The sequence below is a fragment of the Pleurodeles waltl genome, chromosome 2_1 (genome assembly GCF_031143425.1).
Source record: "Pleurodeles waltl isolate 20211129_DDA chromosome 2_1, aPleWal1.hap1.20221129, whole genome shotgun sequence".
NCBI classification, from domain to species: Eukaryota; Metazoa; Chordata; class Amphibia; order Caudata; family Salamandridae; genus Pleurodeles; species Pleurodeles waltl.
This window is the reverse complement of record NC_090438.1, coordinates 39760221-40048578: the sequence shown is the minus strand read 5'-3', so window position 1 is coordinate 40048578 and position 288358 is coordinate 39760221. Positions and strand designations below refer to the sequence as shown.

Sequence of the window (288358 nt, the reverse complement as noted above, 5' to 3'; positions counted from 1 at the left end):
TTCAGATTGGGTGACAACTATGATATGCAAAGTGTCTTGCAGCCAGTGCTTGATTCTGAGTGGTACTATGGTCCCACTTCCTGACCAATTAGTAGGTGTTCAGTTGATGATGCTGCAACTGCTTCCTCCAGTCAGACAGCCCCACATTATGACCACTGGGTGATGCCACCAGAAAAGTGCAACGAAAAGCATTGGCAAAGCACGCAGGTCTGACTTTCAAGTGCTTTAATGTCCTAATGTTACCAATGCTTGTTTCATCTCTATCTGCATACTATCAGAGTATGCATCTTCACCTGTATGTATGTTGCCCGTGTGTATGTTATCAGTGTTTGTAATGATGCTGAAGGAATACAACAGTGTAAGGTGCATGGGCGATAAATGCACAAACTTTGATTTCTATTGTTCTTACTTATATGTGCCTATATATATGATGACACTGCAACAATAAGGAAAAATACCAAGTTGAGGACAGTGATGCAAAATATTAGTCTTTACTCGAAGGAGAATTGTACTGCAGGTATAAATGATAAAATCAATTAATATGTTTGAAAAAACAGTGGTGGTATACGTGTGAAGTATTTATGTGCCTGTAGTGTTTTCTGCCTGGGTCTGTGTGCATGCCCTGTGAGAAAAGCAGGCCTTTTGGCTTTGGCAGTATTTTCTTGACAAAGTATTTAAATGCTACATATTAACTTCTGATGTTCGCTACACAGTTGTATTTTATGATGTGAACAAGATCACACAATGCGATTTATTCTGAACCTCCAATTTAGCCTCTGAAGACATAAGGTGGGTGGACATCACAAAAAACGTTCACCTTTCCCCGCCTTCACCGCTGACCACTTACAGAGGCGCATGAGGGGCAGCGGTAAAAACAGAGAAAGGAAAACAGGATACGAGAGAACACACAGACCTCAGACTCCATCCTTGGGACTCGTCACCCCTGTTGTGCCAGGATGTCTGCTGGATGCAGTGAATATCTACATTTAAAAGAGGCCACTCAAGCAACTAGCAGGTTCTATGTTTAACTGCAATGGTGAATGTGTACACCCTGGGATTTCTGAATACTAAACTCATGAAGAATGAGTACCGTAAACACACACTCACTAACGCATTCGCTCCAAGACGTGAAAAACGTCCTCAAGCTTCGTCATTAGGCACTCTCTGGAAGATGAGTTCTGGGGCCAGATGTAGCAAGGGGTTTTATCCATTCTGTGTCTATGGGAAAATGTGTTCGTACATATGGCCCCTGGTTTCCACCCAGCGCTTGTAGAACTGCGAGGTGACCAACAATGTTATTATTCTATGGTTTGCTCATCTGCGTAGTTCATATGTTACTAGAACTATACTACGTCACACTTGACAGTCACACATAATATGAGCCACACAGTCCAGTATAAGAATCCCCCCTGTTCCATCAAATAAAAACCATTCGCAAATGCAACAACCCCTATTCCTAGGAGAATTTATGTAGCTAACCAGTAAATAGTTCAAAGTTTATTTCCATCAACAACACAGCTTTCTGGCTACTTCTCTGTATAAAAGCTATACACTGAGAAGCAATGAGTGTAGGAAAGGAAATCTGGGATCCGTGTAGCAAGGTCCTGGTTACAGCAACATGGTACCATGCTTGCCCAACAAAGGCACTGTAGGCCACGAGGGAAGCTGTACCCAGAGATCCAAGATGGCCTCCACCTGCCCAGGTGATGTGAGGGTTCATGGCCTGCTGGGAAGTGTAGTTCACTGTCAGGATGCTGCCATCTCGCACATTCTTGTCTCAGGCCAGACGACGCTGACACTTCGTGATGACCGCCAGCCTTTAGTCCCTGAAACGAACTCATTGCGAGCTGGTGTGCGGTATCACTCCGCATCAGAGCAGGCAATGCTCCCAGCCCCACTTCCTGACACATTCACAACAGTCAGAATCCAAAGTCTTCTGTTTGCAAGTTACTAAATTATGTAGATTGCTAATGCCCATGTTATAACCACAAGGTCAAAGGTTGGACTTGTATAATTTGACATCCAGATGCCGCAACACTCTTTCAGTTACTTTACAATGACAGCCAACAAACGCCTTCATGAAGGCTTGGCAGCGCCCCTTTGGAACCAGACAAGAATCTGTTGCACATCAGAAGCTGGTCACCCTAACGCAGCAATGGCATTCCTAACAACACGCTCGCGCCAAGAGCCCATTCCTGCCTGAGGTGGGCGCTGTGCTCGATTCCTGGTCGCCATGTAGCAGGCCGAGTCGGTCACTGTGTGCTTCAGGCTGCCTGCACTGGCTCATCAAGAAATGTCTGTTTTATCGAACAGGTGCCTTACAGCCGCGAGAAACAAGAACCTGTGACATACTGCAGCCCACGTTTATTTATTTTCGTACATTATGAATATTTATGAAGGGTGGCACCTAGAAGTGTTAAAACGCAGGCTCAGACCTAAGATAGCCTAGACTCCTTGAGCCACGTTAGCGTCATTTTTTATGATCCTACTGTGGCCCAACGAGGCCAAATTCGCTGAGCCATATTTACAAAGTGGGTCAATGCACGCATTGCGCCACTTTGTAAACCCTTGTGCCACATTACGCCTGCACCAGGAATAATGTATGCTAAGGGGGGGCTCCCCCATTAGGGGGACCGCAAGAATGCACAGTGGAATCTAAGAGATTCCACTGTGCCATTTTTAGCAGATATTTTTTACGCCTGCAGAGGGCAGATGTTAAAGGGGCACACCATTGTTTCCAATGGGCTCCTATGTACTCTGCAAGATTAGCGCCAACATTTTGGAGCTAATTCTGCACAGTACATAAATAGTGTCAAAAATGTTGACATATTGCCGCTAGCCAGCGCCGTCTATATAATATGGCACACACATGGTGGCAGTAGGGGGTCGCTAAGGGGCGCAAGGAAACTGGCGCTACACTGGATGTGTGATGTCCAGAGTGTGCCCGGAGGAGTGAATAGGGGCAGAAACTATTTATTGGAAGTTGGAGACTTCAAGGTAGGATGTGATGTCTACAGTTAGATTCTTCCAGATGTTGAGGTCTCCTAGAACACTGGTTCTTAACCTGTGGTCCTAGGACACCTGGATTCTATGAGGCCTATTGAGGTGGTCCGTGTCTGGGTTACCAAATTAAATCATATTAAAATGGATACATTAAAATTAATGAAGTATACACAAGTAAAGAAGCAAAATAAAACACGTGAAAACCTTTTCTGCAATTGATGGTGAATAAATCCAAACATTTCAATATATGAACTTTTGTTTGGTTTATACCTCTTTCTGTATTGGTTTTAAGTTCAAATCATAAAAATTGCTTAGGCTGGGCGTCCCCAGCTTCAAGTAATGACTCATGGGGGTCCCCAGATTCCAGTAATGATTCAGTGGGGGTCCACAGAAGTCAAGAGGTTAAGAACCACTGTCCCAGAATGTATAGGTACAGAAGGTCTTGGTCGCAGTCTCCAGTAAGACATCTTTAAAATGTGCATTGCTGGGTGGTGGACTATATGCTAAGAGGTGGAAGCAGGCGACACTAGCAGAGGGACAACATCTCACCAGCAAGGATTTTCACTCATTTGTGGTTAATGCTTTTCTATGGATAACTGCTAGGTTTCCTTCATGGCATGTGGGCGCTGAGCATTCCCTGAGCCATGTTTATGTGCGGAAGGTGAGGTCTGGGGTGGTTTCTGAGAAAATATGTTGACCAGTTTTTGTTCATGGGCCTTGCCTTGAAGAGCAAGCCCTGCAGTTGTTGTGTCTTGGTCTTCTTGAAGTGATGATGCTGTGACGAGGAGTAGCTTGGGGCAGGAGGAGCAGCAAAGGCCTAGGGCATATGGGAGGGGTTAGTTGTGGAAGTCCGGCTGTGGCTTGAGGAGGAAATGGTTGTCGGGCTACAGAATTCAGAGTTTTGTGTGGTGGGCATGGATTCCTTTTGTCTAAGTAAGTGCTGTTCTGCTGGGTTGCGCGATTGGCTGGATAGGGCAAGGGAGGGTAAGGCACTATCTGGGAGCATGTTTGGGCCTTCCAGTTATATGTCATTTTCTCCCAGGAAGTGACTTTTTGTGTGTCAGTTGTTTGAGTTGAGTGGGATGTGTATAGATAGGTTGGGTGGTTTAGTGTGAGGGATTGGACTCAGTGTGGGTGAAGCGAGATGGGCAATGTGAGTGTTGGTGTGAGTTCTTCAAGTCCTTGAGATGTCTTGGTCATTTCGACCCGTGGGTGGCTAATCATGTCCTGTGGCGATGGTAGTTGGTAGATCTGAGTTCTGCTGGTTTCAGAATGCTGAAATACTGGTCTGGGGTGAGCTTCCCCCCTGTGAATTCGAGGTGCGTTGCACCTGGGTTGAGTTTGTGACTGATGTATGTATGATGTTAGCTAAATGCCCAGTAGTTGGGTAGGGGTTGAGTGTGTTAGTCACCTGCTGATCAGTAGAAGTTACCTTCAACCAGTGGATGCCTATGATGGTCGGTACATAGAAGGCTTGGCCTGTAGGAGGCAGTAGTAGATATTTCCTGGAAGGCTGAGAAGTTGCTCACCTGGAGGTTTGAAGGTGCAGAGGAAAAGTTTCCAGCCCTAGTCCCTTTCTAGAGCCTAACAACTAGTGCCCTTAACCTGCCGTCCCCAACCTGGACATCCTAAGGATTTCATGTATATAGCATGGGATGCCCTACTGATCAGGTGGCCTTGTACATTGAGAAGGCTAAGCCCTGGACCAATGCAAACCCTAAGCCCTGAGGCGAATGGTATGTAAAATTCTTTGGTAAATGATAAATGAAGCACAGCCTTGAAATAATGAATTGGAAACCAACTGAAAAGGAAGTCTGGGAAGATGAAAAATCTTACCAGTGCACCCTGGACAAGTGTGTTGTTGCTTCTAGGAAATAAGGACAGGCCTATCCAGTCAAACATCAATCCTGATGAGAAGATCAGAAAAGCATCCCACAGGGGGTGGGTGCCCAGCCAGAGGGAAGGGAAGGTGATGAGCTCTGAAGCTGCAGGAGGCTGCACTGAGAGGCCTCTGAGGCGACACAAGGCGAGGAGGCCCAGCCAGGCGCGAGGTATCAGGCAATGGGAGAAACGCTACAGAGGCCGAGCTCTGGAGGTGGGCAGAAAACTACAGCAATGGAGGGATCAGGACTGACCAAGAAAGGAAAAAGGCAACTTATCCCAGTCAGGGAGGGAGGCTATCTAGTACTGAAGGGAGAATGTAAACAAAGTACAGTAGACCAGTAAATAATAACATTAATGAATAACATAGCTAACCAATCATCATGTAAACCATAGGTGAGCCAATAATACCTGTGTGGAATACGGCATTGGGAAATACGATTTGTTACTTAGTGGGTTGCCTGTCACTGATTGGTCTACTACAACCATTCTCTTATTGGTTAAGTTTTCCAGGTCGGCCTGAGGAGGGGAACACACAGGTACTTGCAGCAGACGCTCCTTTTGAAGCAGGTGTCACTGTAAAGTGCGTCGCCCCTCTCATGGACCATGAAACTAAATTAAGGGTGCTTAACAAGCTGCCACATTAAGGGTGCCTAACAAACCTCCCAAATTAAGGGCGCCTAACAAACTCCCAAATTAAGGGTGCCTAACAAGCTTCCAAATTAAGGGTGCCCAAGAAACTCACAAATTAAGGGTGCCTAACAAATTCCCAAATTAAGGGTGCCTAACATAGATGTATACCAAAGTAAGGTAGGAACGTTTTTGGGTGTTTCCTTGCACATTATTCTGTAGGGTAGCTGTTTGGCACAAAAATGTGCATAATGAACAGGGATCCGATGCCCTGATGAATGCCCGAGACCCAAAAGGGCTTATAAGAATGGGCAGAAACATGTTGGCTTGAGTGAGTATCACAAATCATTATAATCGTGGTTTCACCTTATGTTCTTAACAATAACTGCGTTCCCCATTTAATAAAGGAAGTACTAGGGGTGAACACAAGGGCCCATATTTATACTTTTTGATGAAAAACTGCGCTAACGCAGTTTTGCGCCAAAAAAATTAGCGCCGGCTAACGCCATTCTGAAGCACCATGCAGGCGCCGTATTTATTGAATGGCGTTAGCCGACCGGCGCTGCCTGGTGTGCGTGAAAAAAAACCACGTACACCAGGCAGCGCCGGCGTAGGGAAAAATGGCGTTTGGGCGTCTAAAAATGGGGCAAGTCAGGCTGAGGCAAAAAAAATTCTTAACCCGATTTGCGCCATTTTTTTACGACGCCCATCCCCCATTGAAATGACTCCTGTCTTAGCAAAGACAGGAGTCATGCCCCCTTGCCCAATGGCCATGCCCAGGGGACTTCTGTCCCCTGGGCATGGTCATTGGGCATAGTGGCATGTAGGGGGGCACAAATCAGGCCCCCCTATGCCACAATTTTTTTTTTTTAAATACTTACCTGGACTTACCTTAATGTCCCTGGGGTGGGTCCCTCCATCCTTGGGTGTCCTCCTGGGGTGGGCAAGGGTGGCAGGGGGTGTCCCTGGGGGCAGGGGAGGGCACCTCTGGGCTCATTCTGAGCCCACAGGTCCCTTAACGCCTGCCCTGACCCAGGCGCTAAAATCCGGCGCAAATGCGGGTTTTTTAGACCCGCCCACTCCCGGGCGTCATTTTTGCCCGGGAGTATAAATCCGACGCAATAGCATCGGAGTCATTTTTTAAGACGGGAACGCCTACCTTGCATATCATTAACGCAAGGAAGGTGTTCACGCAAAAAAATGACGCTAATTCCAGGAACTTTGGCGCTAGACGCGTCTAACGCCAAAGTATAAATATGGAGTTAGTTTTGCGTCGAATTTGCATCGAAAAAAACGACGCAAATTTGGCGCAAACGGAGTATAAATATGCCCCCAGGTATTTTTACAAATATGGATCGCGGTCTTTTTATCCAGTTATCGTTTATCAAGAACTCTCTTCTGCTCAAAAGGAGCTAGATGGTCAAGTCCTTCCCGATGACATTGATCCTTCCGAAGAGGGGAGTAGAAGTCAAGGATGAAGCATGACACGGTGAAGTGTGTGAGACTTCTACTCCGTGACAGTGAATGACCCTAGTGTGGTCTAGTGAGCCCATGAAGCCCAGTCGAGAGGCGTCCTTTATGATAAATGAGGGAAGATGACTTCCCTAGAGCACTCATATTTTGGTGTTTGTTGTTATGAATAGGGGTATTATGACTGTTCGCTTATGTTCCCCTTCTCTCCAGTTATTGTGTTTTGAGTACATTTCCCAGGACTCATGGGAACTGAAGTTTGTTTCTTTATTATGGCTGATGTTTATTGAAGCAAGAACAGTAAAGCACCAGGCGGCAAGTCATTGGAGGAGTTCTTTGAACTGACCAAGCTCCATCGTGGTGTCTTAATGTGGCAAGCTGATACTAACCAGCAGAGGCACTCGCCAGTCCCAGTGCCATGTTGCCGTCAGGAGGGTATAGGTACCTGCGCTGCTCTACAAATCCTGCCACTGGTTAGAAAAAGAGACCCAGTTGTCCTGTTGTTGGGCGATGGTGCCTAGCTGTGCATAACTGTGTGGCCCTACAACCTGTAGGAAAAAGGAGCCATCCATATAGACAGAGGGCCTTATTTGGAAATTGGCGGGCGGGTTACTCCGTCACAACGGTAACGCATATCCCATCCACCAAATTGGAGTGGGGCAGACTAGAGGGGGCTGGTTGATTTGGACTGGAGTGGGGCAGATTGTTTTGTATTGGAGTGTGACAGATTGGAGTGGGGCAGACTGTTTTGGATTGGAGAGGGACAGATTGTTTTTGATTGGAGTGGGGCAGATTGGAGTAGGGCCACTTTTTTGGGATTGGAGTGGAGCAGACTGGAGTGGGGCAGACTGGAGTGGAGTCGTTTGTTTTGAGTTGGAGTGGGGCAGATTGGAGTGAGCCATATTGTTTTGGTTTGGAGTGGGACTGATTTGATTGGGACACATTGGGTGGGGGCCAATTGGTTTGATTGGAGTGGGGCAGACTTAAGTGGGGCAGACTGGAGCGAAGTCAATTGAATTGGAGTGGGGAAGATTATTTTGGATTGAAGTGGGGCAGATTGTTTTGAATTGGAGTGGGGGAGATTGTTTTGGATTGCAGTGGGGCAGATCGTTTTGGATTGGAGCGGGCAGATTGGTTTGGATTGGAGTGGGACACATTGGAGTGGGGCACATTATTTTGGAGTGGGTCAGGTTGTTTTAGAGAAGTGCAGATTGTTTTGATTGGAGTGCGGTGGGCTGGGAGAATTGGAGTGGATTGGATTAAGGTGATTGGTATGGGTTGGAGTGGGGTGGATTGGATTGGTCAGGGGTGGATTGGATTGAGTGGGGTGGACTGATGTGAGGTGAGGTGAGGTGGATTGACATTGATTGGACTGAGGTGGATTGTGATGACTGCATTAAAACCGTTTTGGAAATCACATATAAGAAAGAAATAATGTTGCTTTGCAATATTTAGAACAAAATAATCGTCATCATTTGAGAACAGTGCCCACAAGCAAAAACAAAACTTGAGTGCAAAGTAAGAAAATAAGGCTTGGCAAAATAAAAAGGTTAACTACAGAAAATAAAACTTTGTAATTTTGTTTGTCCTGCTTGGCACGTTTTTGCCAGTCACACGTCTTCTGTTTGCGGGGCACTAGAAATTAAAAAGAACAAAATAGTACCTCAATCACGTCGGGAGTAGCGGACAGGCACTGATTAAATTGAATCAATCAATGCTTGGTCGCTGCTCCAGACAGAAGAATGGAAACTGGAGTGACGGTGCCATGGACGGCAACAAATGGTGAGCAACGGGAGGGCCGCGAGCGCTTTTTTTGTTAACCACACTATCTTGCGTAGAGACGCTTGCACTAGTGCACGCTCACGAAAGCTCAGCCCTTACAAACAATAGTCTTCAAACAGGTCCTTAAAGGGGTGGCCATTTTTGGATGAAGATCGCACCCTAGTGATGAAAATAAACAAAGTAGAAGAGACACAAAATAGCAGAAAACAAATGCAGTACAAAAATGTCAAAAAATATCAACAAAGGATGGAAAACATGCCATACTCCAACAGTTTAAAATGGGTAAATATTTTGCATATGGGAACATTTCTTAGAGGCCATAAATGTGCATTCGCGAAGCATAGGACAGTCAAACAAGACAATAGCTCAACTCTCTTACAGGCATCTTTCATCCTTAAATGCATCATTTTCTTCTTACTTATAATAAGGTGGAGGAAAGTGTCCTAACGCTATTTAGGACTTGTCAGGCCCTATTTTTTCCTGTTTTGTATTTTTGATGTAGTGATTTTTGTGTACAAATGATTTTCTTTAAGAATAGCAACAGAAAAGTATCATTCTTTACAAACTTTTCTTGCTGATATGTCGTTAGTATGGCACGCACAACGTGTTATTTTAAATTGTAAAAGACTCCTTTTTGGGATGCACCTTTTCATTCATCAAATAATCCCTGCCACCTGCTTCATTTCCTGCACCCATGTATTGCAATGGAAGCACTCCCTAGGAGGCGGAATCATACACCAAACAGCCAATAGCATGAGATGAGACATACTGAAGCCCGCAGTATATTTACTTCTATACGGCAAGTAACCAAAGCTCTGCCAGATAGGTGGGTGCCTAGCCAGACCTCAAGTTGACTTTCTGTCTAATAAACCACAAAACTGTGCCAGCACCATGAGCACAGCAAGATCAGGACTTGCTGACAGTGTTGCTTTGCTGACAGTGTTTCCTTGCTGACAGTGTTGCTTTGCTGACAGTGTTCCTTAACTCATAGTGTTGCTTTGCTGACAGTGTTGCTTTACTGACAGTGTTGCTTTGCTGACAGTGTTCCTTTGCTCACAGTGTTGCTTTGCTGACAGTGTTCCTTTGCTCACAGTGTTGCTTTGCTGACAGTGTTGCTTTGCTCACAGTGTTGCTTTGCTGACAGTGTTGCTTTGCTGACAGTGTTGCTTTACTGACAGTGTTGCTTTGCTCACAGTGTTGCTTTGCTGACAGTGTTGCTTTGCTCACAGTGTTGCTTTACTGACAGTGTTGCTTTGCTGACAGTGTTCCTTTGCTCACAGTGTTGCTTTGCTGACAGTGTTGCTTTGCTGACAGTGTTCCTTTGCTGACAGTGTTGTTGCTTTGCTGACAGTGTTCCTTTGCTGACAGTGTTGCTTTGCTGACAGTGTTCTTTTGCTGACAGTGTTGCTTTGCTGACAGTGTTCCTTTGCTGACAGTGTTCCTTTGCTCACAGTGTTGCTTTGCTGACGGTGTTCCTTTGCTGACAGTGTTGCTTTGCTGACAGTGTTCCTTTGCTGACAGCGTTGCTTTGCTCACAGCGTTGCTTTGCTCACAGTGTTCCTTTGCTCTCAGTGTTCCTTTGGTCACAGTGTTCCTTTGCTAACAGTGTTGCTTTGCTGACAGTGTTCCTTTGCTCACAGTGTTGCTTTGCTGACAGTGTTCCTTTGCTGACAGTGTTCCTTTGCTCACAGTGTTGCTTTGCTGACAGTGTTCCTTTGCTGACAGTGTTGCTTTGCTGACAGTGTTCCTTTGCTGACAGTGTTGCTTTGCTGACAGTGTTCCTTTGCTGACAGTGTTCCTTTGCTCACAGTGGTGCTTTGCTGACAGTGTTCCTTTGCTGACAGTGTTGCTTTGGAATTACCCCTGCAGCACTATACACGATTGTTACACATTTGACAAGCAGGAGATCATAAATCTGGAAAACCCTAAACAAATTGAAAACCCTAAGAGTATAGAGCTGTCTAAACACCACAAGTGCCTTTGCACCATTGATGAGGTGATTATGAATAACTATCAACCCTGCAAGAAGTGAGATCATGACATTTGGGCAATAGAACTACTACTAATCTACAATGATTTTGCCCAAAGAACGAGGGCCTCCTTCACTGATGGACTCATACCTATCTGTGACGCCACGTGCTAATATAATTATAGAGAAGCTATGACACATATGACATATGACACATATCTTCCCTTCCCTGTGACACCATCAGATATTAGAGCCCAATAGAAAGGGCCCAACACCATATAGTAATTCCCAGATAAAAGAGCATTTCCAAATATCAGCCGATCAAGCAAGTCCAAATTAATCCAAACACATGAATCGAAGACTCTGTTTTTTAAAAATTTCCTTTATTTGCATTTTTCTTTTTTTTTTAAATAATTCAGCACGTTCACTGTAGCCAATGCGTTTCGTCCTGTCCAGGGACTTCTTCAGGGCTGTTAAATGTGGAACCTGGTCCTGTTACAACCAGCTCTGTAGCATAGCATCTCTTATTTCATCTCCAAACTCTCACAAGGTCAAATCTATATTTTTGTCATCGCATTCCTGCTGAGACCACCGTATGGTCCTGCGGCTCCACAATATCCATTTTCGACATGTACTGCAGGAACCAACAATTTAGCAAAGTGGGGCCAGTCTTATCCTCGCACTATCATCTGCAGATAATGCAAATAGTTTATATGGAAGCTCCCTGCTCTCTACTTTGAAAATTGAAAAATATCTGAAGCAGGTCACCAAGCCTGCTATTCATCCTTCACCCCTGGGAGCACTTGATACCGCCGCTTCAAGCGCTATACTAGCCACCCATAGCTAGGCACTACTCCTTAGAGCCATCCAAACGAAAGGCTTGCGATGCATACAAGTGAAATTCCAACCATCTTCTCAGAATAGGACAGTATCTCAGTGCTTAATTTGTAAACAATAAGTGCCGGTGCCCAAATGCTGCGCAGTCTTCAATTCACCTCATGCATGCTTTTTCCGCCACCAGACCCCGTTATCTCACTCGTGCAGGCTCTTGGTTTCTCCCTCTGTGTTTCTTGCCTTCCCTTCCTCCACCTTTCCCCTTTGTGCTTTGTGTGTTTCCCCCCTCTCGCTATTGAGAAAGGCCTGATAAGAAAAAATAAGTGCTGGGCCTAAAAATGAGTGCCGGTGGCCCCACCGGCAATCACCGGCTCAAATTAAGCCCTGATGTACACTCAGGTTTAGCCCTCAACTCATCTTTCCTTCCTTCAAGAAAAACATTGAACGCTGCAGGTTTCTTAGCACAGGAACACAACTTTGGAGCTCTTTACCAGGCAACATATAAAATAAAGAAACCATCTCGGGCTCAGAGGGGGAGTAAAAAAACTGGCTCTTTCAAAAGTAAAGTGCAGAAATGTCGGCTCCTTGACTCCAAAGCCGAAGTACACTCGAGATTAGAATATAGCGCTGTAGAGAGGAGCGCCTAGAGTCATGGGGGCCACAAATCGACTCCACCTCAGCTGGCTGTCATCAGTGCAGGCTGGAGGGCGGTGATGGCCCAATGTCCACCACAGCTGGACCTCAAGGAGGCCCCACCTAAAGCAAGGTGCCCTGTGCCACAGGGAGCGGGCACCCAGTGCATGAAGAGCCCTGGTATATGCAGCTGGCATCCTGGGGGCTTCAATATAGTCCATATGTTCAGGGCATCATCCCCACCGCGCTCAACGCTGGAGACCTCAGAGCATCACTCGTGCTGGATGCACGCAGAGCGCCCAGGGTGACCTCTAACCTCCCTGCCCTCTCTCCTCTCAGGCCCAGGATATTCACAGACTGAGTGCCCTGATTGCTGTTTCAGCATGGAAGGGGCTCGAAAACCACCAACAATCAACAACATATCAACGAGGGCCTGCACAGTAAAGTTAAGGTAACAACCTGCGCGCATCCAAGCAGTTACATCTCCTCCAGCGCACTTCTAGGCGCTACGCACACGTGGCCCCAGGACGCTTCTCACACCCAATACCCTGCGAGCCAGGCTCCCCCCACGGGTAGCGAGCTACCCATCCTGCAATGGGGCAGGAAGCACTATACAGTGAAAATAGTGTACTGTGTGACTTTTAAACTGGAACAACAGCTAGAATAGCATTTCACCATTTGCAGCATTCCCTAAATAACTACTGTGTAACTTACGCGTTTCCTTGTTACTTGGCGCCATCTAGCGGTCCTGACTTCCATGCCTGGAATTTTGAAAGCGCTTCTCTGTTAAAGCTTCACAACTGAACAGGCACATTTAGTTGGAGTGATGTAGATTATGTGGAGTACTGTGAAATTACCTGAGCACTCATCCGGTGCCACTCTATGGAGGGATTTCACCCCTGTGTAACAAGAGGCAGCAGCTGTGGGTGAGCAGCCTTCGCTGACATTGTTATCGTCCATCTCAATGAAGTCGCATTTTATAAATGGCACAGTGAGGCACAATGAGTTATTGAAGGGAGGAACCCCTAAATAGTCAGTTTTTTTGTTTTTGTATCGAGCCTTTGTGCATGAAAAAAAACTTACCTTCAGCATAGTCTATGAGTAAAGCTCCATTAGAAGCGACAAGACTGCCAGCCAGTGGACATGTATGGAAATACCACGTGTGTGGAGCTTGAAGCCTCTGCCTACAGGTCAGTGCAGTTCACAGGATGGTGAATAGAAGTACAGAGCAGGCCGGACTTTATCTGTGCAGCCGAGGCCCGTCCATAGGGGCTGAGAGGCCACGTCCCTCATCTTTCGCCCCAAGCAAAGGCCAGCCTGATAGATTCTCTTCATTTTCAAGTCAGGCAGCCAGGAGCTAGACCTGCACTAAATGCGCAGGCTCCTGGCTGCCTTCGCTGAACTTTGCTGGGCTGAGGATGTCACAGCTCTGTGGGCGTGACCTCCTCAGCTCCTAGGCTAAAAGAAAAGGTCCCCGAGGCTCTCCCCCTCGGGACGAGGGGGAGCATCACTCATTGCCTTGGACCTGGGTGCTTCAGTTTTAAGCCCTGAAGCGCCCAGGGCCGAGTGTCAATCAGTGACACCTTGTCACAAAGTGGGGTGGGGTCAGCCTGATCACTGACCCCATCCCACTCGGTGAAGAGAGTTGGGACTGCTGACATCCCTCATTGGCTGGCCTAAGGTCAACCAATGAGGGAAGGCAGCAGTGCTAACCATCCTGGGACCTCCGAGGCAGACCTTCATGGAAGTGTGATTTTTCTAAACTTAATGTTTGGTGAGTGCATGTATGTTTGAATATTTGGAAATGAGTGCTGTGAATGAATGCATGTGTGTGCAAGCATGTGTGAATGCCTGGGTGTGAGTGAGTGTATATGTGTGTGTCCTGTCCGCTCCCTCCTTCCTAAAATTATCAGCTGCTACTCTGTCTGTGGGGCATTTGTCGAGGTTTTCCACTGTGGTTCATATAGGGCCCAAGCTCTCCTAGTAAAACAAACATACATATTGATGAAATCAAAGGTCTTCACTCTCCCTGACTCCACTCGGACCCCACAGATCCAGTCTCTTTGCTCACACCCAATGATTAAGCTCTGTGTCCTCTAACACAGCCATGCATCACACTGAAACTCTTTCCACATAGGATTAAAACAAGGAGAATGCCCTTCCAACCACACAGTCTACATGTGTAATGAGCTACTGGCCTGGGTAAGTGCTAGATTCACACATAGGCTTTGAGCGCTATATAGGTATTACAATACAATACATTTATTCCCTGACCTCTATCTTGTGCCTTTTTGGCATACTAATTATAATAGTGACAATTAACAGCTCTGCTCTTGGAGACAATTCACTTATATGCGCAGACGTAGGTTGTGACATCTGCTTTTTAAGTCTGGCACTATCCAAGACCTTTTGATTATACTAAAATTGTATGTATAAAACACCTACTTACAGGGGCTTCCAACCAGTCGTCTGCATCCAGTGGCCTGTTATTGTGGGCTTCACATTGTTTTTTTCTCCCACTACAGAATAAAGCATGGGGCAGTGGGTCAGCCCACTTAGCCATTGGCTAGCGACACTGAGTGACTTCATACTGCCCCTTAACAAGAAGCGCATCCGCACACAAAACAGTCCCCTTCAGTGCCAGGGACTACTATGTCAATGTGTGCTTTTTGAGGTACAAAAAATAATTTTGCATTTTACCAACATTTTTTTTTCTTAAGATTGATGAGGGTTTGGCAGCTTCCTCGACAATAAGTTTAGCCAAAGCTATCATAAAATAAAGTATGCATTGACAAAGCCAAAAGGCTGACAGCCAATGCGCCAGACCTATTGGTTCTGCCAATGCTTGTTTTAAGTTGTTTGAAGGCTTTGGTTATTGCCAATCTCTGAATACCCAGGCCCATTGCATTTCTGCTGCATGGAGTTTATCACAATAAATGTTTGGAGATGGGCAGAATATGCAAGAAGCTACCTCATAACATCCAGTGTACTTTGTGCTACCTACGGCTTACGTCATATCTGGCTGAACTAGACCATAAAACAGGCATTCTGCTGTCACCTTTTCTGTTTAATCGAACCCAAAACTCCTCCTCCTTCATTGTCACCTAAGAGAGGCCTGCACAGGGAAAGAGGGACAAGAGGAACATAAAGCAGTGTTGTGTAGCCATTTTAGTCATTGCTCCATGCACGTTATTTTAGCATGCTAGTCCTGCTGCTATGCACTTTAACCTAGATATATTTTATTTGGCTTAGCTTTATTATTGTTACAATAGCCACTTTTGTGGGCTTGTTTTATTCCTCTCTCTCTAGCTGTTTTTGCCTAGGCCAGCACGCTGTTCTCAAACAAGACATTCTTGCTCACTCTGTGCTTTTTCCAAGGCTGCAGTAAGATAGGTTGCCGGTGAACGTGGTGTAGAGTTTAGTCCGACATTCATAGAAAATACATAGGGACATTTTCTCAGAACATCAGCTGTTGTGTTATAAAAACACTTCCCTGTCCCTTACATGTTAGAGGGAGATTCCAGCCAGAGAACCACAACTGTATGCTGATTGCCAAATTCTTCGCTACAGCTGCTTATGCAGACTTCAGGCCTTTGCTCAGGTAGGGGGGATGATGTCTTCCCAGGTGAACCTGAAGGGCAGAATTAGAGCTTTACACGCTGTGCTCTATTATAGTCTAGGTAGGAATTAGTCTATTGATTCTAGTGACAATATGTTTCTATGCTTTACTCTCCTTGTCACAATTTTAATCTTGTCATTCTGTATCGTCCTGGTTATTGCAGTCCATGCTTTGCTATCTAAGATGCAGTCGCTTTATTAAAGCATTGTTGAAACCTATACTGCCTCTGTTTGTCATTGTGTATGTGAGACTAATGTAACTGAGAGAAACGGTTGAGATCTGAGTGATCACGTTTTCCCTGAGGAGTCCATTGTGTCATGCGCTCGGCTGCCCAATCATCCGTGCCCTTGGGTGGAGATGAGGCACTGCTAGTTAGCTGGAGCAAAACCCAGATTGGAGCGACAGGCGTCACCCTCAGTGGGTTAGACTTCGTCTCCCACACCGTGGGCGATTCTGCCGCTCAAAAGCCAGTAGTCTCATTAGAGTAATGAGAGCCTATGCTACATGTCGTTGCCAACCTTTGGTCAGGCTCTAATTTTCGGGTCCTCCTTAGTATGTCTGTCTCACTATATACAAAGACACCTCAGTACTATATACAGAGACGTCCGTGGTATTGAGGATTTCCTCCTCAGCTAAATAGGGAACACCTATCTGATGCTGGAGGTTGTTTAAGCTTGAACACTAAAAGGAAAATCCCCATTTGGTGTCCTTGTCTCTGAACAAAACTACCAACTAATATGGTGAATCCACAACAGGTAGCAATTGCAGTCAATATGAGACAACCCCTGACTGCACGTTTATTGGCAAATGGCTTAAAGGCCCAAGGGGGTCCAGTCACATTTGTGGTGGGCGCCCATGCAGCTTCTAGAACAGAACTTTTCTATTCTTGGGTCACATTTCCAGCAGCTGATGGGAACACAAACACATTTCATCACTATACACTTGCGAATGTACCTAGACAATACAGAGCATACGCATATTTAGAAATACCATTATCTTATCAAGAACATGATAATTGGCTTGACGGTGCCCTACCCCACACAATTTTACCAGTTAGGTTAGCTCCCCTAAGTAATGATGGTCCTACCTGGCCTTTATTGGCCACTTATACACCTCACCCTGCAGTAGCAAACTTAGCAGTAGCTGAAGTCCGTCGCTTATATACTGAGCTGACGGCAATATACAGACGTCTAGTACAATTTGTAATGCAAACATTGAACACAAACCCAGCACGTGCTGCTCCAGCGCAACCACATGCAGTGACGCCAGCCATCAATCCTGTGACTGTACATTCAATCATGGGTAAAGTACCCACCAAACGAGAAGAAAAAAGAAATGCTCTGGAAGCAGTATTTCCCCATACGGGACTTCAGGATAAACATAGAATTCTAATGATGTGCTTGCCATCATTTGGGATGGTCCCCACAGTAGATAACTGTAATACATGTGGCACAGTGTTTTTGCCGCGCTCTACACTACCGCACATGGTACACCGACACTTGGCAACTTACCAGAAGCGTTGAAACAAATTCAAGATGAATACGGGGCTTCCCCGGCCCTTGACTTGGGGATGCAATTAATGGGCAACTTTGCCACAGTTTCCTCAATTATTTTAAGTAACCTTAAAGGGGAAGCGGTCGCACTAGCAGTGCGCATGCGGCTCCGGGATGTTCCTCAAGAGGATCAAGAACGCGAGCTGCCAAAGATTATCGCAGAGACCTATTCTAGTATTGGTCGAGATAGTCTAGGGGCTAGACCAACTAAACCACAATTTAATGGGAAATCTAATAAAGATTTTTCCAAGCAAGCTCCTGATGGTAACAAAAAATGCTGGGATAAAAAACAACAAACTCCTAAAAAAGAAAGGGGAGAATCTCTGCGTACGGAGACCCCACAAAATAGATATAGGCCCTCATTATGAAGACAGCGGTAAACACCGCACCAGTGGCGGTGGCAGTAACAACCGCCAACAGTCGTGTGGTCTGGACTACCAAATTATGAACCAGCTTAAGCACAGGCAGGCTGAAAACCACTCACCGCCAGCAGAGGAGTGCCGACAACAACGGCAGAGCAGCCCACTGGCCGACGGAAAGGCCCTACCCGCCCATCAAATAATGAAGCACTAGGCCGCCATCAGTTCCGGGGCGGGAACCACTGCCACACAGAGCCAGGCGGAAACAAACCAAATAAAAGGAAACACAACGGAGGCACACACAACACACCGAAGCAGAAATGGATAGAGAGTTGCAGATCATGCCAGCCCTGCTCCTTGCCATATACCTCCACGACCGAGACCGCTGATGAAGACGACAACGGTAAGTACCGCAACCTACTAAACAAGGGAAGGAAGGGCGCAGATACATACTCACCCACTCCACTCATCCCGCAATGCACCCACAACCCTTCACAACAGAACAAGCCATACACCCAACAGCAAGAGATACTTTCCCGACACAAGGCAAATCCAACCTGCCCAAAGTACACACATGTGCCCAACACCCCCAACCAAAGAAACAATGAACCATGGATCAGGAGTGTGCCATAAACAACACTGGCCACACATAATTTTTTATTCAGCTCAATGAGCAACATAAGGCCAATGGCCAGTCCAGACTACGCAGTCCGATGGGCCAAATTGGCCCCAACTTGACTCCCACAAGTGCAAAGGTACTCCACCTCATAGGGGCAACATTGGGGCATCCAGGCACCTCAGGGAACAGGGGCAGGGTGTGGTGGGGGTGGGGACTTACGACTGGGAGGGGGGCTTGTCCTTACGTTTGGAAGGTGGAGGGGGCTTGGATCTGGACCTTGAAGCAGGTGGAGCGGACTTGGCCTGGGTTGTGGCAGATGTTCCAGGGCCAACACGGGGTCTCTTGCTCACAGGGGAGGTAGCATGGGAATGGGGAGGGCGGACAGGGGCGGGCTGTGACATGGGAGGAGTGGACAGGGCAAGGAGGTGGGCATGTTTAGGGACAAGATGGGGTGGGCCAGTGGATGTTGGTGTGTGTGCCTGTGTATGTTGGCTGTGTGTATGCTTGTGGTGGGAGGTGTGGTGCTTGTGTTTTGAAGTGTGCTTCTTGTGTGTTGAGGTGTGTGCCTGTGTGTCAGAATGTGTACTTTGGACCGGTGAAGGGAGTGGGGTGCTGGAAGGGGTTGAGGTTGTTGGAGGGGGGACGGAATGACCAGGGACAATGGCTGCCGTCAAAGAGGAGGCCAGAGCCTGAAAAGATCTCTGTAGGCCAGACATGGCAGCGTGAATGCCATCCAGATAGGCATTGGTCTGCTGCACCTCTGATGCTAGTCCCTACAGAGATGTTCTCAGGATGTCAATAGCCTTCTCCGTGAAGGCAGCAGGACTGACTGGGGCAGGGGATGAGGTGCCTGGGGCGAAGAAGACGCCCACCCTTCTGGGTGAGCGGGCACAGGCAACTCGGTGGGGAGCAAATGGGAGGGCGGTGATGGTATGGGGGTGGTGGAAGATGACACAGAATGGGTGGGCCCACTAGGGTCCGCCACCACCAGGGAGCTCCCATCGGAGGAGGTATCAGAGTCACTACTTCCAGTGGTAGTTGCCTCCCACGTGGTACTCCCCTCGCCCTCCAACCCACTGGTCCCCTTGGCGTGGGACGACTCTGCCTCCATGGAACTGTGGGCCGCTGCATCCCCACTCGCCGGTACCACTTCCACTACAAAATTTCTGGATTACAGGGGGAAGACATTTTGGCCTTAACTAAGCAGTTGTTAAATCCTCATCTGCCCCATGCAGGCCCTATTGTCTACAAACATCCATAGGCATAAACAAATATACATTTACTCACCTGAACAGTCCTGATGTATCATTGTGGACATGTTGCTACAGTGTCACACATACTATACATATGTGTCGTCAACAATTATGCCAGCTGTGCTGAATAGGAAACATTGTGGGCAGATGGATGTGTGTTCCTCACATGTGTTCTATACTCCCCCTAGGTACATACCCTTGTGGCGAGAGAGGGCCCCATCGGTGTACAGACCACTTGTTGATTTGCGGACCATGTTAGAGCATCACATCATTCTCAATTACAGACTCACTCGTGCTACTATTCATGAACTTTGTGCATTACTGGATGCAGCACTGAGACCGGCTAAACGTAATCAGCATGCCATCCCTACTGAAGTGCAGGTGCTCTCTGCACTCCATTTCCTGGCCACGGGCTCATTTCAAGTGACAGTGGACATGGGTGCAGGCTTTTCACAGCCAATGTTTAGCTTTATACTGTCCAGATTCCTGAATGCATTTGTACGACACCTGCAGTCCTATGTGAGGTTTCCCCAAAGTGCTGACCTCCCTGCCATCAAGTCGAACTTTTATGTCTTTGCCAATATACCCCATGTGATAGGTGCCATTGATGGAACCCACATTGCTCTCATCCCCCCAAGAGTCATTGAACAGGTGTACAGAAACAGGTAGAACTTTCATTCCATGAACATTCAATTGGTGCGTACTGCAGACCAGTACATCTCACATGTGAATGCCATGTTCCCTGGATCAGTCCATGGTTCCTTTATGCTAAGGAACAGTAGTGTGCCACACAAGATGGAACAACTACAAGGGGACAGAGGATGGATCATAGGTATGTGTGCCTGACACTTATTGGCACATAGCAGACAGCCAGGCTGTCTACCACTGGGGGTTATCAGTGACAGTCCTGTTTTGCCCCCTTTTTTAGGTGATTCTGGCTACCCCAACATGCGTTGGCTCCTGACACCAGTGAGGAATTGTAGGACAGATGCAGAGAGGGATTACAATGAGGCCCATGGATGGTCTAGGAGGGTGATAGAGCGTACAATAGGTCTCCTGAAGGCTAGATTCCGTTGCCTACATATTTCTGGTGGATCCCTGGCCTATGAGCCTGAAAATGTGTGTAGAATAGTGGTGGCCTGCTGCATGCTGCACAACATGGCTCTGAGACCTGCTTTCTCAGAGAGGGGATGAGAGTGATGGTGATGATGAGGAGGGGGAAGATGTACATTCCAGGAACCAACTGATACAACTCTACTTCCAGTAACTATATGGGACTATTCGATTAGATTGCTGTCTGTGCAGCATACTGTCAGTGCGCCTTTTCATTTAGGGGGGTGTTGGGTCTATAGACATTGTCACTGCGACCAGGTTTGCATAGGACATGTAACATTATGGTAAAATTGTTTGACAATTCTGTTGGCACAACCACATGTTATGCGTGGGGTGCAATTCCTGCTACTCAGATACGAATAAATAATTTATAAGACAATTGCATCCATACTTCTATTTGTTTTGACATAATAACAGGGGGCATTGTAATTGGTGAACTGGTGTTTTATTTGGTGCAGGGATGACAGTGCAGTTTACAGTGATGGGAGTGGGCTACTGGTGGTTGTCCAATATGGCTACATGGTCGCAGCATTTGTTGGCAGTGGTGGTATGTGCATCTATCATTTCCAGTTTTTGGGGTTGTTTTTACACAGTGTGGTTGTTGGTTCAGTGGCATACTTGGAGGACAGTTCTTGCCAGAGTCACTTCTTTGAGGGGGCCTTGGTCTTGGCAGGTGTTCCTGTTCCATATCTGGGCCTGAGGGACCGTGTTGGTGCCTGGTGTTGGCCTGTACAGGTTGAGATGCAGGTCTCATGTGTGTCCTGAGATGGTGGCACAAGTCCAGTTGCTGCTGATGTTGTTGCCCGGTCTGTATCTTAGCGTGTAGTAGGGGCTTCCTGGTCTATGGGGGACTCAGGCTGTGTTGGGACAAGGTGTAGCAGTGCACCTATTATGGTGGCCATGGTGGCATTGTGCAATTTCCACTGCTCCATGGCCTCTTGGTGGTGTGCTACCTGCATCCTTTGACTCTGCTCCAGGGTTGAAACTATCTGGACCAATCTGTCCTGGGTATGGTGGTATGCTCCCAGGACCTCTGAGATCACATCCTGGGCTGCAGCATCCATCCTGTGGCCTCCCCCCTGGGCCACTGATGCCCTCCCACTGGGCCTAGCCCCCTGTGCCTGTGTCCCCTGCACAGGTATGGCGGTACCACTTGTACTGCGGCCATTGTCTTCCTGCCTGTTGGTAGGGGGTGACTGTGGCCTCTGTCCATGTGTTCCACCAGTCTGTGGCCTGGATACACAGGTGTGGGGCCGGTTGCCCTGGGATGATGTTGTTTGCTGGGTGGTAGGGGTGTCAGTGGTGTCCTGGGTGGGGCTGCTGGATGGTGACAGTCCAGGACTGTGTGAGGGGCCAGGGTGTTCGTCAATATCCGGGGTTCCATCTCGAGTGTCCTGGGAGGTGCCACTGTCTCCCTGTGGGGCACTGCCACTCCTTGTCCTGGCCGTCAGGGTGGCATGGGTGGTGGTGCCTGTTGAGGGGAATGGACATGTCTGTTACAATTGCATGATCGGATGGGATGCACAGGTCTGGGCTGTTTTGTGCAGGTTTTTCCACTTTTGGGCCATGCAGGGTGCCTTTGTGAGGTTGCCACTGCATTTTGCTTAGGATGTGGAGGTGCATTGTGGGTGGTGTAGTGCCTTTGTGATTCCTGGCAGGGGTAGGTGGCTGTGCACAGGGGGAGGGATGTGGGCCTGTTAGTGGGTTTGTGGGCATGCAGGGTGACTGACTGTAGTGATTGTGGTCTGGGTGGGGTAGTGGTTGTGGCGGCTGTTGGAGGGGTGGGGTGGTGCATGCGTTACAGGTGTGATGGATATGGGGTAATTGTAGACGACTTACCTGAGTCCATTCCTCCAGTAGGTCCAGTGAGTCCCTCAGGGTGCCGGATGGCCAGTACCTTTTCCTCCCAATCAGTGTAGTCGGGTGGTGTTGGTGGAGGTCCTCCCCCAGTCTTCTGGACTGCAATGTTGTGCCGGGATGCCATGGACCTTATCTTCCTGCGCAGGTCGTTCCATCTCTTGTGGATGTCGCTCCTCGTGCGTGGATGGTGTCCCACTGCATTGACCTTGTTCACTTTTGTCTGCCGTAGCTCCCTCCTGGCGATGGGTGTGTGCTGGACCTGTGCCCCAAATAATTGTGGCTCAACCTTCAGTATCTCATCCACCATAGTCCTTAGCTCCCTTTCTGTGAAGCGTGGGTGTTTGGGGGTGCCATGATGCGTTTTGTGAATGGTGTCTTGTGTGGATCTAGGTGAGGGTGCTCTTGTGTGGTAGGGTGTATGTATTGTGTATTGTGGCGTTCAGTGTCTGCTTCTGGGGTTCTCTTTATCAGTTGTCCTAATGTTGTTGTAAAGGATTGTGGCATGTGTCTGTGAGTGTTTTATAGTGTTGTGGATGTGTGTCAGGTGTGTGGGTTTCAAAATGCCAATGTGTGCATTTCTTACAGTTGGGTCCACTTGCTGGCCATGGTGGTCTGTACCGCCAATGGCCGTTCGGCTTCCACTGACCTCCGCGGTGATTTGTGCATCATTATTTGGAGGGCGGGGAGTTTGTGTGCTCGGCGGTGGTGGGGTGGGAAGTCCAGCATTTCCGCCGACAAGGTCCTGGCGGTGAGTGGTGGCAGGGAAATATTTGTCGGATCCTGATTTTTGCATCTTTATATGGCGGGTTACTGTTCACTGCCAATGGTGGTCTTCTGTTCACCGTCGCCACGGTGGTCGACAGTGTTTACCGCCGTGTTCATAATGATGACTTTATACAAGTAGAAACTGCGGACATGCTTGTCTCCACGCCTGATAGGGTGTAAAAAGTAACGCTACAGTTAGAAGGAGACATTTAACGCACAATAGACGCAATGTTTTGGGATTGCATGGTAAATATATATGATATTTTGTTGGCCGAACAAGGTTGGTCACCTGAATTTGTCCGTACATGCTCATATGGGGAAGATGGTATTAAACCTTCTTTCTCGCCCCTTGTTCCGGAGCAACTCGCAGAATCCTACGCCATCGATTGGGCATTGGCGCAGGCACCCGCTTTATATCGCAATCACGTAGGATGGGACAAAGATTCCCCCTACCACGTAATTCCTATTAAAAATCAACCTCAACCACAACCCCAGTATCCAATTTCTGGGAGGTTCTTCCCCTTCCTCGGTCAAGGCTCCAGACTCTCTGGGGGTGACAAAAGACAGGCAGGCCTGGTGTCAGATTCCTTTGTGTGTGCAGGAGGCAAAGACCTTTGAAGTGTCCATGAAGTAGGGTATAGCTCCTCCCCCGTAATCCTGCCCAGGTGGCCCATCCTGTCCACAACTATGCCCTCTTTGTGTTGCTGTCTGGAAGCTATACACAAGCCCCAGGAGCAGAGCCATTCACAGTCATGTAACGCAGGACACAGGCAGTAGGCACAAATGATTGGATAAGAAAATGCAGGCATTGATACACTGCTGCCAGCATATTGCCACCTGTTCACAATCAGAAATTAATCATATTAAAAATGCTGCAAATTGAGAGACTTGACCATACACAGCTAATCTTCCGTGAGAGAAATTCCCACACAACTGGAGTACCAGGGCGTAAGGGAACCCTGCGTCTCCCCAATGAATAACTCATTACTTCCAGTAGCTAAACCAGACCATTCATACCGAATAGTCTTAGATTACAGACATTTAAATAGTCATACATGCACATACGCGACACAAAACTCACATAGCATAGCACTGATGAACAATGTAGTGCGCAAAAAATACAAAACAACACTGGATATTTCCAGTGGTTTCTTCTGCCAGAATATAGCGCCTGAGAGTAGAGACCTAACTAGCTTCAGCGCACTAGGCTCTCAGAAAAAATTCTGTTGTTTACCCCAGGGGTACAAGAACAGCCCAGGACTGTTCGCAGCTCGTGTGACTGCAGTTTTACACAGCATTGACCCTGAAGAATTGTCCTATGTAGATGATATCTATCTCAAGGATGATGAATTGTTACAACATTTAAGATGGGTAGCCCGCATTGTTGTGGGATTTGCTGAATTTGGCTACAAATTCAACTTAAAAAAAACAAAAATAGCCTTCCTCAGCGTCCTGTTTCTTGGATATGCGCTATCGAGTGAAGGAAAGAGCCTAGCGCCACAATTCTTAGAAAAATGCGCACAATTACAACTTCCAAATACGATTAAAAAACTCCAATCTCTATTGGATTTCCTAAACTTTGGCAGGAGTTACATTCCAGATTATGCAACACGCATAAAACCTTTATATGACTTAATACAGCCTGACTTTTCAAGTAAATTTTGGACAGTCGAACACACACACATTCTCAGAGACCTGCAGACAGACATGCTTGCAGTGCAACATCTACACACAAGGGACAACAAAACACACTTGGTCATCAGAGTAATTGCTGGTGACATTGGTTTCACCTATGTAACGTTTAATGAAGGTGATACCGTCCCGATTGCATACATATCACATTTGTTCTCAGTAGCAGAACAGCGCTTTGCTCCCACTGAGAAAATCCTCAATGATGTTCAGATGGCTGTCATTAAAGAAAGACGTCCAGACCAGGGCAAACGCATTGTCGTAGTTTCTCCTATCCCAGCCCTTGAGGCTGTCACAAAAGCCAGCATTCCAAACGCTAAAGCATTACATCCACGTTGGATATGATGGGCCACGTCTTTGACAGCCACTGATGTAGACTACATTTTTTAACCAAAATTACAAACTCAAGAATATTTGCAATATGAATTAGAATACCCAGTTCCTGAAAACATACTGCCTATTGATCAGTATCAAAGAGTCATGTACACCGATGGCTCTGCACAATCTGCAACTGGCACAAAGCATCAATACTCTGCTGCTTGCGCAGTCGTAAGTGGCTATATGGAGGATAACAAAGTTTGACCCTAACATACATTCACGCAAACCCTAGGGGATTGCACAGCACAGCTAGCAGAGCTAAAGGCTCTGGTGATGGCACTGGAACATACGGATCCTGCACAGCTAACACTGATTGTTTGTGGTTCGTACTATTGTGTCCAGTCCTTTAATGAATACCTGCATTACTGACGCCAGAATGGGTTCAGAGATTCTAAAGGTAACACAATGAAACACAGATTACTGTGGGGGAAAGTAGTGGATCTGAAGGAAACACTACCAAATGTACATGTTGTACACTTGGAGACCAGCATGTTGGAATACACATGGCTGGGAATACACTGGCTGATGAAGCCGCAAAGTCAGCAGTTGCTACGGCCACTGCGGCTGCAGTAACCCGCTTAAGTGCGAAACCGGACAAAGACATGTGGGCTGCTGTGAAAGCTATGGCTGATGGTACGCATTTCCTGCTAAATATTCCTACTGAATGGGAGGCTGCCTAAATGCTGAGGTTAAAATACCAGGCGTAGGGGTTCAAGATATTCCCAACAAAGAGGTAAGACCAGAGTTGATTAAAGCAGCGCATGAGGGGGTAGCATCTGCCCATGCGGATGTGGCGGCTACAATATAATTGTTACAAGCCCGTTATTGGTGGCCAGGCCTATATAAAGAGGCCAAGCAGTATGTCCTTTGTTGTGACATCTGGCAACAAATAAAAGTTTCTACTGCTAAACGCCCTCAGCAGACACCCCCCCTAATTTCCAACAAACGTTTACAGTGTGTGTACTTGGACCATTGCGGTCCCCTAACACCGGACAGTGCATACAAATACATCTTAGTCGCTCTTGACTCCTGCTCCAGATTTCTATGGGTGTGGCCACAACGCTCGGCTGATGCTCGGACTGTTATTAAAGATTTGCGAGTCTTTATCGATTATATGCAGTTGCGGATTTCCACTCGGGCCAGGGCCCTGCTTTCGCCTCAAGGGCATACAAGGACGCCATGGCTTCATTGGGGGTCCAACTCCAGTACTCGTCTCCATTTCATACCGAGGGTAATAGTGTCGTGGAGCGAATAAACCGTGATTTAAAGCAATCCTTAACAGCCAGAGTCTTAGGTACGGGTCGTAGTTGGCTTAACCACCTGTATGGAGTCAAGGGAGCACTTAACAATCTGCCTAGAAGGTCCCTGGGGGTCGTACTTCATATGAGTGCCTGTTCGGAACTCAAATGTATGTTCCAGATCTTGATGGTCCTGGTGTGGAGGTGGCAGAAACACCTTTTGACACAAATGAACGTGTCACTGTCTTATAGGACTTACAATAGTTCCGTGACAACAACGCTTCTGCCAGTACTGCCTCCACAGGAATTAAGGATGTACCTGTAATGCCTACCGGCTGGATTCCTAGAGTGGGGGATCTAGTACGTGAAAAGGTTGCTGTGAAAAAGGAATTTGGTCCTTCTTATCGTGCACAAGTCCCAGTCTTGGGAATACACGGTACCAGAACTGTCATTCTACCACTGTTGGCAAGTGCCAAAGAAAATCATTTTGTCTCCATCGACAATGTCAAACTACACCATGTGGTCGATCCTGCACAGCTGACAAAGAGGAACAACCAGTAGTTCCCGAATCCCTCTCACTACTGGTCGAGAAGTTCCCCTACAAGTTGTAAACAGCAACACTGACACCTCTCCAAGTTTGGGGAGAGTGGAAAATGATCTTGCATTAGTTCCACTGACATCAACTAATACAGAAATAACTGATCGATTTGACACAACTTCAACACAGACAGATGGTGCCATTTATTCTGTGCCACCGCGGGAAACACCAACACCACCTACTAACACGGCTCCAGTTTTTGCCCGAACTGCTTCTAGATACTTTACCGACATCAACGACGACTTTTCAGACTCATTCGCCTCTTCGACACCTGAACTGTCAAAAACACGTGAGCTGATAAACTGGCTTAAAACAACCTATTTCATTCTTCCATGGAACTATCTGTGGCTTTCTTTGACTGCACTGGCTTTCCTACTTTGGATTGGGTTTGTTATAACATTCTTTTTATTAATACATGGTCATTTTCTTCCGGAAAAATCAACAGTTGGACTGGTGGGTGAGGTCCTCAAACCACATTTTTCTTCTCATTAGGTCCGCAGAGACCTGTCTTTTGTAAACATTTCCACTATACCAATTCCTGATGGGATTGTTTGGGATAAAGTAACATTTGATTTATACGGCCCCACAGAGGTCATTCAAATACCATATGTGTTTAAACTTTCAATGAACTATATAATAATACCAGGAGTTGTTTCTGATGATTGGGATTTGAAAACAGTTGATTCCATGATGACTTGAATTACAGTATTACAATGTATTTGAAAACGAAGATGCACACCAGTCTAAAGAGAATTATGGTGATATGTTTTGCTATAGTTATTATGGGCACCATTTCATCCACAGAGCGGGTACCCTGAAGACTGTTTTTAACTATACGCAATGGGAACATTGTCCAACTCCACCACAAAGGAGTTCCAAAACTTATTCCAAAAAGTTTACATATTTTTCTGGGCACAATGTTAAAAATGCTGAGTTATATTATTTTAAATTGCCACCAACACAAAATGTACACATATTATTAACAAATATGAAATTAATTTATTCAGATTCCTTTGTTTCCTGGTTGACTATAGAGGGCTGTGAGTAATGGCTGAAGTCGATTGACTTTAAAAGTGTGTGAGTAACTAGACAGTGGCAAATACGGGGGAAGGACGCTTTATTTAGAGCATGCCTAATAACTGTTCAAAAGATTTTTTTTAATGAAACTGTACAACAAACAAGTTGTTCAGGCCTAGCAAAGATTAAGGAATTGAACACGCCCAATATTCCTACACCTGCAAAATTTTATAAATGGCAAAAATATATAAATGCAACTGAAGATCAGCTCGATGAATGGGTCCAGAATGGCACGTTTCATGTTTCACTGTCACATCCTGGCGGGTGGTTATTGTGGCCGATAGATATCAATGGGTGTCAGAAACGTTTTATAAATTCCTCTGGGGGGTTTAGAACTAGTGGGCCAGACCCTCGCTATATATCGTCCGAACATGCGGGTATTGTAACAACATACAGTGTAGGGAAACTATGCCAACAATGGTTGAAGAGTTCCTCACTGGATGCGGTTTGAGAACACCTCAGTCTCCTGTCTAATAGCACTGACTTACAGGACTTCCTGTTAGGCCCTAGAAAACAACGCAGAAAGCGCTTCTTATATGAAGTATATAATGAAATCTGGAAGCTTTCACAACAAGAAGCTGCTGCCCGGTTAAGGCAAATAGACCTGGAAAATTTACAGAAGGCATTAGCTGTTGTAGATGATGGGATTAACACCCTGTCCGACCGGATATACACCCTAAATAACATTGTCTCTTCTGCAATAGACATTATACAAACAGATATGTCTTCACTACACCATGGGCAGAGTCAACTAGGGTCCATTATGTAGTTGGGTTGGACACTTCAAACACTGAAGGCGGGTCTTGTTCCCTGGCAACATGTCAGCGAGAGGGAAATATTTTCTACCTTTAATTTAACGCAACAACAACAACTAATGGCTAAGAAAGGAGCGACTTATGTCATGCTAAAGATCGAAAAGTTAGAAAAGTTGCCTTTTACTGTGGCTGAAATACCATCTGCTGAGTGCTTAATAAACGGGGTCATTAATCTGCCTATTTCCACACTTCAATTCACCTCTTGTTTAAAACACATTCCGGTAGGCAGATATGAAAGGCTGGGAGATAGTTACATCCATGAGGTGTGGGAGCTACCCTTCTCGAACAAATGTCACAGTGGCATGAAAGAAGTCTTTCTTAGCGGTAGTGAATGCGAGAATTCTGTCAGCCATTTGATGGTTTGTAAACAGCTGTCCTTGCATGGGGGGTGTAACGTGTCTGCAGCAAACTTGGCTTGTTATCTGAAGGAAGTTCCAGTCCCCTTGATTAGACCTACATTCCAGGTGCTTTGAAACGGCAGCTATGTTCTCCATAATGGTGAAGACTGTTGTGGGATGCGAGTCGGAATAGTTTATGTTGTTTTGGTCTCTAAGATTGTTACATGCTGCGGGAACGTACTTTTTGCTCGCACTAAAATAAAAGAGGTAGCAGACATTTGACCTCATATTGCTACTTCTAATGTGAATGTTGACAAGTTGAGCAGACTCAACGCTTTATTGTTTCAAAAACATGTGGCTCTCACATCTGCACGCGAGACCTACGCACTTCAAGTGGCAAGGTCGCCAGCAGAGATACAGTGCCTTTTAAGTACCAACTTTCCGAGACACTTTGGTGAACTCGTGGGACGAATATTTAATGGGTCCAGTACTACTGGAATCGCAAATTTATTTGAGGCTGTTGGTTCTGGTTTCGTTCACACTTTTTCTTCCACATTCAGTTTAGTACCATCAGCCATCCATTCAATATTTTCCAGCATTTTGTGGGATTTCCAATAACTTTGGCCATAATAGTTGGTGTTTTGCTGTTGTTATTTCTTATGCGCAATGGCTGTTCTGCCGCAACAAGGATGAATGAAAGCGCTCCCATCAGCGCAGCTGTGTTGTGAATGCATGATGCAGTATTTTGGAGCAACACTCCTGGAGCAATTGGAGTGTGACTGGTCCTTGTCGTTCAGACTGGTTTTGCATTGTGTGCAGCCCATGTTTCGGTGCCTCTGGTGTTCTTTTGAACATGCACTAGAAGTTTGTCTTCCTACGCAGCGCTTGCTTTTATTGGACGCTTCTCGCTGAGGGCTCATTACCAGTCATGCGCATTGAGGGTGTGTTTGCTATGGGAATCTGCTTATGAGTTACCCTTTCTGAAGGATGTGGCTCTAAACTCATCATTGGGAACACCACAGAATGCTGCCTTGGCTGCGGCTCAGGCTATGGAAAACAACTGCTCCTTGGTCCTTCTCGTCGATGCCTTTCCAACTTTAACACCTGCCGAAGTAGAACATTTCCTGTACTCCATTGTCCCGGCCACAATTGGACCTTCTAAAAACAACTGTTTGGTCACCTGTGTCTGGTTAGGGTCACTTCCAGTCAGTTGGAGTTCAGAGACACTTAAGGGCCTACCTGGTCTGTCCCCGTGTGTTTCAATGGGAATGATGAAAACTGGGGGCCAGCTCCCGCTATTGCGTTTCAAGGGGGTCTTTTGTCTTAGCAGAATCAATCTCATGTCCAGGTTTTTTAGTGCCGGAGCACCCATGTGGCTGGAGACACTCACTCCAGTCACTGGTGACAGCATTCCTCACGGGTAACTGAGAACTTCACTGGGAAATGAGGACTGGTGAGTAGTGGGTGGCTTTGTCACAGTTCAACCATGCTATTTCTGGGAATGTAAGTGTGAAAAATGTGGTTCAAATGCAAAATTAGGTTGACCTCCATCAGCTTGAAGAATAGGATCTCCTCAATGAGGTCTAAAGATCAAATGCCTTCTGGTCCCTCTGGAGCTGAATAGAGCAGGTGCAGGCATCGTACAGGTACCAGGAGAAAGCAGACCCACCCTACTCGATGTTGAAGGTGACCGAGCATCTTCTTGTTCCAGGTACTGTTCTTGTTTCCTTCTTGACAGCTGAGCTGTGGCAATCTTATCCCTTCTGAGGTGACTCAGTTTGTCGAGCTGTCTTCATGCAGATGTGTTATGGACACTACAAATATAACTGGCTAGTGCCGCATGAACCTAGGATTAGAATGTTAGGATCCACATTGCCCGAGAAGAAGTTGTTGGGATTTTGCTGGGTTTTCGAAGTTGATCACAAAGGCTCTATTCATGGCCTTTGATGTGTTTTCTGGAGTTTCTTTCCAGAACACAGCATAGGCTTTCCAGTCCCCCTGGCACTCAGGGCGCTGTCCTTGTGCCAACCTGTGACAGAAAGTCGGATGGGCTGTAACCAATGCAGCCGCCCTCCAACCCACTGAGCATTACTTGAGTGAGATGTGTTTTAGGTAGCAATGACTCTTGTGAGATATCACAGGGGCAGCTGGTGCAATCCAAACCTTTTTCATCATGAAAAGGCACCTCAGGAACACTAGGAAACCAGGAATATATTTTAAATATCTATTTTAAAGTTGAAATTCTATTCAAATATATAAAGTAGTAATCATAACTGTAATACAGATCAACAAAACAGTGGCAACAAAACATATGAAAAAGGCGGTTGATACAAGTATTGTGGCATGTTGCCAATATGATAAAGCCTTCTCTATGGTATTATCTGCAGCTCCGCTGCATTTCTCCTGGCTAGCTAGAGCCTCATTCAAGTTCCCAAGATGGTCCACACCGCATACCTTTTCTGAATAATAGGACCAATCTTCAGCTAAGTAACAGCTTCTGCAATTCTGGTCAGCACTGGCAGGCAGGCTGATAATCCCCTGAATGAAAGCTAGATGTGCCTCCTGGTGGACCTCAGTGGAGGAAGGTGATTGCAGTTCTGTGTGGCCTTTGTCTCTAGTCTCTGGCACAACGTTCCTCTCTATCTCATTACACCCTGTTCTTAGTTCATATATTGTATCTGATCATTGTTGAACATTTTCAAAATAAACAATTAGCAGAAAGGCCCTGGCCCCTTTCACTTACTTACATTCTGTGAAAGCTTGCAAATTGTTTAAAAGCAATAAACAAGAAGTGAAGTTATCAGCTTCTATGCAACCTGGTTCGTAATTCAAAAACAATCACTGGAAAAGAGAATTTGAGTCATCCAGAAAAACATCAATATATTAAAGCAAACTTAATCATCACGTTGCAATGAATAACAACATGAATAAATGTGCATTCATATTTGGTACATATTTAAAGAATATATATAATTCAAGATGGAAAATACCTGGAAGAAAAAATATATAGCAATTATTTTATTTCTTCATTTGTCCTTGGAACAGTTAGCTGTTGGGAATCAGGCAACTTCTCCTCGACAGAGGAGGTGACTGTAGCAATGTAACTCTGCAGCCTTTCCCAGACTTAGACCCAGGGTAGTGGGTGGCAGGGGGTTGCAGTTCAGCAGAGATTCTATCCTTTCCTGCCTCCTCTTCTTGTACACTGGTGGGCTTGTGGATGTTTTCCTCATAAGAACGTTTTGAAAGTGCTAGACTAAGGCCCTCATTACAACCCTGGCGGTCGGTGATAAAGTGGCGGTAACACCGCCAACAGGCCGGCGGTAATAACTTTGAAATTATGACCAAGGCGGAAACCGCTCAGACAGACAGCCACTTTAACACACCAACCACCAGGGTGAAATCAACAGGCACCATGCCGGTAACTGGCACCTTTTCCGGGGCGGTGCCAACGACATCAAAAGCCTGGCGGAAACACTGCACAGAAGGGAAACGACTCACTTCTGGAGACTCAAGGAAGAACCACGCTGCTATGGAGCCCGAGTTGCATGTGTTCCCCATGCTCTTCTATGTGCTTTTCCACTACGAACACCAATGCCAGCGAAGACGACCACGGTGAGTACTGCCGCCTAGCACACATGGGAGGGAGGGAGGAAACAGATTGAACCCCAACATGCAACACCCCCACCCCTACCCCCAACACCATACACACAAGCAGACGCAGAAACATAATATATTAATTGTCTACCCCCAGAAATAATGCAAGGACAACTACAATAGAGTAAAAAGACTGTAATAAGATAAATATAGTAGTAATACGTGCATCCAAATAAAAAAGTATATACATATTCACAGATCAAGGGACACTGCCCAGTCCTCAATGTTTGTGGGCCACAGGGCCACATCACAAAGTCCAAGGCCCCACCTCACTCCTGCAACAACACGGAGAGAATACTGCAGAGGCATCAGGTTGAAAATAGCCAGGCACCGCAGGGGGACGGGGGACGGGGGATGGGGGGGCACCTCAGCCGAAAGATAGTACAATGTCACTGGTTCTGGAGGGGCCAACATGCCCTGTGCTCTGTCCTGGGCATTGCAAGGCCACAGTCTCTCATGTGGGTGACTTGCCCACATGCTCTGGAGGGGACAACATGCCCTGTGCTCTGTTCTGGGGAGTGCAAGGCCACAGTCTCTCAAGTGGGTGACTTGCCCACATGCTCTGGAGGGGACAACATGCCAAGTGAGCTTCATCCTGGGGAGGATGGGGTGAGTGGATGGCTTCTCCACTGGTTCTGGAGGGGGCATCGTGCCCACTGAGCTTCATCCTGGGGAGGATGGAGTGAGTGGATGGCTTCTCCACTGGTTCTGGAGGGGGCATCGTGCCCTGTGATGCAGATCTTGGGGAGTGCAAGGTCACAGTCTCTCAGCTGGGTGTCATACCCACAGGATTTGCAGGAGCCAGGCCGCACAACAGCCTATGGACGCAGGACTACACACTGTCCGCCAGCGTTGATGGCTGCTCAGTGGTGGCAGTGGGGGTGCTGCTGGTGGAGCTGGTAGTGGTGGGGGGAGGCTCCAGCCCATCCCCTGCAGCCTCGGACGGCTGCCCACTGGGGCTTCTGGTGCTGGTGGCGGTGTTTGCCCTTCCTTCCTGCAGCTGGGGCTGGCTCCTTGCACTTACTGGCTGCAGCTGGTGCTGGCTCCTTGCCCTTCCTTCCTGCAGCTGGGGCTGGCTCCTTGCCCTTCCTGGCAGCAGCTGGGGCCGGCTCCTTGCCCTTCCCGGCTGCAGCTGGGGCCGGCTCCTTGCCCTTCCTGGCTGCAGCTGGGGCTGGCTCCTTGCCCTTCCCGGCTACAGCTGGGGCTGGCTCCTTGCCCTTCCTGGCAGCAGCTGGGGCCGGCTCCTTGTCCTTCCTGGCTGCAGCTGGGGCCGGCTCCTTGCCCTTCCTTCCTGCAGCTGGGGCTGGCTCCTTGCCCTTCCTTCCGTCTGCTGGGGCTGGCTCCTTGCCCTTCCTTCCTGCAGCTGGGGCTGGCTCATTGCCCTTCCCTCCTGCAGCTGGGGCTGGCTCCTTGCCCTTCCTTCCTGCAGCTGGGGCTGGCTCATTGCCCTTCCCTCCTGCAGCTGGGGCTGGATCCTTGCCCTTCTTTCCTGCATCTGGGGCTGGCTCCTTGCCCTTCCCTCCTGCAGCTGGTGCTGGATCCTTACCCTTCCTTCCTGCAGCTGGGGATGGCTCCTTGCCCTTCCCTCCTGCAGCTGGTGCTGGCTCCTTGCCCTTCCTTCCTGCAGCTGGGGCTGGCTCCATGCCCTTCCGTCCTGCAGCTGGGGCAGGCTCCTTGCCCTTCCTTCCTGCAGCTGGCTCCTTGCCCTTCCTTCCTGCAGCTGGGGCTGACTTCTCGCCCTTCCTTCCTGCAGCTGGGGCTGGCTCCTTACCCTTCCTTCCTGCAGCTGGGGCGGGCTCCTTACCCTTCCCTCCTGCAGCTGGTGCTGGATCCTTACCCTTCCTTCCTGCAGCTGGGGCTGGCTCCTTGCCCTTCCCTCCTGCAGCTGGTGCTGGCTCCTTTCCCTTCCTTCCTGCAGCTGGGGCTGACTTCTCGCCCTTCCTTCCTGCAGCCGGGGCTGGCTCCTTACCCTTCCTTCCTGCAGCTGGTGCTGGCTCCTTGCCCTTCCTTGAAGCACTTGGGGCAGGCACCCTTTCCATCTGGCTGGCTGGTGGCCGGGATCCTTTCCCACCTGGAGTTGCTGGGGAGACACTACTGGGCCCGTGGACTGGGTGGCTGAGGTGCTTGCCTGGGTTTTGACCATCCTTGCCTGATGGGATGGACAGAGGGAGGGCTGGGGAAGAGGTCAATGGTGCCGAGGAAAAGCTTCTTAGGGACATTGGGGCGGGAAGAGGGAGATGGTTTGGGAATGGAGGTAGAGGGAGTGGTGGTAGGGGGTGTCAGTCTGCTGTGTTTGGGTGCAGGTGCATGGGCTGTATGCTGTTGTGAGGTGGATGGCTGTTGGCTGTCTGAGTGCTTGCGTTTGTGTACTTTGGGAGGAAGGGGCACAGACACAGTGGGAGAGGACACAGGGGACGTGTGCATGGATGTGAGGATGGTGACTGCCAGTGAGAGGTGTGTACTGATAGGTGTGCTGGTGATGGTGGTAATGGATGAGGATGTAGTGCATGCAGGTGTGAGTGGAGATGCAACTGGGAGGGAGGTGGACGAGAAGGAGGAGGGGGCCACAGTGGAGGCAGTGGGTGTTGGTATGTCTGCTTCTGGATGGTGTTTGTGTGAGTGCCTGTGGGATGAAGTGTGGTGCATGTGTTTACCATGTCCACTCTTGTGTGTTGTCCTGGGTGCCTACTCGTCTCCCTGTGTGCTTGGGATAGGTTGGGGTTGAGGGGAATAGGATTGGGAAGAGGAAGTTGGAGGGGGGAGGCTGCATTCAGAAAGGAGACCAGAGCCTGGAATGATCTCTGTTGGGCCGCCAAGCCAGTGTGAAAGCCCTCCAGAAATGCATTGGACTGTTGCATTTGGGCTGCCAGCCCCTGGATGGCATTTACAATAGTTGACTGCCCAACAGAGATGGATCGCAGGAGGTCAAACTCCTCACTCAGGGCGAACTGGGGCAGGGCCTGAGGTGCCTGGGGTGAAGGAGATGCCCACCCTCCTGGGTGAGTGGGCACGGGAAACTCGCTGAGGGGCTGCTAGGAGGGCGGTGCTGGTACGGGGGTGGCGGCTGTACCTGTAGCTGGGGTGGGCACAGAGTTGTCCGCCACCACCAGGGAGCATTCATCGGAGGAGGTATCCGTGTCCGAACTGTCTGCTCCAGTCTCCACCGTGGTGCTCCCCTCCGTCCCACTGGTGCCCTCACCGTCGGTGAATTCGGCCTCCTGGGTCCTGTGGGATGCAGCTCCCTCCATCGCCGGTGCCTCTGCTCCTCCGCTAGATGATGTTAATGCACATAAGGACAGGCTGACAAAACAAAAAGGGGGGGGAGACAAAGGATACACTGGGTCAATGGCGGCAACAACACCCACAGTTGTCGTACACAACACAGTCACACACAGGGAACAGCCCTACGCATTAGACAATGCACTACCAGTCACAATGCTAGTCATCAGCCCATGGATAGGGACACCTAACGCATATTGCAGCATACCTGAGTGCCACAGACCCCTGCCCAGTAGTGGATGCTGACTAGCTTGGTTGGAGGACTTTCACATCAGAACCCTGTCCAACATGGGACCTACTCTGCAATGCCAGGCCTGTCCTAGGGGCACCCACAGGGCCCACACCCCCCACCCGGATACCACCCCACCAGACGTAAGTTGTAAATTAGGGCACTGTACTCACCCTCTTGTGGCTGCTGTGATGCCCCCAAGCGCCCATCTAGCTCCAGATAGGCCATCACCGGTATGCGGACCATCAGGGGGGTCAGGGTTCGACAGGCACCCCTTCCTCGTTGGGAGGCCATCCCCAGCTGGGCCTCCGCCGACTTCTGTGCCCAGCGTCTCAAGTCCTCCCACCGTTTTCGACAGTGGGTGCTCCGCCTGCCGTAGACCCCCTGGGTCCGCACGTCCTTGGCGATGGCACGCCATATACCCTTCTTTTGATGGGCGATGACCTGCAGGGAAATAGACACAGGGAAAGTTATTAGTCCGACCATCCTGCCTGTTACACTTATGGCCCACAATGCCCCTTCCCATCCCCATTAGTACAGACATGGCCCAGCATGCATGCTGCATGCTGCCCAGGGCCCATCCACCAAACCCCCCCCTACATGAGGCCTTCACACACAGCACTCCATGCATCATGCCCCATGCATCGTACTCACGGTGTACTCACCTGTTGGTCTGGAGGCCCATACAGTAGTCGGTACTGGGGTAGGACCCCATCCACCAGTTCTCCAGCTCCGCTGAGGTGAAGGCAGGGGTCCTTTCCCAGTAATACGAGCCATGGTCGGTTCCAGACACAGGTCACAACAGCACATGCAGTGTAGGTCCTCTCCTGTTGAAGGTGAGGTAGCAAGTGAGTGAACAGATAAAAAATGGCGGTCACGTCCGCGGCGGTGCATACCATCATCGCCGGTGTACATCACCATTGGCCACTGTACCCCATAGGGCCCAGTGATAACCAATGAGGAGTTGCATGGCGGTTCTCGGCCGCCTCCCGCAACGGCGCACAACCTCATTTCCACCTTTCCCTCCATTCAGGACAGGCGGATGACATTTCAGGGCGGGTTGCAGGCCATGGATCCTAACTCCATCACGGTACACACATGCACTATTTGGACATCTCCAACAAAATAATGTTACAATCACAAAATGCTTTGAACTGTAGTGGTTAGAATGTACAGATAATGACCAGCTCATCACTCTTTTGCCCCATAGAGTGCAACCGCTGTGGATGAATAGGAGATGGAGACATCCCCTTGTGTACAGACCCCTGGTGGACTTGGCAACAATTGGGGACAGGCACATTATCCTCACCTATAGACTTGACAGGGCCACAATCACACAGCTGTGTGCCCAATTGGAGCCTGACCTAATATCTGCTACCCGTCACACCCCACCAGGACCCCCCCTCTTGTGCATGTTCTATCTGTGCTCCATTTCCTGGCAACTGGTTCTTTCCAAGTGACAGTGGGCTTGGCAGCAGGAATGTCACAGTCAATGTTCTCAATAGTGCTGGCAAGAGTGTTGTCTGCCCTGATTAAACACGTGCAGCTACATCGTTTTCCCCCAGGTGGAGGATTTGGCCACAGTGAAAGCTGACTTCTATGCAATGGGACATACACTCAACATCATTGGGGCAATCGGTGGAACACATATTGCATTTGTTTGCCCTCCCCCCATGCAAAATTAACAGGTGTTCAGAAATCGAAAGAGTTTTCACTCATGAATGCCCAGATGGTATGCCTGGCAGATCAGTATATCTCCCACGTCAATGCAAAGTATCCTGGGTCTGTGCATGATGCCTTTATCCTGCGGAATAGCAGCATCCCAAATGTGATGGCCCAACTCCAGAGGCACAGGTTGTGGCTTATAGGTGAGCCCTGGTTCCCACCCAGTGGATGTTGGTGTATGGGTATGGTGTGGGCCCTAAGGGTGAGTGTGTTGCTAACAGTTGTCCCTCGATATTTGCAGGTGACTGGCTACCCCAACCTCTCATGGGAACTGACTCCTGTGAGGAATCCCAGGACAAGGGCAGAGGAACGTTACAATGAGGCACATGGGCGAACAAGAAGGATTATAGAGAGGACCTTTGGCCTCCTAAAGGCCAGGTTTCATTGCCTCCATCTAACAGGTGGATCCCTGTACTACTCACCTAAGAAGTTCTGCCAGATCATTGTGGCATGCTGTATGTTGCACAACCTTGCCTTATGTCACTAGGTGCCTTTTCTGCGGGAGGATGAGGCTGGAGATGGCCGTGTGGCAGCAGTGGACCCTGTGGACAGTGAGGATGAGGAGGCAGAGGATGAGGATGACGACAACAGAAGTGCAATAATTTAATATACATTTAATTGACAGTTTAGTGTTTGACATTGTCACTGGCAGGCTGATTTACCCACTTCTATGGCCACTCACTGTAGCCTTTGGCATCTCTATTTGCAGATATTTGTGCCCCACTATTGCTCCTGGTGTGTTGACTGCAGCCAATTACAGGTCATTCCTATGTATACATTTCTGTACAGTTGATTTTCAATGTTTGAACCTTGTTAAACGAATACATACTTAAATCATTTGACATACTACATACTTGTATTTTTTCAAAGGGTGCTTATTTAAGTGGTAAGAGGTAGAGGGAGATGTGCAATGGGCTGGGGGGATGATGGAGGAAAGTCCAGGTTGGAGTCCAGTCTATTTGTATCACAGGTGCATTGTCCAAGGGAGCATAGGAAGGGGAGCGATGGCAGTTCAAGGTGGACAGGGTGACATAGTGGGACACAAGGGTGACATTCAGGAGAGTCTTATTTCCTGGCGGGGGTCTTGGCAATAGTCTCTGGCTTCTGCCTGGACCACAGCGAACGTTTGCGGGGTGGTTCTCATTCTGCAGGGGGAGGGGTGCTGGTGGCCTCTTGGTCCTGTGGGCCTCCTGTCCACTAGCGTCGGCGGAGGTGGAGGGCTGTTCAGTGGTCTGGCTAGTGTCAGGGGCCCGGTGGTGTGCCACTGACTCCCTCATACTGTTGGCCATGTCTGCCAGCACCCCTGCAATGGCGACCAGGGTGGTGTTGATGTCCTTCAAGTCCTCCCTGATCCCCAGGTACTGTCCCTCCTGCAGCCGCATGTTCTCCTGCAATCTGTCCAGGATCTGGCCCAGCGTATCCTGGGAATGTTGGTATGCTCCCAGGATTGAAGTGAGTGCCTCCTGGAGGGTCGGTTCCTTGGGCCTGTCCTCCCCGTGTCGCAACAGCAGTCCTCCCAGCTTCCCCGTTGTCCTGTGCCTCTGTCCCCTGAACCGTGTGCCCACTGCCACTGACCCCAGGTCCCTAATTGACCTGTGTTTGTTGGGTGGCCTGGGGTTCCTGTAGAGGTGGACACACTGCTGTAGGAAGGTAGCCTCTTTCTAGCCTTGTTATCCCCACTTTTGGCCTGTTTGTGAGTATATGTCAGGGTGTTTTTACTGTCTCACTGGGATCCTGCCAGCCAGGACCCCAGTGCTCATAGTGGAAACCCTATTTGTCAGTGTGTTTGATATGTGTCACTTGGACCCTGCTAGCCAGGACCCCAGTGCTCATAGTTTGTGGCCTATATGTGTTCCCTGTGTGGTGCCTAACTGTATCACTGAGGCTCTGCTACCCAGAACCTCAGTGTTTATTCTCTCTCTGCTTTTAAAATTGTCACTGCAGGCTAGTGACTATTTTCACCCATTCTGATTGGCACACTGGAACACCCTTATAATTCCCTAGTATATGGTACCTAGGTACCCAGGGTATTGGGGTTCCAGGAGATCCCTATGGGCTGCAGCATTTTTTTTGCCACCCATAGGGAGCTCAGACAATTCTTACACAGGACTGCCACTGCAGCCTGAGTGAAATAATGTCCACGTTATTTCACAGCCATTTTACACTGCACTTAAGTAACTTATAAGTCACCTATATGTCTACCCCTCACTTAGTGAAGGTTAGGTGCAAAGTTACTAAGTGTGAGGGCACCCTGGCACTAGCCAAGGTGCCCCCACATTGTTCAGGCCCGGACTTTGTGAGTGCGGGGACACCATTACACGTGTGAACTTCATATAGGTCAATAACTATGTGTAGCTTCACAATGGTAACTCCGAACATGGCCATGTAACATGTCTAGGATCATGGAATTGACAATCCCATGCATCCCTGGGGCTCCAGCAGGGACCCCGGGTACTGCCAAACTAGCTCTCTGGGGTTTTCTCTGCAGCTACCGCTGCTGCCAACCCTCAGACAGGTTTCTGCTCCCCTGGGGCCTGGGCAGGAAGGCAGAACAAAGGATTTCCTCTGAGAGAGGGTGTTACACCCTCTGCCTTTGGAAATAGGTGTTAAGGGCCTGAGAGGAGTAGCCTCTCCTGGCCTCTGGAAATGCTTTGAAGGGCACAGATGGTGCCCTCCTTGCATAAACCAGTCTACACCGGTTCAGGGATTCCCCCAGCCCTGCTCTGGCATGAAACTGGACAAAGGAAAGGGGAGTGACCACTCCTCTGTCAATCACCACCCCAGGGGTGGTGCCCAGAGCTCCTCCAGTGTGTCCCAGACCTCTGCCATCTTGAATGCAGAGGTGTGAGGGCACAATAGAGACCTCTGAGTGGCCAGTGCCAGCAGGTGACATCAGAGACCCCTCCTGATAGGCTCTTACCTCGTTAGGTAGCCAATCCTCCTCTGAGGGCTATTTAGGGTCTCTCCTGTGGGTTTTTCAAGAGATAACAAATGCAAAAGCTCACCAGAGTTCCTCTGCACTTCCCTCTTCGACTTCTGCCAAGGATCGACCGCTGACTGCTCCACGACGCCTGCAAAACCGCAACAAAGTAGCAAGAAGACTACCAGCAACATTGTAGTGCCTAATGCTGCCGGCTTTCTCGACTGTTTCCTGGTGGTGCATGCTCTGAGGGCTGCCTGCCTTCACCCTTCACTGGAAGCCAAGAAGAAACCTCCCGTGGGTCGTCAGAATCTTCCCCCTGCTACCGCAGGCACCAAACTTCTGCATCACCAGTCCTCTGGGTTCCCTCTCATCTTGACGAGCGTGGTCCCTGGAACACAGGAGCTGGATCCAAGTGACCCCGACAGTCCAGTGGTCCTTCTGTCCAAATTTGGTGGAGCTAAGTCCTTGCCTCCCCACACCAGACAGTAATCCTGTGTACTGCGTGATCTGCAGCTGCTAGGGCTTCTGTGCACTTTTGCAAGGATTCCTTCGTGCACAGCACAGCCCAGGTCCCCAGCACTCCGTCCTGCATTGCCCAACTCGCTGAGTTGACCTCTGGCTTCGTGGGACCCTCTTTTGTAGTGTTGAGACGACCGCCTTGCTCAGATTTCTTGAATGCCTGTTCAAGTGCTTCTGCGGGTGCTGCCTGCTTCTGCGAGGGCTCTATCTATTGCTGATCGCCCCCTGTGTCTCCTCCTCCAAGGGGCGACCTCCTGGTCCTTCCTGGACCCTGGCAGCACCCAAAACCTTCAACCTGCGACTCTTGCAGCTAGCAAAGCTTGTTTGCGGTCTTTCTGCATGGAAACAACTCTGTATCCTCCAGCACACCTTGGTACATCTTCTGACTAAAGGAGAAGTTCCTGACACCTTCCGTTGTTGCAGAATCTTTGGCTTCTTCCACCCAGAGGCAGCCCTTTTGCACCTTCATCCGGGGTTTAGTGTGCTCCTGCCTCCCCTGGACACTTGCGTGACTCTTGGACTTGGTCCCCTTCCTTTGCAGGTCCTCAGGTCCAGGAATCCGTCTTCAGTGCTTTTCAGTCAGTTGTTGTCTTTGCAGAATCCCCTACCTCGACTTTACTGTCTTTCTGGGGTAGTAGGGTAACTTTACTCCTACTTTTCAGGGTCTTGGACACCCTTAGTGTTTTATTACACTCCCAGCGACCCTCTACACACTACAATAGGCCTGGGGTCCATTTGTGGTCGCATTCCACTTTTGGAGTATATGATTTGGGTTGCCCCTAAGCCTATTGTCTCCTATTGCATTCTATTGTGTTCTATAGTGTTTGCACTACTTTTCTAAGTGTTTTACTTACCTGATTTTGGTCTGTGTGTTTATTTTGTGTATTTTACTTACCTCCTAAGGGAGTATATCCTCTGAGATACTTTTGGCATATTGTCACTAAAATAAAGTACCTTTATTTTTAGTAACTCAGAGTATTGTGTTTCTTATGATATAGTGCTATTTGATGTAAGTGGTATAGCTTTGCATGTCTCCTAGTTCAGCCTAAACTTCTCTGCTATAGCTACCTCTATCAGCCTAAGCTTCTAGAACACTACTAATCTACTAATAAGGGATAACTGGACCTGGCACAAGGTGTAAGTACCATCAGGTACCCACTATAAGCCAGGCCAGCGTCCTACAACTGCTGATTGACGTGTCCTGGGGACAGAGGTATGGGCCGCTGGGTGGGTGCTGTGGTGGTGTTTCCTGAGGGGGGAGGCTCTGTGGTGGTGTGAGAGTGTGCCTGGGTAACCGACTGTCCGGAGGTCCCAGATCCAGGCGACCAGAGCTGCTGTCATCACTGTGGGGCTCTTCTGTGGGGGGACTGGATGTTGCTGGCACCTCTTCGCCGGTGACATTGGCTGAGTTACCTGTGGGGATGTAAATACAGTGTTATTGTTTCTGCGTGTGAAAGATTGTGCATGGGTGTGTTGCCCTCTATGGTTGTTATTGCCCTGGCAGCTTCACCTTGTGTGAGTTGTTATTTGGTGGGATAGGTGATTCTCTCTAGTGTGCATGCAGTGGTGATAGGTGTCCATGCAGGTCTGTGAGGGGTGTCCACGCATTGGTGTTGCATGCAGGGCTTGGCATTAGGATGAGTGGGTTGTGATGGTGGGGTGTGTGGGTGTGGTGGGTGTATGTGTGTCAGGTATGTATAGTTTGAATTGACCAATGTAGTGTTGTTTTGTATGTGTGTGTGTATTTTGAGCGCGGTGGTATGTACCGCCAATGGTTTACCGCCATTGAATGTCTGCCGCGGTGATTCGTGGGTCATAATGTTGTGGGCGTAGTTCTGTTGGCGTAATGGTGTGGGTTTTGCTACCGCCAGTTTATCACTGACCTTTGGCCTGGCGGACTTGTGGGTGTGGGTGTATAGTGACGGATTGGTGTATGTGTGTCATAATATGGTTGGCGGATATCCGCAGCAGCAGCGGTATGTTGGCAGCAGTCGGCATGGCGGTAAGTGGAATTTACCGCCAATGTCATTATGAGGGCCTAAATGTTTTTACAGCACTAATCTCACATACATTTGAAAAAATGAAAAAAAAGTTACAGGCTCTGAAGATGTACTATGGAAATATTCCAGTACTTTCAGGGTGTGAAAAACAAGGGTGACCTTCCCACCGATGTTCAGAGTTTCCCAGCCTCAAAAAGTTTTGAGGAGATGTGGCAAAGTGATGATTTTTCGACACACTTTCTATAAGAAGGTTTAAAATGTCATTCATAATACATTCAATTCAGGAAACCTATTTCCACACAGCCCACCACTGTCACATCATTTTTCTTCACTTCTAGTTTTTTACTGCCTGGCAGTTTGGCAGACAGACACTTCTTGGTAGATTCTCATTTTCAAGTTATTAATGAAAATCTCCTTTGAAGGTACAGAGTAGAAAACTAAAACAAGCACAGGCAAAATCAATAGGTCTTGTCTTTGAGACCTATTTGTGTTTTTTTTTAAAATAAAAATAAAATTGTGCTGCGGCCATGTAATTTACTAGGTGTGTCCATGATTGAGCCTACAAAATGACCGTGTCTCTTTTTTATTTTTAAATTTATCGATCCAAGATGGATCGGTGAATTTAAAAAAAGTGTGAGAAAGGGTTTAAAATATATATATATATATATATATATATATATATATCCATATTTCATCACTGAGCTGGCGGGGAAAGCAACAATGAAAGAAGGTGAGCAAGTGGGGAAAGTAACACAGAGGGAGGGCAACACGGATCAAAGCAACACGGAGGGCGGGCACCAATGCTACGTAAAGGGTGGGGAAGCAGCACTGAGGGCAAGAGGGAAGCACAGAGGGAGAAGAACATGGGCAAGAGAGCGACATGAAGCGCGGGTGAAGGAGAAAAGCACACGGGTGAGAGAGCAACACAGAGAGCAAGTGCCGGAAGGGAAGCATACAGGCGTGATAGGAACACGAGCGAGGGGTGATAGGAACAGGAGCGAGGGGTGATAGGAACAGGAGCGAGGGGAGATAGGAACAGGAGCGAGGGGAGATAGGAACACAAGCGACGGGGAGGCGCACGGGCAATAGAGAGCAACGTGGAGCGTGAGGATAGAGAGAAGAATATGAGGAGACAGCTTGAACAGTGCTTGCACTCTCATGGAGTGCTTAAGTTAAAAAAAAAAAAAATTGCTAAAAATCAACAGTGGAAGGTATAAAAGCCGGTCAGTCACAGAGATGGTTAGGAGGCAATGCTGCAGGGGAGGGAGAGTCACAATACTGACAAGTTGAAACTCAGAAAGCCATTCAATAAGAAGCAAGGAAATGAGAGTGAAAATAAAGCCGACCAATGGTTAGCAATAGGCGGGTTATGAGCCTACCTATGCTCTCATTAACGCCAGAATAGGCACCGTCTGGTGGGCTCAACATAAAGAGACAAGCCTCTCAGGACAGTGAGCAGTGCTGCAGACAACAGTAGTGATTATCAGGCAAATATGGGTTTCACATTTATTTTTGTAAACATATTTATTATGTGTCAGAACATCAGCTTTCTAATTTATGACAATACATGAATTTTGCTATTTGACACAAAGGGATGTATGTTGATGGGCTTTTTGGCACAGCACAGAGCTGGGCGACTTTATTACGTGCCTTCATGGCATAAAGTGAATTCAGTTAACCCAATATTTCTTTTAGGTAGTGTTTTATTTTCAGGTAGTACAGCTTGGAAACTGTGTGTAAGGTTTGCTTCATTCAGGGGCATATTTACAAGCCCCTTGCACCTCCTCGCGCCACACCAGTGTCATTTTGTTTAACGTTAAGGAGGCGTTAGGGAGGCCCCCACTGTGTGCCATATTTACAAAGTGGCCCAATGCATGCTGTGCACCACTTTGGAACCCCTTGTGCCACATTATACCTGCGGAAGTTATAATGTATGCAAGGGGGGCGTTCCCACGCAGGGAGGCTAAAAAAGATGGCGCAGTGAAAATCACAAGATTTCACTGCACCATATTTTACGCCATTTTTAATGCCTGCTCAGGGCAAGTGTTAAAGTGATGCTCCCATATAAAGCTATGGGCCTCCCTGTGCTTTGCTGCACAAGCGTCATAATTTATGGCGCTAATCCAGCAAAGGGCCACAATAGCATCGTAAATTATTATGCTATTGTGCTAACGTGCGCCATGGTGCACTGTTCAGTAAATACATCGCTACCATGGTGACGTAAGGGGGCGTAGGGTGATACAGGAAAAGTGACGCATGAGCTGGTGCACCACTTGCTTGTAAATATGTCTGTCAGTTTCTCGGCTATGCTGTCTGAAAATAAAGCATTAAAGGAAATACACCCTTCAGGTTCATTGAACATGTGCTCAGTTTTGCACTGCGTGAGAAAAGCCCATCACGATACAGCCCCAGGTTATGGTTCTAGAATAATACATTTTAATCCTCCAAAACAAAAGTCAGCAATTTTATGACACAAAATACAATTATGTCTTGAAATATCACCTTTCTACTTTTAGTAAATGCATGTTTTGTACCCAAATATAAGTTTGAAGGGTTCTTCAACTATCCATATGTATCACTGCCACACCTTGAAATGTGCATGCCTATTTACCATCATCTTATGTACGGATGTCCACAATATGTAATTGTCAACATTATGCCAAGGACATTACACCAACTTTGGGCAGTAGGCAAATCTCCCTCACACATATATGCAAGCTTTCATGATGTTCATCTGACGATAAAATGTTTGTTTTTCTACAGTGCTGGGTACTGAAATGTTGCCATTTATGTGCTGTACATAACAAGTGGCAGGGTTAGCCAATTCACAGAAAATGTACTGACCTTACAAGGATGAAAGCCTGATGAGGCGGTCCTACATGGCAAAATGTAACCTGGAGATCTCAGGCAGGTGTCAGAGCTAGTACCAGGGGCGGCTCCTCCGCCAAAACGCAGGAGCGTTGCCCCACTGGACTGAGGGGAAAGGAAAAACAAAATGATAATATGCAATGTTATTATCATTTTATTTTTACTCGGAGTAAGGGGTGGGGCAGGACTGGGCTGGAGGAAGGGGGTCGGAGGAGGGTGTTTGCTGCACAAAGTGCGCATGTCTGTTTGGCCGGCTGTGTTGGGCCGGCCAAACAGACATGTGCACTCTGCATGTTCTCTACCCGGCTGTATGGCACAGCCTACTGGAGAACATGCCCAGGCTCCCACTCCCAGTCTGAGCGGCAAGGCAGGCCACTCAGACCAATCACGACGCTGCTGTCATGCTGGTGACAGCAGCATCGTGATTGGCTGGGAGCCTGTGCGGCCGGGAAGAGGACGAGGACGGAGGGGAGATGAACAGATGAACGCGTCTCCCACGAAGGTAAGCTTTTAAAATGTTTTTATTTCCCCTCGGTCCTGCACCGCCACCCCTGTTGAGTGGCAACCGCCACTGGCTAGCACTAAGCTACCTTCTCAGCATTTCCATACTTAATAAAACTATTTTTGATGCATGTGGGTGTTTGATAAGTTTACCATTCGCAAGTTTCAAAATGGAAATGTCTTCTTTTAAACAAACAGTCACATGCATCAATCAGGTCATGAAACACGAAAATGGTTTTCTGCTGAAAAACTCTGCAGTAACAGCAACTGTTTTACTTAAAGCAGGTGTGCTAAAGAATGAAACTATGGGCAGAGTGAGTATAAAAATCTGCCTGTGCTTTGGGAACTCTCACCCCAGCCCAACCAAAGCCCCGCTCCACCCTTCGTGGCCCAAAAGCACTCTAAGTCACTGTCTTGTGCACAATTCACTTGGCAAGACAGTGCCCCTGCAGTTCAGGGGTTCGCATGTGTACTTTACTTCCCTCTGCCAGTGGGGACCACCAAGGCTTGGAATCTGAAAAACAAGGGGCAGAGAGTGGCACACAGCACACCTGTCCCAGGGGGATTCAGCTGCTCTTCTCCACATTTAGGGGTAGCAGGTCTCCTGTCCTCTCCCTTGCCCGAGGCCCTGGCTCTCCCAGCTGGAGTACAGCACACTCCCATAGCAAGGCGATCAGAAAACAGAAATATTAACTTAATATGCTGCAGCAGCTGGTTGTAATAAGTTGTAGGAGGCTGGCCTGGTTTGTAGTGGGTACCAAAGGTACTTACACCTTACACCAGATCCAGTTATCCCTTATTAGTGAAATGTAATCAGTGTCTAGAAGCTGGGCCCTCTAGGGGTACCGTGGATGAGCAGCCAAGGCCTAACTAGGGGACATGCAAAGCTCTTGCAATACCACTGTAGTGCCACAGTACTCACACAGATGAAAATACTCAATGTTACAAAAATAAAGGTACTTTATTTTGGTGACACAAATGCCAAAAATACCATAGAGACTATACTCCCTTAGGAGGTAAGTTATACACAAATTATATACACTAGTATGCAGAAATAGCTGTAAAAACAGTTAGAAAACAGGGCAAATAGTGAAAATCACAATAGTCATAAATGGGCCTAGGGGAAACACAAACCATATACTAAGAAAGTGGAAAGCGAAAGTCGGTTTCCCACCTAGGCAAGTGTAGTGCATAGAGGGGCGCTGGGACTATTAGAAAACACCAAAGGTAAGTAATAGAACCCACCCCAGAGCCCAGGAAAGCAAGAGTAAATCACAGTAACTTTTGTAGAACACACAAGAACACGAGAAAGAAGATTTTGCAAGAACCAGAGGAGACTGCAAGACACCAACAACGGATTCCTCGACCCGAGGACCTGTAGAAGAAGGGGACCAAGTCCAGGAAGCACAGAAGAGTCCAGGGAGAACAGGAGTCCCTGCTAACCCGGATGAAGGTGCAAAAGAAGAACCACCAGTGGAGAACAACAGTCAGTACTGCACCCAAGAAGACGGATGCAGGTTCCTGGTTGGTGCAGATGATGTCCCACGGCGGATGAAAGATTGCAGTCTGGTTTGCGTCACTGGATTCCACCAGCAAGCCAAAGCACGAGGTTAGCGGAAAATGGCGCTGCCTGTGATCAGGAGGGACCTGGTGGACTCTACCCAGGCAGCGCACACAGGAGTCCCACAGCACAGGGATAAAGAAGGTGCAAAAGGAGGCCCACACAGCACAACACAAAGGGATTCCATGCTGCCGGAGAACCACTAAGGAAGCTGTGCATTGCAGCATAGAGTGCTGGAGCTGCACGGTGCATGAAGAACTTCATGGAAGGATGCCAATAAGCCTTGGCAACTGCAAAACGTGCAGTGCACAGGGGTATTGTCTTGCGTGGGGAGGCAAGCTTTCTCTCCACCAAAGTTGGACAGTTGGACATCTGGACCGTCGTGGCCATTTCAGTCCACCACCCATGTTGCTGGATCCACGCACTTCTTCAGGAGAGGGGACCCACACCACCAGTCGTCGCTGCAGATGGGTGCCTGCTGAAACAAGGAAGTGACTCCTTCACTTCAAGGGAGATTCCTTCATTCTTCTGGTGCAGGCTGAAGACAGGCAGTCCTCGGAGGATGCACGACCTGTAAACAGTTGCAGTTGCTGGCAGGAGCTGAAGATACAACGTTGCACAAGGCATCTTTGCTTCTCTGTTGCAGTTTGTAGAGTTTCTGGAGGGTCCAGATTCAGTTTCCTCAGTAAGAAGATGAAGTAAAGGTTGCAATGGATTCCTGCTGGAGTGTTGCAATCCGAATCTGAAGAACCCCCCAAGAGAGAGACCCTAAATAGCCCTGAAAAGAGGATTGGTCAGCTACCAGGGTAAACACCTATCAGGGGAGGGCTCTGATGTCACCTGCTGGCACTGGCCACTCAGATGCTCCCAGAGTGCCCTGCCAACTTGGAATCCAAGATGGCAAAACCCAGGGACACACTGGGATGGTGATGGACAGGGGAGTGGTAAATCCCCTTTCCTTTGTCCAGTTTCATGCCAGAGCAGGGTCTGGGGGTCCCTGAACCGGTGTAGACTGGATTATGGAAGGAGGGCACCATCTGTGCCCTTCAAAGCATTTCCAGAGGCTCTGGGAGGCTACCCCTCCCATGCATGAAACACCTATTTGCAAAGGGAAATTGTGTACCACCCCTCTCCCAAAGGAAATTATTTGTTCTGCCTTCCTGGCCTCGAGTTGCTAGAGCAACAGGAGGGCAGAAACCTGTCTGTGAGGTGACAGCAGATGGGGCTGCCTGGGAACCTCAGAAGGCTGTAATGGCAGTACTGGGGTCCTCTAAGGAGCCCCCAGAGTGCATGGAATCATACAGCCAATGCTTGCAAATTCCTTGGGGTATGATTCCAACATGTTTGATACAAAACATGACCATATTTGGAGTTACCATTGTGAAGCTGTACATGGGTAATGACCTATGTCCAGTGCACGCGTAAAATGGCGTCCCCACATTCACGTAGTCCGGGAGAATGGTCCTGGAGGTTGTGGGGGCACCTCTGCTTTTGCAGGGGTGCCCTCACACACAGGTACTGTGCACCCAGCCTTCAGGGATGGAAGGCCTGACATATTGGTGACTTATAAGTGATCTGGTGCAGTGTAAATGGCAGTGAAAGGGTGCCTGCACCATTTCACACAGGCTGCAATAGCAGTCCTGCAGAAGCCTTTGCATGGGCTCCCTATGGGTGGCAAAAGAAATGCTGCAGCCCATATGGATCCCCTGGAACCACAATGCCCTGGGTACCTATGCACCATATACTAGAGACTTATAAGGGGTGACCAGTATGCCAATTTTGGGTGAAATACTGGGGTACCAGTATGCATTGCTAAAATTAAGAGGAGAGAGAGCATAATCACTGGGGTCCTGGTTAGCAGGATCCCAGTGAACACAGTCAAAAACACTAACATCAGGTAGAAAATAGGGGTAACATGCCAAAAAGAGGGTACTTTCCTACATAAGTCCACAGCTCCCTGCAATATTTTTAATGTCTTGTCAGATAATCAATGGGCATGATAATCCTGGGCTGAACCCGGCCTTCATGCTCCCTACTTGGCAGTTGCCTAATTTTTAAAGTGGTAGGCTGGTACTGTTGTTTAAATTAAATAACAGGGAGACTTTCTTTCTTTGGGGGGTGAGAGGCATAAGTAAATAAAAAGTGGCATGGCTCTTGTCACCGTATAGAGGTGAGGTAGATTGGATTGGCATGGGCTGGGTTAGACTGGAGTGGGGTAGAGTGGGGTGGATTAGGGTCTGATGAGTGGATTGGATTGCATTTGGTGGGTTGAAATGGAGAAGATTGGACAGGGGTGGACTTGATTGGGGTGGATTGGACTGGAGTGGGTGGATTGGATTGGAGAGTGGTGTACTGGATTAAAGTTAGGAAGATTAAGGTGGTTTGGAGTGGGGTGGATTCAACTGGAGTAGGGTGGACTAGATTGGACTGAGTGAGGTGGATTAAACTGAATTATATTGGAGTAGGGTGGACTGTACTGGGGTGTGGTGTATTGGGTAGCGGTGTACTTGACTGGAGTGGGGTCGGATGGATTGCAGTGGTCTGGGATGGTTTGGAATGGGCTGGGGTGTGCTGGATTGGAGTGGACTGGGGTGGGTTGGATTGGAGTTGGGTGGATCCGACAGCAGTGGGGTGGAATGGACTGGACTGGGGTGTGGTGGATTGGGCTGAGATGTATTGGACTGGAGTGGGGTAGATTTGACTGGGCTGGATTGATGTGAATTGGATTGGTGTGGGGTGGATTGGATTGTGTGGGGTGGAGTGGGTAGTATTGGGGTGGATTGGAGAGGGGTGAATTGAAATGGAGTGGGTTGGATTGGGATGAGGTGAGGTGCAGTCTATTGGATAGACGTTGAGGAGATTGTTTTGGATTGGAATTGGTTGTTTGGCATTGCACTGGGGAAGGTTGGAGTGGGCCAGGTTGTTTTGGATTGAAGCGGGCAGATTATTTTGTGTTGGAGTGGGGCAGATTGTTTTAGACTGAAGTGCGACGGATTGGAGTGGGACAGATGGTTCTGGATTGGAGTGGGCAGTTTGTTTTGGATTGTAGTGGGGCAGATAGTTCTGGATTGAAGTAGGCAGTTTGTTTTGGATTGTAGTGGGGCAGATTGTATTATGGTGGATTGGGTTGGTGTGGATTTGATTGGATGGGAGTGGGGTGGATTGGAGTGGGGTGAATTGGGATGGAAGGGGATGGATTGAATCGGGGTGAGGTGATTTGTATTGGAGTGGGGCATATTGTTTTGGATTGAAGTGGGGCAGATTAGAGTTGAGTGGATACGAGTGAGACATTATTTTAGATTGAAGTGGGGCAGATGAGAGTCGGGCAGATTGATGTGGGGCAGATTGTTTTGGACTGCAGTGGGGCAGATTTTTTTGGATTGGAGTGCAGCAGATTACATGGGGCATCTTGTTGTGGAATGGAACAGATTAGAGTGGGGCAGATTGTTTTGGATTGGAGTGCGGCATATTGTTTTGGATTGGAGTGGGGCAGACTGGAGTGTGGTGCATTGGAGTAGGGCAGATTGTTTTGGATTGGAGTGGGGCAGATTGGAGTGGGGCAGATTGTTTTGGAGTGTTGCAGATTGCTTTTTTGTTAGAGGGGGCGAATCGGGATGGGTTTGGAGGATTGAAATGGGGTGGGTTTGAATGGACTTGATTGGGGTGGGGTGGATTGTTATGGGGTAAAGTGGGTTTGATTAGGGTGGATAGTAGTCGGGCACATTTGAGTGGGGAGGAATAGAATGGGGTGGATTGGTGTGGGGTGAGGTGGGTTTGATTGGGATGGATAGTAGTAGGGCAGATTTGAGTGGGGAGAAATGGATTGGAATGGGGTGGATTGGTGTGTGGTGAGGTGGGTTTGATTGGGGTGGATAGTAGTAGGGCAGATTTGTGTGGGGAGAAATGGATTGGAATGGGGTGGATTGGTGTGGGGTGGATTTGGGTGCACTGCATGATTATGTGTTAACGCATCATTTCAGAGATTACACATAATAAAGAAACACTGTTGCTTTGCAATATTTCAAACAAGTTAATAATAGTCATCTTTGGACAACAGCGCCCACGAGCAAAAACAAAAGAAAACATGAGTGGAAAATGAGAAAAGACAACTTGGCAAAATAAAAGAAAGCTAGCTTGAAAAAAAATAAAACGCTGCTATTTTGTTTGCCCTGCTGGGCGTCTTTTTGCCAGTCACAGGCCTTCTGTTTGTGGGGCACTAGAAGTTAAAAACAAAATAGTACCTCGATCACGTCGGGAGCAGCGGACAGGCACTAATTAAGTTGAATAAATTAGTGCTTGATCCACAGAGGAACGAAAATGATGGCAGGGATTCCTTGACGAATTATGAGACTGTTAGGAAGAATGCCATGCAAACCAACAAATGGTGAGCCACAGGCGGGCTCCAAGCCCTTTACTGAACACAACAGAGTCTCACAAACGAGACACACGTGCTAGCACATGCACTCACAGGCTGGACCCTAAAAAGCCTGAATGTGATATTGCGCTGTGTCAGTTCTGATAAACGTCAGCAGGTGGCGCTGTGGGACTGTGAATATCCCTATAGGCATTCTAATATTTTAACGTTGAATATCTCCTACTGGAAGAGGCAATGATCAAAAACAGGGAAATTCTGCTTAAAAGAAACCAAATCTAATTTTAGTTTATTTCCTCGTTCAGCCCATTTGTTTATGGTTCAGGGGCTTCAGTTCTCCATAAATGTGCCTGGCGCCTATATGCTGAGGTACATGGGTGTGGAGTTAAGTAATACTATATTTACCTATACAAACTTACTCAGCTGATATTTTGGTCCTTGATAGTAAGTGAGGGATGACCTTTGATCTCACTGAGCCTCCATCCATTGGCTGAGATATTGCACTAGGCGGGCTCAGCTGGAGTAGGTCTCAACCTGGCCTATACACATCCGCCTGACCCTCCATCAATTGGCTGAGATATTCCACTGGGCGGGCTGAGCTGGAGTAGGCCTCAACCTGGCCTGTGCACATATGCCTGAGCCTCGGTCCACTGGCTGAGATATTCAGCTGGACGGGCTCGGCTGGGGTGGGGCATGCGGGTACCACAGCCTCTTCCCTTCAGGGCCCTGTCACGTTGTGCCCATCCCTCTGCACCACCACATCCAGCTGGTCTTTCCTGGAGCCACTAGCAGGCCCATCACCCACCTCCCTCTGAAGGATGAAGGTGCATGCTCCACTGGGGCGGTTGCTGCTCTGGCCCGGCCCGCTCCTGGCCTTGGCATATAATGTTGTGGATGGCAGCTGTGGCCCACACTGCCTGGTCCTGCACCAGCACACCCCAGTGCGTCTTTGAACCAGAGTGACCAGTGGTGCCACTCAGGGGGAAACACAACTCAACAGAGTTATAAGGAGGTGCGCCTTGCACACTCATCCCCTGTGCTGGGGACGGATGAGAGGTAGTCCTTTCTCCAGCCCTCACTGGCATGCTTGGGCTCAGGATCCCTTTACAGTACTGTTCATCCACACACACAAGCTGCTCTATGTACTTACCACCACCTGGCTTCAGAGGCGAGTGCTAAGGAAGCCAGGGTTCTGCTCATGGAGGGCCCCTGGCTTGACTTGTTTTTACTAAACTACATCCCATACAGTATGATGGCATTTAGATGGGGGGGCGTGGCTAAGCAGCCGATCATGGCGGACACGAGCTAGGAGAGCTCCACGTCCCGCCCGGCTAATCCGAAGCCGCATGGGGGATCGGCGGCGCCTACTGTATAAGGTGCCGGGCGGATGTGAGGACCCGGGCAGCGGCGGAGCTTAGTGTCGGCCCCCCCGGAAGGGAGTAAAGGAGGAATCAAGCCGGGCCTGCGAGAGGCCCCGGCCCGCTGGCTCGAGGGAGCGGTGGACGCGGCCTTGCAGTGCCGAACGTGTGCGGAGCGGTGAGGACCGGCCGTGGACGCTGGCCTGCGGCGGGCCCCCCTGGAGAGTTGTTGCCCCGTCAGGGGCGAAGAGGAGCAGGGGGATCCTACGGGCCCGTGGTGGAAGGCGTTGGCTCCCTGTTGGGAGCACCCAGACACTGCGGGGGAGGGCCGGGCCTGGTCATGTGGCTAGGCCACCGGTCTCCCCTTGGCTGAACTGACTGCAGGTGGCATCAACAGAGGCCCGATCTCGGGGTGCAGTGGCCTGAAGGCGCGGAGCAGGAGGAAGGCGGCGGAGCAGCGGTGGGCCAGGGTGCTCGTGTTGCTGCGCAGTGCAGTATTGGATGCGCAGGCAAGCGGGCCCGGCCCTAGTAGCAGACCTGGTGAGGTGTTATCCTGACTGACATCGGGGGAGGCAGGGGAGCGAAATTACTGCCAGCTACGGCGACGGGGGTGATGGAGAGTGGGTCCCATCTGGTGCCTGGCACGGAGGACTCGTGATAGTGTGGTGGAGCACGGCGAGAAGTTGGAGGTTGCCTCGGAGGGCCCAGCCTGCTGTGGGAACGCCGCATTGGTTACAGTGATCTTCTAGCCTGATCTACCTGAGCCAACAGAGTGAGCTGAAGGGTTTTGAGCTGTTGGAGCTGTGGTGAGACACCCGGTGAGTGGAGTGGAACTGTTTGGAGCCTGCACTCGCCCTCGTCATCGCGGGGACGGGCCGCCTTCGCTCTGGCACTGGAGCTGGGAGGTCCCAAGAAGCTGCGGCGCAAGATTGCCAGAAGTTGGATGCTGTGCTGGCCGCAGTGGAGCGCATCGGGGACTTGCTGGGGCGGGCTCGCACATCTTTGGAGGCTAAGATCGACAAAGTGGCCAGCGACCTTGTACTCCTGCATGCTGACCACCGTAAGCTGGCAGACAAAACAGGTGCGATTGAGGCGCGAGTGGGTGAGCTGGAACCAGTGACGTCTTGCTTGGAGTCTACAATGGGGGATGTTTTAGCACGAGTGGTGGAGCTGGAACGTCGCGTGGAAGACGCAGAGGGCCTCACCAGAAGAAACAACATACGTGTGATCAGTTTGCCGGAGGGAGTGGAGGGTCGGGATGCAGTGGCCTACTCAGAGAGCTGGCTCCGAGGACTGGTGCCGGCTGGTACACTGACTCCTTTCTTCTCGGTGGAACGGGCTCATCGAATCCCCACGCGCCCCAGGCCTCCGGGGAGTGGTCCTCGCCCCTTTATAATATGCTTGCTCCATTATGCGGACCGTGACATTATACTCAAGACTGTGAGATCCTCCTCACCGCCGTCGAGTGGATGATGCACAAATAATGCTGTTTCCGGACTATACGTTGGTGGTGCAAAGAGACCGGGCCTCCTATATGCCCCTGAAGCGCAGACTCCGAGCCCTGAGCGTGGACTACTCTCTACTGTTTCCCGCCAAACTCCGCATTATGGCTGAGAATAAACCTCATTTCTTCACCACGCCAGAAGTGGCGTGGGAGTGGTTGGAGTCGACGGGACGCGTCTCGGTTCGGGAAATGGAGAGGAACCCGCCCGCACCGAGGAGTAGGCGCAGCCGTGCGAGGCTGGGCCGTAAGGGAAGCGGTGTGACGGCGGAGGCAGCGGCACATGCACCTGACTTGGAACAGCTCATACAGGAGCGACGTGAGGTGATTCAATAGGCCGCAGCTCTAAGTGCCTCTCCGGCTGAGTCGGAATCAGAAACTGAAATTTCACAGCCTCCCAGCGACCGGCCTGTTACGCCGGACCGACTCTCGGAGTTGGGTTTTCAAGAATGCCCGTCGGTGACTCCTGCCACAGCAGACAAACTTTTCTAGGCCCTGCAGAGACCTGCTTGGTGGACTTGGCAGTGTGCAGCACCCTGGTTGAGGCTCATGGGCCGCCTGGGCAATAGAGTCGATATGTTATTCATTGCATGTCATCAGTTGGCTCGGCTGCAGGGCGTGAGGAATTCCCAAGGGCAGACCATGCAAGTAGCCGATGGCACTGTAACTGTCACTGACTGTTGCTTAAAAACTGCAGTTAGCTGCCGGCCCCCCCCTCTGTTATTTGCTATGGCGGGTTGACCGGTTTAATAAGTGCTTGTTTTACTGAGTGAATTGGCCTGCCCCAATCTCCTGCTAACGGAGGCTTAGAATGTGTGATTATGTTGTTTAATGTTTAAGTTGCTGGGTTTGGGCGGAGACCGGTTGTTTATCTGCTCTGATGGTATTGGTTTTGTTTTGGTTCAGCTGGAGGCTATGTGCAGGGCGCTTGACCGGGTGCTGGGAGTTTGTTACTGCGCGCGCAGCGTCATGCTTGCGGACGGGATGAGCGGTAGATGGGCGTACTAAACTGAAGCTGCCATGAATCCATATATTATGGTTACTTGGAATGTGCGCGGTATACACACGCCTAGGCGACGGTACTCCATATACTCATATCTTAAAAGACACTCGGTTCACCTCGCTTTTTTGCAGGAGACCCATTTGGTGCTTTCAGAGCTCCCTCGCTTGCAGTGACGCTGGAGGGGGCAACTATATGCAACAGGGCACTCCACTTATGCTAGAGGTGCCCTGATTTGGATTAAAGCGGGTGTCCCTTTTGTAGCAGATCATAGACTCGCAAGGGAGATTTGCCCTGGTTTGTGGCCGACTTGCGGGTCGGGCCATAGTGCTACGCTCTATATACGCACCAAATGTGGATCAGACTTCTTTTCTGCGCAGTCTGTCCTGCCACTTGGTGGGCTGGAGCGACTACCCTTGTTTATTGGGAGGGGAATTTAATAGTGTGCTTGATATTGATTTAGATTGTTCCTTCCCCCCATAGCCTACGTCTCCTGTGGTGGTCGCCGCGCGTGGGTTGCTAGATTGGACGCAACAGTGGCATCTGATAGATATTTGGAGGCAGCGGAATGCTGTAGACAGAGTTTACTCATACTACTCTGCTCCACAATCCCTCCATGTAAGATTGGATAGAATACTCTGCACGCGGAACCTGGCCTCAGCGGTTGTGGGTGTAGATTACTTAGGACGCACACACTCGGGCCACAACCCACAGATTGTAAGGTTGGGTTGGGATCTCCCCCCCTCGGCTGTTCCTACCTGGAAACTCCGTCCTGAGCTATTAGAGGACACAGCCTTTAAGGTATCTTTGGAAGCAGCGATCACTGAATTTTTTCAGCATAACGATGGTATGGCCTCTTCGGGCCTAATAGAGTAGGATGCGTTCAAGGTCTTTATCCGAGGCCACTGTATGGGGACTCAGTGGAATTTGCGTCGCTCGATCGAACATGACCTAGCTCGTATAGAGCGCGACTCATTACACCCAGAGAGGGAGGCCGCCCGGAGCCCTACGGGTGGTGCCCGGTTAGCCGGGGCTCGAACTGAGCATCTGTTGCTGCTTAAACGGCTGCGTTGCCTGAATTGTGCTGCGCACTCAGCGAGATCGCACGCCTCGGCGGACAAGTCGGGCAAACTTCTGGCCTAGCTGGTCAGAGGGGACCGTGACCATGGCCCGATTATGGAGGTTCGCTTGGAGTCCGGGCGTCTGTTGTAGACGCTGAGGGAAATACATACTGAGTTTACGCAGCATTACCAGGCCTTGTACGCCTCAATGGTGAGCTCCTCTGAACAATCTTGTACTGAGTTCCTTGCTAGTGTGGAACTCCCACAACTGACGGTGGACCAGGGCATTGCACTGGAGGAACCTCTTATTCTTGCTGAGATACAGGCCAGTATTCGCGAGCTGGCGCCTGGTAAGACGCCGGGTCCGGATGGTCTGCCGGCCGACTTTTACAAGGCATTTAACTTAATACTTGCGCCCAAGTTACTCCGTGTTTATGAGGAGGCAGAGCGGAGGGGCTGTTTGTCGCCATCTCAGGGGGAGGCGCTGCTTGTGTCCCTTCCCAAACCTGGCAAGGACCCGGTAGAGCTAGGGTCGTATCGCCCGCTAGCAATGCTCAATACGGATTACAAAATACTGGCCAAAACGTTAGCAATGCGGCTTGCGCATATAACGCCGGGCCTGGTGCACCCGGATCAAAACAAATTTGTGCCAGCGAGAGATACGTCACATAATATCAGGCGACTGTTCCGCATCATGCACTATGCGAGATGGGACTGGCCACGGGGGGGTTGCCTTGTTCTAGATCTGGAGAAAGCCTTCGATTCCCTAGAGTGGCTGTATCTTTTCCGGGTTTTGCAGCGGTTTGGTATTGGGCCCCACTTTATTCAGATGGTTAAGTTGCTATATACTAATCCTCAGGTTCCGGTCAAGGACCCGTCAGGGTGTGTAGAGATACGAGGCAGGGTTGCCCCCTCTCCCCGCTGCTTTTTTTTCCTTGCCATGGAGCCACTGGCCGCGGTTTGCGGGATAGAGGCTCTGACTGGGGTATTACCTTGGGGGACGGCCTGCACGTGCCATTGCTGTACGCTGATGACCTCTTGCTGTATTTTAGGGATGTAACGCGTATCCCCCCAAATTTGGGACCCTGTTGCAGCAGTTTGCCTCACTGTCTGGCTTAAAAGTCAATTGGTCCAAATTATGCCTCTTTCTCTTTGATTCCACGCTTCCGAACCCAGAGCTTTGTCTTGCAGGGAATGCGGCTCCATGGCAACCTCACACTTTCAGGTACCTAGGCATCCGTATTTATCATGGAGAGGGAGACCTAGTAGATGGGAATCTTAAGAGAGCGGTATCCTCGATCAAATCCCAGATGGCTTTTTGGCAGACGCTGCCGCTGTCGGTGGCAGGCAGGATAGCGCTGCTCAAAATGATAGTTTTACCGTGCTAGCTATATTACTTTTCTAACCTCCCACACTATATCCCTCCCAGCTTTTTTAGGAAACTGGAGTCTACACTGAGGAAATTCATTTGGAATGGGGGTCGATGCCGGGTCGCGCTGAAAAAGCTGTATTTGACGTTAGAGAGAGGCGGCCTGGCGGTCCCTAACCTGGAGCACTACTATCTGGCCTCCCAGCTCCAGTGGGTATCTAAGTGGTTGGCGGGCCTTCATCTCGCAGACACAGCGACTACGGAAGGCCCTTGGTCCCTCGTGCAGGTGTTGCACCTATTTCATCCACTTACACGCTGGGTATCACCAGGACAAATATTACTCATGGTGGCTTGTAGCTTCTAGCGCAGATCCCTGCGTCTTACCGGGGGGGTGGTTCCATTGCTCCAGCTCTGGCGTTACTGGGAACCCCTCGTGGCCCTAAGATTACGTCAGGTTATGAGCTACGCGGGTGGCATGAGGTGGAGTTATGTACGTTGGGTGACCTCTATGATGATGGCAGACTGATTCAGTTTCCTACACTGGTTCAGGAGTCGGGGCTGCTTGCAGGGCAGTTCCTCTTGTACAATTCACTGTTGAGGTCCTTCAGCATCTAGGTGGGGTGACATGTCAGTGGCCCCTCCCACGCATTTGCTGGTACAGTACATACAGGTGATGGGGCAGGGGAAGCACCTGATCAGATGGTTTACTGACGCATTGCGCATACATACAGCCCTGGAATGTGATGCACTGCGTGCAGCCTGGGACAGGGATGCCTCCGCTTCAGTTACGGACACGCAGTGGAGGTTAGCCCTTTCTGGACACGTTAATGTCCCCCGTAATTCTAGGTTTCGCCTGATCCAGTTCTATATCATCCACAGGGCCTATCTCACTCCGGCTCGTGTGAACAGGTATTTTGCTCATCAGGATGCGACATGCCCCCGCTGCTCTTCCATAGATGCGGACATGCTGCACATGATATGGTCCTGTGCGTCACTGCATCGCTTCTGGAGGGCTGTGGTCAACTGCCTATCGGAGTGTACGTCATGTCTGGTTCCGCTCACTTGGGAGGTTTGTGTGCTGGGCCTTTTTCCTAGGGGTAGGCGGAATAGAGCGGAGGCGCGATTCCTAGATCTGGGCCTGATAGCGGCTAAGTGGATGATAACCCGCAGGTGGAAGTCAGCTGACCCACCTGCTGGGCAGGCCTGGAAACAATCTTTCAGGGTATGTGCAGCAGCGGAGGGAGTGGCGTTGAGGCAAGAAGACGCGCTGGGGCTGCGCCAGTATCCGTTATCAGACAGGTGGGAGGAGCTAGAGCCCTGCCTGCGGGATGCGAGTTGGGGCTCGGATGCGGAGGAATCTGACTAGCTGCTTGGGCGGGTGTGCGTCTGCTTCTGGACTGGGAGTGTGAGTGACGGAAGGTTAGTGCCTGAGAGTCCGGCCCGGTCCTGGTGCGGTAAAGGGAGCCGAATGTCATCAAGGTGGCAAATATCTATGGCTTGCATGCAATCCCGTCCTATACTGGTATGGAAGGATAACACGAAGTGATTCCCGCACCTCCGGTGGCATGCTTAAACCACAACTTATAGACTGCACATATAGCACTCCAACGGCTGTTCTTGTTTATGTTTATTATTTTTGTCTGTGGGGAGCTACAACTATGTATCTGCCAGCGAACCATTGTACGGGCACACTGATCCTCCGGTATGGTTTGAAGAGACAGGTAGATATTGGCTCTCCTTCAAGGTGTCTACAGGACTTAGAGTTCTATGCTATGAACCCTCTTGTTCGAATTGTAATGTCTGTTATTCCTACACTATGTGACAATTGGGTACATTGAGGCTGGATACGTTGATTGGAGGGTTGGTTATCAGCTGGCTGACGCTTACCGTTCTTCGTTGTGCGTAAGCAGTTCCGTGTAATTGCACAAATGTGTTATCCTATTGCTGATGTAAATTCTAATGTTTATAGTACATTGAAAATACCAATAAACAGATGTTTGAGATGATGGCATTTAGATTTTGGTGGATAGGATATCCATCACCGTTGTGACAGAGTAACTCATCTGCCAATATCTAAATCAAGCCCTAAGTATTTTACACTGACAGCCATTGGCAAATTATGTGAAAAAGACAGCAACAAACGTTTAAACCAGAGTTGGCTGGTAAAACGTTTTATTTCACGTGGAGCATCCCTGGACTGATAGCAGACCCGGGGAGCAGCTGAGAGGCCCCACTGCTCTGTATGGTGGACTCACATCCGAGTGTCCTGCTGGCCAAAGTCTGGTGCCGGCAGCCCAGCTTACTGCATGTAACGGGGAAGTTCTGTGCCCTTGACTCCTCCATCCTCCTGTCACTTCAAAACTAACCCCTCAGATCCTCTCCATCCACCTCCCCTCTCACAGCATTGTTCTGTCTGATTAAAAATTAAAACAGAAAGCACCACCCTCGTACACACCCCTTAACCAACCCTCAAACTTACTTTTGTAACGTAATCCTGGCACAAAGCATTGTTTGTGGTGGTATTTACTTTACAACAGAAATCAGGATTTGTGTTGGAAAGTTGGCTAAAAGTTACCCGAAGTTGCTGTAAGTGCTGCTTTAAGCTACTGTCTGTCAGGGGTGCGTTCCATGGGTGGTACATGACTGTCCCATCAACCACCCATGAGATTGAATGCAAATCGCTATATACTAACAATTGTAGACAGGGATTCGCTCCAAAACCTTAAGGCTCCTTGAGGCAGGGTTAACTGCAGGTTTCAAAGCTCTACATTCTCCCCCTTTCCCTAACGCTGCATGTGAGCTGCGCTGCACACGTACAAAGTGGGAAACGTGTTAAAACATAGTGACATATTTAGCAACGTCTTGCATCGCCCTTCTGCAACTGCTAAACATACAATGAGATTTACCAAGCCACGCAAGGCCTCCTTCCCCGGCCTGGCGGTGCTTGGTAAAGCTGCGGTAATGCAGGACAGCACAAGTCGCTGCCTTGCGTTACGCTGCCCAGGGAGGTGCTCCATGGGTGGCGTGTGGGTGCTCCCACGTATCCACCCATGAATTCTGAAGTATTCCCAGATTTACCAACACTGGTAGACCTGGGAACGGTCAGAATGCTATGCCTTCCCAAGGGAGGCGTAATAAGGAGAAATAGCTTTCCTTATCCTCCTTATTTTCTCTTTGTAAATGTGCTGCAGAATGCAGCACACGTAGGAAGATAGAAAAGCCCCAAACACTGTTTTTTGGGCAGGAAGTTTCCTTTTCTGCAGAAAACAAATGCTGCCTGTAAAGCAGGCACTCGTTCACCAGGGTGCAAGGGAGCCTGTGTTGGCGCTAGGCAGCACGCTGTACGCCAGTGCAGGCAGAGAGCAGGACTGCGCCATATCATAATAGATACCGCACGATCCTGCTCTCTCCCTTCCCCGCAGCGCAGCAAGGTGTCTCGCTGCGGTGCGTAAAATAGCGATGAATATGGCCAACATTTTTTGTACGGGAAGGGTCCCTAATCTGTACAAATCCTATACTCGACAGGACGCAGACACCTTTGCACTGTGCTGCAGCTGTGTGTTGGCGTAACGCAGCCTAAAGTGCACCGATGCAGGAAGAGAGGAAAACAGCGCTGTAAGTTAACAGCTAAGGTGCTGTTCTGGTCTCTCCCTTTCGCGCAGCGCATTAGCCAGATTTACAACAAAGTAGAGCATCAGGTGTGATGCGCCACTTTTCTTGTGTCCCCCCCTACTGGCATTAAACGGCACCATGCATGCACCGCATTTACAATACAGCACACCATGGCTCACACGCCACACCATGGTGCACGCTAGGACAATAGCGTCAAAATTTATGATGCTATTGTGATACTTAGCAGGATTAGTACCATAAACTGTGGCGCTAAATCTGCAAAGTAAAGGGAGGCCCATTGAAAGTAGTGGGTGCGTCATTTTAAGGTCTGCTCTTAGCAGGCATTAAAAATTACACTAAAAATGGTGCAGTGAAATGTTGTAAATTTCACTACGCCATTTTTACGGGCCTCCCTGCGGGGGCATGCCCCCCTTGTATACATTGTGCCTGACGCAAAGTGGTGCAACGCACTTTGTAAATATGACAAAGGGGAATGGCCTCCTAAATGGCACATTAGAGTAGAAAACATGACGCCGGTGTGGCACTACGAGGCGCTATGTCTTGTAAATCTGGTCTTAACTTTGGCCCAGTATCGTGACATGGAGTGGGCCCGGCTGGGCTTTCTTACCACCCTTTCAACTCATCAATAAATCAGAAATTCAGTTCTGGCTTCTCAGACTGTCAATGGAAGACTCTGCACCCCACCACCTTGGCATAGCCGCACGGTGACCCCCAAGTCTGACTCCTGACCACGTTGAATCGACCCCTGACCTCTCTTGCGCCAGGAACAGAGACTGTCGCGACAGCAATGGTGGCCTCTGGTTATTAGTTTTTTATTGTCAGCAGCTGCCTTGCAAATAAAAATACAAAAATAAAGGATAATGACTTCCATCGAACAACAAGCGCATATCATCCAGTAAACATTGACAACACAAATATGCAAATGCAGAGGTTGTTAGCTATGTCTTATGTGATTTAAAAGTCTTCAGTACTGCAGCGTTGCACGGAAATGGAAGGTCATAAACTGAATGTCACCACGATCATGACTACTATCTGCATTTGTATAGCGTCCAGGGTCATTACTACTACCTTGTATAGCGCCTAGGACCATCGCTACTACCTGCATTTGTATAGCGCCTAGAACCATCACTACTACCTGCATTTGTATAGCGTCTAGGACCATTACTACTGCCTGCCTATGTATAGCGCCCAGAGTCATTACTACTGCTTGCATATGTATAGCGCCAAGGGTCATTACTACTACCTGCATTTGTATAGCGCCTAGGACTACTACCTGCACTTGTATGGCACCTAGGATCATTACTACTACCTGCAATGGTATAGGGGCTATGGCCATTACTACTGCCAGCATGTGTACAGCGCCTAGGGTCATTACTACTGCCTGCATTTGTATTGCGCGTAGGGTCATTACTACTACATCCATATGTATAGCGCGTAGAGTCATTACTACTACACGCATCTGTATAGCGCCTAGGGTTATTACTACTGCCTGCATTTGTATAGCGCCCAGGGTCATTACTACTACCTGCATTTGTATAGCGCCCAGGGTCATTACTACTACGTGCATTTGTAAAGCGCCCAGAGTCAGTGCTACTACCTGCATTTGTATAGCGCCCAGGGTCATTACTACTACCTGCATTTGTATAGCGCCCAGGGTCATTACTACTACCTGCATTTGTAAAGCGCCCAGAGTCATTACTACTACCTGCATTTGTATAGCGCCAAGGGTCATTACTACTACACGCATCTGTATAGCGCCTAGGGTTATTACTACTGCCTGCATTTGTATAGCGCCTGACAGCAAATATTTTATTTCATAAGTAATAGCTGGCACTGAAGAGGTCTCGGCATCCTTTAAACAATGGACATGAAATAATAAAACAGCATAAAACAAACATTACAAAACCTCTGTCGGTATTTAACAAGAGATTAAAGCAGATAGGATATCTTGCCAGTGCAACATTTAAAATGTACACAATTTAATAATTTTGTATTTAAATATGTTGTTTCAGACCCAGAGTACGGCAGATAAACGACACAAAATTTCACCTGGAATGGATGTTTTGTGACTTGCACACTGTTAACTGTAGATGAACGTCCCACCCCTCTGGTCGGAGGATTTGCTAGTTTACTGTGCATGGAAGGGGCAGTCTGAGGCTGTCTCTGTCTAGTTGTCAGTCTGTGTCTGTCTGTCTGTCTCTCTCTCTGTCATTAACCCTTTATAGCTATCTCAATGCAGTCTCTGTGTCAATCCTTCACTCTCTCCGGCTGTCTCTTTAATTGGCAGCTTTTGACTGTCAGTTTCTTTTTCTCTCTGTCATTGGCTCAGTGTACCTGTCAGTATCTGGTCTCTGTGTCAGTCTCTCACACCCCCTGGTTGTCTCTGTGTGACTGTCAGCTTCTATCTATCTCCCCCTCCCACTCACTCTCTGTCTCTCTCCCTCTCTCTCTCTCTGTCTCTTTCTCTCTTTGTCATTGGCTCTGTGTACCTGTCAACATCTAGTTTATGTGTCAGTCTCTCACACCCTCTGGCTGTCTCTGTGTGACTGTCAGCTTCTATCTCTCCCTCCCACTCACTCTCTGTTTCTTTCTTTCTAGCTCTCTCTCGATGTGTCTCTTTCTCCCCCCCTCTCTCTCTGTCATTGGCTCTGTGTACCTGTCAATATCTAGTTTATGTGTCAGTCTCTCACACCCTCTGGCTGTCTCTGTGTGGATGACAGTCTCTGAGTGTAAGTTTTTATCTATGGCTCCCTCTGTCTGTCTGTCTCTCTCTCTCTCTCCCTGTTATCGGCTCCAGGTACCTGTCAGTATCCAGTCTCCGTGTCAGTCTCTCACACCCTCTGGCTGTCTCTCTGTGTGACTGGTACTCATTCTCTGTCTGTTCCCAGTTCTGTCATTGTCTCTGATTGGCTGTCAGTATCCAGCTCTCTAACAATCTCTTTATTACAGTCCCTCGCCCTCTCTGTAGGCGTGCCATATGTGGCTGTCTCTCCTTCCGCACACGCCTGCAGTCTCTGAGTGCAGCTTCTATGAGACACCACGTCGTGTGTGAAGCAGTCTCTTCAGGACAGCATGTTACCCCCTTCTCTGTCTCACGTGGGCTGCGAGCTCTCGTCTGGTTTACAGTCAGCAGAGACAGCTCTTCTGACTGTCTCTCTGGGTCAGGCGATCTCTTACCCTCGGACTTTGTCTCCATTAGTTTCTGCCACATGGCGCCCTGTGATTGGATAACATGAATGAGTGCAAAGTGGCGTTTTTCGGCTATTTTACAACATAAACACAGTCAGTGTCCCTTGTGTCCCTGGGAGCACGAGACATCCTTGGCCATAATCTGACATTACAGTTCCTTCAGCCATCATGATGGCTCACTGGTGTCGGAGTAAGTCAGAGTTTACACGGATTACAAAACTGAAACACAACACGGAAACAGTAATCAGAAAACCAGCACTCGTGAAATACACTGGAGATATTTTAGGATGTGTCTGAGAGCAGAGCTTTCTAGTACCACAGAAGATGACTATGGCAAGTCTTTGGGTCCTAGTAATACAGGTGTCTCCTCACCATGGCTCACCCACCCAGAGGTTTACAGTACTTCTGGCCCTTATTAGGAGCGGAGGGATACAGCCCTGGGTCATGCCAAGTCCCCGGGGGTCTCTTGACCTGATAATTCCAGACCCGAGATCAGGCCCTGGTTCACTGGTGAAACTGCTACAGAGGAGAGGGCTGGGGACACACCTGGTCTTAGCACCACAGCAGGGCCATACAACCCTCCCGGTGGCTCAACCCAACCCTTACAGCCTCCTTGACCCCCCGACTGGACAAGCTGCGCCCCCAGGTCCCACTGGCCCTCCCTGTGCTCTGAGCTGGTAGAAGATGTTAGTGGGCTATCCCTGAAATCGAGGCTTGGCCTTCGTGAAAGGACTCGGTCTTTCTTGGTTCATGTGGTTATTGACCAGTCCAGGGACAAATCTCGTAACCGGGGGGTTTGAGTGCAGGGATTCAAGACACCCAATAGACCTGCACCAAAATCTGTAAAACTCCCAATGATGGCCTCGTGTGTCGAGCTCTGAGATAGAGTTTGACAGATGCCCTCTGCCAAACGTCCGCCCTGCTTAGGGCCTGATCGAGAGTTTGGGTTTATTGGACGGATATCCCGTCTGCTGTATTACGATTGCATTATATCCTATGGGAATCATAGTACGGTGGACAGGATTTCTGTCAGGTTTTTTGATGGAGTAACCTGTCCACCAAACTCTAATTCAGGCCCTTAGTGTCTGATTTAGAGCTTGGTGGACGGGTTACTCCGTCACAATGGTGACAGATATCCCGCCCGCCGAAACCTAAATCCCATAGGCTATATAATGGGTTTTAGATTTCAGCGGCATAGGCCATATAATGGGATTTAGATTTCGGCGGATGGGATATCCGTCACCGTTGTGACTGCGTAACCTGTCCGCTGAGTTCTAAATCTGGCCCTCAGTTTCCACAGCCATGTATACACTCCAAATGGGGCAGGCAGAATATCTGCCGTGCTATAAAAATACCCCTATTCTTGCACGGCAATCTTGCCTCTTAGAGTACCAAGTGGGGTGTCTTGACAGTTTGCATGAAACGACCATAGGACCCTTTCATCTTCCTAATACTAACAGGACGCTGTAGGCTGTACCGTCTCATGAGATCCGGAGGGGAATCCTCAGCAGATACAGGGACACAGCTTTACCTGAATAACCTCTCATAGGTTACAAGAGAGAATGGACCCTTTTTAGAAGCTCGCCACTGGGGCTCATTTGAGAAAATCAAACAATGCTGAAAACTGGGGCCTCTCGTGGTGATCTGGACAGGTGAGTCCACTGCTGACCAGTAGAGGTGAGTCATCTGTCAATCTAGGGCCCACTGTACAACCTGTTGATCTTCCCTGCACTGGAGGAGGGAGTGTCTTAGGCTCAGTAATCAGTTTTGTGAAGAGATGGACATGACATATTTTCTGGAAGGAAGCAGGAAAACATTTTCCATTGACTTGCATTTGAGGTCATGCAGAATTCTCACGAGCCCTACTGGGATCAGATAAAAGGAAATGAGGCCAACAGGGTTGGGGTGAGAAGGTAGGACGGCCTTCAGGGATTAGGCAAGAGCATACCAGGCCAACAAGGGCAGGATTGGTGGGATGAAGGCAGACAGGGATGAGAGAAAAGGAAATGAGGCTATCGGATAGGGTGAAAGGGCAGGACGACCTTATGGGATTGGGCAAGAGCATATCAGGCTAGCAGGGGTAGGGTGAGAGGGGATGAAGAGCTTCACGGATTGGACAAGAGGAGATCAGGCCAACAGGGTTAGGGTGAGAGGGTATGAAGACCTTCAGAGATTGAGCAAGAGCATACAAGGTTAACAGGGGTAGGGTGAGAGGGCAAGAAGACCTTCAGGGATTGGACAAGAGCATATCAGGCAAGCAGGGGTAGGGTGAGAGGACATGAAATCTGACAGACATTGGACAGAAGGAAATGAGGCTGCAGGGCTAGGGTGAGAGGGCATGAAGACCTTTAAGGAGGGAACAAGAGGAGAGCAGGCCAAAAGGGGTAGGGTGAGAAGGGATGAAGCTTGCCAGGGATTGGATTACAAAAGGAGATGAGGCAAACAGGGGTGGGTGAGAGGAAGTGTAGGGAGACAGCGAGTGGAAAAGAGGAAATGGGGCAAATGGGTTAGGATGAAAGAGGATGAGGCCCTATGGGGCTAGGGAAATAGGATTTAAGCCCAACACTTGAGAGGAGATGAATCCTGAAAGGAACAGGACAAGGGGAAGTGAAGACAGCAGGGGTAGGATGAAAGGGTGTGAAGCCACACAGTACTGGATAAAAGGAAGTGAGGACAGCAGGGATAGGATGAAAGGGTGTGAAGTCACACAGTACTGGATAAGAGGAGGTTACGACAGCAGGTGTAGGATGAAAGGGTGTGAAGCCACACAGGGATTGGATAAGAGGAGGTGACGACAGCAGCGGTTAGGATCAAAGGGCGTGAAGCCACACAGGAATTGTATAAGAGGAGGTGAGGACAGCGGGTGTAGGATACAAGGGTGTGAAGCCACACAGGGATTGGATAAGAGGAGGTGACGACAGCAGGTGTAGGATGAAAGGGTGTGATGCCACAAAGGGTTTGGATAAGAGGAGGTGACGACAGCAGGTGTAGGATGAAAGGGTGTGAAGCCACACAGGGATTGGATAAGAGGAGGTGACGACAGCAGGTGTAGGATGAAAGGGTGTGAAGCCACACAGGGATTGGATAAGAGGAGGTGAGGACAACAGAGGTAAGATGAAAAGGTGTGAGGCCACACAGGGATTGGATAAGAGGAGATGAGGACAGCGGGGTAGGATGAAAGGACATGAAGCCCAACTGTGATTGGATAAGAGGACGTGAGGTAAACATGCATTGGATAATAGGTCTGCAGGTTTACAGGGACAGGAGGAGTTGGAATCCTGCCCCACAGGGGCAGAGCAAGCACTGGATGAAACCAATAGGCGTACACTAAAATCTACAGTGATTGGATGAGAGAAGCTCAAGTCCTACAACGATTGGTCAAGGTAGAAACCATACAGGGATGTGGCCAGAAGGGGTAAGAGCCTAAATAGCTAGTAAGATAGAGCTGAATATATACAGTGAAAGAATGAGAGTGAATGAGGGCGAACAAGTCCAGGAAGGTTGGGGGGGTGAGGTGCACGTGAAGGTTGAGAGATCTGAAGAGGAAGTAATATAGCTAACTGATGTGAGAGGCTGAAGGAATAGGAGACTGAAGTTGTAGAGGGAGTGAACAAAGGCTGAAGCCCTGCCAGGAGAAGACAAGAGGGAGTAAAGCTCTTGAGCCATGGAAAGGCGGTGTAGGACAAGGAAAGCAAGCCTGGGGTGGTAGGGTGGAGGGAGGAGGCTGTGCTATGTGCTAGGATCTATGTGCTATGAGAGGAGTTGCTGGCACTAGATCTCTTGTGGCCTAGGATGCGTGGAGCTCTGCTCGGATTTGCGAGTCGACGCAGAAGCTTGCGCATGAGGCAGAGAGTGCTGGAGCGTGATGTATCCATTCGTGCCCACTACTTGCTGATGCAGAGTATTGGTATACAGGTTCCCCATGGAGGTTGGTGTTGGGAAGAACGCGTTTCTTGTGCTGGACGTTGCTCTTGGGAAGGTGCTCGAAGTCTTCTGAACATGGGCGTTTGGTTGCCCGGAGCCCTGGTGCAGAGGAAGCTCGCTCACATAACAGATACTTTCGTTGAAGGTAGGCTTCAGGCTCTCAAGAGCATCCTTAGGCACCCCGGTCCACTCCTGGAAGAGAGCCGAGATGGACAGTTAGAGTGGACATACAATTGAGGAACACCTAGAATGCAACAGTGTTAATCATATATAACTTTTCACATTCTAGCTATGAAACAATATATAGGGTTCCTGAGTAAGCCCCATTGAGCCTGATAACTAATGAGCAAAACATGTAGTGCTTATACTAGTTAGAACAGCGGACTACTCTGATATGCAAAATTTTACTTTTGCACATAATTCAAAAATAAATGCGTAGACTGGTTTATGCACGGAAGGCACCAAATGTGCCCTTCAAAGCATATCAGTGGCTTGGGGAGGCTACTCCTGCCAAGCCATGTAACACCTATTTCCAAAGGGAGAGGGTGTTACTTCCTTCTCCCAAAGGAAATCCTTTGTTCTGCCTTCCTGAGCTTGAGCTGCTCAAGCAGCAGTAGGGCAGAAACCTGTCTGTGGGGTGGCAGCAGCTTGGGCTGCCCGGAAAACCTCAGAAGACTGGTAGAAGCAATGTTGGGGGTCCTCTAAGGAGCCCCCAGAGTGCATGGAATCATACTTCCAATACTGGCAACAGTATTAGGGTATGATACCAAACATGCCTAGGTTGAGAGTTATCATCATGGACCTTGACATAGGTAGTGACCTATGTCAAGTGCACCCATAAAATGGCGTCCCTCCACTCACGAAGTCCAGGAAAATGGATCTGGAGTTCGTGGGGGCAACTTTGCTCATGCAGGGGTGCCATCACACACAGGTACTTGCACCCTGCCCTCTGGGCTAGGAGGGCCTGCCATAGGGGTGACTAACAGTGACCTGGTGGAGTGACCTGTAGTGAAAAGGGTGCATGCACTCTTTCACGCAGGCTGCAATGGCAGACCTGCAGAACACTTTGCATGGGCTCCCCATGGGTGGCATAATACATGCTGCAGCCCATGGGGATCCCCTGGTACCCCAATGCCCTGGGTACCTGGGTACCACATGCTAGGGACTTACATGGGGGCACCAGTATGGCAAATGTGGGGTGTAAGTGGTTAAAGTAACCAAGTTTGAAGGGAGAGAGCATAATCACCGGGGTCCTGGTTAGCGGCATCCCAGTGAACACAGTCAAACACACTGACAACAGGCAGAAAACGGGGGTCACCGTGCCAAGAAAGAGGGCACTTTCCTACAGTGTACTAGTGCCCTTCTGTATCCATCATTCGTTATTGTGCACTAGTGCCCTTTTGTATCCACAATTTATTAATGTGCACTAGTGTCCTTTTGTATCCACAATGTATTAATGTGCACTAGTGTTCTTCTGCATCCGCAATTCATTAATGTGCACTAGTGCCCTTTGTACCCACAATTCATTAATGTGCACTAGTGTTCTTCTGCATCCACAAAGCATTAATGTGCACTAGTGCCCTTCTGCATCCACAATTCATTAATGTGCACTAGTACCCTTCTGCATCCACAATTCATTAATGTGCACTAGTGCCCTTCTGTATCCATAATTATTAATGTGCCCTTCTGCATCCAGAATTCATTGATGTGCACTAATGCCCTTATGCAGCCACAATTTATTGATGCACACTAGTGCCCTTCTGTATCCACAATTCATTAATGTGCACTAGTGCCCTTGTACCTTCACCATTTAATAATGAGGGATAGTGCCCTTGTGCACCCACACTTCAGTAATATGCACTAATTCTCTTGTGCATCCACCCAATAATAATATGCACTAATGCCCTTCTGCATGCACAATTCATTGTGCACTAGTGTCCTTCTGTATCCACAATGTAATAATGTGCACTAGTGCCATTCTGCATCCACAATTTATTATTGTGCACTAGTATTCTTCTGTATTCCCAATTCATTAATGTGCACTTGTGCCCTTGTATATTCATCATTTAATAATAAGGGATAGTGCCCTTGTGCATCCACACTTCAGTAGTATGCACTAATTCCCTTGTGCATCCATCCAATAATAATATGCACTAGTGCCGTCTGCATGCTCAATGCACGTGTCCTTCTGTATCCACAATGTATTAATGTGCACTAGTATCTTTCTGTATTCACAGATCATTAATGTGCACTAGTGCCCTTGTATATTCACCATTTAATAATAAGGGGTAGTGCCCTTGAGCATCCACACTTCAGTAGTATGCACTCATTCCTTTGTGCATCCATCCAATAATAATATGCACTAGTGCCCTTCTGCATCCACCATTAATTATTGTGCACTAGTGCCCTTCTGCATCCACAATTTATTAATGTGCACTAGTGTCCTTTTGTATCCACAATGTATTAATGTGCACTAGTGTTCTTCTGCATCCGCAATTCATTAATGTGAACTAGTGCCCTTTGCACCAACAATTCATTAATCTGCACTAGTGTTCTTCTGCATCCACAAAGCATTAATGTCTGCCTTCTTTCCCAATTCTAGGGGAGAGGTCAGATCTGAGTCCACTAGATATTGGTGTAACAAATCAGACACACAGTTATTCAGAATATGCTCTCTCAAGATTAGATTGTACAGGCTTCCATAGTCAGAAACTTTACTGCCATGTAACCACCCCTCCAAGGCCTTCACTGAATAGTCAATAAAGTCTACCCAGTCTTGTGAGGACTCTTTTCTGGTTTCTCTGAACTTAATCCTGTATTGTTCAGTGGTTAAGCCAAATCCATCCAAGAGTGCATTCTTCAAAACTGTAAAATTATTTGCATCACTTTCCTTCACAGTAAGGAGCCTATCCCTACCCTTTCCACTGAAAGATAGCCATAGGATAGCAGCCCACTGCCTTTGAGGGACCCCCTGTACAACACAGGCCCTCTCAAGTGCAGCAAACCACTTGTTAATGTCATCCCCCACCTTGTAAGGGGGAACTATCTTATGCAGATTCCTAGAATCATGCTCTTTCACAGGATTACTATCTGTAATACTGCTGCTGCCACCATGGGGTCCAAACCCCAACTTCTGTCTTTCTTTTTCTAAGTCTAAAGATTCCCTGTCTAGAGCCAGCTGTTGCTGTTTAAGCTTCAGCCTGGTCTCTTCAACTCTCAATCTATTGAGCTCCCTTTCTAACATTCTGTCATCAGGGTGGGTGGGTTGGGCATGCTTTGACACAGAAGAATGATGTGAAATAACAGAAGGAGACCTGTCCCTAACAGTTGGCACCCTAACAACCTGGCCTAAAGGAATGCCATCCCTTCTGTGATGAGAGCTCACATTAGTACCAGTTATGCTAGGGGGTCTGCTAAGGGGCAAGTTGGAAAGAATACCATCTAAAATTCTTACTGGGGCTACCCCAGAATCAGAGTGTGAACCATCTGCTAACTTCTCAACTGATGTGCCAGCTAAGGCCTTATCATTTTCAATGAGCATGTTAATCAACAATTCTCTAGAGGGATTCTTCCCTACCCCTAAACCTCTATCAATGGAGAGACTCCTCAAATTTTTCCAACTAAGGTTATCATAAGCTGTGCTGGCCAGATTAAGAGTAGGAACTGTGCCAGACATGATAGAAAAGGGTTTAAGGGACAGAAAAAGAAAGAAAAAGTTTCAGAACTTTTTAAGGAAACAGAAAAAAAACTTTTTCAACTTTTTAGAACTTTTTGAAAGTTTAGAGGTACTTTTCAGCACTTAGCAAATAGAGTAAGAGGAGAAAAGCAAAACTTTTTGGTTAGGTGTACATACACTGAACTTGTTTTGTATATTTTTCTCTTATGAAAAGTACAATATGACAAAGTGGTAAGCAGTTACAAGTACTTATCCCACCACTGCACAACCAATGTAGGAGGCTGGCCTGGCTTGTAGTGGGTACCAAGGGGTACTTACACTCTGCACCAGGTCCAGGTATCCCTTATTAGTGTAGAAGAGGTGTCTAGCAGCTTAGGCTGATAGAAAAGGTAGCTTAGCAGAGCAGCTTAGGCTGAACTAGGAGGCATGCAAAGCTCCTACTATACCACTGGTGTCATATGCACAATATCATAAGAAAACACAATACACAGATATACTAAAAATAAAGGTACTTTACTTTTATGACAATATGCCAAAAGTATCTCAGTGAGTACCCTCAGTATGAGGATGGCAAATATAAACAAGATATATGTACACAATACCAAAAATATGCAGTAATAGCAAAAGGAAGTAATGCAAGCAGTGTAAAATTACAATGTATTGCAATAGGAGCACATAGGTACAGGGGCAACACAAACCATATACTCCAAAAGTGGAATGCGAATAACGTATGGACCCCAAACCTATGTGAGCTTGTAGAGGGTCGCTGGGACTGTAAGAAAACAGTGAGGGTTAGAAAAATAGCCCACCCCAAGACCCTGAAAAGTAGGTGTAAAGTGCACCTATATTCCCCAGAGAGCACAGAAGTCGTGATAGGGGAATTCTGCAAGAAAGAACAACACCAGCAATGCAACCAAAGTGGATTTCTGGACGAGAGTACCTGTGGAACATGGGGACCAAGTCCAGGAGTCGTGACAAAGTCGAGATTGGGCAGATGCCCAGGAAATGCCAGCTGAGGGTGCAAAGAAGCTGCCACAGGATGGTAGAAGCTGTGGATTCTGCAAGAACGAAGAGGGCTAGAAACTTCCCCTTTGGAGGATGGATGTCTCATGTCGTGAAGAAGCTTGCAGAGGTGTTCCCACGCAGAAAGACCGCAAACAAGCCTTGCTAGCTGCAAGGGTTGCGGATAGGGTTTTTGGATGCTGCTGTGACCCAGGAGGGACCAGGATGTCGCCAATTGCATGAGGAGAGAGAGGGGGCGCCCAGCAAGATAGAGAGCCCTCACAGAAGCAGGCAGCACCCGCAGAAGTGCCGGAACAGGCACTACGAAGAAGAGTGAACCGGAGCTCACCCGAAGTCACAAAAGAAGATCCCACGACGCCGGAGGACAACTCAGGAGGTTGTGCACTGCAGGTTAATGTGTCGGGGACCCTGGCTTGGCTGTGCACAAAGGAAATCCGGGAAGAGTGCACAGGAGCCGGAGCAGCTGCAAATCACGCGGTACCCAGCAATGCAGTCTAGCGTGGGGAGGCAAGGACTTACCTCCACCAAACTTGGACTGAAGAGTCACTGGACTGTGGGAGTCACTTGGACAGAGTTGCTGAGTTCCAGGGACCACGCTCGTCGTGCTGAGAGTGGACCCAGAGGACCGGTGATGCAGTCTTTTGTTGCCTGCGGTTGCAGGGGGAAGATTCCGTCGACCCACGGGAGATTTCTTCGGAGCTTCTAGTGCAGAGAGGAGGCAGACTACCCCCACAGCAGGCACCACCAGGAAAACAGTCGAGAAGGCGGCAGGATCAGCGATATAAGGTTGCAGTAGTCGTCTTTGCTACTTTGTTGCGGTTTTGCAGAAGTCCTGAGCAGTCAGCGGTCGATTCCTTGGCAGAAGGTGAAGAGAGAGATGCAGAGGAACTCTGATGAGCTCTTGCATTCGTTATCTAAAGGATTCCCCAAAGCAGAGACCCTAAATAGCCAGAAAAGGAGGTTTGGCTACTTAGGAAGGAGGATAGGCTAGCAACACAGGTAAGAGCCTATCAGGAGGAGTCTCTGACGTCACCTGATGGCACTGGCCACTCAGAGCAGTCCAGTGTGCCAGCAACACCTCTGTTTCCAAGATGGCAGAGGTCTGGGGCACACTGGAGGAGCTCTGGGCACCTCCCCTGGGAGGTGCAGGTCAGGGGAGTGGTCACTCCCCTTTCCTTTGCTCAGTTTCGTGCCAGAGCAGGGCTGGGGGATCCCTAAACCGGTGTAGACTGGCTTATGCAGAGATGAGCAGCATCTGTGCCCATCAAAGCATTTCCAGAGGTTGGGGGAAGCTACTCCTCCCCAGCCTTCACACCTTTTTCCAAAGGGAGAGAGGAAATCCTTTGTTCTGCCTTCCTGGGCCAGGGCTGCCTGGACCCCAGGGGGGCAGAAACCTGTCTGAGGGGTTGGCAGCAGCAGCAGCTGCAGTGCAAACCCTGAAAAGGCAGTTTGGCAGTACCCAGGTTCTGTGCTAGAGACCCGGGGGATCATGGAATTGTCTCCCCAATGCCAGGATGGCATTGGGGTGACAATTCCATGATCTTAGACATGTTACATGGCCATGTTCGGAGTTACCATTGTGACGCCATACATAGGTAGTGACCTATGTATAGTGCACACGTGTAATGGTGTCCCCGCACTCACAAAGTCCGGGGAATTTGCCCTGAATGATGTGGGGGCACCTTGGCTAGTGCCAGAGTGCCCACACACTAAGTAACTTTGCACCCAACCTTCACCAGGTAAAGGTTAGACATATAGGTGACTTATAAGTTACTTAAGTGCAGTGGTAAATGGCTGTGAAATAACGTGGATGTTATTTCACTCGGGCTGCAGTGGCAGGCCTGTGTAAGAATTGTCAGAGCTCCCTATGGGTGGCAAAAGAAATGCTGCAGCCCATAGGGATGTCCTGGAACCCCAATACCCTGGGTACCTCAGTACCATATACTAGGAAATTATAAGGGTGTTCCAGTATGCCAATGTGAATTGGTGAAATTGGTCACTAGCCTGTTAGTGACAATTTGTAAAGAGAGAGCATAACCACTTAGGTTCTGGTTAGCAGAGCCTCAGTGAGACAGTTAGGCATCACACAGGGAACACATACATATAGGCCACAAACTTATGAGCACTGGGGTCCTGACTAGCAGGGTCCCAGTGACACATAACAAACATACTGAAAACATAGGGTTTTCACTATGAGCACTGGGCCCTGGCTTGCAGGATCTCAGTGAGACAGTTAAAACACCCTGACATATACTCACAAACAGGCCAAAAGTGGGGGTAACAAGGCTAGAAAGAGGCTACTTTCTCACAACTAGTGCCCTTCTGCATCCATAATTCATTAATGTGCACTAGTGCCCTTCTGCATCCACAATTCATTAATGTGCACTAGTGCCCTTCTGCATCCACAATTCATCAATGTGCACTAGTGCCCTTCTGCATCCACAATTCATTAATGTGCACTAGTGCCCTTTGTACCCACAATTCATTAATGTGCACTAGTGCCCTTCTGCATTCATAATTATTATTGTGCACGAGTGTCCTTCTGTATTCATAATTATTAATGTGCACTAGTGCCCTTCTGCATCCAGAATTCATTGATGTGCAGTAATGCCCCTCTGCAGCCACAATTCATTGATGCACATTAGTGCCCTTCTGTATCCACAATTCATTAATGTGCACTAGTGCCCTCGTACCTTCACCATTTAATAATGAGGGATAGTGCCCTTGTGCACCCACACTTCAGTAATATGCACTAATTCTCTTGTGCATCCACCCAATAATAATATGCACTAATGCCCTTCTGCATGCACAATTCATTATTGTGCACTAGTGTCCTTCTGTATTTCCAATTCCTTAATGTGCACTAGTGCCCTTGTATATTCACCATTTAATAATAAGGGATAGTGCCCTTGTGCATCCACACTTCAGTAGTATGCACTAATTCCTTTGTGCATCCATCCAATAATAATATGCACTAGTGCCCTTCTGCATGCACAATTCAGTAACATGCCATATTGAACTTCTGCATCCACATTTCATATACACCACTACCTTTCTGAAGCCATGATTCATTAACGTGCACTAGTGCATCTCTATATCCATTGTTCTCTATTAAAAAATGTACAATAGTGCCATTCTGCATCCACCATTCAATGATATGGATTACTGCTTTTTTTTATCCACTATTAATGTGCACTAGTGTCCTTGTGCATCCACAAGTTAATAAAATGCCCTGGTGCCCTTCTGGATCCACAATTCATTAATACACAGTAGTGTCCTACTGCACCCATATATAGTTCAATAATATTCACTAGTGCCCTCTGTTCGTGGCTCCTCGATATGCACTAGTGGCATCTTTCATCCAGAATTCTTTGAAAAGTACTAAATGGCTGTCTGAGTACACAACTTAGTAATATGCACTAGTGCCCGTCTGCCCCCAAAGTTCATTATTAAGCATTCATTCCAGTCTGGATCCACGTCAGTAACGTGCACTAGCGCCCTTCTGCGTCCACAGTTCATTAAAAGGCTCAATGGATGTTTGTATTCACAATTCAGTAATATGTACCAGTGCTCTTGTGAAACCACAGTTCATTATTAAGCATTAACTGCAGTCTGGATCCACAATTCTGCAATGTGCACCAGTGCTCTTGTGCAACCACAGTTCGAAAATACATAATAGTGCCCTTGTGTATCCAGAATTTGGTGATTCACACTATTTTGTACACAATTCGTTAGGAAGCACTTACGTCCTTGTGTATCCACAATTCTGCAATATGCACTAGTGCACTAGTGTGTCCAGAATCCAGTGTTGTGCACTGCTGCCCCTCTATAGCTTGGGTAATATGTGCTGTTCACTTCTAGCCTTTCACTCGGGTGTGTGCACAAGTGAAGCGTCTCGGTTTCCAAAGCTGTCTCTTGCACTAATGCACTTCTACTTGTTGTCTCTCTTCCTCATTGTGCAGCACCCTTCTCAAGAGCCTCTCACAGGGCTCGAAGCTGTCGTAGCACACACAATGTTCGACAGGAAGTGGGTGAAACACACTAGAAGCCGGAAGTGGAGCACAGACCAGGCATGTATCCTTTTCACACGCTGCCTCTGCGCGCAGGAGATGTGGTCACAGGCCCACCATCGAGTAATGGTGCGGGTTAGAGGCTCATGCTCTCAGGCCCTGATTCACAAAGGTAAACGTAAACCTGAAGATACGGCGCATTTCTGTCCTCTCCCCCTGCACTGGCGCTGAAATTGCGGCCATGCGCCAACGCAGGCACCCCGGCACCATGGGGATGATTGTTTTTGTGCAAGAGGGGGCACCTTCCTGCCCATAACAATCAATGGAGGCCTTTTTCTTCTTTATCTGTGGGCCACAGAATGCTGCACGCATAGGAAGAGGAAGATTCAGGTAGAAATAGATATTTCTCTACGTTGCGTCACTCTTACGCCACCCCTGGGGCGGTGTAGGCTTTTGACGCATTCCCAGGTTTACAAAACCTTGTAAATCCGGGAATGCGTCAAAATCCATGGATGCTGCGTGGGAACACCCATGCAAAACCCATGGAAACACCTCCCTGAAGAAAAAGTAAGGCGATGCTGCAATTTGTGCTGCGTTGCTGTACTCCATATCTACAAAGCCATGAAAAGCTACACAGAGTGGCTTTGCATTGCCTTGTAGATATGGATGTGCAGCCTGCTCCGCCGGTGAGTCACTAAAAGTAAGGCAGTCCTAAAGTCAAAGTTTAGATCTGAAATCTAAGTTTAGACCTGGAGTTTAAGTTTATACCCAAAGTCTAAATTTAGACTTCAGGTTGAAATTTAGACTTCAGGTCTACACTTAGGCTTTAGGTCTAAACGTAGACTTCAGACTAAGGGGCATATTTATACTTTCTTTATGCTGAATTAGCGTCATTTTTTTACGCTAATTCAGCGCAAACCTAACTCCATATTTATATTCTGAAGCTAGACCCGTCTAGCGTCAAAATATTGGAGTTAAAGTTAGTTCTTGGATGTGTGAAACCACCTTGCGTCAATGAGATGCAAGGTAGGCGTTCCTGTCCAAAAAATGACTCAAAGCCTCTAGCGCCTTATTTATCCTCCCATGGAAAAATGGTGCACGGGAGGAAGGCGGGCCTAAATAATGGTGCTAAGCCTTCTTAGCGCCATTATTTAACACCTGGATCAGGGCAGGCGTTAGGGGACCTGTGGACCCATTTCCATGGTCAAACACAATGGAAAGAGCCCACAGGTGCCCGCCCCAGGAACACCCCCACCCACACCAGAGGGACACCAGAGGGTGGGGGACCACATCCCAGGTAAGTAGGGTAAGCAGAGGTAGGTATTTAAAAACAAAAATTAAGTGCCAATTGGGGCCCTGAAATGGGCCCCCGTATGGCACTGGTTGCAGTGGCCATGCTCAGGGGACCCTGGTCCCCTGTGCTGGCCATTGGGGTGGTAGGCATGACTCCTGTCTTTTCTAAGACAGGAGTCATGTGGTATGGATGGTTTTGAGTCAGGAAATGACGCTAGGCTGGTTAAAGGTATTTTTTTTTTGCCTCTAACCAGCCGAGCGCCATTTGTTTGTGCAAAACCCCCTCCCCCCATACCACCAGCCCCACCCGGTGAATGTCATTTTCCCAGATGTTAGCCCACTCATAAATTTGGTGCCCGGCTCTGGAATGACGCAAGCCGGCGCTATATTTTTTTATGTAAAACTGCGTTTGTGCAGTGTTGCATCAAAAAGTATAAATATGGGCCTGAGTTTCCCTTTGTGAATCGGCTCTTAGAGAGGCGCGGTGGAGCCAGCAGAGAGAGGGAAGAACAGGATGGGCGAGGAGGGGGGCAGGTGGGGGGCTGAGCTGGTTCTGCCTGGGGCCGCAGCAGCAGAACTTAAGCTCAGTTTCACTTTGCCACCCACTCTTCACAAGTAGTGGTAGTGACAGCAACAAATGCCAGGCTAGAGTGGTGCCAGTGCCTAACTGGCAACAGAATGACTGGCAATGTCCATTTGTATACACCCGGCGTTATTAAATGTCTGCGTGCCGAATACATATCAGAGTCTTGTTCAAGTCACCTCAGGCCTCTTCAATTCTGCCCTTTTACTTTACTTTTGCAGGTTCTCATTCTTCGCCCTTAGGGCCCTGATTGCGACTTTAGGTGGTTTTTATGACACCTGGTAATTAGCAATACCTCAGGGTGCGATAAATAGCACCCATCATGAGTTTGAGGGGAATAACATGCAGATTTTGGTGTTTAAAGTACAAAAATCTGCATAATATGGTAAATCGCGTATGCTTTTCCACTGTAAAATTTCGGTAGGTTTAAGCTGTCGAAATGTAATGACGGTTGAGTTAATTAACGCATCCGATAATTATCTTAAATGTTATATAAGACTCAATTCATAACTCCGACCCATGCACAAACAGATGCATCAGGCCTTTGCGTGCCTTTGCGTAATCAGGCCTTTGCGTGCCTTTCCACCTATTGGCCAATAACTAATGAGGAAAAAGTGCCAGTCCCGCTGGCTCTCACGGGCAACCTCCGGCTCAAATTAAGCACCGATTGCTGCAGCTGTCTTAGGGCTGCACCAGTGTCATCTTAAGGATTTTTGGGGCTCGGGGTAAGGTGTTTTTGGGGCCTCACGTTTGCATCTATTTTGAATTTTACTACCCATGTCTGCTAATTCAAGCAAGCATGATGTCATACATTCAGTCATCTATAAAGGGGGTCAAAGAAAAACTGCTGAAATATATTTGTCTTGGGGCCCCAAATTCTTAAGTTGCTACTGGGTAGCTAGAGTACTCTTCGAAGTTTGTGCAGAATTTCGCTGACAAGGCACAAGTCTTAAGGGAATTAATGAAGAAGGGTGTGGAATTTGAGTGGATACCTGAATGCCAATTACCGTTTGATGGAGGCTGTGGCCTTAAAACCTTTGGATCCTAAGGATGACACAATAATTGTGGTTGATGCTTGTGCTTTGGGTGCCATTTTGATCCAAAGAAGAAAGGACAAGAGCAAGCAGTAGCTTTTATTTCTCAAACAATAAAAGGTGCAGAGGCAACATATTCTGTGGTCGAAAGAGAGGCATTGGCATGTTGGTGGGGTGCAAACCATTTTAGAACATATATCTGGGGAATTGTTTTTGAGTTGCGTTTAATCGATATATATTCACCACAAAAGGAGCTGAACGAGCTACCCCGAGGATTGCCAAGTGGATTTACCGGCTACAAGGGTATATCTTTGCGCTCAAATATGTTCCAGGTAATAAAAATTGGAATGCAGATTGTCTATCTAGGTTACCGTTGCAAGACAAGGAAGAAGATGGAAATATGGACAAGGATGAGAAATGGTTAGTCACAAGTGTGTCTGGGTTTTTTGTGGGAGCAATAAAGGAAGAAGGGTGGAAACAAGCTATTAAACAGGATGAGGTTTCGAAACAACTTAGGATGTGTTTCTCCAGCAGTTCTAGTCAGGCAGGAAATGTAAGGAGGGAATTTGGGCTCTATAGGATGATACGGTCTGAATTGTTCTCAGTAGACGGTATTTTGAGAACTGGAAGGCTGCTGGTGCCCACTAGTTTAAAACCTAGATTGCAGGAATTGCTTCATGAAGGCCACTGTGGCATGTAAAGCATGAAAAGAAGGGCTCACATTGATTTTTGGTGGTTGGGCATGGATAGAGATATTGAAAGGTTTGTGCGTCATTGCGAAGCATGTATGTGTAGTGACAAATCCCACAAGTCTGAGGAGTCTGCTATATCACACACAGAATTACCAGAGAAACCTTGGCAGAAATTAGCCATGGATATATGTGGGCCATTTAGTGGCAAAGGCATAGAAGGGAAATAGGCTATTGTTTTAATAGACTATTACTCTAAATGGCCGGAAGTGGCCTTTGCCAGTGAAATTACAGCATACATCGTAATAAGTGTGTGCGAGGAAGTGTTCAGGAGAGAGGGTTACCCCGGGAGTATAGTTACTGACAGTGGACCACAATTCACTGCTGATGAATTTGAAAAGTTCCTGAGATGGGTGGGAGTTACTCACCACAGAACAGCAGTATATCACCCTAGAGAAAATGGCCTTGTTGACAGGTTTAACTGTGTTCTAAAAGAATGTGTACAACTGAGTGCGGTGAGTGGAGCAAATGCTAAAGAGGCAGTCAAGGATATGTTGTGGTGTTATCGCAACACACCATGTTCAGCAACAAAAGAAACACCTTTTTATTTATTGAAGAACAGGCATGCGGGCACAAAAGTGACACCATTATGGATGACCAAAGATAGGTCAGACGTGGCAGAGAGTGAGCAAGTATCAAGAGAAATATGTCGACAGGCACAATGACAAGTTGATGAATGCATCTCAGAGTTTTAGGGTAGGCAATTGGGTATGGACTTCTCATATGGGTAGTCCTAAATATTGTTTGTCGAAATGGTCACGACCCAAGGTGGTGAAAAGGGTGTTCGGTTATAGCTTATTATTAGACGGCAACAGAAGATGGAATATTAGAAGAGTCACATTATGTAATGATCTGGAATGTACAAAGTGGAAGGAACAGATGAGAAAAAGCAATATATCTTCTGAGTCTGTGCCCAATGCAGAAAAGTGGGAAAGTGAGTGCATAAAGATTATGTATGTGCATAATCTCCAGGCAGTTGTGTTGTCAGGATGTCAATAATTACCACTCTACATTGTTAATACATGTATGCATATTTATCTATTGTTGTTATTAGGTACAGTTTATAAGCATTAATTTGTAAATAGTAAAGGAGGGAGGTATGTGGTATCTAGGCAACCGGATGCTTCTCTGCAGGATTCTAGAGTGTAAGTCTGGGAGAAGCAGGCAGTGGCTGTGATGAGAGGAGGTGCTCAGGGGTTGGTACAGAGCATCTTAATAAAGCAGTTCCCTTCAAAGAGTGGTGTCCACACGTCTTAAAAGTGGGTTTATGTCTCTTTACAGAGATCACACAACAGTTCTTCAACTCCTCTCACTCCCTCCTCAGTGCGGTACCTACCTGGCCTGCATGTATGAAAGAATCATGTGACATTCTTCCTGCGACTTCCGTCTGTCCTTGACTTATTCTTTGTGATAAGGAAGGGTTGCTCACGATGTACCACTGCTGAATAGCAAAGCTCGGAATAAAACTGTCAACACCACAAAAGACAAAATGAATTGCATTGCCAAAGCTTGATTTAATGCATGATGTGAATGAAAGAGCGAACCCTGTAGCTTTTGAAATTGACTAGATTAGAACATAGCTGCCATGTCATAGATGACGCCTTGGTCCACTTCTGGCATTTTAGCCAACAGCTCGTGGTTTGCTGTTGGGTTGGATGGAAATTAAAAAAAACACTTTAGTTCCTGAATTTCTGCCTTTTTCTTATAAAGAGCTGGCTCAGTGGAGGAGAGGGCAGAGACAGTCTTACAAATGCAAATGTGAGCATCTCACTGGTAATGAGCCAACATTAACACTCCTTAGAAAACCAAACCAGCGCCTAAAAGACCTCATTTACCAGCACAATGTGAGCAGCAGCTGGAAATGTTTGAAGAGACACTGAGGAAATAAAACAATGTGTTGGCACTTCTGCCATCCTTGGCCTAGAGGATGGTGTGGTCTAGGTTGAGCGCTGTAACCACCCTGGCATGCACCTTGAACAGGTGCCCGGCGAGGGCAGACAGTGCAAACTGGGCTCCTTCCCAAGTGCAGGGGAATCCTTTTTATTAACCTATAGTAGTGGTTCTAAACCTTTGGACTTCTGTGGACACCCCACTCAACCATTATTGGGATTTGGGGACCATGGGCTAAGCAAAGTCGATGAATTCAACAGCAAAATAATGCACACAAATATGGAAACGGGCATTCATCAAATAAATATTTTTAAAAATCTAAATTGATATACTGGGAAGGTCGGAGCTTTTGTAAATTAAGTTTAGGCCTCCCAGCGTCCATTCTATATTCTGTGTGATGCCCCTGCACTGCTCCTAAGAATCAATCTGAGGATACCAACTTGATTTTTAGGCTCCAATTTCAAATTCCTAAATATTTACAGAATACTTAAAAGTTTTCAGTTTTACATTTTGCTTCTTCATTTATATACACGTTATTAATATGTTAATAATACCTAATTCTCTAAGCAGTTACAGCTGTAGTGGACGCCCAGGGGTCCCCGGACCACAGGTTAAGAACCAGTGACCTAGAGTTGCAGGCCGAGGAGTCTGCTAACCTCAAGTCCAGTGTGGCCAGTCCAGCATGAATGCACCATCCTTCCCTAAAAGCAGAAGTGAGATCCAAGGGGTCCTATACACGAACTAAGCCCCCAGAGGTGTATGGGGTGAAGGAGAACAGATGTGCCATACAGCATCAATCCTTCCAAACTACTGGAGTCACAGAGCCACACAGTGGGCCTCACCTGTGGCTGCAGCCTGCAGTGGTGGCTACTGTGTCCACTGGCGGAGCCATGCCCATGCCATGCTTGGCTGCTGACACCTATAGGGAGTGTCAGGTAAGGCTCACTGGCCTGGCACCAGGTGATTGCAGCATAGCAGACCTGGACCACCAGAGAGGACTTGACCAATGCTCTATTGGTGGTGGTGGGGCAGACACATCATCATAGTGCTTGCACATTCCCGGCATCCTGAGACTCTTACAGGCGCTCACATCTGCCAGAGGTTGGCCTACAGCATTTCTTGTACCAATCACATCCTGGTTAACAGTGTCAGTGACTACCCCCAGGGGTTGATGTTCAAGTGGCCATCTGAACGTGCCCTGGATTGACCAGGGGCATAACTTGTGGGGGTGTTTGGGGTTTTATACCGGCTAAAAATGTATTCTGTAGCAAATAGTTGGGTACAGGTACTTTCAGTCGGGTGTAGGGAGGTGTCTGTCGGATTTCACCCTGGACTTTTACATGCCCACACCGACAAAAACACACAGACACGCATACTCTCTCTCTGTGTCTCGTATCTGCCTTAAAACTTGGTTAGTTTCAAACTTTTGTTTTAAGTACCCCTAACAATCCGTACTCCTTTCTCTTGCCTCTAGAGCCCTCCTCGTGTCCTGCTTCTCATAACATATTTTAACAAGACATGCCAGTGTGATTGCAGCGAAATCCGAAGTTTACACCTCACCCCAAATCTTACTGAACAAGTTACGCCCCTGGAGATGACACTATGGGGCATATTTACAAGAAAGTAGTGCATCGGTCCTGATGCACCACTTTTCTTGTATTGCCCCTGCCTCACCCAACGACACCATGGTTGCACTGTATTTACAATACTGCACACCATGGTGGTCGTTAGGGCAACAGTGACAACACGCTATTGTGTTGCTTTGCTGCAGTAGCATCAAAATGTTTACGCTAGTGCAGCAAAGGACAAGGAGGCTCATTGGGTATAATGGGTGCGTCATTTTAACACCTGCTGGATCAGGCGTTGAAAATGATGAAAAAAGGACGCAGTGAATTGTTGTAAATTTCACTGCACCATTTTTTCAGGCCTCCCTGCGTTAGAACACCCCCCTTGCATACATTATGCCTGACGTGGCATATTGTGGCCCAAGGGTTTTACATATATTTGTACTTGTAAAAACGGTAAATACGGCGCGGGAGAAAGGCCTCCTTAACGCCGCCTTAGCGTAAAAAAAATGACGCTAGGGTGGCACAAGGTGGCGCTAGGGGCTTTTTAATATGCCCCAATGTCTCCAGGTCTCAGTCACTTGTTTCAATGGATCTTCATCTGATTATCTTGCTATCACTGATCCTCAGCAGTTCTGGGCACCTGAGGGGGGCAAACCCTTGTTGAGATGTTGGGAACTGTTGCCTTCACCATTCAACCCCTCAGCGTGGTAATGTGGGCCTCGTTGGTGGCAGCACGTGGTGCTACTCTACTCCCTGAGAAAGGGAAACAAAGCCAACGGCAGGTCCTTGCACTGATCGGCCTCAAGGTGCCGTGGGTGCTCACCAGCTCCTCCCGGCTGTGGTCGCCCATCAGGCTGGCCACAAAATACATCAGCTTGCTGTCCACACATGATGGTGCTCAGCCTGTCCTTAATGTGTGATTGTGTATGCTTGGTATGGATGTCAGAACTGATTGAGGTTTGTTGTAAGTTGTTTCATTTTATTTTGTGCTGATTAAATTGCTATGATGAAATATTGTGCTTTTAATATATTATTGGAAGAAGCATTAATTCTGGAGGAATAGACCAACGAGTTTTCCCTATATTAAAAATATGAATGTTTCGTGAAAAATGAATAGTTATGGAAATAAAAAACTTTTAAAACAATTGGTGGGTTAGTAACGATTGAAGAGTTATTCATTGTAGACATTACATAGGCTAGCTGGAATATTTTCTGTGATGTTTCCTGTTCAGACTTCATTAGAGCCACCAAGTCTTTGTTCATCCTCAGAGTGTGATGTTGGTTGTCTGCCTTGTGGTCCAAAGGCGGAGGGCTTCCGCCTCTCCTGGGTCCCCTCTGCATCCATAATGGCCCAACCACCCCCTACAAGTTCTTCACTCCTTTTTCCTCTTTTTGCTTCATTGCCAGATAAGGATGTCCAGAGAAATATTCTGCTGGACTCTCTACTCTGGTGCGATATTCCAGGGACAATGGGTAGTCCTGCAACTGGACCATCACTTTCTGAGTCCGGGTATCTTGTATGACCCATTCAGCGGGTGGGGCTTGGCAAGGAATAGAGAAGAACTGCTAGAACCAAAGTCTTGACCTTAGACCTTGGTCAGGAGGCATGCCAGGAAGCATGGCTTCCCCCCTAAAATTCAGTAGGGACGGTGGCGCCGTGCTCCAAAAGCACTTGTGTTAAGTCCAATTCAGAGGAGAAAAGTCTGGTGTTCCTCAAAGACCTTCGTCTCTGTCTGGTGGGGGGGCGTATGTGTCTGGGGAATGAAGTAAGCAAGGGTGCCTCAATGATAAGCTGCATATTCCAGCAGTTCTTCAACACTCACATTGTTTGGCGACGGCAGCAGCCATCTTGGATTATCAGTCTTTAATTTCCTTGTGTTTCACTGTATCTTTGCAAAGCAATCGGGCTACAGTGTTACTGAGCCAGGACATTGCTACTAGGATTCAGGATTTTCTTTTGCAAAGAACAGTTGCTTCCTTGAGAAAATAATTGTTGGAGGACAGTTGACAATAAGAATTCTGAAAATCAGGTTAAGTTGAGAAAATGAACTTTGAACTATTTTGATCATTTGATGTTGAGCATTGATAAAGTTTTTAGAAATTGTTCATTCCTGTGATGAACCAGGGAGAATTCTGATGTCAGGGTAAACTTACGTATGACATGGAGATAGAATTATGCAAAGGGTTTCCGCATTTCGATTTAATCTGAAAACCAAACAATAAGAACCCGCCGGAGGAAATTCAGGCTTTCAGTGGGAACAAGGAAAACACCAAGGGGCAGATTTATGAAAATGTCTTATGCCCCTTAGCACCCCTAACGCCACCATGTGTGCTCTGTATTTAAAATACAGCGCACCATGGCGGTAGTCAGGGGAACTAGCGTCATCATTTTTTATGCTAGTCCGGAGCTTTGCAGGATTAGCGTCCAAAATGTTGACGCTAATCCTGCAAAGCACCCGAGGCCCATTGTAACCAATGTGAGCCTCCCTTTAACGCCTGCTCCGAGCAGGCATTCAAAATGCAGATCAATATGACGCAAAGAAATCTCGTAGATTTCTTTGCGCCATTTTTTTGGACCCTCTAGCGACGGAACCCCCTCCTTGCATACATGATGCCTGGCGCAGGCATAATGTGGCGCAAGGCGTTACAAAGTAGCACAATGCAAGCATTGCACCACCTTGTAATTATGGCACAAGGTTTTTGGCCTTCCAACGCCACATTAGTGTAAAAAAAATGATGCTAATGCAGCGTTGGAATGGCGCTAGGCCCTCTTAAATCTGGGCCCAAATTCTCTGCAGCTATTGTGCTTTTACTCCCTCTGGGGGCAGGGTAATGAAAGTGCAGCCATGTGTGAATCATTTCCGCAGTTGCTGTTCATACTAGAGATTCCCCCAGACCTTCAAAGACGTGTCCCTCCCTAGGAACTGCTACCCTGCGAGGGAGGAGACGCCCCTGAAAATAAGCCCTACCGTCGGAGCACACCCTGGAAATACCACCCTTGCCTGACACAAACAAGGCATCACTTAAAGTCAGATCTTCACTCTTTCATGGTCCAGCTGCCTAAAGACATCCAGGCGCTATATTTAGTTGTGGCAGTCTGGTGCTCTGTTTTGATCAATCCATTGAATCCTGACCTCCGCCTTCTAGAAGGAAGGTCAGTGATAGATACACTGAGGAAATGGCAGTGATCCGCAGAGAGACCCCTGGAGTTTCTTGATTCTCCTGCTGTTGATTCTTCCACCCGGGGCTCACCACCTTGGACTGAGTAGCTGCTAACATACTGGTATCAGCAGAGTCAATAAGGCGGAAGTGCCCTGGTGAAGCCGCGCGACGTGCAAAATGCCAAAGAGCCAGTCTGCGACATGTTTGCATCACAACTACACACCGTGCTACACTGATGGAGGAGCCTGCTCTTCAGCTGTGAGTGAACAAGCTCACAGCAAGGCCTTAGCTCCCAACACCCCTGGTCCTCCAGGGCACAGCTGATGGAATGCCTCTCTTGTGTTCCTCTGCTTCAGAGAATTGTCAGGCTCCCTAGAGTTCTTAACTTGAAAGAAGTTCTCGCATGCTCCTGCATAGTGCTTCAAGCCACATTACCTAAAACAAGGCACTGATAACTGACAGGCCACACTCCAAGAGGAATACTTAACATCACATGCACAACTAAGTTGTAATCAGAACCTCTCGAATTGTCTAACTATAGTTCATACACTGGAAAGAAATTCATGCCCTACAACCTAACAAGGATGTCTGCAAGCATGAGTGAGGCATGCCCGAAAGGAAATAGCAGCCACATGAATTTAAGACATGATTTGCAAAAATAGGTCGCAATTAGCACACCTACTTGTTGTGAATCCAATGGTATTTTGTGAAGCGACCTATGTACTATTATGACGACTCACTGGCTACAGCAGCGCAGAGGGTCCCAATCTGACCTCCCTCATACACAATGACGAGGTAGGCAGCAAACTGCGCCCTACTCGATTCTCTGCCGTCACAGGGATGGTGGCCTGCTGAGGTCAGCAAACCACAACGTCTGTAATTGCTTTCAAATAAAGTACTGTTTTTTAAATGCAGCCCGTTTTATTTAAGGGAAATTGAGATGCTTTTAAAGAAAATAAATGTTTTCAAAACTTTTTTTTAATAGTAGTCTGTGGTTCAAAGGACCACTACCTACTCCAAAAAAATGTTTTTTGACCAAAGGGGAGGGATCTCTTAGGCACCCGTCCCCATTTGAGAACAGGTTACCACTACTTTTCAACAGTCAGTAAAATAGTCATTCTTTACAGTTGGATTTCGGTCCCAAAACATTGATACATTTCATAAGGAATCACTATTTGGAAATGACACCCTAAACAAACCTCTTCCAAACAGTAATTCCTAATGGTTTCCTAAACCCATTTAGAATTTGTCTAATATTTTACTGAACTGCTCAATGGGTTTAGTACCTTCCAAAAACACATTTTCCTGTTGCAAACCTTGCGATTTACCGAATCACTGGGTTTGAGACTAGAAAATACATTTGTACATTTGTACATCTGGCCCTATATTTGGTTTTAAAAATAAGATTTTTGGAGAGGATCGAGCATACTCCGAGGGCGGCAAGTTTTCAAGGATTGAGCAGAGGTTTAGTTAGTAACCCTTATCAAAAATCAATTTAGTTCAGCAGGCAGGCAAGTGGCATCCTAGGCAGCCAGGAACAGTTTACATCCTGCAGGAACCACAGAATACTTCCCATAATGCTGTTCCACTCAGTAAGCGGGGCAGACGCATGACCATTTAGTTACAATTACAATTAGGCCTGGGATGAGTTTCAATTGCACTGGAGTAATCAGAGTAATTTCGGTATTTCTATGTTACTCTTTAATGTTACTCTTTAATGTGGATCTACGAATAATAACACGATTACGCCCACTTGCATAGTTAAGAGTAATTTTTGGGGGGGTAAAATCTATAGCAAGAGCACATTTAGCAAGTGGGTGCCTGAGTTGCTATTTCTGTTCTGTTGCATTTAGTGCTATTTTCTTTGCGAAAAATGCATTGTTGCATCCATTTGAAACATGGGTGCATTTTGCACTATGAAACTAGCACCAGGGGCCAGATGTACGACCTTTTGTTTTGCGACTTTCAGTTTGCGATCCGTTTTCAAATCGTAAATTCCGAGTCGCAAAACAAAATGTACAACAGTGTTACGCACACTGTTCGTGATTCACAAATAGTTCGGAAGGGACCTGCCTCATGAATATTCTTGAGGCAGGTAGCAAGTTGCGACCCATTTGGGACTGGCAGCACCCACTGGGACGGTGGCCTGCTGGGGGAAGCATAAAACCATGTCTGTGACTGCTTTTAAATAAAGCTGTTTTTTGTAAAATGCAGCCTGTTTTCATTAAAAAAAAACAGACGCATTTAAAAAAGAATAATGAAAATTTTTCTTTTTATTTTTTCAGTGCAGGTAGTGGTCTGTGGGACCACTGCCTGCTCCGCAAAAATATTTTCGCTACCATTCACAAAGGGGACAGAGGTCCCATGGGGACCCCATCCCGCTTGCGAATGGATTAGCACCAATTTGAAATTGGTATTAACTGCAATTGTTTTGCACCGCATCCACGGTCACAAAACAATCATACATCCCCCTGCGAGTCGCAATTAGGAAGGGATGTTCTCAGGATCCCCCTTCCTAATTGCGAGTAGCAATCCCTATTTTGCAAGACGGTAAGATACCAACTCACAAAATAGGGCTGGTAAGATACCAACTCACAAAATAGGGCTGGTACATTATACAAGGCCATTTTGCAGTCGCAAACAGCAATTTTTGCCTTTTGGGACTGCTAAATCACGTCGTACATCTTGCCCCAGAAGCCAGGAGTACGTTGGGGGAAAATTGTATCCTAAGTGCACATTTCTCACTCGCTGTTCATGTTCTGCTGCATTTAGCGCTGTTTATTAGCACAAAATGCAACCCTACATCTAAAACAAAATTACCCTGACCCCCCAATCCCGCCCCTAAAAACAGAAGTACCCCGACCCCCCACCTTTAAAAACTACCCCGATATCCCCACCCACCCTGAGCCCTAAAACTGACCCACACCCCCAAGAAACTACCCAACCCCTAAAAACAAAATTACCCTGACCCCCGCCCCTAAAAACCCGACCCCCCACCTGCCCTGAATACAAAAATACCCCAACCCTCCCACCCCTGCCCCTAAAAACCCGACCCCCCACCCACCCTAAATACAAAATTACCCAGACCCCCAACCCCTAAAAACTCACCCCCGCCCTAAATACAAAATTACCCTGACCCCCAACCCCTAGTAACCCGACCCCCACCCACCCTAAATACAAAATTATCCCAACCCCCACTCCTAAAAACCTGACCCCCCACCGGCCCTGAATACAAAATTACCCCAACCTCCTACCCCGCCCCTAAAAATCCGACCCCCCCACCCATCCTCAATACGAAATTACCCTGACCCCCATCCCACCCCTAATAACCCGACCCTCACCTGCCCTAAATACAAAATTACCACAACCTCCACCCCTAAAAACCCGAACCCCCCACCCACCCACCCTAAATACAAAATTGTTTAGCACATGTGTGGTTACGGCAGAGAAAAAGGCCTGCGTTGTTCAGGCAAGCGTCGTTCTGCTTGTGTGAACAATGCAGGCGTGCTTCCGGACGCGTTGTTCCAGATCTCCCCCCCAGCCAGGCCTCTTGCAGATACAATTTGAGCGGGTGACTTCCTAACTAACTGCAGCCAGTGCTTGGCTCATTGGGCCCGCTTACCTTCTGGGACCCAGTGCCCAGCACCGGCTGCACTATTGATAGCTATGCCCCTGATTCTGACATTGCAAAATTCTCACATTGCTAATCCCTCCATTGCTAATATCTGGCACTACAATATTGTCTCACTGATGAACTCGGACTAATATCTCACTATACCGCGCTTTGGCACTGCTGATCTTGAGAGTGCTAAGACTTGATATTGCTAAACTCTACCATTGCTAATCTTTCCAACTGCTAAACTCTTCTTGGCTAAACTCTGACTTTGCTAAACTCATTGCTAATTTCATCCATCAGTGAGCTGCGGCTTCGCGAACGTCTTGCACTGCTAAACTCTTACATTTCTAAGCTCCTGGCTAAGCTCTGACATTGCTAAGCCTTGACAGAGCTCAGCCCGTACATGCTTCAACGTTCACATTACCAAACTCTGACATCACTGAGCCCCTCTGGTGCATCTAACACTTTACTTGGTAATCCTTGACTTTGCTCACCTCTGATTTTGCTAAATCTTCTTACTGAGTTTTGACATTCCTAGATTGGACTTTGCTAAACTTTGAACTCATTACCTCAGACATTGCTAACTCTTATGATCTTTAGAGACGTTGCTGAGCTTGGGTGTAACTAAGGTTTCTCCTAAGAGCAGGTGTTGAGAGTTTCTGATAACAGTTATTGGTAGGAAACACTCCAATGTCTTACTGAAAAGTTGCCATTGTGGGTGATGAAGAGCTCCTCAAAGTTCTTGCCCGGGTTGGGCACCCGCGGGAGGATGATCACCCAGATTCTGTAAGAGGAGGAAAAGCAGTGAGGTTACTTCAAATGTCGTGAAGGAGGAAGACTACAAAACAAGCAAACTACTGGAAGAAAATGTGTGTGATTATTTTTCTTATTGTCTCATCTCTTTTCCTGGGTGTATTCAGATATATCTCCAGGACTCACATTTAGTTTCTCTCTCTGTCCCATCTCTATGTTCTGATGACTGTCTCTCTCTCTCTTGCCAGCTCTTCCAACATTTCCACTGTCTCTCCGTACCTCAGTACTACTATCTCACCGCCTGATTTGGATATTGGCAGACAGGTTACTGCGTCTCAACATTGATGGACATCCTGTCCACCGAAATGTAAATCCTGTTATATTCTATGGGATTTATACTTCGGCGGACGGGATATCCGTCACCGTTGTTACGGAGTATCACATCCACCGATTTCTAAATCAGGCCCTTAGTTCCGTACAGATTTTGCATTTTGGCATCTTTTCTTTTCTTATCTTCAGCATTACACACCTGGACATACTTTGCGCCAGCTCAAGGCAGCCCTCAGTCTATAGTGAATATACAGGTGATGTTTGCATCAACTCATCTTCTATCCATTCCGGCTAGGATGAACGGCAATATGGCGACAAGTAGAAGAGAGCGTATTCTGAGCAACCCCAGCGAGCAAAGGGTTCTTTCAAGTTCAATTGGTCAATTCCAACCTTTGTGGCTATTGGCCTATGTTAAGGGTTTTTGTGTCAGCATAGCCTGTGAAGTGTTCTTTGGCAGTGGGGTGCGCAGTTGGTGGAGTCAGGCGCATAGTTATAGGCTTTGTAGCGCAGGGAAGCTCAGCGAGACACCCTGCTGTGCTGCGTCACAGGGGAAGGGCAGGAATGGCTGGTGTTTAAAAGAATACGGTGCATTCCTGCCCTTTCCTCTGCACTGGCGCCCTTTAGGAAGGCTAGCGCCAACACAGGCGTTGCATGCAGGATTGTTTTCGTGCAGAAGGGACACCTTCTTGCACAAAAAGTATCCTGAGAGGCTTTTCCCTATTTCTCTGTGTGCTGCGTAATGCAGCACACATAGGAAGAGGAAAAACAGGTGAAGTAAATTACGCCTCTCCTGGGAAGGTGTATCTTTTTGACGCATTTCCAAGTTTACAACTTCTTGTAAATCAGGGGATGTGTGAAAATGCATGGATGTTGCGTGGGAGCCTCCCCGGCGCAGAGTAATGTAAGTCAGCAATTTCCACTGTGTTACATTACTGAAGATTTAGTAAGTCACGCAGGGGCAGGTGGCCGTGCGTGCCTTCATAAATCTCACGTAAGGTTTGCGCCGCTCTTGTACCACGTTGCGTGATGCAAGAGTGACGCAAACCATGCCGTAAATATGGCCCACGGTGTTTAACACTGGAAATGTGCTGGATGCACGGCAGGGCAGACAGCTTGCACCCGAGGACAGCGCTGGTGGTTGTGTTCAGAGGTGTACATCAGTGTGGTTTTTGTGCAGTGGTGTACACGAGGGGCAGCTTTGCTGTTACCTGCGTTGTTAAGTCATTCAGTGGATGTGTGTGAATGTGATGTATGTGCAGAATCCCAGGGCTGTGAAGGGAGTTACTATTTCAGCTTGCAGCTGCCACGAAGGGTTATTGGATGTGCAGAGCTTGTGATCCTTCGGAATAGGTACAGGTTGTGTGTGTTGTCACACCTGTGGAGCCGCCTGTGTGTACATCCTGGGACGCAGCATAGGGTACGCGGGGTCCCAGAGGGGCCTAGTGTACCTTCCGTGCAAGCACGGGGTGGGGGGACACTGCCCGCGTCTCTAGGACCGCAGGCCGAGGACAGGTGGGTCCACTTCCTGACTGTCCAAATAAAGGGCAACCCCTCACCCCCATTAACAGTGCTTTATTTGTAAAATTGTGTCCAGGGTCCCATCTCATAGCTACGTTACGTTTGGCAAGCATCAACCCAAGAGCTGCCAAATGTCTGGCCTCTCCCTCAATGTCCCAGTCATACCCAAGCAGTCTCACCCCAGTGATCTGCTCCAGTTCTTGGAAGATCTCTTCCCAGAATCTGTGTATCCGGTGCAGACCCGCGCCATGTGTAGAAATCCGCCCCCCCTCCACACCTGGAGCATCCTGCGGATTCCTGCAGGCCCTGCCCGAAGAGGCGCTCCGGAGGGTGATATATTCGAAAGACATATTTAAAACGCATCAACGTGCGCCTACCTTTCAAGGATACACTCTGAACTACTGAGTAGCAGTTCTTCCACTGATTATCTGTAAGTGCAATGCGAGGTCCCTTTGCCATTCCAGTCAAGCCCTAGTCAGTTTGGGTCTTCGAGCTTCCAGTGCAAAGGCCCGGTCCTGCCACTGATCTGGTCGGGGCCTTCTCCGGTCTCACTGCGGACAGCGCTGGCATGTCGGGGGGTCCTAGAAGGTCACCCCCCTGAAGTCCCGGCAGTGAATATCTGGCCCTACAGTAATAATATCTAGTCAGCACAGTGGGCATCACATTCCGTCCTTGAATTGTCTCTCAGGTGCCCATTAGCCATCTTGAAAGAATTCCCCCATGCTGTTGATTCCTAATGTGTGAAAGGGCCGCAGTGCACCCTTTCCTGCTCAATGGGCACCGGGAACACCAGACACCTGAGCACAGGGTGAATAGAGTATAGAGCCAGCCTGCCACTCCTTGAGGCTATGCCATGCATGTGTCCTGGCACTTAGGGTATCACATGTGCATATCTTCGTTTGGGGACTCAAACAGTGTATGGGGCAGTGTGCGGGGTCCGAGGCATGTAAATGTGGTAAGTCTTGTGGCCCGTGGACCCAGTAATGAGAGAACATGCCTTGTGCCACTTTATAATATGTCTCTACATCTGGGCACTAAGTCCACCCATATCCTAGGGCAGTGTCAGCAACCCTCAGAGACCCTCGGCTGTTGACCTGTCCAAGCCAATATGATCATGAGGGAGCGAATATCATCGACCACTGTTCTAGTCAGCAACCACAGGATGCTTTGGAACAGAAATAAAAATCTTGGTAGTACCGTCATCTGCACAATGGCTATGCGTCCAATTAATGACAGCGGTAGTTTAATTCATTGGTCCACCTCCTCTGATAACTTTTGTATTGCTCTCGCATAATTGTCGAGCAGGAGCACAGCTGGGTCCGTATGTACCTGAATCCCCAGATACCCTATCAAATCTGTTACCCACTGAAGAGGAAAGTCCAGCGCCATTGGCTTCATGGCTGGTGTGAGCACCAAGATAATAGATTTGTCCCAATTGATCCGTAAGCCCGATAGTCCTCCGAAGCGCACTACTTCACGCATTACTGGGGTAAGGTTGTGCTCTGGGTTGCGGACATAAAGTAGTGTATGGTCTGCATATGCTGAAATTATGAGGCTATACCATGGGAAACGAGGACCCCTGTGCCCTAGATATTCACGGAGCGCACATGCCAGGGGCTCAGCTACCAGTGCATATAGTAGTGGTGATAGAGGGCACCCCTGTCTAGTGCCTCTGGTTATTTCTATAGGAGCAGAAACAACCCCGTTGACTCGTATCCAAGCCGACGGCAAAGTGTAGAGTATCTTCACAAGGTGAATAAACACTTCTCCAACACCAATGCGCCGTAGCATGGCTAGCAGGAACCCCCATCTGACTGAATCAAATGCTTTCTCTGCATCCAAGAGAACCACTGCCGGCCGCACCCCCGGATCGTTCCTCATAATGTCGCCGAATAGTGTTCGAAGGTTAAATGAGAGGCTGCGGCCGGGGACAAATCCCGCTTGCTCGGTCTGTATCACTACAGGCAGGAGGGGTGTCATCTATTGGCTAGGATTTTAGCATAGAGTTCGGTGCCCACATTTACAAATATATATTCTTCACCAGGCCTCATTGTCTGCCCATTGCCTTGATGCACCCTTCCTAGGATGTGTGAGGGTGCAGGAGCAGATGTCTGCCTCACCATCCCTTGTACCAGCGCCACTGATCACTATTAGAGAAAGAGACATTGGCATGAGGGATAACCTTGGTTTGAGGGGTAATATTACTATAAGGAATGATCACAAACCTCAGTTCAGTTGGCTATGAGGGGAAGGCTGAGAGCTCCTAGCTACGAGGTCACTGGTGTAAAGTTTGTCAAGTCATGCTACATCGGTCCTATGTAGCTGCCTGGAAAAGATGAGCTGCACATTATCTTTCCCTGGACACTGAGGTACACTTAGGGTGGCTACCTCATGCCATATCCTCACCGACAAGGCCGGCTTTAGTGCGGGAGGGATCCAGTGTGACAATCTTTTTTGGCACCCCAAATCCCCCCCTCTCATGACCTCCTCCTCGGACTCCCTCACAACCACCCTGCAATAGTGCCTTTCATCCCTCCATAGCTCCTCTCTCACATGCATTTCATTTGTTTTAAAGTGCTGGTAAAGTCTGGCTTTGCTAATCAACTCAGCTAGCCACATAAAACACAGATCTGTTCTTTGCAGCAGGCACATTAACCCTCTGCGCTACTTTATGGAGAGTCAAAACTACCACCGGACAAAATTCCGATCTCTCTCTCCCTCTAGCAGGAACATTAGCACAAGAGTTATTTTGAGATTTTTATTGCTGCCTGAAAGCCGCACTCACAAGGAACTCTGCAGCAGGTACTTTTAAATCGTAAATTTTACCCCCCTCTCCTTGAGGTCAGTGGCCCCTCCAGGTCAGCACCCAGTGCGACTCCACCAGTCGAACCCCCCTAAAACTGGTCCTGCTCACAGACACTGTATGCAGCTGTGGGTTTCCTGTGCCAACCAAGTGCACTCTGGTTTTTGTAGCCCTGGGCACTTTTATTGCCCTAGGTAGACCTAAGGACATCCCAGTAATGACTTGTAGGTGACATGTCCAAGCCTGGGAGTGTCGTCCATGATTCTGTGGCGTGAGGTGGTGTTGTGACTCTTACCTGCTCTGTTTATGAGGGAAGCTTGCACTGTTGCTTCTCACACTGTGCCCATTCGTTGTCTTTGACAAACCTTGTATCCCTGCTGCCAGGGGGCCACCACCTCACTTCACGTCATCACGGACACTGCTTCCGGTCTTTGGCTTTTCACTTACACATCATTACTCAGGGGTGTTAGTCTCATCAGTTCGATGGAAGCAGGCCCAGACAGCAACACCCAGAATGCATCAGGGTATCACAGAAACATCCAGGACTGTAAACACATGCTCATGATGACGTGGAGACAGAAGCCTACCCGAGCTGTGTACATTCTGTCTGTGCTATGGAAGGATGTGCTGCTGTCAGCTGCAGAGGGCCTGTTCTGGGTGAGGGAAGCTTGCAATGCTTGCTAGTGAGGGCTCAGATCTTGCTGGCACTGATGTACTTCTTAAGTGTTTGTGAGGGAAACTAGGACCTGTTCTGTGTGAGGGAAGCTTGCCATGCTGCTGTTGCACTTGTTCTGTCTGCTAGTGAGGGTTCCATTATTCTGGGCACTGATGTACTTGTTAAGTGTCTGTGAGGGAAACTAGGACCTGCTCTGTGTGAGGGAAGCTTGCAATGCTGCACATGTTCTGTCTGCTAGTGAAGGTTTCATTCTTGCTGGCACTGATGTACTTCTTAAGTGTTTGTGAGGGAAACTAGGACCTGCTCTGTGTGAGGGAAGCTTGTGATGCTGCTGCTCTTGTTCTGTCTGCTAGTGAGGGTTCGATTGTTTCTGGCACTGACGTGCTTGTTAAGTGTTTGTGAGGGAAGCTAGGACCTGTTCTGTGTGAGGGAAGCTTGTGATGCTGCTGCTCTTGTTCTGTCTGCTAGTGAGGGTTCCATTGTTCTTGGCACTGATGTGCTTGTTAAGTGCTTGTGAGAGAAGCTAGGACCTGTTCTGTGTGAGGGAAGCTTGCCATGCTGCTGTTGCACTTGTTCTGTCTGCTAGTGAGGGTTCCATTGTTCTGGGCACTGATGTACTTGTTAAGTGTCTGTGAGGGAAGCTAGGACCTGTTCTGTGTGAGGGACGCTTGCGATGCTGCTGCTGCACTTGTTCTGTCTGCTAGTGAAGGTTTCATTCTTGCTGGCACTGATGTACTTGTTAAGTGTTTGTGAGGGAAGCTATGACCTGTCCTGTGTGAGTGATGCTTGTGATGCTGCTGCACTTGTTCTGTCTGCTAGTGCGGGTTCCATTGTTCTTGGCACTGATGTACTTGTTAAGTGTTTGTGAGGGAAGCTAGGACCTGTTCTGTGTGAGGGCTGCTTGTGATGCTGCTGAATGTATTCTGTCTGCTAGTGAGGGTTCCATTGTTTCTGGCTCTGACGTTCTTGTTAAGTGTTTGTGAGGGGAGCTAGGACCTGTTATGTGTGAGGGAAGCTTGTGATGCTGCACTGGTGAGGGTTCCACTCCTGCTGGCATTAAGATACTTCCTAAGTGTTTGTGAGGGAAGCTAGGCCCTATGTGAGGGAAGCTTGCGATGCTGCTGCTGCACTTGTTCTGTCTGCTAGTGAGGGTTCCATTGTTTCTGGCTCTGACGTTCTGGTTAAGTGTTTGTGAGGGAAGCTAGGACCTGTTCTGTATGAGGGAAGCTTGCAATGCTGCACTGGTGAGGGTTCCACTCCTGCTGGCATTAAGAAACTTCCTAAGTGTTTGTGAGGGAAGCTAGGCCCTATGTGAGGGAAGCTTGCGATGCTGCTGCTGCACTTGTTCTGTCTGCTAGTGAGGGTTCCATTGTTTCTGGCTCTGACGTTCTTGTTAAGTGTTTGTGAGGGAAGCTAGGACCTGTTCTGTGTGAGGGAAGCTTGCAATGCTGCACTGGTGAGGGTTCCACTCCTGCTGGCATTAAGATACTTCCTAAGTGTTTGTGAGGGAAGCTAGGACCTGTTCTGTGTGAGGGAAGCTTGTGATGCTGCTGCACTTGTTCTGTCTGCTAGTGAGGGTTCCATTGTTCTTGGCACTGATGTACTTGTTAAGTGTTTGTGAGGGAAGAACTCTAAACTGTGTACAGTTGCCTTTCTGTCACATGCTCTTTTCTCCAATGATCAGTGCCTCGAGTATTAGAAAATGAATTTTGGCATTCATATTCCACAAAGTTCACTGCATGAGAACCAGGGAGGGGTCGCACATGAGGTTTGTGACCAGGGCCCCGCAAAAGCTTCTGACAGGCCTTGGCAAAGGCAGAGCTGCTCTGCCCCTGCTGTAGAGGAGGAGTCAGTTTAGTGGCTTGACGCAGTACTCACAGCGGGGCAGAAGGAGGAGCTTGGCTCGCAGAGTTCAAGGAGGGTGAACACCGGGGGCCTGGTGGGAGGAACCAGTACCATCTCTGTCCTGGTGCACGCAGCCCCACCTGCTGGCATAGCGCAGAAACTGGAGTTAAAACAAAGGTGGAGGTGTTCGCACACTTACCTTTCAATCCGGAGGAGGGCCAAGGCGCAAATAATGAACAACAAGACGGAGAAGCAAATGATGCTGATGTTCTGGGTGGTCAGGAACCCACCGGGCTCTGCAAGAAATGACAAAGCAGAGGAAGGTGAGGAGGAGGGAGTCACCGCTGGGGCTACTTTTAGAGTAGATTCATGGTGGCCCCTTAGAAGCTGATCATCCAACACCAGACACTCTTGCAGCAGTGAGATCCCCCACCCAGGTCAAACCAATGATCGCCACCTTAGGGGGAACCGAAGGCCTCATCTCTGGGATCTATCGTAGAACCCAGGAACCTAACCTGCTCAGTGAACACCCGCTTGAAACCCAACAGGAAAGCAAAATAGGGACGAGAATCCCAGCCTAAGGGCCTGATTTAGAATTTGGCGGACGGGTTATTCCATCACCAACAAGACGGATATCCCACCCGCCGTATTAAGATTCTTGTAGGATATAATGGGATCGTAATATGACAGAGAGGATATCCTCCACATTTGTGACTGAGTAACCACCTCTGCCAAAATCTAAAGCCGACCCTAAGAATCAGAGTACAAAGGGCGGATATCCCCAAATGGCACAGGAGAATCCTACTGAGGGCGTATCTAAGGGACACCCCGTACCGGCTGAACCTAGCACTCTAGTCCTGGGAACAAAAGCACCTGATACTCAGGGCGTGACACCTACCAATTGGGCGTTAATTCATCACATGGCAGGAGCAGCCAAGCCACCTGCTGTGCTGTTTTGGAAAATGTTTGAACCCCCTCCGATTGCATCATGGTTTAATAGGCTCTGGCTGTTCATGCTCAGGAAGAGAGAACACAAACTTTTCCAGTATGGAAAAGGTATTTTGCAGCCTGATGGCAACCGCTGGCTACCTATCTGAACTACAATTCCTCTATTTGACTGAAGAGCGTAGGGATTCTGCAACAGGAGGACCCTCTATCTCTCCTCTACCCCTGGATAGGACAAACTAGCACACTTACCGAACACAGGAGCCCGAGGGGTACAGAGCAAGCCCTAGAAAGGAACCTAAGGGCTGTCACCAGTAGTCAAGAGCAGGACATTCAAGGAGAAACTGGTAAACAAACCAGCAAGTCAGGCGCAAGGATTCTAGGCGCTGTAACAGGCAAGAGACTGGAACTTCAAGGGAACTAGACATTACAAGAGAAACGCTGAGAAAGGGAACATAAACAAGGGGCAGAATCTGGGAGCCGGGGGAGGAAATGCAAGAGCTATGGCAGACGCAAAGGGATAAGTAAAACCAAATAGCAGGAACATAAGCAACAAACTGGGGGCAATTACAAAGGGAGCCGGCCAGGGGGAGCCCCTTACTGTAGGTAAATGGCAAACGCAGGAGTAATGGAAAAACAGTGCAGGGACGGGAGAAATCTGCAGTAGGCTGTGCAGGAACAGGACACAGGCCCTAGCTGAGGCAAGGCAGGAACTGGGCTGGAAAACAGGCAACAGAAGTCCGGTACCCAGAGCGTCAAGCTTCAAAGCACGGCGCATGCGCTTCAGGCACAGGCAGCTTCAGTGCCAGGCAGGGGGAAGCTCAGGGTGGCACAAGACTGGTCACAGGTGTGTGCAGTCCCATCTCTCGCAGGTCCCGGAGGAGTGATGAAGTGCTGAGGAACAGCAGGGCTACTCCAATTAAAGCCACTGTCGTGTCTCAGTGAACACGTGGCTGTGCATTCTGGGATCAGTAGTCCAAGGAAGAAAACATAGGTTTTCCAGTGAGTCCAGTACTGAAATGAGAAGCAGGCAGAAGTCATTAAGGGACCTTGGATGAGTTTTTCTGGTGATTTCCAGGCTGCAGTTTGTCGATGTAAAGCGCCCCCCAGAGGCAGAATAATGGAATAGTAACAGAGCTGCAGCATTCATATCACCGGTGTATGTAAGAGCAGTTACCATGTGGTAGTCAAGTTGCCAAACTATAAAAGAAAGGCTTAAATCTAGACTTGCAGATTTTCAGCTCTCTGCAGATCAGAGGAATACCCAAGCAGAGCTGCGCCGGGCACAGGCCTCCCTGCATCCTGTGTGCCAAGAAGCGAGCCCGCTCTGCCATCTCTGCGCTGTTTCTGTCTGACAGTTTGTGTAGATCATCTTCAAGAAGGCTCAAGTCAGTGACTACAGAATCAATGTTGTGTTTGAGGGCCTCCCGGGTAGTCACAACTCATCCAGAATGTAGTCACGTTTGTCTTTTGTTGGCTGTGCCTCACTGATGCCACCCTGGGCTCTTGGTGTCTTTGTGTCAAGCCGGGTTGCTTGCTCCTTTGGGGGTTTCCCTGCACCTCGGTTTTAGTTTGTCTTGGTGTGAGGCTATGGGTGATGTTACTGTCCCCCAGTTTCTGGACCGTCCCTCCACCCTGTGTGTGGTGTTCACTGCTCCCACCAGCCCAGCAGCAATGTTGTCACTTTTTCTTTGTTCATGTTTTCTTCTAGTTCTTCATCCTGCTAATTCTGGCAGTAGTGAGTTAAGCTTCTGGTCCCTGTTATCCACGTGAAATACTGTAGCATCCACGTCCCTCAGCATCTCTGATTCCTAGAGGGCCCAAGGCCTGCACTGAGGCGCGTGATAGTCTGGACTGGAAGAGGTTGTCACGGTCTGGATGGCAGCCAGTTTAATTCAGGACATCCTTAAGGTTGATGAAACCTCCTTACTGCTGGGGTCCACATTACGAGGATGGACAGAAGGTGAGAAAGGGAGGAGAGATGATGGGTTCAGCGAGGGGTGGTGGCGATAGCCCTGCTCCGTTTCGCCAGTGGTGTGGATGTCAAGGTCCGTATTTCAACTTTTTGACGCTAAACTGCGCTAACGCAGTTTAGCGTCAATAAGTTTAGCGCCGGCTAACGCCATTCTGAAGCGCCATGCGGGCGCCGTATTTATTGAATGGCGTTAGCCGGCGCTAGCAGATCGGCGCTGCCTGGTGTGCGTGGAAAAAAACCACGTACACCAGGCAGCGCCGGCGTTGGGGAAAATGGCGTTAGGGCGTCTTAAAATGGGGCAAGTCAGGTTGAGGCAAAAAAATCGCCTCAACCCGATTTGCGCCATTTTTAACGACGCCCAGACGCCATTTACATGACTCCTGTCTCAGTAAAGACAGGAGTCATGCCCCCTTGCCCAATGGCCATGCCCAGGGGACTTATGTCCCCTGGGCATGGTCATTGGGCATTGTGGCATGTAGGGGGTCACAAATCAGGCCCCCCTATGCCAAAAAAATATATAAAAAAAAAATATATATATACTTACCTGAACTTACCTGAATGTCCCTGGGATGGGTCCCTCCATCCTTGTGTGTCCTCCTGGGGTTGGCAAGGGTGGCAGGTGGGGTCCCTGGGGGCATGGGAGGGCAGCTGTGGGCTCATTTTGAGCCCACAGGTCCCTTAACGCCTGCCCTGACCCAGGCGTTAAAAAGAGGCGCAAATGCGGGGTTTTTTGCCCTGCCCACTCCCGGGCGTGATTTTTGCCCGGGAGTATAAATACGACGCATTTGCGTCGCAGTCATTTTTCTAGACGGGAACGCCTACCTTGCATCTCATTAACGCAAGGAAGGCGTTCACGCAAAAAAATGACGCTCATTGCTCATACTTTGGCGCTAGACGCGTCTAACGCCAAAGTATAAATATGGCGTTAGTTTTGCGCCGAATTTGCGTCGAAAAAAACGACGCAAATTCGGCGCAAACGGAGTATAAATATGCCCCCAAGTGTCTCCTCATTGGGTAAGTCCTTTCTAATCCCTCATGGTCCTCAGAGCCTTTATCTTTGGCACCCAAACACCGGCGCATTTGGAAAACCTTCCCTGTCCCACCTCACTTCAGTCGCCTTGTTGAGCAGGATGGGGGAGCGCTCTGCACCAGAGTGCCAAGGATCAGGCCCATCACATGAGGACCGTGCTCTGTGGCCGCTCCACTGTCTCTCAGGGACCCCACTGCCCCCTTGTTTGTCCCGTTCAAGGCCTCCGTGCTGTGGGTCAAGCCTGACCGTGGTCTCTCAGGATGGTTGTGCGGCCACTTCCAATGACTCCCTCTAAGTGTTTGCTGAATTTGATGTCCTTTCCCGCTGAGCTCCGGCCATGGTCAGTCGCCGTGCCATGCCTTGATTTATTTTAGGGAAAGAAGCATCTCTGCACCCCCAGCAGCAGTGGAGCCGTTCAACAGTGTTCAGAGGCCGCCTCTCTTCGTGTCTCTGAGGGATCTCACGCTGGGACGCAGCTTTTGATGTGTTACACCCCCTAATACATGAACTCTGTAGTAAATAGTTGGGAACAGGTGCATTCAGTCGGGAATGGTGAGGTGCCTTCAAATTTAAGCTAGGATTTTTACAAGCACACACAGACTAAAACACACACACACACACACGCGTTTACACACACACACACACTCTCTGTGTGTCTCTCCTCTCTGTTTTGAAGTTCTTAAAAATGTTGATTATTTTACAGAATATTTTGTTTTGAGTACCAATACCAATCTTCACTGCTCAGAATTTCCACTGCCTCTTAAGCCCCCCTCACGCCCTGCTTCTCAGATAATGCATGTTAACAAGATATGCCAGCACGAGCGGTGGGAAATCCGAAGCCCCCCCCAATCTTACTGACCAAGCTACACCCCTGATCTCCCCCCTCCCCCCTCCATGCAGCCACCTCTTCCTATCAAGCCTCAGCAGCTCTCTTGCATTTGTGAAAGAGGCGCTATCTTCCTTGGGCCAAGTTACTTATTTCCAGAGTCTTTCTGTTTCCTTTCTGCAGTTTGGGAGTTTTATTTCTTTTTATGGACCTAGAGGATTTCATTATGAGTTAGTATCCCGAGAAGCTCCAGCAATGAGCCTGAGCAGGCCATTCACACTTCCCAAGCCCAGGGTTGATGACCTTCTGAGCAGCCTTTGCCCGTGGACTCTGCATCCAAGCGCAAGGCCATGGGATGCTGCAGAGTCTCAGGTCTTGGACCTCAGTTATTGAATGATCCTCAACTATAGATCCAGCTGAATATCAAGATTTAGTTTTAATTGAAAATAGTATTACTTCTTACTTATTACTTTTTTTTTTAAATGCCTTACTTTGTTTATTTTGCTTTTCCTAACATTAACAAATTCCTTTTTTTGTCCACTTCTTGCACACTCCATCTAATTCTCATTTTCTCTTCTTTTTTCTGCCGCTGTTGTTTGGTTTTGCTTGCGTCCTTCTATGTTTCTTGCCATTTATTTAAATGATCCACATTTATCTTTTATGTTTTTCATATTTTTTTAGATTACTTTAAGGTATTAATGATTCTTTTGCATTGTTTCTGAGTGCTACTGACACATTTTCAGGTAGGTTTCAAAGGTTTTATTACAGCACCCATTGGTGTGGCTAGCAGATACGACAGGAAATCAGCAACTTACCCACACAGTTGAATAATAACATTGTAACACACTCAAAGACACCACACATTGTCATGTAACACTCTATGGTAAGTAACACAGTAAGATCCAACATATCTTCCCCATTTAATCTGATGTTGCAGTCAAAACCAAACACACTAAAACATCAAACACATAAACAACATAAAAGGAAGGAAAAGGAAAAAATAAACATTACATCACTTAAACGCGTAATCTGCTAGGAAGGATATTCTTGCCTGACGCTCTAGTTAGACTTGAGGTCTAAGTTTACCTTTCTGAATTGAGCCCACCATGCGGCACAACCGATAACTTCCATCTGTGCCAACACTTTCCATTCTCTAATCTCACAACTTTTGTCATTACCCGTCACGGCAACTGAGAAATGTGAACCATTTTTCCAGTGACTTTTTAGGTAAGTTGACCCTAACCATATCACCCACATTAACACTCTTCTTCCCACACCCAGCTTCCCCGTGTCTGTCTTCTGCTTTCCTAAACCTTGTTCTCACATCATGTATCGGGTCCCCTGCCAAATCCCTCTTGTCCATCCATAGTCTATTCATCTTAGTACCTGGCAAATTCCCTCTCAATAATGTAAAAGGAGAAATCTTAGTATTTGAGTCTGGAGTAGTGTGGATAGCTCACAGATCTTCAAATTGTTGCATCCAATCTAAACTACTTTTCATGGACAATTTAACATTTACTTTGACAACTTTGGTACACCTCTCTGCTAAGTCATTGCTTCTAGGATGATACAAAGATGGGCTAACATGCTTGATGCTCAGTTTGTGGAAAAAGTAATTGCTTTGATACCAATCGCGGACCTTTATCACTGCCAATCTCATTGTGTACACCTTCCTTGAAAAATACATGTTTGAGAAATTCTAACCTTGACTAAGCATACAATGCTCACCTCTGGCCACTGAGAATAGTAGGAAGTGCTACTATACCACACCTCTTTTGACCACCCAAACAACTCAACAGACTAATTATGTCAATAGCCAGATAAGACCAGGCTTCACCAGGGATTGGAATAATAAACAATCAGCCATGATGTTGTGTACTCCAGATATGGTATGTATTGCCTTTGGTAATAAAACCCTGCAACCTGAATTCTCACTTGGCTATCCTGGGAGTGCCCTTACTAGCCTCTTTGATGGTTTATGGTCTACTAAAATTGGAAAGTCAGACCCCCATAAACAGTATTGAAAACGACTGACCACCCCCGAAACAGGCTAGCTACAGCCCTCCACTCCACCATGGAATATGATGGTTCTCCACCTTTTAGGCTATGCCTCACAAATACAACACCTTTTTTCTTACCATTTCTCCTTTGTAGTAAAACTGTTCATAATTTACAGTGACTAGAATCCGTGATCACTGTGCTAGGGTCACATGTATCAAATGGCTTAAGCAGGATGACAGTTGCCGACTCAGTCTTAATTTGGCTGAACCCTCATTCATGCATTTTCAGTTCCACACAAACCTCACACCCCTTTTCAATAACATACACATGGCATGCATTTTTCAGCACATTTGGAGATAAACTGTGACAAAAACTCCTTGAGACCTTTGAATGATCACAGTTTGTCCTACCTCTCAGGTACGGGAGCCTCCACTATGGCCTGAACCAAACTCACTGACACTTTATACCCAAAACTTGAATTTTTCTGCTCTCAATGGTACACTTCCTTCTTCCAATATAGATTTAGAGCTAGAATGTTATCATGATGAACTTTGTTCTCTGCAAATATCAACAAGTCATCATGAAAATAGTTAACCCCATTTATGCCTCCACACAACATTTCCGTTAAATGCTGAAACACAGCCAATGTAGAGACCAATCCAAAAGCCCGTCATTTAACATTGCAACTTCTGGAGTGAGAAAGGAGGTAAGATGATGAGAATCCTCATGCAAAACTACCTGGTGATAGACTGAAGCTATGTTGAAAGGAGAAAATACATTTGCCTCTTCGATTAATTACAACATTTCAGTAATATTCAGAAGAGGAAGTCTGTTAACCCAAATCCCAGAATTTACATCCCTGAGATCCACACACATTCTCAGGGACCCATTGGCTTTGCGTGTAAAAAACGTAGGCAACAGCCATTCTGACTCGTTTTAGTATGTCTTGAGAACACATTTTGTTAAATTCTTTGCATAATTCAGTTATACCCTTCTAAACCTTATGTATTATCGGAAGAGTGTCAGATCTGAGTTGAACTGGGTGTTTGAATCTCTTCAATATTCCTAAAGCTTCTGTAAACATTTGAGGAAACATTTCTTTTCATTCTGGGTATCACATCAACCATACTCTTTTCAACAAAACTTGGATGGAATTATTGGGATCTAATATTATCCTTAAATTCATTTGCTCCAACCAGCCCAATAAAGAAGGCCCATTTTTGCCACATATAGTGTAGCTGTGGTACTGTTGCCTCTAAAAAACACAGTTGAATCAAATTCTCCCAGGACCTTTATGGATTTGCCACCATGTGCTACTGGCTTGACTATTGATATTTTTAATGTGATATTCTGAAACTTATCCCAGTAATTCACGGGCAGTGTAAAGGGGGATCCATAATCCACCATAACGTCCACTGATGTATCTGCTACACTGATCTGACAGTAGGGCCTCTTGATTAGCCCTAGGTTTACATGTAAAATTGATTTGTTTTCCCCCTCAACTTCTTTCATGTCACCTGAATCAAGACACAATACCATACTCTCTTCACTAGATTCCAAGGTAGGCGAGCCATTGAAGTCTCAAGCCAGATGCCTGGCTCTAATTCGCCATGAGGTGCTTTTGTAGCTTTCAGTCCAAAATGCTCTGAGCTTATTTTTATTAGATGATGATGATTATGATAATGAAGATGACTATTAATATTATTATTATTATTATTATTCGTAGTAGTAGTAGAAAGCACCTTTAAAAGGAAAATCAATCCCAGGAATAACTTATAGGAAGGCAATTTCCCACACTTCAAATTTTGTAATAATCAATAAAATAGATCCCAGTTTTTAAAGCTCACAATTAAAACAGGGTTGCCTACTGGTACCTAAAGATTTGTGAGTACCCGCTCTCCAATCCACACTCCATTCATGCAATGTGCACAACTGCAGAGCACTTCCTTACCCTTTGTCGGCTTCTTGCCCCAGTGGATTGGCGCGCTCCAGTCACTCCACAGGTTTGTAGAGGCACACATAGTGTATACCTTGGCACTCACGTAGAACGTGTAGTACTTCTCGGGATCCACACTAGGGTAGGAGAACTCAAACTGGTTGTTAACCTGTAACTCCTGCAAAAGCATGGATTTACTCAATCAGACGGCATTACATTAGGCAATACTAACACTTGCAACTTATAGTGCTTAGAAATGACACTTGCTGTATAAAGCGCTAAATTAAAAAAATAAGATAATGTTATTACACTACGACACATTCACAAATACCTTTCTGAACATAAGACACTGTCTCTATTCTCAGTCTCCCAAGAGAAGAGGTCTTGAAAGGCAGCAGAACATGGTGACCCCCAGTGTCTCATATTACCATAGTGGTAGCAGTAGTTAGATAATTTGTGGGTTCATCCTTTTTTTATTGCTTTTTATTGATTTTACATGACAAATATCAGACCACTGATATAGGTCACCATACGTAACACAGTATATAGCATTAGCTGGTCTGGAGGTTCATCCTTATGGTATCTTCAACTTCCCCAGTTCACTTCTAGAGCCTTGGCTGTGAGCTGTGGATACGTGGTATCAATTAAGAGCATTCTTATCAGTTAAACTAAATCTGTTATTATTGGCTGTTTTGGGGTTTATAAGGTTCTATTTAAAAAGTGAGTGCACCTTCAGGGCCACAGCAACACAAAATGTGAGTAATCTGCACTCCCACGCTCCTGAGCTCACACAGGCAGTTCTCAAAAAAGTTTTCAAGGGTCCGCCTGGAAACCTGCAACAGTTGAGTCTTCCAGGCATACTTCATGGAAACATTTGTCATTTCTAGTTTGCTGACGTAGGGAAGCATTATTCCTGCATACATAATTATATGTAACATGTATCTGTGCATGTGGAAATGCCTTTATCTCCACCAAGAAGGTAGGAAACTCCCAATCCCTAAAGCCAATGCCATTCACTCTGGAAAGGTATTGACTTATCTTGGGTAAACCTGCTCTGCCTCCTGATCATACAGCCAAAAAGAAGTCGCAGGTTTTGGTGGGTTGAGCGTGCAGCCATAAAGCCCGATTGGTCCAACACGTTTCAACCTAATAATAGTGACAAAGCTGGTCATCAGGACCAAAGAACTCCCAGCTCATCCTATACAAGCATTTCCTGCAGAAAGGGAGGCCAAAACTCTCATACCTAACCGTCCTCATTTAGTACAAAAACCTAAGTTGGGGAAAAATTTCAGGCTTCATGGTTTAGAAATGGAGGGCATCCCCTCTGTAGTCAGACATTTGTCAAGAGATAGATGCTGTTCTTTCCACCTACAATGCCCCCATACTGCAGTATACTAAAAGCTTTTAGTATACAGCCATAATCCTTTCTTTTTTCATGTTCCATGCTTCTTCGTACATCCCCGATGTCTCAATGATCATCGGGCCAGTTGGCCGGCTGGAGGAACAGGGCAGCGGACCCAGATGGAGGCAGGTTTAATGCAGGGCTTCAGTGGGGCCCTGCAGGACTCCCAAGTAGATTCAGGACCCTCTACTATGGCCCGACTGGGCTGATAGCAGTGGGGGCATTCAGGAGGGCCAGGACCTCGTGCCCTTCCTAGGGACGATTTAGGTGACGCCCTGCCCATGGACTTCAGAGTCGACGTGCCACATGGCAACAGTCCGGCAGCGCTCCCTGGCATATCTGGGACCTTTGCTGCGGGCTCCCCAGGTCAGTGGCAGTGGAGGGAGGAACCCCTGGGCCCATACTGGGTGGACCGAGGCTCCAGGGGCTTCATGTCCACCTCTGATCAGCTGCACAACCACCATCATGGCTTTCGCCTACCTCCTCTGATATGGTGGTGTAGCATTGTTGTTCAGCACTTCCGGGACCGCACCCCCACCAGCCACCTCTCCTTACATTCCTGCATGGTGGGTGTGGAACACGGACCCTGGTAGAAACTAATGGGCCCCGCGATGCAGAGGTACCAACCTCACCCTACAAGTCAGGCACCATGTTGTATCGGCGTCTTGGCCATGCGCACCCTCCGAAGAATTGCTGATGCGTTTCGACCCTGTCTCACTAAAGGGTCTCCTCAGGACTCAGAACTGGGTGCCTATTTAAAAAAAATACAATGAATGATGATGCTAACGGGCTTCGTGACCACCCGTGAGTGCTTGAGTGAAAACGTGTGAAAAAAACCTTTGCTTGGAGAAACCACAAGAGAGAGACCAAAAAATAGAAAGGGAAAATTTAGGCTTCTGTACAGGGAATCCACAAACAAAGAAACAATTCAAAATAAAACGTCTTGTCTGGTTTACCTGGAAAGAAGAAGAAAAAAGGCAATCTCACTACAGAAGAGAATAACACTGCAAGATTACTACCAATCACACGAAGGTAGGTCTCCGACCAGCGGCAACCCATCTTTGTAAGCGTGGTTAGTCCAGGAACTAGCCTGTGCCTCTCATCTTCCTCTGTTGTAAGGTTCCCGCTCGGCTCAGTTTGTTCACCATCAGTGTTCCATCAGCTTTGTTTTCCACTACCCTCTTCGTGTTTCCCATTTGTAGCTCCTGCGACTCTCTTGATGTTCCTAAAGCACTTGGTGGTTCCATTTTTCCATCATTCTGCTGCCTCCTGTGTTTCTGAACCCAGAGAGCCTTCTCGTACTGCCTGGATTGTGTCAATGTCCTGATATCTGGGGCATGGGCTGAGACTATAAACTGGTTCAAATTATTATACCTGCGTTATCTGAAATATCAGATACTGAGGTCTCCTCTGCTTCCCCTAAGATTCCAACCTCCTGCTGAGACCTGTACATCAAATAATGTGATTCTGAAGCCAGTAGATGTATGGAAGCAGCAATGTTTCTTCTTTCTGTCCCTAATCGCTTACCTTATTCCCCCCTTCCGAAGGGGGGGGGGGCATTGAGACCCTATATCAGAGTTCACTGACCTGCCCTCCCAGCGAGGGGACTGATGGATTATCATCAGACCATGGGCCTGATATAGATTTCAGCGGAGGGGTTACTCCATCACAACGGTGACGGACATCCCGTCCGCTGAAATATAAATACCATTTTTTCCTAAGGGAGTTATATTTCGGCGGATGGGATATCCGTCACCATTGTGAACCTGCATCCAAAATCTAAATCAGGCCCCTTGTCCCCAGCTAGCCCTGCTTGGGTGAATGCAGACATCTGGCTGCTGGGTTATTCATTCCCATACCGCTCCTATCAGGTAACGCTGCACCTTTGGCAACTACACAAATTGCAAAGTTACATCTCTGTCGCTCAACACATAAAGCAACCATGGAAGTGGTAAAGGGGCCAGTCAATGAAAATACAGCTAGCACTGGCAAAATGGGATTGGCTTGCATTTTAAGCTCCATGCCAGACCTAGTGGCTTTTCTAAATTCACTTGGCACACGTTATTTTTATCTCAGCAGTGTTGGGACAGCAGGTCCAGAGGCGCTGCTGAATGGACTGAAGCTTATCTGCAATTCAGCAGCTCAATGTGTCTGCTAGGTAATGCTTTTATGGAAAGCAGTAGGGGAGCTGTCATTTGGCATCCTAGAAAGTCATTTGTTTTGGTGTAAAGTGAACCAATGTGAGTTGGGGGACAAAAAAACCCAAAAGGATTGCTTTTGGTATACTGTGCATGTACGAGATAAAGAATTGAATATGACAAAACATGTGCCCTTTGTACCATTTATATGTAGAATACCCCCATACATTCCAGTGTAACCACTTCTTATAAGTAGTGTGATGCACCAAGAGCCAATAGCATGAAGTGGGAGGTGCCTACTCCTCTGTGATGATCCAAGATTGATGGGTCCTCACCGTGTACTCGGTCTCCTTGTTGCTCGTGTACTTGACTTTGAACTCCACACAGTTTCTGTTGTAGCTGGAGTCCCACCTCAGCAGCAGCTGGCTGTTGGTTATGTTCATGATGGTGAGATTTACAGGTGGGTCTGGTTTCACTGGAAAGTAACACAGATTCAGTCATTACCTGGCAGTTTGCTGTCATCTCGCTGTCTTTCTTGCATGCATGTCTGTTGAGTATGTTCATAGCCTAGTAGAACTGATATGTTGGACTTCTGTGCAGGAGGGGCACAGAAGCCCAGCTGTCTATATTGTAGGGATAGAGCTTATGTTTGAACTAGAGTGGGAGAGTGATATATACGCAGGAAGGATGTGTGTGATTGTCTATGTGCGTTTGTGGGGCAGCTGGTGTAGGAGAGATATGTGGGTGTCTGGTGGACAGCATGTGGGGCGTCTGCTTACAAGGCATGCGTGAGGTACCTTTCAGCATGCAGAACATTAATAATATTAGAAGACTGGAATGTTGGAAGCTCCACTGAAGATAATGAGATGGCTCAGCACTAATAATGGCTGCTTTAGGCCTGGGGGTCCAACATTGCCCTGTGGGTGATTTGTGGTAGTCCCTCTTTTAATTTAGAAGATTCTACTTTCAGTGGGTAGAATGTTCTAGTAGCATTATAGACCTTCTGCCACTGGCTATGCCGGTTGCTAATGGCCCTCTCCCTCGTTAAATATCCTCCTCTGGGGTTCAGGCCTATAGCTGGGACTCAGGGCATTTATCAGCCAGTATAACCTTCTGCCAAAAGGCTATATTAACAACGTGTTTCTCATGTAATGTTTGCTTGATAGTCTGAATTAAAGAGGAAAGAAGCTGTCTGCATTAGTGGGTGTGAGAAAGTCATTCTTTTAGCATGTTCACCCCCATTTGTTCTGACTGATACTGGTGGTAACGGACTGTGACTGTGCCCTGGGCTCTGCTAACCATGGCCAGTGACCTGATTAAAAAGGTGTATGGTATTTATGTATAATTACAATTGGCAATGACAGACCCCTGTAAGTCCCTAGTATATAATAGGGTAGGGGGGATTCAAACTTCCTATTAGCCCCTAGTATATAATAGGGCAGGGAAGTTTAGAGGCCCAGTAGATTTCCTGCAGTGTGCACTGCTGTGTTGCCTGCTGTCATTTTTAAAGGCAGCCCTGCCTTGCAGAGTGTCTTTAAAAAATAAAATGTGCGCAAATTTGACTTTGGAATTCCAAAGTGACAATCTACCTTATTTGTACATATAACACACCCCTAAGGTCTCCTCTAGGTGCCCCAGGGGTGCGGCGCCATGTAACTATAAGCAGGGACATTATAAAAGATGTTTTATATGCCCTGGTGAGGGAAAAACTGCCCATTTCATTTGTCCCCAGTGTAGCTCCATAGGCTAACATTGAAATATTTCATGTAGCATAAATATTGCTAGGAAGGAGCTTAATGTGTCATGAAACGACTCAAACGATCGGTAATGATAAATCCAACAAATTGTTACGGTTGATGTCATCATAACTAATGCAGAATAGAAGTTATAGGACTTTTTTTCTGAAAGCCAAAATACAGCCTGGAAGTGGCCTCTGCTGATTGGGTACCCTTAACAGGATTAGCCAGGTTGCTTTGATGAGGTGATAAGTGGCCTGCACCGAGCAGAGGTTATCTGATGGGGAGAGTTCTGCAGCTGCAGTTGCCAGGCCAGGAAGGGGACTGGGTAAATCAAACTGGGCTTTAAGGGAAACAGGACAGTAAGAAATGCCAGCCATGCCTGCCCTCTCCCCCTGTACCCCACAGACAGATAGCAGGCCCAGGAATGGAATTTGCAGATGGCCTCGAAGGGCAGTGTTAATGAAAATAACCCACACCAGCAGGTTGGTTTAGCCAGGTATTGCTCTGCGGGAGAAAAATCAACCATGTTGGATTTTTAAAGTACAGTGCTTTTTGGGACAAGAAGGTACCATGCTTTGGAGGAAGGTGTCATGCTTTTGGGTGGCACCCTGCATCTCAATGGACAGGGGTGCCTCCCCGCTTGTCCCCCATGATGATTGAATAAATATCTGACAGCTGCATTGCAACTCAGATCTGCTGCCTGAAACCACAAGAAGAAGAAGAAGGATTGCTCTGCTGAAACCCTGGTCTGCAACCCAAAGGACTGCACTCTGAAGGACTGCACCTGTTGCACACTGGAACAGCAGCCCTAAGGAATTGTCTTGCTTCTAAAAGGACTAAAGGGGGGACTCCCTGAAAGGAACAGGTTAACAGAGCTTTCCTGCACCAATTTCCAAAAGCCTGGAGTGTGTCCAGTGGACCTTTAAGGAATTGGCCAGGTGCACTGTGGGAATTTAAGTCCCCAAACCTCCAAGGAGTATGTCAGGGCTCCTAGACCCTTGGATTTGTGTTTTGGACACTCTGAGACCCAAGGGGGAACTTCTGGAAGGAGATCTATAAGTTTGGAGAAGATTGAAGAATGTTTGTGAAAAAGCTCCATGAGGTGACCGACCCGTCAATGAGAGTCAAGCCCCTGCTGCCGAACTGCGACCCAGCCTGACTTTCAAGTTCATCCTGCAGAAAGCTCTGGAGCACCAGACTTCCAGGATTTGACCAGGCCTCACTGGAAATCAAGCCGACGATGTCGCATTGGATCAAAGCCTGATGAGGAGCATTGCTTGATGATGAGGGAAAAAGCTCCAGAAAAGTTTCTAAGTGCAAAGGTAAAATTTTGACCGATGCCTCCAGCTCAGTCTATCTGAGTAGAGCTGCATTGCGGTCGGCTTCACACTTTGACTTTGTCCTGGTCAAGCACGACCCGATGTCCCTGGTTGACATGATTTCTAAGCCCTGGAAAGCACATTTTTTAATTTAATCTTTGAAAATACATATCTCTGGTTCCTTATATTGGATTTTTGTCATTTGGTGTCATTTTGAAGATAGAAATATTTCCTATTTTTATAAATTGGTGAAGGATTTTTATTGTGTGCTGTGTTTTACTTATTTACTGTATTGATGTATCTAAATGCTTCACATACCTGTCTCCTAAGTGAAGTCTGCATGCTCGTTGCTAAGCTACCATGGTTTGAGCCAGCGGCTGATGTTTTAAGACCCTTAGTGAACGTAACACTGGACTGATGACCTTATGCTGTGTACTTACCCCTACTAATAATCCACCATCCAACAGTGAGGTGTAAGGATTTTTTCTTTTTGAGGTGTATGAGTGCTATTGTACATAATTTATTGGCTTTATATAGTACTCGTGGAGCCCAGAGGTATCTTCAAGCCACATCGAAGAGCATACAAGGAGGCCAAGAAGTAGGCGTATCTTCTGACAGGAGCATGACAGTAGAGACAGTGGGTCTCAGGAGTCTGCAACCATAGCAGTGTTATAATTTAAACATGTGCATGAACAGATACATGTTCAGCAACTGCCTGAATCTTTCCACAAATTTCAGAATGAAGATGTAAGGGAGGTACATTTTTTAGCCTAGAGCCTGTATTGTCCTGCCTCCAAAATGTTTATATCTTACTTTTAAACAAACTTTTTTGGCTGCCAACCTTATCAGATTGGTGCATGCACACATACAAACACACACACAAACATACACAAATACACACAAACACGCTGCCACCCCATCACACAGAAACAACCGTGTTAAGGTTTCATCTGCTCATAAGCCATTAACATAAAAAAACGAAACTCAAGGATTGTCCTCAAAAACTACAGTTAATTTACATTTTTTTATGCTGTACTTCCTATGCCTTTATTGCATTCACCCTCCACTTATGTCGTCCGCGGGAAAAATTGGCTGAGGGACCTAGCCTGCTTCCAAGCAGCGCATCAGACAGCTCCCAACTGCTGGCCATGTGTAGCAGGGATTGACTGCCTTTGTAGACATGGGCTCTCATTCCGACCCTGGCGGTCCAAGACCGCCAGGGCCGCGGGCAACGGAAGCATCGCCAGCAGGCTGGCGGTGCTTCATTGCCCATTCTGACCGCGGCGGTAAAGCCGCCGGATTTCCCCTGGCTGGGCTGAACCTCCATGGCGGTGCTGCAAGCAGCGCCGCCATGGGGATTCCGACCCCCTTCCCGCCAGCCTGTTTCTGGCGGATTTTACCGCCAGGAACAGGATGGCGGGAACGGGTGTCGTGGGGCCCCCTAACAGGGCCCCAGCATGATTTTCACTGTCTGCATAGCAGACAGTGAAAATCGCGACGGGTGCTACTGCACCCATCGCACACCTGCAACACCGCCGGCTCCATTCGGAGCCGGCTTCTGTGTTGCAGGCCCTTTCCCGCTGGGCCGGCGGGCGCTCCCTTGGCGGGCGCCCGCCGGCCCAGCGGGAAAGTCTGAATGGCCCCCGCGGTCTTTTGACCGCGGGGCGGCCATTTGGCGGTTCTCTTCTGCACCACATTCTGCCTTTGCATGGCCTTCAGCAGTGCACAGCGGTGGTTTGCAGCAGACCTTGCCGGATGGCCTCTTCTTGCCCTCAACCTCCTCTCTACCAACTCTGATGCAATGTGTTATGGACACGCATGCTTTCAGTTCTGGGTATAGGCCCTGAAGCAGCCTTTGTGCCTCTGAAACTACCTGCAGCTATAGGCAGTGCCCAGCACACTCTGGTTGCCAGCCCCTGTGCCACCGAAGAAGATGTGCATATTGGGCTTTATGCAGTGGCTCTCTAGTAGACCCAGGTACAAAGCCAGGCCCTGTGCCTGACCATTGCCACTTCATCAGCTGTGCATAGCATTTAGAACTGGGATGCGAGCCCTGTGTGGAGCTCCAAGCACCACTGTGCTCACAATGTGTGGTCTTTACCATACATAGTCAAATGCAATGTTTTTGTTTTTTTCAGACTTTGCAGAAAAGAAGAAGAATATAGAATTTTTCAAAAAGGTGCAGAACTACTCACAAATTCCTGGATCTATAAATCTAAATTTGTGTTGTTCATTCAGGAGTCCCATCTCACAAGCGTGAAACTGGGTCATACACTGGTGTGGCTGTCACTTTCGGCTGTCCCTAGAACCTCGATAGGGGCAATCCAAGACGCTGCTGGCAGCGTAGTGAACACGCAGCCTCGAGTGCCTCGGCCGGGTTAGATTGTTGTACACAGGCCCCCAGGCCAGAGTGAAGACGGGACAACAGGTGTCAAGACAGTTTGAGATTGGGAAGGGCGCCAGGCAAGATTGCTGCCACCCACTTATAATCTTAGCTCTGGCTATGGAACCCCTTGCTGGTCTGCTTAGGACCAGGGGACCAGACTGGGCTCTTGCATGAAGGCTGACCGGCACATGGTTTCCTAAACACTTATGACGCTCCTCACTTATGTATGAGATTATAAGCGGGTACTACCGGACCTGCATGAACTGTTGGAAGGTTTTGGAGAAACGACTGGCCTCGAGATCAACTGGGAAAGCTTCCACTTCCCCACAAGACACCTACGCTCCACCTCGTTCACCCTTGCAAACACCCCCAAATCCATTGCAGCCACAGTGGAAGCCGCTCCTTCTTCCACATTGCAGCCAAGTCCTGGAAAAGACGGCCCCTCCACCTCCGAACAGCTCCCTCCCTAGCGGATTTCAGAAGAAGACTCAATATGCAGCTTTTCAACTGAGACACGGCACCTCAGTGCCCAGATACCTTTAGGAATGATAGTACTGCACTATAAAAATGCTGATTGATTGATTGATAGGAGAAGGCATGTCTGTTTCCGTTATAGGGAGCGTGGCAGAGGGAAGTGGCATAGACAGAGCATGGGAGGCTCCACTTGCATCTCAAGACCTTGGAGGTCAACGTGGGTCACACCAACAAGAGCCTGCTGGATGGGAACCATGGCAGGGCCCTGACAGCGATGCGTCAACCTTTGGGGATCTGGACACATCTCCCTCTATCTCCCATGTTCTGGGCATCCGTAGACAAGATGCTGGTCCTGCCATGCCTCTTGTATCTTTTTTCGGCCCTCCCATCAGTACCCACAAGGTCCTTCTTTGCAGAACTGAAGGGAATGTTGTCCGACCTGATATGGGAAGGTGGCTGGAAAAAAGTGTTGATGGCCACGCTACAGTGGCCGTTATTGGAGGGGTGTTTGGCAGTACCAGACCTTGGGTTATATTTCACTGCAGCACAGTTACAGTGGCACATGCGCTGGCTGGCTGGAGACGCGATGGCAGAAAGCAGAGTGTTCATGAGCGATCTCCATGACATCGAGGTGTTGGACTGGCTGCCGGCCTAAGGTGGCCCAGCTAGGTCACTGAGCAGAATTTACCACTCAGAACAGGGTCAAGACTGACTTGCGTATGGCTGGCTCCAAACCGGGGTGGCAAAAGAACAATGGATTAAACCCAGATCTGTGACTGGGGGTGAGTGTTTGAAAAGTTTCAGCACTCTGTCCATCATTCTTTTGTGCTGCTAAAGTTGCCCTAAGTGGGAAGGGTATGCCCAGACGTGGGACCCGTGCTCACTGTACCACTGGATACAAGCTAGCCTGGCTGATAAGGGTGATACCCTGAAACCGGTCCCAGGATGCTTGTTTCTGGTCCAGGGAGGGCCTGGCCTGGCAGTTCGGGCTGGACTGTTCCCATGGGGAGCAGGGTCAAGACTGATTTGTATATGGCTGAGTCCAAACTAGGGTGGCATGGTGAGCAAAAGAATGATGGATTACACCCAGATCTGTGACTGGGGATTAGTGGTTAAAAAGTTTCAGCACTCCGTCCGTCATCCTTTTGTGTTACTAAAGTTGCCCCAAGTGGGAAGGGTATGCCCAGACGTGGGTCCCTTTCTCACTGTGCCACTGGATTCAAGCTAGCCTGGCTGATGAGGGGTGATAGTCCAAAACTGGTCCCAGGAAGCTTGTTTCTAGACCAGGGAGGACTGTTCTCATGGGGAACATGGTCACAACTGATTTGCATATGGCTGGATCCAAACTGGGGTGGAATGGTGAGCAAAAGAACAATGGATGAAACCCAGATCTGTGACTGGGAGTGAGTGTTTGAAAAGTTTCAGCACTCTGTCCATCATCTTTGTGTTGCTAAAGTTGCCCTAAGTGGGAAGGGAATGCCCAGGCCTGGGTCCCGTGATCACAGTGCCACTAGATTCAAGCTAGGCTGGCGGATGAGGAGTGATACTCTGAAAATGGTCCCAGGATGCTTGTTTCCGGTCTAGGGAGGATCTGGCCTGGCAGTTCGGGTGGGACTCTTCCCATGGGGAACAGACTGAACACTGATTTGCATATGGCTGGGTCCAAACTGGGGTGGCATGGTGAGCAAAAGAACAATGGATTAAACCCAGATCTGTGACTGGGGGTGAGTGTTTGAAAAATGTCAGCACTCCATCCATCATCCTTTTGTGTTGCTAAAGCCACCCCTATGCGAACCAGTTCTCTGTTGTTTCTCATTGCATGTTTTACTCTGCTAGTTATGCGCTATGTCTTTGTCGACCCCCAAACAGAACGGGGAAACTCTAGAAGGCCGAGCTGCGGCACCATCGGAGCTCCGATCCTTCACGAACACTGGCTCTCTGTATCCTTTGCTATCTGGGCTCATTAGTGAATCACCATCTGTTGTAAGTGTCTCAGTGCAGCTATTTGCATATCATTACTGTCTGCTTATCATATTAAACAAAATGTCAATTAAGACATAGCAAACAAAAAATATTAATACTCGTGCAGATCTCCACCATATTATTTTTTCTTGTCCATCTACACATGAATTTTGGTTTAAAGTTTGGAACTGAGTTAACTCTATTTTTCACAGTAATGTTCCTTTTTCTTTTACAAATATTCTTCTAGGCAGTCTATCAGATGAGTGGCATAACTGTTTATTTAAAGTTACTGTAACTCATTTGTAAATTGCAGCTGCTTTTCAGCAGATAAGTAAACAGAAATGTTCATCAACTGTCTCTTTTCAAGTCTGATGGAATGGGGTCTGCTCCAATGTTACCCTATCACACCAGTCAATAACAGAGACATTATTCGGTCACCTGTTAATATTTTTTTGGACACATCTTCATGGAATTTTGCTTCTCATCATTCTTCAATAGGAGAAGTTCCTAAACTCCGATGAAGCTTTGTTTATTCGTTTTAATTATTGTTTGTAACATTGATTGTTGCTGTTTTTATATTGAATGTATATTTTACACACCTGTGTATATTTATCATAGTCTCTTCTTCACTAATCGTTTTCATTACACTCTGCTTTTTGTCTATTACATTGTCCTTTCTCCTCGTTCCTTCTGTTTCACTTTGCCTTGCTTTCCATTTTTACATGGATAATTGCACGATTGCTGATACGTATGACTGTGAGCAAACTTCTTTTTCCTTTTGTGTGTCTCCTTAGCGCTCAAGGCAGCCATGGTGCTTTGAGTCGGCTCGCTTATGTCAACAGTTTTCCTTTTTATTTTCAATTTATTTGGCACGAAAATTCCGGTTAGGAGTTTACAACGCTAATAGCTCTGACTCGAGTAAACGCGAGACCCGTTGCATTGCAAATGCTTTTTATCTGCTTGCATCTTACTATAGCTATTTGTTATGTTACGTTTACTTACGTTGTTCTTTTTACTGTACTTATGTTTGAAGAATATTCCACTGTCCTGTATCACCTACTGCAATTTATTTAATAAACTCATTTTTCAAACTTAAAAAAGTATAGTTATGGTTAGCTTTGGGTATGACGCCTTAATGTATGTTTAACCGCCAGGAACGGGATGGCGGGAAGGGGGTCGGAATCCCCATGGCGGCGGAGGATTACCTGGGCCAGGGGAAAACCGGCGGGAAACCGCCGGTTCCCCTTTTCTGACCACGGCTTTACCGCCGCGGTCAGAATGGCCCAGGAAGCACCGCCAGCCTGTTGGCGGTGCTTCCGCGGTCCCCGGCCCTGGCGGTCATGGACCGCCAGGGTCGGAATGACCCCCATAATGTACAATGCAGGTCTTAAATAGGCCATTAAATCCAACTGGAGGTGAAGGGTGTGATAATCATTCTTGGATTGCGAATCCTACAACCGTCTTTGACAAAGGTCATTCAGTGAATGATGTCACGAACTGTCTCAAAAGTCATCAAACAAAAGGGCATTCTAGGATCCTTACTGTAGGTGATGTAGCACTGGGTAGAGAGAAGTTTTCCTAACTTTTTACTCACCTGCTCTCTCAAAGAGTTTGTTTTTCAATCAGGATAGCTAGGTCTGGAGTACAGCACCTACCACTCCTGCAGTCTCACAGCTGAATCAGAGGGCAAGGCCAAGTTGGAAGCTTCTTATCAAAGGTTCCTTAAGAAGAAGTAATGGTTGGAATCTTCTCTACATTTGTTCAACTAGCACTGTGGATGATGTAGAGTGACTTGTATGTCAGTATTGCATCATTGGTAGCCCATGGATCACTTTCAGAGCCAGTTCTGTATCATTAAACTTTGTGGGTTCAGGCCCATCTTGCCAACTAGGTTTCCTAATCTCTATAATCAATCAAGTTTTTGGGGAATCCTGTGTCGATCACATTTTATTAATCAAACCATCTCGATTCAAGGTTTTTGGTGAGTTGGATATATGCCAATATAAGTTTCAAGCTAATGATTGTAACATTAGCTCCACATGGTTTGAGCTAAGAACATCTGCTCAAAAAGCATACATTAACAGGGGTACCTATACTGAATGCCTGACATAAGGCTGACTCTACCCGAGCCCTACTGGCCTTCAGAGACACCAAACAAACATGCAACTTACTCAGCCTAACTCCCTGTCCTTAGGAGTAACCAGTCTGACACATGACCGGCGAACGCATGCGCCTGATAGTATTCAGAGCCACCAGTCAGATCTGCACCTGTCTCTTCCACAGCCACACTGGCCGTTGAGAAGTCACATGTGACTTCCTATTACTGACCAGCCACCCTTTCATAGATACAGTCATGCATAGGACTGACTCTGACACAGGTGTGTGGTGTTCAGACAACCCAAGCCAAGGACACTCCTTGGCTTCTTGGGGAGCAGTCACTGGTGATAATGTCTCACAGGCCTGATGCTTCCCTGGCACAACAGTGATCGTTCTAGGCATCCATGGCAATGGGGTTCCCACCAGTGATGAAATACTGCCAAAGCAATAATGGTGGTAATTCTTGAAGTATTGTGGGCAACTCTTCTAGAATGTTACAAGTGGCATAATGAGAGAGCATAATAATGGTGAGAATTATGAAAGGGGACATATTGTATGATGGTACCAGTCCTGGTATATTGCTGACCTTTGCATAGTCGTGGTAATTCTTGGTGTATTGTGGGCATATTGTTCTGTGTCCCACCTCCCCCTACACAATGGTGGTGGAAATAAATGAAATGTAATAGACATTCCTTTCATGTGATGATGATTCACAGGCATGTAAGGCAGAATCTGTGCAGATGTGCCACCAGGATATTCGGAGAACAGGCCTATATTTACAAAAACAGAAATCTAGTATTTCAAGCCACTTGTTATTTATTTATTCAAAATGAAAATCTTGTGTTTGCCAACTATGTGTATATTTTCAGAAACTGACAAGCTGATGTTTAAGCACAAAATGACGCTGCGTCATGAAGTATGGGGGCCCTGTTGCTGATGTTGTTTTGTTAGTGGCAGAGGGCACTTTATGATTGTTGCTGCTGTTGTTTTGTTAGTGGTTTTGTTAGTGGCAGAGGGCACTTTATGATTGTTGCTGATGTTGTTTTGTTAGTGATTTTGTTTGTGGCAGAGGGCACTTTATGGTTGTTGCTGATGTTGATTTGTTAGTGGTTTTGTTAGTGGCAGAGGGCACTTTATGGTTGTTGCCGATGTTGTTTTGTTAGTGGCAGAGGGCACTTTATGGTTGTTGCTGATGTTGTTTTGTTAGTGGTTTTGTTTGTGGCAGAGGGCACTTTATGGTTGTTGCTGATGTTGTTTTGTTAGTGATTTTGTTTGTGGCAGAGGGCACTTTATGATTGTTGCTTCTGTTTTGTTAGTGGTTTTGTTAGTGGCAGAGGGCACTTTATGGTTGTTGCTGATGTTGTTTTGTTAGTGGCAGAGGGCACTTTATGGTTGTTCCTGATGTTGTTTTGTTAGTGGTTTTGTTTGTGGCAGAGGGCACTTTATGGTTGTTGCTGATGTTGTTTTGTTAGTGCAGAGGGCACTTTATGGTTGTTGCTGATGTTGATTTGTTAGTGGTTTTGTTAGTGGCAGAGGGCACTTTATGATTGTTGCTGCTGTTGTTTTGTTAGTGGTTTTGTTAGTGGCAGAGGGCACTTTATGGTTGTTGCTGATGTTGTTTTGTTAGTGGCAGAGGGCACTTTATGCTTGTTGCTGATGTTGTTTTGTTAGTGGTTTTGTTTGTGGCAGAGGGCACTTTATGGTTGTTGCTGATGTTGTTTTGTTAGTGGCAGAGGGCACTTTATGGTTGTTGCTGATGTTGTTTTGTTAGTGGTTTTGTTAGTGGCAGAGGGCACTTTATGATTGTTGCTGCTGTTTTGTTAGTGGTTTTGTTAGTGGCAGAGGGCACTTTATGGTTGTTGCTGATGTTGTTTTGTTAGTGGCAGAGGGCACTTTATGGTTGTTGCTGATGTTGTTTTGTTAGTGGTTTTGTTTGTGGCAGAGGGCACTTTATGGTTGTTGCTGATGTTGTTTTGTTAGTGGCAGAGGGCACTTTATGGTTGTTGCTGATGTTGTTTTGTTAGTGGTTTTGTTAGTGGCAGAGGGCACTTTATGATTGTTGCTGCTGTTTTGTTAGTGGTTTTGTTAGTGGCAGAGGGCACTTTATGGTTGTTGCTGATGTTGTTTTGTTAGTGGCAGAGGGCACTTTATGGTTGTTGCTGATGTTGTTTTGTTAGTGGTTTTGTTTGTGGCAGAGGGCACTTTATGGTTGTTGCTGATGTTGTTTTGTTAGTGGCAGAGGGCACTTTATGGTTGTTGCTGATGTTGTTTTGTTAGTAGTTTTGTTAGTGGCAGAGGGCACTTTATGATTGTTGCTGCTGTTGTTTTGTTAGTGGTTTTGTTAGTGGCAGAGGGCACTTTATGGTTGTTGCTGATGTTGTTTTGTTAGTGGCAGAGGGCACTTTATGGTTATTGCTGATGTTGTTTTGTTAGTGGTTTTGTTTGTGGTAGAGGGCACTTTATGGTTGTTGCTGATGTTGTTTTGTTAGTGGCAGAGGGCACTTTATGGTTGTTGCTGATGTTGTTTTGTTAGTGGTTTTGTTTGTGGCAGAGGACACTTTATGGTTGTTGCTGATGTTGTTTTGTTAGTGGCAGAGGGCACTTTATGGTTGTTGCTGATGTTGTTTTGTTAGTGGTTTTGTTTGTGGCAGAGGACACTTTATGATTGTTGCTGCTGTTTTGTTAGTGGTTTTGTTAGTGGCAGAGGGCACTTTATGGTTGTTGCTGATGTTGTTTTGTTAGTGGCAGAGGGCACTTTATGGTTGTTGCTGATGTTGTTTTGTTAGTGGTTTTGTTTGTGGTAGAGGGCACTTTATGATTGTTGCTGCTGTTTTGTTAGTGGTTTTGTTAGTGGCAGAGGGCACTTTATGGTTGTTGCTGATGTTGTTTTGTTAGTGGCAGAGGGCACTTTATGGTTATTGCTGATGTTGTTTTGTTAGTGGTTTTGTTTGTGGTAGAGGGCACTTTATGGTTGTTGCTGATGTTGTTTTGTTAGTGGCAGAGGGCACTTTATGGTTGTTGCTGATGTTGTTTTGTTAGTGGTTTTGTTTGTGGCAGAGGACACTTTATGGTTGTTGCTGATGTTGTTTTGTTAGTGGCAGAGGGCACTTTATGGTTGTTGCTGATGTTGTTTTGTTAGTGGTTTTGTTTGTGGCAGAGGACACTTTATGATTGTTGCTGCTGTTTTGTTAGTGGTTTTGTTAGTGGCAGAGGGCACTTTATGGTTGTTGCTGATGTTGTTTTGTTAGTGGCAGAGGGCACTTTATGGTTGTTGCTGATGTTGTTTTGTTAGTGGTTTTGTTTGTGGCAGAGGGCACTTTATGGTTGTTGCTGATGTTGTTTTGTTAGTGCTTTTTGTTTGTGGCAGAGGGCACTTTATGGTTGTTGCTGATGTTGTTTTGTTAGTGGCAGAGGGCACTCCATGCTGTGCCTTGTATTTCATAACTGGTGGAGACATTTCACCATCTATTTCAAGTAAACTTTTCATATCTGTATTACTAGTGCTTTTTTAGACCTGAGCCTGGAATGTGTGCATCAGTGACTGTGGTGTATGGTCCTTTATGTTCTGCCCACCTCTGCTGTTCAAGGCCAGCAATTGTGAGTTCAGTGTAACATTTATTTCATTTTTTCATATTTAATTTTTCCATCCTACCAAATATATTGTTACTCAAAAAGTCTGAACTATCTCCTTCGAAGGGGAAGAAGCAAAAGCGGATGGAAGTTCAATGTAAAATTTTAAGAAAGGCTAATAGACCTTGTGGAATTGAGAAACTAAAAGTTGTTTGACAGTGCAAACTCAGATTCTTTTAACTGCTCTTAATAAACATGACTTTGAGCCAATTTTTTGTGAATCTTTGCTGGAAAATGCAGTTTTGTCAGTTTTTGGGGGGGAACATGAACCACAACTCTCCAGTATTAAAGTCCTGGAGTACATGGTCAGAATCTATGGCTTTTCGGCAATTTAGGTATCCATTAGGTATCCATTATGCTCTAAGATTCACTATGCTGCATCATTCTTCCAGAAACCACCTTATGTGTGCAATTTGTTTCTGGCATTAACAAACCACCACAGTTGGACATCACCACACACCCTGCTCATAGGTGGCTTTTAGGTTGGTCCCCTTTTTAGGTTGAGCGCGCAAGTGTGAGTATTGCAGGCTTTTAACCACGCCCACCGCACGCCCATAACTTTCACTCGTTCGTGGGCTTGCCTTTCAAAAATCCTTTATCATTGGTAAGGGCTTACGTTTGTCCCTCCTTGGGGCGGTTTTGTTACCGCCTTTGGACACTGACCCTGTTACATGGATAATTGCACGATTGCCGATATGTTTGACTGCGAGTGAACTTCTTTTTCTTTTTGTGTCTCTCGTTCGTGGTCATGGCGGTCGTGGCGCTTTGAATCAATGCTCTTATATCAACTGTTTTACTTTTCATTTTTAATTTAAGTGGCAAGAAAAGTCTAGTTAGGAATTTACAACGCTAACAGCTCTAGCTCGACCAAATGCAAGACCCGTTGCATTGCAAATGCTTGTTGGAAGTTCTGCCACCACAACACAGCGCCTTGAGAGCATCACTGGTGATTTGCTGCACTTTATAAATTCTGATTGGTTGATTAATTGAGTGACAACTGACTAAGGTGACTCTTCAGGGGCATTGCCACCAAGCCCGGACTGGCCCTATTGGGCACTGCACGTTTCCTCAGTATGCCGTGAAGGTAGGGGCCAGTTTTTACTGCTAGTACTGTTAGGGGTGTTTCCTGCCTGCAGCCCTTCCGTGCTTTAAAAACAAAGAATGCAAAACAAATACCTTTAAGGCGTGCCCAGTCAGAACACGAGCTGCTGGGTTGCCACAAACAGCCCTGACCCCCGCTGCCTGGCCGCTGGGGGTGAACTGGGGTGGTGGGAGGTGAGGGGCCTCCTGCGGCTTGGCTCTCAGAGCCTTAGTATGAGCTGAGCCACCAACATATCTGCACACATGCCAAGTTACCCAGGTCCACGCCGGGTGTGCTGCTCCAGTCCAGGTTTTTTCCCTCCAAATTCTGGTACCTGAAGTCCTGTTTTATAGTGCAATAAACAAAACCATATAAACGAAACTACAAGTCCCAGAATTCAAAGAAAAAACCTGGACTGGAGCAGCCCATCATGCATGGACCTGGGAGGCTTGACAGGGCTGTATCTGGAAATTCAAATAAGGAACCCGACAATATATGATAAAGAGACTTCAAAATTCAAAACAATGTATTTATGTGTAGCGCCACCTTTGTAAAAGCCGCGAATCAAGGCACACCGCATGAGATGTGGTGAGCGGGACAGTCTTCATGTGAGATCATGTTACTGACACCGCTGTGGGTGCAGACACGCGTGTCCTACAGCTCTTACATTTACACGTGACCTTTTTAAACGTTGTGGTGAGACTCCACGCAGACCTCTGTGACGCGCAACTGGATATGTCTGAGTCATTCGTCCTCAGCTGAGCTGCCAGCAAAGCGAAACACGTAGGAATCTGAAGAAATGTTAACCTCAGTCATAGGTACTAGACTAAGCGCTGCGGATGGGAATCTGTGTTTCTGCAAAGTGCATATGTCCTGATGGAACTACAAGTCCCAGATCCATGCATGATGCACTGCTCCATTCCAGGTTTTTCCTTTGAATTCTGGGACTTGTAGTTTTAGTTATTACATTATAAAACAGGACTACAAATCCCAGAATTCAAAGGAAAACTGTGGACTGGAGCAGCACATCACAAATGGAGCTGGGAGACTTGGGAGCTGTGCCCATGTCAGTACGCTGGACAGCGCTACATAGCGCCAGAGCTGACAGAACCCCCCCACTAACACCCCCAATTGGATGCTCTTAATGTACTCCTGGGCTGTCTGTGCATATCTGAAAATATGTACTAATCGTAACAAAGGACAGGCACAGGTGGTTTTCATGGCTCCTGTGCGAATTCTCGCCTGCAGTCCTAATCATAACTTGAAAACTGAAGTGTTTTTTGGTTTTAACTCATATCTGCATTTTGAGTTTTTTAAGTACGTTTCTATGGGCAGTGCAGGGGCCCCTAACAGGGCCCCATAATGATTTTCAGTGTCTGCTTTGCAGACACTGAAAATCGCGACGGGTGCCACTGCACCCGTAGCACCCCAGCAACTCCGCCGGCTCCAATCGGAGCCGGCTTCATCGTTGCTGGGTCTTTCCCGCTGGGCCGGCGGGCGGCCTTTTGGCAGTCGCCCGCCGGCCCAGCGGGAAAGCCAGAAGGGCCGCCGCGGTCTTTTGACCGCGGTGCGGTCATTCGGCGGTTCCCGCCATAGCCGCCCGCCACGGTTGGAATGACGGCCTATGTGTATTTAGAACATTGGAATGCTGGTGGCTCCATTGAAAACAATGGGGCGCTCGGGGCTTTTACTGGCCGGTAAAAGCCCGCAGCGCCAACATTCCAATGTTCGCTTTGTTCACAGCAACAGCTGTGAACAAAGCCTCACGGAGCCCGAGGGGATTTAAATCCCCTCGGGCTCCGTGAAAATTTTTTTTTTTTAATAGAACATTCTGCCCTGTGTGGCAGAATGTTCTAATAGCCTTAGAACCCGCCGTAGCGGGCTCTACCAGCTATTAAAGTCCCTCTCCCTTGTTAAATGCCCTCGCCTTCGGCTCGGGCATTTAACGCGGGGAGCGGGCCTTTAATAGCCGGTAGAGCCTGCTACGGCGGGTTCTAAGGCTATAATAGTTTCTTTCTGTCATGGTCCACTGCCTGCACTTACCTTCTAGTGCTGGTCCTTGGAGGGGTGCAGCACTTCGGGCTGCCAGAATGTGCCTTCAGAAGAAGCAGAGGCTGCCAGTGTGCATGGAGTGTGGGCACCGCCTGCGAAGAGGCTCTGCATCTCTGGTGGACACAATATGGGAGACACTTTAACAAAGCCAATGAAGACTGTCTGTGCCATGGAGCCACCAGAGTCTCACAAGCCCTGCAAAGAGTGGCGGCCATCTTGAACTCCTAGAGTATAATTTCCTCCTGGTCTGTAGAGTCCTTTCCAGGCAACTGGGATACACAGATGCTGCAGCAAGGATGCTGTCAGAGTTTTCAATCTTTGCAGACTATTATCATCTTTGGAAGTTGACAAAAGACCGCCCTGGATACAGACAAGTGTTCCAGGACAATTACTGTGATCAAGGTGTTAGACTTTGCATTTGAACACTATCTTTAAGAGTTATCAGTTGATGATTATGAACTCTTACTTTGCACTTTTTTGTTTGTTTCCACAAGAGGAGTGAGAAAGATCCCCATCTTCTACACACTTTGAGAATCCTTCTTTTGAGATGTGGGTGGTATTATCGTATTAACTTGCATAGTTGACTGTTTGCTAGTTAGCTCTATAACAGTAATATCTATTGATTATATTGTAGTTTCTGAATCTGTCATGTTGAAAGTAGAGAATTTTAAATTCTTTCATGAAGGTCTGAAGTGGGGGGGCTGGTACTGAATGGAGGGAAAGTTGCTCCATAGTTTTTGCGTATTGAAGGAGAACGTCTGTTTTCTTGTTTCCTCTTTTAAGCCTTGAAAAGCTCCATCAGATTGGTGTTTGGGAGCTTTCAGTCCAGTAGTCCAGCTTGTTGATTTGGCTAGCTTTGTAGATGATGGCGAGTGATTTGAGCTTGATAATTGGTGGGAGGAGAGCCATTAAAAGCCCTTGAGAATGAAGGTAATGTGATTCACAAGTAACGTTGTGTGGAAGACTACTTCTGGGAGAATTATGGGGTGTTGGGTGGGCTAGGACGTAAGACATTGCACCCATTGATGTGAAAGTGCATGGGGCCTTGCAGTTCAGTTAAGAAGATTGCAGCTGGGGAGGAATGTGTGATCCACCCGGGAGGCCTAGAGATACCAGTTGACCTGTTGTTTCTTTTCACATTCTCATTGAAGCAGGGCTTGGTGTAGCTGACCGCAGAAAGTTGCAAAGGGAAGAAGTTACATCTTGTTGAGCCCTTTATTTGGACTGAACTGGAGCTGGCTTCTGTGTGTTCTGTTTTGGTGGGACTGAAGTTATATTTAGGACATGCATCATACATGAGATACATCAGTGTGTTATTGGGTGTTGTCTTGCTTGGTCAATAACACCCCCAAGAGACCCATATTTACAATAAAGATTATTAGGGTAGAATTGAACCTTGTAGTGTGGGATAGCTGACATGGCAGGGAGGGCCATGAAGATATGTTAATTTAGAAGTATTGATTTTCAGGCCTGTAAAGGATTGGCACAGCCAATGTGCTCTTGGGGTGGTATTCCCACCTGTTTTGGAAACTCCTTGCAGGCAAAGGGTAAGCAGGTGATGGAACAGAGGTCGGTGAAGTTGTTGTGTTCAAGGTGAGAGTTTGGCAGAGTTTTCAGAGGAAATGAAGGTTGGTTGTGATGGCAGCACAGAGGGAGATACTGAGAATGTCCAGGAGACATCTAAGGAGAGATGATGATGGTAACATATTGCCTTACTAGTAAGATGCTCTGTTGGTCCTATGGATGTAGGTTAGGTCACTAAATGTTAGTGCCTGTAAAGTGCGCTCTACAGGGGATTTTACGTGGGGCGCTTGTGAGGTTATAGACGTGAGGACTGGAGCGTGCAGTTCTGTAGTGTGCACTGTGGATTGTCCAATAGGGCACATCCTTTTGTCAGTTAATTACCCTTTTCATTCTAAATGTATAAACTACATGCCTGGTTAGCCATCATTTCATATTTCAACAAACGTGACTGTGTAGCATTTATTAGGGATCATTTCAGTTCTATGAAGAAAGGTCTTGTGCTCTGCCCAGCACCAGAAGAGGTAAGAGGTTGACCAGGCAGGAAGGATGAGCAAGGAAGACTAATGAGGATGACGTTGCTTTAGGGTGGGAAGCAGGTCATGGGGTCAGATGGATCAGTAGATCTCAGACTACACTTCACACCGCCTTTATGGTTGGACTTCTCTGTAAGTGGATTGTCTCATTCCAGCTGTGTATTTGTGTATCCTTACCTAGGTTCTGAAGCCTCATTTCCTTGGTGGGAATAACAACCTCCTCTCCACCAAGGCTTCCGTTCACCCGGATATGGAAAGCCCGGAAGTATCTGAGCTCTGCTGCTCCGAACCAGCATCCTGTGTTGATTCCGCCTTCCTGCAGGTAGCGTTGGCATTCTACAACGAAAGTCTCATTATCACTGTACCTAGTGAAGGAGAGAACCAAATGTAAGGTGTTGACATGGTTGTGTCACAGGATAACACAAAAAAACATCAAGTCTGGGAGGCGACACAGACAGGAAAGCCCCAGAAAGACATTCACGTATGGAATGCAGCATAGGACGGTCACTGCTCTGTAACTACAGTGAGGCATGACTGCAGAGGCCGTGAGGTGGCAGTGATGCTGTGTCTGATGTGTGGCTACTGAGAAATGCCAGGTGTGGCTGTCCCTGCCCAGGGATTTGGTCATTCAGCAGTCTTGGTTGATGCAGCGGGCAGCATACAATATAAAGGAGCAATGGATTGCGAGTCAGCTAGAGTGCCCAGGTGGTGTGCGCAAGTGGTCTCTGGGTGTGAGTAATTAGTGCTTCCTCAGAAGGCTCAGGTGGGGCACCAACTCTCTTTAACGTGTGAAGTATTCCTCTACTACGTCATCGGCTAAAGTGTTGAGCCATCTCCTGCCAAAGCTAAGCTAGCGGGACATGATATTAGTTCTAGATATCATCACCGCTGGCTTAGGGCCTGGTTTTGTGGATGAGTTACTCCATCACAACGGTGATGGATGTCCCGTCCGCCGAACTATAAATCCCATTATTTCCTAAGACTCTTGAGGAGATCCAGGCCTGGGCGACTCTTCCACACCATAAACATAATTATCTGAAAATAACTAGTACCTTATAGGTACTCTCTCCTTTACACTTCTGAAGGAACCTAGGGCTAGATGTACGTAAAAGCAATTTTGCATTTCTTAAATAGCAACTTCATAGAAATCCCACTTAAAAACTACAAAATACAATGTACAGAGATACCAATTGTGTAATAGCAATTCCTAAATAGTAGGAATCGCTATTAGGAAATCGGTATTAAGAAATCCCATTGCATTTGAGTCAATGGGCCAGTTTTGCATTTCCCAAATAGCGATTTCTTATGAGGAAATCGCTGTTTAGGAAATGTAAAACCAAGGATGGGAAAGGGCAAAAGGACCCCCTTGGTGCTCCCCAAAAACAGGGGGACACCTATAGAGCACACATGTGCCCAAGGGGCATGTGTGTGCTCTACTGCAATTAAAAAAAGCACTTTGAGGTTCTTTTTTAGGGGCGAGTGCAAAGCGCTCCGTTCCCTGCTGTAATCTCTCTTTGGGCTTCTAACCACACCCATGTCACGTCAGTCACTTTCATTGGTTAGTGGGCTTGCCTTTTAAAATCCGCTTGCTTTCATTTGTGAAAGGTATGCATACGACATGCCTTTTCCGGTGTTTAGCCCACCTACACAGCACCGGTAAACTACTGAAAACATTCGAGGCTCTTTTTATTTTCCACGTAGCGCGATCGCGCTCGGTTTTTCCGTTTTCAATTTCAGCGCGATTGCACTGCATTTTACATAGCGCAATTGCGCTGTGTTTTTTTGCTTTTCATTCGTGTGGCAAGAAAGGTCAATTTATAACGCTAATAGCTCTAACTCGAGCAAATGCGAGACCCGTTGCATTGCAAATGCTTTTTTAAATTGTACCTGGTTACCACCGAATTCAAGTCGGTGGTAATTGCATCTCCTAAATGCCCAAGTCGCATTAAGGAACTGCATGGTACATCAGGATAGGAATCGCAAATAGGAAAGCCCTCTTTGCGATTTCCTATTCTGGGAATCACAAATCGCGATTTCTATGGGGTAGAAATCATGATTTGCGATTCCATAAAGGGCTTTTTACATTAGAAAAGCACATTTTGCATTTCTTAATGGCCCGAAATAGTGATTCGGACTGTTAAGAAATACAAACTGGCTTTGTACGTCTGGCCCCTAGTTTGTATCGTAGACGGCATCATGGATTGTACAACTTCCTTAGGTTTATGAGAGGAAAAGTTGATTCTACAAGCCCAGTTCACCAATTTGTGTTAAAATTGAAAATATCAAAAAGTGTTGTGTTATATTATCTGTTATTTGTACGGCGCATGGTCACCACAGCTTCGTGGCACTAAATAACCGGGTTTCATAAGCTGAAGCACATCTACTTACTGAACAGGAAGGACTTTAGCTGTTTCCTGAAACACTTTAAGGGAGGAGCTTCTCACAAGTGTGGTGGGAGAGAGTTCCAGACATTGTCCGTGGTGACACAAGAGACCCAGTCTACATGGCAAGATGTTTGTACTCTCAGAACGCCAAGCAAGAACAGAGAGTTTGAGGGAAGAGAATGAAGAGACTGAGGCCAATGAAATTTAGAGGTGATGAATTCTGGTAGACCTAAATAGAGGATGAGGAACATCAACTGATAACAAAACCTGCTTCCTAGTAACAAGCCAATGCAGTTGTTTCAGTATGGGAGGAACATGCTGCCAGTAGAGATATTGGGAATGAGACTTGTTGCATTGATCTAAATCAAGGAGAAGATGTCTTCAGACACCAAGAGATAGATTGCATTCCTGTCGACTCCCTGAAATTGAACCTGTGTATTGACTACAGGTATGTGATGGCATTTACCGATACAAAGGGGAATGGGTTGCAGGGTCTCCCATTGAAGAAAACAAGTACTAGAAACGTTGGCTACTTGTGCACCAATTCAGAAGCCCAGGTTTCTTACCAACCGTGCGGCGTAAGGGCAAGATCCCATAGTCTCAGGTCAATGTGGAAGTTCTGGTGAGATGCTACCAGAAGGTGCACTTAGCAGCTCTATTTTTGGTAATTTAAGGCAAGATGCAAAAGCCATTTAACATTTCTTAACACTCTGCATCGCTATTTTGGGCTCAGAAATGCTAAATGGGCATTTCAGGTATACAAAGCCCTGTAAGCGGTCACAAATACCCAATAGAAATTGCCACTTGTGATCCCCCTAAATAGGGAATAGGGAATAGGGAATAGGGAATAGGGATTACCTATCTGCGATCCCTATTCACATGTACAAAGCATTCCCTAAGTGCGAACTGGGCATTTAGGAAATGCAATTACTATCGACTCCAACTAGACCGTAACCACGAGCGATTTGAAAAGAGCACCTAAATATGATTTTTTTAAAGTGCAATAGAGCACACATATGCCCCGACGGCTACGGCGGGTCTTATGCCCGTAGCCATCCTTGGTTTAGCATTTCCAAAATAGCGATTTCCTAATAGGAAGTTGCTATTTTGGAAATGCTAAACCGACCCAATGAAACAAATGCCATGGGATTTCCTATTTGCGATTTCTGTAATTTCATACATATCGTTTTGAATTTCCTAAATAGCGATTTCTATGGAGTTGCTATTTAGGAAATGCAAAATTACATGATAATGCTGGCCCTTAATTTAATCAAATTGGACAACTTCCACCATCTTGTCCAAGATAGACTTAAGGCCAAAGAAGACAAATATGCATTTTGTTGAGCAAACTCAAAGATGAGTTGGGTGTCATCAGTGGAGAGGTGATATCTTCTCCCCAAATGCTTCAAAAGGTGCATACAGATGTTGAATAACAGGGGAACAAGATAGAAATCTGAGGGACATCACAGCTCAATAGTTTGGATTTGCAGGCATGACAACTTGTTGAAAACTTTGCAAATTTTAGTTTGGAAAACATGGTGGCCTGGTCAATGGTATGAAAAGCTGCAGAGAGACCCAGGAAGACCAGGACACCATCTCACCTCTGTCCACAGGTCTGAGATCTTCCTTTACTGAGACTGTAAGCAGTTCAGTCCTTCTACCACCTGTGAGCCCAGCCCTAAAGGAGTCGAACAAGCCGTCACCTTCTACACATTGATGTAACCGGGTAAATACCAGCCTCTCAAGTACTTTAGATCAAAAAGGAAGAAGAGACATGAGTCTGTAATTGTTCATGTATTAAGGACTTGAAGAAGGCTTTCAGTGAGGGTTTAACAACTGCTATTTCCATGTCTCAAAAGAAAATGGCTGAGTTTAGAGTTATTAAAAATCATTAATAAAGGATTTGCTGGTAGCCGGTAACTACTATGCAGGCATGATGGCTAATGTAGAACCTGAGGATTGATCAATATTTAGTGCTTCCTAAAAAGAGCTTTTAGATATTAAGATAAAAAACTTAAATCTAGGAGTAACTGCATCTCCATTTGTAGCAGAAGCAAGATCTGTAGGCGGGAGGGTATTTTCACAGCGTATCAACTCCATAGTATTAGTGACGTTGCTCACCAAAAACTTAGTGCTTTCAAAAAATTTTCTAAAATGGGATATTGCGCATGAATGCTGGGATTTGCAGTTCATTGGTGAACAAGGGATTTTCTTGTGCTACGGGTTGCAGTTCACTTTTTGCACGGGGATAGGTTGGACAGGACTATTTTCCAGGAGTTGATTCCATGTGATCATTGATTCATTAAATTTCAGATCTAGTTTAGGATTAGATCTTGAGCTTGGGTGCATGTTGATGTGGTCCACCTGTAGGGCAGTCTATCTAGTAGGAATATCTTTGGGCTAGCGAATTTTATTTATTTTTATTCATTTTGCGAGGTATATACCAGAAAATATTTCTAATCTCAAGGCGCTACAAAAATTGGGTGGGGGAGAAAATAGGACAAAAGCGCGAATAAACTAATTACTGAAAAAATACAATATATCTAAATGTTTAAGAGATGGTTGGGATTCTGGAGAGAGGTTGTTAATATGCATTTTTTCAAAGCAGTTTTGAAGGTCTTAGCGCCTGGATATTCTTGCAGTAGGGGGCAAGCTCTGCCCCTCTGATAGAAAGCAAGTTTCTTCTTTGAGGGAGGTGAGCTCAGGGTCTTTGCAGGGTGAAGGTGGCTTTTGGTTTTGGTCAGCACGAAGATGCCTGTTACTACCTTGGGGGCTTTTTGTAGAGTCCCTGGTGGTCCATGGCGTGTGAGTATGGTTTATTGATTAGGAGGAAGGCAATTTCGTTTAGATCTATAAAGTGAAATCCGGTCATGTTTTTCTAAGACTTCAGTTACCAGTGGCCCAGGTACCGGTGTTACTTTCAGTTTGCTAGGTTACCTTTGTTCCCCTGGAGTGTGCAAGGCATGTGGTGGAAAGACTGATGTCAGGGGTACAGTCACATCACACCAGCTCCTCTCACCCTGCACCAGCATGCAAGACAAGCCAGGGGCATTTGCAATCTGCCCTTTATTGGAGAAGTGTGGCTCAATGGTTAGAGTGGCAGACCCTGATGCAGAAATCTGGCCTGGGACCAGGGTTCAATTCCTGCCTTGGTGGGTCTTGGGCTCAATTTCCTTGGACCTGATAATTCTTGCATTGGTGCCTAATCTAATTCATGGGTCACACTCTAACTCTGGGCAATAGCTTGCTTAATCTCCACAACGGCCCCAATAGCGCTGGGATGCCTGGCTTCACCTTGGAGGTTGCCCAGGAGTGGGCACCTCACAGGGAAAAGCCAGGAGGGGTTCCACAGCGGTATGTGTACAGCACCTTGAGACCCTAACGGGTGAGTAGTGCGCTATACAAGTACGAAGTTTACAGTTTATTAGGGGATAAACCCCTCCTAATTGCCAGCCTCGGAAACTGCCCCTTTCAGATGCCCTTCCTCCCCTCACAGCTTCCGAAAATATGTTGGAAACTAAAGCCTTTTTGAAAATAGCAAAGTCTAACTCCGGCTATTCTTAAACATCCGCCCAAGTTGTGGAGTTCCTTGCCAGCTGCCCCGGGTGCTAGCCCATCCTAGAGCAACTTCAAGGAGGACCTGAAGCTCTCCTCCGCCACACCACTTGGTTTATCTTCTACTCCATTGTAAGGTTGCCTAGCAACCAGGATCTGGCCTGCTGCCTTTTTATCTCCATCCTTTAACACCGAGACAGGTTTCGGATTTCATCTCTTATCTTTCATGGTTTTAAAGTATGGCGTTTGATCTCCAACATGCAATGTGCTGAGCAGTCAATGCAAATGTGCTGTTCACGTGAATGCATTTCTCTATGATTTTAATGTATTTTACATTTTTATGTGCTTTTTCCTTCATTGAGCCCTTCGATATCATGTGTACCTTGTGCAGGAATTTCTTGTGACATTTCTGCTCTAATCAACAAACGGAATTACAATTTGTATTTACCTGTTATCACGCACAACTGTTCAGATTACAATATATTTGTGTAAATCGCTGAGACCTCGTGTGGCCGGGCTCAAGGTGCACAAAACGTTGCATGAGTACATAAAGTAATGAGTGTATTTTGTGATCTTCTAAGGCCGGAAGCAGTGATGAAATAATCGAGGGTTGGCTCTAAATTAGGGTAAGATTCACCAGGATCTAATCAAAATAAGGATTAAGCTGGTGGTTGTGGGACCTGTGGTGCAAAACACACAAGAAGGACTTCCTGGTGAGAACACGAGTTGGTGGCTCTCAGTAGTGAACATTAAGATTGTTTCGTTGTATTTTGTGTCTGAGAACGAGTGTGTCTGTCTATGTTGTGTTTCTGTGTCTTTGTGTCTGTGACTGTATATATATGTCTAGGTCTGACTGCGTTTCTTTGTGTGACTGTGTGTGTCTCTCCCTGTGCATGACTGTGTGTGTCTGTGTGTCTCTCTCTGTGCATGACTGTGTGTGTCTCTCTCTGTGCATGACTGTGTGCCTGTGTGTCTCGCTCTGTGCATGACTGTGTGTGTCTCTCTCTGTGCATGACTGTGTGTGTCTCTCCCTGTGCATGACTGTGTGTGTCTGTGTGTCTCTCTCTGTGCATGACTGTGTGTGTCTCTCTCTGTGCATGACTGTGTGCCTGTGTCTCTCTCTTTGTGCATGACTACATGTCTGTGTGTCTCTCTCTGTGCATGACTGTGTGTGCCTGTCTCACTCTGTGCATGACTGTGCATGAATGTGTGTGAATGTGTGTGTTTCTCTGTGTGCATGACTGTGTGTGACTCTCTCCGTGCATTATTGTGTGTCTCTCTGTGCATGACTGTGCATGACTGTGTGTCTCTCTGTGCATGACTGTGCGTGTCTGTGTGTCTCTCTGTACATGATTGTGTGTGCCTGTGTGTCTCTCTTTGTGCATGACTACATGTCTGTGTGTCTCTCTCTGTGCATGACTGTGTGTGTCTTTGTGTCCCCTCTGATGTGATTTATATTATGTTTGCTCCATCATTGTACTGTGGAGACTCTATATATGTGTGTGTGTATGACATTGTGTAGGAAGGTGTTAGTGGTGCACAGACACTTTGTGTGTGTGTGTACGACTGTAGAACAGCGGGAGTAGTGCAGTGTGTGTGTGTCTGTGTGTGTGCTTGTCTGTGTATGGCTGTGTGTAGGAAGGTGGGAGTAGTGGTATGTGTGTCAGTGTTTGACTGTGTGTAGGAAGGTGGGAGTAGTGGTGTGTGTGTGTTTGTGTGTGTGTTAGAAATGGGGTCTCTAGTTGGCAGTCGGTTTGGACCCTGTCCAATTAGGGACCCTCACTCTAGTCAGGATAAGGGAGATACCCAACCCAGATAAACCTTGTTCACCCCCTTGGCAGCTTGGCATGAGCAGTCAGGCTTGTCTTAGAAGCAATGTGTAAAGCATTTGCACATAACACACAGTATACAGTGAAAACACTACAAAAGGACACCACACCAGTTTTAGAAAAATAGCTAATATTTATCTATGTAAAACAAGACCCTGGCGCGGCAGTGATGCCTTACATACCCAGTGTGGTGCCTGGCATGGCAGTGATGCCTTACACCCCTAATATGGTTCTTGGCATGGCAGTGATGCAGTACATACCCAGTGTGGTGCCTGGCATGGGAGTGATGCCCCACAACCCCCAGTGTGGTGCCTGGCATGGCAATGATGCATTACACCCCCCTCTTTGGTCCCTGGCATGGCAGTGATGCCTTACATACCCATTGTGGTTCTTGGCATGCAATGATGCCTTACATACCCAGTGTGGTTCCTGGCATGGCAGTGATGCATTCCACCCCGCTTTGGTCCCTGGCATGGCAGTGAGGCCTTACACCCCCCCAGTGGGGTTCCTGGCATGGCAGTGATGGCTTACACCCCCCAGTGTGGTTCCTGGCAAGGCAGTAAAGGCTTACATTCATGGCAGTGATGTCTTACATCACCAATGTGGTGTCTAGCATGGCAGTGATGTCTTACACCCCCAGTGTGGTTCTGGAATGGCAGTGATACCTTACATCCCCCCAGTGGGGTTCCTGGCATGGCAGTGATGGCTTACACCCCCCAGTGTGGTTCCTGGCATGGCAGTGAAGGCTTGCATTCATGGCAGTGATGTCTTACACCCCAAGTGTGGTGCCTAGAATGGCAGTGATGTTTTACACCCCCCAGTGTGGTTCCTGACATGGCACTGATGCCTTAAACCCCCGCCTCCCCCCCAGTGTGGTGTCTGGCATAGCAGTGATGCCTTACACACCCCCAGTGTAGCCTCTAGGATGACAACGGTGCCTTACAAAGCCCAATGTAGCCTCTACAATAGCAGCAGTGCCTTACACACACCCAGAGTAGGCTCTAGGGTGACAGTGGTGCCTTACACACGCCTTACACCCCCCCAGTGTGTCCTCTACGATGGCAGCGGTGCCTTACACAACTCCAGTGTGGCCTCTAGGATAGCAGCGGTGCCTTACACACCCCAGTGTGGCCTCTAGGATGGCAGTGGTGCCTTACAGACCACCAGTGTGGCTTGTAGGATAGCAGCATTGCCTTACATGTCACCAGTGTGTCCTCCAGGAGAGCAGCAGTGTCTTTCACCCCCCCAGTGTGGCCTGTAGGATAGGAGCAGTGCCTTACACAGCCCCAGGGTGGCCACTAGGATGACAGTGGTGCTTTACATAGCTCCAGTGTGGCCTCTGGAATGACAGTGGTGCCTTATTTACACATCCCCAGTGTGTCCTCCAGGATAGCAGCGGTGTCTTACACAACCCCAGTGTGGCCTGTAGGATTGCAGCAGTGCCTTACACACCCAGAGTGTGGCCTGTAGGATATTAGCAGTGACTTACACACCCCCAGTGTGGCCTCTAGGATATTAGTGGTGCCTTACAGACCCCCACTGTGGCCTGTGGGATAGCAGCGGTGCCTTACAGCCCCCCAATGTGGCCTCGAGGATAGCAGCGGAGTCTTACACCCCCCCCCAGTGTGGCCTGCAGGATAGCAGCAGTGCCTTACACACCCCGAGTGTGGCCTGTAGGATATTAGCAGTGACTTACACACCCCCAGTGTGGCTTCTAGGATATTAGTGGTGCCTTACACACCCCCACTGTGGCCTGTGGGATAGCAGCGGTGCCTTACAGCCCCCCAATGTGGCCTCGAGGATAGCAGCTGTGCCTTACACCCCCCAGTGTGGCCTCCATGATAGCAGCAGTGCCTTACACACACCCCCAGTGTGACCTGCAGGATAGCAGCGGTGCCTTGAACACGTCAAGTGTGGCCTCTAGGATAGCAGCGGTGCCTTACACACCTGAGTGTGGCCTGAAGGATAGCAGCGGTGCCTTACACACTCCGAGTGTGGCCTGAAGGATAGCAGCGGTGCCTTACACACCCCGAGTGTGGCCTATAGGATAGCAGCGGTGCCTTACACACCCCGAGTGTGGCCTGTAGGATAGTAGCGGTGCCTTACACACCCAAGTGTGGCCTGTAGGATAGCAGCGGTGCCTTACACACCCCGAGTGTGGCCTGAAGGGCATCAGCGGTGCCTTACACACCCCGAGTGTGGCCTATAGGATATCAGCGGTGCCTTACACACCCCGAGTGTGGCCTGTATGATAGTAGCGGTGCCTTACACACCCAAGTGTGGCCTGTAGGATAGCAGCGGTGCCTTACACACCCCGAGTGTGGCCTGAAGGGCAGCAGCGGTGCCTTACACACCCCGAGTGTGGCCTGTAGGATAGCAGCGGTGCCTTACACATCCTGAGTGTGGCCTGTAGGATAGCAGCGGTGCCTTACACACCGCGAGTGTGGCCTGTAGGATAGTAGCGGTGCCTTACACACCAGAACGTGGCCTGTAGGATAGCAGCGGTGCCTTACACACCCCGAGTGTGGCCTGTAGGATAGCAGCGGTGCCTTACACTCCCCGAGTGTGGCCTGAAGGATAGCAGCGGTGCTTTACACACCCCGAGTGTGGCCTGTAGGATAGTAGCGGTGCCTTACACACCCGAGTGTGGCATGTAGGATAGCAGCGGTGCCTTACACACCGAGTGTCGCCTGTAGGATAGCAGTGGTGCCTTACACACACCGAGTGTCGCCTGTAGGATAGCAGTGGTGCCTTACACACCCCGAGTGTGGCCTGAAGGATAGCAGCGGTGCCTTACACACCCCGAGTGTGGCCTGTAGGATAGCAGCGGTGCTTTACACACCCAGAGTGTGGCCTGAAGGATAGCAGCAGTGCCTTACACACCCCGAGTGTGGCCTGTAGGATAGTAGCGGTGCCTTACACACCCGAGTGTGGCATGTAGGATAGCAGCGGTGCCTTACACACCGAGTGTGGCCTGTAGGATATCATTGGTGCCTTGAACACCCCGAGTGTGGCCTGAAGGATAGCAGCGGTGCCTTACACACCCCGAGTGTGGCCTGTAGGATAGCAGCTGTGCCTTACACACCCCGAATGTGGCCTGTAGGATAGTAGCGGTGCCTTACACACCCGAGTGTGGCCTGTAGGATAGTAGTGGTGCCTTACACACCTGAGTGTGGCCTGTAGGATAGCAGCGGTGCCTTACACACCCGAGTGTGGCCTGTAGGATAGTAGTGGTGCCTTACACACCTGAGTGTGGCCTGTAGGATAGCAGCGGTGCCTTACACACCCTGAGTGTGGCCTGAAGGACAGGAGCGGTGCCTTACACACCCCGAGTGTGGCCTGTAGGATAGCAGCGATGCATTACACATCCCGATGGTGTGGCCTGTAGGATAGTAGCGGTGCCTTATTCACCACGAGTGTGGCCTGTAGGATAGCAGCGGTGCCTTACACACCCCGAGTGTTGCCTGTAGGACAGCAGCAGTGCCTTACACACCCCGAGTGTGGCCTGTAGGATAGTAGCGGTGCCTTACACACCCAAGTGTGGCCTGTAGGATATCAGCGGTGCCTTACACACCCGAGTGTGGCCTGTAGGATAGAAGCGGTGCCTTACACACCCGAGTGTGGCCTGTAGAATAGTAGAGGTGCCGTACACACCTGAGTGTGGCCTGTAGGATAGCAGCGGTGCCTTACACACCGAGTGTGGCCTGTAGGATAGCAGCGGTGCCTTACACACCCCGAGTGTGGCCTGTAGGATAGCAGTGGTGCCTTACACACCCAAGTGTGGCCTGTAGGATAGCAGCGGTGCCTTACACACCCCGAGTGTGGCCTGTAGGATAGCAGCGGTGCCTTACACACCCCGAGTGTGACCTGTAGGATAGCAGCGGTGCCTTACACACCCCGAGTGTGACCTGTAGGATAGCAGCTGTGCCTTACACACCCCAAGTGTTGCCTGTAGGATAGCAGCAGTGCCTTACATGCTCCCTGGAGGGAGTGGCAGACATGGAGAGGTTCACTTATGGAAGTCTAACTTCAGGAGAGAGACCGGGTGGGTGGGGAAGAGGGTGGAACAAGGAGACCGAGAACTGATGGAAGAAATAGAAAGGAGGACAGGGATGTACAAGGGGGCAGAGGACAGGCAATACAAAGGCAGACATAAAGGAGGGACATGAGGGAAACAGGAAGTCATACCTCACCTACCAGTAAAAGAGGGAGCAGTTCACTTCCGGCCTCCCCTGGGTGTTCCACATGCAAGTCATGTACTCCTTGTTGAAAATGATGCACTCCACACCTGCAAGGGTAATCAGACAGCGGGTCAGTAATGAGCCTTGAGGGACTAGCCTTCAGGGCGCTAACTCGGGGACGTAAGTTTTGTGGGTGGAACAGAAGGGTCCTAGTCAGTGGTCGAAGTGAGCGGGATCGGAGGGGCGCAACCTGCCCATACTTTTATGATTTATGAAACACTGTTGCCCTACGTTTTGTAACAAGACAACTGTCCTGGGACAGTTCATTCCGTTTAAATGATTCAGCTGAAGTGCCATTCACCGAGTCTCCTGTGCTGTGAAACAGAAGTCTGACAGACAGTTAAACAAGCCTTCCTGCCAGGGTGCTGCTGCTGAAAGAAATGCAGGTGTGCGCTATATCTGCAAATGTAAAGGGTAATCTGCAAATGTAAGGGATGCTTGGGAGCCTGTACTAGCTTTTATTCATCGAATCTCTCGAAGCTTTGTGAAGACAAAGATGGAAGCTTTTTCAGTGGTAGTACAAAGAGTTAACCGAGCTGTAAAGTGCCTGCTTTTAGTTGTAATTGTATTTATATTACGTTTACTACACATGGAGGTGTTGAGGGGACAGTAATGTAAAAAATTGTACTGGGTACTGGATATTACTAAATCTATATTTCTGAAGAACCATTTTATCTTAAACATTTCACACATTTTGTAGCATTCTATCTTATACTGTGTGTAATGCAAGTTTAAAATAATGAATTACATATTCATAGTGCTTTCTGTCACAGGCTGACACCTCGTAGCACTAAAAATACACAAGTCACATTTCTCCACTGCTGCAACCAAGAGTTAGTTCTGTGGCTCTCTGGTTACACGAGACCCCTGCAGTGTATGAGCTAGTAGAGGTTTCATAATGTTCTATAGTGCTTTTCCCACTGAGTAACAACTTTTTTAAATGTATTTTTCATTTAAGCTGCACGTTATTTTATACGTAGCTACAGAATATTTGTTTTGGCCACACCTTTGACTCCGCCCACATGCTCACTGCCTCCGCCCCCACTGCCTGGCGTATCACAGTTCCATACTTTTTTAATGCATCTCAACCGCTGGGTCCTAGGGCCCTTGGAGAACTATATCCTAGCTCATGGGTAAAATCACAAGAGTTTTTGCCTTCATTTTAGTGTAGTGTACAGCACTGAGCAGCGTTGCTCCCCAGGCTTCGCTTGTGGGGCTCTCTTGCATTGTCAGGTTTTGCTGGTAATTCACACCAGCCCCTGATTAGTAATCACACATGGTCTGCTCTAGAGCTGGTAGAAATGGTAAACCCCGGCGGAGAATCTCCAGGCAGAGGATCTGCTGGCGGAAATCGATTCACCACTCTTTCCCAGAGTGGAGGACATTCCACTCACGGATTGGTTTCCAGACTTAGGGGGTCATTATGAACACGCGGGAATCCCCGCCATGTTTATGCTGGTGGTCTGAACACAGACCGCCAGCCCCTTTGAGACCCCGCTGGCCGTATAAACAACATTCTGCGGGGCCGGCGGCCGGAAACAGGGTTTCCACCAGCCGGCCCAGCGCAATGCTGGGCCTGGACATTGCCGACAGCTCCACATGAAGCTGTCGTCAATGCCGCAGTGCGGCGGGTGCAGCAGCACCCATCGCGGAAATCACTGCCTGTAAATCGGGCAGTGACCTGCATGACGGGGCTGTGTACGGGGGCCCCTGCACTGGCCATGCCAAGTGCATGGGCAGTGCAAGGGCCCCCAGGGAGGCCCCAGAGCACCTCTTCCGCCAGGGAATAGTTGGCAGAACACAGGTTCATTATGCAGCGCTGCCCTGTCGGATGAAGAATTCCACCATCGTCAGGCTGCCTGGTGGCGGTAGCCTGGCGGTGGTGGAGGGCCTCCTGTGGCGGTCCCCCCTGTGTTCATTATGTGGCAGTCCAGACCGCCATGCCGGAGGCGGTAATTTCCACAGCCGCCAGCATGGCGGTCTGGACCGCCGTGTTCATTATGACCCCCTTAGTCCTTCCTTTGCCAACAGGATTTTCATTTAGCATCGCCAATGTACCAGGTCCTCAGAGTTTGCACCGCACAGGAAGTGGAACATGGTTTGGCACTGTTTGTCTAAAAGGGAAAGGATCGGCCCATAGTCCACCCTAGAGAGACACCACAGTCTCTGCACCGCAACAGAAGCGAAGGCCACAGCTTCTGAAAACATTGCAAACATTATGAAACGTCAATTGCTTCTAATGAGTGCAGATGCTCTCACAGCCCATTCTGGGCTTATTTAAAGATCCTGCAATCTGCTGAGTGCACGTGTATAGCCTCTATTGTTTTCTATGGCCTTTTTTGAACTGTGGACATATTTCTATAATGTAGTAATTTGAGAAAAAAGTAGACAGACAGATACAGAGAAATATTTAATATTATCAGATATCAAAGACATTGGTTACATTTGAAGACTGCAAAGTCTGTCAATCAATATCAGAAGATAATGCATGCTCTTTTCTGGGTTTAACTTTGTAAAGTAGTTCAACCGGTAGAAATAGAAAATAGGACGAATTTCCTGCATTTAAGGTTTAAGTACTGCAATAATGTATTTGAATACAGTAGTGCAGTCTGCTAGAGTGTCAGGAATCAGACATGGGGGTTCTCTGGTGGTCAGGCTTATAGAAAAGTGGCAGGAATTGACTCTACTTGGAAGAAGAACAGCCGTACCTAGCTTGCAAAACAGGTTCCACCAGTGGGACAACCACACACATGCCTGGAAACTCTTTAAGACGAGGAAGGGGTGGCTGGGAAGGTACTTTGTGGCTGTGGCTCAGTAGCCTTAGGCTTGCAGGATCAGGAACAGTCTACACTTCCAGGGCATTAGAGGCAGCATCAGCTAAAACAACAGAAACATTGAGGCTGATGCTAGAACAGCAGTTATTGGACCTCATGCCTGGAAACCCTTTAAGATAAGGAAGGAGTGACTGGGAAGGTACTTTGTGGCTGGGGCTCAAAAACCTTAGGCTTGCAGGATCAGGAACAGGATACACTTCCAGGGCACGAGAGGCAGTATCAGCTAAAACAACAGAATAATTTAGGCTAATGCTCGAACAGCAGTTATTGGACTTCATGCCTGGAAATTCTTTAAGACGGGGAAGGGGCGAAGGGGAAGGTACTTTGTGGCTGGGGCTCAAAAGCCTTCGGCTTGGTGTATCAACAACAGGTTACACTTCCAAGGCATGAGAGACAGTATCAGGTAAAACAATGGAAACTTTGAGGTCAATGCTTGAACAGCAGTTATTGGACTTCATGCCTGGAAACTCTTTAAGACAGGGAAAGGGATGACTGGGAAGGTACTTTGAGGCTGGGGCCCAGAAACCTTAGGCTTTCTGGATCAGGAACAGGTTACACTTCCAAGGCATGAGAGGCAGTATCAGGTAAAACAACAGAAACATTGAGGCCAATGCTTGAACAGCAGTTCTTGGACTTCAAGCTTGGAAACTCTTTAAGACGGGGAAGAGGTGAATTGGAAGGTACTTTGCGGCTGGGGCTCAGAAACCTTAGGCTTGCTGAATCAGGGACAGGTTACACTACCAAGGCATGAGAGGCAGCATCAGCTAAAACAACAGAAACATTGGGGTTGATGTTTGAACAGCATTCTTGGACTTCCTCTGTGTTTGTCCTAGTCCTTCCCCCTATTTGGTTCCCGCGATAGTTAGGTGCCACTTATGCAAGATCTGGTTGGTTCCTCACTTCCTCTCTGGATCTTTACAGATCTGTACTGCTCGCAATGAGTTCTGCTGTGTGCTCTACCTATTCCGACCTGAGGTTCCATTCCTTTTGGTTCTTTGGCTGTATCCTGGGGGTGGGGTTAGTTATAGTATTTTCTCCAACCTGGTAAGCACAGTTATGTGTTTTGGTCTCGTTAGGGTATGGCGGAAAGATGCATTTCTATTGTGTTCTATGTTTCTCATACTGAAGCCTGAAGGAAATGCCTCTTTTTGCATGACCCCCTCAACCCCCAAGTTTTGGACTGATGCTGCTGGTTTTTCGACCCTGAAGTTGCACTGAGTCCTGTCAAACGGGCCTCCGTGCCAGTGCTCTGACTCTTAAAACGTGTATGTGTAATTGGCTCATTCACAACTGGCATAAGTTAACTTTCTTATGGTTCCCTAGTATCTGGTACCAGGGGTACTCGGGCTGTAAGTTAAAGTGTCCATTTTGTACTGCAGCACTTGTGCCACCCACAAGTGTAACAAAGCAAAGCATGACTACAGCGTTTCTACGCTGCTAACCCAACTTTGCCCTTTAAAGTACTTGCAGAGCCTAAACCTTCCTTTCTGATATTTTTAAGTTACCTCTAAGGCAGGCCTACTGAGCCCTAATGGTAGGGTGTGTTATATAAAAAGATGGACATGTTATTAAGTTTTTCATGTCCTTGTAATAAAAACCCAGCATTGTCGTTTTTACTGTGTAAAGGCTAATACCACCATTAGTGAGCACAGAGTTACACGCTGACAGCTCAGCAGCGCTATCTTCTAAATGGGGCTGCTGAATATGGTACTTCAAGGTATCATAAAATCATTGCATTAAACCCAACTTGGTGCTCATGTCAAATTTAATGTAACTTTTGCACAAATGGTAACTTGAGAAAGTTGCTACTTTGTTTCCCAAAGTTTTGCAGTGACCGTTTATGGTTGCACACAAGCTGCTGTCCCTGAGGCAGTCTCCTGCCCTCCTGGAAGGAACACAAAGAGAATGCTGTTGGAAGAGGTGTGACCACCTCTCGACAGGATGGCGAAACAGGGTGTGAGCCCAAAAGCCAATCTTCAAAGGGGAAGCCGCCTTTGAAGGGCAAATGGTAGTCACACAAGAGGGGTCCTGCTCTTTTGTTTTTGGACACAGGCTGGCATAGTGGACAGAGAAGGTAGAACCCTTTCCCAAACTGGTATTTCCATAGGTGGGTAGCCCCCAGGTAGCCGCACCTCTTGGATGGGCTAGGAGGCTCCACAAACAAAGAAAAGGATTCTGACATTTTAGGAGTGGGCAGAATGGTGCATCTTGAGCTAGTTAAACGTCACACTTTACATGAAGTCATCACTAGATGGGAAGGCAACTAGCTAGTTGGCTAGTTGTCACCACGTCCCGCAAGGGACTCAGACTTCAGAACACATCTGTACTTGAGAGAGGACCAACGAATGATTACCCTGCTGTTCCCTGGAGCCAGCAATAAGGGGCTGCTCAAAAGACTGGTCTGCACCTTGCTACACCTTGAGGTAGCGAAGAGAGGACTGTGTCTGTGGTGTCACGCTCGAGGTAAGTCATCCCTGAGCCCCAGACAGAGAAGGTTAATTCAAGGGTCAGTTGGCTGACTCCCTGCTCCAGTTACAGTACCATGAAAGCTGAAGAAGCCAGCCTGGGCGAGTTGGTAGCCAACCCAAGCAGCAGCCTCGGATGCCAAGTGCTGACCCTCAAAAATTACACCCTAGTCTGCTGGACCTTGGAGAGTCATCGGAGTGCAGTTTAGTCACACAGCAAGGAAGTTATTGCCAGATAAAGGTAACTACTGGTGTCGCTGTAACCAGAGACCAGTAGACCTGTGGCAACTGGTTTTTGGCTGGCCTTTATCTGAACTTTGAGGCACATCAACCCCTGTAGTCAAAGTCACCCCACTATGTCCGTGGACTGCGGATGGCCCCAGGAATATTCTCAACACCAGCTCAACATCCTCAGCAACCTAGAGCACCTTCAGCATCCTGCATCCCTTGCATCAGGACCACTCCATTAATTCTTATAGCTATTCACCCATAGACCCTGGAACCAGATTGGAGACTGCTTTAACTGTGAGGTAACTGTTCAACTGGACCTTATTGGTCCCTGTGACTGGATTCCTGACAGAGTTGGTTGCCACAAGAGTGCCGTCATAGCCGTTTTCAAGTTACTTGCTGTGGCTAATCTTAAACTGCGAGTTGTGGTAGATTACAAGGGTTTATTGCACTTCTCTAAAAATTCATATCTCTAGAAACCTCCGGTGGGGTTTTGTCATTGAGGTGTCTATTTAAAGATAAAAATACAACCTTTTTTTATGAATTGGTGTCGGATTTTTAATATGCTGTGTTTTACTCTGATTCAACTGTCTTGGTACTTACAAATGATTTACACTTGCTTCTTTGATAAAGCCTGACAGATCAGAGCAGCAGCTACCCAGGACTGTGCTGTGGTTTATCAAACGACCCTGACTTGGACTTGATATGGATTTGTGACTTTAATGCACTGTGTAGTCGCACAACAACACCACATAATAAACCACTGTCCTCACACCAAAGGCCTACTGTCTTTGAGAATAGCCTTGAAAGTACTGAGCCACCTTGAGAGGAGGACATTGCCTGTCTCTCTCTCTCACCCTTTAATCCTCTTTTCCCAAGGTAGTGCTCTCCTTAGACAACCAGTCTTGAATCCTGACATGGAGTAGCACATTGATCAGAGAAAAATGAATACGTACCAGTACCCACTAAATTTATGAAAAAGATAAGTAACAAATTGAAACAGTATCTGATTGAGAGAAACTGTGTATTGAGAAAATTAAGGATGAAATTTTGAAACCTGGACATAATTGCCTTATATAAGGTCCACCTGAAATACAGAAGAAAATTGACCATATTTCATGCTGATGGCCGGCAATGAGCAAAGAGGTTGCAAAGTGTGTAAAACAGTTAAGAGACTGAGGAGTACGTCAAAGATACAGAGATTGGGGAGTATGCCAAAGATAAAGAGATTGGGGAGTATGCCAAAGATAAAGAAATTGAGGAGTATGCCAAAGATAAAGAGATTGAGGAATATGTGAAAGATAAACCGATTGGGGAGTATATAACACAGTAAACACAATGAGGAGTAAGTAAAAAATAAAGAGATTGGGGAGTATGCCAAAGATAAAGAAATTGAGGAGTATGCCAAAGATAAAGAGATTGGGGAGTATGCCACAGATAAAGAGATTGAGGAGTATGCCACAGATAAAGAGATTGAGGAGTATGTCAAAGATAAAGAGATTGAGGAACATGCCAAAGATAAAGAGATTGGGGAGTTTATAATACAGTAAACACACTGACTAGTAAGTAAAAAGTAAAGAGTTTGGGGAGTATGCCAAAAATAAAGAGACTGAGGAGTACACCAAAGATAAAGAGATTCGGGAGTATGCCAAAGATCGAGAAATTGGGGAGTATTCCAAAAATAAAGAGATTGGGAAGTATGCTAACGATAAAGAGATTGAGGAGTACGCCAAAGATAAAGAGATTGGGGAGTATGCCAAAGATCGAGAAATTGGGGAGTATGCCAAAAATAAAGAGATTGGGGAGTATGCCACAGATAAAGAGATTGAGGAGTATGCCAAAGAGAAAGAGATTGGGGAGTATGCCACAGAGAAAGAGATTGGGGAGTATGCCACAGATAAAGAGATTGAGGAGTATACCAAAGATAAAGAGATTGGGGAGTGTGCCAAAGATAAAGAGATTGAGGAGAATGTCAAAGATCAAGAGTTTGGAGAGTACGCCAAAGATAAAGAGATTGAGGAGTATGCCAAAGAGAAAGAGATTGGGGAGTATGTCAAATATAAAGAGATCGGGAGTATGCCAAAGATAAAGAGATTGGGGAGTATGCCAAAGAGAAAGATATTGGGGAGTATGCCAAAGATAAAAAGATAGAGGAGTATGCCACAGATAAAGAGATTGAGGAGTATGCTAAAGATAAAAAAAATTGAGGAGTACGCCCATGATAAAGAGATTGAAGAGTATGCCAAAGATAAAGAGATTGAGGAGTATGTAAAAGATAAAGAGATTGGGGAGTATGTCACAGATAAAGAGATTGGGGAGTATATAACACAGTAAACACATTGAGGAGTAAGTAAAGAGACTGGGGAGTATACCAAAGATAAAGAGATTGAGGAGTATGCTAACGATTAAGAGATTGGGGAGTATGCCAAAGATAAAGAGATTGAGGCGTATGACACAGATAAAGAGATTGAGAGGTATGCTAAAGATTAAAAGATTGAGGAGTACGCCAAAGATAAAGAGATTGGGGAGTATGTCAAAGATAAAGAGATCGGGGAGTATGCCAAAGAGAAAGAGATTGGGGAGTGTGGCAAAGATAACAAAATTGGGGAGTATGCCAAAGATAAAGAGATGGAGGAATATGACAAAGATAAAGAGATTGAGGAGTATGTCAAAGATAACGTGATTGAGGAATATGTCAAAGATAAAGAGATTGGGGAGTATATAACACAGTAAACACATTGAGGAGTAAGTAAAGAGATTGAGGAGTACGCCAAAGATAAAGAGATTGGGGAGTATGCCAAAGATAAAGAGATTGGGGAGTATGCCATAGATAAAGAGATTGAGGAGTATGCCAACGATAAAGAGATTGGGGAGTATGCCACAGATAAAGAGATTGAGGAGTATGCCAAAGATAAAGAGATTGGGGAGTATGCCAAAGGTAAAGAGATTGAGGAGTATGCCAAACATCGAGAAATTGGGGAGTATGCCAAAGATAAAGAGTTTGGGGAGTACGCAAAAGATAAAGAGATTGAGGAGTATGCTAAAGATAAATAGATTGAGGAGTACGCCAGAGAGAAAGAGATTGAGGGGTATGCTAAAGATAAAGAGATTGGGGGGTATGCCAGAGATAAAGAGATTGAGGAGTATGTCAAAGATAAAGAGATTGGGAGTATGCCAAAGATAAGGAGATTGGGGAGTATGCCAAAGATCATGAAATTGGGGAGTATGCCAAAGATAAAGAGATTGGGGAGTATGCCACAGATAAAGAGATTGAGGAGTATGCCAAAGAGAAAGAGATTGGGGAGTATGCCACAGATAAAGAGATTGAGGAGTATGCCAAAGAGAAAGAGATCGGGGAGTATGTCAAAGATAAAGAGATCGGGGAGTATGCCAAAAATAAAGAGATTGGGGAGTATGCCAAAGATAAAGAGATGGAGGAATATGACAAAGATAAAGAGATTGAGGAGTATGTCAAAGATAACGTGATTGAGGAATATGTCAAAGATAAAGAGATTAGGGAGTATATAACACAGTAAACATATTGAGGAGTAAGTAAAGAGATTGAGGAGTACGCCAAAGATAAAGAGATTGGGGAGTATGCCAAAGATAAAGAGATTGGGGAGTATGCCACAGATAAAGAGATTGAGGAGTATGCCAACGATAAAGAGATTGGGGAGTATGCCACAGATAAAGAGATTGAGGAGTATGCCAAAGATAAAGAGATTGGGGAGTATGCCAAAGATAAAGAGATTGAGGAGTATGCCAAAGATCGAGAAATTGGGGAGTATGCCAAAGATAAAGAGTTTGGGGAGTACGCAAAAGATAAAGAGATTGAGGAGTATGCTAAAGATAAATAGATTGAGGAGTACGCCAGAGAGAAAGAGATTGAGGGGTATTCTAAAGATAAAGAGATTGGGGGGTATGCCAGAGATAAAGAGATTGAGGAGTATGTCAAAGATAAAGAGATCGGGAGTATGCCAAAGACAAGGAGATTGGGGAGTATGCCAAAGATCATGAAATTGGGGAGTATGCCAAAGATAAAGAGATTGGGGAGTATGCCACAGATAAAGAGATTGAGGAGTATGCCAAAGAGAAAGAGATTGGTGAGTATGTCAAAGATAAAGAGATCGGGGAGTATGCCAAAAATAAAGAGATTGGGGAGTATGCCAAAGATGAAAATATGGAGGAGTATGCCACAGATAAAGAGATTGAGGAGTATGCTTAAGATAAAAAGCTTGAGGAGTACGCCAAAGATAAAGAGATTGGGGAGTATGTCAAAGATAAAGAGATCGGGGAGTATGCCAAAGATAAAGAGATTGGGGAGTATGCCAAAGATAAAGAGATTGGGGAGTATGTCAAAGATAAAGAGATTGGAGAGTATGCCAAAGATCGAGAAATTGGGGAGTATGCCAAAGATAACGAAATTGGGGAGTATGCCAAAGATAAAGAGATTGGGGAGTATGCCAAAAATAAAGAGAATGGAGAGTACATAACACAGTAAACACATTGAGAAGTAAGTAAAAAGTAAAGAGATTGGGGAGTATGCCAAAGATATAGAGATTGAGGAGAATGCCAAAGAGAAAGAGATTGGGGAGTATGCCAAAAATAAAGAGATTGAGGAGTATGCCAAAGATCGAGAAATTGGGGAGTATGCCAAAGATAAAGAGTTTGGGGAGTATGCCAAAGATAAAGAGATTGAGGAGTATGCTAAAGATAAATAGATTGAGGAGTACGCCAAAGATAAAGAGATTGAGGAGTATGCCAAAGATCGAGAAATTGGGGAGTATACCAAAGAAAAAGAGTTTGGGGAGTACGCCAAAGATAAAGAGATTGAGGAGTATGCTAAAGATAAATAGATTGAGGAGTATGTCAAAGAGAAAGAGATTGGGGAGTATGCCAAAGATAAAGAGATTGGGGAGTATGCCAAAGATCATGAAATTGGGGAGTATGCCAAAGATAAAGAGATTGTGGAGTATGCCACAGATAAAGAGATTGAGGAGTATGCCAAAGAGAAAGAGATTGGGGAGTATGTCAAAGATAAAGAGATCGGGGAGTATGCCAAAGATAAAGAGATTGGGGAGTATGTCAAAGATAAAGAGATCGGGGAGTATGCCAAAGATAAAGAGATTGGGGAGTATGCCACAGATAAAGAGATTGGGGAGTATGCCAAGGATAAAAAGATTGAAGAGTATGCCACAGATAAAGAGATTGAGGAGTATGTTAAAGATAAAAAGATTGAGGAGTACTCCAAAGATAAAGAGATTGGGGGGTATGTCAAAGATAAAGAGATCGGGGAGTATGCCAAAGATAAAGAGATTGGGGAGTAAGTGAAAGATAAAGAGATTGGAGAGTATGCCAAAGATCGAGAACTTGGGGAGTATGCCAAAGATAACGAAATTGGGGAGTATGCCAAAGATAAAGAGATTTGGGGAGTATGCCAAAGATAAAGACATTGGGGAGTACGCCAAAGATAAAGCCATTGGGAAGTATGCCAAAGATAAAGAGAATGGGGAGTACATAACACAGTAAATACATTGAGGAGTAAGTAAAAAGTAAAGAGATTGGGGAGTATGCCAAAGATAAAGAGATTGAGGAGTATGCCAAAGATAAAGAGATTGAGGAGTATGCCAAAGAGAAAGAAATTGGGGAGTATGCCAAAGATAACGTGATTGAGGAATATGTCAAAGATAAAGAGATTGGGGAGTATATAACACAGTAAACACATTGAGGAGTAAGTAAAGAGATTGGGGTGTATGACAAAGATGAAGAGATTGGGGAGTATGCCAAAGATAAGGAGATTGAAGAGTACGCCAAAGATAAAGAGATTGGGGAGTATGCCAAAGAGAAAGAGATTGGGGAGTATGACAAAGATAAGGAGATTGGGGAGTATGCCAAAGATAAAGAGATTGAGGAGTATGCCAAAGATAAAGTGATTGGGGAGTATGCCAAAGAGAAAGAGATTGGGGAGTATGCCAAAAATAAGGAGATTGGGTAGTACGCAAAAGAGAAAGAGATTGGGGAGTATGTTCCAAAGATGAAGAGATTGAGGAATCTGTCAAAGATAAAGAGGTTCAGGAGTATGCAAAAGAGTAAAGAGGAAGATTTTAATGTAAAAGATTAGAGGCTGATAAGTATACAAAAGAACAAAAAGATTGAGGAGTATGCAAAATAGTTGAGAGGCAAAGGAGTATGTAACAGAGTAAAGAGGTGGAGGAGTATGTAAAAGACTAAAGGGACTGAAAAATAATGCAAAGAGAAAAGAGGTGAACGAGTATGTGAAAGGCTAGAGGGAGTAAGAACGGTGTGAAGTAATAAAGAGATTGAGAAATTTGTAAAAGAGTAAGAGCTTGAGGAGCACATAAAAGAGTACTGGGAATTAACAGTATGTAAAATAATAAAGAGGTGAATATGTAAAAGAGTAATGAGACGGAAATGTGTTTCTAAGGATAAAGAGATTGAGCAGTATGTAAAAGAGTAAAGTGAGTGAGGAGGGAGTAACAGAAAAGGGATTGATGAGTATGTGAATTATAAAGTGATTGAGGGTATGTAAAAAGGTAAACAGATTGAGGAGTATGTAAAAAAGTAATGATTGACGACTACGTAGAAGACTAATCATATTGAGAACTATGTGAAAGACTAAAGAGATTACGGGATTTATAAAAGAGTAAAGGGTGTGAGGAGTATGTAAAAGAGTGAGGCGTGCGTAAAACACTAAATATAGTGAGGAGTATGTAGAAGAGTAAATAGTTTGTGTAAGGAAATGCCTCCTTGGCATGGTTACCCCCTGACTTTTTGCCTTTGCTGATGCTATGTTTTGAATTGAAAGTGTGCTGAGGCCTGCTAACCAGGCCCCAGCACCAGTGTTCTTCCCTAACCTGTACTTTTGATTCCACAATTGGCACACCCTGGCATCCAGGTAAGTCCCTTGTAACTGGTACCCCTGGTACCAAGGGCCCTGATGCCAGGGAAGGTCTCTAAGGGCTGCAGCATATCTTATGCCACCCTGGGGACCCCTCACTCAGCACAGACACACTGCTTACCATCTTGTGTGTGCTGGTGAGAACAAAACGAGTAATTCGACATGGCACTCCCTTCAGGGTGCCATGCCAACCTCACACTGCCTATGCAGTATAGATAAGTCATCCCTCTAGTAGGCCTTACATCCCTAAGGCAGGGTGCACTATACCATAGGTGAGGGCACCAGTGCATGAGCACTATGCCCCTACAGTGTCTAAGCCAAATCTTAGACATTGTAAGTGCAGGGTAGCCATAAGAGTATATGGTCTGGGAGTCTGTCAAACACGGACTCCACAGCACCATAATGGCTACACTGAAAACTGGGAAGTTTGGTATCAAACTTCTCAGAACAATAAATGCACACTGATGCCAGTGTACATTTTATTGTAAAATACACCCCAGAGGGCACCTTAGAGGTGCCCCCTGAAACCTTAACCAACTACCCGTGTAGGCTGACTGGTTTTAGCAGCCTGCCACACTCGAGACATGTTGCTGGCCCCATGGGGAGAGTCACTCTGTGGCCAGTAACAAAGCCTGCACTGGGTGGAGATGCTATCACCTCCCCCAGGCAGGAGCTGTAACACCTGGCGGTGAGCCTCAAAGGCTCACCCCCTTTGTTCCAGCACCACAGGGCACTCCAGCTAGTGGAGTTGCCCGCCCCCTCCGGCCACAGCCCCACTTTTGGCGGCAAGACCGGAGGAAATAATGAGAATAACAAGGAGGAGTCACTGGCCAGTCAGGACAGCCCCTAAGGTGTCCTGAGCTGAAGTGACTCTAACTTTTAGAAATCCTCCATCTTGCAGATGGAGGATTCCCCCAATAGGGATAGTAATGTGACCCCCTCCCCTTGGGAGGAGGCACAAAGAGGGTGTACCCACCCTCAGGGCTAGTAGCCATTGGCTACTAACCCCCCAGACCTAAACACGCCCTTAAATTTAGTATTTAAGGGCTTCCCTGAACCTAAGAATTTAGATTCCTGCAACTTACCGAAGAAGACTGCTGAGCTGAAAACCCCTGCAGAAGAAGAAAGAAGACACCAACTGCTTTGGCCCCAGTCCTACCGGCCTGTCTCCTGCCTTCTAAAGAAACCTGCTCCAGTGATGCTTTCTCCAGGACCAGCGACCTCTGAATCCTCAGAGGACTGCCCTATTTCAAGAGGAACAAGAAACTCCCGAGGACAGCGGACCTGCTCCAAAAAGACTGCAACTTTGTTACAGAGGAGCAGATTTAAAGACCCCTGCAATCCCCGCAAGAAGCGTGAGACTTGCAACCCTGCACCCAGCGACCCCGACTCGACTGGTGGAGAAACAACACCACAGGGAGGACCCTCCGGTGACTCCGAGACTGTGAGTAACCAAAGTTGTCCCCCCTGAGCCCCCACAGCGACGCCTGCAGAGGGAATCCCGAGGCTCCCCCTGACCGCGACTGCCTGACTCTAAAATCCCGACGGCTGGAAAAGACCCTGCACCCGCAGCCCCCAGCACCTGAAGGATCGGAACTTCAGTGCAGGAGTGACCCCCAGGAGGCCCTCTCCCTTGCCCAGGTGGTGGCTACCCCGAGGAGCCCCCCCTTGCCTGCCTGCACCGCTGAAGAGACCCCTTGGTCTCCCATTGATTTACATTGCGAACCCGACGCTAGTTTGCACACTGCACCCGGCCGCCCCCGAGCTGCTGAGGGTGTACTTTTTGTGTGGACTTGTGTCCCCCCCAGTGCCCTACAAAACCCCCCTGGTCTGCCCTTCGAAGACGCGGGTACTTACCTGCTGGCAGACTGGAACCGGGGCACCCCCTTCTCTCCATTGAAGCCTATGCGTTTTGGGCACCACTTTGAACTCTGCACCTGACCAGCCCTGAGCTGCTGGTGTGGTGACTTTGGGGTTGCTCTGAACCCCCAACGGTGGGCTACCTTGGACCCCAATCTTAACTCCGTAGGTGGTTTACTTACCTGCAAAAACTAACATTACTTTACCTCCCCCAGGAACTGTGAAAATTGCAGTGTCCACTTTTAAAACAGCTTATTGTGTTTTATGTAAAAAGTATATATGCTACTGTGATTATTCAAAGTTCCTAAAGTACTTACCTGCAATACCTTTCAAATGAGATATTACATGTAGAATTTGAACCTGTGGTTCTTAAAATAAACTAAGAAAATATATTTTTCTATAACAAAACCTATTGGCTGGATTTGTCTCTGAGTGTGTGTTCCTCATTTATTGCCTGTGTGTATGTACAACAAATGCTTAACACTACTCCTTTGATAAGCCTACTGCTCGACCACACTACCACAAAATAGAGCATTAGTATTATCTCTTTTTGCCACTATCTTACCTCTAAGGGGAACCCCTGGACTCTGTGCATGCTATTCCTTACTTTGAAATAGCACATACAGAGCCAACTTCCTACAGTTTGTGTGTGAAAAAGAGTAAAGAGAGTGAGGAGTTATGTCAAAGACTAAAAATATAATCCGAGTATGTAAAAGTAAGGAGATTGAGGGGTATATAAAAGACAATATATTGAGGGTTATGTAAAAGTATGGAGAGTGAGGAGTAAGCAAGAAGGATAGAGATTAAGGAGAAAGGAAAGTGTAAACCCGAGGAGCACGTGTGTTTGTGAGGGTAAACTCGTCCCCTGAACAGTAGGTTATTGATGACATTATTAAAGTTCACAAGGAACAGGCAGACAGATTCCTTAGACCAGTGGTTCCCAGCCTTTTGACTTCTGTGGACCCCCACTTTATCATTACTGAAACCCGGGGACCCCCACTTTATCATTACTGAAACCCGGGGACCCCCACTGAATCATTATGTGAATCTGGGGACTCCCCAATGAGTCATTACTGAAAGCTGGGGACCTAATCTGTTAACATTATTTAATTTTCTAAGCAGTCGTGGACCCCCTAAGGAGGCTTCATGGACCCCCAGGGCTCCCAGACCACAGGTTGGGAACCACTGCCCTGGACTCTTCTAAGCGACCCATCAAAGTCATATTACTTGAAGAGTCTTTCTTTCATGTTGTCTGGTGGCTCAGCCAATCAGCGAGTTGTGCAACTGACTGACCACCTGGCAAGGACAGATTGCTGAGTTGACAGGGGCTCGTTTGGTCCAAAGGGAAGTGAGAACTGATGAAGGGTTTAACTTGTTCCAATAAGTACCACATTTGGGGTACCTGAACAGTGCTGTGTTTCTGTTTTGCGGAAAAGGGGGAACAAAAGCTATATCCTTCTCGTGCTGCAATATCTGAGTTCACTGTCAGGGGAGGACGTTAGACAATCAGTCTGCTCTGCAGTGTGTCTCCAGTGAATGAGTCACTTGCTGCACCGGGGTCTTTAGGAATCTCAAGCTGAAGTTGTCACATCACATAATGGTACAAGTAAGACCTGGACTGGAATAGCTGCTCGCACAAGTCCAAGCTCCCTTCTGGCTTTTTAGCCAACATGAACTGGCATGCTGATTCCAAGCAGCCGGCAACACTTTGCACTATGGCAATTTAAACAACATACTTATAATGGAAACGATGAAACTACAACTCCCAGAATGCAACGTTGTGTGCCTTAAAAAACTGTCTTTCAAAATTCACACATGCCATTAGCGTGGCGTTTATGCCTCCCTTCAGCAGCTCGTGTTATGGCACTAAAATGTTTTCATAAATACTACAGAGGGCAGGGCACTGGGCAGTGAGGTTTTCACTGCTAATTAAAGTGTCAGTTTGTCGTGCACAATTACAAATAACAATTGCCTTTGGTGCAGTCACTGAGCTCAGTCCTAAGGGCACACGGCCTGACGCGAGAGCCGGATGGGCCAGCAGGGGCTGTGCGCCTCGAAGGCCACCGTGCTTGCAGAAAGCGCTAGCATGCGGCAGCCGGTGTTGATGAAGGCTGCACATGTTTATGCATACTTGAGTGCATTACTTCATACTTCTGGGATGTTTTTCGGTGTCCATGTAATCACCGTTTTCTGGTTTTCACAAGCTCCACCAAATAAATAAATGAATGAATGATGAAAAAGTTTCATTCTTGTGATCAGTCCAGGCGCACACTCAGCTCAGCCACGTTTCCCAGGTCCGTGCGTGACGTGCTGCTGAAGTCCAGTTTTTTTTACCTTTGAATTCTGGGAATTGCAGGTTTGTGTATTGTATTACAAAACAGGACTACATGTCCCAGAATTCAAAGGAAAAGCCGGCCTGGAGCAGCAGATCACGCATGGACCTAAGAGTCTTGGCAGCTATGTTTCCGTATTTAAATGCCAATCGGACATAAAATCACCGCCTCCCCCATGAGATGTCCCTCATGGTTGAAGATTACAGAGATTAGGGGTGTAAAGTGACCCTATAACATATTTTCCGTGTGTCCTGTTTTAAGGTTCTAGCCTTTCTCGACCTTTGAATCTACCGTCAACCTGTGTTCTCCCTGCAGCAAACCCCCCCCACCCCCCCCCCCCCCCCCCGGACTGCGACAGGGATTCATTGAGGCGATACTGGTTTGTATAGGGTCTCCCACCATGTATATGGTGCCCTACAAAACCCAAACATGGCCACCAGCCCGGCAGTAGACTAGAAGCTCCAACAGAATAAACGTAAAACGTCACACACACCGTGTGCTCCCCGGCACCCATGCGCTTCTTGTGATCGACCTAAAAACCTCATTACGCAGTTCCGATTAGAACTACAGGCCACCAGAAACCCACAAACCGGAAGCCAATAACAATCCTCCGCAGACCCGGCCTCCCAGGCACACTCTGTCCCAAAGTATAAACAAGCATTGGCAAAGCCAATAGGTCTCGCTTATGTGAGAGCTATTGGCTTTGTCAATATCTTTAAGCATATTGTAGAGCAGCGCGGTTGGTGTGTAGCATGGATGAAAATTAGAGAAACAAAATCTGCTATGTTGCTATGTTGCTGTTTGCGTCATAGCGCTTTTTTTCTGCCAGAAGGGGCGAGGCAAGCAACACAGTGTGGAAGGGGTAAGCAACAACGCAGGTGGGGTGTGGAGAGGACGGGGCAAGCAACATAATGCGGGGAGGGCATGTGGAAAGTAACACAACCTGGGCGGGGGTGGGGCAAGCACTGACTGGCATGAACAGCACAGGAGGGGGAAGGGGCAAGCAACGAAGGGGCAACAGCAACAACGCAGGAGGTGGCAGATGCAAGCAACAATGTGCGAAGGGTGGGGAGAGAGAGGGCCCGCAAACACATGCACTCTCATGGAGTGCTGTACCTAAAAGACGAAAGTAGCCCCGAATGGGTGAGCACACACGAGCTAAGAAGTAGTACTTGGGCCATGCTCGAGGGGAGGGTCAAACACATCGAGAGGAAGTGGATTCAGAATGAGCTGACCAAAAAGAAGCAAGGGAATGAGAATGGCGTAGAAGCCAGCCAATGATAAGCAGTGGATGGGCCTTGAACTCCATACGCTGTCCCAGGCAACACCTGATTCGTAGGTGCAAAGTTCTGGGCAGGAAGCACTGTCAATGATGATTCGGAGTGGGGTTGTCGGCCTAATACTGCACATTAAACCTGTTAGGGTGCCTGGGCGCATAATATGCACATCTGCAATACTGCTTTATTTCAGTCACAAACCAGATGATGTTGGCAACCAAATCTGCTCCACCTACAGCACAGTGAGGAGATAATGGATAGCTGCTGGCAGCACCTAACCCCCCCCCCCACCCAAGGCGCACAAAACTATACTAACCAGCTACATTTGCAGCGCGGTGAACAGATGTGAGGTGATGGAGTTTCTGCTGAGACTTGGATGCAGGGAGCAACACTGAGGACTAACGGAGAAGAAGATCGTTTTATTATTATTGAATCAATATGATGGCTAAAAGCCTTTTTCTACTTTCTTCCCTTTGACCAGTTTGTATTGTTGTGCTGACATAATTATTTTATCTTTGTTCATCTTATTCTATATTGTGTTGTTGTGTTGTGTATTCTTTACTTTAACATTTATTAGAACATTGGAATGTTGAGCGCTCCATTGGAGACAATGGAGCTTAAAACATTGGAATACTGAGTGCTCCATTGGAGACAATGGAGCTTAGAACATTGGAATGTTGGGAGGCCACTGGAAACAATTGAGCTTAGAACATTGGAATGTTGGGAGGCCACTGGAAACAATTGAGCTTAGAACATTGGAATGTTGGGAGCCCCCTTGGAAACAATTGAGCTTAGAGCATTGGAATGTCGGGAGCTCCATTGGAGACAATGGAGTGATTAAGGCTTTTACTGGCTGGTAAAATCCTGAGGCATCAACACTCCAATGTTCTTTGTTGACAGCAATAGCTGTAAGCAAAGGCCTCACAGACCCGAGTGGATTTCAATCCCCTCGGGCTGTGTGAGTGAGGACTTTGTTTTATTTATTAGAACATTCTTTCCTCTAGTGGCAGAATGTTCTAATTAGTAGCTGAGCTGGGATATACCGGCAATTAAAGTCCCACTCCCTTATTAAAGGCCCTTGCCTTCGTCTCAGGCCTTTAATGCTGGAGCGGGCCGTTAATGGCCAGTATAGCTTGCTACGGCGTGCTCTAAGGTTATGTTATGATACAGCTACGCTAAAAAAACGCTGACCGAAAATGTATCCACAATGCAAAAACTATCACATCAGCTCAGTAGGTTGTTAAAATCCTGTTTCCAGTGAAGCACTGTACAGCGTTCTGGACACACCCACAAAAGAGCCTTGAAATGCAGGAGTCAATGCGCTATCTCCCTATCAAGGACATTATTACAGCTTGGAATAGTAAAACTGGGCGTAAACACTGGGTGATTCTGAAGTGACTAAGAAACAACTTGCTGGTGAACCTCACTCCAATAATTCCATCGCATGCCGCCTATTTGGCAGATCACTTGAGTGTGTAAAGTTTTAAGGAGGAAGATGCCTGCTTGAAATAGAGGTCCTGTGAAACACTCCGCCCATTTTCTGCTTTGGGTTGTTAGACACACACACACTTACTGTGTGACACACACACTTACGAAATCTGTCCTAACATCTCCTGTGAAACTGAGTATAGTATGAGGGTGTCGGTCAGTGAAGAGTGAGACCTGTAGAACTTCTGTGTCTTGAAGAAATATGCGGCATAGATGGGTGTCCAAAACAGGTCCAGATTGGCGGGATTCACCGCATAATTTAAGGATAATCTAACCACCCACTAATTACGTACATTATCTTTCATATCAATATAAGTACATTTGTATGTGGATGATAAGAAAATCCAGCATGCATTCGGATTTCCTGGGCCTACAGTGGACACCATTCTAGTCATGTGTTGTTATTTTAGCTATTCGGCAAGACAATAACGCGTGCAAGGATAGCTGCAGATCTGTGAATTGATGCCTTGAGCGCACGCGCAGTGTGAGCTTTTTAAATAAATACATTCTCAAACAAGTACGTTTTGTGTAGTTAAACCTTGTTTCCACATGAAGTACGTCTTACTGTAGTTTCTTCAAGGCCTGCAATTCACAGATGCAATTTGAAGAAAACGCACAGGGGAGTAAATGAATGAGCTGTCATAGCGTCTTAATGAAGACTGAACATTCTCAAGGCGCTTCTTGGGCTCGTTGAGAGCTTTTATGCCACCCTAAGGAATACAATGAGTAAAGGGCTTTGACATGTTGCAAACAAACCCCTTCTATTCACATAGGTGCTCAGGACGAAGGATGCCACTGTGAATGCGTAAGTTTACTTTCTCACAGTGTCTGTGCACCTAGTTGGGAAATATTGTTCCATGTAAGTAATTTCTGAATTAGGAGACTAAACAGCACAGTTGGTGCATTAAGTTGGATGACATTTTTTTAAAAAAAGCAAACAAACAAAAACAATCCTTCTGTTCCCCAGCTGGATATGAAAAGGAGGCACGTGGGGTGAGTTGCACTTTGCTGAGGAAAGCGCCCAGAAGCTGCCTGTCGGTAAGACAATGAATAGAAGATATAGAGTGCAAATGAGGAGACTGGGTTGATGTACCGCCCAATATGAGGCTTGTGAGCCATCACTGACACTAGTCTCACTGAGTGAAGGTGTGGAAACTCATTCCTCTTACTCTGGGGCACTGAAGTTAAAGCGGATTTAAGAGAGGGATGTGTTTGCCTTTCTGATCTCAGTCCAGACAGCGTCAGTGTCCACTTAGTGGGAGACTCGAAGAAATGGAAAATAAAAATAAAAACAGAGCCTCTTGGACACGAGGAGTGGGAGGGCACTAAGAAGCAAGGGAGAAGGGGGCTGGGGAAGTAATGGAGAGAAAAAAGAACCTCAAGCCGGATGCGGACAGCGGAAGGACACATACAAATATATCGATCAGTACTTGGTCCATGCGCTATCACAGGGACAAAGCAAAGAAGAAAGTGAGACCGGATGTGACCTGTTGTACTGCAATGACCAATCAGGATCAGTGAAATGAGAGTGAGTATGATGCTTACCAATAGTAGGCAACAGGCAGGCTCCACGCCCCTTTTAGAGTTTTTTTAGATCGAGCGCGCAAGCACTGCTTTTCCGACGTGTTGGTATCTATCTGAGCTTTTAGCCGAGCCCACCGCACGCCCATCACTATCGCTGGTTCATGGGCTTGCCTTTCAAAAATCCTTTGTTATTATTGGTAAATGCTTTCCGTTTGGGGCAGTTTTGTTAACGCCGTGGACATCGACCCTGTTACATGGCTAATTGCACGATTGACGATATGTTTGAGTGCGAGCAAACAACTTTTTCCTTTTGTGTCTCGCAATGGATCTTGCGTTTGCTCGAGTTGGAGCTATTAGCATAGTAAATTCCTAACTGGACTTTTCTTTCCACGTAAATTGAAAATTAAAACTAAAACAGCTGACATAAGCGAGCCGATTTAAAGTGCCATGGCCGCCACGAGCACGAAGGAGAGACACAAAAGGAAAAAGAAGTCCGCTCGCAGTCAAACGCTTCGGCAAACGTGCAATTATCTATGTAAATGCAAGTAGAAGGCACACAAAAATCAGGGGAAAAAGCAAGATGAAAGCAGTGAGAACGAGGGAAAAGCAAGGAGAAGGCACACACAAAATAGGGGAAAAGGCAAGGAGAACATAGGAGCAAGCGCGATGCAGTGGCACGGGCAGAGCTGGGCCTGGGAGCCGCATACAGTACTATTGAGAAGCTTTGATCAGAGGGAGGAACCTACACAGGCTCCTTCCTCTCCTCCTGGAGCCTGGCCAATCAGCATGAACTGGGCTCGGGACCTCATCCGCTCAAGAGAGCCCCTTGGAGTGACCCAAGGGCCAGGACTCTTCACTGGTACTTTTCAGCCAACACATGCACCTTCGGCCCAGGTCCTGGGACACCACTTGCTAAACTTTCAAAGGTTCCACTCAGATTCACTTTGGACTGGGAGGGCCAGGATAAAACCACAAGCTGGCTTAAGACTGTTTTCATGCTCGGGTTCTGTGTTTCAGTCAGACACCAAGCCTAGCGCAATTAGCAATCAAACAGCTTCTTGCTCATGGTAGAGGAGATCTTTGAAAAAACAAGTTCTACTTCCTGTCTGTTGGCAACGGAGGAAATGGCTCCTTTCCTATAAGACCTTTGATGTATTTTGGTGCATGTTGGGCCTCTTCGCAAACTGCACAGCTCACAAGACAACAAGGCTTTGCAAAGCCAGTCTCAACTTTCAGTGGCGTCACTCAACTTTTTTGCTTTGCCAATGCTTTTTGCTGGTTTGCACTGAAAAAAAGAAAAAATGTGCTTGCTTGTGACTCCGAACAGCAGTGGCAAAAACAAAAAAGAGCTGCTGCAGTGTAAGAACATATGCACACATATGCAGCATGACATGGTGGCCATTTTTCTTGCCTTTGATTTATTCTCCATAGGTGATGCTCCACAATCTTGGAGAGGTAAATTGAACAAAGTGTGCACGAGGCACATCAAAGAGAAAGGAGCAGCCTGGTATAAAATGTTACTTGCTGGGCCCTTTAAGAAAGAAAAAAATATCAATACAGTATATTTATAGGCAAAAAAACACAACAGGGAGTGGGGAGAGCCAGAGAGAATCTTGTAGGGGACGGGGTGGAGCAATGGACGCGAGAGGAGGTGTGGGTGTTCATTCAATCAGTCAGCTGATTCATACAGCGCTGCTAATCACCCACAAGGGTATCCAGGCACTTGCACGGTGCGAAAGGCTCAGTCCAAGAGCCAGTTCTTGAGTGCTTTTTGGAATTCCAGTAAAGATGGGTGGTGCAGGCGGAGGTCGTTTCATGCCTTCGCTGTGATGTTGGAGAAGGAGTGCCCTCCGCTGGTACTTCTCTGGATGCGTGGGGTGTGGGCAACCAATAGGAAGGCAGAGTGGAGTTTTCTGGTCGGTTGGTGGAAAGCTGGCGGTGGTTGATGTAGGCTGGTCCCAGGTTGTGAAGGGCTTTGTACGAGTGGGTCAGTAGCTTGGATCTGCATCTCTTCACGTGGAGCCAGTGGAGTTGCTTGGGGTGGAGGAAGATGTGGGTCCACCCGGGAGGTCGGGATGAGTCTGGATGGCCTGTTGTCTGTTGAGGGGGTCGGTGGGTATACCGTAGTAGAGGGGGTTGCTGTGGTTGAGTCTGCATGTGATGATGACCTGTGTGGCTGTGCGTCTGATATTAGAACATTGGAAGTTGGCAGCTCCATTGAAAACAATGGAGTGCTGCGGGCTTTTACTGGCCGGTAAAAGCCCGCAGCGCCAACATTCCAATGGGCTTTGTTCACAGCAGCAGCTGTGAACAAAGCCTCACGGAGCCCGAGGGGATTCTAATCCCCTCGGGCTCCGTGAGCAATATGTTTTTTTTAAGAGAACATTCTGCCCTGTGTGGCAGAATGTTCTAATAGCCTTAGAACCTGCCGTAGCGGGCTCTACTGGCTATTAAAGGCCCTTTCCCTTGTTAAATGCCCGAGCCGAATAGCCGGTAGAGCCCGCTACGGCGGGTTCTAAGGCTATATTGGTGGGCAGCCACTAGAAGATCTTCTGTAGCACGGGCAGAGTGAAGAAGCAGGCTGAGGATGCTGAGCTGAACTGGAATTTAATGGTTCGGTTGCTGTTGAGGATGATGGCGAAGTTTGTTGCGTGATCGGACAGGGAGGGTGCAGGTCCTAGTGCTGCAGGCCACCAGGAATCGTTCCAGGTAGTGGAGTTTTTCCCAGTGATCAGGACTTCTGTTTTGTTGGTGTTAAGCTTCAGGCAGTTCTGTCTCATCCAGTCAGTGACTCACGCCATGCAGCTGTGGAATCTGGCTCTGGTGGCGGGGTCCCTGGAGAGGATAAGTTGAGTGTTGTCTGCGTGTAAGATGATGTTGAGATCGTAGGATCTGATGATGTTGCCCAAGGTCGTCATGTAGGTGTTGAAGACGGTCGTCATGTAGGTGGGCTGAGGGTTGAGCACTGAGGGACCCCACAGATAATGTTCTTAGGTTTGGAGGTGAATGAAGGTAGGTGGACTTTCTGGATTTTTCCCATGAGTAAGGAAGCAATCCATCTGAGTTACCAGTGTTGTGTAGCCTGGTGGTCAGCGTGTGGTGGGATATCGTGTCAACCACTGTGAGAGGTCGAGGAGGATAAGACCGTTGTTTCAGTTGAGGTGGGTGGTGAGTTGTTTGTTGATGGCCTTTTCCAGTACTTTGGCCGGACAGGGGTGTAAGGCAATGGTTCGGTAGTTCTTGAGTTTGCTTGGGTCAAAATATGGTTTCTTAAGTAAGGGTTTGATCTCTGTATGCTTCTAGTTTTCTGGGAACGAGGATGTGGTTATGAAGGTGTTGAGCAGGGAGGTGAGTTCTTGACTGGTTTTGTCTTTTCTGAGGTTGAAGATGTGGTGTGGGCAGGGGTCATTCAGTGCTCCTGAGTGGATGGAGTTCACGAGGGTGGCGGTCTCCTAGGTGGTGATGGTGGTCCAGGTGGTTAGGTGGGTTTCTGTGCCGTAAGTGGTGGGGCAGTGTGAGTTGAGGAAGTCGTTGGGCTTGGGCTGGGGTTGGAAGTTCTTGCAGATGATGGAGATCTTGTCTGGAAGTAGGCTGCAAGGTTGTTGCATAGCTCCTGTGAGGGAGTGATGTTGTTATCTGTGGCATTGGAGAACTCCCTGATGATGTTGAAGAGTTCTTTGGTGTGGTTGGAGCTGGAGTCAATGCAGGTGGCTAATGCCTCTCTCTTCTTCTCCCTTAGAAACCAATGATAGAGGTTTAGGGAGGTCTTGAAGGCGGTTCTGTCGGTTGTATCCTTGGAGGAGCGCCATCTTCTTTTCTACTGTTTGCAGGTGCATTTGGCTGTCCTGTGTTCTTCAGTGTACTAACCGGGCTGTTTGGAGGACCTTTTGTGGTGGTTGCCCGTGATGTATGCGACGTTTTTCGCACAGTTGGTGATCCATGCATTGAAGTTCTTGACTCCCTGGTCAAGGGAGGTGGCGGGGTTGGGGTTGGATTGGTTGAGAGTGGTGGTCTATTGTGTCTCGGTTATTTTTCCCTGGCTGCAGTGGGGGTCTCTCTCTCTGATGCGGCTAGTGGTCGATGTGCTGGCGATGTTGAAATGGATGATAAAGTGTTCCGTCCAGGTGAGTTCGGTGACGCTGCTGTATGTGACTTGGTAGCCCGAGGTGAATCTGGGGCCCAGCATGTGTCCTGTGGTGTGTGTAGGGCCGTGGCCAAGTTAGGTGAGTCCTATGTTGCTCAAGCATTTAGGAAGGTTGGTGGTGTTGTGGTTCTGTGGTCTTCAAGTTAGAAATTGAGGTGGCTGAGGCAGATATAGTCATTGAAGTCGATGATGAGGGGTGCAATGACACCTGTGATGGAGCTGCAGAAGCTGGGGTGAGGACCCAGTGGCAGTAGGTGAGAGTGCCTCTCATGGTCGACTTGCCATTGGGTTGGAGTCTGAAATTGAGGTGCTCCATGGTTGGGGTGAGAGCATCTGTGGTGGTGGTGCATTGAATTTTTTCTGTGGATAATGAGGATTCCTCCTCTGGGTTTGTCGGTGCAGTCCCTGTGGATGATTTTTTAACCTTCTGGTACTGCTGTGGCAATGTTGGGGAACTGTGTTTCGGTGAGGAAGGCAACGTCAGATGCTAGACCGGAGATGAGGTCCCAAATCTCGATGGCGTGTTTGCAAAGAGAGTGGGTGTTGAAGAGGATGCGTGCGCGCTGGTGGTGGGGTGCTGCGTCTGTGTGGGGGGAGCTGAGTGCCGCTGTGGCATGGTGGGTGGTCTGTGTGGTGCCAGCGGGGGGAATAGGCTGGTGAATTTGTTGAGGCAGGTGGAGCTGCATTGGGCCTTCGGGAAGCTTGGCGACACGCGAAAGCAAAGGTTGCTGTTGTGTCCAGTGTTCAGAGTGTGGAGTGCGTCGGCGGGGTAGCTGTGGGAAGGAGCAGACCCAGGGGCCCTGGCACTTTGCGCAGTCTGGGCGTGGACAGGCACACAGTGGGTGTTGAAATTTGTTTTTTTTCTTTAAAACAATTCTGGATGGTCAATGTGTTAAAGCACAGGCAAGCTAGGTGTCTGGGGGAAGGAGCAACACAGAAAGTGCAGGGGGCAGGAATAATAGGGGGGAAGCAGCACACAAAATACAGAAGAAGTAAACACCTGCACTCCCATGGAGCGCTGAAAGACAAAGAAAAAAATAATTCCCTTGAATATGAGCAGTGAGAGGATACAAGTAATCCACTCAAAAGGATGGTAAAGAAACTATACTCCAAAGGAGGAGGAGCGTCAAACCAGCCCGCTCAGGCCAATCCCGGCGCCGCTTGTAGGAGGCTGGACTGGCTTGTAGTGAGTACCAAGGGGTACTTGCACCTTGCACCAGGCCCAGTGATCCCTTATTAGTGTATAGGGTGTCTAGCAGCTTAGGCTGATAGATAATGGTAGCTTAGCAGAGCAGCTCAGGCTGAACTAGGAGACGTGTGAAGCTACTACAGTACCACTTAGTGTCATATGCACAATATCATAAGAAAACACAATACACAGTTATACTAAAAATAAAGGTACTTTATTTTTATGACAATATGCCAAAGTATCTTAGAGTGTACCCTCAGTGAGAGGATAGGAAATATACACAAGATATATATACACAATAGCAAAAATATGCAGTATAGTCTTAGAAAACAGTGCAAACAATGTATAGTTACAATAGGATGCAATGGGGAAACATAGGGATAGGGGCAACACAAACCATATACTCCAGAAGTGGAATGCGAACCACGAATGGACCCCAAACCTATGTGACCTTGTAGAGGGTCGCTGGGACTATTAGAAAATAGTGAGAGTTAGAAAAATAACCCTCCCCAAGACCCTGAAAAGTGAGTGCAAAGTGCACTAAAGTTCCCCTAAGGACAAAATAGTCGTGTTAGAGGGAAAATGCAAGGAAAACACAAATCAGCAATGCAACAACGATGGATTCCTGACTGAGGGTACTTGTGGAACAAGGGGACCAAGTCCAAAAGTCACAAGCAACTCGGAGATGGGCAGATGCCCAAGAAATGCCAGCGGTTGGTGCAAAGAAGCTCTTACTAGGCTGAAGAACTGTGAATACTGCAGGAACGACAAGGGCTAGAGACTTCCCCTTTGGAGGAAGGATCCCCCACGCCTTGGAGAGTCGTGCAGAAGTGTTTTCCCGCCGGATGGACGCCAACAAGCCTTGCTACACGCAAATCGTGCGTTTGGCGTTTTTGGACGCTGCTGGGGCCCAGGAGGGACCAGGAGGTTGCAAATTGGACCTGAAGAGAGAGGGGACGTCGAGCAAGACAAAGAGCCCTCACTGAAGCAGGTAGCACCCGGAGAAGTGCCAGAAACAGGCACTACGAGGATGCGTGAAACGGTGCTCACCGAAGTTGCACAAAGGAGTCCCACGTCGCCGGAGACCAACTTAGAAAGTCGTGCAATGCAGGTTAGAGTGCCGTGGACCCAGGCTTGGCTGTGCACAAAGGATTTCCGCCGGAAGTGCACAGGGGCCGGAGTAGCTTGCAAAGTCGCGGTTCCCAGCAATGCAGCCCAGCGAGGTGAGGCAAGGACTTACCTCCACCAAACTTGGGCTGAAGAGTCACTGGACTGTGGGGGTCACTTGGACGGTGTCGCTGGATTCGAGGGACCTCGCTCGTCGTGCTGAGAGGAGACCCAAGGGACCGGAAATGCAGCTTTTTGGTGCCTGCGGTTGCAGGGGGAAGATTCCGTCGACCCACGGGAGATTTCTTCGGAGCTTCTGGTGCAGAGAGGAGGCAGACTACCCCCACAGCATGCACAAGCAGGAAAACAGTCGAGAAGGCGGCAGGATCAGCGTTACAGAGTTGCAGTAGTCATCTTTGCTACTATGTTGCAGGTTTGCAGGCTTCCAGCGCGGTCAGCGGTCGATTCCTTATCAGAAGGTGAAGAGGGAGATGCAGAGGAACTCGGCTGAGCTCATGCATTCGTTATCTAGAGTTTCCCCAGAGACAGAGACCCTAAATAGCCAGAAAAGAGGGTTTGGCTACCTAGGAGAGAGGATAGGCTACTAACACCTGAAGGAGCCTATCAGCAGGAGTCTCTGACGTCACCTGGTGGCACTGGCCACTCAGAGCAGTCCAGTGTGCCAGCAGCACCTCTGTTTCCAAGATGGCAGAGGTCTGGAGCACACTGGAGGAGCTCTGGACACCTCCCAGGGGAGGTGCAGGTCAGGGGAGTGGTCACTCCCCTTTCCTTTGTCCAGTTTCGCGCCAGAGCAGGGGCTAAGGGGTCCCTGAACCGGTGTAGACTGGCTTATGCAGAATTGGGCACCTCTGTGCCCAACAAAGCATTTCCAGAGGCTGGGGGAGGCTACTCCTCCCCTGCCTTCACACCATTTTCCAAAGGGAGAGGGTGTCACACCCTCTCTCAGAGGAAGTTCTTTGTTCTGCCATCCTGGGCCAGGCCTGGCTGGACCCCAGGAGGGCAGATGCCTGTCTGAGGGGTTGGCAGCAGCAGCAGCTGCAGTGAAACCCCAGGAAGGGCAGTTTGGCAGTACCAGGGTCTGTGCTACAGACCACTGGGATCATGGGATTGTGCCAACTATGCCAGGATGGCATAGAGGGGGCAATTCCATGATCATAGACATGTTACATGGCCATATTCGGAGTTACCATTGTGAAGCTACATATAGGTAGTGACCTATATGTAGTGCACGCGTGTAATGGTGTCCCCGCACTCACAAAGTTCAGGGAATTGGCTCTGAACAATGTGGGGGCACCTTGGCTAGTGCCAGGGTGCCCTCACACTAAGTAACTTTGCACCTAACATTTACCAGGTAAAGGTTAGACATATAGGTGACTTATAAGTTACTTAAGTGCAGTGTAAAATGGCTGTGAAATAACGTGGACGTTATTTCACTCAGGCTGCAGTGGCAGGCCTGTGTAAGAATTGTCAGAGCTCCCTATGGGTGGCAAAAGAAATGCTGCAGCCCATAGGGATCTCCTGGAACCCCAATACCCTGGGTACCTCAGTACCATATACTAGGGAATTATAAGGGTGTTCCAGTAAGCCAATGTAAATTGGTAAAAATGGTCACTAGCCTGTTAGTGACAATTTGAAAGTAATGAGAGAGCATAACCACTGAGGTTCTGGTTAGCAGAGCCTCAGTGAGACAGTTAGGCACCACACAGGGAACATATACATGCACACCTATGAGCACTGGGGCCCTGTGTGACAGGGTCCCAGTGACACATACATATAGGCCACAAACCTATGAGCACTGGGGTCCTGACCAGCAGGACCCCAGTGACACATAACAAACATACTGAAAACCTAGTGTTTTCACTATGAGCACTGAGGCCTGGCTATCAGGATCCCAGTGAGACAGTGAAAACAGTGACAAACACCCTGACATACACTCACAAACAGGCCAAAAGTGGGGGTAACAAGGCTAGAAAGAGGCTACCTTCTCACACCGCTCTCATGCTTGGTGTAGCATGAGAGCAGGATCTGGATTGGGAGCCTGTGCTCCAGTGACTGCCGGGAAGGAGGGAGCGACAGAGGCAGTCGGGTGCGGCAGGCAGGGAGGTTGTTTTTTATTAGTTTTACCACCCTCCCCCTCCGTAAACACCCCCCACCCACCCCACCACCCTTGATTTAAACATGAAGCTACTTCTAAAAGGCCAATGCTGGGACTACATGAGGTTAACTGTCAGCGGCGCCTTCTGATGACGCAGCGAACAGCAGCACCGCGGACATGCGCAGAAGCGAAATGGTGACAGCCACCTGGAAGAGGAGAGAATATGTAATTATTCCAGAAATAACACAGGAAATCTGGAACAAAGGTCAGTGCAGCTCAACATGAGAAGGTGGCAATTGCCACACTGCGCTTCTTGAATGGGGCAATAGTGTTATCTTCAACTACCAGCGCTACGAACAGGCAATCACCACAACAGCACAGCAAGCGCTATATCAGCCCTGCTAAGTTTCTCAGGTCCATGTGTGATGTGCTGCTCCGTTCAGTGTTTTTTCTTTGAATTCTGGGACTTGTAGTCTTGTTTCTTGAATTATAAAACAGGACTACAAGTCCCAGAGTTCAAAAGAAAAAACCTAGACTGGAGCAGCATATCACGTATGGGAAACTTAGCAGCTATGCTACATGAAAAGTGAACTATTAACATCATTATCGAAGGAACCCTTATACTAGTAACAACATGTTAGATGGACCAAAGTGCTGTGTGTAAAACTTATACAGAATGATAGCAGTTTGTTTAACACGCTGGGTGGCTTTCCACCGGACTCTTCAGTAGGGATAGAAACTGATTCCTGGCATGTGACACATGTCAGTCCGACTCTGGCACGTGTGTGACACGTGACAGAACACACAGGCGCACAGAGATCTCTACAGCAGACGCATGAATCCACTGCGATGTCTGCTAGGGGGAGCTAAGACGTGAGGCCCCTGCAGCGCCCCACAGACCACGTCAAAGTGGGCACAGCTAGGCTTGGCAAGAGCATGGGTGTCATCTGGGCACAGACACTCCATCCTCCAGTCTCTGCCCCCACTGCAGCAAAGAGCACCCAGATGGAAGAAGAGGGGTGCACACAGACAGGGGTGGTGCTGCTCACAAAACCATCACAAGTGTTAGGCACTTCCCTTCCCCGAGAACACTCCCACCAACTTCCTTCTGGGCCCTTCCTCCCTCTCTCTGCAGCCAAGCTGTGCTCCCTGGCTCTATGAACCCCCTTTACATACAGACAGATAGATGGGCCAGGCACTCAGTGGGGTGTGAGGGGCACAGGGCAGAACTGGACACCCACAGGGGACGAGGGAAGACACCCAGACTGGGGGTGAGGAGATGGATGAGCATACGCACTTGCTTAGTCGATCACACACCTCCACTGCAGCGAACTAATGCTTCATCATCGTGCGTTGCAACACAAGCACTTCATCACCGTTGCAACACAAGCACTTCATCACCGTGCATTGCAACGCAAGCACTTCATCACCGTGCGTTGCAACACAAGCACTTCATCCACTTCATCACCGTGCACTGCAACACACGCACCTCATCACCATGCATTGCAACACAAGCACTTTACCACCGTGCATTGCAACACAAGCACTTCATCACCGTGGGTTGCAACACAAGCACTTCATCACCGTGCATTGCAATGCAAGCACTTCATCACCGTGCGTTGCAACACAAGCACTTCATCACCGTGCGTTGCAACACAACCACCTCATCACCGTGCATTGCAATGCAAGCACTTCATCACCGTGCATTGCAACACAAGCACTTCATCAGCATGCATTGCAACACAAGCACTTCATCACCATGCACTGCAACACACGCACCTCATCACCATGCATTGCAACACAAGCACTTTACCACCGTGCATTGCAACACAAGCACCTCATCACCATGCATTGCACTGGAAACACTTCATCACCGTGCATTGCAGCACAAGCACTTCATCAGCGTGTGTTGCAACACAAGCACCTCATCACCATGCATTGCAACACAAGCACTTTACCACCGTGCATTGCAACACAAGCACTTCATCACCATGCATTGCAATTGAAACACTTCATCACCGTGCATTGCAACACAAGCACTTCATCACCATGCATTGCAATTCAAACACTTCATCATCGTGCATTGCAATGGAAACAGTTCATCACCGTGCATTGCAACACAAGCACTTCACCACCGTGCATTGCAACACAAGCACTTCATCACCATGCATTGCAATTGAAACACTTCATCACCGTGCATTGCAATGGAAACACTTCATCACCGTGCATTGCAACAGAAATACTTCCTCACCGCCCATTGCAACGCAGTCACTTCATCAACATGCATTGCAATGCAAGCACTTCATCACCGTGCATTTCAACGCAAGCACCTCATCATCATGCATTGCAATGGAAACACTTCATCACTGTGCATTGCATTGGAAACTACCTGTGCATTTCAATGCAACTGTGCATCACTATGCATTGCAGTGGAAGCACTTCATCACTGTGCATTACAATGCAATTACCTCATCACCATCCTTTGCAATGGACACACTTCATCAGCGAGCTTTCCAGTGGAAACACTTCATCACCATGCATTACAATGGAAACACTTCATCACCAAGAATTGCAATGCCAGCACTTCATCAGCATGAATTGTAGTGGAAACACTTCATCAGCATGCATTGCAGTGGAAACACTTCGTCAGCATGCATTGCAGTGGAAACACTTCCTCAGCATGCATTGCAGTGCAAGCACTTCCTCGGCATGCATTGCAATTGAAATACTTAATCACTGTGCATTGCAATGCAACCACTTCAATACTGTGCATTGCCAAAGAAACACTTCATCACCGAGCATTCCAGAAGAAACACTTCATCACCATGCATTGCAATGGAAACACTTCATCACCATGCATTGCAATGCAAGCACTTCATCAGCATGAATTGTAGCGGAAAGACTTCATCAGCATGCATTGCAGTGCAAGTACTTCATTAGCATGCATTGCAATGGAAATACTTCATCACTGTAAATTCCAATGGACGCACTTCATCACCGTGCATTGCAGTGAAAGCAGTTAATCACTGTGCTTTGCAATGGAAACACTTCAACACCCTGCATTGCAATGGAAACACTTCATCACTGTGCATTGCAATGGAAGTACTTCACCACCATGCATTGCAAAGCAAGCACTTCTTCAGCATGCATTGCAGTGGACACACTTCATCTGCATGCATTGTAGTGCAAACACTTCATCAGCATGCATTGCAATGGAAATACTTCATCACATTGCATTGCAATGCAAGCCCTTCATTACTGTGCACTGCAATGGAAGCACTTCATCACCATGTATTGAAACAGAAACACTTCATCACCGTGCATTGCAGCACAAGCACTTCATCACCGTGTATTGCAACACAAGCACCTCATCACCATTCATTGTAACACAAGCACTTTACCACCATGCATTGCAATTGAAACACTTCATCACCGTGCATTGCAACACAAGCACTTCATCACCATGCATTGCAATTCAAACACTTCATCATTGTGCATTGCAATGGAAACACTTCATCACCGTGCATTGCAACACAAGCACTTCACCACCATGCATTGCAACACAAGCACTTCATCACCATGCATTGCAATTGAAACACTTCATCACCGTGCATTGCAATGGAAACACTTCATCACCGTGCATTGCAACGGAAATACTTCCTCACCGCCCATTGCAACACAGTCACTTCATCAACATGCATTGCAATGCAAGCACTTCATCACCGTGCATTTCAACGCAAGCACTTCATCACCGTGTATTGCAACACAAGCACCTCATCACCATTCATTGCAACACAAGCACTTTACCACCATGCATTGCAATTGAAACACTTCATCACCGTGCATTGCAACACAAGCACTTCATCACCATGCATTGCAATTCAAACACTTCATCATTGTGCATTGCAATGGAAACACTTCATCACCGTGCATTGCAACACAAGCACTTCACCACCGTGCATTGCAACACAAGCACTTCATCACCATGCATTGCAATTGAAACACTTCATCACCGTGCATTGCAATGGAAACACTTCATCACCGTGCATTGCAACGGAAATACTTCCTCACCGCCCATTGCAACGCAGTCACTTCATCAACATGCATTGCAATGCAAGCACTTCATCACCGTGCATTTCAACGCAAGCACCTCATCATCATGCATTGCAAAGGAAACACTTCATCACCGTGCATTGCATTGGAGACTACCTGTGCATTGCAATGCAACTGTGCATCACCATGCATTGCAGTGGAAGCACTTCATCACTGTGCATTGCAATGCAATGACCTCATCACCATCCTTTGCAATGGACACACTTCATCAGCGAGCTTTCCAGTGTAAACACTTCATCACCATGCATTGCAATGGAAACACTTCATCACCATGCATTGCAATGCCAGCACTTCATCAGCATGAATTGTAGCGGAAACACTTCATCAGCATGCATTGCAGTGGAAACACTTCGTCAGCATGCATTGCAGTGGAAACACTTCCTCAGCATGCATTGCAGTGCAAGCACTTCCTTGGCATGCATTGCAATTGAAATACTTAATCACTGTGCATTGCAATGCAACCACTTCAATACTGTGCATTGCCAAAGAAACACTTCATCACCGAGCATTCCAGTAGAAACACTTCATCACCATGCATTGCAATGCAAGCACTTCATCAGCATGAATTGTAGCGGAAAGACTTCATCAGCATGCATTGCAGTGCAAGTACTTCATTAGCATGCATTGCAATGGAAATACTTCATCACTGTAAATTCCAATGGACGCACTTCATCACCGTGCATTGCAGTGAAAGCAGTAAATCACTGTGCTTTGCAATGGAAACACTTCAACACCCTGCATTGCAATGGAAACACTTCATCACTGTGCATTGCAATGGAAGTACTTCACCACCATGCATTGCAAGGCAAGCACTTCTTCAGCATGCATTGCAGTGGACACACTTCATCTGCATGCATTGTAGTGCAAACACTTCATCAGCATGCATTGCAAATACTTAATCACATTGCATTGCAATGCAAGCCCTTCATTACTGTGCACTGCAATGGAAGCACTTCATCACCATGTATTGAAATAGAAACACTTCATCACTGTGCGTTGCAATGCAAGCCCCTTTTCACCATGCATTGCAATGGAAGAACTTAATTCCCATGCACTGAAGTGGAAACACTGCTTCACCTTGCATTGCAATGGAAATACTTCATCACTGTGCATTGCAATGGAAGCACTTCATCACTGTGCATTGCAATGCAAGCGCTTCATCACTGTTCATTGCAATGGAAACACTTCATCACCAGGCATTGCAATGGAAGCACTTCAACACCGTGCATTGCAATGGAAACACTTTATGACCATGCATTGCAGTGGAAGCACTTCATCGCCATGTATGTAAATGGAAGCACTTTATCACCATGCATTACAATGGAAGGACTTCATCGTCGTGCATTTCAATGGAAGCACTTTGTCACCATGTATGTAAATGGAAGCACTTCATCACCGTGCATTACACTGAAAGCACTTTGTCACCATGTATGTAAATGGAAGCACTTCATCATCATGTATGAAAATGGAAGCACTTCATCACCATGCCTTGCAATGGAAACACTTTATCACCATGCATTCCAATGGAAGCACTTCATCACCAGGAATTGCATTAGAAGGGCTTCTTTCGCAGTGTAAGGATATGTAGGGAAATGAAAGCAATTTGTAATGAGCCCACCAACTACTTCCTGTCCAGAGTTTATTTCCTGAAAGGTACACTACCTTGGTTTCCTCCCAATGACACTATCGTGGCTCTCACCACTGGCGGCACCCACAGGGCAGGACCTGCAACATGTGCTGCACCATTTCAAGGCAAGGTCACAGGCAGGCAAGCCACATGAAACACACACTGAAGTCAAGCTAGCCTGGCTGATGAAGGGTGATACCCTGAAACCGGTCCCAGGATGCTTGTTTCCAGTCCAGTGAGGACCTGGCTTGGCAGTTCGGGCTGGACTGTTCCCATAGGGAAAAGGGTCAAGACTGATTTGCATATAGGCTGGCTCCAAACTGGAACGGCATGGGCAGCAAACAAACGATGGATTTAGGCCCAGATCTCTGTACTGGGGGTGAATGTTTGACATTGTTCAGCATCCCGTCCATAACACAGGCCTCCAGCGGAGGATGGACCCTGGCAGAGGGGTGCCAGAACATTGTCTTCTCAGTGTCTCTCCTGCTCATGTTGTTATGAGAAACAATGTATTTTCTGCATGCCGGGTTCTTTTCCAAGGAGAGATAAGAAGTGATAAGGAGAGATAATGTTAGTCCATTACCAGTCAGATATTCCGATTTGCATTAGAAATGTGGTGTCTGCCCTTTTACCCACAGGACTGTTTAACCCTCAAGAAAAGATTAAAAAAGTGAGGAACAAACATTTATTTTGTATTTCACAAGTCTGCTAAGTTCACTATGACGCAGCATCCTTTCCTTGCTTTTCAGCCAACAGCATATTGCACTGCAGTTTCGCTTTTACACTTTATGGGTTCAGAGTCCCAGGATACAAAGTGCTGTTGGTTAAAATACGAGAACTGGCTGAGGGTGTAATGCAAGAGATGGGGCCGTGTATGAGGTGTGTTTTAAAATGTTACAAAGTTTCATAAAGCCAAAACTAGACTCTGCTTGCATATTGGGTGGGGGCTCGCACTTCCATTCAATTCATGCATTGAAAAACCAGCATTGGCAATGCAAATTGTTAAGTTGTTTGTGTAGTGGAAAGTTTTAAACCGAACTTCACAACTCAACAAAGGCACAACATGGACAGCAGTGACACAGACTTCCCTAATGCAAAGAATAAGTAAATAGCAGGTGGTATTAGCACAGGTACAACATGAGTAGCTAAAACACTTGAGTGAGTGAGAGGAGTTACCCACTTGTACAATCTCCGTAAACATGTGAAATACACAATACACCAGGAGTACAGAGTCAAACATCAAACAGAACTGGTAACCACTCATGTACTCCTATAGGATGATGAAACTCCACTTACCCACTGTGGCATGGTTTATCAGTGGATTCCACATCTAGCACTGTAAACGTCCAAGAGTACGACTGCTCCCTGGTTGTACAGTTTCTTAGTTATGGGTTTCCTAGTTTTGGCAAGGTTATGTCCTGAATGTCAACATTTATCCCTTGTTAAACTTGCAGACCTAGATTAAAATTGTGTGTGGGTGACCTAAAACTTGTTTTTACAGGTGTCCATCTGCTGAAGATAAAACATTCAGGGTAGAGCAACGGGCTCTGCTTCATTTTTCTGTCAACATGTTTCGGTGCTCGAATATTGCCCCCATCAGGACAGGACCTTCCTCAGGACAACAGGTATCTAATAGCAAATATTGTTGAGGACTTCTTGTTCATAGGACATCCAATGCAGGTGAACTGTATATTCCCTTCATAAGCAATGGAAGCACCTTCATCCAGCAGTGGAAGTAAGGCTTCTTCATGGAACAGGTACACTTTGAGCAGAAACCGCACAAGGCTCGCCCCTTATCGGAGGACAGATAAAGGTACGGCAGCACAAGCTTTGCCCATCACAGGACACATGCAGATCGGACAGCAGCAGTGCAAGCTTTGTATCATCGCAGAACAGTCAAGCTTCCCTCTTACAGAAGGCAGGACGTGCAATCCAACTGATGCGGCAGGTGAGGCTGGGACAAGCTGTCGTCGCTCACAGAACTCGTACAAAGCATCAGCAAGGCCACTGGAATTACGCAATTGTGCGGCTGTGGCGATTTGCGCATAATTAGAGATTTGCTGTATTTGCCACATAATCTATCATCTGCCGCATAATCTGCAGATTTTAACAAAAGAATCGTTTCCAGCTCAAACGGTTCAAAACTTACTGAAAATGCATTGACTTGTTGTTGCTTGCTGGAAGGCCCTTTGCAAAGCAGGGCTGCTCACCTTTCAGTTCCTTATTGTTATATCTGGGTGTTAAATTGGCACTAATGGGGTGCAACCAGGGCCCAGACAATGTTACCAAGTTTTAAAATGACCGAATAATGAAGAACTACCACACCAAAATGTTCCGCAGTAAGCCGCATAATTTGTTTTTTCTTGCCACATAATTTACTCATCCCTGTCACATAATTTGGACCTCTTCTGCCGCATAATTCCAGTGGCCATGGACGTCAGGTTAGATACAGGTCTCTGGCGTGGGTGGTTACCTCACTGAATGTGATCTCCAAGTGGATGAGTGAGTGAATATGCCATGTTCTGAGGTGATGAATCCCCCTCAGCATCCTGAAAGTCCCACTGATTGAGAAGTAGCTCTTTCCTCGTAGGCCTTTGTTATTTGCAGCGGCCTCGCCACCGCTGTGCCCTATACAGGCACCCTGGTGGCCACCGCTTCCAAAAGGGTCTGAATGCGCGTGCACCAGGCACTGCAATCCCAGCCTCGGCGCTGCACCTCTTCAAAATGTTGAGGGCCACCAGTGGCACTCACCAAAAACCGAGTTAGGCCAGGATGTGAGAACCAGAGGATGGAGCCACAAATCTAAATAAATGGCCGGGGCTCGCTTTACATGGAGGAAGATCCAAAAACAAAGGGGGTGGGGGGAGTCAATAGCTCCCTGAAGCCTCTTAGCAGCTGCATGCTATCAGAGCCACGGATACCTCTGCGCGGGACTCGGGTGGGCACCGAAAGAAGGACACGCAGTGTAGCCACTGCGGGCAGGTTTCGGTGCCACCCGAGCAGTAAACTCTTGGAGGGTCTTCGAGGCGCGTACCTCGTCACTACAAAGCTCGGAACAAAGTCACAACATAGTCATGAAGGCTTTAGCACAACCACAGCTTTTACAACCACAGATTTTACAAGACTGGCATGAGAGGGATGGAGGGAGAGAGGAGAGGAGAGAGGAGACTAGAGAGGAGGGGAGAGGAAAGGGGAGACGAGAGAGGAGAGATGAGAGGAAAGAACGGCCTCATAGACCTGGAGAGACAGAGGTCTGACACTGACAGACATCCTTCAGACACAGACCCCCTCTGACCTGAAGGCGTCTGGGTGGCTCTGGTGATGCCAAGCTGCAGAGATGCCAGGCAGAGGATGAAACACAGCCACGTTCTGCCCTCTTGCCAGCTCGCCAGGGGGCGAGCCGCGTGCGTCCTCGTGCCAACGGTGCGCCCAGCTGTGCCCGCAGCGCACGGAGCCATATCTGGGGCGGGGGTGTTCAGGGGCACATCACCAACCAGGGGGCGCCTCGCTGTGCAAATGGCACCTGACCCTCGTCAGGCGCCCCTCGCCCTTCAGAGCGCACCTGAGCCGTGACAGGCGCACTTCTTCGCCCAGGAGGGCACCTGAGCCGTGCTAGGGGTCCTCTCCCGTGCCAGCCAGGGCCACCTCACCCTGCAGCGGGCTCCTCTCCGGATTCTGGCACCCCGACAGACTGGCAGAGCTGGCTGTGGCACCATGCGGAAGCGCTATCAGATGTGAGCAGTTCCCTCTCTGCGCACAGTGCGGGCCCTGTCAACCTTCCGGTGTGAACGCTTCCTGAGCTGGAAACCCCCCACCCACAGGGCCCCCGCAGGGGACGGAAGAGGCCTGCGAGGCTCACTTCTGCCAGGGCTATCAGGTAAACATCTATGAGACAGATCGTCCCCTCTATCGTTTCCTGTCCACCACAACACGATTGTTAAAATAACTATCAAATCTGAGAGTGAATGAAGCCCTCCTTCGGGCACTCATTCGTACTCCGGGGGACCACATGGGCTCTTGTGCATGAAGTTTGGGTACTTCGCCTTCCTAAGTCTAGACACCTGTTTTACACCCCGCGCACACTGCCACGTGCAGGAGCGAAAGTGTGCGAACACTGAGCGCCGTCCGCCCAAGATCACACGGCGGCACAGAGTGTTGCCCCTAGATAGTGGCGAGGAGTCTTCACATGGCACCTTCTCTGGGCACTGCCACGTGTGTGAGGCACGAGGTCGGACACGGAAGCGTGGTGGTGCCAGGACTCTGCATACCAAGGGGCTCTTCTCGGTAAAGTGCGCTGGGGACCAAGGTGCCACCTCACCCCGTCTCCTTTCTATGCAGTTCTTGCAATGGATTTCTCAGGTCTCTGGAGCAAACAAGGGCCTTATTTAGAGTTTGGCAGACCGGACACCCGCCGTAGGCTGTGATGCACTTGTAATATGGTGGGCGGGATGTCCAGCAAGTTTGTATGGCGTGCTCCACCAGTTAAACTCTAAATAAGGCCCGAAGTGCACCAGCCGCTCCTGTTTTCGGTGGGTGACACTCCTCGGGTGCAGGGATGGTGGCAGGGCCTGGTCTATGAGGGTGGCTCTCTCCGAGGCCTTCAAGATTTGGTATTAAGTTATGTAAAGCGCACATATGTCCACTGGGCTTCATAGCACTAGACACTACAAATCCGACATGCTCCGAATTGTATCTGGGGCCCGATTCACATAAAGTATTTTCACACCTTTCTTGAACTTAGAGGTGCAAATGCCTCCACTAACCAGTTTAAACTCACGTTAATTACGAATGTACTTTTAAAGGATTCTTTCTGTACAAACAGTGATATACAAAATAAAATAGAGCCTCTTAAGATTCTCTAGCTTTACCTATTATTATATGTCTAGTACGCACCAGCCTGACCTTGTGTGACATCTAATGCATTCACATTTCACTGAGGGCCTGATTTATATTTCTGCGGACGGGTTACTCCGTCCCAATGGTGTGGATATCCTGCCCGCCGACATATGGGTTACTCCGTCCCAATGGTGTGGATATCCTGCCCACCGACATATATCCCATAGGGTATAATGGGATTTATATTTCTGCGGACGGGTTACTCCTCCGTCAAAATGGTGTGGATATCCTGCCCGCCGACATATATCCCATAGGGTATAATGGGATTTATATTTCTGCGGACGGGTTACTCTGTCCCAATGGTGTGGATATCCTACCCGCCGACATAAATCCCATAGGGTATAATGGGATTTATATTTCTGTGGATGGGTTACTCCGTCACAATGGTGTGGATATCCTACCCGCCGACATATATCCCATAGGGTATAATGGGATTTATATTTCTGCGGACGGGTTACTCCGTCACAATGGTGTGGATATCCTGCCCGACATATATCCCATAGGGTATAATGGGATTTATATTTCTGCGGACGGGTTACTCCGTCACAATGGTGTGGATATGCTGCCCGCCGACATATATCCCATAGGGTATAATGGGATTTATATTTCTGCGGACGGGTTACTCCGTCACAATGGTGTGGATATGCTGCCCGCCGACATATATCCCATAGGGTATAATGGGATTTATATTCCTGCGGACGGGCTGTCCCTTATGGGGGAGTACCCTGTCCGCCAAAATGTAAATCAGCCCTTTGTCATTATTTGAGGAGCACTAAAGGCAGCCACCACCCAGTAGCCTTGTGTGAAGAAGTGAACCCCATTATTCAGTAATGTGTGGAACCCCATTTAACAGCAGTAGCTTGAAGTAAACATTTACTCTAAGAGTTTATCAGTCTCACACGTCACCTAGTAGGAATTCTGGACCACTCCTGCTTGAAAAGGACTTCCTCGTCGAGATTTGATGGTCTCTTATATGAAGAGCTCTCTTTCAATCAGTCCATAATTCAATATTACCCGTGAGGGTATCCAGGCGCTAGGTTGCTGGGTTCAGTCAAAGAGTCAGGTCTTGAGCCTCTACCTGATTTCTGCTAGTGAGGGTGATGTCTGGAGGGGCCTCCGTTCCAGGACGTGGCAGAGGAGGAATGGCCTCCACTGTGCCGAATGCGGGGTGTGTGTGCACGGGCGAGAAAGGTGCAGTGGAGGTCTCTGGAGGGTTGGTGGACGTTCAGGCGGTGGTTGATGTATGCTGGTCCCAGGTCATGGAGGGCTTTGTAGAAGTGTCAACATCAGGCCTGGGCGGAGTTCATGGAGTCCGACTCAGTGGAATTCCGTGGAGTTGAAGGAAAACTCTGTGGATTTCCACAGAGGCGGAGTTCTGTGACCTGCGGAGTCCTGAATGCACCCGATCTGGGAAGCGCTAAGCAGGGTCGGACCTGATCAGCCAGGCCTGACCCTGCTTAGCGCTTCCGAGATTGGGCGCATTCAGGAGAGGGCCATAGGCAGTGAAAACTGAAGTTTCAGGCCTCTTGTGCCCCAGCCTCTCCCGTGTGCAGTGCACAAGGGGCAGGCCGGTGCACAAGAGGCCTGAAACAGCAGCTTTCTTTCCCTGCCTACGGTCTTGGCCTGAATTCAGGCCAGGGCCGTAGGCAGCGAAAGCTGCTGTTTCAGTCCTTATTTATGCACAAACAATGACAACAAAAGAAGGAGACGAGGACTTACCTGGGTCTTGCAGGGGGTCCTCTTCTCCTCGTCGTCCGACGGCAACGAGTCTTCAGCAGCTGCCTCCCTCTGGCCTCTGCTCTGGTGTGCACTGCAGCCCAGGTATGGGATACACAGCGCAAGTGCAGACTGTCTGCGCTTGCGCTGTGCAGCCCATAGTGGGCTGCAGCACGCACCGGGTGAGCTCGGTTCCGCTGGCGGGGCCTAGCGGAGTTTTTGGATAATTCTGCGCTCCAAGCGGAGAGTGGACTTCCAAAAACTCTATTAGCTCTGCCAGTGGAGAGGAGCTCCCTGCACCCCCCTAGCCAACATTGGCATGTGCCAACATCTTGAATTGGCATGTTTTCTGGACGGGGGCCAGAGGAGTCCTGAGGTGAAGGGTGATGTGGGTCCTTTAGGACTCATCGCAGCATCTCAGAGTCTCGAGCATGTCTTGACCATTCCAGGTTCCTCACTCTCTAATTTTCAGCTGTGCAGGTGTAGCCTGACTACGGTGCTTGGGGCCAACTTCTAGCTTGATCCACTTTGGGGTCAGTTTTCGCCGTTGGGGTGACAAGCTCAGGTTTCCTCTAGACTGCACTGGGGAGAGAGGAGTTAATGGTGTACTCAGTGATTGTGAGGTGTCCAGGTTTTGGGGTTGTAAATCGGACGCTCACTGACACCCCTCCACAACCGTGCTTGATGGTTCTTGTGGTGAGGTGCATCACTCGTTTTTGCACCAAACATCTTGTCCTGCATTATAGTGAAACAGCTCTACTTTGGTCTGATCTGTGCAGAAGATGTTATCCCAGAAGTCTTGTGGTTAAGTATAGCACCAGTGGCAGCTGGTGATCGTTCGCGAGAATGGGGCAGGAGGGGAGGTACCACCTTTACATGAATTTCAATGAGTGAACTGAGAGGTGCACTCTCTACACAAGGGTTGTCCAGCTGAGAAAATGTTTTAAACATGGAGTCAAAAGTTGCATTTTACAACGCATTTTTCACATAAATTTGCTGAAAAGAAGAGGCCCTGATAGGACACTTAGGCCCCCATTACAACCCTGGCAGATGGCGGTATTTTGGATAAAAGTACTGCCAACAGGCTAGCGGTACCTTTTCCCAAAATATGACATTGGCGGTTTGGCACAAGCCAAACTGCCAATGTACCACTCCGCCTGCCAGGATGGTAACAGCCGCCGGGCTAGAGACTTCAGTCTCCAGCCAGGCGACTGTCACTGTCCCACCAGCAGGATTTTGACCCCGCCTACCGCCATGGTTTTCGTGGCTTCCATACTGTAGGAGGCTGGCCTGGCTTGTAGTGGGTACCAGAGGTACTTACACTCTATACCAGGTCCAGTTATCCCTTATTAGTGTAGAAGAGGTGTTTCTAGCAGCTTAGGCTGATAGAAGGTAGCTATAGCAGAGCAGCTTAGGCTGAACTAGGAGACGAGTGAAGCTCCTACAGTACCACTGGTGTCATATGCACAATATCATAAGAAAACACAAAACACAGATATACTAAAAATAAAGGTACTTTATTTTTATGACAATACGCCAAAAGTATCTCAGTGAGTACCCTCAGTATGAGGATGCCAAATATACACAAGATATATGTACACAATACCAAAAATATGCAGTAATAGCAAAAGGAAGTAATGCAAGCAATGTAAAGTTACAGTAGATTGCAATAGGAGCACATAGGTATGGGGGCAACACAAACCATATACTCCAAAAGTGGAATGCGAACCACGAATGGACCCCAAACCTATGTGAGCTTGTAGAGGGTCGCTGGGGCTGTAAGAAAACAGTGACGGTTAGAAAAATAGCCCACCCCAAGACCCTGAAAAGTAGGTGTAAAGTGCACCTATATTCCCCAAAGAGCACAGAAGTCATGATAGGGGAATTCTGCAAGGAAGACCAACACCAGCAATGCAACCAAAGTGGATTACCGGACGAGAGTACCTGTGGAACAAGGGGACCAAGTCCAAGAGTCGCGACAAAGTCGAGAGTGGGCAGATGCTCAGGAAATGCCAGCTGAGGGTGCAAACAAGCTGCCACTGGATGGTAGAAGCTGTGGATTCTGCAAGAACGAAGAGGACTAGGAACTTCTCCTTTGGAGGATGGATGTCCCACTTCGTGAAGAAGCTTGCAGAGGTGTTCCCACACAGAAAGACCCCAAACAAGCCTTGCTAGCTGCAAGGGTCGCGGTTAGGGTTTTTGGATGCTGCTTTGGCCCAGGAGGGACCAGGATGTCGCCACTTGGATGAGGAGACTGAGGGGGCGCCCAGCAGGTCAGAGAGCCCTCACAGAAGCAGGCAGCACCCGCAGAAGTGCCGGAACAGGAGTGAACCGGAGCTCACCCGAAGACACAAAAGGAAGTCCCACGACGCCGGAGGACAACTCAGGAGGTTGTGCACTGCAGGTTAGAGTGTCGGGAACCCAGGCTTGGCTGTGCACGAAGGAAATCCTGGAAGAGTGCACAGGAGCCGGAGCAGCTGCAAATCACGCGGTACCCAGCAATGCAGTCTAGCGTGGGGAGGCAAGGACTTACCTCCACCAAACTTGGACTGAAGAGTCACTGGACTGTGGGAGTCACTTGGACAGAGTTGCTGAGTTCCAGGGACTATGCTCGTCGTGCTGAGAGGGGACCCACAGGACCGGTGATGCAGTCTTTTGTTGCCTGCGGTTGCAGGGGGAGGATTCCGTCGTCCCACGGGAGATTTCTTCAGAGCTCCTAGTGCAGAGAGGAGGCAGGCTACCCCCAGAGCATGCACCACCAGGAAACAGTCGAGAAGGCGGCAGGATCAGCGATACAAGGTTGCAGTAGTCGTCTTTGCTACTTTGTTGCGGTTTTGCAGGGGTCCTGAGCAGTCAGCGGTTGATCCTTTGGCAGAAGGTGAAGAGAGAGATGCAGAGGAACTCTGATGAGCTCTTGCATTCGTTATCTAAAGAATTCCCCAAAGCAGAGACCCTAAATAGCCAGAAAAGGAGGTTTGGCTACCTAGGAAGGAGGATAGGCTAGCAACACAGGTAAGAGCCTATCAGAAGGAGTCTCTGACGTCACCTGCTGGCACTGGCCACTCAGAGCAGTCCAGTGTGCCAGCAGCACCTCTGATTCCAAGATGGCACAGGTCTGGAGCACACTGGAGGAGCTCTGGGCACCTCCCCTGGGAGGTGCAGGTCAGGGGAGTGGTCACTCCCCTTTCCTTTGTCCAGTTTCGCGCCAGAGCAGGGCTGGGGGATCCCTGAACCGGTGTAGACTGGCTTATGCAGAGATGGGCACCATCTGTGCCCATCAAAGCATTTCCAGAGGCTGGGAGAGGCTACTCCTCCCCAGCCCTGACACCTTTTTCCAAAGGGAGAGGGTGTAACACCCTCTCTCTGAGGAAGTCCTTTGTTCTGCCTTCCTGGGCCAGGCCTGGCTGGACCCCAGGAGGGCAGAAACCTGTCTGAGGGGTTGGCAGCAGCAGCAGCTGCAGTGAAACCCCGGGAAAGGTAGTTTGGCAGTACCCAGGTCTGTGCTAGAGACTCGGGGATCATGGAATTGTCTCCCCAATGCCAGAATGGCATTGGGGAGACAATTCCATGATCTTAGACATGTTACATGGCCATGTTCGGAGTTACCATTGTGACGCTGTACATAGGTAGTGACCTATGTACAGTGCACGCGTGTAATGGTGTCCCCGCACTCACAAAGTCCGGGGAATTTGCCCTGAACGATGTGGGGGCACCTTGGCTAGTGCCAGGGTGCCCACACACTAAGTAACTTAGCACCCAACCTTCACCAGGTCAAGGTTAGACATATAGGTGACTTATAAGTTACTTAAGTGCAGTGCGTGGACGTTATTTCACTCAGGCTGCAGTGGCAGGCCTGTGTAAGAATTGTCAGAGCTCCCTACGGGTGGCAAAAGAAATGCTGCAGCCCAAAGGGATCTCCTGGAACCCCAATACCCTGGGTACCTCAGTACCATATACTAGGGAATTATAAGGGTGTTCCAGTATGCCAATGTGAATTGGTGAAATTGGTCACTAGCCTGTTAGTGACAATTTAGAAAGCAGAGAGAGCATAACCACTGAGGTTCTGGTTAGCAGAGCCTCAGTGAGTCAGTTAGTCATCACACAGGGAACACATACAGGGCACACCTATGGGCACTGGGGCCCTGGCTGGCAGGGTCCCAGTGACACATGCACTAAAACAACATATATACAGTGAAATATGGGGGTAACATGCCAGGCAAGATGGTACTTTCCTACACAACCCCCCCCCCCCAAACGAAGGACTATCCATGACCTGATGAGTCTTCATTGTCTAAGTGGAAATATCTGGAGAGTCCATCTGTATTGGAGTGGGTACACCCAGGTATATGTTCCACTGTATAGTCCATTCCCTGTAGAGATGTAGACCACCTCAACAATTTAGGGTTTTCACCTTTCATTTGTTTTAGCCAAAGTAGAGGTTTGTGGTCTGTCTGAACAATTAAGTGAGTGCCAAACAGGTATGGCCTCAACTTCTTCAGTGCCCAGACCACAGCAAAGGCCTCCCTCTCTATGGCAGACCAACACTTTTCTCTAGGGGTCAACCTCCTGCTGATAAAAGCAACAGGTTGATCCCGGCCCTCAGAATTGAGTTGTGATAAGACTGCCCCTACCCCTAATTCAGATGCATCAGTTTCAACAATGAATTTCTTGGAGTAACATGGGCCTTTTAGGACAGGTGCAGTGCACATGGCCTGTTTCAGCTCCTCAAAAGCTTTCTGACAGCTAGCTGTCCACAATACCTTTTTAGGCATTTTCTTGGAGGTGAGGTCATTAAGAGGGGCTGCAATGGAGCCATAGTTCTTGATGAACCTCCTGTAATACCCAGTGAGGCCTAAGAAGGCTCTCACCTGGGTCTGAGTTGTAGGGGGAACCCAATCTATGATAGTTTGGATTTTCCCCTAATGTGGTGCAATCTGTTCTCCACCTACCAGGTGTCCCAGATAAACCACTTTCCCCTGCCCTATCTGGCACTTTGAAGCCTTGATAGTGAGGCCTGCCTTTTGCAGGGCCTCCAAAACTTTCCACAGGTGGACCAGGTGATCATCCCAGGTGGAGCTAAAGACAGCTATATCATCTAGATATGCTGCACTAAAAGCCTCCAACCCTTGCAGGACTGTATTCACCAACCTCTGAAAAGTGGCAGGTGCATTTTTCAAACCAAAGGGCATTACTGTGAATTGGTAGTGCCCTCCAATAGTCGAAAATGCTGTTTTTGCTTTAGCATCCTCTGATAACTTGATCTGCCAATACCCTGCAGTCAAATCAAAGGTGCTTAGATACTTGGCAGATGCCAGTGTATCTATGAGCTCATCTGCCCTGGGTATAGGGTGAGCATCAGTTTTAGTTACCTGGTTGAGACCTCTGTAATCTACACAAAACCTCATTTCTCTTTTTCCATCTTTGGAATGAGGCTTTGGTACAAGCACTACAGGAGAGGCCCATGGGCTTTCAGAATGTTCAACCACTCCCAGTTCAAGCATTTTCTGAACCTCTTGTTTTATGCAGTCCCTGACATGGTCAGGTTGCGTATAGATTTTACTTTTGACAGGCATGCTGTCTCCAGTATCTATAGTGTGCTCACACCAAAGTGGTGCCTGGCACAGTAGAAAAGAGTTCAGAAAACTGACCCAGGAGATTTATGCAGTGGTCTTTCTGGTCAGCAGTAAGACAGTCTGCCAAAACTACACCTTCCACTAGAGCATCTTGTACTGTGGAAGAGAAGAGATCAGGGAGAGGGTCACTCTCTTCTTCCTGTCCTTCATCTGTTGCCATGAGCAGGGTGAGATCAGCCCTGTCATAGTAGGGTTTCAGGCGATTGACATGGAGCACCCTAAGGGGAATCCTGGCAGTGCCTAAGTCAACCAAATAGGTGACTTCTCCCTTCTTTTCAACAATGATGTGGGGTCCACTCCATTTGTCTTGAAGTGCTCTTGGGGCCACAGGCTCCAAGACCCACACCTTCTGTCCTGGTTGGTACTGAATCAGAACAGCCTTCTGGTCATGCCATTGCTTTTGGAGCTCTTGGCTGGCCTGAAGGTTTTTACTGGCCTTTTTCATGTACTCAGCCATTCTGGATCTTAGGCCGAGTACAAAGTCCACTATGTCTTGCTTAGGAGCTTTCAAAGGTTGTTCCCAACCCTCCTTTACAAGTGTTAGAGGACCTCTTACAGGGTGTCCAAATAGGAGTTCAAAGGGGCTGAAGCACACTCCTTTCTGGGGTACCTCCCTGTAAGCAAAAAGGAGGCAAGGTAACAGGACATCCCACCTCCTCCTGAGTTTTTCAGGGAGTCCCATTATCATTCATTTGAGAGTTTTATTAAACCTCTCTACCAGTCCATTTGTTTGTGGATGATAAGGTGTGGTGAATTTGTATGTTACACCACATTCCTTCCACATGGCCTTCAAGTATGCAGACATAAAGTTGCTACCCCTGTCTGATACCACCTCTTTTGGGAAACCTACCCTGGAAAAGATTCCCAGGAGGGCTTTTGCCACCGCAGGAGCTGTAGTGGTCCTTAGAGGAATTGCTTCAGGATATCTTGTGGCATGGTCCACTACCACCAAGATAAACCTATTGCCTGAAGCAGTAGGAGGGTCAAGTGGGCCAACTATGTCAACCCCTACCTTTTCAAAGGGAACCCCAACCACAGGCAGTGGAATAAGGGGAGCCTTTGGGGTGCCACCTGTTTTGCCACTGGCTTGACAGGTGACACAGGACTTACAAAAATCTTTTGTGTCCTCTGACATTCTAGGCCAATGAAACAGGGGGACAAGCCTTTCCCATGTTTTAATTTGCCCTAAATGTCCAGCCAAGGGAATGTCGTGGGCTAGAGTTAGGAGGAACTCTCTGTATTGCAGTGGAATGACCAATCTCCTGGCTGCTCCAGGTTTAGGGTCCCTTGCCTCTGTATACAAGAGGTTGTCCTCCCAGTAAACTCTATGTGAGTCACTGACATCCCCATTTTGCTGTTTGACAGCTTGCTGTCTTAGACCCTCTAATGTGGGACAGGTTTGCTGTGCCACACTCAGCTCCTCCCTGGCAGGCCCCCCTCCACCCAAAAGCTCAGCAGTGTCTGCTTCCAGATCCTCTGGTGAAGGTTCTGCACAGGGGGGAAATTCTTCTTCCTCAGAAGTTAAATCATCTGTAGAGGGAGGGATAGTGGGTAGGGATTTACCCTTACTAACCCTAGCTTTAGGGAGCACTTGGTCCATTGTTCCAGGATCTAAGTCACCCTGTCCTTTTTGCTTTTTGGCCTGAGCCCTGGTTAAAGCAAAAATATGCCCAGGAATGCCCAGCATTGCTGCATGAGCCTCCAACTCCACTTCTGCCCAAGCTGATGTCTCTAAATCGTTCCCTAGTAGACAGTCTACAGGTAAATCTGAGGCAACCACAACTTTCTTTGGACCAGTAAACCCCCCCCCCCCAGTTGAGATTCACAACAGCCATGGGGTGGCTAAGAGTGTTGTTATTAGCGTCTGTCACTTGGTACTGGTGACCAAGTAGGTGTTGTTCAGGGTGTACCAGTTTCTCTATTACCATGGTAACACTGGCACCTGTGTCCCTGTAGGCCTGAACCTCAACACCATTTATTAGGGGAAGTTGCTTGTACTTATCCATATTAAGGGGACAAGCAACCGAGGTGGCCAAATCAATGGCACCTTCAGAGACTAGCACAGCCTCTGTGGTCTCCCTAACAAGACCAACCCTAACTAAATTACCAAAAGTGAGCCCAGCTACTCCCTTAGATTGGCTATTAGTAGGTTTTCTCCCACCACCATTGCTATTACTAGGGGCACTAGGTGTAGCAGTAGGGGTTGTGGTAGTGGGAGGCTTGGTGCTTTTCTTTGGACAACTGGCATCAGTTGTCCAATGGCCTTTTACTTTACATAAATAGCACCATGGTTTCTTTACTTGATTAGAAGAGGATTTGGACCCACCACCCCCACCAGAGTGTTTTTGTGGGCCTGATGAAGACTCATTTTTAGATTTGTCCCCACCCTTGTCAGAAGACTTACCATCCTTCTTCTTGCCATCCTTGTCACCCCTGTATGAACTTTTCTGTTCACTCTTGTTCTGACCCATTTGTCTGCCTTCTTTCCCAATTCTTGGGGAGAGGTCAGATCTGAGTCCACTAGATATTGGTGTAACAAATCAGACACACAGTTATTCAGAATATGCTCTCTCAGGATCAGATTATACAGGCTTTCATAGTCTGAAACTTTACTGCCATGTAACCACCCCTCCAAGGCCTTCACTGAATAGTCAACAAAGTCTACCCAGTCTTGTGAGGACTCTTTTCTGGTTTCTCTGAACTTAATCCTGTATTGTTCAGTGGTTAAGCCAAATCCATCCAAGAGTGCATTCTTCAAAACTGTAAGATTATTGGCATCACTTTCCTTCACAGTAAGGAGCCTATCCCTACCCTTTCCACTGAAAGATAGCCATAGGATAGCAGCCCACTGCCTTTGAGGGACCCCCTGTACAACACAGGCCCTCTCAAGTGCAGCAAACCACTTGTTAATGTCATCACCCTCCTTGTAAGGGGGAACTATCTTATGCAGATTCCTAGAATCATGCTCTTTCACAGGATTACTATCTGGAATACTGCTGCTGCCACCATGGGGTCCTAGCCCCAACCTCTGTCTTTCTTTTTCTAAGTCTAAAGATTCCCTGTCTAGAGCCAGCTGTTGCTGTTTAAGCTTCAGCCTGGACTCTTCCACTCTCAATCTATTGAGTTCCCTTTCTAACATTCTGTCATCAGGGTGGGTGGGTTGGGCATGCTTTGACACAGAAGAATGATGTGAATGAACAGAGGGAGAATTGTCCCTAACACTTGGCACTGTAACAACCTGGCCTGCAGGAATAACATCCCTACTGTGATGAGAGCTCACATTAGTACCAGCTATGCTAGGTGGTCTGCTGAGGGGCAGGTTGGGAAGGCTACCATCTAACACTCTTACTGGGGGTGCCCCAGAGTCAGAGTGTGAACCATCTCCTAACTTCTCAATGGATGTGCCAGCTAAGGCCTTATCATTCTCAATAAGCATGTTAGATAACAATTCTCTAGAGGGATTCTTCCCTACCCCTAAACCTCTATCAATGCAGAGACTCCTCAAACCCTTCCAGTTAAGGTGGTCATAAGCTGAGCTGACCAGATCAAGAGAAGGTCCTACATCAGACATGATAGAAAAAGGTTTAGGGACAGATAAAAGAAAGAAAAAGTTTCAGGACTTTTTAAGGAAACAGAAATAAACTTTTTCAACTTTTTAGAAACTTTTGGAAAGTTTAGAGGTACTTTTCAGCACTTAGCAAATAGAGTAAGAGAAGAAAAGCACAACTTTTTGGTTAGGTGTACATACACTGAACTTGTTTTGTATATTATTCTCTTATGAAAAGTACAAAATGACAAAGTGGTAGGTAGTTGCAAGTACTTATCCCACCGCTGCACGACCAATGTAGGAGGCTGGCCTGGCTTGTAGTGGGTACCAAGGGGTACTTACACTCTGTACCAGGTCCAGTTATCCCTTATTAGTGTAGAAGAGGTGTTTCTAGCAGCTTAGGCTGATAGAAGGTAGCAGAGCAGCTTAGGCTGAACTAGGAGACATGCAAAGCTCCTACTATACCACTGGTGTCATATGCACAATATCATAAGAAAACACAATACACAGATATACTAAAAATAAAGGTAATTTATTTTTATGACAATATGCCAAAAGTATCTCAGTGAGTACCCTCAGTATGAGGATGCCAAATATACACAAGATATATGTACACAATACCAAAAATATGCAGTAATAGCAAAATAGCAAAAGGAAGTAATGCAAGCAATGTAAAGTTACAGTAGATTGCAATAGGAGCACATAGGTATAGGGGCAACAGAAACCATATACTCCAAAAGTGGAATGCGAACCACGAATGGACCCCAAACCTATGTGAGCTTGTAGAGGGTCGCTGGGACTGTAAGAAAACAGTGAGGGTTAGAAAAATAGCCCACCCCAAGACCCTGAAAAGTAGGTGTAAAGTGCACCTATATTTCCCAGAGAGCACAGAAGTCGTGATATGGGAATTCTGCAAGGAAGACCAACACCAGCAATGCAACCAAAGTGGATTTCCAGACAAGAGTACCTGTGGAACAAGGGGACCAAGTCCAAGAGTTGCGACAAAGTCGAGAGTGGGCAGATGCCCAGGAAATGCCAGCTGAGGGTGCAAAGAAGCTGCCACTGGATGGTAGAAGCTGTGGATTCTGCAAGAACGAAGAGGACTAGGAACTTCCCCTTTGGAGGATGGATGTCCCACGTCGTGAAGAAGCTTGCAGAGGTGTTCCCACGCAGAAAGACCGCAAGCAAGTCTTGCTAGCTGCAAGTGTCGCGGTTAGGGTTTTTGGATGCTGCTGTGGCCCAGGAGGGACCAGGATGTCGCCACTTGGATGAGGAGACAGAGGGGGCGCCCAGCAGGCCAGGGAACCCTCACAGAAGCAGGCAGCACCCGCAGAAGTGCCGGAACAGGCACTACAAAGAGGAGTGAACCGGAGCTCACCTGAAGACACAAAAGGGAGTCCCACGACGCCGGAGGACAACTCAGGAGGTTGTGCACTGCAGGTTAGAGTGTCGGGGACCCAGGCTTGGCTGTGCACGAAGGAAATCCTGGAAGAGTGCACAGGAGCCAGAGCAGCTGCAAATCACACAGTACCCAGCAATTCAGTCTAACGTGGGGAGGCAAGGACTTACCTCCACCAAACTTGGACTGAAGAGTCACTTGGACAGAGTTGCTGAGTTCCAGGGACCACGCTAGTTGTGCTGAGAGGGGACCCAGAGGACCGGTGATGCAGTCTTTTGTTGCCTGCGGTTGCAGGGGGAGGATTCCGTCGTCCCACGGGAGATTTCTTCAGAGCTCCTAGTGCAGAGAGGAGGCAGGCTACCCCCAGAGCATGCACCACCAGGAAACAGTCGAGAAGGCGGCAGGATCAGCGATACAAGGTTGCAGTAGTCGTCTTTGCTACTTTGTTGCGGTTTTGCAGGCGTCCTGAGCAGTCAGCGGTCGATCCTTTGGCAGAAGGTGAAGAGAGAGATACAGAGGAACTCTGATGAGCTCTTGCATTCGTTATCTAAAGAATTCCCCAAAGCAGAGACCCTAAATAGCCAGAAAAGGAGATTTGGCTATCTAGGAAGGAGGATAGGCTAGCAACACAGGTAAGAGCCTATCAGAAGGAGTCTCTGATGTCACCTGCTGGCACTGGCCACTCATAGCAGTCCAGTGTGCCAGCAGCACCTCTGTTTCCAAGATGGCAGAGGTCTGGAGCACACTGGAGGAGCTCTGGGCACCTCCCCTGGGAGGTGCAGGTCAGGGGAGTGGTCACTCCCCTTTCCTTTGTCCAGTTTCGCGCGAGAGCTGGGGATCCCTGAACCGGTGTAGACTGGCTTATGCAGAGATGGGCACCATCTGTGCCCATCAAAGCATTTCCAGAGGCTGGGGGAGGCTACTCCTCCCCAGCCCTGACACCTTTTTCGAAAGGGAGATGGTGTAACACCCTCTCTCTGAGGAAGTCCTTTGTTCTGCCTTCCTGGGCCAGGCCTGGCTGGACCCCAGGAGGGCAGAAACCTGTCTGAGGGGTTGGCAGCAGCAGCAGCTGCAGTGAAACCCCGGAAAAGGTAGTTTGGCAGTCCCCTGGTCTGTGCTAGAGACTCGGGGGATCATGGAATTGTCTCCCCAATGCCAAAATGGCATTGGGGTGAGAATTCCATGATCTTAGACATGTTACATGGCCATGTTCGGAGTTACCATTGTGACGCTGTACATAGGTAGTGACCTATGTACAGTGCACGCGTGTAATGGTGTCCCCGCACTCACAAAGTCCGGGGAATTTGCCCTGAACGATGTGGGGGCACCTTGGCTAGTGCCAGGGTGCCCACACACTAAGTAACTTAGCACCCAACCTTCACCAGGTGAAGGTTAGACATATAGGTGACTTATAAGTTACTTAAGTGCAGTGGTAAATGGCTGTGAAATAACGTGGACTTTATTTCACTCAGGCTGCGGTGGCAGGCCTGTGTAAGAATTGTCAGAGCTCCCTATGGGTGGCAAAAGAAATGCTGCAGCCCATAGGGATCTCCTGGAACCCCAATACTCTGGGTACGTCAGTACCATATACTAGGGAATTATAAGGGTGTTCCAGTATGCCAATGTGAATTGGTGAAATTAGTCACTAGCCTGTGACAATTTAGAAAGCAGAGAGAGCATAACCACTGAGGTTCTGGTTAGCAGAGCCTCAGTGAGGCAGTTAGTCATCACACAGGGAACACATACAGGGCACACTTATGAGCACTGGGGCCCTGGCTGGCAGGGTCCCAGTGACACATACACTAAAACAACATATATACAGTGAAATATGGGGGTAACATGCCAGGCAAGATGGTACTTTCCTACACATACCACCACGAAACCCATGGCAGTAGGCACTATCAGTGCCAGGGAATTCCTTCCCTGACACTGATAGGGGTCTCCCCGAGTCATCCTCCACCATCCCCCTCCCCCTCCCGACGCCCTCCCACGACATACACGCACTTTCACGCACCAACATACACACGCATACACACACTCATACCCACATTCACCAACGCATGCATACATTGTGAGAAATTAGCCTCTTTCTAGCCTTGTTACCCCCACTAAGGGCCTGTTTGTGAGTGTATGTCAGGGTGTTTTCACTGTCTCACTGGTATCCTGCTTGCCAGGGCCCAGTGCTCATAGTGAAAACCCTATGTTTTCAGTATGTTTGTTATGTGTCACTGATAGTCCCAGCGACCCTCTACAAGGTCACATAGGTTTGGGGTCCATTCGTGGTTCGCATTCCACTTTTGGAGTATATGGTTTGTGTTGCCCCTATCCCTATGTTTCCCCATTGCATCCTATTGTAACTATACATTGTTTGCACTGTTTTCTAAGACTATACTGCATATTTTTGCTATTGTGTATATAGATCTTGTGTATATTTCCTATCCTCTCACTGAGGGTACACTCTAAGATACTTTGGGATATTGTCATAAAAATAAAGTACCTTTATTTTTAGTATAACTGTGTATCGTGTTTTCTTATGATATTGTGCATATGACACTAAGTGGTACTGTAGTAGCTTCACCCATCTCCTAGTTCAGCCTTAGCTGCTCTGCTAAGCTACCATTATCTATCAGCCTAAGCTGCTAGACACCCTATACACTAATAAGGGATAACTGGGCCTGGTGCAAGGTGCAAGTACCCCTTGGTACTCACTACAAGCCAGTCCAGCCTCCTACATACATACATTCACACACACATCCACACACACTGACATACACACAAGCACACACGCATTCACACAATACAACATACACGCACACTCACACCCATTCATGCATACACGCATTCCACATGCCACACCCCTGCATGCACGCACAGAGACACATACACCCACACCTCCACACACACACAACACCCCCCGGCCCCCCCCCGTCGGAGCACCCAACTTACCTGCTTGCAGGGGGTCCCCAGGCAGGAGACGGTAAGTGGCGCTGCTGCCAGCAGGAGCGTACGCCAGCAGAACACCGCCAGGCTGTATCATCGATCATGATATGGTCTGCGGCGGTCTACTGGCGTGGTGCTGCTGCTGGCAGCAGCGCCACCTTACCGCCATCCGCCACCATGACCGTAGCCAGAATTCTGCCGTCCTTCTGGCCGAATTCCGGCTACGGTCGTAATATGGCGAATGGTAGGTAGCCGTGGCGACGGTGTTTTGGCGGCCGTCGCCGCTGCGGTAGGCGGTCATTACCACCATTGACATAATGAGGGCCTTAGTAAGGAGTCTAGTAATTTCAGTGCTGTTGAAGCCTGACACTCACCACCAGTGTTGCACATGAGAAACTGGCAGAATGGTTCTTAGAGCTCTAAGAGTGAGTGGTGCAGAGGCTGAGAAGACGAGACACATCTGTACTGCTGCATGTGGGGGCTCAGAGGATGGGTTGCTCTTGAGGTGCTGTGCCTGGAGATCAGTAGAAGAGGTACTGTTACACTGCTGTACTATGATACTCAGAGGTAGCAGTACTGTTACACCACTGTAGTACGATGCTTAGAGGTGATGGTACTGTTACACTGCTGTACTATGATGTTTACAGGCAGCGAAACTGTTACACCACATTAGTACGATGCTCAGAGATCGCTGTACTGTTACATGTCCATGATGACTTGAACTGCACCAGACAATCCTGGACTCTCCCATGAAGGATGTAACTCCTGTACCCCTCTCAAAGGCACAATGTCTAGCATGCGATGACTTGAGTCGCATTAGTCAATCCGGCCACAGTCAGAACTTGGTTTCTGTACCCCTCGTGAATGAGGCACACTGCCTAGTGAACAATGACTTTAGACGCACTAGACTCCCCGGCTCCACACTTCAACGTAAGTTCACCCATGTCATACGAGGCCAAGTACAGCACAATTCAGGTGGCACCCCCCACCTCCGAAGGTCGCAACCAATGAACAGGGCACCGCACACAATGAGCATGCAGCCGCGGCTCATACAAGAGAAATGCAACACACTCAGGGTCCCGCACCAGGTGATCCTGTTCACACCAACAAGACGTTTCAGCATGCCATGGTCCCCATTACGAAGGGCCACTCACCTGAAGTGCGGGTGGTCCTTGGTAAGCTCTGCACCAGGCAATTACAGTCTCCAGACACAATACTTAGGCCACGCTATCACCGCTGCTGCCAGGTGGAGTCCAGCATACGTTGTAGATGCAGCAGAGGGCACCGCTTCCCAGATATTAACAGTTGTCGATGAAAGTCCCTCACGGGAGGTCTTTGATGTCCCTGAGACCTCATCCATGAACAGGGGGCAAGCCAACCTGCTCTTGGAGAGTTACCCTTCGGGATGCTACATAGCAGCAGGCAATCAGCCCCAGGCCAGACTCTGATCAGGAAGGGGAGCGCGGATCCCCTCCTCAGACATTTATCTTCCTGGGCACAACAGGTTCCTCTGGCAGTGTGCCTATGCGGTCCAGCAGCCTCTCCCCCCAATACATCCATTCAGGCCCTAAATGTCAGTGATCTGTCATTCTGGATGCCCAAGTTTTATAGCGGACACCTGGGGAATGTACTGATGTGCTCTTCCCCCGTGTCCCGTGGAATGAAGCCTAATTTAGGATGCACCAAAACCATTTCAGCACCTAGAAGTGCCCACTTCTTAGAAGTGGCATTTCTAAGACATCGATGACAAAACTGCCTTTACCATCTGAAGGGGTTTGTCATTCTGAATCCAATAATACTAAACATCCTTAGGCTGCTCCCCTGCAATCCAATATTGAAGCCAGACTTAATAAGACTTACTCTCCCATGATACTTCATGGGCAGAGCAGCTCTCATAGGTAGTGTGAATACGCATGGGTCTTCGGCACACCCTAGGGCACATATGACCTGGCGCACACCCATGCCTGCTGAGGCATGTGGGACACTTTTGTTAAAGCCACCACAAAGGTGCAAGTGTTCCTATACTGACCTGCTTTATCAGGCTCAGTTCCTATCTTAGAATACCCTTGCCCAAATGTGCACACTCAGGCAAGTAATGTGTGCTCCAGTACCTATGTAGGAAAACCACCCAGGTGCAAGTATGCATAGCTGGGTGAGTGTTACCAATCTCCATTTACACATTACAACACCCGGGTGCAAGTATGGACACACTGGCGAGTTGTGCCAGTCTCATTTAACCGTATGATGCCCTGGTGCAAGTAGGCACCTAGAAGCCAGCTATGCAATGATGCGAATGTATATGAGCTCCCACGTGCACATGGGCACGGAGAGGTCCCCTGGACCTTGCTCACTATATGATGAGGAACCCCTCTACAAGGATTCACCTGTTGGAATGCTGTGCCGGGTGCAACATACATGAAATCCCCCATCGGGTAAGTATGCACACACTGGGCTTGTATGCCAGGCTCAGTAACTCTAAATGCCTCATGGCCTCCGTACACACCCCGGGCCCTGCCATGGGGGGCCCCACAAATGGTGGTCAGTGCCACCTCCCCTCCAGGGGAGGACTGGGGCACACACTTCCACTCTGCCCCTACAGGGGGACAGTGCCCATGGCCCACAGCCACTAGTAGAAGACCAGCCCACCCTTATGGATGCGGTTTGCCCGCCTTTTAGGTAGGGGATACCCACATGGGGTTGCTTCCCTGCCTGGGCAGGGTACATCTTTGTATATCCACCCTGCCCTCCGTCTACCACCAACTCCGCCGTTGCGGCCCTTCTGGGAAGGCGTAAGGCAGCTCAGTGTTGGCCCTATATTGGGACTGCCACCCTGAATGCAGGCATGCTATGGCCCCTGCAGACCTATTTCGTAGGCCTAGGACATGGTTAACGGAGTTGTCTAGGGGGTGGCACACCCATTGCATGTCCCTCTAGCGCCCAGGGCCGTACCCTTCCCAGTTATGTAGTATATATGTTTCACAGGGCCCTCCTGGGAACATCACCTCAACCATGTCCTTACTCGCCCCTTTCCGATCATAGGTATAATGAGTGCGCCCACTTTCCCACTGAAAGACATTGGGGAAGTGCTCAGAGTCCTAAGGTCATGCACAGATGGTCAGTGAAGACTGGAAGAAAACAGCAAACGGTTTCAGGAAAATTCCCTCAGCAGAACCATGTCCTACATGACCCCCTTCCAGCCTAAAGCCAGGGTGGTCGTAATCATCCGCCTGGCTTAGGGTGAAAAAACTTGTACAGTAGCGCACCACTACGGCTATACCCCCTCCACCTTTAAGCCCTTGGATCCCAGTAGGACCATCTTCTTGCTGCTCCCGGGGTCCACACTGAGGTATGACCTCTACTGCCCTCGGGGGCAGCCTCTGGCCTTGCCCCTGGGGCCACCTTAGTTCACTGGTGTTGTACCAGGCCAAGGGTGCCAACTGCCATCAGCACTGATAACCCAGCACCCAGCCACCCAAGGGCTGTAACCCCCACTAGCCCCCGAAAGCGAGGGGCCCTGGCTCCAGATGCATTGCGCCACTCTCCCCCCTTTGTACTCCTCAAGACAGGGATGGCTTCCTGCGATTGGTTCCCCAGTCCCGGGCCTAGGCCCCGGGGCTGGTCACGGGTGCGGGTGTCTTTCTTTTTCCCTGGCACCTCATTTTGGACAGGGTACTGCCCGGAACGTGAACGAATGATTACCCGTTTCTGTCCGAATCCTCCATGCCCTGGGCTTTGGCCTTCCTCTGATGCCCCCCTCACCTAGAGAGACTTCCAGGGCATTGGCCCATCCCTGGTTTCCTTCCCCCTTTGAAACGGACCCTGAGACGTCCTGGGCTTTGACCCGTCCCTGACTTTCCTCTTTTTGTGAGGACGAGCATGAGCCTCATTCACTACCCAACTCCACGGGGTATTGCCCACACTACTGTACCTCTCCCCCACCCATGGTGGGGAGATAACCAGTTCATCTTTCTGAGGATCATCCCCCAGCACTGTCTGTTGAGCATGAAGTAGGAGATCCCTGCTGCTCAGGGCTAAGTTTGGGTCCTCCCTCAAACTCACGAATCAGGATGGCTTTCTTGGTCTGGTAACTTGCCATGCCCTCTCCTGATGGATGGAGAAGGGCACCCCCTTTCCGTCATAAGGAAGAACCGCCCCAAGTTACTTAGTAATCTGAGCACTGTTAACATTGCTTCGTACTTGGCCAGCCATTTCCTGATGTACCCCCTCCACCAGGAATTAGGGGCCAGATGTAGTAAGCTGTTTGCATGGTGCAAACTGAAAAAATCGCAGTTTGCGCCATGCAAACAGCCTTCTGCGATGCACATTCACAATTTGCGAGTCGTTACCGACTCGCAAATTGTGAATGTGACTCGCAAATAGGAAGGGGTGTTCCCTTCCTATTTGCGACTCGCATCGCAATGCAGAATTGCTTTGTGACCGCGAATGCGGTCGCAAAGCAATTCGCAGTTACCACCAGTGTCACACTGGTGGTAACTCATTCGCAAAAGGGAAGGGGTCCCAATGGGACCCCTTCCCCTTTGTGAATGTTGCCCAAAAGGTTTTTTCAGAGCAGGCAGTGGTCCAATGGACCACTGCCTACACTGAAAAAACAAAACCAAATGGTTTCGTTATTTTTTTTATTTTGCAACTCGTTTTCCTTTAAGGAAAACGGGCTGCAAAATAAAAAATAAAAAACTGACTTCAGCAGGCCACCATCCCTGTGAGTGCAAGGACTCGCTATGGGGTCGCAAAATGCGACCCACCTCATTAATATTTATGAGGTGGGTCTTTGCGCCCCCATAGCGAGTCGCAGACGGTGTCTGAGACACCGTTCTGCATCAGGTTTTGCGATTCTGAAAACTCGCAATTTCAGAATCGCAAATTCTGACCTTGCTACATCTGGCCCTTAGTGATTGCTTTCTTGGGAATATGACCTCCCTTCCCCCGGCACACCCTGCAGGTGCACTGCCACCAGTAGTTTGACTCCCCCCTATTTGTTGGGCTCTTATGTCCAATTTCCAGAGACTGAGCTCATGCGCCATCTTTTTCTCTTCCATGGCCTGTCTCCTCTCAGCTAGGGCTTGTTCACTTTTCAGTTTGCCCAGGACCTGCTCTTTTTCTAAGTTGGCAATGGCTAATTTTAGTGTCCTTTCCTTCTTCTTGTCCTCAAGTTCTTTCCCGGACATACCCCCGGAGAATGAACTGCCACCGGCGACCGAGGAGACTCCCCCAGGAACAAGGACTCCTCTCACCCACCATTGATACATCCGAAAACCCCAGCACTAACTCTTTTCCCTCCTCACACTCAGGATATGTCCCTCTGTTCACTGACCCTCCTGGGTGAGGTTTTGCCCATGCTATCAGGGCCTTCTGAAAATCTACTTTCTTAGTTCCTCCCTCTTCAAGCACCCCCTCTCACCTGGCAGTACTCCTTGAGCTGCATCACTGTATAGCAGTCCAGATCAGCAAACTACAAGAAGCCCCCATTAGGTAGGTGTCCAGTCATGGTGACAAACTAGCGTTAGCTGAAATAGAGATCTATGAGGAACAACCTTCCTTCACACAGAGGACAAGCCATCCTGCAGGCACGTATGAGGAATCAAGGAACACTTTTGCCAACTTGAAGCCGTGGGGCTCAGTTGGTTATCACATGGTGCTGTGCAATTGCAAGTCCTATCCCACCGCTGCCACCAAACGTTGGAGGTGGCACAGTCTGATTGGCTAAAGTAGGGCAATAGCCAGGCAGAACCCACCAATCATGTCAAGAGTGGGTGATTACACTTACTGTATAACCTGTATTCACCCTTGGGTAGCTTGGCACAGAGCAGCCAGGATATTCACAGAGGCAATGTGCAAAGCAACAACACATCACTTCCCCACAACAAACATTCTGTGCAGCACAAATGAGACTTTCAACGCAGTGTAGTTATACAAATATTGTATTCAACACACACATTGTCAACACAGCATGATTATACGGTAACTCTGGGCCCATACCTCAATTATCAATAGAAGTCACAAGAGGAGGCCCAACTCTGTTAAACACTAGCTACTGTATGTACACATAAGGAAAACAGTACATTCCCTCCCCGCACCCACTTAAGGTGCCAAACGTTGTCAGCACAAGACCCACTTTAGAATTCCCCATAATCCGTGTAATACATAAATTCAGGGTGCACCCTGGTCACCGACGATAGCAGCAAAATGTACATTCAAGGGATTCAACACTTCCGCGTAGCACTGCGGCCGAGGCTGCACTAGCAAGATGTAATGCCAACTGTAAGAACTCCTGATGGAACAAACGTGGTGAGCAGCATCACAGTGCTGCCTTCGCATTCACCCTCACTCACTCCCGCATATCCACTCTGCACTGTCATGCAGTGCCACAGGTGTCAGTTGGTGTGTGCACGGACTTGCACTCACTCCTGGCACCCTAATGTGGTGCCCTGATATCCGGACAGTAAATGCCACTGTGTTTGCAGGCACCTTGGGTCCCAAACCGCCCTTCACCCACCAACCAACTTCATCTATCTCGCCCCTCCACAAGCTAAAGATTGCATCAACCTTTCCCTGGTTACTAGGCCGCTCGCGGCTAAGTTACACATCTCAATGTTCTGGGGTCAACATGGAGGCGGTAAACAATTAGTAAGGAGACATTTGGGCTTCCCAGAAGTGGTTCACTCAGAGGTCTGCGAAACACAGGGCCGCTGTTAGACATCGAGGCACCTAGCCCAGCTGGACAGTTCAATGTTAACAAGTAGTTACCAATTTCTGCACCTCCGCAACAGAGAGGCGCCATCAGGGCTTGTTGGCTCGAGACGCCCTTGACACTTCCAGTTGCATAAGACATGTTACTGGGCCCACACCTCCTGTACTAGGAGATGCCACGTCTGGGGCACGAAGACTCAATTGACCTCAGATGGTTATGAACCCACGTAACAAGTGCTTAAGTACCGTACCCCCACAAAAAGGAGGCACAATGTCAGGGGTCCAATGATCTGAGTTGCCCTGACAGTACATTCACTGACAAGCCATTCCCAATGTGGTACCTCCTCAGAAAGAGGCACCAGTCTGGTGCATGATGACTTGAACTGCACCAGACAATCCCAGACTCTCCCAAGAAAGATCTAATCTCGCACCCCCCTGGGAGGCACAATGTCTAGCACGCAATGACTTGAGTCACACTAGTCGATCCGATCGGAGCTTGGTCTCTGTACCTCTCTTGAATGAAGCATACTGTCTACTGCACAATAACTTTAGGCGCACCAGACTCCCCAGCCACACACTTCAATGCAAGTAACACCGCTGCTGCCAGGTGGAGTCAGGCATACTGAGGAGGTATTTGATGTCCCTTAGACCTCCTCTGAGAACAGGGGCAATCCAACCAGCCCTTGGAGAGTTACGCTTTGGGATGCTACACAGCAGCAGGCAATCAGCCCCAGGCTACTCTCTAAGCAGGAAGGGAGGAACCCATCCCCCTCTTGGACAGTTATCCTCCTGGGTACAACAGATTCCTCTGGCAGTGAACCCACGTGGTCCAGCAGCACCAGTCCTGTGTTGCAGTAAAGGTTACTCTCCCTTGCAGGCGTAAGGCAGCTCATGGTTGGTCACCCAGCGCGCAGGCATGCTAGCACCCCTGCAGGTCTATTGCATAGACCTAGGACATGGTTAACAGGGTCGTCTAGGGGATGGCACCCAGAGCATGTTCCCCTAGCAGCCAGGGTAGTATGCTCCTCAGGTATGTGGTATACCTGTTTCACAGGGCCCTCCTGGGTACAGCACCTCAACCATGTCCCTACCCGCCCCTTTTCTATCATATGTAGGACAGTAGCACCCACTTTTCCACTGTAGGACAGTGGGGAGATGCTCACAGTCCTAAGGCAAGTACAGAGAGTCAGCAAAGACTGGGAGGGAAAAAAGCAAAACGTTTCAGGAAAATTCCCTCAGCAGAGCCATGTCCAACACGTCTGTACTGGGATCCTCAGAGGTTGCTGTACTGTTACATCACTCTACGAAGATGCTCAGAAGTCGCTGTACTGTTACACCATCGTAGAACGATGCTCAGAGGTAGGGGTACTGTTATACCACTGTAGTACAATGCTTAGAGGTCGCTGTGCTGTTACATCGCTGCAGTACAATGCTCAGGGGTGATGGTACTGTTATATTGCTGCAGTACGATGCTCAGGGGTGATGGTACTGTTATATCACTGTAGTACGATGCTCAGGGGTGATGGTACTGTTATATCGCTGCAGTACGATGCTCAGGGGTGATGGTACTGTTATATCGCTGTAGTACGATGCTCAGGGGTGATGGTACTGTTATATCGCTGTAATACGATGCTCAGGGGTGATGGTACTGTTATATCGCTGCAGTACGATGCTCACGGGTGATGGTACTGTTATATCGCTGCAGTGCGATGCTCAGGGGTGATGGTACTGTTATATCACTGTAGTACGATCCTCAGGGGTGATGGTACTGTTATATCACTGTAGTATGATGCTCAGGGGTGATGGTACTGTTATATCACTGTAGTATGATGCTCAGGGGTGATGGTACTGTTATATCACTGTAGTATGATGCTCAGGGGTGATGGTACTGTTATATCGCTGCAGTACGATGCTCAGGGGTGATGGTACTGTTACACTGCTGTAGTACGATCCTCAGGGGTGATGGTACTGTTATTTCACTGTAGTATGATCCTCAGGGGTGATGGTACTGTTATATCACTCTAGTATGATGCTCAGGGGTGATGGTACTGTTATATCACTGTGGTATGATGCTCGGTGGTTATGGTACTGTTATATCGCTGCAGTACTATGTTCAGGGGTGATGGTACTGTTATATCGCTGCAATACGATGCTCTGGGGTGATGGTACTGTTACACTGCTGTAGTACGATGCTCAGGGGTGATGGTACTGTTATATCAATGCAGTACGATGCTCAGGGGTGATGGTACTGTTATATCGCTGTAGTACGATCCTCAGGCGTGATGGTATTGTTACACTGCTGTAGTACGATGCTCAGGGGTGATGTTACTGTTATACCGCTATAGTACGATGCTCAGGGGTGATGGTATTGTTACACTGGTGTAGTACAATGCTCAGGGGTGATGGTACTGTTATACCGCTGTAGTACGGTGCTCAGGGGTGATGGTACTGTTATATCACTGTAGTATGATGCTCAGTGGTTATGGTACTGTTATATCGCTGCAGTACTATGTTCAGGGGTGATGGTACTGTTATATCGCTGCAATACGATGCTCTGGGGTGAAGGTACTTTTATATCGCTGTAGTACGATCCTCAGGTGTGATGGTATTGTTACACTGCTGTAGTACGATGCTCAGGGGTGATGGTACTGTTACACTGCTGTAGTACGATGCTCAGGGGTGATGGTACTGTTATATCAATGCAGTACGATGCCCAGGGGTGATGGTACTGTTATATCGCTGTAGTACGATCCTCAGGGGGGATGGTATTGTTACACTGCTGTAGTACGATGCTCAGGGGTGATGTTACTGTTATACCGCTATAGTACGATGCTCAGGGGTGATGGTATTGTTACACTGGTGTAGTACAATGCTCAGGGGTGATGGTACTGTTATACAGCTGTAGTCCGGTGCTCAGGGGTGATGGTACTGTTATACCGCTGTAGTACGATGCTTGAGGTGATGGTACTGTTATATCGCTGCAGTACGATGCTCAGGGGTGATGGTACTGTTATATCGCTGCAGTACGATGCTCGGGGTGATGGTACTGTTATATCGCTGCAGTACGATCCTCAGGGGTGATGGTATTGTTATATCACTGTAGTATGATGCTCAGGGGTGATGGTACTGTTATATCACTGTAGTATGATGCTCTGGGGTGATGGTACTGTTATATCGCTGCAGTACGATGCTCAGGGGTGATGGTACTGTTACACTGCTGTAGTACGATCCTCAGGGGTGATGGTACTGTTATATCACTGTAGTATGATCCTCAGGGGTGATGGTACTGTTATATCACTGTAGTATGATGCTCAGGGGTGATGGTACTGTTATATCGCTGTAATACGATGCTCAGGGGTGATGGTACTGTAATATCACTGTAGTATGATGCTCAGGGGTGATGGTACTGTTATACCGCTGTAGTACGGTGCTCAGGGGTGATGGTACTGTTATACCGCTGCAGTACGATGCTCAGGGGTGATGGTACTGTTATATCGCTGCAGTATGATGCTCAGGGGTGATGGTACGGTTATATCGCTGCAGTACGATGCTCGGGGTGATGGTACTGTTATATCGCTGCAGTACGATGCTCAGGGGTGATGGTACTGTTATATTGCTGCAGTATGATGCTCAAGGGTGATGGTACTGTTATATCGCTGCAGTACGATGCTCGGGTGATGGTACTGTTATATCGCTGCAGTACGATGCTCAGGGGTGATGGTACTGTTATGTCGCTGCAGTACAATGTTCAAAGGTTGTTACACAGCTGTTGTACAAAGCTTAGAGGTGATGGTACACTTACACCACTGTACTACGATGTTCAGAGGTAGTGGTACTGTTATAGTGCTGTACTTCGATGCCCTGAGGTGATGGTACTGTTACACTACTGTAGTATGATGCTCAGAGATCTCTGTACTGTTGCAATGTTGTACTATGGTGCTCAGAGATCGCTGTACTGTTACACCATTGTACAACAATGCTCAGAGGTGATAATACTGTTACACTGTTGTACTACAATGCTCAGAGGTGATGGTATTGTTACACTGTTGTACTACAATGCTCCGAGATGATGGTACTGTTACACTGTTGTACTACAATGCTCAGAGGTGATGGTACTGTTACGCAGCTGTAGTACGATGATCAGAGATGATGGTACTGTTACACCGCTGTACTACGTTGCTCAGATGTCGCTGTACTGTCACACCACTGTGCTACGCTTCTCAGAGATGACAGTACTGTTATACCACTGTAGTATGATGCTCAGGGGTGATGGTACTGTTATACAGCTGTAGTCCGGTGCTCAGGGGTGATGGTACTGTTATACCGCTGTAGTACGATGCTTGAGGTGATGGTACTGTTATATCGCTGCAGTACGATGCTCAGGGGTGATGGTACTGTTATATCGCTGCAGTACGATGCTCGGGGTGATGGTACTGTTATATCGCTGCAGTACGATCCTCAGGGGTGATGGTATTGTTATATCACTGTAGTATGATGCTCAGGGGTGATGGTACTGTTATATCACTGTAGTATGATGCTCTGGGGTGATGGTACTGTTATATCGCTGCAGTACGATGCTCAGGGGTGATGGTACTGTTACACTGCTGTAGTACGATCCTCAGGGGTGATGGTACTGTTATATCACTGTAGTATGATCCTCAGGGGTGATGGTACTGTTATATCACTGTAGTATGATGCTCAGGGGTGATGGTACTGTTATATCGCTGTAATACGATGCTCAGGGGTGATGGTACTGTAATATCACTGTAGTATGATGCTCAGGGGTGATGGTACTGTTATACCGCTGTAGTACGGTGCTCAGGGGTGATGGTACTGTTATACCGCTGCAGTACGATGCTCAGGGGTGATGGTACTGTTATATCGCTGCAGTATGATGCTCAGGGGTGATGGTACGGTTATATCGCTGCAGTACGATGCTCGGGGTGATGGTACTGTTATATCGCTGCAGTACGATGCTCAGGGGTGATGGTACTGTTATATTGCTGCAGTATGATGCTCAAGGGTGATGGTACTGTTATATCGCTGCAGTACGATGCTCGGGGTGATGGTACTGTTATATCGCTGCAGTACGATGCTCAGGGGTGATGGTACTGTTATGTCGCTGCAGTACAATGTTCAAAGGTTGTTACACAGCTGTTGTACAAAGCTTAGAGGTGATGGTACACTTACACCACTGTACTACGATGTTCAGAGGTAGTGGTACTGTTATAGTGCTGTACTTCGATGCCCTGAGGTGATGGTACTGTTACACTACTGTAGTACGATGCTCAGAGATCTCTGTACTGTTGCAATGTTGTACTATGGTGCTCAGAGATCGCTGTACTGTTACACCATTGTACAACAATGCTCAGAGGTGATAATACTGTTACACTGTTGTACTACAATGCTCAGAGGTGATGGTATTGTTACACTGTTGTACTACAATGCTCCGAGATGATGGTACTGTTACACTGTTGTACTACAATGCTCAGAGGTGATGGTACTGTTACGCAGCTGTAGTACGATGATCAGAGATGATGGTACTGTTACACCGCTGTACTACGTTGCTCAGATGTCGCTGTACTGTCACACCACTGTGCTACGCTTCTCAGAGATGACAGTACTGTTATACCACTGTAGTATGATGCTCAGAGGACGCTGTACTGTTATACCGCTATGGTATGAGAATCAGAGGTGATGGCACTGTTACACCACTGTACTGCAATGGTCAGAGGTAGCGGTACTGTTATACTGCTGTACCACGATGCTCAGAGGTAGCAGTACTGTTACAAAGCTGTAGTACAATTCCCAGATATTATGCTACTGTTACACCACTGTCCTGTGATGCTCAGAGATCACTGTACTGTTACACCACTGTACTATGATGCTCAGAGGCCACTGCACTCTTATACCGCTGTAGAATGATGCTCACAATTAGCAGCAGTGTTACATTTCTGTACTACAATGGTCAGGGGTCGCTGTACTGTGATGATCAGACGTTGTGCTACTGTTACACCACTATAGTACGATGTACTATGATCGTCAGAGGTAGCGGTGCTGTTACACTGCTGAGTAAGATGCTCATAAGTCACTGTACTATGATGCTCAGTGGTAGCGGTACTGTTACGCTGCTGTACTACAGTGCTCATAGGTCACTATACCATGATACTCCGAGGTAGGGGTGATGTTACTTCACTGTACTACAATGCTCATAAGTCACTGTACTATGATGCTCAGATGTAGCGGTACTGTTACACTGCTGTACTACAGTGCTCATAGGTCACTATACCATGATACTCCGAGGTAGGGCTGCTGTTACTTCACTGTACTACAATGCTCATAAGTCACTGTACTATGATGCTCAGAGGTAGCAGTACTGTTACGCTGCTGTACTACAGTGCTCATAGTCTCTGTACCATGATACTCAGAGGAAGCGGTGCTGTTACTTCACTGTACTACAATGCTCATAAGTCACTGTACTATGATGCTCAGAGGTAGCGGTACTGTTACGCTGCTGTACTACAGTGCTCATAGGTCACTTCACCATGATACTCCGAGGTAGGCGTGCTGTTACTTCACTGTAGTACAATGCTCATAAGTCACTGTACTATGATGCTCAGAGGTAGTGGTATTGTTACACTGCTGTACTACAGTGCTCGTAGGTCTCTGTACCATGATACTCCGAGGTAGCGATGCTGTTACTTCACTGTAGTGCAATGCTCCCAAGTCACTGTACTATGATGCTCAGAGGTAGCGGTACTGTTACGCTGCTGTACTACAGTGCTCATAGGTCTCTGTACCATGATACCGAGAGGTAGCGGTACTGTTACTTCACTGTACTACAATGCTAATAAGTCACTGTACTATGATGCTCAGAGGCAATAGTACTGTTACGCTGCTGTACTACAGTGCTCATAGGTCTCTGTACCATGCTACTCCGAGGTAGTGGTGCTGTTACTTCACTGTACTGCAATGCTCATAAGTCACTGTATTATGATGCTCAGAGGTAGCAGTACTGTTACGCTGCTGTACTACAGTACTCAGAGGTCACTGTACTATGAAACTGGGAGGTAACGGTACTGTTACACCACTCTACTGCAATGTTTAGAGATGTCTGTATCACGATGCACAGAGATCGTCGTACTGTTACACTGCTGTGTTAAGATGCTCAAAGGTAATGGTACTGTTACACCACTGTACTATGATGCTCAGCATTTGCTGTACTTTAAAATTCAAAGGTAATGGTACTGTTAGACCACTGTACTAGGATGCTCAGCGTTTGCTGTACTTTTAAGTTCAAAGGTAATGGTACTGTTACACCACTGTACTACGATGCTCAGCGGTTGCTATGCTACGATGCTCAGAAGTGATGATACTGGTATATAATTGTGCTATGATGCTCAGAGGGAACAGTACTGTTACCCTGCTGTATTATGATGCTTAGGAGAAACAGTACTGTTACACTTCTAAACTACAATGCTTAGAGGTGACTGTACTGCTGCACTTGCGTACTACAATGCTGGGAGGCGGTAGCACTGTTATACTGCTGTACTATGCTGTTCAGAGGTGCCAGTACTGTTACACTGCTGTACTACAGTGCTCAGAGTTAGTGGTACTGTTGCACACCATACGACGATGCTCATGGGTCAATGTACCACGATGCTCACAGGTAGCGAGTGGTTGTGTTACGTTGCTATACTCCAGTGCTCAAAGGTTGCTGTACTATGATGACGCTCAGAGGTACTAGTACTGTCACACCTTTAATCCTCAGCACATTAGAAGACTCACTCCTGCCCTGCTGTACGGTGTCAGTAAAAGGGCCGCAGGAGGTTGATATTGCCACATTTCGTTTATTCAATATATAAATTAATACTTTGCAATATTAAGGAGTATTTCATTGAATACTTTGGTTGGTACATTAAGAACTTTATCCTGTGGCATGCATTACTTCATTGACCACTGTGCCGTACCGTTTGTTGCTTCATTCAATACTATGCCGAATACATTGCTTTATTCAGGGCTGTACAGAATGCATTACTTTGTTTAGTGCTGTGCAGAATACATTGCTTTATCCGGTACTGTGCAAAATGCATTGCCTTACTCAGTGCAGTGCAAAATGCACTGCTTTATTCAGTGCAGTGCAGAATGCATTGCTGTATTCAGTGCAGTACAGAATACATTGCTGTATTCAGTGCAGTACAGAATACATTGCTATATTCAGTGCAGCACAGAATACATTGCTTTATTCAGCGCAGTGCAGAATGCACTACTCTATTCTGTGCAGTACAGAATACATTGCTTTATTCAGTGCACTGCAGAATGCACTACTCTATTCTGTGCAGTACAGAATACATTGCTTTATTCAGTGCACTGCAGAATGCACTGCTCTATTTAGTGCAGTACAGAATACATTGCTTTATGTAGCGCAGTGCAGAATACCTTGCTTTATTCAGTACAGTGCAGAATGCATTGCTGTATACAGTGCAGTACAGAATGCATTGCTATATTCACAGCAGTACAGAATACATTGCTTTATTCATTGCAGTGCTGAATGCACTGCTCTACTCAATGGAGTACAGAATCCATTACTCTATTCAGCGCAGTACAGAACACATTGCTTTATGTAGAGCAGTGCAGAATACCTTCCTTTATTCAGTGCAGTGCAGAATGCATTGCTGTATTCAGTGCAGTACAGAATGCATTGCTCTATTCAGCGCAGTACAGAATACATTGCTTTATTCAATACAGTGCGGAATACATTGCTATATTCAGTGCAGTGCAGAATGCATTGCAGTATCCAATGCAGTACAGAATGCATTGCTATATTCAGTGCAGTACAGAATACATTGCTTTATTCATTACAGTGCTGAATGCACTGCTCTACTCAATGCAGTACAGAATTCATTGCTTTATGCAGAGCAGTGAAGAATACATTGCTTTATTAAGTGCAGTGCAGAATGCATTGCTCTGTTCAGTCCAGTACAGGATGCATTCTTCTTTTCAGTGCAGTACAGAATGCATTGCTGTATTCAGTGCAGTGCAGAATACCTTGCTTTATTCAGTGAAGTACAGAATACATTGCTTTATTTAGTGCAGTGCAGAATCCATTGCTCTGTTCAGTACAGTACAGGATGCATTGTTCTTTTCAGTGCAGTACAGAATACATTACTTTATGCAGAGCAGTGAAGAATACCTTGCTTTATTCAGTGCTGTGCAGAGTACATTGCTTTATTCACGGCTGTGTGATGTGCATTGCTTTATTCAGTGCTGTGTAGAGGGCATTGTTTTATTCAGTGCTGTGCAGAGTACATTGCTTTATTCAGTGCTGTGTAGAGTGCATTTACTCATTCAGTGCTGTGTGAAGGGCATTGCTCTATTCAGCGCTGTGTAGAGGGCATTACATTATTCGGTACAGTGCAATATGCATTGCTTTATTTGGTGCTGTGCAGAATGCATTGCTTTATTCAGTGCTGTGCAGAGTGCATTGCTCTATTCAGTGCTGTGTAGAAGGCATTGTTTTGTTCAGTGCTGTGCAGAGTGCATTGCTTTATTCAGTGCTGTGCAGAGTACATTGCTTTATTCACGGCTGTGTGAAGGGCATTGCTTTATTCAGTGCTGTGCAGAGTGCATTGCTTTATTTGGTGCTGTGCAGAGGGTATTGCATTATTTAGTAATGTGCAGAATGCGTTGCTTTATTCAGTGCTGTGCAGAGTGCATTGCTTTATTCAGTACTGTGCGGAATACATTGCTTTATTCACGTCTGTGTGAACTTCATTCCTTTATTCAGTGCTGTGCAGAGTGCATTGCTTTATTCAGTACTGTGCGGAATACATTGCTTTATTCACGTCTGTGTGAACTTCATTCCTTTATTCAGTGCTGTGCAGAGTGCTTTGCTTTATTCAGTGCTGTGTAGAGGGCATTGCTTTTTTCAGTGCTGTGCAGAGTGCATTGACTTATTCAGTGCTGTGCAGAGTGTATTGCTCTATTCAGTGCTGTGTAGAGGGCATTGCTTTTTTCAGTGCTGTGCAGAGTACATTGCTTTATTCAGTGCTGTGCAAAATAGATTGCTTTATTCGCAGCTGTGTAGAGGGCAATGCTTTTTCAGTGCTGTGAAGAGTGCATTTCTTTGTGGAGAATAGACTGCTTTATTCAGCGCTGTGTGAATTACATTGCTTTATTCAGTGCTGTGTAGAGGGCATTGCTTTATTCAGTGCTGTGCAGAGTACATTGCTTTTTTAGTGCTGTGGATAATGTGTTGCTTTATTCAGTGCTGTGCAGGGTGCATTTCTTCATTAAGTGCTGTGTAGAGTGCATTGCTTTTTCAGTGCTGTGTAGAGTACATTGCTGTAGTCAGTGCTGTGTCGAATGCATTCATTGCTTTATTCAGTGCTGTGCAGAGTGCATTTCTTCATTCAATGGGTGTGAACTTTGCCAGCTATTAGTGTTCATTGATATGTAATACACAGTCATTTTTCAATGGGAAGTCGTTCTTTATTCTGCACTGTGCAGTGCTCTATTGTGTAGTATCTGTACTTTACCGTTCTTTGTTTTGTAGAGTTGTTCTTTAATCTGTACTGTACAGTGCTGTATTATGTAGTGCCAGTATTCTACAGTCCTTCATTTTGTAGAGTTGCTCTGTATTCTGTACTGTGTAGTGCTGTGTTCTTCATTTTGTAGAGTTGTTCTTTAATCTGTACTGTTTAGTGCTGTATTGTGTAGTACTAGTACGCTACAGTTCTTCATTTTGTTGAGTGTTTCTGTATTATGTACTCTCTAGTGCTGTATTGTGTAGTACTAGTACTCTACAGTTCTTTATTCTGTACTCTCTAGTGTTGTATTGTGCAGCACTAGTACTCTACAGTTCTTTATTCTGTACTCTCTAGTGCTGTGTTGTGCAGTACCAGTACTCTACAGTTCTTTATTCTGTACTCTCTAGTGCTGTATTGTGTAGCACTAGTACTGTACACTTCTTTATTATGTACTCTCTAGTGCTGTATTGTGCAATACCAGTACTCTACAATTATTTATTCTGTACTCTCTAGTGCTGTATTGTGTAGCACTGGTACTGTACACTTCTTTATTCTGCACTCTCTGGTGCTGTATTGTGTAGCACTAGTACTCTACACTTCTTTATTCTGTACTCTCTAGTGTTGTATTGTGCAGTACCAGTACTCTACAGTTCTTTATTCTGTACTCTCTAGTGAGTACTGTGTAGCACTAGTACTCTACAGTTCTTTATTCTGTACTCTTTAGTGCTTTATTGTGCAGTACCAGTACTCTACAGTTCTTTATTCTGTACTCTCTAGTGCTGTATTGTGCAGTACCAGTACTCTACAGTTCTTTATTCCGTACTCTCTAGTGAGTATTGTGTAGCACTAGTACTCTACAGTTCTTTATTCTGTACTCTCTAGTGAGTATTGTGTAGCACTAGTACTCTACAGTTCTTTATTCTGTACTCTCTAGTGCTGTATTGTGCAGTACCAGTACTCTACAGTTCTTTATTCTCTACTCTCTAGTGCTGTATTGTGCAGTACCAGTACTCTACAGTTCTTTATTCTGTACTCTCTAGTGAGTATTGTGTAGCACTAGTTCTCTACAGTTCTTTATTCTGTACTCTCTAGTGCTGTATTGTGCAGTACCAGTACTCTACAGTTCTTTATTCTCTACTCTCTAGTGCTGTATTGTGCAGAACCAGTACTCTACTGTTATTTGTTCTGCAGAATTGTTCTTTAATCTGTACTGTTTAGTGCTATACTGTGTAACACTAGTACACTACAGTTCTTCATTTTGTTGAGTGTTTCTGTATTTTGGACTGTGTAGTGATGTGTGGTGCAGTTCCAGTACTCTACAGTTATTTATTCTCTACTCTCTAGTGCTGTATTGTGCAGTACCAGTACTCTACAGTTCTTTATTCTGCAGAGTTGTTCTTTATTCTGTACTCTCTAGTGCTGTATTGCGTAGCACTAGTATTCTATACAGTTCTTCATTCTGTACTCTCTAGTGCTTTATTGTGCAGTACCAGTACTCTACAGTTCTTTATTCTGTACTCTCTAGTGCTGTATTGTGTAGCACTAGTACTCTACACTTCTTTATTATGTACTCTCTAGTGCTGTATTGTGCAATACCAGTACTCTAGAATTATTTATTCTGTACTCTCTAGTGCTGTATTGTGTAGCACTAGTACTGTACACTTCTTTATTCTGTACTCTCTAGTGCTGTATTGTGTAGCACTAGTACTCTCTCTACACTTCTTTATTCTGTACTCTCTAGTGCTCTATTGTGCAGTACCAGTACTCTACAGTTCTTTATTCTGTACTCTCTAGTGCTGTATTGTGCAGTACCAGTACTCTACAGTTCTTTATTCCGTACTCTCTAGTGAGTATTGTGTAGCACTAGTACTCTACAGTTCTTTATTCTGTACTCTCTAGTGAGTATTGTGTAGCACTAGTACTCTACAGTTCTTTATTCTGTACTCTTTAGTGCTGTATTGTGCAGTACCAGTACTCTACAGTTCTTTATTCTCTACTCTCTAGTGCTGTATTGTGCAGTACCAGTACTCTACAGTTCTTTATTCTGTACTCTCTAGTGAGTATTGTGTAGCACTAGTTCTCTACAGTTCTTTATTCTGTACTCTCTAGTGCTGTATTGTGCAGTACCAGTACTCTACAGTTCTTTATTCTCTACTCTCTAGTGCTGTATTGTGCAGAACCAGTACTCTACTGTTATTTGTTCTGCAGAATTGTTCTTTAATCTGTACTGTTTAGTGCTATACTGTGTAATACTAGTACACTACAGTTCTTCATTTTGTTGAGTGTTTCTGTATTTTGGACTGTGTAGTGATGTGTGGTGCAGTTCCAGTACTCTACAGTTATTTATTCTCTACTCTCTAGTGCTGTATTGTGCAGTACCAGTACTCTACAGTTCTTTATTCTGCAGAGTTGTTCTTTATTCTGTACTCTCTAGTGCTGTATTGCGTAGCACTAGTATTCTATACAGTTCTTCATTCTGTACTCTCTAGTGCTGTATTGTGCAGTACCAGTACTCTACAGTTCTTTATTCTGTACTCTCTAGTGCTGTATTGTGTAGCACTAGTACTCTACACTTCTTTATTATGTACTCTCTAGTGCTGTATTGTGCAATACCAGTACTCTAGAATTATTTATTCTGTACTCTCTAGTGCTGTATTGTGTAGCACTAGTACTGTACACTTCTTTATTCTGTACTCTCTAGTGCTGTATTGTGTAGCACTAGTACTCTACACTTCTTTATTCTGTACTCTCTAGTGCTCTATTGTGCAGTACCAGTACTCTACAGTTCTTTATTCTGTACTCTTTAGTGTTTTATTGTGCAGTACCAGTACTCTACAGTTCATTATTCTGTACTCTCTAGTGCTGTATTGTGCAGTACCAGTACTCTACAGTTCTTTATTCCGTACTCTCTAGTGATTATTGTGTAGCACTAGTACTCTACAGTTCTTTATTCTGCACTCTCTAGTGTTGTATTGTGCAGTACCAGTACTCTACAGTTCTTTATTCTCTACTCTCTAGTGCTGTATTGTGCGGAACCAGTACTCTACTGTTATTTTTTCTGCAGAATTGTTCTTTAATCTGTACTGTTTAGTGCTATACTGTGTAACACTAGTACACTACAGTTTGTTGAGTGTTTCTGTATTTTGTACTGTGTAGTGAAGTGTTGTGCAGTTCCAGTACTCTACAGTTATTTATTCTCTACTCTCTAGTGCTGTATTGTGCAGAACCAGTACTCTACTGTTATTTGTTCTGCAGAATTGTTCTTTAATCTGTACTGTTTAGTGCTATACTGTGTAACACTAGTACACTACAGTTTGTTGAGTGTTTCTGTATTTTGTACTGTGTAGTGATGTGTTGTGCAGTTCCAGTACTCTAGTTATTTATTCTCTACTCTCTAGCTCTGTATTGTGCAGTACCAGTACTCTACAGTTCTTTATTCTGCAGAGTTGTTCTTTATTCTGTACTCTCTAGTGCTGTATTGCGTAGCACTAGTATTGTATACAGTTCTTCATTCTGTACTCTCTAGTGCTGTATTGTGCAGTACCAGTACTCTACAGTTCTTTATTCTGTACTCTCTAGTGCTGTATTGTGCAGAACCAGTACTCTACAGTTATTTGTTCTGCAGAATTGTTCTTTAATCTGTACTGTTTTTTGTGTAACACTAGTACACTACAGTTCTTCATTTTGTTGAGTGTTTCTGTATTGTGTACTGTGTAGTGATGTGTTGTGCAGTTCCAGTACTCTACAGTTATTTATTCTGTAAAGTTGTTCTTTATTCTGTACTCTCTAGCGCTGTATTGTGGAGTACCAGTACTCTACAGTTCTTTATTCTGTACTCTCTAGTGCTGTATTGTGGAGTACCAGTACTCTACAGTTCTTTATTCTGTACTCTCTAGTGCCGTATTGTGCAGTACCAGTGCTCTACAGTTCTTTATTCTGTACTCTCTAGTGCTGTGTTGTGCAGTACAAGTACTCTACAGTTCTTTATTCTGCGGAGTTGTTCTTTATTCTGTACTGTCTAGTGCTGCATTGTTTAGTGCCAATACTGAATGAATGAATGAACCAACATTTTTAGAGCGCAACATTCACCCTTGCATGTATTTTGGCGCTATAGTGTCTATGCCAGGTTCCACTTACCCCGTATAGTCTGCCTCTGTTCGCTTCCAAACCTACCCTGGCTTCATACCTCCTAATCCTTTTTAGGAAAGCGACAGGGCTGTAGGCATTTCCTGAAACTGTTCAGGTTTCTGCTGACTCTGAGCTCAACAGGCAGTTTCTTCCACATCTGGACCGCTTTCTTATTCAAATTTCTCCCCTTCTCTAACTTTCCTGAAGTTTCGCAAATGAATCAGATTTGCTGTAGCAGAACATAGGTTCCTACTCAGTTTGTAGTAGCAAAACCTCTTTTGTAGCAGTACTGGCCCAGTTCCATTGAGCTCTCTGTGTACTGTACCCAAGGCCTTGAAGGTACCTTGTTCCCTCAGGGCTGCTGATGGTGAGTCCTTTCTTGTTTTATTCAAGGCCAATTCTGCTGCACATTTTTGTACCACATACAGTCTGTTGATTAGATAGTCCGGAGCTGGTCTAATCTGCTCAGGATTGTGCTTTGTATCACCAATCTCGGTGCTGGTTGAGGCAGCAATGGGGCGATTTCCCTCACATTCCTCAGCAGCCAAAGCAGGCAGCTGCGGATTCATTAATGCGCATGTCTAGGGAGAGTTTTTCCAACTTCCGCACTACCTGAGATGACTCCAGGTTCTCTCTGCTTGCCCATGGGCAGAAATTCCTTGGTAGCGCTTCGGGAACATTCGAAGGAGAGCGGCCTAGAGCTCAGTTTTTCCTGAGCCCTTGGGTACCCCATGTTCCATTTTCCTAAACTTTGAGTGGCACGAGGCAATAGAGGTCGCTTGGTGTCTATTTGTTAGGAATGGTTCAAATCATTGTAAACAGGTTCCCTCCACTCCTATTTGTTGAGTCTTTGTAGCAGTAACTTAATAGCTCTAATAATGTAAGTACTGCACTTGGCCTCCGCCAACCATCATCCCCAACTCACCCAGGGTCAGGATCAGGCCTTCTCCTTTCCATGTGCTGGTCAAAAGCCATTCTCTTTGGCCTCCAAGATGTTATGCTTTTCCAAAAAGTCTCCAAGTACTTTGCTCATGTAGTTCTCCACTGTTTAGTTGGATACGGAAGTGGAGATATTGGGCGGAAGTTACTCATATCACTTTGATCCGCTGATGGCTTTTTCAATACTGGAGTCACCAGAGCTCTTTTCCACGCCTCAGGTCCTGTACTGGCCCTCAAGGATGGGTTACACATTTTGTAGCAGACTAGGGAGTGATCCCTCCTCTATCTTTCCAGAGATGCGGAGGCAGGGGATCCAGGGGAGGTCCTCCGTGGTGATCATTTAAACTCCGCTTCTTTCATGGGCCCTATTCTATCTAATTGTTTTAGGGTTACTTCTGGAGGAGCTGGGTCTGCCATCCCCTCTATCAAGGATTGATCCTTGCTCCTGGGAGCCTTGTTAATATCTGCTAAAATGAATTGTATTTTATTGTTAAAATATTCTGAGAGCTTATCACAGAGTTCCTGCGAGGACTTTACAGCTTGTTTAGTGCAGTCTGCCTTAGCTAAATTCTTTACCACACTCAGGGGCATATTTACAAGGAAGTGGTGCATCACTCCTGGTGCTCCACTTTTCTCGCGTTGCCCTGCGTCAGTCTAATGACACCATATGTGCGCCGTATTTACAATACGGCGCACCATGGCACACGCATAGTATGAAAAATGTTGATGCTATTGTAGTACTTTACAGGATTAGTGGCAAAAATGATGGCACTAATCCCGCAAAGTAAAGGGAGACCCATCGACTCATATGGGTGTGTCATTTTAATACCTACCTTAGGCTGGCATTAAAAATTATGTGAAAAATGGTCAGTGAAATCTTGTATATTTGACTGCCCATTTTTTCTGGGCCTCCTAGCGCCTCCTAGCCCACAGTCAATACATTATGCCTAGCACAAGCATAAAGTGGCACAAGGGTTTACAAAGTGGCACAACGTAAGCATTGCGCCACTTTGTAAATATGGCACATCGGAAATGCCTACCTAACGCCACATTAGCGTTAAAAAAATGGCGCTAATGTGGTACAAGGAGACGCAAGGGCCTTGTAAATATCCTCCCAAATATCTTTTTCAGTTTGTTAGTTGCTTCTATCATTATTATGGGTTATTAGCCCTGTATGGTTTCCTGATTTCTCCTTTGTAGGTCTTCAGAGCAATACCTAACTGTGCTTATCATGTTCAAGATAAGCTCCCGCCATTGTCTTTCTAATTTTCCACAGTGACTTTTTGCTCTCTCAGGGATTCTGTAAACCATGGCTCAGATGGACTTCCCCGTTGGGTCACCGTTTTCTCTGGTACAATCTCATCTCAGATGTTCTTTCTAGAGTCCTGCAGGTAAGTGTAATTCTCGTCCACTGTTCCCTCTTCCTTGAAGAACCTTAGATTATGAAATATCTTCCTCTCTTTTAGCTTCTTCAATTTATTCCACGGTCTGTCTTGGATCCTTTTCTTGCATTTGACTTCCCCTCCTCTGCTGCAGTCCACAACTATAGGAAAGTGCCACTGTTGGCATGGTTACCCCCACATTTTGCCTGATATTGATGCCAACTTTGATTGAGAGTGTGCTGGGATCCTGCTAGCCAGGCCCCAGCACCAGTGTTCTTCTCCAAAATCTGTACATTTGTTTACACAATTGGCACACCCCTGGCACTCAGATAAGTCCCTTTTAAAAGGTACCCATGGTACCAAGGGCCCTGTGGCCAGGGAAGGTCCCTAGTATGTATTATGCCACCACAGGGGACCCTTCACAAAGTACATGCACACTGCCTTTGCAGCTTGTATATTCTGGTGGGGAGAAAAAGGCAAAGTCGACATGGCACCCCTTTCAGGGTGCCATACCCACAAACTACTGCCTGTGGCATAGGTAAGTCACCCCTCTAGCAGGCCTTACAGCCCTAAGGTAGGGTGCACTATACCACAGGTGGGGGCATAGCTGCATGAGCACTATGCCCCTGCAGTGTCTAAGTCCATTCTTAGATATTGTAAGTGCAGTGTAGCCATACTGAGTATATGGGGGGTCATTCTGACCTCCGCTGGCGGCGGAAGCCGCCCACCTGGCGGGAACCGCCAGAAGACCGTACCGCGGTCGAAAGACCGTGGCGGTCATTCTGAGTTTCCCGCTGGGCTGGCGGGCGACCGCCAGAAGGCCACCCGCCAGCCCAGCGGGAAACCCCCTTCCATGAGGATGCCGGCTCCGAATGGAGCCGGCGGAGTGGAAGGGGTGCGACGGGTGCAGTTGCACCCGTCGCGATTTTCAGTGTCTGCTTGGCAGACACTGAAAATCTTGGTGGGGCCCTGTTAGGGGGCCCCTGCAGTGCCCATGCTGTTGGCATGGGCACTGCAGGGGCCCCCAGGGGCCCCACAAGACCTGTTACCGCCAGCCAGGTTCTGGCGGTCAAAACCGCCAGAGCCAGGCTGGCGGTAAGGGGGTCGGAATCCCCATGGCGGCGCTGCCTGCAGCGCCACCATGGAGGATTCCACAGGGCAGCGGGAAACGGCCGGGGCACCGCCGATTTCCCGTTTCTGACCGCGGCTGTACCGCCGCGGTCAGAATGCCCATGGGAGCACCGCCAGCCTGTTGGCGGTGCTCCCGCAGTCGTTGGCCCTGGCGGTCGAATGACCCCCATGGTCTGGGAGTTTGTCATTATGAACTCCACAACTCCATAATGGCTACACTGAATACTGGGAAGTTTGGTATCAAACTTCTCAGCACAATAAACCCACACTGATGCCAGTGTTGGATTTATTGTAAAATGCACCCAGAGGGCATCTTAAAGATGCTCCCTGTATTTTACCCAATCCTTCAGTGCAGAACTGATTGGTCTGTGCCAGCCTGCCACTGAGGGACGAGTTTCTGACCACATGGGGTGAGTGCCTTTGTGCTCTCTGTGGTCAGAAACAAAGACTGCACTGGGTGGAAGTGCTTCACACCTCCCCTCTGCAGGAACTGTAACACCTGGCGGTGAGCCTCAAATGCTCAAGCCTCGGATTACAGTGCCTCAGGGCACTCCAGCTAGTGGAGTTGCCCAACCCCTGGACAAAGCCCCACATTTTGCGGCAAGCCCGGCGGGTAAATTAGGGAAAGCAGGAAGGAGTGACCCCCCCATCTAGGGCCACCCCTAAGGTGTCCAGAGCTGAGGTGACCCCCTCCCTGCAGAATCCTCCATCTTAGTTTGGAGGACAGGGACCAATAGGGTTAGGTTTGTGCCCTCTCCCCAAAGGGAGTGGACACAAGAAGGCTGTAGCCACCCTCAGGGGCAGTAACCATTGGCCTTGTCCAAGAGCCTCCCCGGATCCGCGAGCCCTGACCACTCTGCACCCGACGGCCACGGCCCGTGTCCAGGTGATCCAACTGGTTAGGGAGGATCCCCAGGCAATTCTGAGCAAGTGCCCACCCTGGGCTGACCTCTCATGTCCCCCACGACGATGTCTGCAGTGTGAATCCAGAGGATCCCACTGACCGTGAAAGCTGCGGACGAAGATACCTGTTGCCAAAATGAACACTGCACCCGCAGCCCCCCGGCCTTGGGGAACTCGACCTCCAGTGCAGCAACATTCAGCAGGCGGCACTCCTACATGTCCAGCCTGTGGATTTTCGGAACCGACCCCCTGGACCTAGCCTGCATCATCTACCTGACCCCTGGGGGTCCCCTCATTGGAAAGCACTTGGGGCCCGATTCTGTGTTTGCACCCTGCACCCGGCTGCCCCTGTGCTGCTGAGGGTGTGTGTTTGGTGCTTATCTGTGGCCCATCCAGTGCTCCTCTAAACCCCCTGGGTCTGCCCTCCGAAGACGCGGGTACTTACCTGCCATCAGATCTGAAACCGAGTGCCCCCAGTCTCCATAGGAGCCCATGTTAAATTTGCCTCAACTTTGACCTCTGCACCCGGCCGGCCCTGGATTTTTGGTGGTGGGTGTTTGGGGTTATCCTGAACCCCAACCTGTGGACTTCCTAATACCCAGAGACTGTAAGTTGTGTGCTAACCTGTAAAACATACTAACTTTTCTTCCCCCCCAGGAACTGTTTCTGAAACTTGCAGTCAACATTTAAAACAGATTATTGCTATTTATTCAAAAACTGTACAACGTGCCTATTGTAATCAAAGTAATATCGATTCATATGTGAAATACGTATTTATTGATGCACTTACCTGCAACTTGAAGCTTGTGGTTCTAAAAATAAATTAAGAAAAGTTATTTTTGCTATATAAAAACCATTGGCCTGGAGTTAAGTCATTGAGTGTGTGTTTCTTCTATTGCTTGTGTGTACAACAAATGCTTTGCACTATCCTCTGATAAGCCTAACTGCTCGACCACATTACCACAAAAGAGAGCATTAGTATTATCTACTTTAGCCTCTGTCAAGCCTCTGGGGAACCCCTGGACTCTGTGCACACTAGATCTCGTTTTTATATAGTATAGACAGAGACAGCTACCTAAAGCGCCAACTCAAACGAAACAAGTACATGGTCCATCGAGCTTAGAGGAGTTACATTTATTATGCCAATTAAATTTGTAGGCGCAAATATCAAATCTAAAGTGTGTCCTCCAGAATGAGTGGGGCAGTCACTACTTGCTTTAGTCCAAGGATCCTGCATGCGGTCCAAAGTTCCATGTCTCGTTTACGGGCGGAGTCCTCTGCCCAAATATTAAAATCACCCAGTACAAAGAGGTTAGTGTGAGGGAGGGCAAGGTTCGTGATCAGTTTCATAAAGGGCTGTAAGACGTTGTATAAGGGCCCAGGTGACCTATAGCATAAGACACCCAAGACGGCTGTTCCTTTTCTTCTTTTAATAGTGAAGCCAACTGACTCTGCCCCTGTTTGTGTCACCAGCTCCCCTTTATCTTCAAAGATAATTGCCACTCCCCCATCTCTTTTCTCTGTTCTAGGTTGGGGCAGTGCTTTAAAACCCGATGGACAAGTAAACTCCAGATTCACTTCTGCATGCAAGGGGATCCAGGTCCCTGCAATAAAGAGAATGTCCCACCTATTATATTCTAAAAGGAGCCTTAGCTCTAATAAGTGTTTTATCAGGGAGCGGGTGTTGATTAGGCCACATTTCAACTTCTTCCCGTGTATCTTTATGCTTGACGGAAATGTGTTACATGGTTGTCTGCATTCTTCCCTCCCTCCTCTACCCTCGTCTAGAGATGGGTCGTACCTTGGATTAATTAGGTCCTTACTGGTAGACAGTCCCTTTAGTGTGTCCCCCTTCCATTGCTGTTAAAACCGTCAGCATGGCCGGCGCTGTGCGCGGACGGTGCATGGACGGGTGCAGATGGACTTGTCTTTGGAGCACCATCAGCGCGACCGCTGCGCGGCCGCACTAACATGCCTCCTTTATGCCTCCCTGCAAAAGCACCACAACATCTAGACCGCTCACCCCCATAACGGCAATGACGGCTGTCAGGCGGTATTGGATCCCAAAAAGGTAAAAAAACAGGTGCCCGGCAGAGTACTCCTAATTCTGTTGAAAATGCCACAATCTAGTGGTTTTTACTGTGATATGTTACATTCCCCACAGTCCTTCTCAGTTTTAAAAACTAATTGCTCTTTAAAAAAAAAATCTAAAATAAGTTCCCTTCGTTCCCTCCTCCCCTGATCAAAATATGCTGTAGTCTGTTACTGGCTTGCGCAGCCTACAACGTACTCTACATTTCGTAGCGTTGTGCTTTATTCCGTACTGTGTACAGGTGTTTTTTTTTTTTATCAGTTCTCTACAGTTCTTCATTTTGTAGAGTTGTTTTTCATTCTGTACTGGGTAGTGCTGAATTGTGTAGTACTAATACTCTACCGTCCTTCATTTTGTAGAGTTGTTCTTATTCTGTACTGTGCAGTGCTGTGTTGTGTAGTACCAGTACTCTACAGCTCTTCATTTTGTAGATTTGTTCTTAATTCTGTACTATGCAGTGCTTTGTAGTACCAGTACTCTAGCGTTCTTCATTGTGTAGAGTTGTTCTTCATTCTGTACTGTGTAGTACTGAATTGTGTAATACTAGTACTCTACAGTCCTTCATTTTGTAGAGTTGTTCTTTATCCTGCACTGTGCTGTATTGTGTAGTACCAGTACTCAACAGTTCTTCATTTTGTAGAGTTGTTCTTTATCCTGTACTGTGCTGTATTGTGTAGTACCAGTACTCTACAGTTCTTCATTTTGTAGAGTTGTTCTTTATTCTGTACTGTGTAGTACTGTATTGTGTAGTACCACTAACCTACAGTTATTCATTTTGTAGAGTTGTTCTTACATCTGTACTCCGTAGTGGTGTATTGTGTAGTACCTGTACTCTGCAGTTCTTCATTCTGTTGAGTTGTCCTTTATTCTGTATTGTGTAGTGTTGTATTGTGTAGCGCCAGTACGCTACAGTTCTTCCATTTGTAGATTTGTTCTGTATTCTATACTGTGTAGTGCTGTATTTTGTTATTCATTTTGTAGAGTTTGTTCTTCATTCTGTACTGTGTTGTGTTAAATTGTGTAGTACCAGTACTCTACTGTTCTTCATTGTGTAGAGTTGTTCTTCATTCTGTACTGTGTAGTGCTGAATTGTGTAGTACTAGCACTCTACTGTCCTTCATTTTGTAGAGTTGTTCTTTATTCTGTACTGTGCAATGCTGTGTTGTGTAGTACCAGTACTCTACCGTTCTTCATTTTGTAGAGTTGTTCTTAATTCTGTACTGTGCAGTGCTGTGCTTTGTAGTACCAGTACTCTACTGTTCTTCATTTAGTGGAGTTGTTCTTTATTCTGTGCTTTGTAGTGCTGTCTAGTGTAGTACCAGTACTCTAGCGTTCTTTATTGTGTAGAGTTGTTCTTCATTCTGTACTGTGTAGTGCTGAATTGTGTAATACTAGTACTCTACAGTCCTTCATTTTGTAGAGGTGTTCTTTATTCTGTACTGTGCAGTGCTGTGTTGTGTAGTACCAGTACTCTACAGTCCTTTATTTTGTAGAGTTGTTCTTTATCCTGTACTGTGCTGTACTGTGTAGTACCAGTACTCTACAGTTCTTCATTTTGTAGAGTTGTTCTTTATTCTGTGCTTTGTAGTGCTGTATAGTGTAGTACCAGTACTCTACCGTTCTTCATTTTGTAGAGTTGTTCTTTATTCTGTACTGTGCAGTATTGTGTAGTACCAGTACTCTACAATATTATATTATATTTTGTAGAGTTGTTGTTTATTCTCTCCTGTGCAGTGCTGTATTGTGTAGCACCAGTACTCTACCGTTCTTCATTTAGTAGAGTTGTACTTTTTTCTGTATAACACAGTATTTTATCCAGGACAATACCTTACTTTCTTCAGTATGTCATTACTTCATTCAGTTTAGTATAAAACTTTGTTTAGATATTTATTTGTATTTACTTTCCTTCTGATGGGTCCCTTTCAGCTCACCGGTCTCCAGTTCTCTCCTGTGGCCTCTGATTATCCAGATCTAGGTCCCGCCTTAAATCCCTGCAGCTTGCGAGTGAAATCACAGGGATGGTTAAGCGCCAAGCTCTGTGCTGTCAATCGTGCTCCCTGTGGGACCCTGGGTTTTGCTATTGGTCAGTCGACTGACAGCCCGCCCTCCATTAGACAGCATCAGAGGCGGCTCCTCCATTAGGGTGGAGGAGCGTCGCCCCCGCCAGCAGCAGCAGCTGCAAAACCTTTTTAAAAAAAAGGATAATAAACTTTGTTTATTACCCTTTTCTTTTGAAGGGGTGGGCCACGGGGTGAACAGCAGAGAGGGGGAGTTCTCAGCATTCCCCCTCACTGTGCTTGTACGTTTGGCCGGCTGTCTCGGGCCGACCAAACATACATGCGCAGTGTGCTCTCTCAAGCCTGGCAACACAGTTGCCGGGCTGGAGACAGCCTGCACAGGCTCCCAGTCTGCCTGAGAGCGCCCAGCCCAGCCAATCCTGACTCTGGTCTGAGACAGAGAAGAGGAGTGGTGCAGCGAAGAGCGAGGTAAGTGTTTTTTAAAAAAAATTTAATTTATTTTTATGTTTATTCCCCCCCGCCCTCTGTGTGCCAAGCTGCCCGCCCCTTCCACACTGCGCAAGCTGCTCCTGGACAGCAGTGAGGCCCATCTGAATGCCCAACTCCGCAGAAACATGGCAATGCCTACCTGTGCTCTGAATAACTGCACGTGACAGCCTGGACACACTTTCCTCCCTGGCCTCTCAGAGTGACAGGGGTGGAAGTAGAGGGGAAATGTCCAGCCGCCACTGAGGAGCTTTGTTTAATCTCAGTTTTAAGTACTGCATTGATGACGCATGATGTCAGGGTAGCAAGGGCTGTTCTGAGGTACCCAAGCGCAAATCAAAAAACTCAGGGTAGTGAAAGGAAAATGGCAAACCAAAGGTAAACTCTTTTAATTAATATAAAAACAAAAGCCTGGGGCACATAGCAGCAGGTAGGCTTCATGAGCAACAAGGTCTTACATAAATACTTCTGTCAGTGGGAGATTCCCCGGTAATGTTCCCCTACACTTGGGAAACGAGAATCGGTTAGCGGTGAATGCATTTACTAGTATGTCACACTACCAGTGATGCTGGAACATTGCGGGGGTGCTAGCCAGAGATGTTATGGGAAACTCCAAGGGTACAATCTGGAGTGTATTTTCAAGGGGAAGTGGCTAAAACATGCTGTGGTAGATTTTGTCATTCATGCAGGGGAAGTTGTCCATTGAATTTGAGTCTCAGGACCAGAAACAGAAACTTCTGCTAACTCAGGTTTATTTTGGGTAACAGTAAGGTCTTACTCAGCAGTCTTTTGTAATGACAAACAGAGAGGACTGTGGTGCCAGCTTGAACCTGACTTGGCACAGTGCCATATGCCCTCCATACAATAAGATTGCATCCCATTCTACACCACACTTGGGTTCTGTGAATTAGTGACACGAGTGAGGCGATCTCAGCTAACACCAACCCTATGTGCTTTGCCATTTAGTATTAATGTGTCATTGTAAACACCCCTCACCCCTTTGGCACATTTAGAAAATGAACTGATTGTGCCTCATAGGTCCCAGATCCCGCTCTCCGCGTATCGCTGCATCACTCTTGCTCCTGTCTCCTCCTTGCTTTCCCCCAGTTTTCTGAGTGCCTTCTCTTTGCTTTCCCTCATGTTCATTGCCTTCTCCTTGCTTTTCCCTTGCTGCTCCCACATGCCGCCGTTATTACCCGCCTCCTGCCTAGCCCCACGCACCGCCTCCCACCGCCTGTCCCTCCGCCCAGGACCTGCTTCATGGAGGCCGCAGCGCGACCCCATTGAGCTGGTCCCAGGCCCAGTTCTCCTTGTGCTGCTGCTGTAACACTCTTGCCCCTGCCTTCTTGCAATTTTAGCGCCTTGCTTTATAAATCCTTGATTGATCAGGGGCGGCTCCTCCATGAGGGAGGAGTGCCGTCCCCGCCAGCAGCAGCAGCTGCAAACCTTTTCCCCCAAAACTATAATAAATTATGCCTATTATAGTTTTTAGGGGAAAACGGCGGGGCCACGGGGGTGGCCAGCAGTGAGGGGGGGTGCTCAGCACTCCCCCTCACTGCGCATGTATGTTTATCCGGCCGTCTTGGTCCGGCCAAACACACATGCGCACAGGGCTCTCTCCAGCCCAGCAACACAGTTGCCGGCCTGAAGAGAGCTTGCACAGGCTCCTGGTCTGCCTGGGAGCACCCTGGCTGGGTGCTCCCAGCCAATCCTAACGCTGCTCTGAGCAGCGTCAGGATTGGCCGCAGAGCTGGCTGGGAGCCTGTGCCTGCCCAGCCCCCTCTGCGACCCGCGAGCCACGACTGGAGGTACTGATTAAAGAGGCTGGTGAAAGACCCTTCCCTCCCTTCTCCTCCCCTCATGCCCACTGTCCTCCACCCAGAGCGCATAGAATGTGTCTAAAATTATAGAGGCACTTTCTGTTGTCATGAAGATTGTGGAAAGAGATGTGCATAATTCTGTTGGTGAAGATGTCAGAGATATCAGACCTTACAGTACAGTCTCTCTTCATGTTGTCCCATATCGATGCTGTATAATGAAGCAATATTGATCAATAACACACCATGGATCTGCACTGTCTACAGACTGTGGCAAGGCTAAGAATACAAAATAGTTTTTCAATGGAATACTCCAACAAATGGAGTTTTGTAGACTCTGGGATGGATCAGTGACATATTATCGGAACCAAAAATATTGTGTGGACAGAATATGGTGTCAAAAATATAGAAGACCAAATTATGGAGAAGTTAAGTGCACATAGGTAAGTATAGATTTACTTTTCTTAACTCACCATGTACGTACCTTGAAGATATACATATCATCAAGATACATATATGTGGAGTTATATGTAAAAACTTTACTTACCCGTAGAAATTTACCTTCAGAATATTTTTGTCCTTGATATTCTTGACACAATATTTTGTCCCACAATATTTTTGGTTCTGATATTCTGTCTGATCACACTCTGGGATATCATGCTAACTAACCAGGGTGTCTGATCAATCCATGATAGCAGGACAGTCCTGTTAGGTCAGGCAGCTCTTTGTAAAGCAAATGAATAACACAACTAATAGAATGGATTGGTTTGTTAAATGAAATCCCTGGAAACATGGTGCAGAGAGGAGTGATCTCTCAGTTGCATTAACGGCACTGCAAAGGCAGACATAGGCCCACATTATGATCTCGGCGGTCCAAACAGTGGACCGCCGAGATCACCACCGTGTGAGGACCGCCAGTGCTGGTGGTCCCCTGACTGCCATATTCTGATGCCTGGATCTTCACCGCCATTGATGGCAGCGAGGGCCACCAGGCGCCATGCTGGCGGTCAATGGCGGGGGTGCATGCTGCCCCACCCTCACCACCACGTCAGCCAGACACCACCACGCCTATAATGATGCAGTCATAGGAGTGGCGGTGTATGAAGATGTGGCGATGCCGGCGGAGCAGCATCCACGGAGCCCGTTCCCTCCCAGAGCAGCGCGACGGAACAGATAAGTGCTGCCCTAGAGGGGGGTGTGAGGGTGTGTGTTGAGTGAGTGAGTGCGTGCATCGGAGTGTGCGTGTGTGTTTGTGAAGGGGGATGTGTGTCTGTGTGTATAAATGTGTGTATGTATGTCTATATATGGGTGCATGAGTGGGCATGTGTGTGGATGTGTGCATCTATGGAGGGGGTAGGGTGTGTGTGGGTGTGTCGGTATGTATGTTAATGAGTTGCGTTCATCTGTATTTGGGGGGTTGAGGGTTGGGGGAGCCTAAACGGAGGTGGGGGATGGTGAGGGGGTGTTGGGGAGGGCCTACAGGGAGATTGGGGGGAGGAGGGTAGGGTTTAGGATTTTGGGGTTCAAGGGGATGGGGGGGTGTCCAGGGGCTTGGGGCCGTACTTGGGGATTGTGGCAGTGGGGGAGGAGCCTAGCGTGTCACATACTGGTGACATAAATGAGAATGCCTGTCACCTGTATGCTTTCTGCCAGGGATTACCTGGCGGGGTATCCCGCCAGGAAATCCCTGGTGGAACTAGGATCATTATCCCACCGGTGGTCTATGCTCGACGGCCGCCGATTCAGGCCTGGCGGTGGGTGGTAGTGAACTGGCTGCTTTTTAGCCAGTTCACTACTGTCATCATAAAATGGTGGTCGAGCACTGCCATGCCGTCGGCGGTGATTACTGCCACCGCCGGCGGAGCGGGCTTTCCCGCCTTGTTTAAAATGACCACCAAAGTCTTCAAAGGGCTTAGTCATTCCAGATTAGGGCCCTAATTACCCCCACTGACCCTAACCAAGGCTGCGGTATGAAAATGTCTGAATAACTGTGAACACTGGCACTGCCTCCTGCAGTGCTTCGGTGGGACAGTGAGCTGAACCCAGGCATGCCCACTAACTACCAACCCATGGAGCCTTCCCATCCCCCACATCACTTGTGATGCGTCTTAGTTGGTTAATTTTTTTTGTGATGTCTTCTTTACTTTACCGACTCCAAATATGAAAATGGACGCACTCATTTGTTTTACGTTTTGTGGCCCCTACCAGTGTGCAGAGTTTGGTGAGTACGTAGGCCAGACTCACAGTTGCTGAGCCTCATTTACAGTGAGGGAAGGCACAAGGTTCAGGCAGGCAGTGGAGCCTCACCTTACTGTGGTACCCTGTCTGCCACAGGTCTGCCAGGTCACAGTCAGCATCACTGGTTTGTCCATTTCTGGCCTATCAAGTGATTTGTGACAAACCCAGGCATGTATAATAAACAATGACCTCATAAGCAGGGATAGAACTCCATGCACATGAGGATCCTTGTTATTTTGTTTTCCAGACACAAATTCCTGCTTTATGAACCTGGTTGTAGAGAATAAAATATATGCCGGGCGGGTCAAATGAAAATTCATGGTGGCCCGCTCACCATTCTTCTGAACCTTAAAGGCATTGGATGCACCACAGATGCACTTAACACTCAGAGCGAGAGATCTCCGCAGGACAGGTGGGGATGTCTAGGTACGGTGGGTGGTCAGTCCCCAAGGGGAAGAAGATGTGGCCTCTGTGGTGGTCAGCCCCCAAGTGGGAGAAGGTGTGGCTTCTGAGGTGGTCTGCCCTCAAAGAAGGGAAGGTGTGGCCTCTGTGACTAACCAGGAAGTATACAAAAAAGTAATGGATGGAATGACACAGCAAGCATAGCAGGGTCCCTTTAAATGAAACATCCTGTCTGACATCCTACTTAAGGTAAAGACCTTGACCCATCTGAACATAGCACTGAGGAACCAAGAATAAGCTATTAACAAACAATTGAATGCTGCTAAGTAATTCAGTGGATTAACAGAAGGAAAGAACAAATATTTTTAGCTGAAAAATACCTTTACATACGCCAGACTAAAGAAATTTGATCATCCGCAATTACATACGTAAAAGGGAGTCACAGATGCTCTATTAGTGCACAACAAATGGGTTGAGTTTGTCAGACAGATTACTCAGTCACAAACGTGACGGATATCCTGTCTGAAGCGTTCGCGGTGGGTGTGGGGGACGTGGGTTTGGGTGAGGAAGGCTGAGAGGAGTTCTCTGGTCGGTCAGTGGAATGTGAGGCGTTGTAGACGGCCTTGTAAATGTGCATGAGGATTTCAACTCTCTGGCTTATTATTTATTAGAACATTCTGCCCTTCAGTGGTGGAATGTTCTAATAATCTTATAGCCCGCTGTAGCTGGGCCTTTAATGTCCGGAAAAGCCTGCTATGGTGGGCTATAGTGAGTTATCTTCTGATGATAAACTTCCGCTAATTATTATCTAAACAAATGCTTTCTTTTACTTTCTATCACTGCAAAGAGATGGAGTTTTGCAACTTAAAGAGAGCAACACCTTTTCTAGGCTACAGGCCAGTGTGTAGAAGTCCACGCAATGCCAAAGGGTTCCATATTTGCTTGCTTGGAAAACTCAACAAGTATTCAACATCTGAGCAGCATGGGAAACATGAATGAGACAACTTTGTCTTTCACAAGAAATACTGAGTGGGGTTAACCCCATTGGTGCGTGTGTCACCTAATGGCCGACACACGCACACCCTCCCTGGTGCAGGCCACGACCAGTGGGTGGCACCAGGGAGGGATTTAAAAAATCTTTTGGTGCTTTTTTAATTTAATATCCCTCGGGAGACACGCAAGGGCTTCCGTGGCTTACTCTGGCCCACCATCCGCGCCTCTGTGCTGACGTCACAGTTTGTTTTCCCCACCGGAGCAGGAAGCAGCAGGTAAGGCCACTTTCTGCTCCAGTGGGGAAAACGGGCCAAAAAGAGCCTCCCCAACTTTCAGAAAGGCCTTGTTTGAAAAGAGAGATTCTCCCCTTTCATGAGAGGCCTTCCTGAAAGTGCTTCCTTAATGTGGATCGCAGCAATGGGTGAAAAATAGTAAAAATAAAAATATATCTATATATAAATTGACTGGGGTGGTGGGCCCTTTGGAAAATGGGCCGATCCCCCGGGGTGCATTTTCAAAAGAAAATTAAGTTGGTTGACCCCTGGGGAGGGCGCGATCGCCGCACACCCCCCACCCACCATGGGTTAAACATATTAAAAAAGAGTTTTTAAAATTTTTTACCCGGGGGCGCATTTTTTAAAACATTAGAAGTTGGTTTACCCCTGGGAGGGGGGCGCAATCGCCCGAGGGGTTATAAATAAATAAAAAAAAAAAAAAAAAATGAAATTCACAGGGAGTAGCTTGTGAGCAGGGCTGACTCCCTGTGGGGCAATTTTTTTGAAATAGATGTGTGGTTTCCCTGGAAGCCACGATCGCCCCACCAGGGAAACCACACAGCTATTAAAAAACATATATAGATATATAGAGAGAGGGAGAAAGAGACTATAGAGGGAAAGAAATCTCGCTCATATATATGTGTTTATATATATATATATATATATATATATATATATAGAACGAGATCACTTTTGTCAATGTATGTGTGGTTTCCCTGGTGGCTGCTATTGACCCCCAGGGAAACCACACACACATATAAAAGTGATCTATTTACATATATATAGGGAGAGACACACTCTCCCTATATATATGTATAGGTTATATCTATATATATATATATATATATATATATATATATATATATTTTCACCACCGGTTGTCCTGCAGCACACGTCTTCAAAGCAATGCACATACTCCAACCGACGTGCTTTGACCCTTGCTTTTAGGCAGCAACAAAAATGTCAATATAACTCTTTGATTATGTTTCTGCTACAAAAGGATCTGACTTTTGTCTAGTGGTAGTTTTGATGCCATAAAGTAGCACAGAAGATTTATATGCCTGCTGAATCTGTATTTTATTTATGTGAATAGCTGAGTGGATTAGTAAAGCCAGCCATTACCTGCACTTTAAAACAAATGAAATGTACATGCGGGGGGGCTATGGAGAGATGAAGGGCACTTTTGCTGGGTGGTGGTGAGGGAATCCGAGGAGGAGGACATGGGAGTGAGAGCACCAATAATGATTGTTGGACTGGTCGCCAGAGGCGCTAAAGACTGTGACGGTGGGTATGTGGCAAGGTGAAGTAATAGTGTGTCTTTTTTATTTTTTCAGTGTCTTCCGAGAACGTGCTGATGGAGGGAAGAAGGAAATGTAAGGTGACTGACATCTACTGTTGCACACATCACACACACCCACCAGCAATTTTGTGACCACCTACACTGGCTCGTTGTGAGAAAGTAGCCTCTTTCTAGCCTTGTTACCCCCACTTTTGGCCTGTTTGTGAGTGTATGTCAGGGTATTTTCACTGTCTCACTGGGATCCTGCTAGCCAGGGCCCAGTGCTCATAGTGAAAACCCCATGTTTTCAGTATGTTTGTTATGTGTCACTGGGACCCTGCTAGTCAGGACCCCAGTGCTCATAAGTTTGTGGCCTATATGTATGTGTTCCCTGTGTGGTGCCTAACTGTCTCACTGAGGCTCTGCTAACCAGAACCTCAGTGGTTATGCTCTCTCATTTATTTCAAATTGTCACTGACAGGCTAGTGACCAATTTTACCAATTTACATTGGCTTACTGGAACACCCTTATAATTCCCTAGTATATGGTACTGAGGTACCCATGGTATTGGGGTTCCAGGAGATCCCTATGGACTGCAGCATTTCTTTTGCCACCCATAGGGAGCTCTGACAATTCTTACACAGGCCTGCCACTGCAGCCTGAGTGAAATAACGTCCACGTTATTTCACAGCCATTTTACACTGCACTTAAGTAACTTATAAGTCACCTATATGTCTAACCTTTACCTGGTAAAGGTTAGGTGCAAAGTTACTTAGTGTGAGGGCACCCTGGCACTAGACAAGGTGCCCCCACATTGTTCAGGGCCAATTCCCCGGACTTTGTGAGTGCGGGGACACCATTACACGCGTGCACTACATATAGGTCACTATCTATATGTAGCTTCACAATGGTAACTCCGAATATGGCCATGTAACATGTCTATGATCATGGAATTGCCCCCTCTATGCCATCCTGGCATAGTTGGCACAATCCCATGATCCCAGTGGTCTGTAGCACAGACCCTGGTACTGCCAAACTGCCCTTCCTGGGGTTTCACTGCAGCTGCTGCTGCTGCCAACCCCTCAGACAGGCAGCTGCCCTCCTGGGGTCCAGCCAGGTTTGGCCCAGGATGGCAGAACAAAGGACTTCCTCTGAGAGAGGTGTTACACCCTCTCCCTTTGGAAAATGGTGTGAAGGCAAGGGAGGAGTAGCCTCCCCCAGCCTCTGGAAATGCTTTCTTGGGCACAGATGTGCCCAATTCTGCATAAGCCAGTCTACACCGGTTCAGGGGACCCCTTAGCTCTGCTCTGGTGCGAAACTGGACAAAGGAAAGGGGAGTGACCACTCCCCTGACCTGCACCTCCCCTGGGAGGTGTCCAGAGCTCCTCCAGTGTGCTCCAGACCTCTGCCATCTTGGAAACAGAGGTGCTGCTGGCACACTGGACTGCTCTGAGTGGCCAGTGCCACCAGGTGACGTCAGAGACTCCTTCTGATAGGCTCCTTCAGGTGTTAGTAGCCTATCCTCTCTCCTAGGTAGCCAAACCCTCTTTTCTGGCTATTTAGGGTCTCTGTCTCTGGGGAAACTTTAGATAACGAATGCAAGAGCTCATCCGAGTTCCTCTGCATCTCTCTCTTCACCTTCTGCCAAGGAATCGACTGCTGACCGCGCTGGAAGCCTGCAACACTGCAACAAAGTAGCAAAGACGACTACTGCAACTCTGTAACGCTGATCCTGCCGCCTTCTCGACTGTTTTCCTGGTGGTGCATGCTGTGGGGGTAGTCTGCCTCCTCTCTGCACTAGAAGCTCCGAAGAAATCTCCAGTGGGTCGACGGAATCCTCCCCCTGCAACCGCAGGCACCAAAAAGCTGCATTACCGGTCCCTTGGGTCTCCTCTCAGCACGACGAGCGAGGTTCCTCGAATCCAGCAACTCTGTCCAAGCGACTCCCACAGTCCAGTGACTCTTCAGTCCAAGTTTGGTGGAGGTAAGTCCTTGCCTCACCTCGCTAGACTGCATTGCTGGGAACCAAGACTTTTGCAGCTACTCCGGCCTCCGTGCAATTCCGGCGGAAATCCTTTGTGCACAGTCCAGCCTGGGTCCACGGCACTCTAACCTGCATTGCACGACCTCCTAAGTTGTTCTCCGGCGACGTGGGACTTCTTTGTGCGACTTCGGGTGAGCACCGTTTCACGCATCCTCGTAGTGCCTGTTTCTGGCACTTCTCCGGGTGCTACCTGCTGCTAAGAGGGCTCCTTGTCTTGCTCGACGTCCCCTCTACCTCCTGGTCCAATTTGCGACCTCCTGGTCCCTCCTGGGCCACAGCAGCATCCAAAAACGCTAACCGCACGATTTGCAGCTAGCAAGGCTTGTTGGCGTTCTTTCGGCGGGAAAACACTTCTGCACGACTCTCCACGGCGAGAGGGATCCGTCCTCCAAAGGGGAAGTCTCTAGCCCTTTTCGTTCTTGCAGAAACCTCAGCTTCTTCTGTCCAGTAGAAGCTTCTTTGCATCCACAGCTGGCATTTCCTGGGCATATGCCCATCTCCGACTTGCTTGTGACTTTTGGACTTGGTCCCCTTGTTCCACAGGTACCCTAGATTGGAAATCCATCGTTGTTGCATTGTTGGTTTGTGTCTTTCCTGCATTATTCCTCTAACACGACTTCTTTGTCCTTAGGGGAACTTTAGTGCACTTTGCACTCACTTTTCAGGGTCTTGGGGAGGGTTATTTTTCTAACTCTCACTATTTTCTAATAGTCCCAGCGACCCTCTACAAGGTCACATAGGTTTGGGGTCCATTCGTGGTTCGCATTCCACTTTTGGAGTATATGGTTTGTGTTGCCCCTATCCCTATGTTTCCCCATTGCATCCTATTGTAACTATACATTGTTTGCACTGTTTTCTAAGACTATACTGCATATTTTTGCTATTGTGTATATATATCTTGTGTATATTTCCTATCCTCTCACTGAGGGTACACTCTAAGATACTTTGGCATATTGTCATAAAAATAAAGTACCTTTATTTTTAGTATAACTGTGTATTGTGTTTTCTTATGATATTGTGCATATGACACTAAGTGGTACTGTAGTAGCTTCACACGTCTCCTAGTTCAGCCTAAGCTGCTCTGCTAAGCTACCATTATCTATCAGCCTAAGCTGCTAGACACCCTATACACTAATAAGGGATAACTGGGCCTGGTGCAAGGTGCAAGTACCCCTTGGTACTCACTACAAGCCAGTCCAGCCTCCTACATTGGTTGTGCAGCGGTGGGATAAGTGATTTGAGACTACTTACCACTCTTGTCATTGTACTTTTCATAGGAGAAAAATATACAAAACAAGGTCAGTGTATATACACATAGCCAAAAAGTTTTGCATTTCCTCTTTTCACTCTTTTCTAAGTGCTGAAAAGTACTTCTAACTTTCTAAAAAGTTCTAAAAAGTTTTAAAAGTTTTTTTCTCTGTCTTTCTAAAAACTATGACAAACTTTTTATCTTTTGCTATCACTTTAACTCTCTCTAAAAATGTCTGGCACAGGCCAAAATGTTGATCTGTCCAAACTTGCATATGATCACCTTAGCTGGAAAGGAGCAAGGAGTCTCTGCATAGAGAGAGGTTTGAGTGTAGGGAAGAATCCTTCCTTGGAATTGTTACTTAACATGCTTAGAGAACAAGATAAGGCAAGAAGTGCCCCATCTGTTGAAAAAGTAGCTAATGGTTCCCAATCTGATCCAGGGACTCCCCCAGGAAAAGATTCAGGAAAGAAACTTCCTAGCCTGCCCATTACTAGACAGTCTAGCATAGTTGGTAATGATGAAGAGCCACACCATACAAATAGTGTTGTCTCACATCATAGCAAAAGCATTTATTCACACCACAGTGGTACTGATGTTTCTGTTAGCCAAGCTGTTAGGGTGCCCTCTGTAAGGGACAGGTCTCCTTCTGTCCATTCTCACCATACTTCTGTTTCAAGGCATGTCCCTCCCACCCACCCTGATGACAGATTGTTAGAACGGGAGCTCAATAGATTGAGGGTGGAACAAACCAGACTGAAGCTCAAGAAGCAACAGCTGGATTTGGATAGACAGACATTAGAAGTAGTGAAGGAGAGACAGAAACTGGGTTTAGAAACCCATGGTGGCAGCAGCAGTATTCCCCATAGTCATCCTGCAAAAGAGCATGATTCCAGGAATCTGCACAAGATAGTTCCCCCTTGTAAGGAGGGGGATGACATTAACAAGTGGTTTGCTGCACTTGAGAGGGCCTGTGCTGTACAGGATGTCCCTCAAAGGCAGTGGGCTGCTATCCTATGGCTATCATTTAGTGGAAAAGGTAGGGATAGGCTCCTTACTGTAAAAGAAAATGAAGCTAATGATTACAAAGTTCTTAAGAATGCACTCCTGGATGGTTATGGCTTAACCACTGAACAATACAGGATAAAGTTCAGAGAGACCAAAAAGGAGTCTTCACAAGACTGGGTTGATTTAATTGACCATTCAGTGAAGGCCTTGGAGGGGTGGTTACATGGCAGTAAAGTTACTGATTATGACAGCCTGTATAACTTGATCCTGAGAGAGCATATTCTTAATAATTGTGTGTCTGATTTGTTGTACCAGTACTTGGTGGACTCTGATCTGACCTCTCCCCAAGAATTGGGAAAGAAGGCAGACAAATGGGTCAGAACAAGGGTGAACAGAAAAGTTCATACAGGGGGTGACAAAGATGGCAACAAGAAGAAGGATGGTAAGTCTTCTGACAAGGGTGGGGACAAATCTAAAAATGAGTCTTCATCAGGCCCACAAAAACACTCTGGTGGGGGTGGTGGGCCCAAATCCTCTTCTAATCAAAACAAGGAAAAGAAACCATGGTGCTTTGTGTGTAAAAACAGAGACCATAGGCCAGGGGATAAGTCCTGTCCAGGTAAACCCCCTGAGCCTACCACCACTAATACATCAAGCTCTAGTGCCCCTAGCAGTAGTGGTACTAGTGGTGGGACTGCTGGCAACAGTCAAGCAAAGGGTGTAGTTGGGTTCACATATGGGTCCATCATAGAAACTGGGGTAGTCAGTCCCAAGACAGTTTCTGTCACACCTAGTGGCATTGGCCTTGCCACACTGGCTGCTTGTCCCCTTACAATGGATAAGTACAGGCAGACAGTTTCAATAAATGGTGTTGAGGCCTTGGCCTACAGGGACACAGGTGCCAGTATCACTTTGGTGACTGAAAACCTAGTGCACCCTGATCAACACATCATTGGACAACAGTATAAGATTATTGATGTCCATAACTCCACTAAGTTTCTTCCCTTAGCTATGATTCAGTTTAGTTGGGGTGGAGTTACTGGCCCTAAGCAGGTGGTGGTATCACCTAGCTTACCTGTAGACTGTCTCTTAGGTAATGACCTAGAGGCCTCAGGTTGGGCTGATGTAGAGTTTTATGCCCATGCAGCCATGCTGGGCATCCCTGAGGAATTGTTCCCTCTCATTTCTACTGAAATGAAAAAGCAAAGGAGAGAAGGCCTGAAAACTCAGGATCCCTCTCTGTAGGAGGCTGGACTGGCTTGTAGTGAGTACCAAGGGGTACTTGCACCTTGCACCAGGCCCAGTTATCCCTTATTAGTGTATAGGGTGTCTAGCAGCTTAGGCTGATAGATAATGGTAGCTTAGCAGAGCAGCTTAGGCTGAACTAGGAGACGTGTGAAGCTACTACAGTACCACTTAGTGTCATATGCACAATATCATAAGAAAACACAATACACAGTTATACTAAAAATAAAGGTACTTTATTTTTATGACAATATGCCAAAGTATCTTAGAGTGTACCCTCAGTGAGAGGATAGGAAATATACACAAGATATATATACACAATAGCAAAAATATGCAGTATAGTCTTAGAAAACAGTGCAAACAATGTATAGTTACAATAGGATGCAATGGGGAAACATAGGGATAGGGGCAACACAAACCATATACTCCAAAAGTGGAATGCGAACCACGAATGGACCCCAAACCTATGTGACCTTGTAGAGGGTCGCTAGGACTATTAGAAAATAGTGAGAGTTAGAAGAATAACCCTCCCCAAGACCCTGAAAAGTGAGTGCAAAGTGCACTAAAGTTCCCCTAAGGACAGAAGAGTCGTGTTAGAGGGAAAATGCAAGGAAAACACAAATCAGCAATGCAACAATGATGGATTCCTGACTGAGGGTACCTGTGGAACAAGGGGACCAAGTCCAAAAGTCACAAGCAAGTCGGAGATGGGCAGATGCCCAAGAAATGCCAGCGGTTGGTGCAAAGAAGCTCTTACTAGGCTGAAGAACTGTGAATACTGCAGGAACGACAAGGGCTAGAGACTTCCCCTTTGGAGGATGGATCCCCCACGCCTTGGAGAGTCGTGCAGAAGTGTTTTCCCGCCGGATGGACGCCAACAAGCCTTGCTACACGCAAATCGTGCGTTTGGCGTTTTTGGACGCTGCTGGGGCCCAGGAGGGACCAGGAGGTCGCAAATTGGACCTGCAGAGAGAGGGGACGTCGAGCAAGACAAAGAGCCCTCACTGAAGCAGGTAGCACCTGGAGAAGTGCCAGAAACAGGCACTACGAGGATGCGTGAAACGGTGCTCGCCGAAGTTGCACAAAGGAGTCCCACGTCGCCGGAGACCAACTTAGAAAGTCGTGCAATGCAGGTTAGAGTGCCGTGGACCCAGGCTTGGCTGTGCACGAAGGATTTCCGCCGGAAGTGCACAGGGGCCGGAGTAGCTTGCAAAGTCGTGGTTCCCAGCAATGCAGCCCAGCGAGGTGAGGCAAGGACTTACCTCCACCAAACTTGGGCTGAAGAGTCACTGGACTGTGGGGGTCACTTGGACGGTGTCGCTGGATTCGAGGGACCTCGCTCGTCGTGCTGAGAGGAGACCCAAGGGACCGGTAATGCAGCTTTTTGGTGCCTGCGGTTGCAGGGGGAAGATTCCGTCGACCCACGGGAGATTTCTTCGGAGCTTCTGGTGCAGAGAGGAGGCAGGCTACCCCCACAGCATGCACAAGCAGGAAAACAGTCGAGAAGGCGGCAGGATCAGCGTTACAGAGTTGCAGTAGTCGTCTTTGCTACTATGTTGCAGGTTTGCAGGCTTCCAGCGCGGTCAGCGGTCGATTCCTTATCAGAAGGTGAAGAGGGAGATGCAGAGGAACTCGGCTGAGCTCGTGCATTCGTTATCTAAAGTTTCCCCAGAGACAGAGACCCTAAATAGCCAGAAAAGAGGGTTTGGCTACCTAGGAGAGAGGAAAGGCTACTAACACCTGAAGGAGCCTATCACAAGGAGTCTCTGACGTCACCTGGTGGCACTGGCCACTCAGAGCAGTCCAGTGTGCCAGCAGCACCTCTGTTTCCAAGATGGCAGAGGTCTGGAGCACACTGGAGGAGCTCTGGACACCTCCCAGGGGAGGTGCAGGTCAGGGGAGTGGTCACTCCCCTTTCCTTTGTCCAGTTTCGCGCCAGAGCAGGGGCTAAGGGGTCCCTGAACCGGTGTAGACTGGGTTATGCAGAATTGGGCACATCTGTGCCCAACAAAGCATTTCCAGAGGCTGGGGGAGGCTACTCCTCCCCTGCCTTCACACCATTTTCCAAAGGGAGAGGGTGTTACACCCTCTCTCAGAGGAAGTTCTTTGTTCTGCCATCCTGGGCCAGGCCTGGCTGGACCCCAGGAGGGCAGATGCCTGTCTGAGGGGTTGGCAGCAGCAGCAGCTGCAGTGAAACCCCAGGAAGGGCAGTTTGGCAGTACCAGGGTCTGTGCTACAGACCACTGGGATCATGGAATTGTACCAACAATGCCAGGATGGCATAGAGGGGGCAATTCCATGATCATAGACATGTTACATGGCCATATTCGGAGTTACCATGGTGAAGCTACATATAGGTAGTGACCTATATGTAGTGCACGCGTGTAATGGTGTCCCCGCACTCACAAAGTTCAGGGAATTGGCTCTGAATAATGTGGGGGCACCTTGGCTAGTGCCAGGGTGCCCTCACACTAAGTAACTTTGCACCTAACCTTTACCAGGTAAAGGTTAGACATATAGGTGACTTATAAGTTACTTAAGTGCAGTGTAAAATGGCTGTGAAATAACGTGGACGTTATTTCACTCAGGCTGCAGTGGCAGGCCTGTGTAAGAATTGTCAGAGCTCCCTATGGGTGGCAAAAGAAATGCTGCAGCCCATAGGGATCTCCTGGAACTCCAATACCCTGGGTACCTCAGTACCATATACTAGGGAATTATAAGGGTGTTCCAGTAAGCCAATGTAAATTGGTAAAAATGGTCACTAGCCTGTCAGTGACAATTTAGAAAGCAATGAGAGAGCATAACCACTGAGGTTCTGATTAGCAGAGCCTCAGTGAGACAGTTAGTCACTACACAGGTAACACATTCAGGCACACTTATGAGCACTGGGGCCCTGGGTTACCAGGGTCCCAGTGACACATACAACTAAAACAACATATATACAGTGAAGAATGGGGGTAACATGCCAGGCAAGATGGTACTTTCCTACACTCTCCATCAACAGGTAAAAAGGGTATCACTGTATCCCCTAACCACCCTACCATTCAGGATACCATTCCTGTGGTGGGAGAAACCTCTCCTGGGGTGGCACCTGTTCCAAGGGAATCATCAGTTGGCAAAACTGTACTCCCTGAGGTAGAAGTACCTCTCTGTGGGATAACTAACATTGGTGAGAAAAAGAGCACCATTTTAGTTAACATGGAGCATCCCTCCAACCCTCCCAGAGAAACTTTAGTGCAGAAACCCTGCACTGCCTCACAACACTTAGGACAGCATCCCTGCCCTAGTGTGGAGCTCATAGGACAGCATCCCTGCCCTGCTCCAACTCAAGAGAAACAGCATCCCTGTTCTCTCTTCCAGCCATATGGACAAAGTTTTTGCCCAGCTATGGCTTTTCTGAGACAGCATCCCTGTCTGGCATTTCCATCACTACAAATAGGTTCAGTGGACAATTCCCACTGCTCTAAACTAAAACTTACTGATAGAAACTCTGAAAATAAAAAACTTCAAACAGGGTGGTTTACATCCCCACAGGGAAGTAACCATATAGTGGATGATAAAAGGAGTAACCAGTCTATTGCAGAGCTACTCTCTACTTATCACCACTTAGACAATAAACTCTCAACTGGCCAAGGTTAGCATTGTCCTTCGTTTGGGAGGGGGTTGTGTGAGAAAGTAGCCTCTTTCTAGCCTTGTTACCCCCACTTTTGGCCTGTTTGTGAGTGTATGTCAGGGTATTTTCACTGTCTCATTGGGATCCTGCTAGCCAGGGCCCAGTGCTCATGGTGAAAACCCCATGTTTTCAGTATGTTTGTTATGTGTCACTGGGACCCTGCTAGTCAGGACCCCAGTGCTCATAAGTTTGTGGCCTATATGTATGTGTTGCCTGTGTGGTGCCTAACTGTCTCACTGAGGCTCTGCTAACCAGAACCTCAGTGGCTATGCTCTCTCATTTATTTCAAATTGTCACTGACAGGCTAGTGACCAATTTTACCAATTTACATTGGCTTACTGGAACACCCTTATAATTCCCTAGTATATGGTACTGAGGTACCCAGGGTATTGGGGTTCCAGGAGATCCCTATGGACTGCAGCATTTCTTTTGCCACCCATAGGGAGCTCTGACAATTCTTACACAGGCCTGCCACTGCAGCCTGAGTGAAATAACGTCCACGTTATTTCACAGCCATTTTACACTGCACTTAAGTAACTTATAAGTCACCTATATGTCTAACCTTTACCTGGTAAAGGTTAGGTGCAAAGTTACTTAGTGTGAGGGCACCCTGGCACTAGCCAAGGTGCCCCCACATTGTTCAGGGCCAATTCCCCGGACTTTGTGAGTGCGGGGACACCATTACACGCGTGCACTACATATAGGTCACTACCTATATGTAGCTTCACAATGGTAACTCCAAAAAAGGCCATGTAACATGTCTATGATCATGGAATTGCCCCCTCTATGCCATCCTGGCATAGTTGGCACAATCCCATGATCCCAGTGGTCTGTAGCACAGACCCTGGTACTGCCAAACTGCCCTTCCTGGGGTTTCACTGCAGCTGCTGCTGCTGCCAACCCCTCAGACAGGCAGCTGCCCTCCTGGGGTCCAGCCAGGCCTAGCCCAGGATGGCAGAACAAAGGACTTCCTCTGAGAGAGGGTGTTACACCCTCTCCCTTTGGAAAATGGTGTGAAGGCAGGGGAGGAGTAGCCTCCCCCAGCCTCTGGAAATGCTTTCTTGGGCACAGATGTGCCCAATTCTGCATAAGCCAGTCTACACCAGTTCAGGGGACCCCTTAGCCCTGTTCTGGCGCGAAACTGGACAAAGGAAAGGGGAGTGACCACTCCCCTGACCTGCACCTCCCCTGGGAGGTGTCCAGAGCTCCTCCAGTGTGCTCCAGACCTCTGCCATCTTGGAAACAGAGGTGCTGCTGGCACACTGGACTGCTCTGAGTGGCCAGTGCCACCAGGTGACGTCAGAGACTCCTTCTGATAGGCTCCTTCAGGTGTTAGTAGCCTATCCTCTCTCCTAGGTAGCCAAACCCTCTTTTCTGGCTATTTAGGGTCTCTGTCTCTGGGGAAACTTTAGATAACGAATGCAAGAGCTCATCCGAGTTCCTCTGCATCTCTCTCTTCACCTTCTGCCAAGGAATCGACTGCTGACCGCGCTGGAAGCCTGCAACACTGCAACAAAGTAGCAAAGACGACTACTGCAACTCTGTAACGCTGATCTTGCCACCTTCTCGACTGTTTTCCTGGTGGTGCATGCTGTGGGGGTAGTCTGCCTCCTCTCTGCACTAGAAGCTCCGAAGAAATCTCCCGTGGGTCGACGGAATCTTCCCCCTGCAACCGCAGGCACCAAAAAGCTGCATTACCGGTCCCTTGGGTCTCCTCTCAGCACGACGAGCGAGGTCCCTCGAATCCAGCAACTCTGTCCAAGTGACTCCCACAGTCCAGTGACTCTTCAGTCAAAGTTTGGTGGAGGTAAGTCCTTGCCTCACCTCGCTAGACTGCATTGCTGGGAACCGCGACTTTTGCAGCTACTCCGGCCTCTGTGCACTTCCGGCGGAAATCCTTTGTGCACAGTCCAGCCTGGGTCCACGGCACTCTAACCTGCATTGCACAACCTCCTAAGTTGTTCTCCGGCGACGTGGGACTTCTTTGTGCGACTTCGGGTGAGCACTGTTTCACGCATCCTCGTAGTGCCTGTTTCTGGCACTTCTCCGGGTGCTACCTGCTGCTAAGAGGGCTCCTTGTCTTGCTCGACGTCCCCTCTACCTCCTGGTCCAATTTGCGACCTCCTGGTCCCTCCTGGGCCACAGCAGCATCCAAAAACGCTAACCGCACGATTTGCAGCTAGCAAGGCTTGTTGGCGTTCTTTCGGCGGGAAAGCACTTCTGCACGACTCTCCACGGCGAGAGGGATCCGTCCTCCAAAGGGGAAGTCTCTAGCCCTTTTCGTTCTTGCAGAAACCTCAGCTTCTTCTGTCCAGTAGAAGCTTCTTTGCATCCACAGCTGGCATTTCCTGGGCATATGCCCATCTCCGACTTGCTTGTGACTTTTGGGCTTGGTCCCCTTGTTCCACAGGTACCCTAGATTGGAAATCCATTGTTGTTGCATTGTTGGTTTGTGTATTTCCTGCATTATTCCTCTAACACGACTTCTTTGTCCTTAGGGGAACTTTAGTGCACTTTGCACTCACTTTTCAGGGTCTTGGGGAGGGTTATTTTTCTAACTCTCACTATTTTCTAATAGTCCCAGCGACCCTCTACAAGGTCACATAGGTTTGGGGTCCATTCGTGGTTCGCATTCCACTTTTGGAGTATATGGTTTGTGTTGCCCCTATCCCTATGTTTCCCCATTGCATCCTATTGTAACTATACATTGTTTGCACTGTTTTCTAAGACTATACTGCATATTTTTGCTATTGTGTATATATATCTTGTGTATATTTCCTATCCTCTCACTGAGGGTACACTCTAAGATACTTTGGCATATTGTCAAAAAAATAAAGTACCTTTATTTTTAGTATAACTGTGTATTGTGTTTTCTTATGATATTGTGCATATGACACTAAGTGGTACTGTAGTAGCTTCACACGTCTCCTAGTTCAGCCTAAGCTGCTCTGTTAAGCTACCATTATCTATCAGCCTAAGCTGCTAGACACCCTATACACTAATAAGGGATAACTGGGCCTGGTGCAAGGTGCAAGTACCCCTTGGTACTCACTACAAGCCAGTCCAGCCTCCTACACTCGTGTTTTAGAGCGAGAGTTTAGCCAGTTGCAGAGATGGCGTCTCGTTGGATGACCGCTGCTTAAGCCCTCCCTCGGGTTATGGAGGACAGCTCTGACATAGGATCAGAGACTGAGACAGCAGATACTGAGACAGCATCTAAGGCATAGGACAATGGAACAGGCTCTGAGAGTAATTTTTCAGTCCGAGGAGTGCCATCCGACAACTTCTCTTCCAGTGATTCTGAGGGAGGTGATGAGGACAGTCCTGCTGTCCCTTCGCAAGCACAATCTGTGCAGCGGGACAATAGCAGGTTAGCCCAACCCAGAGAGCAGGTGCATGCAGATGCAAGCATAGAGAGGGTGCCCTCTTGGGAGCACCCAAGTTTAGTTCAGCCCCAAATTCCACCGCCCAAATCCTATTGTGAAGACATCAAAGTTATCTATCACAAAACAACCTGGTTTTTAAGGTGGGCATCTACATTTTGGTCCTGGGCGCGTCCGCCATATAGGGAAACCTACCAAACTGAGACATTTCTGAAAACTCGTCACCCAGGGGGAGTCCACAGAGGTGTGGCTTGTGTGGATTCCCTAACGTTTTCTTACCCAGAATACCCTGCAAAGGTGAAACGTTGAATAAAACTCTATTTTTTGTTGCATATCTGTCACACAAACTACAGGAGTATGCTGGGATCCACAAAATTCCTACGACCTAGCATTTCCCCACTTGTCCTGATAAAAACACTACCCCACTTGTGTGCCTGTACCTAGTGTCTGTGTCAGGGATGGATCACCCTAGGGTCAACAGTAGCCCTCATGTAAGGACTAACATTCACCGCTGTGTGATCCATTCCTGACACAGGCACTAGGCCTACCCACACAAGTGAGGTACCATTTTTATCGGGAGACTTTCGGGAATGCTGGGTGGAAGAAAGTTTTTGGCAGATTCCAGAACTTTGCAGCATCGAAATGTGTGGAAAAGGTGTTTGTAGCTCAATTTTGAGGTTCACAAAGTATTCTGGGTGACAGAACCCAGTGAGAGCCCCACAAGTCACCCCATCCTGGATTCCACTAGGTGTTCTACTTTCCAAAAATGCACAGGTTTGGTAGGTTTCCTTAGGTGCCGGCTGAGCTAGAGGCCAAAATCCACAGCGAGGAGTTTGAGGGAAAGGCCCAGCAGCTAGGGGGTTAAAAAAGAATGCATTAATTTTATTTTGCTTTGTGTGATTTATATAATGTTTTAAAATATCAGCCGTTATTTTTCCATTTTTAATTTGTTCTGTTCTCCTTTCACATTGGCACAGGAAGGCAAACCCAAGGCTCACAGTAATTTGTAAAGTAGTGGGCACATCCAATGTATTTTGGTAGCAACAGCACTTATAATCTACCTTACTTTTCCACCCCTATTTCGAGTGGAGCCCAAGTACGTGTACAAACCTGATCCCTGTACATGTTACTCTTTGCAGGTATTCTCACTTTCGCAGTACAAAACCTTTTGTGATGCTCGTCACATTATCAGTCACAAGGTAAAGTCTTATTAGCGCAGACAAAAAACTTAGCTCAGGTTCCTACCAGAAAAATACTGATTGTAAATGCACAAATAATAATGTTTCTGGTACTGAAGTCCTCAGGAGGGTCCAGACCAGTAAAAAACCTAGAGAACCTGACACAGTTTGTACCAATCCAAAGCTTCAAAGTGACAGCACTGGGATCATCCTTCCCTTGCACAAGGAAGGAGACTTTCATGTCACTGGTACAGCTTGGGGTCCCTTGTGCACGTCCCAGTCGCGACTGATTCCATTGCAGTCAGTCCGTTCCACTGAAGCTGTATTCATCTTGGATGTGGTGAGAGTGTTTCTGCCAGAGTACCGAAGGGTGACCCTGCTGTCTCATTTACAGGGTCTCCTGTCCAAGTCAAAAGCCACAGTGGTCCACAGTCCAAGAGGATGTCTTCTCCACGTGTCCTTGGTCCCTTGCGCTTGATTGCACATGCATCCATTAGTGAGACACCTGGGATGATTTCATCTTAGAACTTCAAACTTCTAGTCCCGGAGGCATCTCAGATGTCACGCTGCCATCAGTGGTAAACCCTTACTTTAAAAAAAAAAAAACATCTTTTTATTAGGGTTTACGAAAGAAAAACCGAGAGAGAAGGGCAATCGTTGTACAGATAAAAAAATATATTGCGCTTTTATGCTGCAAGGTTCTGTTCAATTTGATATGTAAATGAGACAATTAGGACCATATTTAAGAGCCTCTAGCGCCTCCTTGCGCCACATTAGCATCATTTTTTTATGCTAATGTGGCCCAACGAGGCCAAAATCCCCGCGCCATATTTACAAAGTGACGCAATGCATGCATTGCGCCACTTTGCAACCCTTTGTGCTACATTATGCCTGTGCCAGGCATAATGTATGCAAAGGGATCGTTCCCCTATTAGGAGGGATGAAAAAATGGTGCAAAGAAATCTAAGAGATTTCCTTGCATAATTTTTTTCGGTACTTTTAACGCCTGCTCAGAGCAGAAAATGTTGGCGCTGCTCCTGCAAAGTACATCAATAGCATCTTAAAAAATGATGCTATTGCCCCCTACCCTGCACCACGGTGCGCTGTATTTTAAATACGGTGCACACTTGGTGGCAGTAGGGGGGCCGTAAATGGCACAAGAAAAGTGTAGCTCCACTGTGTGCAATGCCACTTTTCTTAAATATGCCCCTAAGTTCTTGCAAGAATACGGTACTACTCATGTGACAATGCTGTCGCTAAATGTGACATCAGTGGTCGACCCTTACAAAAAAAACTGATGCACGGCCCTCTATGTAGTGTGTAAATACAGGCACACTGTGAATGGGGTCCAGACAACCACACGTTGATTTACAGAGATAAAAACTAGACCACATAATGCTCTATTTTTTTATGGTAGCTTGGTTGAGCAGTTAGGTTAATCTTGGAGAAGTGCAAAGCATTTGTTGTACTCACAGTATCAATAAACGAGACCATACACTCAAAAGAATAACTCAAGACCAATTTATAAAAATACTTCAGATTTTTATATAAATGTTAACACCAAGATCATCAAAATTGGGCAAGAATTTTTTAAGTTATGAATTTTTGAAGTTTTAATAAAAAGAGTCTTTTTGTGCGTAATTACGCACCATAGAAATCAATGGAGAAATACTTTGAAAATTCACAGTAAATCAGGCAATGTGTTTGCCAATGCCTTTTTTTGCAGGTACGTCGAGTTAGTCGATGGGTACCCTGGACCAGCTGGAGATATTCAGGCGACTCCCGGTTCATGCAGGAACAGTTGCGGAAATTTGATGGAGCTGGTGCCAGGCCACTGTGGGGGACCACTTGGAAAAGCGCTGCACAGGTGGACTTAAAGGTAAGCCCGGTGGGTCCTCTTGGAGTGCCGAGATTATAAGGTGTGGGGAACCCTTAGGGCACAGCTTGTTCTTCGGTGCAGGGCACATGGTGGCCAGGTGTAGAGCGAATCGGTGAGCCAGGAGCTGTGCGTTAAGGTGCTCTTGGAAGCAAAAGGTAGGTCGCTTGCAGGTCAGCAGGGGCACTCTGGTGGGAGGTCCAGGTGGCTCCTGAAGTCCTTTGACTGGGGCTTCCTCCTGGTCTTCTTTCAGTCTTGTTTCAACTTTTTTTTTGGGTGTCCAACAAGAGGTGACCAGTACCCAGTCCAGCTACTGGAGGGTGCAGTGTCACCAAACGTGGCACACTGGCAGGGTTTGTCCTCACAGTCTGACAGGTGAAGTCTGGTCTGGCTGCGGCATCTGGTTCCTTGGTCAGCAGCCAGTCAGTGAAGTGGCCTTCCATGGGACTTTGGTTCCTTGGTCTTGCAGAGTGAAGCCTTCACTCTGGAGGGAGATCTTTGGTTTTTTTCGCAAAGAGTGGAGGTCCTCTGGGGGTTTGTAGAGTCTGTCCAACATCCACGCAACCGCTCACCAGAGGCTGTCGAGTCCTGGGTACAGCAGGCAGCGTTTGGCTAATTTCCATAGTGCAGCAGGACTTCAATTCTCGAGCCTTGGGTCTTCTTTGTTGCTGGTCTTCCTTTGTATGTGGAATGATTTCTTGGTCTAGGGATGCCCACTAAATATTGTATTTAGTGGGCATTTTAGGGGGTACCTGTTAGTGACCAATGGTGGCTAAGCTCACTAAGTGACCACTTCCTGTGGGCAGAGGTCACTTCCCTGCACCTGATTGACTATTTTCCTTCCAATGAAGATGGAGGAAAATGAAATGGAGAGGTCACCTCCCGTGCATCACCTTAGGGGTGGTGCAAGCTTGGAATAACCACTCCTCCTATCCTTTTTCTGTTTTCCCACTGTTGCTCCTTCCAAAAGTGGGGGTTTGCAACAGGGGCAGCCATCTGCTGCTAGCAGCTGGCTTGGGGGTCGGGTTTCAAGGGCAGGATGCCCTTCGAAGCTCACCAACCGGGCAGTGCACATTCCTGAGGGAGGGGGTGTTGGCACCTCCACCCAGGATGGGCTTTGTTCTGAGTCCCAGAGAGCAGGATTTCTCACCCCAGGGGCTCAGAATCTTGTCTGGTGGTGGCAGGTTGGTTGTGATCGGCCAGCAACCATGCCAGGGTAGTTACCTTTTTTCAGGGGGCATCTCTAAGGTGACCCTTGGGTACATTTTGTGATAAATCCAATACTGGTACCAGTTTGGGTGTATCATTCTGAGTTGCTTGATACCAAACAACCCAGGGTCCAGTAGCCATCATGTGGCTGTGAAACTAGTAGTGACCAGTGTCCAGCACATGTACTAAAATGGCTGCTCTGTTTACTCACGATGCCCCAGGTTTAGCAAAGACACGGTAGGGGCATATTTCTCGTGCTGCTATGCCCTCACATGCCATATAGTGCACCCTGCCTCAGGGCTGGAAGGCCTGCCAGAGGGATGACTTATCTATAGGGCATGCAGTGTGTAGTCCAGAGGGCACACAGGCTGTGTGCCATGTCAAGTTTGTTTTTTAAGATTGCATCAGAACACTCAGCCTGCAAGGGCAGTGCTGGGTGCTTCTGGATGCGTGGCCCCAGAGGGTGGCACAATCTGTGCTGCTGCCCTCAGGAGTCTACCCTTAGAACCCCATGCCCTGGGCACCTAAGTACTCTTTACTAGGGACTTATAGTGGCAGCTAAAGGTGTTGCCAAGTGTGCCAATGCATCACAACAGTTCTAGGGAAAGAGATCTGGCCCAGGGAATTTGGGTTGGCAGGGACCCCGGGCACTAACAACTTTAAGGCCACATCACATACCAGGCAAAAAGTGTGGGGCGGGCTAACCATGCCAAATTAGGCTTTTTTTCACAGACTGTCCTTGTAAACTTCTGATTCCCAAGATAATACACCTTTGTGTGAGTGGTGCAGGTTGAAGTGTGACCCTGGATTCCAAGGAAGTGCAGGGAAACTGGGGGGCTCAGGAAAGAACTAGACATTGTTGTTGGCTCTAAAACACTTCTCTCAGGATCTGAAGGAGTTTGTAGCCCAATTCTGATCAGAGAACCTGGTAGCCAAATGTCTTCTGAATTGCAAAGGAGGAACAAGACCCCTAGATTTATGGTTATTAGCAGAGGAGTTTGGAATCTGGGCAAAAGACAGTCTTATCCACTTTACTGAAGTTTACCCTAGAGGAAAGGAGAATTCTCAAGCGGATCAACTGAGACGTTCATTTCCAACTTCGAATTACTGGTGTCTTCATCTCAGGGTTTACATGATGATAATACAGAAACTCAAAGTTCCTTGGATTGATCTTTTTGTATCAGAGGAGAATTCTCTTCTTTCTCAGTGTTGTTCCCTAAAACATCCTGAGAAAACCTGGGAATTGGACGCCCTACCTATTGTGTGGCCTCAGCGACTTCTCTCACCGATTCCTCTTATCCCAGAAGTAATTCAGAAAACCCTGCAGGATCCTGCTTGGGTGCTATCAGTAGTACCCTCTGCCTTGCTGTACAGGTTTCCATTCCTGCACAGACTGTCAGTCTCCTCTCATTGGGTTTTTGCAGCTCATCCGTCTCCATGGGCAGTTCCACTCCTGGTCCTGTCATGGCTACAACTGGGAGTCTAGAACTTGAGAGTCCTAAGATCCCAGGGCTGATCTTCAGATGTGGGAGTCGACATCCACCAGTTCAGGCATACAACAACTTTGAAGGTTTATGACCAGCATTGGGCTTCTTTTTCAAAATGGTGTAGTTCTAGGAATTTACATTACGTCTCTTAAGACCCTACAAAAGTACTAGATTTTTACAGGATGGATTCTTTCTGGGGTTAGCAGTGTCCACCCTTTGGTGACAGTAGGCTGCAATCTGAGCCTTCCCCCTTGCAAAGTGTTTTACTATCGATGGTCTGTTGGGAAGGCTTTAGGAGAGTTTTTTGCAGAAAAGACCAATTGATTCTCCTGTTCCTCCTTGGCATTTCCTGCTGGTTTTAAGACCTCTTCAAGCCACTGTTGTTGAACTTATAAAGACAGTAGAACATAAGATACTATCTTAAAAAAAACTCTTACTGGAAACAATCTTGTAGGAAAGTACCATCTTGCCTGGCATGTTACCCCCATTTTTCACTGTATATATGTTGTTTTAGTTGTATGTGTCACTGGGACCCTGGTAACCCAGGGCCCCAGTGCTCATAAGTGTGCCTGAATGTGTTACCTGTGTAGTGACTAACTGTCTCACTGAGGCTCTGCTAATCAAAAACTCAGTGGTTATGCTCTCTCATTTCTTTCCAAATTGTCACTAACAGGCTAGTGACCATTTTTACCAATTTACATTGGCTTACTGGAACACCCTTATAATTCCCTAGTATATGGTACTGAGGTACCCAGGGTATTGGGGTTCCAGGAGATCCCTATGGGCTGCAGCATTTCTTTTGCCACCCATAGGGAGCTCTGACAATTCTTACACAGGCCTGCCACTGCAGCCTGAGTGAAATAACGTCCACGTTATTTCACAGCCATTTTACACTGCACTTAAGTAACTTATAAGTCACCTATATGTCTAACCTTTACCTGGTTAAGGTTAGGTGCAAAGTTACTTAGTGTGAGGGCACCCTGGCACTAGCCAAGGTGCCCCCACATTGTTCAGAGCCAATTCCCTGAACTTTGTGAGTGCGGGGACACCATTACACGCGTGCACTACATATAGGTCACTACCTATATGTAGCTTCACAATGGTAACTCCGAATATGGCCATGTAACATGTCTATGATCATGGAATTGCCCCCTCTATGCCATCCTGGCATAGTTGGCACAATCCCATGATCCCAGTGGTCTGTAGCACAAACCCTGGTACTGCCAAACTGCCCTTCCTGGGGTTTCACTGCAGCTGCTGCTGCTGCCAACCCCTCAGACAGGCAGCTGCCCTCCTGGGGTCCAGCCAGGCCTGGCCCAGGATGGCAGAACAAAGAACTTCCTCTGAGAGAGGGTGTGACACCCTCTCCCTTTGGAAAATGGTGTGAAGGCAGGGGAGGAGTAGCCTCCCCCAGCCTCTGGAAATGCTTTGTTGGGCACAGATGTGCCCAATTCTGCATAAGCCAGTCTACACCGGTTCAGGGACCCCTTAGCCCCTGCTCTGGCGCGAAACTGGACAAAGGAAAGGGGAGTGACCACTCCCCTGACCTGCACCTCCCCTGGGAGGTGTCCAGAGCTCCTCCAGTGTGCTCCAGACCTCTGCCATCTTGGAAACAGAGGTGCTGCTGGCACACTGGACTGCTCTGAGTGGCCAGTGCCACCAGGTGACGTCAGAGACTCCTGCTGATAGGCTCCTTCAGGTGTTAGTAGCCTATCCTCTCTCCTAGGTAGCCAAACCCTCTTTTCTGGCTATTTAGGGTCTCTGTCTCTGGGGAAACTGTAGATAACGAATGCATGAGCTCAGCCGAGTTCCTCTGCATCTCTCTCTTCGCCTTCTGATAAGGAATCGACTGCTGACCGCGCTGGAAGCCTGCAAACCTGCAACATAGTAGCAAAGACGACTACTGCAACTCTGTAACGCTGATCCTGCCGCCTTCTCGACTGTTTTCCTGCTTGTGCATGCTGTGGGGGTAGCCTGCCTCCTCTCTGCACCAGAAGCTCAGAAGAAATCTCCCGTGGGTCGACGGAATCTTCCCCCTGCAACCGCAGGCACCAAAAAGCTGCATTACCGGTCCCTTGGGTCTCCTCTCAGCACGATGAGCGAGGTCCCTCGAATCCAGCGACTCTGTCCAAGTGGCCCCCACAGTCCAGTGACTCTTCAGCCCAAGTTTGGTGGAGGTAAGTCCTTGCCTCACCTCGCTGGGCTGCATTGCTGGGAACCGCGACTTTGCAGCTACTCCGGCCCCTGTGCATTTCCGGCGGAAATCCTTTGTGCACAGCCAAGCCTGGGTCCACGGCACTCTAACCTGCATTGCACGACTTTCTAAGTTGGTCTCCGGCGACGTGGGACTCCTTTGTGCAACTTCGGCGAGCACCGTTTCACGCATCCTCGTAGTGCCTGTTTCTGGCACTTCTCCGGGTGCTACCTGCTTCAGTGAGGGCTCTTTGTCTTGCTCGACGTCCCCTCTCTCTTCAGGTCCAATTTGCGACCTCCTGGTCCCTCCTGGGCCCCAGCAGCGTCCAAAAACGCCAAACGCACGATTTGCGTCTAGCAAGGCTTGTTGGCGTCCTTCCGGCGGGAAAACACTTCTGCACGACTCTCCAAGGCGAGAGGGATCCGTCCACCAAAGGGGAAGTCTCTAGCCCTTTTCGTTCCTGCAGAAACCGCAGCTTCTTCTGTCCAGTCGAAGCTTCTTTGCACCCGCAGCTGGCATTTCCTGGGCATCTGCCCATCTCCGACTTGCTTGTGACTTTTGGACTTGGTCCCCTTGTTCCACAGGTACCCTAGATTGGAAATCCACAGTTGTTGCATTGCTGGTTTGTGTCTTTCCTGCATTATTCCTCTAACACAACTATTTTGTCCTTAGGGGAACGTTAGTGCACTTTGCACTCACTTTTCAGGGTCTTGGGGAGGGTTATTTTTCTAACTCTCACTATTTTCTAATAGTCCCAGCGACCCTCTACAAGGTCACATAGGTTTGGGGTCCATTCGTGGTTCGCATTCCACTTTTGGAGTATATGGTTTGTGTTGCCCCTATCCCTATGTTTCCCCATTGCATCCTATTGTAACTATACATTGTTTGCACTGTTTTCTAAGACTATACTGCATATTTTTGCTATTGTGTATATATATCTTGTGTATATTTCCTATCCTCTCACTGAGGGTACACTCTAAGATACTTTGGCATATTGTCATAAAAATAAAGTACCTTTATTTTTAGTATAACTGTGTATTGTGTTTTCTTATGATATTGTGCATATGACACTAAGTGGTACTGTAGTAGCTTCACACGTCTCCTAGTTCAGCCTAAGCTGCTCTGCTAAGCTACCATTATCTATCAGCCTAAGCTGCTAGACACCCTATACACTAATAAGGGATAACTGGGCCTGGTGCAAGGTGCAAGTACCCCTTGGTACTCACTACAAGCCAGTCCAGCCTCCTACATTGGTTGTGCAGTGGTGGGATAAGTGCTTGAGACTACTTACCACTCTTGTCATTGTACTTTTCATAAGAGAAAAATATACAAAACAAGGTCAGTATATATACACATAGCCAAAAAGTTTTGCATTTCCTCTTTTCACTCTTTTCTAAAGTGCTGAAAAGTACTTCTAAATTTTCAAAAAGTTCTTAAAAGTTTAAAAAGTTTTTTTCTGTCTTTCCAAAAAGTTCTGAAAACTTTTTTCTCTTTTTCTATCACTTTAACTCTCTCTAAAAATGTCTGGCACAGGCCAAAGTGTTGATCTGTCCAAACTTGCATATGACAACCTTAGCTGGAAAAGAGCAAGGAGTCTCTGTATAGAGAGAGGTTTGAGTGTAGGGAAGAATCCTTCCTTGGAACTGTTACTTAACATGCTTAGAGAACAGGATAAGGCCATAGGTGCCCCATCTGTTGAAAAAGTACCTAATAGTTCCCAATCTGATTCAGGGACTCCCCCAGGAAAAGATTCAGGAAAGAAACTTCCTAGCCTGCCCATTACTAGACAATCTAGCATATATGGTAATGATGATGAGCCACACCAAATAAATAGTGTTGTCTCACATCATAGCAAAAGCATATATTCTCACCATACTGGTAGTAATGTTTCTGTAAACCAAGCTGTTAGGGTGCCTTCTGTAAGGGACAGGTCTCCTTCTGTTCATTCCCATCATAGCTCTGTTTCTAGAAATGTCCCTCCCACCAACCCTGATGACAGAATGTTAGAGAGGGAACTCAATAAGTTGAGGGTGGAACAAACCAGACTGAAGCTTAAAAAGCAACAGCTGGATTTGGATAGACAGTCTTTTGAATTAGAGAAGGAAAGACAGAAGTTGGGTTTAGATACCCATGGTGGCAGCAGCAGTATTCCCCATAGTCATCCTGCAAAAGAGCATGATTCCAGGAATCTGCACAAGATAGTTCCCCCTTATAAGGAGGGGGATGACATTAACAAGTGGTTTGCTGCACTTGAGAGGGCCTGTGTTGTACAGGATGTCCCTCAAAGGCAGTGGGCTGCTATCCTATGGCTATCATTTAGTGGAAAAGGTAGGGATAGGCTCCTTACTGTGGAAGAAAATGATGCTAATAATTTCCAAGTTCTTAAGAATGCACTCCTGGATGGTTATGGCTTAACCACTGAACAGTACAGGATAAAGTTCAGAGAGACCAAAAAGGAGTCTTCACAAGACTGGGTTGATTTCATTGACCAGGCAGTGAAGGCCTTGGAGGGGTGGTTACATGGCAGTAAAGTTACTGATTATGACAGCCTGTATAACTTGATCCTGAGAGAGCATATTCTTAATAATTGTGTGTCTGATTTGTTGCACCAGTACTTGGTGGACTCTGATCTGACCTCTCCCCAAGAATTGGGAAAGAAGGCAGACAAATGGGTCAGAACAAGAGTGAACAGAAAAGTTCATACAGGGGGTGACAAAAATGGCAACAAAAAGAAGGATGGTAAGTCTTCTGACAAGGGTGGGGACAAATCTAAAAATGAGTCTTCATCAGGCCCACAAAAACACTCTGGTGGGGGTGGTGGGTCCAAATCCTCCTTTAATCAGAACAAGGAAAAGAAACCATGGTGCTATTTATGTAAAATAAAAGGCCATTGGACAACAGATCCCAGTTGTCCAAAGAAAGGCACCACAGCTCCTACCACTACAACCCCTACTGCTACACCTAGTGTCCCTACTAATAGCAGTGGTGGTGGGAGCAAACCTACTAATAGCCAATCCAAGGGAGTAGCTGGGCTCACTTTTGGTAATTTAGTTGGGGTTGGTCTGATTAGGGAGACCACAGAGGCTACTTTAGTCTCTGAAGGGGCTATTGATTTAGCCACTTTGGTTGCTTGCCCCCATAACTTGGAGAAGTACAAGCAACTAACCCTAATAAATGGTGTTGAGGTCCAGGCCTACAGGGACACAGGTGCCAGTGTCACAATGGTGATTGAGAAACTGGTGCACCCTGAACAACACATACTTGGACACTAGTACCAAGTAACCGACGCTCACAACATAACACAAAGCCACCCCATGGCTGTTGTAAATCTCAACTGGGGGGGGGTAACTGGTCCAAAGAAAGTTGTGGTAGCTTCAGATTTACCTGTAGACTGTATATTAGGGAATGATTTGGAGACATCAGCTTGGTCAGATGTGGAGTTGGAGGCCCATGCAGCAATGCTGGGCATCCCAGGGCATATTTTTGCTTTGACAAGAGCTCAGGCCAAAAAGCAAAAAGGTCAGGGAAGCTTGGATCCTGGAACAATGGACCAAGTGCTCCCTAAAGCTAGGGCTAGTAGAAGCAAACCACTTCCTACTATCCCTCCCTCTACAGTGGATTCTACTTCTGAGGAAGAAGAATTCCCTCCCTGTGCAGAACCTACACCAGAGGAGCTGGAAGCAGACACTGCTGAGCTTTTGGGTGAAGGGGGGCCTGCCAGAGAGGAGCTGAGTGTGGCACAGCAAACCTGTCCCACATTAGAGGGTCTCAGACAGCAAGCTGTCAAACAGGCTAATGGGGATGTCAGTGACTCTCACAGAGTTTACTGGGAGGACAACCTCTTGTACACTGAGCATAGGGATCCTAAACCTGGAGCTGCCAGGAGATTAGTGATTCCTCAGGAGTACAGAAAGTTCCTCCTAACACTGGCACATGACATTCCCCTAGCTGGGCACCTGGGTCAAATGAAAACTTGGGACAGATTGGTTCCATTGTTTCATTGGCCTAGGATGTCTGAGGACACAAAGGAATTTTGTAAGTCCTGTGAAACCTGTCAAGCCAGTGGCAAGACAGGTGGCACTCCAAAGGCACCCCTTATCCCACTGCCTGTGGTTGGGGTTCCCTTTGAAAGGGTAGGGGTTGACATAGTTGGCCCCCTTGACCCTCCTACTGCTTCAGGCAATAGGTTTATCTTAGTGGTAGTGGACCATGCCACAAGATATCCTGAAGCAATTCCTTTAAGGACCACTACAGCCCCTGCAGTGGCAAAGGCCCTCCTGGGAATATTTTCCAGGGTGGGCTTCCCAAAGGAAGTAGTATCAGACAGAGGAAGCAATTTCATGTCTGCATACTTAAAGGCCATGTGGAAGGAGTGTGGTGTAACTTACAAGTTCACAACACCCTATCATCCACAAACAAATGGACTGGTGGAGAGATTTAATAAAACTCTCAAAGGCATGATTATGGGTCTCCCTGAAAAACTCCGCAGGAGATGGGATATCCTTCTACCATGCCTCCTTTTTGCCTACAGGGAGGTACCCCAGAAAGGAGTGGGCTTCAGCCCCTTTGAACTTCTTTTTGGACACCCTGTTAGGGGTCCACTCACACTTGTAAAGGAGGGTTGGGAACAACCTTTAAAAGCTCCTAAGCAGGATATTGTGGATTATGTACTTGGCCTCAGATCAAGGATGGCTGAGTACATGAAAAAGGCCAGTAAAAACCTTTAGGCCAGCCAAGAGCTCCAGAAGCAATGGCATGATCAGAAGGCTGTTTTGGTTCAGTACCAACCAGGGCAGAAAGTGTGGGTCTTGGAGCCTGTGGCCCCAAGAGCACTCCAAGATAAATGGAGTGGACCCCACACAATTGTTGAAAAGAAGGGTGAAGTCACCTACTTGGTTGACTTAGGCACTGACAGGAGTCCCCTTAGGGTACTCCATGTCAACCGCCTGAAACCCTACTATGACAGGGCTGATCTCACCCTGCTCATGGCAACTGATGAGGGACAGGAAGAAGACAGTGATCCTCTACCTGATCTCTTCTCTTCCACAGAACAAGATGCTCTTGTGGAAGGTGTAGTTTTGGCTGATTGTCTTACTGCTGAGCAGAAAGATAATTGCATAAATCTCCTAGGACAATTTTCAGAACTCTTCTCTACTGTGCCAGGCACCACTTCTTGGTGTGAGCACACTATAGATACTGGAGACAGTTTACCTGTCAAAAGTAAGATCTATAGGCAGCCTGACCATGTCAGGGACTGCATAAAGCAAGAAGTTCAGAAAATGTTGGAACTAGGAGTGGTTGAGCACTCTGACAGTCCATGGGCTTCTCCTGTGGTACTGGTACCAAAACCCAATTCTAAAGATGGAAAGAAGGAAATGCGGTTTTGTGTAGATTATAGAGGTCTCAACTTGGTAACCAAAACTGATGCTCACCCTATACCCAGGGCAGATGAGCTTATAGATACACTGGCATCTGCCAAGTATCTAAGCACTTTTGATTTGACTGCAGGGTATTGGCAGATCAAATTATCAGAAGATGCTAAACCTAAGACTGCATTTTCTACCATTGGAGGACATTACCAGTTTACTGTAATGCCTTTTGGTTTGAAAAATGCACCTGCCACTTTTCAGAGGTTGGTGAACACAGTCCTGCAAGGGCTGGAAGCTTTCAGTGCAGCATATTTGGACGATATAGCTGTCTTTAGCTCCAGCTGGGATGATCACCTGGTCCACCTATGGAAAGTTTTGGAGGCCCTGCAAAAGGCAGGCCTCACTATCAAGGCTTCAAAGTGCCAGATAGGGCAGGGTAAGGTGGTTTATCTGGGACACCTTGTTGGTGGGGAACAGATTGCACCACTTCAGGGGAAAATCCAAACTATTATTGATTGGGTTCCCCCTACCACTCAGACTCAAGTGAGAGCCTTCCTAGGCCTCACTGGGTATTACAGGAGGTTCATTAAGAACTATGGCTCCATTGCAGCCCCTCTTAATGACCTCACATCCAAGAAAATGCCTAAAAAGGTATTATGGACAGCAAACTGTCAGAAAGCTTTTGAGGAGCTGAAGCAGGCCATGTGCTCTGCACCTGTCCTGAAAAGCCCTTGTTACTCTAAAAAATTCTATGTCCAAACTGATGCATCTGAATTAGGAGTAGGGGCAGTCCTATCACAACTTAATTCTGAGGGCCAGGATCAACCTGTTGCTTTTATTAGTAGGAGGTTGACCCCTAGAGAAAAGCGTTGGTCTGCCATTGAGAGGGAGGCCTTTGCTGTGGTCTGGTCTCTGAAGAAGTTGAGGCCATACCTGTTTGGCACTCACTTCATTGTTCAGACAGACCACAAACCTCTACTTTGGCTAAAACAAATGAAAGGTGAAAATCCTAAATTGTTGAGGTGGGCCATATCCCTACAGGGAATGGACTATACAGTGGAACATAGACCTGGGAGTAGCCACTCCAATGCAGATGGACTCTCCAGATATTTCCACTTAGACAATGAAGACTCATCAGGTCATGGCTAGTCTTATTGTCCTTCGTTTGGGGGGGGGGGTTGTGTAGGAAAGTACCATCTTGCCTGGCATGTTACCCCCATTTTTCACTGTATATATGTTGTTTTAGTTGTATGTGTCACTGGGACCGTGGTAACCCAGGGCCCCAGTGCTCATAAGTGTGCCTGAATGTGTTACCTGTGTAGTGACTAACTGTCTCACTGAGGCTCTGCTAATCAGAACCTCAGTGGTTATGCTCTCTCATTTCTTTCCAAATTGTCACTAACAGGCTAGTGACCATTTTTACCAATTTACATTGGCTTACTGGAACACCCTTATAATTCCCTAGTATATGGTACTGAGGTACCCAGGGTATTGGGGTTCCAGGAGATCCCTATGGGCTGCAGCATTTCTTTTGCCACCCATAGGGAGCTCTGACAATTCTTACACAGGCCTGCCACTGCAGCCTGAGTGAAATAACGTCCACGTTATTTCACAGCCATTTTACACTGCACTTAAGTAACTTATAAGTCACCTATATGTCTAACCTTTACCTGGTAAAGGTTAGGTGCAAAGTTACTTAGTGTGAGGGCACCCTGGCACTAGCCAAGGTGCCCCCACATTGTTCAGAGCCAATTCCCTGAACTTTGTGAGTGCGGGGACACCATTACACGCGTGCACTACATATAGGTCACTACCTATATGTAGCTTCACAATGGTAACTCCGAATATGGCCATGTAACATGTCTATGATCATGGAATTGCCCCCTCTATGCCATCCTGGCATAGTTGGCACAATCCCATGATCCCAGTGGTCTGTAGCACAGACCCTGGTACTGCCAAACTGCCCTTCCTGGGGTTTCACTGCAGCTGCTGCCAACCCCTCAGACAGGCAGCTGCCCTCCTGGGGTCCAGCCAGGCCTGGCCCAGGATGGCAAAACAAAGAACTTCCTCTGAGAGAGGGTGTGACACCCTCTCCCTTTGGAAAATGGTGTGAAGGCAGGGGAGGAGTAGCCTCCCCCAGCCTCTGGAAATGCTTTGTTGGGCACAGATGTGCCCAATTCTGCATAAGCCAGTCTACACCGGTTCAGGGACCCCTTAGCCCCTGCTCTGGCGCGAAACTGGACAAAGGAAAGGGGAGTGACCACTCCCCTGACCTGCACCTCCCCTGGGAGGTGTCCAGAGCTCCTCCAGTGTGCTCCAGACCTCTGCCATCTTGGAAACAGAGGTGCTGCTGGCACACTGGACTGCTCTGAGTGGCCAGTGCCACCAGGTGACGTCAGAGACTCCTGCTGATAGGCTCCTTCAGGTGTTAGTAGCCTATCCTCTCTCCTAGGTAGCCAAACCCTCTTTTCTGGCTATTTAGGGTCTCTGTCTCTGGGGAAACTGTAGATAACGAATGCATGAGCTCAGCCGAGTTCCTCTGCATCTCTCTCTTCGCCTTCTGATAAGGAATCGACTGCTGACCGCGCTGGAAGCCTGCAAACCTGCAACATAGTAGCAAAGACGAATACTGCAACTCTGTAACGCTGATCCTGCCGCCTTCTCGACTGTTTTCCTGCTTGTGCATGCTGTGGGGGTAGCCTGCCTCCTCTCTGCACCAGAAGCTCCGAAGAAATCTCCCGTGGGTCGACGGAATCTTCCCCCTGCAACCGCAGGCACCAAAAAGCTGCATTACCGGTCCCTTGGGTCTCCTCTCAGCACGACGAGCGAGGTCCCTCGAATCCAGCGACTCTGTCCAAGTGGCCCCCACAGTCCAGTGACTCTTCAGCCCAAGTTTGGTGGAGGTAAGTCTTTGCCTCACCTCGCTGAGCTGCATTGCTGGGAACCGCGACTTTGCAGCTACTCCGGCCCCTGTGCACTTCTGGCGGAAATCCTTTGTGCACAGCCAAGCCTGGGTCCACGGCACTCTAACCTGCATTGCACGACTTTCTAAGTTGGTCTCCGGCGACGTGGGACTCCTTTGTGCAACTTCGGCGAGCACCGTTTCACGCATCCTCGTAGTGCCTGTTTCTGGCACTTCTCCGGGTGCTACCTGCTTCAGTGAGGGCTCTTTGTCTTGCTCGACGTCCCCTCTCTCTTCAGGTCCAATTTGCGACCTCCTGGTCCCTCCTGGGCCCCAGCAGCGTCCAAAAACGCCAAACGCACGATTTGCGTCTAGCAAGGCTTGTTGGCGTCCTTCCGGCGGGAAAACACTTCTGCACGACTCTCCAAGGCGAGAGGGATCCGTCCACCAAAGGGGAAGTCTCTAGCCCTTTTTGTTCCTGCAGAAACCTCAGCTTCTTCTGTCCAGTCGAAGCTTCTTTGCACCCGCAGCTGGCATTTCCTGGGCATCTGCCCATCTCCGACTTGCTTGTGACTTTTGGACTTGGTCCCCTTGTTCCACAGGTACCCTAGATTGGAAATCCACAGTTGTTGCATTGCTGGTTTGTGTCTTTCCTGCATTATTCCTCTAACACGACTATTTTGTCCTTAGGGGAACTTTAGTGCACTTTGCACTCACTTTTCAGGGTCTTGGGGAGGGTTATTTTTCTAACTCTCACTATTTTCTAATAGTCCCAGCGACCCTCTACAAGGTCACATAGGTTTGGGGTCCATTCGTGGTTCGCATTCCACTTTTGGAGTATATGGTTTGTGTTGCCCCTATCCCTATGTTTCCCCATTGCATCCTATTGTAACTATACATTGTTTGCACTGTTTTCTAAGACTATACTGCATATTTTTGCTATTGTGTATATATATCTTGTGTATATTTCCTATCCTCTCACTGAGGGTACACTCTAAGATACTTTGGCATATTGTCATAAAAATAAAGTACCTTTATTTTTAGTATAACTGTGTATTGTGTTTTCTTATGATATTGTGCATATGACACTAAGTGGTACTGTAGTAGCTTCACACGTCTCCTAGTTCAGCCTAAGCTGCTCTGCTAAGCTACCATTATCTATCAGCCTAAGCTGCTAGACACCCTATACACTAATAAGGGATAACTGGGCTTGGTGCAAGGTGCAAGTACACCTTGGTACTCACTACAAGCCAGTCCAGCCTCCTACATTGGTTGTGCAGTGGTGGGATAAGTGCTTGAGACTACTTACCACTCTTGTCATTGTACTTTTCATAAGAGAAAAATATACAAAACAAGGTCAGTATATATACACATAGCCAAAAAGTTTTGCATTTCCTCTTTTCACTCTTTTCTAAAGTGCTGAAAAGTACTTCTAAATTTTCAAAAAGTTCTTAAAAGTTTAAAAAGTTTTTTTCTGTCTTTCCAAAAAGTTCTGAAAACTTTTTTCTCTTTTTCTATCACTTTAACTCTCTCTAAAAATGTCTGGCACAGGCCAAAGTGTTGATCTGTCCAAACTTGCATATGACAACCTTAGCTGGAAAAGAGCAAGGAGTCTCTGTATAGAGAGAGGTTTGAGTGTAGGGAAGAATCCTTCCTTGGAACTGTTACTTAACATGCTTAGAGAACAGGATAAGGCCATAGGTGCCCCATCTGTTGAAAAAGTACCTAATAGTTCCCAATCTGATTCAGGGACTCCCCCAGGAAAAGATTCAGGAAAGAAACTTCCTAGCCTGCCCATTACTAGACAATCTAGCATATATGGTAATGATGATGAGCCACACCAAATAAATAGTGTTGTCTCACATCATAGCAAAAGCATATATTCTCACCATACTGGTAGTAATGTTTCTGTAAACCAAGCTGTTAGGGTGCCTTCTGTAAGGGACAGGTCTCCTTCTGTTCATTCCCATCATAGCTCTGTTTCTAGAAATGTCCCTCCCACCAACCCTGATGACAGAATGTTAGAGAGGGAACTCAATAAGTTGAGGGTGGAACAAACCAGACTGAAGCTTAAAAAGCAACAGCTGGATTTGGATAGACAGTCTTTTGAATTAGAGAAGGAAAGACAGAAGTTGGGTTTAGATACCCATGGTGGCAGCAGCAGTATTCCCCATAGTCATCCTGCAAAAGAGCATGATTCCAGGAATCTGCACAAGATAGTTCCCCCTTATAAGGAGGGGGATGACATTAACAAGTGGTTTGCTGCACTTGAGAGGGCCTGTGTTGTACAGGATGTCCCTCAAAGGCAGTGGGCTGCTATCCTATGGCTATCATTTAGTGGAAAAGGTAGGGATAGGCTCCTTACTGTGGAAGAAAATGATGCTAATAATTTCCAAGTTCTTAAGAATGCACTCCTGGATGGTTATGGCTTAACCACTGAACAGTACAGGATAAAGTTCAGAGAGACCAAAAAGGAGTCTTCACAAGACTGGGTTGATTTCATTGACCAGGCAGTGAAGGCCTTGGAGGGGTGGTTACATGGCAGTAAAGTTACTGATTATGACAGCCTGTATAACTTGATCCTGAGAGAGCATATTCTTAATAATAGTGTGTCTGATTTGTTGCACCAGTACTTGGTGGACTCTGATCTGACCTCTCCCCAAGAATTGGGAAAGAAGGCAGACAAATGGGTCAGAACAAGAGTGAACAGAAAAGTTCATACAGGGGGTGACAAAAATGGCAACAAAAAGAAGGATGGTAAGTCTTCTGACAAGGGTGGGGACAAATCTAAAAATGAGTCTTCATCAGGCCCACAAAAACACTCTGGTGGGGGTGGTGGGTCCAAATCCTCCTTTAATCAGAACAAGGAAAAGAAACCATGGTGCTATTTATGTAAAATAAAAGGCCATTGGACAACAGATCCCAGTTGTCCAAAGAAAGGCACCACAGCTCCTACCACTACAACCCCTACTGCTACACCTAGTGTCCCTACTAATAGCAGTGGTGGTGGGAGCAAACCTACTAATAGCCAATCCAAGGGAGTAGCTGGGCTCACTTTTGGTAATTTAGTTGGGGTTGGTCTGATTAGGGAGACCACAGAGGCTACTTTAGTCTCTGAAGGGGCTATTGATTTAGCCACTTTGGTTGCTTGCCCCCATAACTTGGAGAAGTACAAGCAACTAACCCTAATAAATGGTGTTGAGGTCCAGGCCTACAGGGACACAGGTGCCAGTGTCACAATGGTGATTGAGAAACTGGTGCACCCTGAACAACACATACTTGGACACTAGTACCAAGTAACCGACGCTCACAACATAACACAAAGCCACCCCATGGCTGTTGTAAATCTCAACTGGGGGGGGGTAACTGGTCCAAAGAAAGTTGTGGTAGCTTCAGATTTACCTGTAGACTGTATATTAGGGAATGATTTGGAGACATCAGCTTGGTCAGATGTGGAGTTGGAGGCCCATGCAGCAATGCTGGGCATCCCAGGGCATATTTTTGCTTTGACAAGGGCTCAGGCCAAAAAGCAAAAAGGTCAGGGAAGCTTGGATCCTGGAACAATGGACCAAGTGCTCCCTAAAGCTAGGGCTAGTAGAAGCAAACCACTTCCTACTATCCCTCCCTCTACAGTGGATTCTACTTCTGAGGAAGAAGAATTCCCTCCCTGTGCAGAACCTACACCAGAGGAGCTGGAAGCAGACACTGCTGAGCTTTTGGGTGAAGGGGGGCCTGCCAGAGAGGAGCTGAGTGTGGCACAGCAAACCTGTCCCACATTAGAGGGTCTCAGACAGCAAGCTGTCAAACAGGCTAATGGGGATGTCAGTGACTCTCACAGAGTTTACTGGGAGGACAACCTCTTGTACACTGAGCATAGGGATCCTAAACCTGGAGCTGCCAGGAGATTAGTGATTCCTCAGGAGTACAGAAAGTTCCTCCTAACACTGGCACATGACATTCCCCTAGCTGGGCACCTGGGTCAAATGAAAACTTGGGACAGATTGGTTCCATTGTTTCATTGGCCTAGGATGTCTGAGGACACAAAGGAATTTTGTAAGTCCTGTGAAACCTGTCAAGCCAGTGGCAAGACAGGTGGCACTCCAAAGGCACCCCTTATCCCACTGCCTGTGGTTGGGGTTCCCTTTGAAAGGGTAGGGGTTGACATAGTTGGCCCCCTTGACCCTCCTACTGCTTCAGGCAATAGGTTTATCTTAGTGGTAGTGGACCATGCCACAAGATATCCTGAAGCAATTCCTTTAAGGACCACTACAGCCCCTGCAGTGGCAAAGGCCCTCCTGGGAATATTTTCCAGGGTGGGCTTCCCAAAGGAAGTAGTATCAGACAGAGGAAGCAATTTCATGTCTGCATACTTAAAGGCCATGTGGAAGGAGTGTGGTGTAACTTACAAGTTCACAACACCCTATCATCCACAAACAAATGGACTGGTGGAGAGATTTAATAAAACTCTCAAAGGCATGATTATGGGTCTCCCTGAAAAACTCCGCAGGAGATGGGATATCCTTCTACCATGCCTCCTTTTTGCCTACAGGGAGGTACCCCAGAAAGGAGTGGGCTTCAGCCCCTTTGAACTTCTTTTTGGACACCCTGTTAGGGGTCCACTCACACTTGTAAAGGAGGGTTGGGAACAACCTTTAAAAGCTCCTAAGCAGGATATTGTGGATTATGTACTTGGCCTCAGATCAAGGATGGCTGAGTACATGAAAAAGGCCAGTAAAAACCTTTAGGCCAGCCAAGAGCTCCAGAAGCAATGGCATGATCAGAAGGCTGTTTTGGTTCAGTACCAACCAGGGCAGAAAGTGTGGGTCTTGGAGCCTGTGGCCCCAAGAGCACTCCAAGATAAATGGAGTGGACCCCACACAATTGTTGAAAAGAAGGGTGAAGTCACCTACTTGGTTGACTTAGGCACTGCCAGGAGTCCCCTTAGGGTACTCCATGTCAACCGCCTGAAACCCTACTATGACAGGGCTGATCTCACCCTGCTCATGGCAACTGATGAGGGACAGGAAGAAGACAGTGATCCTCTACCTGATCTCTTCTCTTCCACAGAACAAGATGCTCTTGTGGAAGGTGTAGTTTTGGCTGATTGTCTTACTGCTGAGCAGAAAGATAATTGCATAAATCTCCTAGGACAATTTTCAGAACTCTTCTCTACTGTGCCAGGCACCACTTCTTGGTGTGAGCACACTATAGATACTGGAGACAGTTTACCTGTCAAAAGTAAGATCTATAGGCAGCCTGACCATGTCAGGGACTGCATAAAGCAAGAAGTTCAGAAAATGTTGGAACTAGGAGTGGTTGAGCACTCTGACAGTCCATGGGCTTCTCCTGTGGTACTGGTACCAAAACCCAATTCTAAAGATGGAAAGAAGGAAATGCGGTTTTGTGTAGATTATAGAGGTCTCAACTTGGTAACCAAAACTGATGCTCACCCTATACCCAGGGCAGATGAGCTTATAGATACACTGGCATCTGCCAAGTATCTAAGCACTTTTGATTTGACTGCAGGGTATTGGCAGATCAAATTATCAGAAGATGCTAAACCTAAGACTGCATTTTCTACCATTGGAGGACATTACCAGTTTACTGTAATGCCTTTTGGTTTGAAAAATGCACCTGCCACTTTTCAGAGGTTGGTGAACACAGTCCTGCAAGGGCTGGAAGCTTTCAGTGCAGCATATTTGGACGATATAGCTGTCTTTAGCTCCAGCTGGGATGATCACCTGGTCCACCTATGGAAAGTTTTGGAGGCCCTGCAAAAGGCAGGCCTCACTATCAAGGCTTCAAAGTGCCAGATAGGGCAGGGTAAGGTGGTTTATCTGGGACACCTTGTTGGTGGGGAACAGATTGCACCACTTCAGGGGAAAATCCAAACTATTATTGATTGGGTTCCCCCTAACACTCAGACTCAAGTGAGAGCCTTCCTAGGCCTCACTGGGTATTACAGGAGGTTCATTAAGAACTATGGCTCCATTGCAGCCCCTCTTAATGACCTCACATCCAAGAAAATGCCTAAAAAGGTATTATGGACAGCAAACTGTCAGAAAGCTTTTGAGGAGCTGAAGCAGGCCATGTGCTCTGCACCTGTCCTGAAAAGCCCTTGTTACTCTAAAGAATTCTATGTCCAAACTGATGCATCTGAATTAGGAGTAGGGGCAGTCCTATCACAACTTAATTCTGAGGGCCAGGATCAACCTGTTGCTTTTATTAGTAGGAGGTTGACCCCTAGAGAAAAGCGTTGGTCTGCCATTGAGAGGGAGGCCTTTGCTGTGGTCTGGTCTCTGAAGAAGTTGAGGCCATACCTGTTTGGCACTCACTTCATTGTTCAGACAGACCACAAACCTCTACTTTGGCTAAAACAAATGAAAGGTGAAAATCCTAAATTGTTGAGGTGGGCCATATCCCTACAGGGAATGGACTATACAGTGGAACATAGACCTGGGAGTAGCCACTCCAATGCAGATGGACTCTCCAGATATTTCCACTTAGACAATGAAGACTCATCAGGTCATGGCTAGTCTTATTGTCCTTCGTTTGGGGGGGGGTTGTGTAGGAAAGTACCATCTTGCCTGGCATGTTACCCCCATTTTTCACTGTATATATGTTGTTTTAGTTGTATGTGTCACTGGGACCGTGGTAACCCAGGGCCCCAGTGCTCATAAGTGTGCCTGAATGTGTTACCTGTGTAGTGACTAACTGTCTCACTGAGGCTCTGCTAATCAGAACCTCAGTGGTTATGCTCTCTCATTTCTTTCCAAATTGTCACTAACAGGCTAGTGACCATTTTTACCAATTTACATTGGCTTACTGGAACACCCTTATAATTCCCTAGTATATGGTACTGAGGTACCCAGGGTATTGGGGTTCCAGGAGATCCCTATGGGCTGCAGCATTTCTTTTGCCACCCATAGGGAGCTCTGACAATTCTTACACAGGCCTGCCACTGCAGCCTGAGTGAAATAACGTCCACGTTATTTCACAGCCATTTTACACTGCACTTAAGTAACTTATAAGTCACCTATATGTCTAACCTTTACCTGGTAAAGGTTAGGTGCAAAGTTACTTAGTGTGAGGGCACCCTGGCACTAGCCAAGGTGCCCCCACATTGTTCAGAGCCAATTCCCTGAACTTTGTGAGTGCGGGGACACCATTACACGCGTGCACTACATATAGGTCACTACCTATATGTAGCTTCACAATGGTAACTCCGAATATGGCCATGTAACATGTCTATGATCATGGAATTGCCCCCTCTATGCCATCCTGGCATAGTTGGCACAATCCCATGATCCCAGTGGTCTGTAGCACAGACCCTGGTACTGCCAAACTGCCCTTCCTGGGGTTTCACTGCAGCTGCTGCTGCTGCCAACCCCTCAGACAGGCAGCTGCCCTCCTGGGGTCCAGCCAGGCCTGGCCCAGGATGGCAAAACAAAGAACTTCCTCTGAGAGAGGGTGTGACACCCTCTCCCTTTGGAAAATGGTGTGAAGGCAGGGGAGGAGTAGCCTCCCCCAGCCTCTGGAAATGCTTTGTTGGGCACAGATGTGCCCAATTCTGCATAAGCCAGTCTACACCGGTTCAGGGACCCCTTAGCCCCTGCTCTGGCGCGAAACTGGACAAAGGAAAGGGGAGTGACCACTCCCCTGACCTGCACCTCCCCTGGGAGGTGTCCAGAGCTCCTCCAGTGTGCTCCAGACCTCTGCCATCTTGGAAACAGAGGTGCTGCTGGCACACTGGACTGCTCTGAGTGGCCAGTGCCACCAGGTGACGTCAGAGACTCCTGCTGATAGGCTCCTTCAGGTGTTAGTAGCCTATCCTCTCTCCTAGGTAGCCAAACCCTCTTTTCTGGCTATTTAGGGTCTCTGTCTCTGGGGAAACTGTAGATAACGAATGCATGAGCTCAGCCGAGTTCCTCTGCATCTCTCTCTTCGCCTTCTGATAAGGAATCGACTGCTGACCGCGCTGGAAGCCTGCAAACCTGCAACATAGTAGCAAAGACGAATACTGCAACTCTGTAACGCTGATCCTGCCGCCTTCTCGACTGTTTTCCTGCTTGTGCATGCTGTGGGGGTAGCCTGCCTCCTCTCTGCACCAGAAGCTCCGAAGAAATCTCCCGTGGGTCGACGGAATCTTCCCCTTGCAACCGCAGGCACCAAAAAGCTGCATTACCGGTCCCTTGGGTCTCCTCTCAGCACGACGAGCGAGGTCCCTCGAATCCAGCGACTCTGTCCAAGTGGCCCCCACAGTCCAGTGACTCTTCAGCCCAAGTTTGGTGGAGGTAAGTCTTTGCCTCACCTCGCTGGGCTGCATTGCTGGGAACCGCGACTTTGCAGCTACTCCGGCCCCTGTGCACTTCTGGCGGAAATCCTTTGTGCACAGCCAAGCCTGGGTCCACGGCACTCTAACCTGCATTGCACGACTTTCTAAGTTGGTCTCCGGCGACGTGGGACTCCTTTGTGCAACTTCGGCGAGCACCGTTTCACGCATCCTCGTAGTGCCTGTTTCTGGCACTTCTCCGGGTGCTACCTGCTTCAGTGAGGGCTCTTTGTCTTGCTCGACGTCCCCTCTCTCTTCAGGTCCAATTTGCGACCTCCTGGTCCCTCCTGGGCCCCAGCAGCGTCCAAAAACGCCAAACGCACGATTTGCGTCTAGCAAGGCTTGTTGGCATCCTTCCGGCGGGAAAACACTTCTGCACGACTCTCCAAGGCGAGGGGGATCTGTCCACCGAAGGGGAAGTCTCTAGCCCTTTTCGTTCCTTCAGAAACCTCAGCTTCTTCTGTCCAGTCGAAGCTTCTTTGCACCCGCAGCTGGCATTTCCTGGGCATCTGCCCATCTCCGACTTGCTTGTGACTTTTGGACTTGGTCCCCTTGTTCCACAGGTACCCTAGATTGGAAATCCACAGTTGTTGCATTGCTGGTTTGTGTCTTTCCTGCATTATTCCTCTAACACGACTATTTTGTCCTTAGGGGAACTTTAGTGCACTTTGCACTCACTTTTCAGGGTCTTGGGGAGGGTTATTTTTCTAACTCTCACTATTTTCTAATAGTCCCAGCGACCCTCTACAAGGTCACATAGGTTTGGGGTCCATTCGTGGTTCGCATTCCACTTTTGGAGTATATGGTTTGTGTTGCCCCTATCCCTATGTTTCCCCATTGCATCCTATTGTAACTATACATTGTTTGCACTGTTTTCTAAGACTATACTGCATATTTTTGCTATTGTGTATATATATCTTGTGTATATTTCCTATCCTCTCACTGAGGGTACACTCTAAGATACTTTGGCATATTGTCATAAAAATAAAGTACCTTTATTTTTAGTATAACTGTGTATTGTGTTTTCTTATGATATTGTGCATATGACACTAAGTGGTACTGTAGTAGCTTCACACGTCTCCTAGTTCAGCCTAAGCTGCTCTGCTAAGCTACCATTATCTATCAGCCTAAGCTGCTAGACACCCTATACACTAATAAGGGATAACTGGGCCTGGTGCAAGGTGCAAGTACCCCTTGGTACTCACTACAAGCCAGTCCAGCCTCCTACAAATCTGTTCTGGGCGCAGGATTGGAGAGTTGGGTTTTACTGTGTACTGATCCCTTTTTACGTTCCTTTTCAGACATAGTGATTTTAAGACTTTATCCATCATTCCTCCAAAAGGTGGAGTCTTCACTGCCATAGGATCTGCTGCGTCGCTCTACTTGTCCTCATGCAGCCTCTCCGGAAGAGGTAAAGTTGCGCACTCTGGATGTGCACCGAGCGCTCACCATTTTTGTTGGAAGGACACCACCAATTAGAAAAGTAGACACTGAGGGCCTGACTTAGATATTGGCAGACAGGTTACACTGTCACAAAGGTGACGGATACCCTGTCCGCCAAAATCTAAATCCCATTATGTCCTTTGGGATTTGGATTTCAATAGATGTGATATCTGTCACAGTTGTGATGGAGTAACCCTTCCGCCAATATCTAAATCAGGCCTTTAGGTTGTTACCTTTGGTTTGGCTTATCAATGTCTTAAACCCTCTACTTCTATGTTATGCAGATTGCAAACGCAAACTATTATTAGCGCACACCAGTCAGAGGGTAAGACTCTTTCTGGAACTGTTCAGGTAAGATCTACTTACCAGATTTCTACCTCCCAGATATGTGTGCAGCAGCCACATGGACACCTTCAGATACATTTAGGGTTCATTATAGACTTTAAGTTGGAGGAGATTTATCCTCAGACCTCAAGGTAAAGGTACCAGAATCGGTAGATTCAATGTAATTCCAGAAAATTATTAAAAGAACAAAAGCACAGGATGTAGTACGGTAAAGAGTATTGTTTTTTTATTGGTTGTTTGATTTACAGCCTGGGTATTCACCCCACCAGTAAAGACTGAGATGAAGAAGACGAGTGAAGAAGTAATGACCTGGTTACTTACCAATAATCATTGCTCCAAGCGCAGCTCATCCGCGTCCTAGGTTTCCCTCTCTCCCGGAGGAGTTGCATTCAAACAGCATGTAGTTCTATCTTCCCGATGCTTGGATCTATTCAGGAAAAGTGGGTTAGGGCCATTGACTATTGTAGTTTACAACTGGAAATAGTGAGCGGCCATATTTGTAGTTTTTATTTTTGTTCAAGCTTGCAATGTTCAGGGCTGAGAGTAGAACTCCACCAGTAGGGACGGTGATGAGGAAGACCTGGTCTCAGCGTAATAAAGATTACAGGTAGGTAACCGGGTCAATCCCATGTAGTGAGGACTGATTTATATAGCAATGGGCCGAGCCTGACAAACTGCAGATAAGCGGACAGGGCTGTTGCTACACGCCCACATAAGTTAGCCGCCTCATGCTTGCGTAACGTAAGCTATGGAGCGTGCACTTACTTCATGCAGACGTGGTACCCCAAGCTTGCTGACACTTCCTGGGCCTTCATTACAATTTTTAAGAAAGAGCTAAAAGTCTGTAGCTACTGTTTTTTCTGAGAATTTCATGGGACCACCTAATTAAGAGTGCAAGAGTGTTGTGCAAAGATAATTAAAAACAGTGAACATGAATTCTGTAGATTAACTCCATTATTAAGAAGTATTCAATATTAACACCTCAGCAGAAGGTGTTCCTAGCTGTGGTGTAGCTTCCGGTGGTGCAGCAGGTGCAGCTTCACCGGGACCCAGAGACCTGAGGGGGTTACTAATTTCTGATTGTTGCTGTTTTATACAATTCGAATTTCCTTCCATTAGGGCCTATAACTAGGGGTGGATGGAACTCGAAGAGTTTCACTATGTGCGATTGTGCGAAGTTCCATAAAAACCCCACGAGATTCCACTGGTGAAAATTGGGAATGTTGCGCTGCTCACGCTGATTTTTTAGCACCGGGAGCTTGTTCCACGCTGAAACATTAGGGGAACCACACCATGTGCCGCTCTAAAGGGCGATGCTTCTTTCAAGGGACATCTAAAGGATTTTGGGGGCCCTGGGCCAAACGTATTTCGACGGCCTCTGTACGGAACAGCTTTGAAATTATGATTCAATTTCAGCTCTTTCATGCCCTGTTTGCCATGTCACTGACAGTGCACAGGTCACTTGTCCAAATTCTAAATGTGTTTACAGCTAATATTCAGGGACAATGATGTTTGTTTTTAATACTACAACACTGCAACAGCTCACTAATATTACTGCAAATATTCTCCGTGACACCCTCCCACTTCTGTTATGTGCGGTCCTGATTTGGGCAAAAATAAACTTTTTTCTGGATGTTCCATGCAAAACAAAAACAACGTTTCTCTGCTAAATGTCTTGTAATAGACTCACACATCAACCACAATAGAAATAAATTAAAGGAAAATAGTATTTTAAACTGTCTGTTTGAGAATTATTCAAAGTAACCAATGCAAGACTCAGTGGAACAGAGCTGGCTCTGTCAGGGCCCCCCGAAAGGCTGGGGCCCGGGGCCAGAGCTCACTTTGCTTATGACTTAAACGTCTCTGCATTTTTCTGCCACTTTAATGCGAACAGTAGCGACCTGCCACGATCGCCTGCGTTGAGAAATCTCGTTTGGAAGCGATCTAGTGCTCAATGTTCTCACTCGCTCTCACCAACTTAACCTTGGCGAGCCATGCGCGAGAAAAAAACTCTGCCATGTGGCAGCTGGCGGAATTTTTATGGAATTACTTGTTCAAAGCATAGCAGACAAAACTCTGCGAACTCTGCCAGTGGAGCGGAGTTTATTGCCCCCTCCTACAATGACACACTGGCTACGCACTGATCTCTTGCCTTCCCTGATTACATGTCCTGTTAACCACAGAGCGATGGGCGCTCCTGTTCGCTTGTTAGTGTGTCCCTTGGGAAGGATGTGACGGATGCTGGGGGTAGAAGGGACCGCCTCTGTGCTAAGGCTTGCAGGGGCAGCACATACCCCACCAAACACAAGTATTTACAACTAAATTAGTTTCATGGCACGTGAGCTAATAAAGGCAGAAATAGGCTTTGTGAGGCACAAGGATAATTCGGTTTTCCGCAGTGACTGTCAAGTGACGTCACTCACAGCTCTAAATCGAAACGGGCACACTAGGATAAATTTCACAGACTGCCCATAATTTCACCCTGCCGTCCGTGATGAAAGGCTTAACGGACGGCATTTGTCAATAATTTTAGCCTTTCACCAAAAGGACAACGGAGGCAGGGCGAAATTAGGGGCAGATCAGTTTCCCCAGTTGGATTAATAGGCAGGGAGTCTCCTGTGCTCTGAGGGAGGGAGGGGCAGACAGATAAGATAAGGCCTTCTTGGCAGGGTGTCTCCTTCCCTAAATAAATACAAATGTGCGCAACTGGTAAATCTGCAAATGTAAAGGGGCTTGAAAACCTGCATTGACTTTAATAAAAGGAGTCACTTGAAGCTTTCTGATGGCAAAGATATTTTCTTTCAGAGAGATACTGTAGTGGTGTTCCAAGGTGAGCTATGGAGTGTGTGGTTTTAATGGAGTGTTATAAAAAATGTTAGTACTAGGTATAAACTGTATTTTATTGAAATCTGTATTTGAGAAGCACTTTTTTTATTTAACCGAAATGTATCTGCACATTTTGTAGCAGCCTATATTATGATGTAATTGTATTTATGTAGCGCTTTCTACCCCTGCCGAGGCATCAAATGCATGTTTAAAATAAGGACTTACACATTCACAGTTCTTTCGGGGACCTCAGTACCTCATAGTACTAACAAACATTGGCAAAGCCAATAGGTCTCGTCTATGCAAGAGTTATTGGCTTTGCCAATGTGTTTTAGCCATGTTATACTCCAGAGTGGCTGCTGCTCATGGCTAAAAGTTAGTGGCATAGTGGTGTGAAGTAGAGTAGAATGGCATAGGAGCAGTGGCGTAGAGCCCAGTGGTGCAGAGTACAGTGCAGTGGGGTACAGTACAGTTGTTTAGAGTGCATTGGCGTAGAATGCAGTGGTTTAGAGTGCAGTGGCATGGAGTGGAGTGGGGCAGAGCAGAGTGGCACAGAGTGAAGTGGAATAGAGTGACATACAATAGAGTGGCAGAGAGTGCAGTAGTGTAGAGTGGTGCAGTGGCATAGAGTGCAGAGTAGACCCATGTGGCAGAGAGTGCAGTGGTGTAGAGTGGAGTAGTGTAGAGTGGTGTAGTGGTGTAGTTGAGAGCATAGTGCTGCAGATTGCAGTTGCGTAGAGTGGAGTGATGCAGAGTAGAGTGGCATAGAGTGCAGTGGCGTAGAATGCAGTAGTACAGAGTAGATTGGTGTACAGTACAGTGGCGGAGAGTGCAATGTTGCAGAGTAGAGGGTCAGTGCAGTGATGTAGAGTGGAGCAGAGTGCCACAGAGAGCAGTGGCGTAGAGTACAGTGGTGCAGAGTAGAGGGCAGTGTTGTACAGTGCAATTGTTTAGAGTGCACTGGCGTAGAGTGCAGTGGAATAGAGAGGCGTGGGGCAGAGTAGAGTGGCATAGAGTGCAGTGGAATAGAGTCTATTAGTGCAGAATGTAGTAGTACAGAGTAGAGTGGTGTAGAGTATAGTAACGGCCAGTGCAGTTTTGCAGAGTAGAGTGTCAGCGAGCACTGGTGTAGAGTGCATTGAACTAGAGTACAGTGGCGTAGAAGAGATTGTTTCAGAGTATAGTGAAGTTGCATAGAGTGGAGAGGTACAGGGTAGAGTGCAGTGGCATAGAATGCAGTGGCACAGAGTGCAGTGGCATAAGTAGATTGTTTCACAGTAGAGTGAAGTGGCTTAGAGTGGAGAGGTGCAGGGCAGAGTGGAGTTGCGTAGAGTGGCATAGAGTGTGATGGCATAGAGTAAAGTGGTGTAGAGTGCCGTGGCATAGAGTGCAGAGGTGCAGAGTAGATCAGAGTGACCTACAGTGTATTGACGTAGAGTGCAGGGGCATAGAGTTGAGTGTTACAGAGTAAAGTGCACTAGCATAGAGTGTATTAGCATAGAGTGCAGTGGCGTACAGTGCAGTGTTGCAGAGTGGCAGAGAGTGGAGTTGTGCGGATTAGATTGGTGTTGGCTAGACTGGAGCGGTATGGCGTGCAGAGGAGCAGAGCGCAGTGGTGTACAGTAGAGTGGTACAGAGTAGAGTAGAGAGGCGTAGTGTGAAGTAGCATAGAGTGCAGTGGCATAATGTGGAGTGGTTCCGAATGGAGAAGAGTGCAGTGGCATGGAGTGGAGTAAAGTGGAGTGACACAGAGTAGGGTGCAGTGGTGTGGAGTGGTGCAGAGCAGAGCAGAGTGGAGTGGAGCATGCATGGTGTGGTAACACACTGCCATTACAGAAAACACGTTTTTGATTGAAATGACCATTACATTTGCACAGATATACAGTTTTTCAAATCAAACTATTCTGTGCACAGACGATGATGTGGGGAAATTGCATCTCCTAATGCAATGATTTGTTTCAATCATATAAAGGTATTTGTTTACAGCACAGTTCAGAATTAACACAAATGTGGTTCATTTGTACTCCTAATTCTGATATATTCTGAAGTTTATTTAAATGTTGTCATGTGATAGAAAAACACTCTTTCCTAACCCCAGTATCCAGCAAGGTTGTGGCATAAATCATCTCACTTTGAAGTCAAAGAAAGAAAAGTAAACACTAAGTTCCCACCGAAGACAGAGACTGACATATGACTTTGTTCTTTGAATGCACAGCACATGTGATGAGATAAGAACAAGATTTACAGGCCTGTTTACAGAAAGGGAGCACTCGGCAGGACACTGTAAATAAGGTTTTGGCAAGGGAAGGGACAAACTCAGGCTGCATAGCCTAAAACAAATAAAGCTAGCAAATTAAAAGCAACAAAATGTGAGTTACAAACCACAAGGCCAATGGCAAGTAACGGGCGGAATACAATCCTAAGGAAGCACTATGAATGTAGTTCAAGTGACAGTCGTGAGATACTTTGTGGGGAAAGTCCAGTATTTTAGTCCAGTCTGTATCTTGCAGAGGTTTGGCCACATCAACCACCCAGGTAGTACGACGAGAAGAATAGGGAGAGGAAGTAAAGGAGTCCTGATCATCAGGAGCAAGAGTCCTCACACACCGTACTTGGTGTCATGCTTCATCATCGGACAGCTCCTCGTCAGACCGGCGCTGCAATGTCTGACGGGCTCCCCCCTAAAAAGGGGGGGCTCTTTGCCGGAGATCTTTTGTTTTTGCCGATGATGCCGCGGAGCCAAGTATGGGTCCGTGGGGAAGGAAAGTACAGGAATAAAGGATAAGATTGGCTCAGGACCCTCATTAAGTGATTTATTCTTTGATGTTGGGAAATGGCCAAGATTAAAAAAAATGGCAAGGGAGTGAAAATTGAGGTAATGCTCAGACACTCACACAAGAAAATTCAAAGCAGGAAGTCGGTAATTATCCGAAATTCCTTAATATGTGGTCGACATGTTTCGCGTCTTGATATGGTCTCAGCAGGATCCTACGACGCTTCTTCAGGACCTATTAAATAATTGGACTTCTTCAATCGAAACCCAAGTGAAAAAAAGAAAAAATTATATATATAGACTCCTGCAATCTATCGTTTACAGTCAAAACGTAGTCAGTCACTTACTAGGATAGAACAGGACTGGCTTTTTCCTATCAGTCACCCTAAATACAAAAAGGAACAGAGGTTAAAAATATATAATCTCTTCATTGAACATGAAAGAATAATCCAATCAAGTCAGTGGAAAAATAGTGACAAACTGTGCAACACATCGTGATGGGGTGGGAGGTAGCAACCCATGCTGGTAGTATATTGGTTGGGCTTACCATCTCCACTAGAGAAAGGGCTTCATGGGATCACGTAGGCCTGATGCCCAATACACAAACAATCTGGTCAAGGTAAAACAAAGACATGTAACAGGGAGAGCATTCAAAATGAGTAACAAAATAAACAGCAAGGAGTCTGATCCTCAACAGTCAATCAAGCGCCTTCAACGGTACCACAATGTATGTCAGAAAGACTTAATAATGCAGTCAGATCAAAAAAGAACCAAATAGTACATACTAATATGTGCAATGAAACACCATTCATTTCATAATAGAACACATCAATGGTAGAGACAAACGCACTGGATTCGCGATGTCTGTACATGTAATTCAATTCATAGTGGCATTTAAGCACGTGCTCATAAATAGTGAAATAGACATTTGCTGGGATTGGAGTTTGAACAGATAATCGGTCTCTCCCCCTTATATATTAAAATGCTCAATGAAACATCAGTCATTCCCTCATGGAAAAACATCAACGGTAAAGACAACAGCACCGGATTCTCGGTGTCTGTGCATGTGGTCCGTTTAATGGTCACAAGTAAGCAAGTGCTCATAAGTATTGAAATGGTCACGTGCGGGGCTTGGAATATTCAACAGGTTATGAATACCTTTCCTTTGTTGTCGAAGAAGGCCGGGTAATTAGTTAAAAAGATCGAGATTAACAGTCTCTGAACAGGTCATTTTCTTTAGTGACAGAGACACAAACACACAGGTAACTAGTGGAGGAGACACTCGACCTCCCCTAAAGGAACCGGTATCTAAATTCAATAAAATGGCATTATGGTCAAACATATCCATAAGGACGTGCAGGTACTCACTTGTGTGCGTTTCGGTGTCAGGCGCAGCACCTACCCTCAGGCTCCGTTCCCGAATGAGGCGGAAGCCGAGTGCTCCAAGGGTATAAATAATACGCGAGAAGTGCGCGCAAGCGTCAATTACTCAATTGGTTGCTTGGCAACTTCTCCCTCCGAACGAGGCGCGATAGGGACAAGAAACAGGTAAAAATTAAAGAAGGGACTATCAAAAAACGTCACTAGAGAGGGAATAACATGGCGGCCATCTTAGGCTAGTGTGCATTGTAAGAGAAATGAGTGTATAGACCACTCAGGGACAGCATAAACGACTCACAATGCCCCCATCTGATACAGTAACTTGCTCATTAGCCAACTCGCTACCAAGGGGAGCACTTAATTCAATTATAGAAAGTGTAGAGGGGAGTAACCAGCTCCCGTAGGAGATGTTACCACTGAAGCCCAAAGTGTAATCATAAGAGAGTACAATAGTCTGTATCTTTTAGATTATAAGTAGATAATCAGTCAGCTGATGATTGTTTATATTGACAGGTTGAACCAGGGAATATCATCATTCAACCCTTGGCGATGGGTGTTAAGCCTGTAAACCCAGCGCTGTTCAAGTTCAAAAAGTGGACGTGTACCTTCTGAGGTGCTGGTCTGTAAAACAACCCACCACATATCATCTGGTGTGTGGTTGGACTCAATGTAATGGATGCTAAGTTTAGTTGTGACTCTGCCGCAGCGGATGTTGCTGCGGTGTTCATTTATTCTTGTTTTCACTGCTCGTGTGGTCATACCTACATATCGAAGATTACATGGGCAGGTGATCAAATAGACACAATTGCGAGTATTGCAATTGGTATGTTTCATCAGTCGCCAAGTTAGTATAGGTTCGAAATCTAGGGTGTCTGTCCGTTTAGTGAGGGAGCATACATTGCAAGACCCACATGGAAAGTGACCCTTGACTGGTGGAAGATCCCATAGAGACCTTTGGCTGGACGAGACCGTATTGAGTCTCGGTCGAGTGTGTACTAACATATCTTTAACGTTGGAGGTCCTCTTAAAAGCAAAAACAGGTTTAGGAATACTCTCGCCTCCACTACAGAGAACAGACCATCTTTTATTGATGATCTTTTTGACTGTATTAGATAGTGGTGTGAAGGTGGAGACACACGTCAATTTGGTTTCTGTGGATTTGGGAGTCAGCTGCAATAGTGAATCTCTGTCACTATATTTGGCTCGTTTGTAGGCCGTCCTTATGACTTTATCAGGATAATGGCGGTCATGTAGTTTAGTCTGTAGGTCAGTAGCTTGGGTATTAAATAGTTTGAGGTCACTACAATTCCGTCGAAGACGTAGGAATTGCCCGTACGGTAAATTGTCTCTCAGTGCCTTAGGGTGGTGGCTGTCATATAATAGCAAGCTATTCCGATCTGTCATTTTATGATAAGTTCTTGTCTTCAGTTTACCTCCCTCAATGCTGATCATTAGGTCTAAGAAGGGGATTTCAATGGTAGAGATAGAGGATGTGAAGTTCAGAAAGGGATCAAGACCATTAATCCAGGTCGTGAAAGAGTCAACTTCTGAGGCAGAGCCATGCCAGACAACTAAAATGTCGTCTATATATCGACGCCATAGTTTAATGTTGTCAAAAAAAGGATTTGTCTCTGGCAGAATGTAGCGCTTCTCAAAATCATACATATACATGCATGCTAGACTAGGGGCAAAAGTGCTCCCCATCGAGGTACCGCGAATCTGGTGGAAAAGCTTATCCTCGAACTGAAAAAAATTCTTTGTCAAGGCGAGGCTAGCACAGTGCATGATGAAATGAACAGGGGTAGTTGACTCCAATCTGGCTGACAGAAGAGCTGCCTCGACTACCTCCAGTGTAGCTGCCTGTGGGATATTGGTATATAAAGCCTCAACATCAAGTGTGATGAGGGCATGAACATTAACTGTAAGGTTTATAGTTTCAATGAGATTAAGGACATCCTTTGTGTCCCTAAGGTAAGTTAGCGATTGTTGTACAAGAGGTTGTAGAAAATGGTCACAAAATAAAGATAATGGTTCAACGACAGATCCAATCCCTGATACTATCGGGCGGCCCGGTGGGGGAGATCGGCCTTTGTGAATCTTGGGAAGACAGTAGAAATATGGTGTGCGAGGCTTCTCAGTATCCAAAAATTCTGCTTCTTTTTGTGATATCCATTTGTTGCCGCGGGCCTCTTCTATCATGCCCCGGATCTCAGTTTGTAAATTGGCCGTGGGATCCTGGGTGATATGTGCATAATAGGTAGAATCACTGAGAAGGCGAAGACATTCCTGTCTATAGTCCTCTGTGTCCATCACAACGATGGCACCTCCCTTATCTGCTGGTTTTATGGTAATGTTAGTATCCACTGATAAGTCGTGGAGGGCCTCGTTCTCGGCTCTAGGAATGTTGTTAAATCTATGCCGTGGTTGCATTTTCATAATGTCGGAGGTGACCGCTTTTTCAAAGGCCAAAACCTCACAGGGCATAGCGGACGTGGGTGGCATGAAGCTGGAGGGTTTCTTTAGCCCAGAATCCTGGGAAGAGTCGTGAGTAGGTTTATCTTTAAAAAAGAATTGTAGTTGAATCTTCCTAAAGAAGCGAGAGAGTTCGCATTGGAGGCGAAAAGGGTCGTCCTTGGGAGTAGGAACATAACCCAGGCCTCTATTGAGTGCCTTCTTTTCATAAACAGAAAGAGGCCTTGAGGACAGATTGACCACTAGATCTTGATTGGTGGGGTTTTGCCCTGGCTCCTTGTGACCATCTGTGGTTCCTCCTGAGACCAATGGACTCTCCTGCCTCTTCCTCGCCTTCTGCCTCTGCCTCTGCCCCTGCCGCGGCCTAAAAAAGGCATGTAAGGTGGCATTGGACGGGGAAGCGCTACATTCTGCCAGAGACAAATCCTTTTTTTGACAACATTAAACTATGGCGTCGATATATAGACGACATTTTAGTTGTCTGGCATGGCTCTGCCTCAGAAGTTGACTCTTTCACGACCTGGATTAATGGTCTTGATCCCTTTCTGAACTTCACATCCTCTATCTCTACCATTGAAATCCCCTTCTTAGACCTAATGATCAGCATTGAGGGAGGTAAACTGAAGACAAGAACTTATCATAAAATGACAGATCGGAATAGCTTGCTATTATATGACAGCCACCACCCTAAGGCACTGAGAGACAATTTACCGTACGGGCAATTCCTACGTCTTCGACGGAATTGTAGTGACCTCAAACTATTTAATACCCAAGCTACTGACCTACAGACTAAACTACATGACCGCCATTATCCTGATAAAGTCATAAGGACGGCCTACAAACGAGCCAAATATAGTGACAGAGATTCACTATTGCAGCTGACTCCCAAATCCACAGAAACCAAATTGACGTGTGTCTCCACCTTCACACCACTATCTAATACAGTCAAAAAGATCATCAATAAAAGATGGTCTGTTCTCTGTAGTGGAGGCGAGAGTATTCCTAAACCTGTTTTTGCTTTTAAGAGGACCTCCAACGTTAAAGATATGTTAGTACACACTCGACCGAGACTCAATACGGTCTCGTCCAGCCAAAGGTCTCTATGGGATCTTCCACCAGTCAAGGGTCACTTTCCATGTGGGTCTTGCAATGTATGCTCCCTCACTAAACGGACAGACACCCTAGATTTCGAACCTATACTAACTTGGCGACTGATGAAACATACCAATTGCAATACTCGCAATTGTGTCTATTTGATCACCTGCCCATGTAATCTTCGATATGTAGGTATGACCACACGAGCAGTGAAAACAAGAATAAATGAACACCGCAGCAACATCCGCTGCGGCAGAGTCACAACTAAACTTAGCATCCATTACATTGAGTCCAACCACACACCAGATGATATGTGGTGGGTTGTTTTACAGACCAGCACCTCAGAAGGTACACGTCCACTTTTTGAACTTGAACAGCGCTGGGTTTACAGGCTTAACACCCATCGCCAAGGGTTGAATGATGATATTCCCTGGTTCAACCTGTCAATATAAACAATCATCAGCTGACTGATTATCTACTTATAATCTAAAAGATACAGACTATTGTACTCTCTTATGATTACACTTTGGGCTTCAGTGGTAACATCTCCTACGGGAGCTGGTTACTCCCCTCTACACTTTCTATAATTGAATTAAGTGCTCCCCTTGGTAGCGAGTTGGCTAATGAGCAAGTTACTGTATCAGATGGGGGCATTGTGAGTCGTTTATGCTGTCCCTGAGTGGTCTATACACTCATTTCTCTTACAATGCACACTAGCCTAAGATGGCCGCCATGTTATTCCCTCTCTAGTGACGTTTTTTGATAGTCCCTTCTTTAATTTTTACCTGTTTCTTGTCCCTATCGCGCCTCGTTCGGAGGGAGAAGTTGCCAAGCAACCAATTGAGTAATTGACGCTTGCGCGCACTTCTCGCGTATTATTTATACCCTTGGAGCACTCGGCTTCCGCCTCATTCGGGAACGGAGCCTGAGGGTAGGTGCTGCGCCTGACACCGAAACGCACACAAGTGAGTACCTGCACGTCCTTATGGATATGTTTGACCATAATGCCATTTTATTTAATTTAGATACCGGTTCCTTTAGGGGAGGTCGAGTGTCTCCTCCACTAGTTACCTGTGTGTTTGTGTCTCTGTCACTAAAGAAAATGACCTGTTCAGAGACTGTTAATCTCGATCTTTTTAACTAATTACCTGGCCTTCTTCGACAACAAAGGAAAGGTATTCATAACCTGTTGAATATTCCAAGCCCCGCACGTGACCATTTCAATACTTATGAGCACTTGCTTACTTGTGACCATTAAACGGACCACATGCACAGACACCGAGAATCCGGTGCTGTTGTCTTTACCGTTGATGTTTTTCCATGAGGGAATGACTGATGTTTCATTGAGCATTTTAATATATAAGGGGGAGAGACCGATTATCTGTTCAAACTCCAATCCCTGCACATGTCTATTTCACTATTTATGAGCACGTGCTTAAATGCCACTATGAATTGAATTACATGTACAGACATCGCGAATCCAGTGCGTTTGTCTCTACCATTGATGTGTTCTATTATGAAATGAATGGTGTTTCATTGCACATATTAGTATGTACTATTTGGTTCTTTTTTGATCTGACTGCATTATTAAGTCTTTCTGACATACATTGTGGTACCGTTGAAGGCGCTTGATTGACTGTTGAGGATCAGACTCCTTGCTGTTTATTTTGTTACTCATTTTGAATGCTCTCCCTGTTACATGTCTTTGTTTTACCTTGACCAGATTGTTTGTGTATTGGGCATCAGGCCTACGTGATCCCATGAAGCCCTTTCTCTAGTGGAGATGGTAAGCCCAACCAATATACTACCAGCATGGGTTGCTACCTCCCACCCCATCACGATGTGTTGCACAGTTTGTCACTATTTTTCCACTGACTTGATTGGATTATTCTTTCATGTTCAATGAAGAGATTATATATTTTTAACCTCTGTTCCTTTTTGTATTTAGGGTGACTGATAGGAAAAAGCCAGTCCTGTTCTATCCTAGTAAGTGACTGACTACGTTTTGACTGTAAACGATAGATTGCAGGAGTCTATATATATAATTTTTTCTTTTTTTCACTTGGGTTTCGATTGAAGAAGTCCAATTATTTAATAGGTCCTGAAGAAGCGTCGTAGGATCCTGCTGAGACCATATCAAGACGCGAAACATGTCGACCACATATTAAGGAATTTCGGATAATTACCGACTTCCTGCTTTGAATTTTCTTGTGTGAGTGTCTGAGCATTACCTCAATTTTCACTCCCTTGCCATTTTTTTTAATCTTGGCCATTTCCCAACATCAAAGAATAAATCACTTAGTGAGGGTCCTGAGCCAATCTTATCCTTTATTCCTGTACTTTCCTTCCCCACGGACCCATACTTGGCTCCGCGGCATCATCGGCAAAAACAAAAGATCTCCGGCAAAGAGCCCCCCCTTTTTAGGGGGGAGCCCGTCAGACATTGCAGCGCCGGTCTGACGAGGAGCTG

At 47.4% G+C, this 288358-nt stretch overlaps 1 protein-coding gene across 1 annotated transcript; it reads right to left on the bottom strand.

Moving 5' to 3' along the window:
• Window positions 1-63820: 63820 nt before the first annotated feature.
• On the bottom strand, window positions 63821-182722 carry IL2RG (interleukin 2 receptor subunit gamma). The gene is made up of 8 exons (XM_069209387.1): window positions 182250-182722; window positions 143687-143777; window positions 131899-132086; window positions 113260-113399; window positions 109400-109562; window positions 100871-100967; window positions 93446-93530; window positions 63821-70334 (listed from the first exon to the last, which is right to left on the bottom strand). The coding sequence occupies exons 1-8, from the start codon at window positions 182410-182412 to the stop codon at window positions 69990-69992; spliced, it is 1272 nt and encodes a 423-aa protein (XP_069065488.1). The 5' UTR covers window positions 182413-182722; the 3' UTR covers window positions 63821-69989.
• Window positions 182723-288358: the final 105636 nt, after the last annotated feature.

What these genes read in the sequence shown, in the direction of transcription:
- IL2RG (XM_069209387.1), bottom strand. Translation starts at nt 182,412, where the DNA reads ATGGCTCCGTGCGCTGCGGGCACAGCTGGGCGCACCGTTGGCACGAGG. An exon ending in AACTGCTCCCTCTTTTACTG is followed by an intron (nt 132,087 to 143,686) that starts GTAGGTGAGGTA and finishes CTCCTTCACTAG; the next exon opens with GTACAGTGATAATGAGACTT. An exon ending in GGGCAAGAAGCCGACAAAGG is followed by an intron (nt 100,968 to 109,399) that starts GTAAGGAAGTGC and finishes CATTTCTTGCAG; the next exon opens with AGCCCGGTGGGTTCCTGACC.